Here is a 288,358-nt window from a genome sequence, read left to right on the forward strand (position 1 = left end):
TAAAGTTTGATATGAGAACTTTTTGTTTCACTTTCCCCGTTCATCGATATGTCCGAACAACTACTTACATTTCCTAAAACACACATATACACTTCTTGTTTAATTGCAAAAGATTGACAAAATAAATCATGGATTTAAAATAAAATTAATTATAAAATCTCTTAATTATTGCTTTAAGTATTATATTTACTAAATTTTTTCTTTAAATCACAAATATAAGAATATTTTCCGTATTTTCATACAATTTCATTTAAATACCTTAAATTATATAAAATTATATTTTGTATCATTATTTTCTATCTAATAGTTTTAATAAAGGTATAATATTTAAAATTATTTTTACAAGTAAGTATATCTTTGATAACTAAAAAAAAATTTATAATACGTAGTTACATAATTATAGTAATAGTAATTAAAGAATTATTTAATTGTGAGCTATGTATTTGAAGAAAAAATTAAAACTTAAAATAAAATCTACATTTTTAATTATATCATTTTGAACGAAATTCGACAATTTTTGATAAATACAAATGTAATAATCAATTTTTAAGAAAAGAAAAAAGAAAACATTGTATTCTAGAAAGTTGGATGATATTTAATAAAGAAATTCTCCTCATCCTTTTCAATCCATTTTAATAATTTGTTAACAAGTTTTATAACCAAGGATTTGTCAACAGTAGGCTCAAATGTAGCATATAATTCGTATTCTGCCGTTTCCCACGCAAGAATTACTTCTTTTTCTTTTACTTCGTATATCAATTTTAATGGCATAGACAAATTATGTATTCTATGATGCAATTTACAATAAATAGCTTCTAATCTTTCGAATTCTGATATGGATGAATACGGTGCTGTTATTTCCGAGCATAGTAATTGGGCGGTTGATTTCGGTTTATACAAGAAGTGACGAAGTTCTGGTATTCCAGCTGAAGCCAAATTTACACCTTTGTTATTAATTTGTAGATTTATTACCTCTAAACAATGAGATCTTCTTAGTTTTTCAGTAATTTTTTTCTTTGCTTCAGAAAGCGTAAAAAATACATCTCTATCTACAGATAATAAAAGAAGGCATGCCTGACAATCATCCGCTAAATAAGAGACATGAGCATGAAGAAAACCATTCATATCAAATTTTGGTAAGCATATAGGTGTCCAACTTTCTGCTGTTTTAAAGCTTTCCGAACATTCTATTAAATTAAAAATTAACCTGAAATATTAAAAAATACCTTGTTAAAACTTTTTTGTTATAAAATAAATATATTTAATATGAATATAATTTAATATAAAAGAAAGTGTATGATAATATTTTAAACATAACACTCTATATTTAGTTTTTTTATAAATTTTTTTCTTTAAATACCTTAAATCTGCAGGATGAATGAAATACTTCTTCATTCTAACTAAACATATTAATTTATTGTTAGCTATGAGTACTGCAAAAACTAAATTTTGTATTTTTGAACAATTGCTCTGAATAGCACTAGTTATACTACTACGAACCGATGCTGACATGGGTAAAACCCTTATTGAATTTGTTAAAAATGTAAAAACATTATTAGAAACTGAAAATATAAATAAGAATGAACTTCTAATATAAAAAAATTAAAACATTGACTACTTTTTCTGTTACTGCTATCATTGACTAGTAAATGATCGATAAGACGCTCACTTCCAGCTAGTAACCGTCTTAAATCGAAATTTTTTCGTTTCTCAAATATTTTAGTCATATGAGAATATGTCAGTATCGACAAAATTTGATTATAAACATCGTTGAGTTGCATCTGCATTTGATGGACGCTTAATTTAGATCTAGATGCAGCGACAAGTATTAAAGAATTTCGCACCATAAACACAAATTTAATTCCATTAGCATGTATAGATTGAATTGCATCGTTACTACCTTGAACAAAGCTTACTAATGCTTGCATGATACCAAATATTGAGGCTAATTTGTCTTCACTGCCATGTAAAGAATAAATAGGTTTACCTGCGTCACTTAATATGAATACGTGCTTCTTTTGCATTAGCCACTCTTTGTCAATATAATATTCATCAGCTGTACTATACTGAGAGCTCCCAGAAGCTGAATCATCTAATAAATTTTCTGTTGATGAGGTTAAATCTTTACTTCTATTACTTGAAAAAGATTCAGACTTTGTAACACCGTCCGTCACAGCCGATGTGGGCGTTAGCAATGCCATTTGATTAACATTGATCTCTTCTCTAATATCTTGAATGATACTATGTTTCTGATCTTCTGCTTCATTATCCGAAATATCTTCATTTTCGTAAGGATGATCAATCGAATCTTCAAACGGATTTTCACTACTACCAGGAGTACTAATTTCTACTTCTGCGTTTTCCATTACCAGTCTTTCTTCCCTTCAGAGCTTAATTATTACAAATGATTTAAAGATCATTTATGTTATAGCCAGTTATAATCATATTTCATAAAAATGAAATTAATCCGAAATTTATTATTTTTTAGGATTCTAATTAGCATATGAAATTGACTTAAAAACAGAACAAATTTTAATCAAAACACAATTTTCACTGTCAACAATAATGTCATGTATTTTCAATACTCTATTTGAAAACACAACATAAAGTTCACATTGGCACGTGATGTTAACATGCAATTGTAGAATACTAGAAATTCCATCACGAAGTAGAATTACAAAATAACTCATATTAATTTGAATTTTTGACAGTCAGCTGTTTTTTTATAAGGCTCATAAAAATAACTTATTTATAAATCTGTAAAGCACCTTAGTACACAACTAATGTGGTTTTACATGAAAAAAAATTTCTTGGGTTTTTAAAGTTGTCAAAAATGAAATTCTTTAAGTTTTTTTAATTATCATCGAAGCTTATTATTTTTTAATAAATGTGTTATTTTAACATCCGTTTCTTTATTTCTTTATTATAAAACTGTAGTAAGTTCTTTATTTTAAGTGCACCAAGTTTTTTTTTGGGATTTTTTTATACGGAGTGTAGCGTTCTCAGCTTCATAAATACAAGTGAACCGAAAAAATAAAAAACAAACTGATTGTCAGGAATTGAAATTCTACTGGGTTATTTTTTAGTTTTTGTCTCGCAAAGAAGTTTATTACATTTAAGAAGTATTTATAGTAAATATCAATCATTAAAATTAAACACTAAAATTAAGTTTATTCTTGCTGCAATATGCGTTTAGAAATGAAATGTTTTTCCGCCATAATTTTTATTTAATTTCATTTTCACTTTGTAACATTGAAACGTCAAATGATATTTCGATTTTCGAGTTTATTTTCGTTTTTTCTATTTTCATTCTAAAATTTGTGAACTTCAAAATACACAAAGAATCGGGAATCTAATAATCTATAGGTTGGGGAAGGTAAATAGTTTAAAAAAAAAATACCAAGTTAAATAAAATTTTCATAAATTGAACTTAAAAATAAAAAGCCCATTTTAATAAATATATCGGAATTACGTGTAATTTTTCAAAACTGAAAGGTCTATGTTTTAAACTATTTTAAAACTAACAAACAAATATGTAAGTAAAAAAAATATAAAATCAAGATTTTTTAATAAGTAAGCTATGTATATTTATACCCACATAATTATAATTATAATGCCAAGGTAATACGTAGTAAAATAAATTATATGTGCTAAAATAAATTTTGTTGATTATTTGATAAATTTGGATAGAAATATTGATAAAATAAATAAAAAAATATTGATTTGTAACAAAATTTAATTTAGAAACATTTATGTACATAGATTGGTACCTACTTGCATTAAAAATAGGAATAGACAATATACACTTGTTGCTGTTATTATCAAGTTTAAATCGTTGGAAGTGATATGTGTAACTTACTAAATAGTTTTATGTTTTTTTCTTATATAACTAGTTAGCACTCAAAAATATTTATTAATTTTTTGAACATAATGAACTTCATCATATGTAAATTTGAGTTATTTATATAATATATCTTTTGTTAGAAATTTCAAAGGCTAATCTAAGTTTTTCAATTATCAATTCAAATATCAATTGTTTATAGAAGAATCTAAAAATATATTTTGTTATGTTTTATAGATAAAAGAATAGACATCCACCCTAAATTGGCACATCTAAAAGTACATATTCAGTAACATAACGAAGATAAAATCCCAAAGAAGTATAAATGCTGGTATGTGATAAAAAAAAATTATATGACTCATTGAATAATTTTTAAATTAATATTATGCGAGCTTATCAAAAAGTAAGAAATTGAATATTTTTTTTAACGTCTCATAGGAACAATTAAAAAAGGATTAAACGGACTATTTTTTTTTTCTTTTGGTAAAAATAAATACTATCAAATATGCCGCAAAACGAAGATACTGAACCCATAATAAATGAAGAAGATGGACCTAATTATGATGCTCCGGTAAATTACCATCAAACGGATAATGAACTAGATCCAGAATTGACAGGTTGTGGGGCAACGGCATGTTGCAACCCATTTTCCAAAGTTCATCGTTTCATTGCTTTAATTTTTATGTGTTTGCTTGGTTTTGGTAAGTTTTCAAAGAAAACTAGAAAATTTTTATTGTTATGAGTTCATGAAAAGTTCATTGATCATATTACATTTAAAATATCAAGTTATTAAAAAAAAATTTCGAAAAATTTATAGCAATCATGCAGAAAAAATGTAAATTTAAAACTAAAAGATTTTATGAATCATTTAAATACTGTGGAATAATATAAAAAAGAAACAAAATAACAAAGACAATCGAGTACAATTACTTTATTCTAATTTTCTTATCAGAATTCATAAAATCAACAAGTGATTGAAACAAAACTAAAATTAATCGCTTACAAAATGTAAATATGTATATATATGTAATTGTTAAACATTTTCTGTAGATGATATTAAATACGTTTTTAATCGACTTTCTGCATTTGTTATAATAATATTGAGCATTCGTAACAATCTAAAATAAATATGATTACATTTTAAAATTTTATATGAACACTGAAAGTAGAGTTTCAATGCTTGGGAAGTTCCATGTTAAAACTGCACCATAAAATTTAAAATTATCTTTTTAAAAATGTAATCTGAATTTTGGAAAATTCATATTCTTTATTCATTGAAATACTTTAGACATCTTAATAACTTCTTTATGAATGGATAAAAAATATTTGTAAGAAATTATAATTATAATTAATATAATTATAAATTCTTACTACGAATTTCTACCCAAATATTAAAACATATGGACATATGGATTCTACCCAAGAAATTCTACCCAAGTCGTTATTATAATATACAAAGCACAAAGATTATCAGTGCACCTCTTTCATAAAAGTTATGCAGTTTCAACTTTATAGCAAGAGCTTAATTTCCCCAGTAAAATCATTCGCACCCTTTATTTATTTTTAAAAGTGAAATGAACAGACCTAATATGTATATATACATATCAGTATGTACAAAAATTTTAATTTTTATTTTTAGGATCGTATTTTTGTTACGATAATCCAGGAGCTTTGCAAGATCATTTCAAAGAGGACCTTAGTTTATCAACCACTCAATTCACTTTGTTGTACTCAATTTACTCTTGGCCAAATGTTATACTGTGCTTCATTGGAGGTTTTTTGATTGACCGAGTTTTCGGAATTCGACTTGGAACCATAATTTATTTATTCATTTTACTAATTGGTCAATTTTTGTTTGCTTTTGGGGCATTGTTAAATGCATTTTGGCTAATGGTTGTTGGTCGATTTGTTTTCGGGTAATTTTATTGTTTCTTTATAAAAATACAATATAATCGGTACCTTCATATTTATATTAGAATTGGTGCTGAATCATTAGCTGTTGCACAAAATAACTATGCTGTCCTATGGTTTAAAGGAAAAGAACTTAATATGGTTTTTGGTTTACAATTGTCATTTGCTCGTGTTGGTAGTACAGTAAACTTTGCTGTAATGGAACACGTTTATAAATACGTCTCACAATTTTACGAAGGCTATAAATGTACAGGAGTTGTTCTGTTATTAGCATCGGCAACGTGTGTTATGTCTTTTATATGTGCTCTAATACTAGGTGCGTATTTATTTATCAATAATATACATTTTTAATGATTGTTGAAATGTTCAGGTCTCATGGATAAAAGGGCACAGCGTATCACACGCAGAATAGACAACCCATCAGGAGAAACTGCTAAGTTAAGCGATATTTTTACGTTCAAATTAACTTTCTGGATGGTTTCTATAATTTGCGTGGCATATTATGTAGCAATATTTCCCTTTATCGCCTTAGGAAAGTAAGTCTTTAACTTTTCAAATTTGTTGATATTATTCCACTTTACATTTTTTGCAGGGCATTTTTTATAGAAAAATGGCATTTTAAACCTGAAGATGCAAATAGTTGCAATTCTATTATATACATAATATCAGCAATCACTAGCCCTCTTTTCGGTTTACTAATTGATAAATGTGGAAGAAATGTATATTGGATTTTGTTTGCAACAATTGCAACTATTGGCTCACATTCCTTATTAGCATTTACTATGCTATCACCCTATGTAGGAATGGTTTTAATGGGATTCTCATATGCATTATTGGCAAGCAGCTTATGGCCATTGGTGGCTATAATTATACCTGAATATCAATTAGGAAGCGCATACGGAATGTAAATAAAAAATAAATTCTTTAAATTTTTTTTTATAAAATTTATTTTATTTTAGATGTCAGTCTGTTCAAAATTTAGGTCTTGCCGTAATATCCATTATTTCCGGCATGATTATTGACAGAACCAACAGCAATTACTTATATTTAGAGCTTTTCTTCATTGGATGGTTACTTAGTAAAAATTTATAAATAATTTGACGATTTTAGAAATTTATTAATTGTTTTGTATACTTTAGTTTCTCTGACGGCCACAATAGTCATTTTGATCTATGATAAATCTAAAAAAGGAAATCTAAATTTAAGTCCTAGACAGCGACAAGAATATAACGACAAATTGTACATATTTATGAAAATAAATTTTTTTGGTTTTCATTTAATTTTAATTTCTTACATTTTTTAGAATGGCTATAGCGGAAAATAATATGGCGGGATCAAGTTCAGTAGATGAATTAAACCCTTCCGATGTTGGAGTATCTCGTCGTCAAGTTAGACAAACAGTAGATGATGGAACTGGAAGTGACAGAGAGCCTCTCTTGAGAGAATAATTATTTTTGTGTTTAAATTTAACTGTATTATTTTAGTAGACAATTTTTATATTATTATTTTATAAAATATAAATGTAGTCTTTTTATAATTTTTACAAATTAAACTTTTATTAAAATTTTAAAGCAATTTAATAAACTAGTGAAAAATTAGAAAGCAAAAAAAAAACAAAACTCGAAATAGAACAAATACATATATAATTCAAGGCTGTATAGTGTATAAAAGATAGTTTTTTGATGTAGATAGATATTATGAAAAAGTTAAGCCAATTATTTTGTATTACACTTTTTTTTAATTATATGATAATTTAAAAATCATTTATTTTATTTCTGTTTATGTAAGTTTCATAAATGTTTTTATTAGAGGTTTAAATAGCTGTGACAGGCTTTTTATCTAGTTAAAATAATTAAAACTGTATATTCTATAAAAAAAATAACATTCATTGATAAAACAATATTTATTTTTTTCATTCATAAATTTCGTTCCTTTTTTTTACGACAGAAAACAAATATATACATACTATATATAATACTGTATAGAAAACAAATTTATTGAAACTCTAGTGAAGTTTCATCTTCTCAATCTTAAAAAAAAGGCATGCCGACTTTGACTTGATTCGATTGGTAAATATTTTTCATAAAAGTCTAATACTAATTCTTCGATTTTAAAACCGAATTTCTGATACAAACATATTGCAGGATTTGAGGCGGAAACATGCAATGTTATATCCTTTCCCATACATGTTTGTGTCAAATGATACAACATAAAACTTGCTATACCGGAACGTTGCCAATGTGGCCGCACAGCCATATATGAAATATAAGCTTCATTATAGCTTACATCTGGAACCATAAAAGCACAACCAACAATTAACTTTTTGTATAATGCTACAACACTAAAATCTGGGTAAGCTAAACACTCAGACATGTCAATTCCAGGCCAGAACATCTGTTGCAGCAAACTATTTACTCCAGCTATATGATATGGACGAACATAACAGAAATCAATAGTTGAACGTTCTACTTTTTTACTCAAATTACCAATTCTTGAAAATTGAATTTCACACATTAGTTTTATCCAATTTGGGAAATATGTTGAATTTCTATATATAAAAGGCATTAATACTCTTGATGTGTGAGGTGATTCAAACAATTCATAGTCATTTGAACCTGAAAGTTGTGCCAAAAATGTTCTCTTACTATTTTCTACAGTATGAATGAGTGAATCAGTTATAAAACAAAAATATCTATCTAAAATATTGACCGATTTTTCTTTTTCCCAATTATTTTTCATATAATTATCTAAATCAAATTGCTTAAGTCCAGTTTGCTTTTTTAATATTTTTAAGCTCAACTTACGATACAAAAGTCTTATATCTGTTGGTATTTCTAATGATTTAGAACCTTTTTCTATAGTAAACACTCTCCTCAAAGCCATATACAATTTTTTTTCATCATATTCTGATAAACTTTGAGCATCCTTACTATCATGTAAAACTGTACTACGTCGTTTTAGCCAAGGCAACGGACGTGTTGGTCTTTTAGTAAATAAACTTTTCTCAAATTCAACTATTGTACTTTCATCATCTTCATCTGAGTGTTGTGACTCAGATAAAGAAGATTCATCTGAATCATTTATAGCATTCACTTTCACTGATTCATTTTTCAAGTCCGATTCAAAGTTTTGATAGTTAGTTATTTGAATTATTCTAGGCTGAAAATCTTGATTTTGTTTTGGAACATTATCGATATTAAGATCCAAATTATTCTCATACAATAATGACGAAATATCTGTATTTGAATTAAAAGTGAAATCTTCATAAATGTTTGGCGATATTGCGGAATTATCAAGCAAAGGAGTTTGTGAAGAAATATTTTCCGCTAAAAAATTCATCAAACTTAACTTAACTGAACTTTCACTATTCCTTGATTGTTCTGATTGATGTCGTTTTCTTTTTCTTCCCATATAGGGAACAAATCGACTACAAATATAGTTGTCGTCTGATTCAACATCCGAGGATTCGCTTTCTTCATGATTATCTGATTCTTCAGTTTTTATTTTTTTCGCTATTTCACTTTTTGATATTTCAGCTTTTGAACGCAATTTATTTTGCCGTTTTGGTATATTTTCGTAAAGATTCATAAAATATTTGGGAGTTTGTTTAGAACTTAATTTCCACCATCCAGAATCAGTCAAATTTTTATTTGCTCCAGATTCAAAGAATTCCGGACTATATGCTGAAAGAATTCCAGATAAAGTTCCATACCATTTTTTTCGTTGTTTAATGTTAGCACCGAACAAGTACTTCCAATTTTTATCAACCCAAGCAGATATGTGAGATCGCCAATGAAAATATCCATTATGACTTAAACCTTAAAAACTCTTGTTTAAATAGATGTTTTTGCAAAAATTTATTTTAGTTTTTTTTTTACCTTGTGACTGAATTGTAAGATTATAAATAGCTAGAACAATAACAATCAACCATGGAATTTTTTTCCGCACAAATATTTCTTCTAATGGAGAACATCTAATGCAAGTAAAATCAAAAAAAACATCACCGCAAAGATCACCCGGTGTTCCTGGTCTTTTTAGGCATTTTATGTGAAATGATTTTAAACACTGATTACATTGTAAAATATTTTCACATTTTATTTTCTCTTCGCAATAATAACACAATTGGCCCTTCTCCATTGTGATTTTTATTTTATAAAACAATGAACTTTGCAATTAATGAAAATAAACAAATGCATGTGTTTTCCAGCTGATTTCGCTACTTAAAATTTTTAACGAAAAACTGCAACGAACAGTCTTGCCTCACTTTCAATGTTATTTAGTAAATTAACTCATATACATAAATTTTCTTGATATTGTTTTTTCTAAACTTTTATAATATTGTGCAAGAAATTCTCATTCATTTTGAGTTTTGATTTTTATTTATTAACATCTTGTGCTTGCAAAACTTTTTATATTATTTTAACGATTATGCAAAGTTTTACTAAATAAAATTATTTTTCATTTCTTTGCATAAACAAAATGTGGAACCAAAATATTACAGAAATTCAAAGAGTTGTGGCATTTCCATAATTGTGTCAAATTCCTAACCAGACATACCAACATAAAACATCATTTACGAAAATTTAACGAAAGTGTTGAACACAGAAGAATATTTTGTGTCTTTGGGAAAAATTTACAGGTAAATTTCTCTCAAATTAATTTGAAATTTATAATATAGGATATTAAAATGTGATTATTATTAATTGGTTTTCTATATAATTTAAAAATTAAAAAATATAATGCTAAGTAAAATGCTTAAATTCAATATAAAAGTGTAACCCTTCAACAATGATATTTTGTTAAGAAATTGAACGTGTGTGGGTTTAATGATTCACTAAAGTATGAAAATATTTGGAAATTAACATTTGGTACAAAATTTTTCCATGAATAGAATTTTTTGGACTATTATATTGCTAATAATTTTTTTTAAACAATTATTTAATAAATATGATGTCAAATCATTATAAAATCGAATAATTGAAAAAGTTTTTTTAAAGGAAAGCTATTACGTCGCAATCCTATCATAATAATATAAATTATCAGAATTATTATGGTCTTGAAATAAATTTTTAAAGTACAACGCATGTCACAAAAAAAAAATTTTTTAAAAACAAAACCAGCTGATTTAAGGATTATTTTCTTTTATTGAAATCCTTATCATATTGAATCCCCATTTAAAATATTAGGGAAAAAGTAATAATCATAAATAAGTTTTTATACCTACTCTTATTTTAGACTGTAAATATTAGATTGCTAAAGAGGCATAAGTGCAAATGTCTGTGTACATTTAGAAGTAAAAGTTGATATACTTATGATATACGAGTACTCTGATATACATAGGTTCCTCCTAATATTTCTATTTTTCATATAAATTCAAAACTTAAAAATTTAATTGATAGTTATAGTAATTTCAATAGCAATTATTAGTTTTAGAGGCATAGTTGAGGTACAGAATTGAATTTCGTGCTTAAAAACTTCTTTGTACTATTAGGGTAGGTAGGTACGTATTTTGTTCCGAATGATAAAAGTGAATTAACCTGCAGTTTTTTCTTCCTCATAACATGTATCAGATATTATTGAATATAGCATTTTTTTAAGATCAGAAACCATTTTTTAAATACATATAAGAAAAATTTTTATAATTACTTACATATTAATATTTATTTTTAATTTAATTCTTATATATGTAAACAAAATGCACAATTTGTTATTTAAAAATTAATTTTTTATATTTAAAGTAATTTTTATTTCTAGACTTTCTCCAGCATATAGGTTTTAATAAAAGAAAAGAATGAATTGTTTGTATTAAATCTATAAAATTTATTTACATTTTAGCCCATCATGTGAAGATTTTAATTTTTTTCTTATCATTTTAAATTAAATTGATTCAATTTAAATGTTAAACCTATTGGAAAGTTCAGTTTTCTTTTTTTAACAAATTGATATTTTTTTTTAGGCACCGTAGGTACCTACCTATTTTTCATTTAGACAAATCATTGAGCCTGCTTGGAAACTCATCAAAACTCATGTCCAGGACCGATTAGTTACAAAATTTTCCTATTTTATATAATTGATAAATTAAAAATAATTACATTTTTCTTGAAAAATTGAAAATTCTACTCAAATCAGTTTTACCTTTAAACTAATGAATGATAAGGAAGCAAAAGTTTTAAATAGAATAAAATATATTGGGTATGTTACATTTATACATACTCGTATGTATGTATTTAGATTTAAAAAACAGCCTTGAAAAGGGAATAATCAACAAGTAACTATCAAATAACTAGTGCAATAATTAAAAGTTTAATCAATTAAAAACTGTCCATTGTAACTGTGTTTCCCTCCAATTGTTTTTTTTTTTATTTTTTTTTTCATTTTCTTTCTCAATGTAATTTTATATTTTCAGCTGGCATTCATGTATTTTGAACATACATATAGCTATATTATCTATATAGTTGAAATAAATAAGCATTATGTATAACAATTTTTATCATTACTCTCCTTTTATATTATTATCTAATTTTTGCTTTTTTCTATTCATATTGATTTCTGAAAAGAAAGTAGAAGTGAACTAGTTTAAAATTAGATATGGCTTCAAAGATAATATCGAAAAAAAAAACATTATCGTACTTAATTGATTGTGTACAAGAAAAAAAAAAATTATTTTCATATTTCAGTTAAATATTCTTCTCGATTAGACGATAGTTAATTAGAATAGAACCCTTTATTTTTTGTTTTTTTTTTCCGAAATTTAAAAATTAATTAATATTTAAAAATAAAAATTACTAATCTCATAGGAATAAAATGACAAATAAAAAAATACATTGTTCTTAAATTATGATTTTTAATTTAATAAAAATTACAAAAATGCTTAAAAATCAAAAAATATATTTATTGAAATTTAAGTGAATTTAAAATTGAATATATAATTGCAATTTATAATTTTGTGAAATAAAAAAAAAAATAATTTATTTGATGGTATTAGAAAATATAATTTAAAAATTTTGCAACAAAAAAAAATTTTTTTATTTTCATAATTTAAATGATAAAAACACAGATTTTTTAATAATAATTACATATTTACAATTTATTATAAAATAAATAAGAAAAGTACATAATTATTGAAAATTTATTCAAAATTTATTTTTTAATAATTTGACTTATGTGTAGAAAATGAAGATAACGAATAACGATATGCTTGTATATTTAACTAAAAAATATAAATGAAATAATTAAAAAATTAGTTAAATTTTAATGTAAGAAATAATTAAGGAATTAAACAATATTGGATAGAGTTTTGACAGTATCGTACTTGAAAATAGATAAAACAATTTTCCTTATTTTCATAAACACCATGTGATTTTTATTTAATATAAATTATGTACATAAATAGGTGCTTAATTAAGTACATAATTTATGTATGTAATTTATAAATTTATGTATGTAATTCTTAAATTTTTAGTAGAAATGTGGAAAAAGCTTAAATTAGAAAACATGAAAATTATATCTTTAGTTATTAAAAATTGATAAAAAATATTAATTAAAACAAAAAATAAGAACAATATTTGTATAGGCTTAGTTTATTATAATTTACATATATATATATATATATATATATATATATATATATATATATGTAGATACAGCTAAATTGACCTTTTCAACAATAATAATACGAATATCTCCCAAAAATTCTAAAAGTATCTGTTAAACAATTTTGAGGATACTACAAAACTACTCGAAAATATACTGCTCATAAACAACTACTCGAAAATGTAACAATTTCATTGATAAAATTTTTAAATTATTTCGACGGACTGACAAAAAAAAAATTCAAACTGAAAATTCAAATCTATTCAAAAATATTTATATACAGTCGAACTCGCTTAATTGCAACACGCATATAAGCAAAACTCCTTTATGCGCACAGCATATTTTGCCCACATGCAATTTCTATAATTCTTCATACTATTTATAACGTTTAACTGCAACTCGCTTAATAACACAAAACTCTTATAAGCATACAATTTTTTGACAGTTTTGTAATTTTTTCATACAAAAGTTTTCGCTTATAAGCACAAAATTTTTTTTTACAATTAAATAATAAAAAAATGTTGGTGTGTGCCATCTGGTGTAAGACATAGAAAATAAAGTTTAGTATTCAATATATCCCTAATACACTGTCATCCCTAGTACAAACTTGACATAAAAATTTAACTTTGAAATTTATTGAAGTGTCAAAAAGGCGGGTGAATACGGACGTAATATTTAAAATTTGTACGGATTGAATTACATTTATGCATGATACAATGAAAGAAGTTGTAAACTCATTCAAAATCATTCAAAGTTATTTTAAAAACTGTAAAAATATTGTAACATGCGAAGGTATAGAAAATTTAGAAGATATTATTATTACAGAATATTTAAAAGGCAAAGAATTGAAACAGAAAAAAATATCTGATTATTGTTTAAGCCAAAATAATTAAAGAATTATTTTTATAAAATAATTGTGATATGTACATACTATACATGCACATGTGTACATGTATGTCTAAAGTAATTCCAATGCAATTCTGTACGTACAATTCTGTTAGTCATTTTTACTTTTTTTTTATAACACGTACAAAACGTAAACAGATCTATATGTTAACTATGCAATTCCTTAAAATGCTTTTTTTTACAAACAAATTTAATTTTTATTTTGTTTTATATTCAAACTAATGAATTGTTAACCATTATAATTTTATTTTTTAATAAAACTTACAAATAGATTTACATAATACATACGTGTATTAATATGAATAAACAATTTTTATGTGGGACTAACAATTTTCGAAAAAAGGTTTAACGCATAATTGCAATTTTTTTGCATATAGCCGTCCAACGCATATATGCAATTTTTTTGCAATTAAGCGTGAAGTGGATAATTGCACAATATGGATATATGCACAAAAAAGTTTGCCAAAATGGGTGTGCATATAAGCGAGTTCGACTGTAATATGTATATGTACTTCTATGTCTCAGATCTCTATTTATTAATGCTACAAAAACGAAATATTTTATTTATAATACCTTGCGCATTTTCATTCATTCGAATATAATAAAATGTTATTTATGCTAATATAAAATTTAAAAATTGTACTTAAATAAATATTGTACTTAAATATAGAAGAAGTTTTTTGTCTAGAAATAAGATTATCTTTTCGAAAATTCTTATCAAAATAAGTAAATAAATAAATTAATTTTTTTTATAAAAGTAATTTCTAACAGTTTAGGTTCATTTTTAGTTTTATCTTCTATTTCTTGAATATCAAATGAAATAATTAAAAAAAAAATAATTTAAATAAAAGGTTAATAATCAACTGAAATACGAAATGGTACGAATTACGTTTAATTTCAGTCCGATGAATTGTTTATTTAAACTAAAAGCAGAATTGTAACACTTGTTATCTAACTTAAACTTTTTTTTTTATTTATTGAATCCCAGAAACCAATAATAAACGCATTTGCTTAAGATTTGCTGAATTCAGACAAGTCATAAATTTCTGATTCAGAAAAGTCATGAACTTTCCGAATGAAATTCTGATCTAAAATTTCTTTTTATTAAAGTTTAAAAATTGTATTAGTATTTAAATTAAAATTTCAAATTTACAACAATGATTTTCATGTTCCAAAATGTTATGTTAAATTTTGGCATTTATTTTGATTTTATTATATTTTGGCAACATTGTTTTCCGAATGGGTATGTTTGCTCTAAATTCATTCTTTTTCCACTATTCGATAAAATTGATACCATTTTTTTTTAATTGAAAAATTTTTGGGTTGATCTTCTAGACTTAAAAGTATAAATATTATATTATTTATAAAATTTCTAATAAATGCGTAATAAAATATTTATTTTTATCTTATTGTCCAAACATGTACCTACACTTAAAAATTGCGAAAATATGGTAACAAAGTCTGAAAATTTTTATTAAATTTTATCAACTTAAAGATTTCGTTTCATTTTTTTTTTTATTATTTTTTGAATTTAAGATTAGATAACAAAAAAAAAAAATAGACTTATAAGATGCAAAATTTGCGTGTAAACGATTTTTCTTCAAAAATTTTTAAAATTTTAATTTAAAATTATTTTTATAATGATTTTTGTTTCCTTTCTCTATTTTTAGGGGGAGGTGCACACGTTTAACGACTGTGATTGATTGCGTAAAGAAAACTATTCTTTCAAACATTTTTTTACGATAATTAATTTTTTTTTTTAATTTAAAATTTGTTTTATTTATTTAAAAAGAAAAATAGGTTTTGTTTAATTTATAATTTTTTTTTTCATACAAATGTATATGTTGAATTAGATTGTTTGTTCCTTAATTTTTATTTTATTTTTATTTCAATTACAAAAGTGAAGTGATCCCTTTTGTTTTTTTTTTGGTCCAAAAACTAATTTTTTTGTGTTTAATTTTTAATTTATCTTGTTTGTAAATGTGGTAAAAAAGTGAAATTCACGTGTAAATCACAAAGAAAAGCAAGAAAACAGAGAAGAAAAAATTTGGAAAAAAAACTCAAATAATTTGTTGTGTTTTTATATAAGTTGTTTTTTTTTTTTATTATTATTATTTATTTAATTAAAAACTTACGAACACATTTTATTTATTTAAATATAAAATAGTTTAAGCTATATTCGAGCGAGAGAAAATAATTTTAATTATAAAATAGACTTTTTTTATATAAAAAAAATAAATATAAATTTAAAGTATTAATTTTGAAGACTTTCAAGAGAAAAAGAAAAATCTCTTTAAGGATGTCCCAAGTAGGGCGTTCCGTTAAAAATTTAGAAGCGCCAAGGCCGCTTAAATCACAATCACGTTCAAATATTGTGAAAAGTAATTATATTGTCATCGAAGAATTAATTCAATTAATTGAAACTGTGGCAGCTACATTAGCATCTGGTATTAGTAATCAAGAAGCAATGTTACTTTTGGTACAAAATTTACGTTTACATGGTCCACAAATGGAATCTGTATCGAAAGATACTTTAGATCGAGCTTTCGTTACATTTCGTAATGCGTCACAAGATGAACGCTTAAATATAATGACAAGATTAAATTTATTGGAATTAATTGAATTAAGAGCTAAATCGTGGAAAGATGATGGGGCTAATACTTATTATAAAGCAAAGGCAACTAATGTTGAGGTATATCCACTGTTTTAGAACAATGCATTTTTATATAAAAATTAAAAAAATTTTTTAATCATTAATTTTTGAATAAATTCTCTAATACGTTAAATGTATTATTAACATAACTTACTCATAATTTTATTATATTACTCATAAATATTAATAGAATAATTTTTTTCTACATTTTGTTTTTTTTTTAATTAAAATTAAAAATAGCCTGAAAATATAACTGGGACGATTATTGATCAATCGTCAATTATGAGCACCTCCCCCCAATCGTTGGTAACAGCCTCAACGGGAAATGTTAACTTAACAGGTGGTGGCGGACAATTACAGCAACAACATCAGCAACATCAACAATTACAACACAATCAAATTAATCAAACTGGAGTTACTCTTCTTGGTCCTGGAGAAGTGATTAGAAACTCTGGTAAATTTTCGAAACCAACTAAAATTCCTGGTAAAAATTATTCAAAAGATGAAGTTGTAATACGAAATGCCGATTCTGGCAAAGGTAAAAACTAAAAATTTCTTTTTAATTAATTTTTATTTTTAAATTTGTATTAAGATTTATTTGCAATTATTTATATATAAATAAAATTTATACATGTATGTATACTATTTAAAAAAAAAAAATTATAAACATTAAAATTTGAAATATAAAAAAAAAAATTATTTAGTTATGGGAATTAAGGGTAGACGTGTCCACATGATTGAAGAATTGAGTGAAACAATCATATCATTTCAAAGAGGTAAAGTGTAAAATGAAAAAATGAAAAGAAAAAATAAAAAATATGCAATTTAAATCGTTCATCACGCAAATAATTAAAAAGTTACTTTCGCTATTACCATAACTTTTATCTGTTTTAATTTTATATTTTTATTTTATTTGTTTTAACTCATTAATTTATTAGATTACAAAATAATTTTTGCTGTGATTAATAATTGTTAAGCATTGCATCGTGTGTGGTTTTTATAAATACTTACGATTCGCATATTTATTCATTCATAACATTGTCATATCCTATATGCATCTATCTGGTAAGCTACATTTACGTATATATAAAGAATACTGCGCTATATTAATTTATTATATTTATAAAAACTTCTTTTCAATATTTTCAATATTGTAATAAAATAATAAATTTATTTGAATAAATCAAAATATCAAAAATTTTATTTAAGAAGTATTTTTTTTTTGTTGTTTTTCAATAAAACTTTTTATAAATATGCGATTCGAAAGCTAATTAACTTTTACATTTTTGAACGTATCTTTGCATTTCCCTCGTTGTCATTTTTATTTCGTTTTTTTCACGCTATGCATCTATAAAACTTAAGAAAATTAAAATTAACGTTCCGGTTAATTTTATAGCTTTTATATAATTGATTATAACGTTCTTAAAACATATAAGAATTCTAGGTTAAAATTTTGATTAAATTTTTGTTTTTTGTAATTTATAACACAATTTTCAATAATCACTTATATTATCTTTGATTCAGAAAAATTTAGAGTGAGATTTGTGGTGTGGCGAAAGAAGTGATATTAGCAGACTTTAATGACTTTAATATAAATTTCACTGTTACTTGTAATTCTACTTCTATTTAAATCAAAACAGACTGAAAATGACTTATATGTGATTAAATATGTAACATATGGCATACGCTCAACGAATGCACGTGTAAACAAACCCAAAACGCAAAAAACCAATGGTGCATACTATATTTGTTTCTTTTTAAAATTTTTATTTCAATTTAAGAATATTATATAATATCTTCTTTTTTTAATAAGGAAACTTATATGGGAAATATGATGTCTTACAAAATAAATATTGTAATAAATTTCATTTGGAATTTTTTAACAAATATTACTTAAAAAAGCGTTAGACTATTAGAAAAATAGAATTGGCGTGTGTAGTTTTTGTTAGTTATTTTACAAAAAAAAAAATATATTCTGGATTAGCTCATCTCTAAAACCTACAAAAATTGAATTCGAAAATTTTTTTTTTAATAAAAATTACCAAAAAAAAATTTTGTGTTATAAATTTAATTTTTGTAATCAATTAATATGTTAATCTGGTAACCATATTTAATTCCGTTCAATTCCTAATCGTCACCACATGACACCTTCTTGAAACATACATACATAGTTATTATCGATGTTTGTTGGTTAGTTTTATTTCAATTCAAATCTCCAAAAGATTAATTTTAAAACAGTAAAAAAAAAAACAAACAGATGTGGTGAACAAAATTTATTTGGAAAATAGTTTTATTTAAGATCAACACATTTTGAATATTGTTGCATTTTTGTTATTTCTACACAGATATAAAAATAAAATTAATATCCGATTAAAACTCAGAAAAAAGGTAATAATCCTAGTATATTTTAGATCAATATAAAATTTTAATTTGCCTCAGCTAAAATTCCTTGAATGTGCTTAATACTTTTTTGTCACTTACACTTAATTAAAAATAAGAACCAAATAATTTATGCATGCTATTTTGAGAAAAAACTTTCTAAAAAACTTAAGTGATGTTATATTAAATTTACTAAAATTTACTAATTACATAAGCATCTTTTTTTAAGTAACAAAACTTATACATACATACATATATTTTAATATTTTTTTTTTATATAATCATTTTTGAGCACTTACAATATTTTTTTTAAAATAATTAATAAATTAATTTTAAACATATGTAATTCCATATATGCATATAAACAAATTATAGCTTGAAAGCATTTGCATTTTGTTTTTTATTAATTTTTGGGTATGATAGATAATAAAATATACATATGTGTTTCACAAATATATTTTCTTTCATAATATATCCATTAACATTTTTGTCATAATTTTTTAAATTATTTTAATTCATAAACATAAAATTTTGCATATATCTACATACATACATATTTAATCATTTTAATATTAATTTTAGTTAATCCTGGTGCAAAAGAGCGTCTTGTTCAAATTACTGGACCTTCTGAAGAAAAGATTAAGTATGAATTGAGAAAATTTATTATGTTTAAACAAATATAGATGTTAAATAATTAAATTTTTTTAGCTATGCAAAACAATTAATTGAAGATACAATACGACGTAATGCATCCCCAGTTCGTTTAGAGCCTATAACAAATCAAAATACGGGAACTGAAGGAGCTGGTTCATGCAGTTCTTTAGCTTCTTCAAATTCTGATGAAGTAAATATGAGATCTGGAGTAACTGGACATCATTTAAATCGTAATAGTATTGGTGCTGTTATTTCGAATGTTAATTTTGTTCAACCTGGTTTAAATTCTGTTGTTATGCCGAATATGATTGGAACTAGTAATATCGTCTCACAATCCAATATGAATAAACGTTCTAATGCTGCTGGTGGAAATAATAGTGGTCAACAACCATTATTGCATTCATTTTCTACAAATGATGCCACTTTAGGAGAATATAAATATACGGTTAACGTTGGTCACCATATTATAAAAATTACTGGAGATAATTGTGAGCTAGTCAGGGTAAAAATTTTTTTTTCCTTTTTTTTTTTTAAGGTATTGCTTGCTTCTATTGTTTAATTGTTTCTATTTTTAGGCTGCTAAATTAGTCCTGGATGATTACTTTAGTAGTAACGAGTTTTTGGCTTCGGTTGAAGCAGGTGCCGCATTCGACAATGTTATGATTAACTCAACATCTACTCCCACAACTCCCTTAACCGGTGGGCCAACATTTGCACCACAATCACATCAACTTATTTCTTCAACCCCGTTTGCTGATAGTGGTATTGGCTTAAACTATATGGCTGGACAGATATCTGGAAATAGTTACGTTGAAGGAGATGACGATGTATTTATAATTGAAGAAAATGGTATTTAAAGATTCATAATTTAAACATATATACATTTTTAAATAATGAATTTTTAAGGAACACCAACTCCAGTGAACGGTTTATCTAGATCTAGAAGAAGTCATTTCTCGAGAAAAGATAGTACCCCACCTGACAGTACTAAAAGTAAAACGACAGAGGCTACTAAAAAGGAAGAAAGCAACAGTGAGTTTTTCGCTTTTTCTCTTGTAATTATATATTATTTTTGCTTAACCTCTCTACTTTATTTTGTTCGATTGTGAACAATCGATCTTTAATACAAAAATAAAATATACCGAAAGTTAAGCGAGTTTTCTAGAAACAAAAATTTTTTATAAACTATCAATTATTTACTAATATAATAATTGATAATAAATAATTACTTAATTATATAATAAACCTCGCAGATAAACTAAAATTTTTCTAATTTTCAAAAATCGTTACAAAAAAGATTGAGCTAAAAATATTTTTTTAATATATTTACAGCGAGAATTGTACATGAATATGAACGCTTAATTTATTATGCTAAAAGTCCGCATTCCTGGGCATTACCACGCGATTGGCAAAAGATAGTCGATAAACATCCATCACTCATACGAAATAAGGTAAATAATTCTTCAACGATTGCAACTGTAACAGCCACATCGACTACACCTTCACCAAACAATATCACAACTGCAATTAATGTTTCAACTAATCCTACAAATCCTAATATTTCTCCTATTACTAAAAACACAAATACTAATGCTAAAACGGAAGACACATTAAGCACTTTGCCTCATTTTCCTTCAATACGAAGGAAAGGTTTTTTTAATCGTTATACTTTTAGCATTGACGAATCAGAATATTTAAATGAAAATATAGATAATTCAGTGAAAATCAATAATAATACCAATATTGAAAGTAATATTAACAAAGAAAACGATGCATGTACTAATAAAAATGTAGATTCGGTTAATGATAATGAAAATCAAAATTTAATTGATAAAGAAGATAATTTTAATAAAAATAATAATTATACAAAGAAAGATAAAGACGAGAATACTGATAATTCTGATGGTACTATTATTGAGGACACTGTCAAAAATGAAAAACATAATGATATTAATATTTTAACAGCTAATAAAGATATTGCTAACAATGAAAGTAAAATTGCTATAATTACTAATAAACGCATACCAAAATTAAGCCACGCTATGCGTTCTAACTCAACTTGTGACTAACTTTTTATTTTATTTAATTTTATATTTCCTTTTTCATATTTTGATTAACTAAACATTTATAAAAAAGAATCGGTATCATACTTTATTTTTGCCCAGTTAACACAAAAAACACAATAACACATAATATACAATTAGTTTTTAGATTAATAAAATTAAAACAAGAAAAATGTATCAATTGAATTATTTTATATTTTCTGTATATCATCAATTTCTTTTGAAGGATATAATTAACACTTATCAAAAAATCATAACCATTTTAAAATAGCTATAAAGCGAAAAATTTATTTTTTTAATTTTATTAAAACAAACATAAAAATATTTCAAACTAGATAGGCATAAGCGATCTATTTAAAAGATACATGAAATTCAAAAAACAAAATTTATGAAAGATATTTTAAAATCTTTGGAATTTTATAGAAACTAATTAAATTATTCGCAATTATGTACGATTTCTTTATAAGAATGTTCATTTTTTTTTTTTGTTCACTAAAACATTCAAATTAATGAAGAAAATGTTCTTTTATTTTAATATTATAAAAATAACAAAAAAATCTACACAATGGATTCTATACTTACAATGAAATCGTTTTTAATCGAAAAGAAAAAATTTAATATCGTTAAAAATTGCAATTGAATTTGCAGATTAAATGCAATTTTCTTTTTTGATTAAAACTATGAAAGTTTCGTAATTGAAAATGTAATGGAAATTTTATAAAAGAAAGTTTTGTTTTTAAGTTAACTCAATGTGTAAAGTTTATTGAGTAGAGTAAAAAAATAAATAATATTAAATCGTTTATTTACTCAAATATAAAACAGTATGGTAAAATATTAAAATATATTATGAATTTTATTTTATTAATGAAAAAAAAACATTTATAGCCGTCCCATACGCCAAACGTATAAAAATTATTGAAAGTTACTATATAATAGGCAATCACCCATAAAATTTTTGAAATAAAATCATTCAGAATATCAAAAAATTTATATTCTTTACAGAAAAACTAAATACTATTTAATTAAATTATGCTTTTAATAGAATTAGAGGGTGAATTTTAATTTTATGTAGTTTGAAATTAAAGTGTATTTTTATTTTATTTTTATATTCTTTTAATTAAAAACTACATCAATCATACATATTTGTATTTCACATACATATTTGTCGCAACAATTAGAATTATTTCAGAAAATTTTCTTTTTAAATTAAGAACTCAACAAAATTTATGCATTTTTTGTTTTAATCTTTTAAACCCCGTGAACTCCCAATTTTTTTCATATTAAATTTTTTTAATTTTTTTTTTTTGATTTGAATTATTTTATAATCAAATAGATAACAATTAGATTGTTTTGAATTTAATAAAATTTACTAATGTAATTTGAAATAATAATCAAAAATTATTTCCATTAATTGATTTTAAAATCAGAATTTCTTTTCTAAATATTGAAATTTTAAATACTTATATTTTTATATCGAAAAAAGACCTACGAAATTATTGTTAAATGTTAAAAAAAAAATATAATAATAATATAAATGTGTAAATATATTACATAGATATAAGAGAATATAACATATTTAAAATAAATATGTTGATTTAATAATATAACAATAAGTATTAGTGTGATAAATTAAGAATTTAATAAATATATGTATTGAATAATTTGAGTAGCGAATAAAATAAAAAAAAAAATAAATAAAGTATATATTTATTAAATTTAATTTAAATGTTGAAATAAAATATCAGTTATTAAAAAATAAATTTTACTTTTGATTTTTATAATAAAAATTATATTTAAGGTTTAGTTTAAGAAATTATTTTTAAAGGAGACAAATACAAGCAGGAAGAACAAATTACCATCAGCTCATTAAAATAAGGAAGGAAGAATTTGATTTAAAAAAAAAATAAATTTAATATTCGTAATTTATTTTGTCATTATAATAGATTTAATATATGTGCACTTTTATAAAGGATTTTCCAACAGAAAAACAATTTTTTTCAAAAACAAAAATCTCTTTAGATTATTTTTTTTTAATTGCATAAAAAACATTTAATTATTTAAAAAGGAAAATCAAGATATTTTTTCAAATAAAAACAAAAAATTATTCAGGTTTTATAATGAAAGGTTTAGAATACAAATTTATTTTTATTTATAGTTAAATTTTTTTTATAGCTTGATTAATTTATAATTTTATAATTTAACATAATAAGTATAATAGCATGAAAGTGTTAAAAAAAAAAAAACAACTAAGATTATTGCATGGCTTTTTGCTGACTATTTTGCAAAATAACATTTTTCATTCTTTTTCATTTATATTTTTAAAAAATAATAATAAAATCAAATGCTAAAAATTTGAAATTTAAATGGTAAGTTGAAACCACCAAAAATTATTTTATGTTTATTAAAATAAAATATTGTAAAATATGTCTATTTAATAAGTGTTATACTGTTAAACAAATATAAGCTTAATGTAAAATATATTTTTTATTTCTAACATTATCTTTTATCATTAATAGATTAATCATATGAAAAATTATTATAATACTTATATGTAACATTTATGATAAAGATTTTAAAGATAAGTTTCACCGTAAAGTTTTCGTTCATCTTCTCAAAAACTATCTTTTACTATTTATATATTTGAATAATATAGAACTCTAATAAAATAAATAAATGTCATTATAAGAAATTATATTTATAATATAAAATTTTTATTTTTTCTAACGCTCTAACTTAAGTTATGTATAAGTATTACAAAAAAGAGCACGTTAATCATTAAAATTATTTATGGCTTTTTTTTTAAATTTTCTTTTATTATTTTAAATTTTAATTAATTTTATTGCATTCTTGTTAAATACATTATGCAAAAGTATTGCATTCTTTATCAAGTATATCTGGCAAATCATTACATTAAATATTATATTTGTTTAACTCACATTTCAAATTCATTTAATCCCTAAAATTTTTGTCATTACCGTAAATAGTTTTATAAAGATAGAAACAAATTATTTATTATAAATTTTAAAGATTTGATTTATTCTTTTACTGAAATTTTTACTTTATTTAAATATCATAATATTAATTTGCTTTTTTTTTATTTTTGTGTGTTTTTTTGTTAGGATATCAACGATGAATCACAAAGATTTGATGCTGATAAATATCTACAAATGATTAAAACTAATGGTAAACGTACAATAGTAATTGATGATGTTGCTATAGACGTGGAAGCGCAAGAGAACGATTAAATATTAATAATTAAAAAAAAAAAATATATCAAAATATATTTTTTAAATTGAACAACCAAACCAGATATTTAAAAGAGTAGAGCAGCAAATACAATATAAAGTATACAGATGAAAACTAATATTTATTTATAGTATATTTTTTAAATAATTTTTTTTTAAATAATTTGTTTTCAAAAACTTTTTCAATAACAAATGAAATTTAAAAAAAAAATGTATAGTCGTTTTTCATCTACCAGCCATTAATTCTGCAAAAAAAAAATCCACATAATTATTACAAAAATACATATAAATAAATTATTATGTTTAATAATTATAATTTCATAAATCAAAAAAAAAATATTTAATATTATTTATTTAATATTTAGTGTCCCAGTGTAATATAATAAAAATATAAAAAAATCAAATCCAATCAAATCAAATTGGAGAATCAAATTTTTAAGAATAACGATGAATTCTGTGAAAATTTTCCGGAACGCAATAACTTTAATTTCGACCAATTTTCATATCAATAATGGAAAGTGATATCAAACTACACACATTGAATTGATTACAAATTTAGAAAAGTTAACTTGAAAATTTTTTATTAAATGAAAACAAAATAAAAACATTGCTTAATAGTACTCAAAATTCTATTTTGAAAATTTTCAAATTGTCATACTGAAAATTGCAATTTTTTTAGGATATTTAGTTTCGAGGAAGTTTTCACAAAATTTGTTCATTAAAATTGTAAAATTAACAATTTCATTTTTTCCCCCCATTTGTTTTTTCATTCAAATTTAATTTGAAAAAATAAGTGCATATTTTATAATAATGAAAATTTTAATTTACATGATTGCTTCTTATTTTATTATTTTTCAATTGTATAAAATATTCTTTTAGAAAAACCATAATATGATAAATATGTCTGTCACCTAATTTATTTCAAATGTTAAAATATATTTTTTTTTTAATAAATTATTTTAATTTATTTTTCTATTTAGAAAATCAATGTACTCATTCAACAGTTTAAATAATTTTAAAGCCTACAATTTTCAGAAAATTTCATTTAAAATAAAAATTTATTTAATTTGTAACACAATATTTTATTGTTATACATATAAAAATAAATTTACTCTTAAATATGTTTTCTTTAAAGTTAATTTTTTCAGTATTTGAAAAAAAAATGTAGAACATTTATAATTTTTTTATTTTGTTATTTATTTAAAAATTATTTCTTGAATAAATTTACAAAATCCTATCAATATTTATTCACTTTTTTTTTTATTTAAAATTACTTTCTCGTAAATTTTTTTTAATTTTGTTTTGAATTATGACATTTGATATTATACATATGTACATATATCAAATTCATATTTATATATTTAAAAAAAAAACCGTATTATTTCTTTTTTTTAATTTTTTGTAATAAGAAAAATTTGATTATTTCAATTTTTATTTAAAAATTTTTGAAATCAAATAAAATGATAAATATATTTCTACGATAAAACCTCAAAAAATAAATTGACACACATTTTATAAAAACGAAATTAGTGTACAATTTAAAAAAAAAAATAATAATCAAATAATGCTATTATTTTCTAGTCTTAAAAAATCAAAGAAAAAAATAATACATATTTATGTAAAAATAAAAAAAAAATATTAAAAATGATTATGTAAAACAAGAATATCGTAAATAATAATTTGTATAATAAAAAAAAAAAAATAAAATTATTTATTGAAATAAGTAATTAAGAAAAACAAATATTCAATACACACAATAACGATATTCATTAAAAATTATATTTTATATTAAAGGTTTTAGAAAATATTTGCTAATAATTAAAAAGGTGGATAATTTAATATAAAATAAGTTTTTTGCCTAAACTGACAAATAAACGCATAGTGTTTTTTTGTTTCACATATTAATTATTTTATTCAACTTTTCATGGAGCAAAATACAAAAAACAAATCATTAAAATTTTATTTAAAACTTAAAATTAATATTTGAGATTTCGAAAGACTTTTTAGAAAAAAATATTTCTTTATTACCTTTATACATTAGAGGAATGTTATACAATAATTCAAATGCTCTTATTAAACTTTTTCATATGAAAATTTCGAAAGATTATCAAATGAAAGAAATTAATTTATAACACTAAATCTACTGATACTTCATAATTATGTACCTATTCTTATCACAACAGATCAAGTGACTCGCCTTAAAATGTCATATGTACGCGAAAAATATATATTATATAATTATTATATGATTAACTAAAACAGAGTAAATTATGAAAAATACATTTGATGTAAACTTTTTAAGAAAAGTAGTAAGGAGAAATGAGGACTTGTTAATAATATTTGCCAGAAAGGCATTTTGTTACCCAAATACAAATTTAATATCAATATGAATTATTTAGCGATTAAAAATGTATTGCTGGATAAATCAAATTGACGTTAGATTTTGCATTTGTATAAATGTCCTAATTCTCATGAAGAGTAATATTTGTAAATTTAGTGTTAAAAACCATATGACAGTTATAGAAATTTCCATAAATGACAAAGCATTTTAATTTTCCTCCGTTATAAATAAGTTTTCTGTGCGCTCCAAGAAAAATACACATACATACATACAATAAAATTATTTTTATTATATTAAATTTTTTAATTTATGTTCGTATGGTTATTCTATTATTTTATATTCTTCTTAGTCACAAAAAAACAGTATCAAAATTAAAAAAATATATATATATAAATTAAAAAAACAAAATTTACTAACCCCTCCACATATAAAATATTTTATAAAAATATAAAATTTAAAAATTTGATAAAAAAAATTTTTTTTTTGTTAATTAAAATCAATTATTTTTATTCAAATTTTTTTTTTGTCTTATAAGAACCAATAAAAAACTTCACAATAAGAGTGCGCTTAGCCTGTATTAGAAATTCTATTTGAATTTACTACAAACAAATTAATATGTTAAGCTTACATGTCTAAAACATATCTAAAATATATATGTATATAAATCATTATTTTAATTAAATTTATCAAAACTTTGAATGATCTGAATTGAACATGACATAATTTAATATTGGTGCAACACTTCTAATTTGAAATTTTAATAAATAAAAAATTATAATATACCTTGACTTCAAAATTTCAATTATACGATATTAATATTAGCTAATAAAGCTAGCTTATGAGTTGTAATTACTGGATTGCCGCAGTATCAATGCAGTATTATTGCAATTTTGAAATCACGGATACTTTTCCGCCTTATAATTAAAGAAAGCTTAACAATTTTTTTGTATTAGGTACAAATATTGTTTCTAAATTATTTTTTTTAATAATAACATTGCATATATGTAGTATATATTTATGTGCTATATATATATATGTACGCTCTGAATTTGAATAATTGCAGTAATAGGGTATTAATTAATAAAATCCAGTGACACTCATAAGTTTAAATGTCTATTAATATCATATTGCTGCATTTTTAAAATCAGGGATAATGCTTGAATATATAATTTACTCAATTATTTCTATATTATTTACACATACTTATTATAAATATTATTATTTTGTTATAATGAAATTAAAAAATTCTAATATTTCTTATAATAAAATAATATGAATGAAATAGTCTGAAGAAAAAAAAAAATAAAATAAAGTTAAAAAAAAAAATTCAAAATAATTTTAAGATAAGGCAAGTTTTTTTTTTTTATATAACTGATTTTAAATAAGAAGAGGAACACAAAATATAAAATTTGATAAATATTATATATATAATATATATATGTAATAAATAATATAGTAAATTAATACAATTAAAATTTTAGCTATTTCATTTGTTTTTCTCTCTTTATTTTCCAATGACACAGAAGTTAAGGACGAATATTTTAATATTAGGTCTGCCTGGGATAAGAAAGTTTTTAAAAACTTTTAAAAACTTTATAAAGTTTTTGCATACAAAGTGTGTGGGACACGGCTGACAGAAATACAGGCCTGGACCCTAAGAGAGAGTGGTAGTTCACAGCTGACGAATTTACACGTATTCTTATGGGATCTATAGAGGGCCCTTTTTAACATCATAAATCTCCCACAAGATCAATTACTTTTTTCAAATTTATAATTAGAAAAATTTAAAATTCAATCTTTTTCTATTTTACTAGTGTTTACTTTCTTAAAGCTTTGTGTTATTAAAACATTAAAAAATTGATTTAAAGAAAACCTTCCAGGTTCCGTTTATTTTTTTTAAATTTCAATAAATGCTACACTACAAGAAAAGAAAAATAGTGCAATTTTTTGTATTTTTTAAAATTTGAGAATATGTATGTACATTTGATATTAACAAGTTTGCTATGATATGTCTCCAAAAATGCATACTTCTTATATAATCACATATATATCTATATAATTTTCATGTATATACTATATTAATTAAATTTATATGCTTCATAATTCATAAAAATTATTGCATAATTATGTGAATTCTTTTTATATTAAAAGTCCATATAATTTTTTTAACGTATGTGTTTGATTTTAGTTTTATTAGGAAATATTTTTACATTGTATATAAGTTTAATTCACTGATTTACCTAAACTACCGCATCAAAACCTTTAAAACTTATTACAAGTTTCTTTATAATATTTTTGTTATGTCTGTTTTTATATAGGGAAGAACTTGAAACGACGCATTTTTGTAATGATTATAAAATTTTAAAAGCACTTTCATAATTATGAAATTTGAAATCAAATAATTACAAACTTAAATTAAAATGTAATGAAATTTGATTAACCTTATTTTAAGTCGTGTATTCTAGATTAAAAAACAAAGCACCAAATTTTTTTTTATTCACTGTATTATCATTTCTTACTCTCAATTCTCTCAAATATGTACATACGTTGTCTGACATGACAGTACAAAAAAAATACGGAAAAGACTCGAAAATATATTTAATCTATGAGTTAAATCTAAAGTTTAAATATGTATGTTGTTCGAAAAACTCCAAATTTCATTTTAGTATAAAAATTTTTAGATTTTAGCCAACTTTTCCGATAGCCAACTCAAAATGGAAATAGACTAGACTCATAATTTTTCCAAAAAAACAACAAAAACAAATATTTCTTCAGAAATGTTATTTCGCCAAAAACACATACATACATAGGTGCGCAATTTTGCAAATGCATTCACAAAAAAAGCAGGGTCCAGGCGTCCAGGTCTTGATTTTTTGCTATATCAAGGTCTGGGATAATACTTTTTCAAATTCACATAATATTTATTACACTCAATAATACATTATTATTGAATTTTATGTTTTAGTAGCCTTATCCAATATAAACAAAAGTTACAAGCATCTCACCTTATTTATTTACGAGTAAATGTAACTTTATGTTGAATGTTCACCTCCTATTAATATGCAATATTGACAAGATAAAAAATCTGCAAAGCAAAGAGAATGAATCAAAAAATATTGTTTGTAATACCTTTATGGAATCAATTAAATATCAAATCATCTATTATCAATCAAATCTTTTATTATTTTGCAATATATTTAAAAAAAAGTATTGCTTGATTTCTAAAACTTAATTTCAATTGTAAGCATGAAGATAGCGAAAGTAATTTAACTGCATTCTATTAATGAATTAAACAAGAAATGTATAAATTTTCAAATATAAAAATTTAAATATTCACATTTTAGTCTTGTTATTGAATTGGTTTTATTGAAAACTGTTCGGTAATAATTGTTTAATATATAAGAAATCCAAAAACTTGGAGTTCTTTTCATAGCAGGTGTTTTGATATATACATATACATATATATTAAGCCTTTTATAAGAATGTATACACATACATAATATGTAATTATGTATGTCAAAAAAAGTGTTATTGCCATTACTTAAGTGTTTTTTTTTTCTAAAAACACTTAAGTAATGGCAAATTTTTTAAAATACATATTATTATGAATATTATAAAAAATGTTTTGTTGACATTTAAGTATGAATTTTATTTCTCAATGAATATATGAATTTTTAGGTCTCAATACCACCTATGAAGATAAACTAATAATTTGGATTCTACAAAAAAAAAAAATTATCTTCTATTTTCGATACCTTACAAAATTAGTTAAGATTCATAGACAGAATTTGAAAATTTTTTTGCTGTAATCCTAAATAAAATATTAATAAAAGATACATAAAAAAATCAAAATTTCCAAATAATTTCTTAAAAATTTTAACTTTCTTTTCTCCCTTTTCTACTTTCAATTACTTTCTGAAATTATTGATTTTCTTGAACAAATATGCAATTATTCTAATATATAAAAAAAACGTTTATTTGTTATGTGCATCCCTATGTGATATTAAGAATCAGATAAAAGTTTTTGAGATTAAAAATCTCTTACAAAGTTCTTAATCGCTTTTTACAGATTTTTATATAATGAAAAACTTAATTTTTATATTTTTATATCCAGCTAAAATTGAGCATCTAGCCAGCCTGATTAATTGGCCTTGTTATCGAATTGGGTGTAATCATTGTACGAATTTCAAATCTGAAAAAGAATAAAATTCTTTTATAGTGTGCTAACATAAAAGTATAATATATTTCGAAGTATTGGAAAATTAACATTAGTTTTGCGTTTGAATCAAAATCTGTATTAAATATATGCGCGACTAATCACTAATTAAAAATTTTTAAAGAATCAAACTCTTTAATTTAGATTGATGTACTTACCTAACTTCTTTTGGCAAAAACGAAAAGTCTATTCGATTATCTATTACGGCTAGTATTGCTAAAGTTTTTAATGTTGGCTCAAAATCCAATACATGAGTATCATTATTATCAACCAGACTGTTTGAAGAAAAACACATTGGACTAAAAAATATTGAATACGAAAATTGAATTATTTTCGATTAATATTGTAATATCGATTTTCAAATTTTTACCTAGTTCCACCAAATAAATACATTCGTTTATCTTTAACTAAACAAACTTGTCGTCTACGCGCAGAAGGAACCTTTCCTTTAGGTTTCAGCAAATTCCATCTATTAGTTTTTGGATCAAAAGAATATAAATCGTTGAAATGTTGATCTAATATTCCATTATAACCGCCAAATACATATATGAGGTTGTTATAAGTAACTAAATATAAAAAACCAATTAATTTCCTTCCCTTGCACAAAAAAAAAAGTAAACCTACACATAGAATGACTTCGTCTTCCTACAGGAACTTTACCAGTTGTACTAGGCCGACACCATCGTTTTGTCGTTAAATCCAAATAAACAATTTCAGGACAGTAAATTTCTTCCTGACTATGATAAGGGCTATGTTTGTCACCTCGGCCACCAAATATATACATACGATTATTCATTCCAGCCGCTGAATGAAAATCCCTAAAAGATGGAGGTTGATCTTTTGTATAAATAAATTTCCATTCCATTGTATCAAAATTTAAGCAGTGTACATCACAACTAAACTGATCTAAATCCTCTTCGAAACCACCAAAAATGTACATACAATCTAAAAAAGATTTAAATCTCCATTTATATTAATTATTCTAAACAAACAAATTCATAAATTTTACCATTTATTACACAAGCTGAATGTCCATCTCTTGATCCAGGAATAACGCCTTTGACTTTCGGGGTCGACCAAGTTAATGTTTTTGTATCAAAAGCATACAAAATATTGCACGAAGTATCGTCATTCCGTCCTCCCCACAAATATATTTTGTCTTTATAAGCGACAACTGTATGGCCATATCTTTGAAAAGGAACATGAGGATATTTTAGTGGTTCATTATTTTCATCTTTTTTGGGTTGCACTAGGGACCATCTTAAATTATTTGTGTTTAAAATGTGAACATCTATTGTGCTAGAATACATGTAGTCATCTCCTGTACAATATCCGCCAAATGAATATATGTAATCATCCACTACGGCAGCAGCATGATTAACACGTCTTGGTCCACCTTCCAATCGAACAGTCCAATGCATTATGTAGATTAAAAACCAATTTGTATTTAAGACTAATATTTTATTTAAGCAGCCTGATCACTTTTGTATAACGTCTTACTTTTGAAAAATAGATAATGAACAAATATTAATAAATTAAAGAAACTGCGAAATTTTGAAATTTAAAGACCTACATAATTATATTAATTTATTAGCCTTACAAATTTTCTTTTTACTTTTTTCTCTTCTATTTTTAAATAAAGCTTTTCAAATCAGTACATTAGCTCAAAAAGTACATTTTACCAACGAATTTATAATGGTTATCTTAACGAAGGACAAAGGTTTAATTACGATAGTTAAATTTAAGTAGTCATGCAAAATCTATGAAGGTCTCGCGATCAAAATTACATGAAAACCGTAGCATATTTTTATAAATTAAATCTATTGCAATTTTCACGATTTATTTTTTTTTTTAAATTTTGCATTAAAATGGAAAAATCAACGGAGCATTGCAAATTATAAAAGTATGAACTTTTATTTTTGTCTATAAAGTAAGAATGCGAATATCAATTTTTTCCCAAAAATAGTTACACAAAGAAAATACCTACATATACCTACCTGAATATTTTTTTCGATATCAAAAAAAGGCGAGGATTTTTATTTTACATAATTTTAAATTATTTCATAATTTATTTCTTTTATTTTTAATATTGAAATTTTTATAAAAGGAAGGTATCTTAAATTTTATATTTACTTTGTTTTGCAAATAAGACTAATAAATTATTAATGCACCTTTTACATACATACATTAAATAAGAACATATGTACATAATATGTACATACATACCAGTCTAAAATTTTTAAATTAATCGATCATCGGTTTGTCGGACTCATAATATTTCTAATGTATACTAGTTTTAAATAAATAACAAAAATTCTTTTGATAATTATATATTCTATCTCTTAAATTTTAGTGTAATGCTTTAAAAGCAAATAATATACACTAAAAATTTTAAAAGACAAATTTTCAACTTTCTTAAAAAACAACTCCCACTCTGACAGCTGCCAGCCAAATATTTATCGAAAAGACAATCGATATTGCTTTAATGTCAATGCAATAATTGAACAACTACATATGAAACATGTATCATACATGATACGAGTACGTGTTTTATATTTTTGTAGTGTGCTTAAAAGCATAGAAATGGAATACTAAAAATGTATATAAAGTAATATTGTAACTTACAATACAGAGTGCAATATTTATTGCTGTTTTATTTATATTTCCTTTCTTGTGAACGTTTCACTAGTTTATCAAACTGTTTGCATTTTTTAACAAACTTTTATATTTTGTTATATTTTATATTTTTTCATACAATAGTTCAGTTTCTTATGTGTTTGTGCAATAAATTAACACTGAAGTAGTAATTGCAAAAATGTAAATCTCGTATGCTCGGAGTCCTTAAAACGCAAACAAGAATGTCAAATGTATGTATAGTCTGCAGTGAACATATTCTAAAACCCTTTGAAACACTAATTGTCAACTGTTACAAAGTATTTTTCAATGTTCACTCACTCACCTTTATAAAAATCAGGAATATAAAGTGATTTGGTCGTTAAAAGAATTATATGGATATACTTTCCAACTAGAATGTCAAAAGTAAAATGTATGCTCTGATATGTATGCTTGTTTTTGTCGTTTGATACAATTATTTTTGATGTTGCTGAGAATATATTGGAAAAATAAAAACAAATAAAATATAATATCACATGATTTTATTTTGAAAATTTTTATTAAGGTTTGAACGCGATTTGCGCAAAAAGTGTTCTGAGAGAATAAATATTGGATTATCCGATTTTGACTTTTCTTTATAGCATTAGTGTTTTAAAAAAAAAATAGAAATTCACAAGAATTCTTAGTGACAAAATTACATATTATAATATTTTGCTATTATTATTGGTGTGATATTTTTTGTTTCCTTCTACAAAATGACTACTGCAAAAATTTCAGATTGGGGCGTCAAAATATTGTTATCTAAAGCAGATGAAAAATATGTAAAAGAATTGCAATTGAAATCTGAGTTGGATTTTGAAAATAAACAAAGACCAGTATTTACGAGTGAAGATAAAAGTATTCTTTCAAAATTGAATGCAATTGAATTCAATTTAAGCAATTGTTCAGCTCCTCTATCTGCAACGTCAAATAGTGATCAAAGCAAAGTTTCAAATACTAAAAATAGCAATATTACTTTAGATTTAAATAGGATAATCTCACTGTATCACAAATTCCACAGCAAAGATGAAACGCTTAACCAACAACATTGTTTTCACGATATATTAGGTGCATCAAAGCTTATAATTCCCAAAAATGAAATTATTCCCAGAAACCCTCAGTTAGAGGAGCGTTGTAAAAAGTTACGTATGGAACAAGAGAATGTGGAGTATGCGAACATGACAAAAAATGTAGATTCTGCAAGGAAGTCTCTTCCAGAAGATACAATTTCTTACCAAATAAAATCTCTGAATAAGCAGTTAATTGCTATATTTCAATTTATCGTGTCTGTTGTAACTGGATTTGCTTTTGGATTCATTGGTTTAGAACTGATTTTTGGTGGTATGGAATTCGGATTTAGATTATTACTAGGAATTATTTGTGCGCTGACTATCGCCCTCGCAGAAATATATTTTCTGGCAAAAAAATTAAGTGAATATGATGAATTTATTGATTCACCCAAACACGCTTATATTACACCTTCTAAGAAAAACAATTAAAGTTAAATATATTATATAATCTTATAAAATATTTGTTAATTTATGTAAGTTAAAAATAAAAACAAAATAATGCATAATAGTCATTTTATTTTTTACAAATTATCCTTTATTCAATTTTGTGTTACAGTTGTTTCATTCTTTTTTGACATAGTTTTATAATTTGTATAATGTTAAACAATGAAAATAAATACATTACATATACATACATATTTTGTTTCCATGATAATTTAAAGTTTATTATTTTATTTTAATTTTAGTGGTAATAAGTAAAAGCAAAAAATATAATGAGCTTTTGAAAAAATTTTTTCATTGTACATTTTTTAGACAGAAAATATTTGCGAGAAATTAGATTGTAAAAATAGTGTACTTAATGCTGTCATTATGATGCAAAAAAAAAATATCCTTGTATACCAAATGGTATAGTCAAGTGAATACTATAATTTTATATTTTCTTTAAATTTCTCTTTTAATTCATACCAATTATTACTTAATTCTTTTCCACTAATTAATGTCCAGTTAGGAGAAGGTTGATCAGGTGATAACCAATTGAAATCGGCGATATCACGGTAGTTATTTATATTAATATCTAAGCCAGCTTTTATGAAATCAATATCAATACCAGAATAGCTGTAATTATATTCGCCAACTTGTATGACCTTACAATCCTCAATTATTGCTCGAGAAGTAACATGTAACCAAAGTTGACATTCCTTTGATGAATGGAGTCGAAGTTGCTGGCAAGCCGCTACGAAAGTACAATTTGAACAATTTATTGCAAAAAGAGATCTTGAAATTGGACCACATAAAAATGTACAATTCTTTGCATTAGAAATTTGTAAAGAACCTGCATGACCTTGAATCTCGATCAAACAATTTTTTAGATTTGAAATTGTCACATCCTTACAATCAACTTCTGCACCAACTAATAAAATATATTCATTTTGCCTTTTTGATACGGTCCAATCAAAAACTGGACAGGAATCCAAAATTTCTTTTTCAGTTAAAGAATCAGTTTTATCATTACTATCGTTTTCCTTGTTATCACCTGGAGGAATACCATTATTATTAACAACTAATTTTTGTTCCTTTATTGGTATAGAAGTTACTTTAGCTTTACTAAAACCAAACTTTTTCTTCGGAATTAATTTTAATCGAATATCTTCAGATCGGGCTGTCAGATCATTTAAAACATTTTGACAAGTTTTCACATTGAAATCCGGCAATAAAACCGTTGATTGAGATAAATAGCGTTGCAATTCTTGTATATCGTTATTAATTCCAGCGAAATATCTTGTTAATTCTGATTTATTTGTATTAGGTTGTGCATTATCAATTTTGAATTCAATGTTTTCAGCTCTATCAGCAAATTGCTGACTGAATTCTTCAAGGGGTTGATTATCTTTAATACGTTGCTCTAAACGTGTCTCTAGAAAATTTTGTAGATCTTTATTACGCTTATTTAATTTTTCAAAAATGTTGTCTTTTCGAATAATCCCAGATCCTGCTTCATTTGTTAAATTATTAAGTGTGACTTCAGATTCCATTTTGCATATTATGTTTTTTTTTTATTAGAAATTTAAATATTTGTTACCGTTTCGTATTTTGTTACTGAAATTACTTAATTATTCTCTTTTTGAATTTTTAGTAAAAGTTGGTTCTTCATTTGCAGCTTGCTTCAATCTGTGTAAAAACAAAATCTTTTTCTTGTCTTCCTCCTTTAAAGTTACTGCGCTTCTTTGTTTAATTGCCTTTATTTTTTCTTCGGATGGATTAGTCAACAACATTAATACATAAGCAACACCTCCTGAGACAGTTAACCAGATAAAAGATTTTGTATAAATATTTGATGCCATTTACTATATATATGTAAAAATCAATAATATTTAATTCTAAAATGGGAAAAATATTTTACTCTTTTTTTTTTGATAAGTACCACTCCAATATACGCTAAACTATTGCAACTACACAAATATTTTTAACTTTTGATAATATGAGACAAGTTATTTAAATATTGAAACGTTTTTTGTGGATTCTTTGATATTTTCCCAGAAATCTAAATCGATTTGGCGTTGTTTACTTTCTCCAAAAAATTCTCCTAATTTGTAATAACCATCCAAAAGGACTGGAAAATTATTGTTAATGTATAATCGAAAATCTAAAAAGCAAAAAAAAGTAATTTAATTTAAAATCAAGATTCAACCAATTTGTTTTAAAATATCTAGTACATCTCTATTGCTCAATAATATTTGATCTTCGTGAATACATATAAAAATTAATAAAGTTTAATATTTTAAAATGAAAATCTACATAATAATCTGAAAATTAATAAATGAATGGTAAAACAGTTAATCTATGGAAATATCACGCGCAGTATTTACATTTTGCAATTACTTAACCATTTTAAGACATACTGAGGTTTGTATTTTTATTTTGCTTGACTTATAAAATTTTTGAATTTTTATCAAAGTAATTTATTTTTCTAAACTTAGGACTCTAATTTAACATTACCATTCTGGACCCTAATTTAACATTGCCCCTAATTGTGAACAAAATTGGCATCTGAAAATGTGAAATTTCTTACCACGATTTGTGTTCATACGATAATATATTCCGTATGAAACTGCGAAGCAAACTGCCTCAATTACAAACAAAGTTTTTGCGCTTCCTTTGATGAATTTCCAAAATACTGGTTTCGGAGTCTTTTTTAGCATATCTGTAATTGAATATTAAAATTAAAAATATTCAAGAAAATTTTCATAAGTTTTTAAAAATAATCTTCACCAGAATTACTAGAGGACTGTGACGTCACAAATCATTAATCGATGTCAAATTTGTATGAATCATTCTTTGTAGTAGGGATAATTTTATATGTACGACTATGGTGTCTCAAACGGTAGTTTTAAGAAATTCATTTATATAAACATGTTTGATTTTTTATTTTGATATCACGGCTAGTATTTTTGGTATATCATGTTTGAAATTTAAATTTGCCACTAGTTCGCTATTTACGGTTCATGTTCACTAGTTCATGTAATTTATAGTATTTTTAGACATTATTAATATTTTCAAGGGAAGTAAAATTTAAAATATAAATTTGTAGTTGCACTGCACTGTGCATAACATGTTATTTGTTGTAGCGTGAATAGGACATAAGATATGTAATATACTAATAAAACATACATATGTATATTTAATTTCAATTTATTCAATATTTAATTTCAATTTATCTGTCAATTTATTATTTATTTAATTTCAATTTATCTGTCTATTTTGACAGATGTAATAAGTGTTTTAAAATTCTTTTATTTTAAATGCAAATGTTCAATTTTCGATTACCTTCCATTTTAGGTTTGGTTAACATGTACAACAAAATATAAGATTTAATTTATTAGGTAGTCTGATATTTGCTTGTATAACAGACTGAAAGTAATTGATGGGTTGAAGTGTCAGACTTTATTTTAAAATTATTACAAAATTACAACCAAAATCAGCTGGTGGCTGTTCATAACACCCAGAAATTATAGCCGTCATATTACTTATAAAAAATTTTGCAGTAAATCTCGTGAGGACAAAGTGATTCCATTAGTTTTAGGTTACATATACGACAAAATGTAATTAACTGTTTACATTATACAACAAAATCTACAATTTAATTCAAATATGTTGATGCTGTATGTGTTAACTCTGGTATTATACTTTGTCGACTACAAAAAATTTTGTATGTACTACAACTTCATTGTTAAAAATTTGCCTATGTGAACGCTCGGTAATATTTTTTTTAGAATTACAACTGTACCGGCCACACTAATTTCATGAATGACAATAATTTGTTTTATTTTGTTATTTTATCATCAGTAAATTACCTCAAATCAAATTTGAATGCAAAAAGCAAAAACTGAATAAATTTCTAAATAAAAATAAAAGTTTCGCACCGTGTAAAAATATATTTTCTCTAATAAAATTTAAAAAAAAGGTTATTTATGGCTGGAGTAGGTCATTTTAAATCTGCACATTTTAACCAAATAATGCAGCTAAAATATAAAAACAAATACAAAAAGATTAAAAGAGTTATAAAGAACTATGTATTTGTAAGTTTTTCAGATTTTCATTTAGTTTAATGCGTGATGCTTACGAATTTTATTATAGGAGAATGCGGCACTGTGTGATCAAATAGCCCAAATACAGCAGGATATATTGGTAATAAAAGAAGAACGGGAGTTTTTACTTCAAAAAATCATTGAAACCAATGATCCTGAAGTAGAAAAACTGAGACGACACATTCAGAATCAACCCCCACCTAATCCTGATGGAACCCTTGTTAACATTCCTGGAAAGAGAGGTCCAAAAAAGAGAATTAATCCTGATGGAACACCTATACCAAAGACTAAAAAAGTGCAAGATAAAACGCAAAAGGTAGAGGAGTTAATATTAGATGACGAGGGTCGTCCAGTTTTGCCAATAACATGTAATTCCGTAACAATAATTGCAATTGGAGAAATAGTCGGTGAAAACACTAATTTCCACACAGAAAACTGGATATATCCCGTAGGTTATATAGCGACCAGAGTTTATGCTCATCCCAAGGAACCTGATAGAAAATGTACTTTCACATGTAAAATATTAGATAATTCTGGAACTCCGCAATTTCAGATAATTCCAGATGCAGATTACGATCATGTATTTTTTGGTGAATCGGCTAACATTTGCCATTTGGGATTATTAAATACTCTTATCAATAATTCAAAAACAACTAATTTACCAATTAGAGCGCAGGGAGAATTATTTTTCGGTCTCGGTTTATCTCCTGTTAAAATGATTTTAAATAGTAATTCTAATATAAAAAAGTGCCAGAATTTTAAAGGATTTAAACTTGATTCTTTGGTGTCGGATATTGAAACAAATGATCCTACTCTAAATTTTTACGCTCTACAAAAGTTTGTTGGAATGGGTGCAACTTTCCAAGTTACTGATGTCAAAGATGAACCACCAGAAGATTTATTAGAATAAAAACAACTAGATATAAGTTTAAGTAATTGTTCAACTTTTTTGTACGTATAAAGAATATAATACCTTTTACAATATCGATTTATTTAATTTCCAATATTTTCTAATTATATAATATGAGCTTGTGTACTAATAGGAATTGGTTCAATTTCATTCGAAACTTTAATGAGTTTTCAAAATTATCTGCTTATTTAAAAACTGATAATTTATATAAGGTAATTTATGTAAATTATCACTGTACACTACTTGTCAAAATAATAGTGCGTAATACAAAAAATTTTTAAGTAACAATTTTGTCAAAATGAACTCAATCACTTAAAACGATATTTTATTCAGCAGTTAAATCCAAGCATCACTGGTTAAATAATGTCTTTATATCTAAAATATCTAAGATATAAAGACATTTGGCTGAGAACAGATTATTATATTTTAAATTAACATTGTCAAAATATTAATTGACTAATGATATAAAATTGTCTGAGTTCGTGATACCATCAGACTGTCAATTACCACCAATTTTATTGTTTTGTAAAGTATTTCAATAAATTTTTAGTTCACGAATGCGCACATAAGCGGAGAAATGTATGTATATGTATATACACATTTATGTAATATGTGTACATACATATGTATTTAACTTTTTTATTAAATTAATTTTCTTTGGAGCAAGCGTGAGACAGAGGTCTTAAGTCTCTTTCAAACGAAGCGAATCTAAGATCCCTGCCTTGCTTTTATTACTGACATTTTTGTGAACCTACCATTTATTGTGCATTGCACATAGAATATTCTCTGCAAAAAAGAAGATTACAATATGCTTTGCCTCCTAAACAATTTTCTTCATCAATGATTTTATATATGTACATACACAACTTATATGATCTAAAAAATTTCTATGCCCAAAAATCGGCAAAAAAGTAAAACGATTTCAAATACCTCTCGTTTAAATTTCGTCTTATGTGCTAACTTAACTTAAAAATATATGGTAAAAGTACGCAACGTTTGGAAACCACGTTAAAATAAAAACAGAAGTTTACTGTCAGTGCCATCTGATTTTGATTACAACTTTGTTCTTTGTTTTGATTTTTAGTACCATAAAGTCGCAATTAATCAAAAATGTGTTTTATTTAATTTTGAAAAATTGTAATTAGAATTTCTTTAATTTACTTTAATTATTTTTATCAAAAGTTTTTTCATATTTACTTAGAAATAGAGGAAAATGGATGCACTTAAAGTAAGTTTTGAGAATGAAGAAGCACTTTGTAATTAATATGTAAATAATACATACGTACATACGTAAATTTTAATATGATTGTGAATGTGGGTACAATCAATAATTCACGTTTTATGTATCTTGATTAACAGGTCATAGCTTCAGCATTTCTTCAAGGATTCTATGACAGTATAAAGGGATGTGTACTAGTATTTTCTATAGACAGGCAAATGAGAATACAAATGCAAGAGTCCAAATCAATTGAAAAATCTGATGCCAGTAATATCACCGAAAGGGAAAAAACCCAAAGTAGAAACAAAAAAAAGTAAAATTTTGATTTTATCTTAAAAATTATATTAAAAATTTTTTTAATATAAAATTTTAGCGAACCAAAAATAATGCGGCAAGTTTGGAAATGTTGTATGCTAAATGGCGGTTGTACTTGGTTTGTTATATTTATATTCCAATATGGGGTGCTTAATGTTATAAAATTTCTAATTAATGATGAAGTCGTTTGGAAATGGTTAAGTTCAATTTTGTCAATTGTGTTTGGAATGGCTTATGTTATGCCAATATTTATTTTGAGCAAAATTGTAAATGGTTTATGGTTTCAAGATATAGCAGATTCCGTATATAAATTTAGGAAAGGACGACCACAATTGATACCAAGTTTTAGTAAACTAATTGCTGATTTTATATTTAGTTTATTTGTGCAAATGTTATTTTTGTGTCAAAGTACTTTAGTTTCATACCTACCATTTCAATACGTTGGACTTACACTATGTTATGTTCATTTAGCATTTTTGTATGCTTTGTATTCTTTTGAATACAAGTGGGTTAACATGGGTTGGGAATTACATAAAAGATTAAATTTTATCGAATGTAATTGGCCATATTTTCTTGGTAAGATTTTTTTTAAAATACATTGATATACATTGAGTTAACTTTATTTAATTTGGAAAGGTTTTGGAATGCCTCTTACAATACTCACAAATATTACAAGTTCCTTCGTTTTAAGGTAAATACAATTTTATACACTTAAGTGATTTTCGTACTCAATTGATTTTGAAATTTTATTCCTTTTATAGCGGTTGTATATTCTCCATGGCATTTCCAATTTTTATTTTAAGTGCAACCGATGCTCAACCCATTACGGGATCATGGTATAATTTTTTATTTGTTTTTTTTTTTACTTAAAATCTCTTTAATCATGAAATACATATTTGCAGTGATTTTCCATTAAAATTATTTTCACCTGTAGTTGCAATATCAAATTTATTAATTAATCAATCTGTGAAAGTTCAGAAAACTGCCAACATAAATTCAAATTCACAAAATTTAACTAATTTGAAATTAAATCATCATGAGCGTTCTAATACACCAGAAATATTAGAGAGGAGAGAATATGATAGGAGAAATTCAAGAACATTATCACATAGAAGTTTTCGGTAGTAAATTAATATTCAACATGTACACCAGACTGAAAATTTTTTGAATACCGAAAACATTTACATGTCCGATACATTTGCTTTGTACATAAATTATAATTAATTGCTTTAAGTAGTAAAATGTTTTTAAGGTCTTAAGTATGTATATTTTTTTTATTTTAAAAATTGTTTTTCGGAGAAAATAAAGCGTTTACAAAAATTTAAAGGAAAATTTGTTTTGAAAGTCAACAGTACTTAATTATTAAAGCTATATATATTGTATTCCAGAAATCAAAAAATAAATAAGTTTTCTCCACTTTTTTTTCGAAATCAAATAAATTATAAAAAGAATATACTTCATTTATTCCCACTTTATCCTAACAGATTTTGAAATGATAATTAAAAACTATTGCTGCATACATATTTCAAAGTTCTTCATTATGTAATTATAAAAAAATATAAGTATATTTATTGCATATAGTATGTATGCACACATTTCTCTTTTTGGATTTTACATTTAGAACCATTTTATTTAATAGTACAACTAATTCTACAATTATTTTAATTTAAAGTCTTTTACACGATTGTCCTAACGAATAAAATTTGGTAAATATATTTTTGTTAAAATAAAAAAAATTTTATGTATAATATTATACAAAGTTTTTTTTTTTTAAATTATATCACCACGCATTCATGAGGAAATTTTGTGTTGTATTGCTGCTCATCATCAGTTCTCGGACATTCTAATATAAGAATTTCAATTTAAAAGAAATGTTATTGTGTTATCGGCTTGTTAAAAACAACTTACGTCTTTGACATCTACTTCCCCAATATCCTGTTCCAGAACATCTGCATTTGTATCCGGGTGGACCAGATATTTGTGTACAACCGCCACCGTTTAAGCATGGTCTGCGACCACATACGTCATTTGATGTTCCCTAAAAGTATTTTATGGGAATGTAATCATGTAATATACATAATGAATCAAATCAAATTTAATTTAATTTAATAATTATAAGAATTCTAAAAATAAATTAATAATAATAATTAAATTGAAAAAAAATCTTAACTGTATCATTTTTCACAATATTGTCAATTAATCATTGTGATTCAATTTAAAATTATGAGGTTTTATTTTAATCATTTGTACCATGTTAAATAATACACATTTATGCGAGATTTGGTATTGTATAATGTATTATTTGAAGAATAATGTTAAGGTATTGTGTTAAATTTGCATCCTGATAGTAAAAGCTAACAGTTGTTAAATAATATAAAAATTTACAAAAAGCGCGAAGCTGCTTTCATAATTTGGTTAAAAAATTTTATTAGTTTTAACCAAACATTTAAAAAATCTATTTCAAAATTTGTAATCATTGGCCCAGTTGATAAAGTATGATAATATATTTATTTTTAAATTTAGCGGTTCGCGACGAATAAAAATATTGTCTAATATTTTTAATTTCGATAAATATTTAAATTTACGTATGTACATACACACATTACGTTTTTATAGTTTATAAAATATGGATGGTGTATGTTTCAAAGCATCTTTTTTAAATACAATTATGTAAAATTTTTATTGTTTAAAAAATTTAATTAAAAATGAAAATTATTCAAAAAAAAAAATATATTTTTTTGGTCGTCGCAAATAAAATAATTTTCAATTATTATACTAAATATTTCTAGGTCAATAAACTCTAAATTTTTATTTTAAGTTTATAAGATTATTAGTACGTTAAAAATTATTGTTAAACCGGAAAATATGAAGTTACGGAAGTTTATTAATGTTATAATACTTTTGATAAGAACCCACCGTTGTGTGTATTTCATACATGAGTATTAAAAAAATTAGAAAATTTTCAATTAATACTGCATCTTGATCAAATTATAATCTATTTAATTTTACTCACTTTTAAAGCATCCTGACATTCTTTACGGTTTGCATAACGAAATTCTGATTTGCAACCAAATGAACATGTACATGCACCATTATCAATTCGACATCCGTGCTGTGTTTGTTCTGGATTAGATGGATCACAGCATAAAATAACCGAAACTGTAATATTATAGTAAAAATAAAAAATAAATTACATACATATATTAAAAAAAAAAAATATTTGATTTAGAATTTAATTAGGTCCACTTAATAGAAAGAAACGCATAAGCAAATATATATATGAACTGTATATATAAAAAGTTTTTTAAATACCACAACACACTGTAATTATCACAATTCCAAGTAATAATTTTGTATTAATCATAATTGTATCTTTAGCACTTTAGCAATGACTTTATTTTTGTTATGAATTTTAATTTGTTTTTTTTTTTTATGTTGTAAATTAGAAAAAATGAAATTTTATGCTAAAATTTTTTTTTTTAAATTTAAAGTAACTAACAAAATTATAAAATATTATAGTTCATTTAGAATATTATTCTTAAATACAGAATTTAATACAAAATTTGTAAAACAAAAAAAAAAAAAACTCTTTTTCTATATTAAAAAAAAATTCTTTCTTAATTTAAAACCTTATCAAGTGGAAATAATAAAATGGACTGAAACAAAAGTTCTTTGCACTTCGTGAGCTCTCGCACTGTATACAAATATTTTATGTATTTTCATTGAAAAAAATTATAACTTGGTTTAAAAAACTTTTTTAGTTTTCCTTTTCTTATTTATTTTAAATTTGGAAAAATAGAAGAGTTTTTTTTATTTAATATCGATCATAAAATGAAATCAATGAAGACCTATTGTAATTTAATTAAGATATAACTAATTAAATATTATGTAAATTTAAAGTGCAAGTAAGACTAATGGAATGGAAGTCTCGCTACTTGAAGTGAATGCTATATTGCAATTCGTCAGTAGCCTACACATAGTAATAATATTTTAAGGGTATATAGGGGTCACAAAAGATTCCGGGAAGAGCTCCGGTCCAAAATAATATTGTAAAATAATTTTTGATTAAACTAACTTTATTAAAACTGAACCATTATGACCATACGTATAAGATAAACTTTTCTGATTAATTAATAAAATATTTTTAAAAAACCTTATTCCTAATGCATCTATTAAATATACTAAAGTTAACATTGTAACATTTTCATTACTTACATACACACATACATATGTCTAATTTAATGCAAATATAAAATAGCCTTTCTTATTGGCATGTATAAGAAAAATTTTACTAAAATTTTTAAAGTTATACGATATATTTAATTAAAATTAACGCGACATATGTATTTATTTAAAGAAAGGTGGATGAATACAATTATAAATTTTTAGAGCTTAAATATTGATTGATATGTACCCCCCCCCCCCCCCCCCCCCCCCCCCCCCCCCCCCCCCCCCCTTGCCTACGCCCCAGGATCTTTCCTATGTATTCCGTCTACAATTTGAATTCTGATGTATGAATCAAATGTATAATAAGTGTCCTTAAATATATTATTTACGGTATTACAGAAACTTTACTGTGAACATTTTTAAATAATTCCTTTTTTTTTAATAAAGAATTCCGTTGTACACTATAACTATACGTATGTACATACATAGTCACATAATGAAGAAACAAAAAATATACGTCTTTATATTACGCATATGTATGTTTATATTTATGTTTAAAAAAATTTATAACACAAAGACCTATCTAAATATTTAACAAAATGTAAAATAATGAAGGAGCAGAATTCACTTTATATACATATATGTATGTATATATTTACTTATGTTTGTAACTTTATGTGATAAGAAAGGGCAAATAGCCTTATGCGATAAAAATTGATTTCAATTCAGTTGAACATTAATTATCGAGAAAAAAGAATGAAAACAAAAAAAAAAATTAAAAAAATGCTCTCACATTTATTTAAGTTCAAAAAAGAAGGCACAGCCACAGAATTAGAGTATAATGTACACATATTTATAGTAGAATAATGAACAAGATGTTGCATTATTATCTATATATATATATATATGTTTATACATATATTATAAATTATAAAATAGCATGTTTATTATTAAATATGACCAAGATCAATTTTATTTTTAGATTTTGAATTTATTTTCATTTTTTTAGCTAAGCTTAAGATCGCTTTTTTATATAGAATTAAAGACAATAATGGACTGCGGTATAATTTACGAGCACGTTAATGATCACCGTAATGCAAAATTAGATAATATGTATGTAAGAGTGTTATATAAAACAAAACAAGAGGTAATTAATAAATTAAAATTAATAAAATCAATAAAAATATGTATGTATGTAAATCACAAAAAATTATTAAAAAATAAAAGTTTTCATATTGAATTGAAATTTTTGAAAAGTATTTTTTTTTTTTGTTTTGTAAAAATTTTCTTCTATACAAAAGTATGAACAGAAATTTGATATTTATATGGGCTACTTGTAGCATGGCATTGAATTCTCAGACTAGTAGATCATCGCACTGAAAACATATACATATACATTCAATATTGTTATATAGGAAGAATACATTATAAAGCTATACGCTACAAGGAGAGTACAGAACACTTTCAAGGACAACATACGTATTCAAATACTTAGATAAGTAAAGATATATACGCATAGGTATTTATACATATTCGAAAGAAAATACATTAAAATTTTTACGGTATCAATATATTTTTGTTAGGATCCAATATACAATTTTCCTTAAAAAATATTGTAAAGTTCTTTCACTTATTTATAAATGGAAAATTTCATCTTTAAATTAAAAAAAAAAAAAAAAATAAATCTTATCAGCCTCATGTAATTTAATTTAAAATCTTAAGTTCATTCAGTTTTTTTTTTTTTTATAATTAAAACACAGTTTTTTATACATATATGCATACATAATATATATTAATGTTGTACTGTATGCATAATTACGATTGAAATATATAATTAATAAATTTATATGCATTTATGTATATTTAAATTTCCTAATTTTCAAATACATAAAAATATATATGTATAGCAATTTGTGTATGATATAGTAAGTATAAAAGGTGTTACAGCTTTTCTCGTATTATTTATTTGGATATTCCAAAAGCCATCTTTTTCTAACATGGGTTATCATTGTAAATATTACAATAGAAACAGTCATCCAAAATTTCTTCAATAATTATTCTTAGTCTTTTTATAATAGTTATATTTTTTTTCCAAAATTAATGTTCATATATATTATTATCGTAAAATTTCACATAAAATAATTTTTGTTTATGTCTGCTGTAATATGTGAACATTTTATATTTTTCTATAATTATATTGCAATATATAAGTATAAATATGATCATTCCATTATTAATTAATTAAAATAATAATAATAATAATTAATACTATAAAGGTTATTTAAGTCATAATATTCTCTTCCGTATTTTATTTTATTGTTGAATGACATTGTTAATATATTTTGCATCATATTGTTAATGTAATCAAAAAATAATCTTCATTGCAGATATTTATACATATTTGAATCTTTCTGAATTGATAAATGTAAAATAATTATTACTAATACACTCTATTAATATGCTTGTAAATTTTACAATGGTCTACTTAGATTTCTTCTTTATAAAATCAGCATTAAATTATTTGCTCTTTAATTTTTGGTAAAATTAAATATTATCATTTAAAATTGATTAAATTTCTATTAGGTATGTAGGTATGTAGATTAATTTAAAAGAATATAGTCAGCCACTTCAATTCATTTTAAATATATGAAATATCATTGAAATAAGAATGTGTATTTTGCATTGCAACAAAAAATATTTGCATAATTATAGGCATAATATTGTAAAAATTTTTACTGCCTATGTTTAGGGTAATATGCATAAGAATTCTGTTGGTTTGTGGTGCACAAATTGAATTTATTATTAAATTCAGTAACAAAAAAATATCATGTACCGTGTTATCGTGTGTATATTAATAAAATATTTATTTGTGATTCATTATGAATTTTAATAATTTGATTCCCTTTTTGCAATCTGTTATATTTGTTTTTGTTTTGCAATTACCTAGACAAATTATTATATTATGAGTGATACATCATTTTTTGATTCCATCAGAAAATACGAGTAAGATTTGAAAAAAAAAAAATTAACGTTTTGTAAAATTGGGTTTTTCCATGTTTTTTGTATGCACATACATACGTAATATACTGTAAAAGTACCTGAAATTTTTATTTCGTTAACTATAAAATTCACTGAAATTTCATGTATCAATTTATTTATTCAAATCATGAACGAATTAACAATATTATAGCTCTCTATTATATGAGACACATTATTTACTATATATGTATTTTTAATTTTACATATAAATGCAGGTCTATGCGATCACAATATTTTAAAACTAAATTTATTATTAAATAATTTTATAATAAAATTATACTCGTATTATACAAATACTTTGGTATATACATGTGATATATACATTTGTATGAAGTATATTTTAACAATAATTATAAATTCATAACACGAATTGTTGTGGCGAGAAAATTTTTCAATTATTTTTCTCGAAATTAAGAACTATAATGACGTATTTTATTATTAATATTTTTGTGGTCAATTTAGTTACTAATATGAATATTTATAATATTATATATATATATACATATATAGGTACATTATAAAATATATAATTAATTTTAATAGAATTAAAAGGTAATTAGAATAAATTTTTTTCTATATATAATTAGTTACGGCAGATCTGATTAAAAATTGACCAATTTTTATGAACCACTCAAATGATGTAGCCTATATGATTCTATAGTGAACTTGCAAAACGTATACACTAATATTTTTTTTTATCAAACAGGAAGGGATATATACCTTATCCCTTTCCCATATATACATAATATGTATTAGTATTTCAAAATAAGATTTGGATTATTGTCAAAATTATATATTCAGCATTTTAGATAAAAGTATTACAAAATATGCTGTTTCTATATATTTATGATAGTATTTTCAGGATCTATCTATGCATAGTTTGCCCACCAGAGGTTTGAGTTTAGTTAAACTATGCAATATAAAATGACATGACATACCATAATGACAATAAACATGACATACCATAATATATGTTTACGTTATATATACGTATATATATATATGTATATATAACGTATATACATATATACATATATATATATATATATATATATATATATATATATACATATATACATATCTATATATATCTATATATATATATATATATATATATATATATATATATAATATATATATATAATATACTTATATATATATATATATATACATATATATGTATATACATATATACATATATACATATATATATATACATACATATATGTATATATGTATATACGTTTTTATGCATATATATATTTATATATATAGCTATATATATGCGAAGTAAGTTATATATATATTATATATTTATTTATTTATGGATACCATAATTTGTTTAAAATTTATTATAGATACCATAATGCTTAAAAATTATTTAATTTATACATCTAATAATTGAGATCAAAATGGACCTTTTTTGATATACTCGATGTAACATCATACCTTATAGCCATACAATCTATATTATATGTATAATGTTACATTGTGAACCAAACCAATATATAGATTTAATATATATATATATATATATATATATATTAATCGAAAAAGGAGCTGGTAGCATTTTTGATTCTTTAAATTTAAATAAGAAATATTGAAATAATTTAAAAAGAATTAAAATTTAAATTGTGTATATTAAATTTTCTTAAAAATGAATTTCCAGTTGGTGCCAATTCAAAATAGTAAATGTCATAATTAAACATCTATGAAGAAAAGTTAAAATTAATTGTCAAAAATAAAAAGAAATTTAATTTTAAAATTTAAAATTAACCCAAATTTATTTTAGAATATAAAAAATATAAAGTAAATGAGCATAAATTGTACTATTATCATTATTGTGTGGAATTGTGGCCATATTCATTATGGTAAGAATTTGAGTATCATATATTTAATATTCACCATGTATTTTTCTTTTTTGACCCGAATTTTTTTTTTCAGTGTATTTAATATAAAACAAAACTAATACAGTCATTTTGTAAAAAATGAAAACAATTAGAGAAACTTTTTCTTTATTTTACCATGAACTTGATTTATAATCAAAACCAACATCGCTATCAACTACGAGTATTAATTTATTTAGTCTTTATTTTAATTTATAATATTATATTTGTTATATGAATAATTATAGACTTTTCTATTATAATAATTGAACTATGATAAAATGCAAATCGCGTTTATATTAATAAAATTGCAGTTATAATGACTATTTAGTTTTTTTTACATGCATAAATATGCGGTAATAGAAAAATTTTATATTAAAAATAGTTTTTTTATACGGAATTTCCATTATGAATGAATTACTCATTCATGAAATTAAAGGTAAATATAAAGTGACGTCACTAAATAATTGTTAAGTAATTTTAGTTTTTATTTTTTTTTGTCTTTTGTTTGAAAGCTTTTAATTATTTATTTTTTGCATTTAACTATGCAAAGTATATTTTTAAATTTTAAACATTAAAGAGTTTATTAAATATAGATCTTATATATATAGATTTTGCATAAATAAATAAATAAGTGGGTCGAATAGAAAAAGCTCTTAATTTGCTTCTCATTTAATTTCAAATACATCATGTACTTGAAAACGTCATTGTAAAGCTTAGCAGTAACTATGAATGAATTTAAGATATAAGGGAATTTTTTTCTTCATTATTATGTTATAGGAGTGAATGATTGAGAAAATCTTCGACAATAAGTCATAAATGTTATAAAAATTTCATTATCATCATGAAGTTTTTTTTTTATTACATTCTGTAGTAAAATTTAGCGATTATTCATTCATTTTTTTAAAAGTACTAAAATTTGAAATATAATATACTACCTAGTATATAGAAGAAGTGTACATCTGGTTTGGTTTTACAAATAATGAAATCAATGCGAAGTGATTGTACGCGATCGCTTACTATTCTACAAATTTAATGAATGAATCATTTTTAATTCATCTCAAAATTTCGTATTAATAATAGATGAATTATTCCGAATTTTATTGTAAATTCCTAGAAAACCTTAGAGAAACTCATTTTATTTTTTTGTTGGTTTTTGTAAAAGTAATACATCTTAAATACATATTGTAAATATATGTATATGCGTGTATGTCGTTATATTGTGTTACAAAATTAATGAGTGAAACAAAATATTTGGCCTATATCGTGTACCTATAGTGTGTCCTATAGTGTGTGTGCAGACTGGTAGACAAATAAAATGTTATTTCCGGTATTCTTATTATCTTTTAATGTTTTCTATTATTGCTAAAATTTATAAGAAATCCAAAAAAAAAAATTTAAATAATATGGTCATTTTGGAGTAATAGTGGATTTGTAAATTTGTACAAATAAATTAATTTGATTTATATAATAGTCTAATTACCTAAACATTATAGAATATATCGTATTTAGAATTTTACATAAATTAATTTTACTAAAATATTCATTTATAATTAAAATCTTTTTCTTTAGAAGAATAAAATTATTCATAATAATTGTGATTAAACAATTAAGTATGCCTTTAATTTTTACCATATACATAATTTTAGGCATACAATAGAACAATATTTATTTCCGGATTATTTAAGCAGATGTAGAAAAAAATAGTCTTATACACATTTTACTAAATATAATTCATTTTGTTGCCAAGTTTGGTTAAGTAGACTTCTATATGTTGAATATTCCGAAAAAAAATTTTTATTTTTTATTATTATAATTTTTTTCAATATTTTGTTTTAACAATAATTCTTTTCGTTTGAACAGCTCTGCTCTCACTTTCTTGAAGCTAGTAAATTCGAGCACCAGTCATTTCTAAAAGGTTAGATGCGTCCTTCCATAAAGTAACCCAAATACATGGACTAGAAGTCAGGAATTAAAAAAATAGTAAATGATGTGAGTAGAGGAAGAATGAGATATTGCAGTAAGAAAGAGAAAAATAGTAAAAGACAGCGAATGAACAAGAAAACAACCGTAATTAAGATCAAGATTAAAATTACTTAAACCAGCTGATGATAAAATTTTATTCGATGAGAAACATGTCAAAATAATACTTAATACTTAATGGTGATCGAGTTTTCGGTAAGCCATACAGTCAGAAATTCGGGAAACGGTACCGTTTAAAACAGAAGCATTTAGTTGCGAATCATGGTGCAGGAAAGTAGGGTGGCCCGTACTAAAAACAGAACATATGCAAAATCTAAGCGGATACTCGTTGAGTTTGCACTTAGTGTGCCGCAACGCATCAGAAAAAGGTTTCGATAGATGGGGAACTATATGTTTTTCAAAATACAACTTATTTTAGCAAACATATTTGTCCATATGTCTGCATTCTTCGTTTAAGATACTTTTTCATTTTTTCTAGTAATTCCTATAACGGGCTGTCCTCTCTAGGAGGGCGCGACGATGCTTCCTGTCCGTCATGAGGTGGAAATCATTATAGTATTCCCACTAGACGCATCTTACCTTTTATCTGGGGTTTCTCGGTTTATACTAAAATTTGCAAGAAAGTGTTTGGATCGGCTACCAAGATTGTGTTTGCATAACCGGAACTGTGAGGACATTTGAGACTGCAGCGATGAAAATTATTCTAAAATTTACGCTATTATCGTTTGGGCTGTTGCTGTGAAGAATTATTCTCAGATTGGGTAGAAGCTGCCCAGGCGAAGAGACCGGGATGATCTCGTAAGAGAAATACTGCTCTTCAGGTTGCCGAAAGATGATACTGGAAAAAATATAGCTTTAAAAAGAGCTCTTCTCGATATTTGGTTGCGGGTGGGCCACGAGTGACACCTTCAATTGATACTCGGTAAAGTCGCAAGTGATTGGACGGTTCAAAGAATAACGTGGGGACAGATGGGGGCGTATTTGTATCGAAAACCAAATATTTCGAAACTGTATAAAGGTAACCGAGCGTCATGACAGGTAGACGTAGAAGGGAGTCAAATGACAAACAGATGTTGACGTCGAAAGAAGCTTCTGCGCTTTTCAGTATATATAGTCGGAGATATGACATTCATTATAATGTAGCTCATAGAATACATGGAATTAGCACTTATATGTAGTCATTAGTTTTAGTGAAAAGTTTTATGAATCACATTTTATTCTAATTTTGAATATTAATTTTAATTTGAATATTAAACTTTATATTATTCAAAACTAAAATATATTTATTTACATACACATACATATGTACCTATCTAATATGTTTTTATGCAATTAAACATGAACTTATTTAAATTTAAAGCGATTAAATAAAACAAGGTATCCGTTTTGGTGGAAAATAATTTTCATTATTAGATTTAAATTTTCCAAATCCCCTTTTTATAATATATTATAATTGAAATGCGGAAAATCCAATGTCGTAAAAATATTTTCATTTTTATTTATTAAATATTAAAAGTCCGGCTAACAAAAATTTATTGTTAATTTTCTTAAAGTCGTGCATTTAATTAATTAAAAAAGCTTTGTATTTTTTAAATTTGTAAAGCTCAATTATTTATTTAATAATATTGTAAGATAAGATAAGATAAAATAAGTTCAACATGTATTTAGTAAGATTCTTATTTATTAAATTAATTAAAAAAAATCTTGATGTTTTTAGCAGTGCCTAGGTATAAGATAGACGAGTAGAGTTGTAGTTGCAGTGACATATTATGTAAGTAAATAAAAAAATAATAATTTGTGTGCATGTATGTACACATATTATATTTATTTAAGATCATGCTAGTAAAAACATCATATGTACCTGTATACTAAAATATTTGGATACTGATTAACTGTTTCAAATGCGAAAATGAATCATCACAAGGAATTCTACGTAAGAGTAAAGTAAATAAATTAAAAAAAAACAAAACATTTTTTGCTTCTTATAGCTAAAAAAATCTCATTTCTTTTACATGTGAAATTCGCTATTAAATTTTGTGCTCCTTTCATCATTACATCTTTGAAGAATTAAAAGGTTCCTTTCGTTTCAAGGTTTTTATTACAGCCAGACTTGTTTTTTTTTCTGAGAAAGAGATGAGAAAAATTTTATTTTATTTTTTAATTTAAAGAATAGAAGAGGAAATTGTTTTTTAATAGAAACTGTTTTCAATTCTAATTTATAGATTCCAATAATTTGACAAAACCACTGCCTGCTAAAAGTAGAAACTATGTTATAAAATATTAATTTTTCCAAATATATGAATACAAATATGGGCTCTGAACAGAAATTTTCTAAATTGTTAGGCTGACAGACAAACTATTGAATATAAAAAAATTAATTTTTTGTTTTATATTCTCCTGAAAATCTATACTTGAAAGACGTTGGAATTTGATGATTCATATACGAGTGATGTACACAACATATTATGTATAACAATTTGTACTCTTACTTCTGTGTAGCCTACGTTTGCAATTATTTCCATATTTTAACGCAAAAATAAAGGAGATCGTGTAACAAAATCAAACCTATTGGTACCTGAAAAATTTTTCACATAGTTTCTTTTTTTATATCTTTTACTGTTACATACATATTTCATATGAAATGTACCTATACATTTATGTACATGTGTGTATATTGTATGTAGTTATACCAAGGTATTATTGCAAAATAAATCAAGTCTTTCCATTCGGAAAAATGAAAAAGTAAGTAAAAATAAGTGAAGATAAGAAAAAAAAAAATATTTTCATTCATAAAAATTTCAAATGCTTTAAGAAAACGTCATCGTTTTACGATGAAAATAAACAAGTCTAAAACAAAAATAAAAAAATAAAAATCAAAGCAAAAAAATTTTTTTTTCTACTATACTTTTAAGTTGTTTGTCCTCTACGGGTTGAACGGGGGAAAATAACGATCAAAATAAAAAATATTTTGAATATCAAATTTCAGTATAAAAGATTCTGTCCAAACAATAAACTTGCTAATAAACATTTTTTCATTAAAATTACTTAGACACATAAGATTTTTTTCCAATTTCACTTGATTTCCTTTAGTTCCGATTTCACTAGAGTTCATTTAAGATCAGATTTTAGATCAGATGACTGGGATCTTCAATCAATTGACAAACCACTGTTGCAAGAAAATCTTGTTAACCATGGTACAATTTCAATATTCAATTAACATTAAAAAAAAATTTGTAATACAAAATATAAGAGAGTCTAAAAAATAAAAGACAATTGTCAGACTACTGTCAGAAAAATTGTTCGATAATTTGAGATTGTGTTTACATTTGGGAGTCATTACATAGAGATAAAACTAGCATAAAAAAAAATTCATATTACGTTATTTATAGAAAAATATAACACTTAGTAATTTTGTATTTTTTAATTTTAAAAATTATTAATTAATAATTTTCTTAGAAAAAAAAAACATTATTTCGTGGGTGTATAAATATTTTTAATTTTAATTGAATTACATACGATGGGCTCAATATAGAAAGCTAAATTTATATATGAACTTTTAGTCGAATTTAAATATTGTAACTAAATTATATATGTATGTATATATCTTTAAATGTGTATATATATATCTACATATTTAGAGCAATAATGAACGAAAAATAAATACGTAATAAAATAAATAAAATAGCTTTTTAATTTTGCTCTCTTTTAATATTTTTACTCTTTGCAAATAACGATAAAATAAAGAGCTTCGCATCATACTTATAGTAAATAATAGGGTTGGAACTTAATATTTTAAAAATGTAATTAGAATAATATTATAGCCAATATTTATTTTTTTAATTGAAGTAAAATGGTGATTATTTTTGAATTAATGTACTCAAATATCGTGTGAATTATTCAATATTCAATAAAAAATTACAAAAACAAAAAAGGATTTTCTTTTAATTAGTAATTTCTTGTGTTCATCTTAGTTAAAAAAATTATTATTTACTTGTTAAAACTAGTTAAAATTTATTTGTGAGTAAGAGGGACGAAACTTGATTGTAGATTTCAAAAAGAAGAAAATAATTTAACAATATACGTATAGTTTACAATTGTTGGTCATAATCACTAGATTATATTAAATTGATTATAATTATAAAGACCGATGTAAGCACATATAGGTTTCAGAACGACCCAACTCTGAAATATAAAATGTGAAGAGGATGGAAAATGTAACATGGGCAACAGCATCTTTTATAAAGCTTTTTTTTTTTTGCTATAAAAAAAACTAAAGTCCCAACACTACTACATTGTATATTGTAGAATAAAGATCACATAAATTTTTCTCATTTTTGTTGTTGTGTTATTTTTTTCAATCATTCAAGAGTGTTTGTGTGTATAAAACGTAATAATTTTAAATTTTTTAAAAGCTTTTCTTTTTTTTTGAATAAGGTACGAGTAAGTATGTTCTCAATCTCTTTTGAAAAACTTTAATAAAATAATTTTCTCATTTATGAATGAAAAATGTTTGTTATAATAAAATTTTGCAAAGCACAATAATGTTGATGGATGAATAATATTTTTTTTAGAAGTTTGCTTTTATATTTTTCGAATTTCATAAAAAATATAAAATACTTATACTCACATATTATAATAAGTTTTTATATTAATATACGGCATCAGATTTGTTTAGCAAACGTGAAAAATACAATATAAAAATATATACGCGTGTTGTAAAAGAATAAATCTCGCGAACTGTACATGTACATATGTACATAACGTATAAATATATGAAAAGCTTAACTACAAAAAAAAAAAAAACCTAATATAACCGATCCAATTGATCATATTTGTTTGAAACGCGCTAGCGATTAGAAGTGAATTTAATCGATCTTAAATGTGTTTTGGTATTAAGAGGTTCCGTGCGGCAATCCTTTTTCTTTTTCATTCTTCTTCTCGTCGCAGTAATAAAAAAACGTTTTGTAATAAACAATAACGTGATTAACGGGATTAATGTGATTTAAGGACAATAAGGAATTAATGTGATTTAAGGATTAAATTGGTGTTGATAATTAAAAAAAAAAAATAAGTAAAATCAAAAAAAAATATTTTTTTTTTGCAGACTTATCAAAAGGATAATTAAATTTAATTTTGTATTTTATGTGCGATAATATGATTAAAATGTTACCAAGTTGTTTGAACGGAAAACAAACTAAACAATTTTAATTAAATTGTATGAAAATTTTGAAAAGAAAGTAATTAAGCTATTCTTGTAATTTCATAAAAAATTTAATTTTTTAATCAGAAAATTTTAAAATATTAAAACAATTTTTTTGCTTTGCTTTAAAAAAAAAATTTACTTAAGTACATACACATACATATATTTGATAGTAAAAGCTCTCTGATTCATAGCGGTGATATTTTTGTTCTGCTGTCTTTGCTATTTTTATTATTATTATTTGCTTCTGCCACCAATTCAATAATTTAATTCGTGGAAATTTAAGTGATTCATTTTCTTTTTCATTTTTTTTTTATTCGCACTGCTAATTGTACATAATTATACCACAAATTTTTGTGTTAATAATTTTAAATAAAAATTGATGAAACAAAAATATATTAATATTTTTAAATTAAAAGGAAATATATATTTTTTTTTTAAATAGTCACAATATTTACATTATGGTTTAATTGGTTCTAAAAGAGTGTAAAGAATATAGCAAAATTTTTGCAATATTGTAAGTAAATATTAAGAGTGGTGAAAAATAAAAAAATTTTAGGTATATGATAAGATTTCACAATAATTACAATAAATACAATATTGATAATAAAGATAAAATATCATGAATTAAGGGGTGTAGTGAGTAACTAAAAAAAAAAAAATAATTTGTGCAAAAAAAAAATTTTTTAATTATTAAAATTAATTTTAGTTTTTCCTGAGAATCAAAAAAAAAAAAATTTTGCTCAGAAATAACAAGAAAATTAATTTGAATTTTTTGTTTTTGATTACCGCCAAAAAAAAAAAACAAAACGACCTGTTATATTAGTTAATCCGCTTATTATTTATTTGTATGCACATAATATATGTATGTATGTGCGTAAATGTTTATGTGTACATGTTAAATAACCAATATATGTACGTTTAAAATTTTCTACTATTTCTTCACATATGTACATACATACATTCGCATTATTAATAATTTTAAAATTATATTGAAAAGTGTTATACATATATGTACTTTGTACCTATTATATACAATATAAAAAAATACAATATAAGCATACAATCAAATAAAGCGAAAAAATCAAAACCAATAAACAAAAAAAAACAAACATAAAAAAATCACCACACATTGATTTCAAATTAATTTGAAAAGCGGAGAAAAAAAAATTTTTTTTTATAATATTTTAAACTTTACATAACGAACGCGTGCTAAATTTTGTGTAAATCTACATACACAGGTATATATACAGAAAAATTTCTATTGAAAATCCTTAAAATAAAAAATAAATAAAAATGCCGCATAAAACACCAAAATAATAATTTAAATTTGGTGAATTTCTTAGAAAGGATTTTTTTTTTTATTTTCAATTTTTTTGAAATAAATTCAAATTAAAAAATAAGGTGAATTTTTGATTTTTTTTTATGGTGCATTAATTTAAAAAACTATATTATGTAAAGTATGTATGTATGTATAATGTATGTATATTTGTCCATAATACTTGCATTAACATAGTTATTTTTTTTTTGGTTTAACAGGTTTTAAATCGGTTTTTATACCGACTGTATTGCATACAATAAGGGAGGTATTTTGATAGCACCAAATTATATATATATACATATATATATATATATATACATATATATATGTGTGTATTAAATTTTCAATGGAAATTTTCTCTGTGGTGTAGAGAAATCTCTGTGTCTCTGGTATAGAGAAATATTTACTAATTTTTTGTAAGATGTCGGTCCGTGCCTGTACACTTTAATATTTCAATTTCGATTTAACGTTTAGCTGGATGAAATTTATAATATATATATATTATACGTATATGTATATGTCTGAGTTTCGTTTGGAAATGAAGCAATGTATCTAAGCAATATTAAATCTTCAAACTGTACATGAATTTTTCGAAGCTACCAGCAGGACCCTATTTTACTCTAACAATTGTTACATAGTTTCTGTTGCAAAACACAAATAATAAAAAAATACTTTTTTAAAAAGTTCAATAGTACAACGAATATTAAATCTAGAAGTGGTTAGTGAAATAGAGCCAAGAGCTCGAAAACGGAACTATTATTATGAACTAATCTTATATTTTTTAATTCTATCTCTAGAAATATATAATTCTATAATTATTTATTGGAACTTTTTTTAACACTTAATATCTGAATCATATATGTTCATTAACAAAACTAACTAGATCAGAGCCAAAACCAAAATTTTTATTTTTCCAATTTACATTAAATAGAAGGTTACGCGTTATGCAAGTTAATTTGTTAAAAATTGAAATTTAATTATGCTTAAGGAACACTTTCAAACTTTATATTGCAACACTTTTCAATAAAACTTTACTCACTATAATGTAGTAAAACTATTGATTTATTGTAATTAACAAAAATTATTCAGAATGTAGAATGTAGATAATGCGGTCGGTTATTTGCTGAGCTGATCACATCAGATTTTTGTTTTTTTGATTTAATAAAATTAATGAGAATTTCATATTAATTTTTTTAAATTTTTCATTTTTGTTATTATTTTTTTTTTTTTTCTTTCAGCTACCTTATACTCGTATGTATAAAGAAATAATAGGTATAATAGAATAACAGTTTAACATTAAATTGAGAACATGGTTATTTTCGTATATATAGTTTTCAATAATTAAGTGCCGTCGGTTAATTAAGAGATCAGAGAAAATATCGCCTGTAATTTAAATTAAAATTGAAAATTTATTAAACAGAGTGAAAATTTGTGATTATTATTAAAAATTTAATTCATAAATCAATTGTTTAAATGAAATTTTAAATGTACTTTATATATTTTAAGTGTTACAAACGATTAAGGATTCACTTTTTTAATATTAAAGTATCGCTATGTAATATAAGAGTTTCCTTTATGAAAATTATTAAAAATTATAAAAATTATTAAAAAATTACAATCAATATTAAATAATAAAAGTGTTTATTAAGAAACTATAAGAAACAAATTAAAATTATTCAATTAATTTATTAAAAATAAAATTTTAAATTCGAAAATGTAATCGAAATACGAGTATTAAGGATTTAGAAACAATTAAAAAAAATAAAATAAATTTTAAAAATATAAAATCATAATTGTTATATAAAAAATTTTTCAAAATTGGTAAAACAAAATTTTATAATCATTTCAAAAGTATGCGTGAAGATGATTCAGAAATTAATGATGAAAGGACGAAACCGAAAAAAATTGAAACCACATTGGAAACGTCGAAGAAAGAAATTCAAAATCTAACAAATAGTAGTTCAAATTCCAATAGTGATAGCGATAATTTAATTAATAAAAATATTAATAATAGTAATAATAGTAGTAGTTGTTCTAATAATAGTAGTAACAACAATAATAAATGTATATTAACATTTAGTACAACTAGTAGTTCAATAAATTATGAAAATAAGACTGAACTTAATAAATTGAAAATTAAAGCTAGTGCAAAGGTTAGTGACAATAATAGTGACGATGATGATGATGATACTTATGATGATAATAATGATGCTAATAATTATAATATTGATCTCAATATAATGAAAAAAAAAATAAAAAATGAAAATAAAAAAAATGATTCTAATGATTCTAATGATATTACTCAAATATGGTTACCAGTTAATCCACAAGTATGGACAGAAGAAAATATTCAAAGTTGGATTAATTGGGCAACAAAAGAATTTAAATTAGAAATTGAACCAGATATTTCTCGTTTTCCAAAAAATGGTAAAGAATTATGTGAAATGACAAAAGCTGATTTTTGGGTATGTGCTGGTTCTAGATTAGGTGGTATACAATTAGCAAAACATTTAGCATGGAGATTACATTATGCGACGGGTAGAGAAACAAGTCCAATATTAAATGATGATGAACCAAGTAAGTGTACATATTTAAAAATATAATGAAAACTTTTGTTATAAACATAAATATTTTTTTTTTTATTTAGGAGCTGTAATTAAATATAAGAGTTTAAAATGTGAACAGTTGTCAATAGGGCAATAGATTTCTAAGAAATATTATCAGAAAATATTGATTTTAGCAGATTTTAGCCCTTAATTATTGATAAATCTTTTGGCTGTTTCCCTCAAGATTTCTTATTACTTTATAGAGAAACTTCCGCAAAGCATAAATAAATTTTAATATTTTTGTAATAGCTAATATAGAAATTTGAATGTTTTATACTAAAAATTTAATGTTATACTCTTATTAACCCAGACTAGTTTTGCGTAATTCATATAAAAGAAAGTCTAATTTGTTAGAAAATTCTGTGAAATATATATACTCATATATAAGAGTTATGTAGTATTACATATTTGTATAACATAAATTTGAATATAATAAGAATATGACGTTTACTTTTCATGTGAAAATATACTGCAGCGAATCTACCAAAATTACCGCAATAAAAGCGACTAAATATAGAGGTACGCCTCTCATTTACTATGTATTTATGTATAGACAGCTCGTGGAGCTTGGAGTGTTATATGTTTATAGAATGTTATGTTTAACCTTAAATACACAAAATATCTTTGCAATAAATAATTGAGTTTTCTGTTCTCAACATTTATACTTGCAAAATTTAGATTTCCATTATACCCTTCAAATAAATCTATAATTGTATAACAATTTCAATGTATCAAAAATTATTATAGAAAATAATTGAATTCTAAAATAGAATTAAACAAATGAATAAATAAATTGAAAAAGCAGTAAATTACCTTCATTTATTTATACTAGATATTAAATAAAAAAAAATATAGGATTAACTAACCCTTTTGAATCTTTTGATAAGATTTAATTCAATTTTATTTTTTTCATTTGTTGTGTTCACACACATAAACTCACCCACATTCACCTATATAAATGAGAAAATTTTTTTCAAAAAAAAAAAAGAAAAATATTACAACAGTATAAAGAAACAATTGATTGTATAACAGTTTTATTTATTGAAGACTATAATTTTAACAGATAAAAATCCTTTGAAAATTACACTTTTATGTAAGTATTATATACATATAAAATATAGTTAATACTTTTGTATAACAAAAGGATATCGAATGGTCAATTTCAAATTCTACTTTAAGTGTTATCCTTTAAATTATCGTTGTTTTTTTTATTCTTTGCCAAAAAAAATAATCTCTACTATTAACGAAAAGATTTTTCGTATATAAAAATATCAATTTCTCTTTGAGTTTCTCAATTTGGTACACACAAATAATATTTATGTATAAATGTGTATATGTATGTATGCAATATGTGAAAGTTTTTCAAACCAATGCAATTAAATTAAATTACTGATAAGAATCGCATAATCTATAAATAAAAATATAGTAAAAAAAAAAGTGTTGAATTTATTGGTTTCTTTTAAGATGAAGTTGATTTTTTATAACAGAAATATAGAACCTTTTCTTTCTCGATCATATAAGAAACAACAGACGTGTATATAAATTTCAATTTAGAAAGTTTATATTCGAATTTTTTAACACTGCTATTGCCTTACATATTTTCTGAAAGCATAATATTATTTTATATAATGTATTTAAAGGTAAATTCGTACAGACGAATCAGTTTAATCATTTTGGGACCAGCCTTCTCATCCCAGCGTTCTTACCCCTATCTTATAGTAAAGAAAGTTTAGCGAAAAACATTTTAGCTCCCAAAATTTTCTTTAATTCTTTTTTTAAATTTTTCATTTTTGATATTAGAATAGTGCAGAACGTCTACATAAAATAACGTATGAAATGAATGGGTTAAAACAATTTTTAATATTTCCGAAATAAAAAAACTCAATTCTTGTGATTCAATTGAAGCAATTTTTCACTAAAGTTTTATAAAAATTTGTGCCCCAATACATTTGTGTTATATTCAAAATTCAATGTGGCTCATAAGTATATAATTTTCTTTCAAGCATCTATTAAATAAATTTTATTAAATAATTTTGTTTGAGAAAAATGAGCTTGCCATGGGTTTTTTAGAAAAAAAAAAATGGAAAATAAAAAAACACTAAAATTATTTCTGTGGTCTTTTATTTTATACGTGGAATAAATACCTTATTCGTGACAGGATTTTTAAAAATTTTATGTGCATTAAATATAAATAAACGCTGCGATATTTCATATATTTTTAGTTTACGGAAAAGTTTTTAAAGATTTAAATTCTTGTTCCTAGATATCGGCTGTTTAAAGTTTTCAACATAATAAACTTTTAATATACCTGTGTTTATATGACGATGGAACTACTCTTGCAATACTTAATAAGGATTAATTCAGTCATATTTTATAAAATAGATAGATTCAAAACAAAAGTGGAATTCACAATTATGTATATTAGTTATTTGATTTACTAAAAATAAAATAAGGGAAATAATTAATAAAAATGCGCACATGGATTATGAATTAATTGAAAGCTCTCTTGGAAATGTACTCTCAAAAAAAAATTTAATTAACGGCTGAAGGCAGCCATGCAACTTTTAGTTTTGCAAATGTTTGATTGCTTATTTGTATTTCATCAAGCGCGTACACATGCAACTGTATGATCGCGTATGCAATTAAGCAATCAAACAGTTTGTTTGATTACTTAATTTTTTTACAAATTGATTGTTAAAAATTTCTGAATTTCAAATTGTTTATTTGCCTAACTGCCTGATCGTCTATTTTGTCTCGAAATTTTATTTTACTTGGAAAGTCAGAAGAAAGTGAGTAATCATATACTTGTTAATTAATGTAATTTTTGAGTGAGAAGAATCATTCCGTATGGCATATCTCGTTTTTTTTCTAAAATGCATACAAAATTTATTTACTTTGTTTTTGAAAGTGAGACGTTCAGCCTTACTCATTTGAGAAAAAATGTAAAATTGAAAAAATGAGTAATCTTATTGGAAAAGTGAAACATCCATTAGAAAGTACTATGAGAATTCTGATTTAAAAGTGAATAAAAAGTTAATAAAAAAGCAAGATACACGATCAGACTGTAAGTGTGCGTGTCATTAATTTGTAATCAAATTGTAATTGCAAAACTATAAACAGCATGTCTGCAAGAGACCTTACATTTTAAAAATGGAAATACTCATATTTGTGTTTTTTAGGTTTATAAATAAATATAGAAATCGGGAACACTGTTGGTTCAACAATTTTTTTTTGGTTTATCAAATATTTCACTTATTCTAAGATTGGTTTTTTATTCTTGTGTTTATTTCAATAAAGAATTCAGTTGCGACAATTTCATATACGAAAAATAGAAATTCAATGAATTGAGTTCAACGAAAAATAATTTAATGGTTTATGTACGGTACAATAATTCGTTTGTTATGACACACATACGTTATCGGTATGTGTGTCGTTACAATTAACTTCATAACCTAATTCCTTTCACTATTTCTAATTAAAATTTTTTCGAAAAGCACTTACAAACATTTTAAATAATTGTTCGTTCTGCTCCTATAATAAGTTCAGTTTCCTTTGTTGCAAATAATATTTTTTTTTTTACATAATGTAAAAATATTTTTGTTTTTTTCCGATTTTTTTATTTATTTTCAAATTTCTTCTTTCCAGAATTTTAATCCTTTATTCCTTGTTCACTTTTATTTCTGCTGTTTTATTAAGTTTTCAAGAGAAAAAGTTGTAATCAATTTCCTTCCTGAATCTTCTTTCTTTATATGTACATACCAACTCATTGTTTAACTTTTTGACTTCTCTGCTCTACTTTTTAAATCTGTATATAAACCGTAAACAAATAAATGTCCTTAAATGTCCTTTTTCCTTATTGTATATATATATATTGTATAGTTACAAAAACAAAATTCATCTAGGTTTTATCATGTCATTTAAATTGAATCTTCTTATAACATCGTTCTCAGCATTGAATTAAGACTATTTTGAATTTCGTATGTGTATTTTGTATAATAGTGTTTGTGTGTTTTAAACAAATATTTTGGAAAAACGAAAATTTTCACGTATACACGTACAATGAACACAAATAGAGAATAAATATTTATAAAGAGGTACAAAAAGAGAGAAAATGAAATGAGAAAAAATAAAGAAAATTCAATTCATGCTGAGGACCACCTATCAAGATGACATCACATCCTGCCATAACAGCATGGGGTAAATGGTTTTTACAATTTTATTATTTTTCTTTTACTATAATACCGTTACTTATACTGTTATTTTGTATTTAAACTGATTTTATTATATAGTTAGTAAATGATTCACGTAAATTGAAATGTTAAGCCAGTTAAGATGATAGGCTGACAATGATTTTTCTTTTATTTTTTTTTATATTTTCCTCTATATAGATATACTGGGAAATGCTATAAGTAAGGGTGGAATAATTGTTTCACTTTGACATGCCTGTCTATATACATACATACATATATATGTAAAATTAGAGAAAGGTGATGAAAATGTTATAGGTTATATTACAGTTATTTATTTTTTTATATTTTGGTTAAATAATAAAGTCACAATATGATCTACTGTTATACAAAATCAAATATAAGCAAAAAAAAATGTAAATTAGAAAATAAAATGAAAATAAAAGGATGAACTTAATAATTCATTATAGAAGCCTTGAGTTTATAAACAATATATGTATATGTATATATATGTAGACGGATATAAGGGGATTCTTGAACTATTTTGCATAATAATGTGCGGTAATATTTTTAATATTTTTTTATTATATTTGTGGGTATACGCTGTCAATTACATTTTAATCTTATAATGGATTATTTTATATTTAGTATGTTTGGATAGACTGAAAATTTACCAGAAGTTTTTAATAATAAAAATTATAACCTAGAGTCTCTTAAATTTCTAAATAAGATTAGTAATTATATAATTTACACTGGATTATTTTTTGAGATGATTGGCTTATAAATAAGTGCGAGAAATTTTTTATGACTGATTATGCAAAAATAATATAATCTAATAGTATCAAAAATATGAACATAGAACATAATATTTTTAGCATTGCTCTGAAGTTGTTCATTTCTGTGCTAACGTACGAAACTACAAAGAGCATCAATGCAATATTTATACATGAAATGTGCATGTACAGAAACTTAATTTTAATAGCTGATTAGGTGAAGTTATGACGTTATGCTTCAAAATTTATATAAACACGTTATTTCCTATATAATGAAAATTATTACACACTACATTTAAGCAACAAAACTATTGCGTCAATTTGAATCGAATTCATTAAGCAAAAATTGCAAGCAGTTAATGGATTGAGCCAAAGTTGTATGTGGTCATACAGTTGCATGTATGCGCGATTGCTGGTTTATACCTGTGGAATACAAATAAGCAATCAAACAGTTACAAAATTAAAAATTGCATATAACTGGCTGAGCACCATACATAAAAACAGACCATTCTAGATTAATGAATAATAAGTTAAATTTTTTTTTATTTTTTCATTAATAATATTAATTGCACAATTTTATAAAAGACCTAAAATTGAATTTCACTCAAGTTATCAAAACATTCAAAAACTATATAAATTTGAAAATTCTGATTTTATATATGTTACCGACCGCAAAGCATAAGGCAGGGGGGGGGGGGGGGTTGTGTGTTTTGTGTGCACCAAATTTTTAATATCCAGTTTTTCGTGGAATCACACTTCTCTGTGCTAGAGAAGTGTAATTAAACTGTTCTAAGCCGTTCTGTGATGTGTACCCATTTATCTCAAGTTCGGTTGTTACATTTAATTTTCATGAAAATTTTGCATATGATTTGATTTTGGTTGTATCACAGATTGAACTGAACCAGATTTTCTTAAAAGTTTTATACATATATAAACTTCGTCTGACAGTACAAAGAACCACCTAACACATGGAAGAAATCATGTGTCTTTCAAACTTTCAACTGCATATGAAGACAAATCAATTAATTTCCTAAGAAATTTAATAATTAAATTCAGAGTGTTAACAATAAACTTGTATATTCTTTGAGAATATCAGCTATCGCTATTTGCTATCGAAAGTGACTCGCATAAACCTTTTCAGGAATTCAAATATCATAAAGTGAATACCTTCTAAGAGACAAATTTACGTTTTTCTAGGTTTTGTTAGCTAAAACCTAACATATTAGCACTACCGTCCCTAAAACTAACATATAGCACTACCGTCTCATTAATTTGAAACAGGTTTTTAAAAAGGGTTTTTGTAATTTTCCTCAGCCATTTAGCCGAACTAAACAATACGTTTTGCGTTCGGTTATTTGCTGACCGCATCAGTTTTTTTTTTCCATTCTGAGTGAATAATGTGTTAATTTTTCCTTTTTGAAAACAATTTATCAATCATAAATATTTTATACATTAACATGTGCAATCATTTATTTTGAAAGTGACCTGTACAAGCAGTTAATTTTTTATACAATACTTGTACACAATTTTCGTTACTGGAGAAAGTCAAATAATTTTGAGACTGCAAATGAACCTCAAATAAAAATCAAAAATTCTTCTAATCATACGATGATTATTACTTTAATTAATAATTATGAGAATATTTTTGTATTATTTTTACATATTACAATTATTTTTCATTATATAGATGAAGGGTGAATATTTTATTTTAATTGATTTGTTTTTTATTCAACAGTTTTCTATATTCATCAAAGGAATATCATCATCATCAATATATATATATATATATTATCTTTCTATCCATATACTGACATATACTTACATACATAAATTCATCAATTTCATACACATACATTTGTACATAAATTATAAAAAAAATCCCTTGACTTTTTGTATACTTTACTAATCTCAGGTAGCTCAATTTCTTATTCTAAATTTATTCTTTAAAAATAAAAACATAAGGTTGAAGACCACCCACTTGTTATTCGATTATAATGATTTGGGGTGAATTTTAATTCACCTAAAGTGTTGAATATAAACATTAATAGTTGGTTTTGTTCACCCTCTTTTGAATTTTATTTATATTCATGTTGATTTCATATCGCAAAAGAAGTCCTTGTAGATATCCTTTTTTTTCATTGTTTTTTTTTTTTTTTTAAAGAAAAAGAAATGATTTTTGAAATGAACGAATTTTTTTTGTTTTGCGAAAATTTCCGAATGGACAATTTTTTTTTGATTTTTATAATTTTAATTTTCATTTACTTATAGCTAGGTACTGTTTGAGTTTTTCTTTTTTTCTTAATTTTACTTATACTTACTTGGTCTTGGTTTTGTGTTCCCGTTTTTATTTGAAAGTCTTAAGGTTTTTTATTTATTTAGTTTGTATGTGTGATTTGTTTTTTCTTATTTTGTTTGTATAACGGTAAAAGTCTTTATATTTTTGAACAGGATAAAAGAAAAGGATATATTAATAATGTTATTTCCTTCCTTTAGCACAGTTATTTTCGGAAATTTAAACTTAACAGTTGTTTAATAGCAACTAAACGGTGAGATTCGAATGGTTTTTGTTTTTTTTTTTTGAATGTTTGGTAACTTCAAAATTTTCTTCTTGTTTTAAAAACATATGTAAAGATATCCGGCGGAAGATCAGAAAATTTTTTTAATATTTTTTTTTTTATTTTGTTGAATTAAGATAACATTGAGATTTAAAGGGTTAAAAGTTAAGATTTTGAAATGAAATTTTGTATTTGTAAATTTGAATACAGAAAATTTTTCAGTGCAGTTGTAAAAAATTACAAAAAAAAAAATTATTAAAAATTCACATTTTAAAGAATTTACCGCAGTTCTTAATAATTTTTATGTGTTCTCAGTTAAAATTTGGTAAAACAAAAGAAGTTGACTACAATTTTGACAATTGAATTTTGTAATCATTAACAAAAATAAAAACTACCGAATACAAAAGTTAAAAATAATTTTTTTCTAAAATTAAAAGAAATTTTTTTTTTTAAAATTTGAAAAACAATCCAAACATAAAATTATTGTCCACCAAGTTTCTGGGTTTTTATTTTTTTTTTTTGTTGTTGCTTGTGAATCATGAGTGTAAGTGTTGATATGGGCGTAATGTGGCGCCTTTCAGAAGATTTTAATCGTCGATTTGGTGCCGTAAGAGCTGTACATCATCAATCTCATCATCATCATTATCATTCACATCATCATCATCATTCCGGAAGACCGCCGCCAATGATTTATAATGGTAAATTTTCTAAAAACATACACACGTGTACAAATTTATTTATACCTGAATATAAACACATACTTACGCATACATATATGTGCCTAAACATATGAAAGTTTCTAAATTTTCTAAAAAAATTTTAAATTTATATTTTTCTTTTTTGTTATTTTTGTTTGTTGAATATTTTGTTTTAATATTTTTAAAATATTCATAATATAAATTATGACTAATTAGTGAACTTGTCTTAACTTATTATCATATACATTAACACAAACAATTGCAAAAATACAATCATTCACACAATATACACACATATTTACGAAAAAAAATAATATTGTACATAAAAATAATTTAGTTATGATCTGGCAGCAGTTTTTTTTTTTATTTTATTGTTATTTTTTGATTATTTTTATATTTCGATTGAAATTCGGCTAAAATTCATGTTATAAAAGTAATATAAATGTATTATTAAAAGTTATGTATGTAAAATATGTATAAAAATATATTTACAGTGTCCAGCCATAATATTATTTATTGGGCTTAATCTCATTGATTTAGTAAATTAAAGCCTATACCCTTGCATAATTTGCTGATTGACTCATGTATTCCTCTGCCACTGACAGCTTTTTTAATTAAACGCATTTGTTTATGTTGGTAGACATAGATTGATGGTGATGATAGTTGAAGCATGATTACCATTTCAGGAGCTGATGTGATTAGTTAAGGATATTTTCAAACTATACAAAGAAATAACGTTTCATATTTAGCACAAATTTATTATTTAAAAAGCAGAAAATTGAATTATAAAATAGTTTAGAATTTTACACGGATATACCAGGCAATTTACGTTCATATTATGATATACCAGGAATTTATACAAATATAATTATGTATATATAATTAATATATATATTATATATATCTGACCAATGATGTAGTTGCGGCAGCAAAACAGTAGTGGTTACGGCACTGATGCTTTAATCGTAGGATCTCGACTTCAAACAGTAGTCAGGTTACTATAAAAATATGCTTAATGTAATAAAGTTTATATAAATTATTATACATAGTCCCTAGCTATAAAATTAATTAACCACCCATATATCCATAATATTTTTTTTTTAGAAATACTAACAAAAATAAACAATAAATATCGATAACCCTTCAGTATTTGATATGAACTACGGTACGCTGGTCGCCGGTAACTGCTTGGCCAGCTCAATAATTTGCGAAATTGGTTAAGTTCCAGTAGTCCTAAGCTCCCAAGTGCTTTAGGACTCTAAAGAGTCACGTCCTAAAGCTCCCAAGTAGAGTAACGGAGAGAAAAAGATATTTAATTATAGAATTTTATTGAATATACCATTAAAAGCTATTCAAGACACTTTGTGAAATATTTTTAAGCTGCTAAACGCTTTTAATAATTTTAAAATACTTACTGTTCTTAAATTACAACAAGAATAACACGATCATTAGTAAAATTTGTACTAAAACTTTTAAATTAAATTCAAAATTTCGAAATATTTTTGAAAATCTTCACTTAATTCCCACAGAATATACACAGTAAATTGAAATTCTAAAATTTATTTATAAATTTTTTGCTTATTAAAATGGCAGGCGACTGTTGTTACGTTCGAATTCCTATTTCTTTTTTAGAATGAGTGAATTTATAAGAAGTAATTTTTTTTTGTCACTTTTTTAAATCTTTTGACTCAACAATTTTGGAATTCATCAATTTCTAAGAATTGGACTTTAGTTCATATTTTGATATTTATATTTTTACATATGCCTGAGAATTTTTTTATATTTAATTTTTATTTTATTCATTTTTAAGAGTGGGATCATTTAGAATAACAAATGAATTGATAATTAAAAAACTTTGTGGCGAAAAATTGAATGAAAAATTTCAATTATACCTACATCCATATGCAAATTTATTGAGATTTAAAACTAAAAAATATTACCCATATTACATATGAAGCTTGTAATTTTTATTTTATAAACTTTAGCAGGCTAAATTTGTGGTAATTAGTTTATTTACTTCTATCAAAGTTAGTTATAATTTTGTTAAATCGAGAGAAGTAATTGTGAAAATTTTGTTCAAACAAAATACATAAATTATTTATCACTATAAAACGCAAACTTTTAAAATTTGAGTGAAATTCGTGTTGCCGTGTATAGAAGAAAAATGACTCCAAAATGAACGAAATTCTGTTTGAAGTAACGGCTAAGTTGCAGGATTAATTATTGGACAGTCGGACATTTGTGTGGAATTTCTTATCCAGATAGTTTTCTATTTACAGAAATAAAAAGTCGCACAGTCCAATTAAAATTTGTATTTTGACGACTTTTAAGAGCTGTACACATACATAAGTATTTATAATTTGGAGTGTAGGAGTGATATGAATATATTTTTATTCCAATCTTTAAAAAAAGTTGACACGTTAAGTACGTACAAAAATTTTAAATTGCAAAATTACTAGTTTCTCCCCATCTCTATCTGCATATTAATTTCAGATTATTTATTAAAGCTTCTAATACAAAATTTTATAAATTCTAATATGGTGAATCCCCTTGTTGCATAAACATAACATATAAAACTAAATACCTATTATACAAGTGTAAATAATATGTACTCACATTTATAATGGGAGATAAAACAAATTTTTAAATTTGCAAAAATTTTAAACTTCAAAAACCCAACATATAGGTACCTGGCCAATTTATCTTTATCAATCCACTTATGTTTTGTTTATTTTTTCGAATAATGAAACCCTAATGCAACTACAATTTAATATCAAATTTAAACAAAAAAAAATTATAAAAAACAGTAAACTCTTGTTTTTTGTTACTATATTTTTTTCTCAAATTAATTTCTTTTAAAAAAAAAGACAAATGATTGTTAAATTTTGGAAGTGCATAAACGATAAGACCAAATGATATAAGAGTCATGATCTAAATTTTTATTTTTCTTACCATACTTTGACAGAATATTTGTAACTAAAATTCTGTAATACTTGACAGTTTCGTAATATGTTTGACATAATGTTTAAGGCCTCTTTTAAATCAAATTCAATCGCGTATGTTTTCGCACAATTTGACATCAACTGTATGTTTCAAAAATCGATGTGTCATAATAACCCGTTTTTCTGCGAAATTATTACGTAATTCAGCTACGCAACGTACATATATACATACATATTATTGCGTACAGTAAACATTTTCGTATATTTATAGTATTGGTATGTGAAAGAAATTATACAAAGTAAATATAAACATTCGAACATGTGTTTGAACTTTCCTTCTATTGAATTCGTATGATTGATAAATTAATTTTTTTTATCTCTATACCAGAAATTACTGATATCAGTTTATTAAACTTTATAAGGGACTAACACTTAAAAATATATAGCACAATAAAAGCTGTACTTATAGATTTTCTCACCTTGCGCTTTTTAAGATTAAAATTAGAACATGCTTTCAAAATTTAATGTACTCTTTATATTTTTATCTATACGAATTTATTCGTACTTATGAAGTGTACAGTTTTTTTTTTTTTGGAAGAATTTCGCGAGAATTCAAATCTTTTTCACTAGAATTTTTAATATTCTTTTATTTATTTATAATTGTTTAATAAATATTTGAAGGTATAAGTATATGTGCGTGTCTTTATATTTTAAGCGATAATTGTTTCGAAATTTAAGTTGGTTGTTCCTGCTAGATTGTGGCCGAAAAATGAATGTATACTGATAAAATTTGAGGCTGCACAAAAAAGTACACAACACAAATTTGTTTATGCAACGCACTGAATAACATTTAAAGACATTTGAATGTGGTATTTTATCCAAAATATAAAATGGTTGGGTGCTATATTTAACCACTCACGAATTAAATAAAATTTGTGAAAATTGAACAGTCACCGAAATTGAGTACTAAATTGATCAAACAAATATTTCTTGAAGGGAGGGTTTCCATTTAAGTAAAGAAGTAGTTTTGGGAGCCGTACATTTAACACATTCCAACTCGAAATGCCGGGATGCCTCTACAGCACTCGTTCGATATCCACTCCACTGATAATCTTGAGTGCTCTGCCCTTGTGAGAACAAAATCCTGTATTATATCTCTTCTCCTACGATTGGAAGAGCACCACATTCCCCCATGTACTGAAGGTGTACTGAGGTCTCCTCATTTTTTCACAGAATTTACAAATGTCTTTAGTTCCCCGGCCCCTACAAGACCTCGATGAGAATTCTCACTTGATTCTCGCCCAACCCTATAATCAACTTAAATCGCTTCTGGTTATAATCTTCCAGTGCTCTGACCGCCACCTCTCTGATTGCTTACTTAGTTCCAACGAACAATATATGATCCGATTCCACAGACGGACACCGTGCCAAGGAAATTTATATTAGTCTCTCTCCTCACCAGTGCGTTCAAACGTAATATGAATAACATATTGGTTGATTTTGAAAATATATACACATGCATGCAATAACCCATTTGTAGGTACTGTGGGAAATAGAATGTTAAATACAAAATAAGAAAATTTGCATAAAACTTTTTGTTGTTGTAATTCTGAGTGGATAAAGAAATTCATAATGTTCGAAACAATTTTTTCGTTTTCATTATCATCTTATATACTGCATAATCTTAGCGATACCCCACCGTCCTCGAAATAATAAAATAAAATTCAGTGAATAATGGCGCCATTTGGAAGAAAATTATTTAACGAACTCTGACGTTTTTCATTAGAATTTTTCAATGTATAGCAAATAGACAATTTGTTTTTTAATTTAACAAACAAATTATTTGTCATAACATATTTAAATAAAAAATTATTGTATATACGTACGCACATACATCTATATATTTATACAGAATGTTTTACTTTTTTAAATTTTGAGTAAAAATTTCGCTACTTCAATTCTTTTTTTGTTTTGTATTCTTCGCCACCATGGTAAGCAAAAAGCCTCTACGCCAAATTGCATTATTTAACAATGTTTTGGGCTACTTGCTTTATTACTCATAAATTTTGCTGCTGCACCTTTGATCTTTTCCGTTATTTACTTTTTCCATGTTTTCCTTGGTTTACCTTAAATATCATTGCCATCACTCTTTAGTCCGATTTTCAGTTTATTGAACTGTCCCCCTTTTCAGCTTGCAAAGCGCCTGTCATAGCCGAATAATTTATATTTCTAATTCACGATGTATGTATTTCTTGAACATATCAACACAATTATATTTATCATATAGTAAAGAAGTGGTTGAAATTTACAAGTTTTGTGTTTGGAGAAATAATTATCTCAACTGAAAATGGAATTTGAAGACTGAAATTTCAATTTACGCATATCGCCGTGACTTCTCTTGAACTCGTCAAATATTTGATTTGGCTGATCCTTAAAAAATATGCTCAACCGGGTTTTCTTGCGGGTTACCATTTTTCACATTAGTGGCTTTTGATAATTATGTTTAGCACAGTGTAATATTGAATTCAGCATGGTAATAAGATATCGGCTCATTCAACAAGGTAATAATATTTCGGCTCATTCAACAAGGTAATAAGATTTTGGCTCATTCGTTTGTTTCAGTGTCTGCTTTAAATTCCAGCTTTCCCTGTTCTGGAACATTTTACATTGTATTGGCTTTATTAGAGTTCAAACTGCAAGAATATAATACGTAAAAAAAAATTCATTCTCTTGCCCTTCTCTAATCTTAGCTTATTTCTTCTGAAACTGATTTCTCTTTTGGCACCGTTAGTTTCATTTATTCTTCTTTTCTTTGAGAATAAATAACTTTGTTCCTAAAATAGAAAATGACAAATTTACCAGAAGTTGGTTGAAGAAATTGGAAATAACAAATTTACCAGAAGAAAAAGAAATAAATCATTATGTAGTAAACTTACTTTGCATCTTTTTCTGGCTGTTTTACATTATAACGTAATAACACGAAACAGAAAAGCATTCTCGACCTCATAAGTTTACTTTTACTCAGAATAGAATTCTAAGTTGTTCCGTCTTATGAAAGTTTGTTACTGGGATAAACGGAACGCCGCTTAATAAATGGAAAAGGAGTAGAGATTTGAGAAAGGAGTAGAGTTTTTAGAGTTGTTTCCACGTTAACGGAGAATAAAAACAGCTTATTGGAGCAAATACACTTATATATCAATTAAAGGTTCTTGGGATGCTATAAAACTTATATTCAATAACTTATGTTTGAAGTTAGCACTGCAATTTCTCAAAGATCAAAATTAGATTTTTTATTTCTATAAAGACTGAGTTTTCTTATATGTCAACTTTTGTATAAATCTTTGGTTTTCCAATTTATTATTCATCACTTACTCTTTGTGGCAAAATTCAATTAAATTAATTGAAACCAAAATATCCTTCAATTCCTCGGCATTTTCTTTATCATCCAAAACTTTATAGCATTTTTCTAAATTAAAATTTATTAAGGTTTGTACATGAACAACTTTACAAAAAACATTAATTCTAATTAAACTTTTCATCATTGACTTTATGAAATAAGTCATTAGACGACCTTCAAATGGTCGGTTCCACTTAAATACAGCCATGAACTATAAATACATATAAACAACTATAATATACATAAATATCTTGCCACTTTCAAGAAATAGCCGCCATTTTCTTAAAAAATTAAATATACGAGTACAATATGTAAATACTTTAAACTTCAAATTTACCTTAGAAAAAAAAAACATAACAACAACAAATAGGTAACCACAAAATAATACAAAAACAAAAATATCAACCATTTTATTAGGGCCAATGAATTAACTTTAAATTTTATAAGCAAAAAAAAAAATAATAAAATAAAAAAAAAATCATATAAGCACAAAATTCTTTTTTTCCTTTTTTATTTATTTTTGAAATTTTTAATATTTCTCCTTCATTTTTTTTTTTTTAATTTAATTTTTCACCATAGATCCATATCAGCTTTTAAATGCTGCTTCACACCGATTGGTAGCACAAGGTTCAGGTCAAATTCAATTATGGCAATTTTTACTTGAAATGCTTGCGGATTCGTCAAATTCATCTTATATTACATGGGAGGGACATAATGGTGAATTTAAGCTCTTAGATCCAGATGAAGTCGCTCGAAGATGGGGTGAACGTAAAGCTAAACCAAATATGAATTATGATAAACTTAGTAGAGCTTTAAGGTGAGTTTCTTTATACAACACAAATACCTTAATAAAAAATATTTTTTTCCAAAGTAATATTAGTGAATGTATAACGGAAAAGAATTGAAAAAAAACACATTTACAAACATAACAATAATAATAATAATAATAATAAGGGTGGTGAAAATACAAAATTTTAATATGTTTGTGTATGTGTTTTGTAAGTGAAAATATTTATATGTAGATTTCTATAGAGACCGTATAGTACGTACATTAGAATAAAATAAGATTGCATAGTTTTAGGAGAAAGGATAAAAAATTTTCTATTTATTTTTAAACTTTTTTACATTCGGTTCAAATGTATAGGCAATTGTATTATGTTTGTGTTGAAATTATATATATGTGTGTTTATATACATACATATATAGGTATATCATTGTTCCTGTTAAAAAGTTTTGTGTATTTGAAAGTTAAATAGTTGCCGTCGGAAAAAAAAATTTTCCCGCTTTATTTAGTTTAAATTTCTCGCCGTTTATTTTCAGAATAAAGTTATTCAGTCTAAATGAATTTTAGTCAATTCTGTGCTTTATTTGGAACTTTGTACCTTTTGAAAGCGTTTGTAATAATCATTTATCTGGCGACTTTGACATTCTAAATTTTATTACAAATTACGGTAATTGCAAATAAACAAGTATGTGCTTGATTTTTATAGTTAATGTCATATTTGATCGTCATATTTAAGTTTTCAAAAAGTGGGTCACATTGTGACCTAACATTAAGTTGTTTTATGTATGTATCCGTTCTTAAATATAAATAAAATGTTATCTACATTTATAATCATTTATAAGAAACTTAGACTATTAAATAGTCTTAATCTGTATCTCACTTTTTGAGTCATCTTTTTTAACCATCTTCAACTCAGAATTTTTCCAATTTTATAATCAGAAATGTTATCTTTGCAATTGTATTTCCTCGATTTTTTTCAATATGTTAGTAAAATGTTTAATGTACTAATTGTGGTAGGGCTAGAATACTGCACCGACCACTTCAACCTACTAACCAAACAATTTCTTACGAACTGAAAGTAACTAAGTTCTGTAACTTTACTCAACATTTTTTTTGGAAAAGATGAGATTTCATCGGCTTTTACTTATCAATACCAGTCAAATAAGAGTTAAGGAAAAATTGGATTTCTTAATTTTAAAATTTCATCATTTATTAAATTAAATTGCTCTAATTTTTAATTAGCCAGTTATTAAGAATTGTGCTATTTACAAAAAAATGATTTACATAGGAGCACAATCGTATATACGTAAAAAGCAGAAGAAATTTTTTTAACTTCTTCTCTTCAGATTTTTTTTTGAATAAAATACATACGGCATAGATTTAGAAAAAAAAATCGCTTCATTATAGACAAAATAATGGGCCTTATAATGCGTTTTTATTCCTTACATTCAACATTTCTGACCTTCTAATCTACAACAAATTAATTGGTTATGTAAAAATAAATTTTTAATTTTGTTGCTATATATTTCATTTTCATATATACCACTTAAATTCTATAGAAGGTCTTAAAGTTTTTATAAAATAAATTCCAAAAGTACGCATCATCGTAAATTCTGTGAAAACGCAATTATGTGAATAAGACACAAAAAAAAAATCTTCAATGAACATAAAAATAAAATGATTCACTCAAATAATATTCAATGTTGTATTCCATTCACCTATAATATGGTAGGTATACAAAATCTTGTAAAACCAAATATGGGAAGAAAAATAGAATGAACAGAAAATAAAATTAAATTGCTAATGAATTCCTGGATTCTTTGACCAGTTTTACTAGTGTTACATAACAAATATTTTTGCGATTCCGCAAAAAAATATTTTGTGATCCCTTTTATCTATATATGCAAGTATAAAATATATCTTCTGTCTGTGTATGTTTGTGTATATTTAATAGTAGCAGATTGTTTTAGTTAAATTTCTCTTTTATTTTAATAATTTTTTTTTAATTTGTTTTTTTTTTTCTGTATTCTCAGGTACTATTACGATAAAAATATTATGACAAAAGTACATGGAAAACGTTATGCATATAAATTTGATTTTCATGGATTAATGCAAGCTTGTCAAGCTCAATCACAAGGCTGTGATGCAACAAGTGCTATGTTAACTGCATCTGCAAATTATAAACATCATCATCATCATCATCATCATCCACATCCATCACATATTCATCCATTAGCTGGTCATCATTCAGGATTTCATTCACAAAGTGATTTACAATCACCATCTCCTATGCAATTAGTATCAGCTGGTCCATCACCTTCATCATCATCAACTTCATTAAGCCCGTATGCCAGTCCAACTTCAGCAACTGTTACTACAGCATCTGGTATACAAACAACAGTTTCATCTGGTACTAATATAACAACAAGATCTCCTTCAAATACTATAAATATACCATCTTCAATATCATTATTATCATCAACAATTAATACATCAGGATCAATAATTGGTAGTGGAGGTTCGAGTTGTACAAATACTGGAGTTTCAATACAAGCTGGTCATACAAGTCATCAATTTGTTGCTGCTGTAACTGCTCACAGATTTCCAAGCACATCATATTGGCCATATTCTCCGCCACCAAATTATGAACCAAGACCGTCAACATCATCGTCAATAGGTCATGCATTTACCACTAATACTAGTAACAATAATAATAATAATAATAATGATAATAGTAATAATAATAATAATTAATTTTACGGTATCATAAAATATGTTTAATTTTAATTATTAAGTGATTACACACCAGTAATTTGTTGGTTGAATAATTATTTGAGTCTTTTGATTATATTATGAAATACAAAAATGTTACATCGTAAGAAAAAAAACAAAGCAGTAAAATATAGTAAAAAAAAAGTTATCTACATAAAAAATATGACAAATAAAATTGTTCCTTTAATAATACATACATATAAAAAAAAATGGATTTTATTCCTTTCCACTATGACCCTTAAGAATATTGTATATGTAAAGATGTTGTACTGAGATGTAAAATACGGACCAACATAAAAACAAAGGAAAAATGCTATTCAAAAGCAGAAAAAATTTGTAAAATATTATTTTGGAGAATTAAAAGTATCCTGCTGAGACTTTATGGACAAATCTTAAGGACGTAAATTCAGAAATATTTTGTGTAATAAAAGCTGGACATATAAAAGTTTTCTACATTAGTAGCAACCATTAATGGTAAATGGACAGTTTTTAATTACTCACACCTACACGCGACCCTTGATTTTCGAAATAATAAAGAGTTTAGAATATATAAAAAAAAAAGAAAACCTCTTTGAAATGTTGGGAAAGCCAAATTTATTCAAAAAAATTAAAAGAAATCAAATTTACGCAATTCACTTAATTTTTTGAAACCGAGTAACGTTTTTCCCAATTTGACTTACTTGAAACTGAAATGGGTTTTTTTTAAATACGATCTACATAGTTGGTTAGCTGGTTGACGTGGCGAGTGTAACAGATCACCCTGGCTGACCGCCAGGCTTGCAATATGTAATTCCACCGGAAGCAATTGGAGATACTTGCAATTCTTTGAACCCTACCTATCTTGGTACGGTTTTATAGCCGGCTACCACACAACAGCTTCATATTGCAAGGATCGTTGTACAACTGCTACAAAATCATCTTGTTGCAGCTGTAAAGAGGTATGCAGGTTAAAACTTGGGTCCAACACAATACCTAACTGCTTAACCGTCGGACTAATAGCGTGTGTAACACAACCCATTCTCAGAAGCTGGTAGTCCGGATTTTTTTTTTATCGTTAAAAGTATTAGCTCCGTTTTCAACGGGTTTATTTTAAGTCTACTTGCCTCGGTCAGGGATCTTTCTAAGTCACTGTACACGATCGTTGGATGGTCAAACCCAGAAACAAGGATAGCAAGGTCGTCTGCATATGCGTCCACCTCGATATTTTTTAAACAATATTCTACAATTTTAAAAACCTGTTACATACATATACAGTTGTGGATTATTGTGAATTTGTATATGATTTTTTTTACTTAAATGTTTGAAATTAAATGGCACAAAAGAACTGATAGCAAGGTGAGAAATGTGTAACTGAGTATTTGGCGTTAATTTTTAAAATTCAATATTTATTTTTCACTATAGCATTTATACAGCATAAATGTGTAATTTGTGGAATGGCATCGTTAATGAATCGTTATATTTTATATTTTATTTTTCCATTTTCAAGTATATTTATATAAAGCATACTAAAATTAAAATTAAAAATATTATTATATATATATAGAAAAATATTCTATCGATAAATATCGCTAGAATAAGTCCATCATTTTCGCTATTTCCTAAATTCTGTTGTTTCTTAATTAATAAATTACTATCAGCTGATTTTCCATCTTCAAAATGATCTTTAAGCTCAGTTTGATCTTTTTGAATGCCATCTTCATCTCTATATGGTAAACATAATATTTGATTAAGTTTCTTATTACGTAAAATTCTATTAAATCCTTGATTAATTTTTCCATTTCCACAAGAATTACTTGAAATTCTTAATAAGATTATTGATACAATTACTGATATTGTAAGCAAAATAAATGTTGAAACTTGTATTGTAACTGTAAAATTGATCACAAATAAAAAAACAAGCAAATATAAAAATTTTAAACTAATTGTTATATATATACATATATATATATATATATATATATATATATATATATATGCATGTAAAAACGAAAACTTACTTATTAATGGTAAATCTTGTGAAAAATTTGGTAATTTTTCTATAAAATATTTTATACAATAACCATTCAATAGTAGTGCTATACCATTTAATAAAATCTTTTCACCACGACATGGTGGAATCCAGAATGCTGCCAAACACATTAATATTATACTTGATATTATTGTTATTATTAACCAAACTAACATTGGAGATTTTCTATCCAAGTCAAATGTAAATGTTATTGATGGATATGGATCTGGACAGCATGCATAAATTTTTTCTTCAATAAATGAATGTGTATTAGTTATTTTCCAATTATGATTATTTGCTAAAATATCAAGAATTGGACGATTTTCACTTAAATATGGTATTAGAGCACGACTAGAATGTACCCATGATCCTAATATAAAAGGACATGTTTGTTTATCGAATGGCCAATATTTTAAACTTAATCTACAGTATGTTTCCAATTTAACATGTGGTGTCCAATGTATTTTTCCATTTGATGATAATTTTATAGTTCCTTCATGTTTAATATTTAAAAGAATACCATTTGCAGTATTATATAAAGATAAATCAGGTACCCATAATTTTTCTTTTGTCAAATAAATACTATTAAGACCACCAAAATCATTTGGATTCCATTGTAATTTATTATCATTCCATTGCTAAATAAATTCAAAATTAAATAAGTTTTAAAAAATTTTTTATAAACTATATTCGAATTTTCTGTTTGATATTATAAAAATTATTAAATTTAAAAGTAACTTACTAAATCTAAAGAACCATGTAGTATAGCTTTTGTATCAATATCACTTATATCAATATGATTAACAATCAATGCAACATTAACATTAATAGGATGAGTGTGATTTTCAACTGGAATAACTGTTTGTATATAATTGGAAAGTAATGCTTTACGGAGACTTTCTTCAGATGTAATCCAAGATGATTCTATATATAAAAGATTAAAATAGAAGGATACACAGATTATTGTATCTTTTATTGCTGTTTTATTTAAAAATTTATTTTGAAGGAGACCAAGTGAAAATGAACGAAAATTAAAAATTCTAATCTCAATTAAAATTAAATTAAATGTTTCGTATGTAATGAATTCAAAATTACAATTGAAAATTTAAATTATATATTTTTGTTGTCCTACAGTCTTTATTTTGAAAATGTATAACACTTTTCGATATTAATTAATATTTACAAGTTAATTTAAATAAAACTTACCATCAGCAACAACTGACACTGAATAAAATCCAATTAAAATGAAACACAAAATATATTTGAATAATTTAAACATTATTTTCAACCGAACGATATAAACTGCAAGATTAAACTAAAATATTTTTTTCTAAAATTGAAAATATTAAGCCGCACTAAAAATTAAGAAAACCACAAATACCAAGATATTTCTGAAAAATAACATGTTGCATTAGTTTGTTTTTTCAAATGAGAATTATAATATTTTTCAATATCCATACGCACCCTTATAAAAAAATATTATTATGTATTATTGTTATAAATATAATATTATAAAATTAATTTTTATTATTTTTAAAGTTCTACTTTCCTATACAAAAATATTCGACATAAATATTATATTGTATGTTTATACAATATGCACGTATCACTTATGTGTGTATAACAAAATACTTTCTTAATCAAAGCATAATTTAATAGTAGATATTTTATTTAATGTTTTCTAAGAATCTTAAAGAAAAACCTCACTTCTCTCTGATAATAATATTAATCCCATTACAAAATAGGAAAAAAAGCATTTAATTAAATTTGGAATATAATATGTATTCGTATAATAATAACAAAATATTATGCTTTCATAATAAAGAATTTTATTATTATTGTTATATTATAGTAAATGTTTTTTTTTATATTATATATGATAAATTAAATAGAAAAAAATGTATTACAATTTGTTACTTTTTGCTGACATTAAGTGGTTGAACAATGGTTGAGGTCTCTACTTAAAAATTATATGTATATATTTTAAGAACATTTCATTCAAATTCAGAAAGAGAGAAATTTTCTTACATCATAATTTAATTTTATCATATTTTATTAAAATATTTTGATTTATATACTTTAAAAATAAATATATAAATTGAGTGAATAATAATGGATTATTGTTAATATTATTTTTATCAAGAGCATTTTGCAAAAGTGACAAAATATAAATAAGGAAATAATAAACTAAACATGTTTGTATATTATGCATAGAGTACGTACCAGGGATGAAGAATGTCATACTTTCACATGCCAAATGCGATGTTTTTAAAACTAAATTTGTGTGGTGTTGTGATACTTTCTACTTGTGTATGTTCATTATATTATATAAAAATATTTCTTTTATTAGGAATAAAATCCTAATTCTTTCTTGTATTATATCGAATACAATAGTTTATTTCGTTTGTCAACTTTTTTACTATTATTTACTATTGTCAAATTTCCTAAAATCAGTCTATATTATTAATTGTTTTTAACACGTCATATTAGTGACAAATAGATATGTATATAAATACTACAGTATTGTGAGTTTGCGAATATTTCAATTTTGAACACACTTATTGTTTTTTTAATTTTTTTAATTTAGTGGATTACAAATACTCCAGTTGGGGCATTGCCAGCTTTTAAAAGATGATCATTTTACTATAACCTACAATCCAAATCATAAAAAAAAATATTGCAAGCATGATGTAACGAGCGCGGATGCTTCAGAACCAAGAAATCTAAAATGCTGCCCAAGGAAATTTTAGCAATCATCAAAAACCAATATAAGAAATGTAATATGTGTAATATTCCGATTGGTTGAAATGTGACTCAATAATTTTGAAAAAAACACAAAATAGAGATCATTATTTACAACTTTATTTGCAACGACAACAGTGAACAAAATTTAACTAAAATTACAAGGAAGTAGAAATTGTCTAACTCTAAAATTTTTATGGCTAAAATATGAATACACAGATATTATATATTACAATACTTATTACACAGATCGATAAAGTAGTACTTTGAATTCTGGTTTGTTACACTGAGAATCGAAAATTTTTTTGAATTTACATCACTGATATGTATTACAAATTTGTGATCTCAACTTTAGGATATTTTTATAATTAAGGTAACAACATTTACATATTTGGGATATTTTCTTAAAAAATATATATATATTTTTTAATTTCTTCCAAAAATTGTTTCTTTTTAGAGAATTCTTGCAGCAAAAATTAGTAGCAATTCACTTGTGTTTTATATATTGACATAAGACTAACATCAAACTATATAATATGGACATCTCGCTGCTATGAATAAATCAAATCCATGTTAAATGCTACATTAAGCTGTTTATTTCATTTTATCTTATATAGAATTAAAAAACTAATACATTGATTTTGCGTTTTTTAGGTTTTTAGGAAGACATCCATATAAAATGGATTGCAATTAAGATACATTATACTAGTGAATCCGTAACACCATCTTCCTACCGAAATGTGTTAATGTATAATATAATATGAGTGGTTCCCACCTAGAAAAAAGTATATAATTTTGCATGGCTTGTTGCTTTGTATGCGAAAATTTTATTTAGTTCTGCATTAGACTTATGTTCCCATATATGCAACAAAGATTAAATGGCTTATAAACGTTTTCTATATAATTCAAGTAATTTCAACATAAGGAAAAAGTACATTGTATTTCTATTATAATATGTATACTCTTAGTCGTGTATGTACGAGTATAAACATAATAGGTAATAAGTTTTTCTTTTTGGAAGATTCATTAAAATTTTATTAGTTATTTATAATCTAATCTAGGCTATTTAAGTAACAAAAAATATTTTAAAATGCTTATGAAATTAATTCAATTAGATTATATAATAAAAAAAAATGTTTTTTTTTGAAAATATTTTAATATTATATATGTATACGAGGTTTAATAATAATTTATTTTTATTTTCAATAAGTTTTTAGTTCACATATACGTTGTTAAGTTTAAGACATAAGCTAAGTTTAAAATAAGTTAATTAATTAAATATTTCAAATAAGAAAGCAGCATATGTATTCTGAACAAAAATTATAACAGTTCAAGTAAATTTAGATTTCAAAATTTTCACACATACCATAACATTTATTTAAAATCTTAACATAAATTACAAAAAAAAAAAAAACAATATTATTTCGCTTTGCAAACAAGTATTTCAATTAAAATAACCTATATATTTGTGTAATTTAGCTAAAACAATAAGAATTAAGATATTCAAAAATTTTTAAAGTCTAAATTTTTATTGTAATTTTCATGCCTATTAATTGCAATATTTATTTGTGTCCCTATATATTTGCCTTCCAATATAAAATGTGATTATTCTCATATACACATAAAAATGTAGAAACAAATAATTATTGTTAAAACTAGTCTTATAAACCTTATAATAACAGAATTTATAAATAACGGAAAATATCTACCGTTAACCAGTTACAAAATATACCCTTTGTACCTATACATTTTTTTGCATATTTTTACCTATTTGTATAAGTTATAAACGCATACATACATAATTTTTAACTTTAAAATTTGCATTTTACAATTTATTAATATCGCTAGTAATTTTCAAAAAAAAATATTTAATAATTTATGCTTCGAACCGTATTTTTGTTTAAATCTATACATAAAAATTAAATTATTTTTCTCAATTAATAATATTTATTTTGATCTTATTTTTAATATACAAAATTATTCAAAATACATACATAATTATAAGAGTATATCACTTTTGATTTTTATACTCAAATATCACTTTAAATTATGTATGTAATGTATGTGTACATTTTGAGATTTTTTAAAAATTTCCTTCTTAATAATATAATGATAAATAATACCTAGACTATATACAATAATGTAAAAAAGAGATTTTAAAGCCCCACTCTTGATTATATATATATATACATGCATACATACCATATTATATATATTAATGAATAAAGAAAAAGTAAAGTAACAAATTTTTATTCTCAAAAATGTAATAAAATTAGTATTCCCTTTAAAAGACTAAATTCAGTTTCCTTCGGTCTGTTCTAGTGATAATACAAAAAAAAAAAATTAAAATTGATAAGTGAAATTTTGTTACAATATAATAAAAACGAGAATAAATAAATTATTATCGCATTCATTTAATTTACTTTTTTTTCTGTATATATTCGCGTTCTAGTAATTCCAAAAACAAAAAATACACAATATTTCAATAAAAATGATATTAAAAAAAAGAACAATAATTATTTTTTGTCTTTTTTTCGGAATAAAATTAATAACAGCTGAAAATGATGAACCTGGTAAGTATATACATATGTAATAATAAATAGAACTTCCTTCTGGACATATCATTATTGGATTAAATTTGATGTAAAGTAACAAATATAGTATTACTTATATATACGAATATAACACTATTTACAGGGTTCGATTTTTAATATAATTATAATAACAATATTTCGTTTATGACGAGGCAACTTTAATTTCATTCGAACAAAGTCAAAAACTATATATACCCTTATTATGATCGACGAAGCGAATGGCTAGGCGAGTCGAATGGACTAGGCGAGTCGAATGGGCTAGGCGAATCGAATGATATTTTTACTTTCATTCGCCAGATCAAAAAAATATTGCTACCGAAAATAATAAATCTATGCTAAACAATCAATATTTTTTACAATAATTTGTAGAATTTTATGAACTTAGTTTGCAGATAGTTTAGATTTTTCCATTAGGCGAATTCGCTAATCGTAATACCAAAAATATATACTCGTCAAAAATTTCATTCCCTTCGCCGACCATTATAAGGGTCATTCCAACTTTCTAATTAATTTTCATTAATTGCATTTATGTTTTCATACTTTGTTCAAGCTTATTAAGTATAACAACTGAAATATTTTATTTATTTTTTAAGAACCCTTGTTTTTGTAAATATATATATATATATATATATATATATATATATATGAGTAATTCATAATTTTAATAAATAAATGTTCAATAATTTTGAAAATTTTAATTTTCAGCCACTACAAATACAACAACAATACAATTATCAAAAGATAATGAATTAGATCGTTTAAAACGTGATTTATTAGTTAATTACGATAAGTATTCGAAACCGTCTTCAAAACCACTTATATCATTATGTGTTAATTATATAGCAATTGATTTAGATGAACATGCTGGAATATTTAAAATATATTTATGGCTTGTAATAGTAAGTATTATATAAATTTTATACAAAATTACTATTGATTTGATTTTATAATATTAATTATAGATCAAAATATATATATTTTAAATACTTGTATGTTTTACTACAATTAACAAATTTTTATTTATATTAATGCGATATATGTATATATAGGAATGGAAAGATCCTAAACTTGTTTGGAATCGTAATGATTATAGTAATATATCATTTTTAAATTTTGCTGTACATGAAATATGGCAACCGGAAGTTGTTGCATTTAATTCTGTTGATCAATCAATGGAAACATATCCAGATACTTTAATGATTGCATATAATGATGGCAGTATGTTATGGGTTCCGCCACATGAATTTAAAGTTTTTTGTGATATGGATTTTTCATTATGGCCATATGATAAACAAAATTGTTCACTTAAATTAGGTACATGGGCATCAAGAGATATAAAATTTTTTCCAAAAAAACAAGAACGATGCTTTGATACAAGTGAAGAAGATAAAGTTATTTCTGAATGGAAAACAAATAAAATAGTAGTTCAGAATGGAACTGATCCAATAACAAATTATGATTATGTTGAATTTAGTTTTGAGTTACAACGTAGAACCGCTTTACATAGAATATTAATAATAACACCAGCAACATGTATTATTTTAATGATCTTATCTAGTTTTTGGTTACCGCCACAATGTGGAGAAAAGATTTTACTAAATGGTATCAATGCTCTATTAATATTAGCATTTTTAATGTATTTTGGACAATTGCTACCAATTTTAGCTGATCATACACCACTAATAGGTAATTTTTTTTTTTTAAAATGGAAAAAATACGTCACATATTAAAAATTATTTCTCGTATAGTTTTATTTTTATGCAACAGTTTACTTTTAACAAGTTTCTCAATGATTATATCTGTTTGTGTGATATATATAGCAGATATTAATCATGAAAAACGATTACCGCAATACTTGAGGAATATCTTAAATAATCATGTTTGCAACATACTTTGTTTATCACACTTAAGTGTAAGTGTTGACAACACAGTAAATAATGATGAAGATGAACCAAAAATTGATGGAAATAGTTCACAAGATCCCCAAATATTTGAATTGTCATCACCATCAACATCAAAGAAAATTATAAAAAATGATTGGATAACTTTTGCAGTTGCAATCGATAGACTTTCATTTATTGTTTATTGTATTATTTTTGCTATATTAGCTATTAAATATTCAGTTTAAAATTTAAATAAAAAAAAATGGGTATTATATAAAAAGAATCAGAAAATTATATGTAAATAAATTATATTTGATTACCTTATAGTTTTATTCATTTAGTATTTTATTTTTTAAGGTGTAAAAAGCATATAAGTTAAATAACTATTGTACACGGTACACATTTTAAATTAAACACACGCAATTCTTTAAATGTAAAATTATAAAATACAAAATGCATACATGTAGTCAAATAGTTAAATTAGTATTCAAGTTTTAAATAGGTATTTTGCTTGCTCCTCATCAAAATCAGAGCTGATCAGAAATCAGTACTTGATTACTGATAACTTTGTTTTCCCAAATTCTATTGGTTGGTACTATAAGTTCAAAAAGACATTGAAAATTCTCTTAATTTCTAATAGAAATCGTCATTTAACAAATTATTAATAAATGTAAATATTAAAAACAGTTAATAAGTATAAATATTTGAAAAACAAATTATTATTAATTCTCCAAAAATTCGAATAAAACAAGAATTTTTCTAATACAAATTGGGTTAATCAAAACATAAAGCAACAATAATAATTGTATTTAAATAAAAATATAGGCCATCTCTTCTTCACTTCATCACAGTTCTTCTTCATTAAACATTTGCAGCATAATATTGAGTCTATAAGATATTCGAAATATAAAATTAATAAAGAAAAGATTACACAAAATTTTAAAAATATTTTCAAACATTTTAATATTTATTTACACAGTGTCTCTCTTTTATACATTGAAAATATAATATGTAAAAAAAAATGAAATAACATTTAAACAACGAGCACTTCAGTAAAATAATAAAGAACATAAACTTTACGTTTATGCGTCCACAGTTTAATAGAAATATTTTAACTTAACAACTATAAATTTAACAAATTACATTCTTATATTAATTAATCTATTTTTGTTTTTTTATTTTTTTTTAATTTTTATATTCAATTATTTTTTTGGCATCTTCCTTTTTTTTTTAATATTAAATTTTAGTAATCCCTGAAAATTATTATTAAAATTAAACGTTTAACCGAAGCAAAAAAAAAAAGCTATTATAGAAAAAATTTATGAAAATATTATGATACTCGTATTATAACAAAGTATTAGATAAAAATTCATATATTAAAAAAATATTTAAATTAATCATAAAATATTTTATTAAGAAATTAAATCGTAAATATTAATATTAAAGATTTTAAAATTTTTTATTTTGATCTAAAATCACATTTTGATTTATTTTTGATATTCATTCAATACGATTTTTGTGTTCAGGGATCTTGTAATAATAAAATTTTTTTTTCATTGTAAGTTTTGAGATTTGTTATAATACATACATTTACATATATTCCTTTCTAAATCTTGTTTAAAATATATATTTTTAAATTTGAACTAAAAAAAATAATAAAACTAAAAATAAAGCTAAAATTACTTTCAAGATTTTATATAATACTATACACTAAATTATGCAACATTTATTCCATGAAAATTAGTAATTAATTTATAAATAGCAAAAAAATATGAAGAAAGAACAATATTTCAAGCATTATATACGTATACTGTTTTAATTTTTTTTTTATCTAAATATAAAGGAAGATAATAAATTTATAATAAAATTAATTATCGATTAATTTCGAACTAATGCATTTTTTTTTCATTTTTCTTTGATTATTTCTAATTTTAATTTACATAAATATATTTAATAAGAAATTTATAAATATTTCTGCTAAATATTCTATTTAGTTTTATTTCCCTTTTGAATCATTAAATTAATTCATCAATTTTTTATCACAACGTTTTTTTCTTAGCTAGGGCAGTTTATTACTATCAGATTTGATTTTATTTTAAAAAATAAAACTTTAATTTTTCTGTTTCCAAATATGTAAATCAAAGTAAGAATAACAATTTATGAAAATTTTTAAAAATTCAGATTTTCAAATTTTTATACATAATAATTTAAGTTTAGATTTTAGACTTTTAAATAATTTTTGATTTTTCAAATTTTACTAAACTTATTACATGAATACCACCTTAATATTAGAATTTCTAATCATTTCATTTTTATTTGAACAAAAAAATTTATTAGTATTTCGAATAATTTTTATATAAATTTTAATTAATTTAGTATTTTAATGTAAATATATAGCAAAATTTTGCAAATAATTTAAAATTTCATAAATTTTATATTTAGAAGAACCAAAATCGATGTATAATCGTTTTATATGTATATATGTTTTTGATTATTTAATATTTTTGTCCAGACCTTTATGAAAATATTATAAATTCAATTAATATAATAAAAGACTAGCAAAACGTTTGACTTGAATTTTTTTCTATTGATTCACACTATTTGATTAATTAATTTAAATCAAATCAAATAAGGAAGAATTAGGCAGAAATAACATAAAATTATCTTAAATCAAAATACTTTAGCTTTTTTTTTATATAAATGTAAATTTTTCATATTGGCAGTTATTATATCCAATGTGCTCAAATTACTTAATTTTACATTAAAAATATAAAAAAAATATTTATTAATTTGTCAATAAGCTTAATCAAAGCTCTAATATAATAAAGTTTATATGTATATTAATAATAAGTCAGGTAAAATAAAAAAATATATATATACATACATACATATATATATATATACTTTGGTATTTCTAGAAGTAATAATACACATTTTCTTAAAACTAATTATGTAAAATGCATTCTTTCTATGGGAAATTTTTAAATTGTATGTTATTTTTGCAAACCAAAGATTGATTAGGTAAGAAAACCTTTCCAAATTATTTTCCATATTTAAATAAATTACTTAATATACATATACATACTTTTGAATAAAAACTAACTTGTCGCAAGTCAAAAAAAAAAACAATTAATTTTTAAAACTGAAATTAAATTATTATTAATAATCAAATTTAAATGTTTATTATATTTTGTTCTTTTTTACTAAAAAAATCTACTTTATAGCCGGCGTAAATCAAACTTGTAATTCTTTTTAATAATCACATATTTGAAGAATGCATTCCATATCAATAAAATTACAATAATCCTTAAACGATTTAAAAAAAAAAAATTGTGCAATTTAATAAACGATTTGGTTTCATATAAATTATTTGCGCTAATATCATTTTTGAACCTACACGTTATTCACTTTTTAAAACTTAATAACATAATACATATGAAAAATTAAATTGTAGTTCTGTTAAGGTTTTCTTCTATATATGTGAAATAAATACTTTTTTTCTAATAAATATTAAATAAAGATTTAACAGATTTTTGTTTTAAATTGTAGCTAAAATTTTAAATATATGTACATACATAATGTGTGTATGTTTACATAGAAACCGTAACAAATTTTTATGAGAAAACGTGTATGTAAGACTGTATATATGTATTTATCTAAAAATAATACATATATTTGAAAAAATATAAAAAAAACTTCTTCAGTTTAAACTCTATGTTAAAAACAAAAAATAAATTCAAATTAGTCCTCAATGTGCAAAATTAAATCTTGAAACAGTTCTACGAAACAACCAATGAAAAACGTGCTGAATACGGCTTCCAATCCAACTGCAAAATCCACCAACTGATAAAATTTTTGAACTCCAATATTTAATATGATCTGTGCACCGGAGTTAAGGAATTAAATAGAAAAATTAACTAAGAAAAAATGATTTTTTGCCACATATATACATAATATAATTCGCACACGAGTATACTCAAAATTATACAAAATTTATAAAAATATATGAAAAAAAAATTTTTAATTTTAATAAGATAGAACTTTAAGAGATTAGGATTAAAAAATTACTTTAGAAAGGTAAGTCACTGAGACAAATAAAGAAATTGAAAAATGAAGAGCAAGAAGATTGAGAAAAAGGAAATTTTATTCCCGATATATGTATATACACGACATAAAACTTAAACAAAATTAATTAAATAAATAATCAAGAATATAACAAAACATTATTGTCTTGAAAAGGATATAATAAGCCCCAAGGTGGGTGTCCTCCATTTATATATGTTACATACGTAAAACCATCTTTTCCTTTTCCTCTTATATTATAATAATAAGGTAAAAATGAATGTAGACGAAACCTAAAATAATTTTAAGAAATCCTACAATAATTTTAAATAGTTCATAAGAAATAATTTACTTTCGTTTTTCATAAAATAAAATTGCTGGCTGATTAGTTGTTAATACATGTAGAAAAATGGCTTTCACACTAAATCTTTCTGCCGTCGTTAAATGATGAATTAATGAATCTAATAACAGCGATGCTATTCCATTACGCCTATGTTTTCTATGAACTCCTAAAGATAATATATAACCAACGTCTGCAGTGCGCCCCATTGAATCCGGTAAAATACCTTTGTCCTAATTTAAAATATATATTTAATCTTTATATAGAAGTACTTATTCATTGTTCTTGAATTTAATAATAAAATTACCTCTTTACTTAAATGACGATAAGGTCTTATTTCGGCCACGATTAAACCAATAATAGCTAGGTTGTATACAGCCGCCAAAGCAAAGAAACGGGAGCTTGAGGTAATTGCTTCATACCACGCAAGCGGATAATCAATAGGAAACCAATCTTGGCACAAAGTGCGTACCTAAAATTATTTTTTTTAAGCTAAGCAGTCAAAATTAAAGTCCCATCATACATCATCTATGTCATCCGGACAAAGGAATCTCAACTGAACATCCGTAATGGAACATAAAGGTACCTGGTCGTTAGGGATTTTGTTTCTACCATTTTCATCACATTTTTGTTGGTGATACCTAAATTTAGTTTATTAAAATTACTTTCAAGTAGAAAATTGCAAATTCATTTCCGACTGAACTTACCAAGTGAACTGCGCCATCCATATATTTTATATATGCCAAATTCTACAATACGTCTTCCTAAATTAAAAATTTTTAATTGATTTGCTTTTGATTTGATGTTTTTAATATTTTTTAAAATTCTAATAATACCTTTCTCATTTAAATTGTCATTTAATAGATCTTGTTATTGTACGAATGAAACACCTACAAACCCATTTTTCAGCTGTATGAAGGTGCAAGTGCAACCTAAATACATATAGCGTCAAATTATCGCGTCAGTAGATGTCGCTTATTATTTTTTGTTGCACGACAGTTTGTTTACGGAAATTTTAATTTTTAAAAAATTCTAAATGAAAATTGAAATTGGTTTAAATGTATTTCAATGTTTATAATGAAGAATCGTATTAAATTTTATCCATTTAACTTAGATAAGAAATATAAAGTTTATCGTATGAGTGTGGCGTTTTCCACAACAATTATGTTTTAATATTTTGGCAAGTGGTTCTTATTTAAACATATTTTTTGACATTGTCAAAAAATGACTCAGTTACTATTTAAGCAAGATATTTTGAAGCTGCCTTCGGGGCTTGTTACCTTTAACAAATGATTTTAAGTTTTGAAAGCGTAATAAACTTTTTCTATGAGATTTCAGTTTTGAACTTCTTTTATGTAGTTAGAGAAGCTCTTAACATAACCAAAATATATCATTTCTATCAGCCGTCGTGGATAAGCTACATAGTTTTATAAGTGAAAGAAATACAAAGTCAGCTGTTTCTCAGTAATCAATTTAACTATAATTATGTAATAAGCTTGACATGACAAAAACATCAGCCGTGGTAATAAGCCTCGCAGCTAGTTTTGATTGAAAAATAATTGACTTATCTTTTGATAACGTCAAAGAATATGTTTTTAAAATTTCAACTTGTCAAAAAATTAAATAATAACATTTTGGTATTAAAAATTACGTTCACGGGGATAAAGTTTATTATTTTTAATAATTTGTTAATAATATAACAATTATTAAAAATAGTTTGTTAATAATTAAAGTTAAAATTTAATTCTGTCTCGCAACCATATATGTATAAATAGTTAAATAGCGAAGAACATCTGATTTTCTATATTTAGAATTTTCTTATATTTTTTTTTGATTTCAGTTTTGGGCACCTTGCCCTTGCGTACATCACTGCATGTTGATGTATTTACTATAGGTACACATATAATGTACACTAAAAATTTGTGTTCTATATTGATCCATTGATATGGATAAGCGAGGATCATTTGTAAAAACAAATATATTATAAAATATGACGTACAAATTAAAGTTGAAAAAGAAAAAGTTTTTCTATTTAGCAGAAAAAATAAAAAGTTTGCCATTTCCATTAGTCGAAAAGGAAAAGATAAATGCAATTTTTAACGGGTTTTCCGTTGAAGTGATTGATAGTTCTAATTTTTCTTTAATATACAATAATGGTTGTTTTGGAAAAGGTTCCGCCTCAAGAAGTGCTCCAAATATTGTCAGAAGAAATAAAGATTTTCCTACCTCCGATGAAACCGTACATTCATGTGAAACTTTAGTTTTGGATCTAGAAGAAGCATTTTTATTGGCTCATTTTGTTAAAACATTAGAAATTACAGACATTCAAGGAAATGTCATAAATAATTTCGAACTATTTGTTAAATTTTGTGAGTTGAAGCCGAATTTTATCAATTGCTTAGTGGCATACCTTTATTTAAAATACAATCAATGGATAATTAAAACTGGAATTAAATATGGTGCAAATTTTTGTAAGTATAGTTTAGTATAGTTTTGATACTGAATATAGTTTCGATAAATGATTGTAGTATTATACAAGGAGAATGTTCGTCTATATCATGCAAGTTTTGTTGTAATTTTGGCTGATAACTTACCTTTAATGACTAGAAGTATCCAAGTTATACAACGAGTAGCTGAATCCGCAGATAAAGATGTAATGGTTTTGCAAGTCATCAAACCGGTGGACCTAGATATCACAGACTTAAATCAAGTATTTTCTAGATTAACTGAGTTCAAAGTGATCGAAATAGTTCTGAAAAGGTTTGATATATCTAGAAATAATTAATTTTGTATTTCAATAAGCTTCAAACATTACAATAGATTTTTACAAAACATTTTTCTTGTTTTTTATTAGATTTTTTGTACGCGATGTTTTTTTGGTATTCCAGTTCTACGATATTCCGCGCGTTCTTCTAAATATATTTCTTTGCATTCGTTTTGAAATTGCTCATTCTTATACCATTTCCCTAAACAATCTTTCAGGGCACTATTTTCTTGTCTACATTTTATTACCATTAGAAGATTATGGTTTTTACAACAAGATTCAAATTCTTTTACTTCTTTAGAGCAATGCATTTCTTTCGCTCGATCTCTCATGATTTTTGGAATCATAACTTCCTTTTCAACGCGACGTAAGGATCTATCATTAGGATCACCTATGCAAATATGAAATCTTTACTCGTGCTTAATATAATTTAATGGCAAAAAAATAACCTAATCCATGAGGACCCCCGAGGTTGTTGAAAATTTTCTTTTCATTGGAGGTTGGGTTGGTCTCGAAAGCTAAAACCATTTTCCGTTCCAAGTAAAGAAATTGTTCTTCTAATCATTGAATCAAGATAAACATATCAAAATTAACTTTAGTTTTATTATTTATATTCTGACATTGCTTACCAGCTGAACTTGAAGTAAATTTATCCAGTAAACATTTTTGTTTATTCGATTAAATTTTAAAATCAAATGAAATTTTTATGTTATATGGGTGTTTGTCAAAATTGACTTTTTATGAGAGCGAAGTCACAAGACCAGCTGTCAGGTGAGCAAAAATTGATTTTCGTCGTAGAAAAATTGTAATTTTAACATTATTCGATTTAAGTTTTATTAAAATTATTTCAACATCTGGAGCTATTAAACAAAAATTATGTCTGCTGCAAATGTAAAAAATATGATTCCTCAGCTTCCTGAAGAAAACATTGGTAAGTTTATTGTTTTATAAATATTAAGTAGGTACAAAACTTAATCATAAGATCAGAATTTTAAAGATTTTATTAAATTTAAACTACAATTGCTATCCAATTTTATTTTTAAGATATGATTGCTGCAACTAGTGTGTTGCAACAACAGGCAGGGGATGTTCGTCAAAATAAACCAAATTGGCAAACTTATGCTCAATCAAAAATTATTTCTAATGATGAATTCCAATGTGTTACCTCATTAGATGGGCCAGAACGTGCTGATTATTTGCAAAAACAACCTAGTCAAACAGCCAAAACATTATTGAATATGATATCTCATATTACAAAAGACCAAACCATTCAATACTTATTGGTCATGATTGATGACATTTTGCAAGAAGATCGCACAAGAGTAAATATCTTTCATGATTATTCAGCTAAACGTAAACAAGAAGTATGGGGTGCATTTTTGAATTTATTAAATCGCCAAGATCCTTTCATTGTTAACATGTCGTCCAGAATTATAGCAAAATTAGCCTGTTGGGGAAAAGTTATGATGCCGAAATCTGATTTGAATTTCTATTTGCAATTTCTAAAAGATCAGCTCGTTGAACATGTAAGTTCATATATGTATAAATTATTTTATTTCAAAAATCATAAATATAATTCAATTTTTAAACAATTTGGATATAATTGAATCTAAAACTAATTGAATGAATGCATATATAATTGGAAACAATATAATTGCACGCTACTCATATTGATTATCAACATTTAATTAAAAAAAATGATCAATTTATTAATACTAATAAGCTTAATATTGGTTTTAATAATAAAAATTAATTACTAACAAAAAATATGCTGGGACTAAGTTTAGAAATCACATAATATTACTATATATATTCATAATATAACAGTACAGAACGCGTCAACTTACTAATTTAATGAAATTAAATATTGTAACCAGTTTGTGTTTGTATTTAAGTACAAGTTAATTAATATACATTTACCTTCATAGTAGAAACATACGTATTTTTGGAAAATAACTTTTTTAATTTTATTATATACCAGATTTTTTTAGAAATTGTGACTTTTGACTGGTATTAATTTTTCTTTAACTCCAAATTATGTTCATATGGTTCTTTCTATTTTCTACTAATTTTATTAAATCGACTCGCAATGAATTATATGAATTTAGAGTTATGTTTCAGACTAATAGAAATTATATGTTTTACGTTAAAAATTGTAGTTTTTTGGGTTAAATATTTTAAACGCGATAAACGGTACAAAAAATGGAAGAATTATTCATTTGAAAAAATCTTTAGAATAAAATTCGCAAAAATGATTGTACGAAAATTCTACCTATAAAAATAGATTGTTCGCGAATAATGCAAGGGATTACAAAAAAATTTTAGTAGTTTCAAAAATAATTTTTAGCGATAAAATTATTTTTTGCGGCTAATTTTAATGAACATATTTAAAAAATTAATGAATGGAGGATTAGGTGCATACATATATATGTATATATATAAATATATATATATACATGAACATATTTTAAATATCGATTTGTTAGTTTTTATGTTTCACTTTTGTTTTTATCAAGAATTGGTTAAATAATATTAAACCAACATTTTATTCAAATATCTTAGAAAAAATGGCACAAATTTCACATTGTTTCGATTAACTCTATTAATATTTTGGTAATAATTTCTATAATTATAAACGTGTATATTTTAAAAGTTCCTATAAAAAAATTCAATTTCTTATATTTTGTTTGAATTTCATGCCTCTGTACGAATGAATTTACTCTATAACACTTCAATAAATTCGTAATATATATATATTCATATATATATATAATTCGTAATATATATATATATAATTCGTAATATTATATATATATATACATATGCATATGTAATGTGGAGATGAAAAATTTAGAATTAAACATATTTAAAATAATGTTTGTGTTAAAATTTCATTTAAATTTGTTAAAAAGGGAATTTTTATTAAAAATTTAAATTTACATTTCCATTTTCTAACTTTTAAACTATAATTAATTCGTAGTTTGTTTTGTGAATCAATTCTGCATCCTAATCATAATTAAGAATATAAAGAGTTTGTTCTTCATTTAAGTACTTTTGATTATTTTTAAAGTCCTATAAGTGTCTTTTTTCTTTGACATTTTTGCTTACATTTTCAAATTTTGATGAAGATTTCATTGCAAATTGCGAAAAGAATTTTAAGAATTTATATTAATTTATAATTTTTATTTTATATGTACATACTTAAATAAAATTTCCATTGGAATTCAACAACTTGTTGTTTTGAAATTTTTTTTTATAACGTACATATATACATACAATATGTATTTTCCAATATGTACATGCGGAAAATTTTGTATTAAATTAAATACACGATATTTAAATGAAAAAAGGCGACTGAATATGTAAAAGAAATGGCAGAAATATCTAAGCGTATAACAACTGTAGTCCATTTACATGGCCATCATTCACATGGTCATGGACATCACCATGGACATCATCACGATTCAAAATATCACTTTCAACATCATGGGAATGGTCATCAAAATCAATCAGTACATGAAACATATAAAGAAATTCCAGAAGGAAATACTTCAGTACCTGGCACACCAACAATTTCTGGTGATGGAAAACTTCAAGTAATACCGGTAGAGTGCTGTGTGATTTTCTTTTTTCAGATTTAGGAATTAAAATGGATTAAGTACAAAAATTTTTAAAATGTGATGAATCGCGTTCGATCATTTATTAATTGAAAAATATAGGTTTGACTGTAATAGTATCGATCCAAAAATAGTATTGGTTGAACTATTTTGGTAATAATTTCTATCATTATAAACGTAAATATATAAGGGTTTTGATTACCTAATTTAATACACTAACCAACTCCTAATGCAATTAGTAAAGATTAGCAAAGTAGATTTGAGATTATCTAAGGGTAATTACAAGGTGAAAGTAATAATATTTTAATTAAAATTTTTATAAATGTAGAAATTTTTTCGGTGTCGTATTAAGAAAATAATCAATAATTTTAACAAAGTTTAACACTTAGAAACTAATAAAACATCATTGAATTTTGTATAATTTTACATTTTTAATATAATTATTATTTTTATATTATATACAGAGTAACGAATATATACAATCAGTTGGTCGTTGCCTTCAAATGATGTTACGTGTTGACGAATATCGATTTGCTTTCGTCTCCGTTGATGGTATAAGTACAATTATAAGTATACTTTCATCAAGAGTAAACTTCCAAGTAAACTGATGCATTATTTCAATAAAAGTCCATTTATTCATTAAAACGTACTTTTTAGGTTCAGTATCAGCTTGTTTTCTGCTTATGGGTTTTAACATTTAATCCATTATTAGCAGAAAAGATGAATAAATTTAATGTTATTCCAATATTGGCCGATATTTTAAATGACTGTGCCAAAGAAAAGGTACTTTTTTAAGAAAATAAATTATTCTATAATTTACTTTTTGATGCATACGTATATAGGTCACAAGAATAATTTTGGCAGTATTTCGCAATTTAATTGAAAAACCAGAAGAACCGCAAGTAGCTAAAGAGCATTGTATTGCAATGGTACAGTCAAAAGTACTAAAACAAATTTCGATTCTTCAACAACGTCGTTTTGACGACGAAGATATCATTGCTGATATTGAATTTTTGAGTGAAAAATTACAAAATTCGGTTCAAGATCTATCATCATTCGATGAATATGCAACTGAAGTTAAAAGTGGTCGTTTGGAATGGTCTCCTGTACATAAATCAGCAAAATTCTGGCGTGAAAATGCTCAACGTTTGAATGAGAAAAATTATGAGTTATTAAGAATTTTAGTTCATTTGTTAGAGACATCAAGAGATCCACTAGTTTTATCTGTTGCCAGTTACGATATTGGGGAATACGTTAGACATTATCCAAGAGGAAAGCAGTAAGGCTGAAAATCGTTTTGTCACTGTTATTATATTATTTTTAACATATTAATTTTTTTTTTATGTTAATTAAATTGTTTAGTGTAATCGAACAGCTTGGTGGAAAACAATTGGTAATGCAGTTATTAAGTCATGAAGATCCGAATGTGCGTTATGAAGCTTTGTTAGCTGTTCAAAAGTTAATGGTCCATAATTGGTAAGTTAAACAAAAAATTATGCAAATATTTTGTCCATATTCAAATATTCGACTTTATTTCGAACTACGATTTGATATTATTAAATTCTGACTTGCTTACTGGAAAAGCAGCCGAATAATATAAAAACTGAACTAATTTCTATTAAATAATTTCTATTAATTGTTTTAACAATTAATATCAAAATCTAAGTAAAGCGTTTTTTTTTGTTATTTATAAATTAAATTAAATTAAAAAACAAATTAACAATTCTTTCTAGGGAGTACCTCGGTAAACAACTGGAAAAAGATTCAGAAAAACCGAATCAAAAACCGATTAGTGGAAAAGCCTAATTTGAGGACATAGATACTCTGGCTGATGTAAAAAAAAATAAACTTTCTGATCAAATTTACATTTAAAGTTTAAAAATATTTGGCTAAATAATGATTCATGTTGATTTAATGTAACATTGTAACAATAAAATTGGTATTATTTGTAAAAATCACGCATTCCAAAATTTTGTTCATAATAAATTTTCAAAATCAGCAAAAAATCAGATAAATTAAGCATATAAATCATAAAATTATAATATAAAATATGAAATTATTCAGAAAGTTTTATTTTTAATATTTCAATAATTAAATTTGTATCTAGTAAATTGTAACATGTGTTAAATTGAAAAATTTAGATCTAAATACGACTTATTAAAAACTGTTTATAATTCTTAAATAATTTATGTGTTATTATTATTCGTTTAAAAGAAAATAAAAAGTATTTTTATATTCGAGATATGAAAAAAAGTTAACTAATGTCAGTATCTCTTTGATGTAAATAAAAGTTTACCATATATCTAATGTAATATACAAATTTCATCGGAAAATTTTAAAATTTGATTTGCAATTAAAAAGATTTTTTAAAAGCTTAAAGCATCGCAATTTTACTTGTTTTGTTTTTTTTTTTTTAATTAAATAATATATCGTTTTAAATAATTAAGTATTATAAATATGTATTTTAACAAATATGTAATAATATTAAATGAAAACTGAAGTAAGAGAATATGTATAAATTAAATAAAAAATAAAATTGTTGAAAAAAGTGTTTTTATTTTAAAATTTTATTTCTATAATGTTTAATTTTGAATTTTTGATTAGCTTTATTAAGTTTTTTAAGAAAGACCGATTAAGTTAAGATGAGATGAAGACCGTGATGAAGTAAGCTGTTATTTTTAACTACTAGAATATGTTCTTGAATTGAATTGAAGTAGTCAATCGAAAGAAGATATTAAAAATAATTTGTTACTCCCTTCACTTTGTTTTTCTTTTTAATCTTTTCAATTTTTATTTCTGATTACACATTATAAATTTTAGTTTACATATATGTATGTTATCCATTACCTAAATATATAAAAAGAAAAATTAAATATATATTACAAATAAATATCTTAAAAATTACTAAGAAAATAGGTTGTTCTAAATTTACATTATTTCCATATAAGATTTAAGACATTCCAATTTAAAAAAACTTCTCATGAGTAAATCGAATTTCAATTACATTATTGTTAAATAAAATTTTGATTTTTTGTTACTTGCAAAAATTTGAAGTTGTTTCAGAATTAAGATTTAAAAAATTTCTGAAGATAAGTTGAGTCTGATATTCAGGCCGCAAGAGTTTAAAACCCATCATTTTTCTCCAATAAACTATGTTGTGACCACAGATTATTATGAAATTTCAAAAAAAAAAAATTGTGTACAAGTAATAAATGGAAATAAATTTTTAAAATTTATAATACCAATTTAAAATAATAAAATTAATTTTATTATTTTAAATTGGTATTAAATTAATAGTTATAAATGTTATATACATAATTTTTAAGTGAATAATCTATATAAATAAATTTTTAATTCATCAATAGGTCCATAAAAATAATACTTACTTTAGAAGTTTCCTGCCAGAATATATTTTTCATTTTCTATATATAAACAAAATATCCGGTCAAAAAATATTAATTTCTCCTTACTTAAAAAAAAAAATCAAACACATACTTATTTAAAACGTTCTCTGAATAAATAATTTTTTTGTAATCACAAAAGTATGATCATTTCTTGAAATTACAATAGATCACATATTCTTAAAAAAAACACAAAAAAAAAAATTTTAAAATATCAATGTTTGGAATGGTGAAGAAAAAGGGAGCGTTAAAAATATTTTAAGGTAATGTTGAAAGTTTATTTCTTTTCCAAAATAAAAGAAGTTGAATGAACCTTTGAAAATAATTACAATATGTATGTAAATATGAATACGGTGTACAAAAATAGGTATATATATATATACATTTGTATGTTTTATAAACATACTTAAATTTCAGTCACTGTTAATAACCAAAAAAGGTTCTGTTTGATTTGGAACACAAAAAAAAAAAAACACATATGTATATATGTAGTAAATTTATATTGAATGTATGTACTAAATTTCAACTGTGATTTTGTTAATTTTTACATATAAGAATGTATACGTAAGTGTACCTTGCCTTTTGTACCTTTATTGCAATTTTTATTATTATTTAATTTATTATTATATTCAATTTATTCAATTTCATTTATTCAATTTTTATTATTATTATTTATAATTTTTTTTATTAATTTTTTTTATTAAAATTTACAGGTAGCACCTATGTAATAACAGGTCTTTGTTTGAGAGCATGTAGACGTTATACCATTTTTAAATTATTAAAATCTAAACAGTGAAAAGTTATTTTGAATAATAATTAATTAATATTAATAGTAATTTGAAATTTGCAGTTATCAGATCTCTCAATCGAAAACTAAAATATTAATATTGAAAATTTTTTCAAATTTACATTACTTATTTTTAGTTTTACCACAAATACTTGTGGTAATATTAAACCAAAAAAAAATTTTAATTTAATATTTTTTTTTTTTTATTGGTGTGAAAAGAAAACTTCCTTTTATTCGGAATAAAATACTTTTTATTTTTCGCTAATATATTTCGTGCGCTACATACGCACTTTATCAAAGCTGATTTTCTTCTGAAAAAAAAAATTTTTTTGAGTTTAATTTAATACTTAAATTATTGTTTAAACATAATTTGTAAAAATACATTACTTAAAAAAACCATTATTTTTACAACCATTTTTTGTTTTAATAATATTAACTTCCAAAATACAGTAATACGGTCTTAATATACAATTCAGCTCATAAGTGTGAATTGCTGAATTGTGTATTAATACAAAATTACTGCATTTTGGAAGTCAAGGTAATACATATATGTATACATATATTTTTAAAAATTCATAAAAAAATTTACAATTATTTCATTCAAATATGAGCAAAGGCACAAAAAACTTTAAATTTGACATTACAATGGGCGTCTATTGCAAAAATGAAAATCTAATGTCAATTTGATTTATTTACGTAATTAAAATTTTATTACTGAATAAGTTAAGTTGAAATTAGATCTGCATTTTAGTAAGTGTCCATTTTTTTTAATTAAAACGCATTTATTTTCAATAAATTTTTTTCAATTAAATTTATTATTATTTAATTTCATATAAATTTAATAAATACGCATTGGGTGATTTTATGATACAGGATATCAAACAGTATATTAATAACCTGATTGGGATATCTTCCATTTTACTCACCGGGATGGGTATCTTTCCAAAAAAAAAAAAAAAACGAAATTTAATCACTATTCTATCACTTTGTTTTTGAAGGTGACTGAAGACTTATAATTTCAAACAATTCAGCAATTACAATTCACAATATGAATTGTATAGTAATATATAACACATTATGAAATAAATTATTATTTCATTAATTATGAAATCTGATCAATCAAATATTAATTGATATTTTGGTTAAAAATGAGATAATCCAATTGAAAAAATGAGTAATCAAATTGAAAAAATGAGTAATCCAATTGGAAAAATGACTTATGTACATATATATGTATGTGTTATAAAAAAATTATAATTCTAATTTGAAAAAGTGAGTATCATACATTTTTATAATGTAATTTTCGATTAAGTAGAAATTATTCGAAATTGCGTATCTCGTTTTTATTGTAAATGTGTACAAATTTTTGTTTTTGAAATTGAGAGGTTCAGTCGATAATTTGAGAGTAAATGAGATAATCCAATTGAAAAAATGAGTAATCTTATTGGAAGAAAGAAAAATTCTTTAGAAAAACGGAAAATTTTGACTTGAAAACGAATAAAAAGTGAGATAAATGATCAGGCTTTTAATGGTAGCTACTTAACGATACATGGTCTAACGGTACTTAACGGTACAATTATTTCATTACAAACACACATATTATGTGTTACTGTATAGAAACTTATTTATATGATTAGGTAATAATAAAATTAAATTTTGGTCAAAAAGGATATGAAAAGATTTCAAACTACATACATATATACGTTATATACATATTTTAGAATTAATGTTTATTTCACTTAAATTTTTCTTTTTTTTTGTTTAGATGAGCGACATTCGTTGGCTTTTTGTGTGCGGCAAAACTTATTTTTTCCGTATTTACATAATTTGTGAATAAAAAGAACGTAAATTATTTACTTATAAAAAATCTATTTTTCAATAGCTTTATTGAAAATTTATTATTAATTTATATAATTAATATTCCTATATTAATCATGTATTAATAGGAATAATAATTATATAATTATTAATGTATAAATTGTTATATTAAGAAAAGAAAACATAATATTATTTGCTAGCTATTTTAATTCAAATAAAAATGCTATTTTTATTTAATTAATTAATAAAATTTTTATGATAAAAATATTTAATTTAAAAACTATGATCTAATTTGATAACACTTTGTTAATTAGCATAAATTATCATTCATATATATTTGTATTAATATATACACTTCGTATATGTATAACAATAAAAAATATGTATATGAATATCTTTTATGTATTTGAATTGTATTAAGAATGTTATTGATGAATACGTTCAATAACATTCTTAATAAAATAGAAATATTAATTTTGAATTTCTATGTTGGTACACAAATCTATTTAAATTTAATTTAAGTTTATACAATTTATATTAATATTATGTTTGTATATTTACAAACAATAATTTATAATAAGATAAAATTTTTAAATTAAAATATAATCAATTTTGTTTGGGTGATTTTACATGTATAACTTGTTTAAATAATGAATATATTATGTATGTTCTAGAGGTTTTGATAACGTACTGAATATGCAGTATATATTCAGAACTATTCTATAAAATCAAATTGGTTCATATAATTTAACTGCGCTTCTCATATAACTAATTATTGCTATATTGCAATAATGTTTATAAGAACAGTATTAGCAACATTTTTGTTTATTAACGTTGAATGTAGCGCAGTTTTCGTTATATATCGCGATATACTACGTTTATGAAAAGGCCTACTCTACTTATCTTTTCATTTATAATTTTTCGAAAATCATCATTTTATTTACGTGAACACATACATATACATATAGTATATCTATTCTTATGAAAAATATCAACTATCTATACACGTTTTTTAAAAATAATTTTAGAAAACCCCAGTGTTCAATTTGTGATTTATTAATATAATATTATGTATGTAAGTATGTATTTTAAAAATATCTAGATATATACATAATTATATTGAATTATTACTATTGAACCTACTTAATATATTATTATTTACTCTATATGCAAAAATCCGAAGATTGCATTGAAATTTTAGACCACTGCCGCCTTAAATCTATATTAACTATAAATATTTCTGATAATATAGTTTACAGAAGAGATTTTTTTCAGAAAATGTTACGAAATCTAAAAAATATGTACATACATCAATTCCGAATTAAGTTTATTTGAAGGTTAAAAAATTAAAAATTATTTTTTCTTAAAAATTTATTAGAAAATTTTTAATTTTTGTTTATTTTCTTTATACATACTTAATTGTATGTAGAGAAAAAAAATATTAAAAAATATTGTTTTAATTAATAAAAAAAAAAGTTAATTTTATATTTTTAATAAAAACAAAAGAACAATTTATATAAAGCAACAATAAATTCTTATTTCAAATTTGAATTTCATTTTAGTATTCTTGTACGTTTGTTCCTATATACGAGTATATTATACCTTTTCTATATTATACAAGTTTGCTTTATAGAATATTAATTTAATCATAAAATTTTTGCATGTATGTATCAGTATATATGTATATACATACAATAAATTATTAATACAATTATAATTGAACTTCAAAATTGCATTGTAATTAATGTAGTATTATAATTTCTACTACAAAAATTGCAACAACATTTTTTAATATTATATTTTTCAATTGTAGTTCCTCTACTACACGCATTTAAGCAACTACAATTGAATTGCGTATTAATACCGTATTGCTATAATAAATTTGCGATATCACCGTAATATACTAAAATTATTAAATACAATATTATTAATTAAAATTATTAATTATAAATTATAATTAATATTTGATACAAAATTTTTCTATATTTTTATTCAATAAATTTTTATTTAATAATTTTATTTTATTTTATATACATATAAAAAAAAAAAACACTTATAATATTTTTTGCGAAATTTTTTTTTGTTTCTCCATATATGTATAAATAATGTTGGTTTAAACTATGAAATATCGTGACTTGATGTGGCATAGCCGATTGCAAAAATTAATTTTTTTTTGAAAAAAATTTCAGCTATGCCGACATCTTGCCAGAATTTTCATAGTATTTATTAGCAAATTATATATAAATTTTTTTGATTGATAATTAAAACTATTTAACTATAAATTTACGAAAAAAAAAAATAATGTTATATTGTATTTTATATGTATGCGATTATTGAATTTTATATTTACTTTTACATAGACGTATGAAATAAAAAAAAATAATTATTTGCTTAGTTAGTGTTCAACAAAAATCTACTAAAAATCAAAAAAATTTCAACTGCTTTTTTTTTTTTCATTTATCTTTTCTTTTCTTTTTTTCAGTTTTAGTGAAAACAAGAAAATTAGCACATTTTTAACTAGAATTCTCTCATAATATTATGTATGTTAACAAGGGTCCACATGATAATAATAAGGAAAATAAGTGTTCTACTATTTACGACCACAATTTTATTAAATTTATTTATTAATGTGAGAGCAAAAAAAAAAATGTTTAATATTTAAACAGTTTAATTAACACTTTAAGAGTTTTGGAAATACAAAACAAAAAATTCAGAAAAAAAAAAATTCCTCAAAATTTTCTTCTGGACATCAAACCAAACAACTCAAAAGCTGAAGTTTGAAGCTCTAATAATTGACTGAAACTAAAATTCAATTTTATTTTTAACATTATTATGTCGTTGTGGTTTCTCGTCATTTCTGTTTATGCTTTTTTTTTTTTGGTTTAAAGACGAGACTTCGATCGCACAATCTTATTAGAATCTTCATATATCCAAATACATAATAATATTTTTTTTTTTCAAAAAGATTATATTTATAAAAACGAAAAGCAATAACAAAAAAGTACTAAAATACCATTATAATATTACATACACCTATGTAACTATGTACATACATATGTACAAAATTAGTAGCAAATAATTTAAGTTAAAAAAAAAATATAAGTAAAATAAAACAAATTCGAAAGGAAATAATATATTAGGTAGTAGTGGAATGAAGTCTTGAATTGCATACTAATTAGACCTTTTTTTTGAAAAAAAAAAAAAATAGTATGATGTGTACAATACCTAGTTCGTTTAAAAAAAAAAATGAAGATAATAATAAAAATTTATACCACATTTATATGGCGGGCTTGGTTTTTTATTTTTTTTTATTATTTAAAATTTCACATTTTCACATTTACAAGTAACAAAAAAAAAAAAAGTATATTTACATACATTATATATACACATAATATATTTAAAACATAATAAAGAACAAGTGTATAACACTTGCGATAATATATTAAATTATATATATTTTTAAAATATTATATATATATATATATCTGTATAATATATATGAGTATGTGTATACATGTAGGACTAAAATTTAGAAGGGAGAAAAACGTATAATATCAGTAGAGGTATTCAAATAAATTTGTATCGAAAAAAATAACAATTATAATAAATAAATAAAAAAATGATATACTCATCATATAAACTCATCACTGTTATAAAACGCTATATATACAACCAGTGTACTCTACAGCAAGTAGATATCAATCATATCTCTCCCGTAAACAAGAACTTGGCCATATATGTTAAATCTATACGTTATCAAAAATTAACGTTAAATTATACAATATTTAAACTGAGTTAGTTTATTATTTTAAATAAAATTTAAGAGAAAATTTTTAAATTTTTCTTTAATTATACCACTTATACTTATGTATGTAATAAATACATGTTATATAAAAAATACAATTTGGTATTTTAATGATCCTTATACAATAATTTTTTTCTTTTATTTTGTAGTTCAATTTTTTTTGTTGCCAATATTTAGTCCACGTTTGTAGATAATAATTAAAAGTAATTTTAATAATTATCTACTTATTTAATTTTTTATTAAATAAGTATGTATATACATAAGTTTTATATATGTAAATGTCTAGAAACTTTTCGTATAACTATAGTAGGCATTTATGATACATACATATATTTATGTGAGTTTTGAGTATTGCTAACAGAACTGTGGCTATTTTCTTTATATATTACTATTATATTGGGATTTGTTCTGAATATCAAATCACTAACTAAATGATAGTGATAATTATTATCGTAAAATGTTCAATGTTATTATTGCAAACAAAAACCAATTCAAATAAATGATTCGTGTCTATAATATGACAAACTGTTACGATAAAATATCAATATTTTTTTAATAATTTTTTTTTTAATTTTAACATTTTGAATTCAAATCATTTCAGTATATATGTAGTTTTTTTTATTTAAAATTAAATTTAAATTTTAATCAAGAATTGCCAAATTTTTTGTATGTTTATTATAAATTTTACGAGTAAATCCAAGAGAATAGTTCTTGAAGATCTACGAGTTTGGAAGATAATGTCAATAAATCGAACTGTAAAAATATATACTAATAGTGATCACAAAATTCGCTAATTTTATTTTTTTTTCTAAAATTTCAATAATATGAATATGAATCACAATTGGTATACATATGTACATATACTAATTATTCATATAATCATATTACATATGTGGGTGTAATGTAAATGAAGTTAAAATTTAGAGATGTTATCTTTATTCATATAAATTTTTATATAAAAAGGTCCACGGCCTCTTTCAAAAATAAAATCACATTTGTACATTAAATATACCACCTTTCCAAGAGTTTCTAAAACTCACGCCCTCATTCACATTTGGATACAAAAAAATTACTAAAAATTGCATCTTTTACACGAATTTCCATTTTTCTCATTTTTCCCTTTCCCCCTCATTAAAATTGGAAAATGGAATTGATACTACAATTTAAAGATTGAAGTGGATTTGGTGATAAAAAAAATATCTCAGACTCAATAGGTTTGTCTGCTATAAAAGTTGAAAAAACTTAAAAAAGAGAAAACAGTGATGTAATTTCTCACAAAAAGAAAAAATATTCTCATTTAAAAAAGTAAACTAGTCGGAAAAGTTGAAAAAACTTTTCAAATTGATAATAAACTTCAAATTCAAAAACATTTATAAATTTTTTACATTTTTATGATTTTAGAAGCTTTTAAAACACTAAATTTTACAAAACTTTACACAACTTGAAAAAAATTGAAACATTGAAAAAACGATGACGTCATCATTTTCCCATTTTTACTCAAAAGATATTATATCAGACGCTTTGCCTACATTTTCATAAAGTTTTTCAAGTTTTATAAAGTTTTCAAAAACTTTCTTATCCCAGACAGACATAATATATGCGTTCTCAAACTATATCTTTTTTAGTATATACCTAACCTTTATGGTGCTACCATTTTTTTTAATATACAAAGCTTTTTTTTATTGTTCAAATGTCTATTTAACAAAAAAAGGCATTTCAAGTTTTAAAAAAAATGTCACGGACATTTGTGCAGAAAAATCACCTACGCATTTGTTCGATTTGGTGTAGTTGTGCTCAATTTTAACTACCCTTAAGTAGTTTGAACACGTTCATGGAACGCAAATAATCTGTGTTCAATTTATAAACATACGCTCTTTAATGCATATCATCTATTACATCTAATTGTAATAGCTGATGCGCATTAAACAGTTTAAGTCAAATTATAAGCTGTCACATTGAAAGTATAATGTCAAGCTGCTAGTAAAGAAATTCTTTTTTGATAAATTAGACAAAATCACTTTTGTGATTTGAAAAACAATAGTGATAAAATGCAAAAATTTTTAGAAAATATTCACAAGCTTGAAGATGATGAATTGGAGGTTAGATAACTACAAATTGAATTGATTTATTTAAACAAAAATCAAAAGAAAATAGCGAAGCAAAAAGAATTATGGAAGTCTTAAACAATATTGCTTTTGATGTCAAGTCTTATACTGATTATTTATAATTAATGACAAAGGAGATAGTTTTTTTTTATAACAAAAACAAAATATGTATGAAAAAATTAAAACAAAATATTTTTATTTGTAGAATGGGACCCTTACCGCTGATGGATACGGACAGTTATTTTCCTTTTATTTATTAAATGATGATTTGTAAGTTATTTGTGACATTTTTGAGTACAAGTATGAATGTATAAATGTACCATCTATCAAAAAAAAAATTACAGGTCGAGCTCTAAGTTTTTGTGGAAAAGAATACCAAATAACTGTAAAGGTGACAAGAATTTGGAGCGTCTTCATAAGATTTATCTTGCGATGTGGAATTGCCAAACAGATTTGGTGCTAAAATTAATAACATCTTGGGAATGGCCAAATGAACTAAAGCCAATGATATCGGAATTGGAAGGTATTGACGCGTTTAAAAAAAAACCTAAAATATAGTTTTTTTTATATTACAGTAAAGATTAAACAAACAACACTAAATGTTATCGGAAATGCATATACAACAATTTTTGAAAACAATTTATGCCAAATGACTTGGCTTTCACCAGTAGAGTTAGAAGATCAATGCAACAAATTAAATTGGAATATTGAAAAAAAGCAGAATGTTCATCTGATTTATCCAAAAAGACCTGTCCCTGAGACGATACCTAGTGCATCCTCAGAAAACCAGCTTTTTACGTTAACTGATTTTGTATCCTTCCTTGAAAACTAAAGTTAATAATAAATGTAAATACAAAAACAAATTTTGTTTTAAATTATTAAATTCAAAAAAGGTGAGTTGTAAATGATTGGTTATTTTATCCAGTTTTCAAACATAAGAACTGAAATAATAAACAGCACACACCTTTCTTAACTAATGGAAATTGAAAATTGCAAATTTATCTATTAAAATGTTTTATAAGATATCTAGGTACATACTGAATATACTATATACAAAACAAAAAAACTAAATTTGATTTGATTTTCTTGGTGTGAGTTGCCTATGTCTGGCTAAAAAACTATAACCTTGTCCCATTAGCTTCGCTAATTTAGCTTCCAAAGCTTCTGCTTGTGCGTTAACACCGAACCTAAAACAAACATCTTTAAAAAAACACAATTTAATTATGTCTAACAAACCTGTAGAATGCTGAAGCAATCAATTTTTCTTCCATTTCGCTCATCCGCGGTTTTTCCTCATCCGGCTTTTCAAAGTTTGTTTCTAGGGCTAGAAGTATAATTATATTTGAAGTAAGAAAATAAATTGAACAGAAATATGTACCACCTTACCATTAGAAATGTGTGGGTCAATGTTTTTAATAATTTCTTTGGCTTTTTCTACACACTTACGATATCGTGTCTCATAAGCTAAAATTTCTTGATCTTTAGTTAAAACTACTTGTTTTAATTGATTAATTTCAGCCTGAAGATTCAAATTGTCGTCAGGTGTTCGAACTTTATCTTTTTGTTTATCACTCTGAGTAAGAATTAAAATTCGTTCGTTAGCGTTTTTTAACTGTTCTCTAAGATTGTCGTTTCTTTTATTAGCGTCATCGAAAAGTTGCTAAAAATAAGTTTGAAGATATAAAAAAATATTGAACATATTGAATAAATTTTTGAAAACTTAAAGGAATAAGTTTACGTACAGCTAATGCTGTTTGTCCTCCCTGGCCTTCACGTAAAGCTTTATTTTCAGCTTCTAGTGATTCAATTTTTTGTTTTAATTCTGAATTTTTTATTTCTTTTGATACACTGTTCCCAGATACTGCAAGTTAACATAATGATAAACTACTTATTTAATTTCTATTATTCTTTTCAAAATTATTACCAAAAGCTGGGGTGCCATTAAGCCTCAATTCGTCAATACTTTCTCTTAAAGTATCTCTTTCAGCTGTTAGAGTTTCGTTAGCTCTTTGAAGTGCAGCTATAGAGGTTTCTAAGTTTTTGTTTCCAAATTCTAATTGAACATTTTTACTCATTTCAGCATCAATTTTTGCGTGAAGTTCTTGAATCTACAAAATTTTAATAAATATTTTCAAGCCATGATAGTTATTTTTTCTTACCTCCTTCTTATATAGTTCAATTTGAGCTTTCATACTTATTAGTTTTTTTGAATCTTCCTCACACTGTGCAATTTGTTGGACATATTCAGCATTTCTCTCTTCCAGAAGTTTCACTTGTTTTTTCAGATCATTATGATCTTCAAGTTTTTTTTTGTAGATTGTATTTTGAATTTCGCACTCTTTGAGTTTTTCATTAGTTTCCCGCAGGATGTCCAATTCATCTTTGATTCGCGAAAGTTCTGTATTATTATGCTGTAAATAATTACGTATACTTAAGTAAATTTATACTAAAATATTACACATAATTTAAAACTTTATACAAACAATTGCATCTTCAAGTTTTTGTTTAAGAGTTTTAATTTCTTGTTCTTGTTGTTTTGATTTAATTTTTATATCTTCTCTGACTGTTTCTGACTGTAAAAGTTCTTCTTTCAATTTTTCAACATTTTTTCTTAGCTCATTAAAACGGTCAGAGCCTTCGCGAATTACTCCAATTGAATCTCCTTCAGGACCTATTACAGTTGAATTCTCTACTTTTTCAATTTCAGTTTGTAATCTAGTTATTTCGTTTTGCATATTGAGTTTTTCATCTAGAAGTCTTTGAATCTTAAAATAACATAAAATTAATAATAAAAACATAATTTATTATTAATCTCATACTTGTTTTTCCATTTCATAACACTTTTGTGCATACAAGTCCCTTTCTTGAATTATTTTCACATCACTTGTTTCAAAATTTCCAATAAGCGATATATCCGACGATCCTTCCCAAATTGATTCTAAGTCTTGTAGAGCTTTCATTATTGTTTGCTGCAGGGATTCTTCTAATTCCATTATTTGTGTAATATAAGTTTGCCTTTCGGAACAATTAACAGCACAACCCAATATTAGTTGCAATAATCTTCCAGTTTCAATGATGTCACATTTTTCCGCAATTTTCATTGCATCAGGTTTTGAAAAATTGTTTAAATTTAAGTTTAAAATTTCAGAATAATAATCGTAAAGTCCTTCAATAACTTTTTTTAAATTGCTCATTTTTAATCTCCAATTAGATCCAGTTACCATTTTTGATAGCCATGAGTCTTAAAAAAATGCCAATGAAATTTATAAATACGTATTTTTTTACTTAAGTGTATATTACCTGTAAAAGTTTCTCGTGCAATCTGATTCAAAACTTGAGCAAAAGCAACACCATCACTTAACTCTTCTACAGTGGAATGGGGAGCTGGTATATTTAAAACTTTGAACCATTCCACCAAGCTCTTACACATACGCTTAATTTCGTCTTCCATTCTGGAAAAGACATTTGTAAGTTTATTTTATGTATTTGTATTTTGTATAATTTATGTATTTAATGACATTAGTTTATATATTATATCATATTCAATGAATTTCTATGAATTCTTCATTCCTCAACTTTCACTCGTCATCTAATCTTTCACTTCAATGCATGATGTATACAATGTAACTATTATTTAGATATTTTTCTAATAAATCAAGGTAAAAAAATAATAAAAATAAATTATTTTTACAAACACTAACCTTTTTTTAAAACCTTATTCTTTTATTATTAATAAAAATTTAATTATTTATTAATTAATTATTTTTTTTTAATTATTTGAAACAGTTGGTAACTTTTTGTAAAGGTAAATTTTAAGCTTTGTCGTATTTATTTATTATCTTTATGAATGAAATGAATTATAGTCGGAGTGAAATAGTTCTGAAAATGTCAAATTTGACATTTAAATGACAAGAGAACTAAAATTTCGAATACTAAAGGAATTAATCAGACTCTATAAAACGACTGTTTCCTTTTAATGGCTTAGACTTCATTATATCACAAATATGATTAAGTGGTATTTTTGCGGAAAGTAATCATCAGTTAAATTTTTGGTCTTTTAGTTAATGAGTAAAATGGTACTTTGAAGGCACAATCAAATGTCAAGTTAAACGCGGATGGCTTTTATGTTTCGAACAATTATAAAGTTAAATTTTTATGCCATTTTTAAAAAATTGATGAAAAGTCATAATCACAATTATAAAGTCCAGCTTAACCGCCACTTTTTATAAAAAAAACATGTAGGACCATTAAAATGATATAACTTATTTGCGCTCACAATACCTCAGATGTTTTCGCATCCAGTAGAAAGTAAAATGTTATCGATACTAAAAAAAAAAAAAATTAAAAAACGCTCCCAACAAATTGTGTTTGACATTTAAAGCAGCACCCTATTTGACTTTCAAATCTAGTCTGGTGTTGAGTTATTTTACACTACACATTTGAAACACTACACAAATTATAAAAAAATTTTAAGAAATTGAATTAACTTATAAAATTAATGATAATTAAGCAACTAAATAGGATATACATATTAACTGAAAAAGTATTTAATATTCAATTGAAAAATTTTTCAGCGCTATCATAAAATTAAGTTACAAAGCTCATTTTTCTAATTGATAACATTAAGTGGGTAGGGCATTTACTAAAGATACAATTAGTATTTGATCATATTATAAAACGCTAAATAAATATTTTTGTGTAGAAAATAAATAATAGTATTCCAAAAATAAAATCAATACAATGGCCAAAAATACTTCTAGTTCAACATTTAGAAAAATTGATGTTGATCAATATAACGAAGATAATTTTATATTAGAGGATGAGTCAGATTCTGGTAAAAAAGGTCCCGATGAAAATGAAATATCCGGGTTACTTAGCGTAGGAAAATATAATGAGGCTTTACTAAACGTGTTACAAAATGCACCTTTGGATTGTAAGAACCAGCAAATCAAAGTACATAATTATACATTTCAGTAAAAAAAAAATGTGAATGATAAAATGTCTTATTTTTTTCAGGATCATGCTTTAAATATCGCTTTAAAAGTCTTGCTTTCTATAAAGTATTCTCAAATGGATTCCGCTATCAATACTTTAGAGCAACATAATTTGTTGGATGTATTAATGAAGTATATTTATCGAGGATTTGAAAAACCTTCGGAAGGGTCAAGCGGTCATTTATTGCAATGGCATGAAAAAACATTTGCAAAAAGTGGCGTTGGCTCAATAGTACGAGTTTTGACTGATACCAATAGAGCATGAAAATAATATTAATTTTAGGATATAAAGGATATAAAACATTTCAGATTTTATTTGCATTTATCAATGTAAACTTGTTTTTAACATTATCTGTTTTTCGATAGTATGTACTAATTTGTAATTACAATATACTTACATAAAATAAAGAACTAACTATAATTTTTTTTCCACTTAAAAATTTACATACGAGATACTATTAGAAATACACATGTAAGATTTTGTTTTTAAATTAACCTTAATACGTACGTGTAATGAAATATTTTTATAAATGTATATGGATGTAGAGAATCCATACTAAACCTTATTTTTTTAAATTTAGTTTTCGCAAAGACAGTATGTAATTTTAAACAATCTTCATGTAGAAAACCGATTTATTTTTTTCTTGTTCTTCACATACATACGCATATATTAGTATTTCTGCCGGAAATCTTGAAATTCAAAGTATCATAAATTGTTTGATAATAGTAAAATTTGGATCAATTGATTACATGCACAATTCTCTAATAACCGGAATAATTTTTTTATTCAAAATTTTATTTAAGCAGTAACATTTTTAGTACCTTAGTAAACTTAATTTATGATGAATTACTAGATATCAAGACAAAAATATACTTTATCAGAGAATTAGATTTTTTATATGTATACTAATGAAATAAACTATTTTTTATTTTGTGATAAGGTAAAAAAATAGGCTACTTTATTGAATTCTAAACGAGGTAAAATATTTGTGTGACCAGTCACATAATTTTAAAGTGTGTACATATTTACATACGAGTACTCTTACATACATATGCGTATACTATAATTTAAGAATTTTCTAATAAGAACTTTCTAAATACATCATAAATATTTAAATAATGTCACAATTTGTTTTTCTAAATACTTCCTTATTAATTATAAATTTTGCTTAAAAAATGTACTAAAATTTTTATAAAATATTTGTATTTCAGTTATAGTTGCGACTCTTATATGTATGTTGTAATAAGTAAGTAATAAAATAATCACTCTAGTATGTGCGCATACTTATAATTATAATTGAGTAATTATGTGCATTTATCTATTCATAAAAATTAAAATATATTTTTCATGTGTAATATTCATTTTCATTAATTCACGTTGTCATTAACGTGATTACTTACATTACAAAAAAACAAATTATTTATCACATTTTTTGGATTTTTCAAAAATATTGTATAAATGAGATACATGAGTACTCAAATACATACGTGCATGCATACATGTCCGTAATCTTTATGTGCACATAATTAGAAATAGCTCAAAATAATTCTTTAATAATATAATCTTCCAAAAATTTTTCAAACTGTATATTAGTGCAGCATTTTCTTAAAAATTTATTTATAAATAAGAAATATTTCAAAATTTAATTAATTATAAAAATTTGTTACATTAAAAGATGAGTATTTATTATGCAAAAATTAATTTGAAATGAACGTGAAAATTTATAATTATGCACATATCTCATATTTTAATTTTCCAATTTTTTTCATTTTATATGGTAAAAAAGTACCGTAATATTTGAATTTTTATGTAAATTATTTTAAATAATATATTCATAAATATAAGATACGAGTATATAACATATACATACATATCTCAACTCATTGAGTATCTCATTGTGGTTGTCTATAATATATAGCATTATATAGAAATTTTTAGTTAAAGTTTAAAAAGAAAACAGAGTTGTGTTTAAGAGAACCCAACTGTTTGATAAACAATTACTGTCCTCATTTATACAATAAAATATTGATTTAGTGTTATTAAAGGTGTTACATAACCTTCATAGGTTAGAATAATTCCCTATTTAATACTTAATAGCATATACTTTTTTCTTCCTTTTTTAAAAAGCTTCATCAAATTTTATTGTGTGCCAGCAACTTTATTTGAGGCTATGCATTACTGTTCTCTCTATTTCTTCCTTTACTGGTCTTCGCTACGTTTCTATTCTTCTTTTATAGGATTCCATATTATAGGAACCTTCTTTTATTCTTACTAAAGTAATTTAAACCAAAAATTTTATACCATAAATCAATTTTTTGTAAAAGCTAATTTGATAACTATATTTAGAAGGTAATAAAATATTTACTCGGTATATAATTATAATACATGCCTGTATAATATTAGCATGTATTTTTAAAAAGATAAATTGAATCCTGTTTTGTATTTGACAGAATATAATTGCATATGGTACAAAAAATGGTCAAGTTTTTTTGATTACAAAGCATATTCATATATGTACATACATATAAATAAAAAAAAATAAGAAAGCTTCTAAAGGTTAAAAAAATAAACGGGTTTTGTTTTTCTTATAGTTAATATTCTTTTATATCTTAAACCACTTAGAACGCAAAAAGAATACATAAAAGAATATTATCAGTTGTTATTGCTTTTAGTTAGAGATTGAAATGTGAGAGTATAACACGAATCACAGGTTTTCCAATAAAAATATGTAACATAATGTAGAAAAACTTGTTTCTTTTTTTTTTAAAGTTAAATGATATTAAAGTTATTAATTTAATTTTGAAGTGAAAATCTACATACGCAATTGTATACAAAATTTTATATGTTTTGAAAACAGAAATTTAACTTTAATTATATTATCAATGGTATGTGATGATCACCTTTTTCTTTCTTCTATAAAATAAAATAACAAATAATACAAATTTTGCAGAAGTGTTGGAATTTCTTTTATGATTTTTTAAATACAAAAAACTTACTACGTATATAAAAACAGTGCCTCAACAACAATGGGGTTAAATAAATCTTTAATTTTCTTGTTAGAGTATATATGATAATTGTGAGTACATTAGAGCATTTATTTTATTTATATTATTGATTTTTGAATTCACATGTCTTATGGAGTTCTTATGGTGTGAAGAAATTTTCAATACGAAATTACATTTTTAGAATTTTCATATTTAATAATCTATAGTGTAGTTATCAATATTCTAAAATGTTATGCTTAAATTGTTTCAGTTAAAACGTTGTTGGTTCTGATGACAATAATTAATAATTTTAACAAATTAGGGCTTTAATTCAAATCTAATTTAATTTATTTTAATACATTTTTATTAATTTAATAATTTTACGAAATTTCAGAATTTGCTGATTATGGCAAATCTGATAATATGTTAAATAAAATTGACTAATATTGTTCTTTTCTTCTAAGCTATGACAATATAAAATTTATTATTATTTTTCTGCAATTTGAATTACTCACGCACAAATGAGTAATTGTAATTCTAAAAAAAAATATGTATGTATAATTATTCACTTGATGTTGTGTAGTTTACTGTAAATTTTAAAGTTTTAAGTACATATGCACCTAAATAGTTCTCACACAAAAACTTCAAAATTATATTCAAGTGCACAATTTAAAGTTATTGCAATATGATTAAAATATATGTAATTAATAGGTTATAAAATAAATTATTATTTTATTATATATAAAATTTTGACTTATTTATTTCCTCCTTTCCGTCTCATACAACTGCATTTAATTCTGAATTATTTATTATTTTTTTTTCAAGGAAATCAAAATTTTTATTTACAATGGGATAGCTATTAATAAACTTGATTTCAATATTTTAGCTTTTAATTTGTAATTCTACTTTTGTAATTGGATTGTAACATACCTTGATACCATCTCATCATATATTAAAATAACACGTACAAAATCGACATTCTTCCAAGAATATATCCTTTCAAAAATACAAATTAAATTTAAAATATGTTTAATAAAAATAATTTAATGCCTACATATAAAATACATATGTATAACGTATTTAATAATAATAATTATACACATATACATACTTCCATTTATGAACATACAATTTTTATATATACGAGTATAACACAATACATACATTATTATTATTTCTACTTATTGTCTACCTAAATTATTATAATATTGTCTACCTATTATGATAATTTATATAAAGGTGAATGCCTTTTTATAAAATTACTGAGTCCACACAAAAGAAAAGAAACCATATATAATGTATTAAATTATACTCTGTTCTACCGATATTACAAAACTATACTTATATCAATTTAATATAATATCACTAGTATGAGCAAAATATATATAGCTTATATTATAAGTAAAAGAGTAAATAAATAGAGGAACGTAAAATGGAAAGTTTTTAATATCTTTTCTTACAATTAAAAATTTTTCAATAAAAATCGATTCTGGAAAGAATATTTTATAATTATTATTTAATAACTAGTTCAAATTAAATATGGAATATAATAAGTATGTCGATTATTTTCTATAATAAATATTTATTATACTTGCGTATGAGAGGGCTAAATTTGCAAAATAAATTTACATATTGCTTGTATTTCTCTAGGAATATAATGTAATACTGAAATGGTGATTTGTAAGGAAACAAATAAATTGTTATATAAAAGTATAACAACTAACATAATTTAAATATTAAAAATTTAGAATTTCTTTCTCATATGAAAATAAAAAATTATCTACTGCGATAAATGTGAAAAATACTAACTATGTACCTTCAATTACTTTCTTGTTTTGTATATAGGTTCATATATTTGGGAGTACTATAAAATTATGACTTTGATTAACTTAAAATATTTTATGTTTAGAGTGTTAGATATATATATATATATATATAGATAGATATGTCCTTTAATAGAAAGCTAAAATTAAAATTTTTTAGATAATATGCAAAAGAAAATGTAAACAAATACAAAACAAATACAAAACTAATTTCAAATTTTAATTACAATTTAAAAAAAAAAATTGGATTAACAAATTTTTACTCAAAATTTATGTGCGCGGTTGTAATACAAATTGCTATTTCCATCCTATATAAAAAATAACTTTAAAAATCTTCCTAATTTAATAATTTATATATTAATATTAATGAACCTAATTAATTTATATTTAGTAGAAAAGCGCTACATAAATACATATACCTATATAAGATACATACATACATATACCTATATAAGATATACATATGTATGTTATTCAATTTTATAAATATTTATGTATGTATAATGTTTAATTATAAATTTGGAACTCTGTAGTTAATAATAATAATTAACCCAATTTTTAATATACGTATGCATATTAATAAGTTTTAATATCTATCTAAAATTAATTGGTATAATTTGTATATAATATTATACATATATACATGTGTCACAAACATAAAAGTTTAATGTTTATATATGCATTCGTATATTTAAAAAAATTGTGTTTGCATATTTACGAGTATAAGGAGAATGAAAAAGGTGAGAAAATAAGATATACAACATTGTATCTTATATACATACATTTCATTGATTCATATTGTATTTTCATATTATATGTATATATATATATGTATATAACGCATTTTCTTATACATATATATACCTAAAATGTGAACTAGGTATAATAAATTATTATTATTTTTACTTTTTATATTGAAAAAAAATGGAATTCGATTATAAGAAAAAATCGAAAATAAAAAAAAAATATGCACAAATTAAAACAAATAAAATTTAAAATAAAATTTCAAGGTTCATTTGGATTGAACAAAAAAAATTTCAAGCTCACTACTTAATTTATATAATATACGTATATATATACATATGTATATTTTTTTCCAATAAGAATCCCTTTAATGGAATCAAAAATTAAAATTCTTCAATGATGTCAAATTTACATAATTTTGTTTTAAGGTAAACTTTTATTTTGCATATATGTATGTAGTTAATTTGTTATTGTATTTATCGATTCATACTAAACTAAATTTGTCGAATTAAATTTTTTTTTTTCAATATATAAAAATTTAAAAACTGTGTTAGAAATATTATATAATATTAAATTTTTATTATTTCATTAAAATCTTACGAAATAATTAATATCTTATTACATGAGTTTTTATACTAAGGTTGGAAGAATTTAAAAGAATCAATTATCATATATATATATAATTATTATTTTCATTATTATAATAATAATTATGATATAATTTAGAAATAATTGATGAGATCAGTAAAAAAAAAAACGCTTTCAATTATTATTCAATCCAAATCAAAAACCAGAAATAACGAGTCGAAATGGCAAAGGTTCACAAGTCCGTAGATCAAATAAATAATTTCATATTGCCTCATACATTTTTCCAGTAACCAAACCAATGTATTATTAAATGAACAGTGGCGGATATGCAAAGTTCAAGTGTAAACAAAAATGATTATTTATCCCTTAAAACTGTATAGGTTAGAGGCTTTAATATCAGTTTTATTAAAGGTTTTAAATAAAATAAAACAGTTTATTGTATGGAAAACATAATCATTTTTTTATCTTGTCATTGTTTTCCATACTGCGGTTATATACATGATTATGGGCAACAGGTTTTTATTTCATTTTCATGCAATACCAATGGGATTCATCTTTATTTCGGCTAAAAACAGTAAAATAACAAATAAAACTGAGTCCTACAAGAACCAATCAATCATGTACTTACATTTAAATATTTAGGAACTTCTCGATGTAGAAGAGCGAGTGATTAATTAAAGTGTATCCCCTGACGATCTTGTTTGAAAAACAGCTTTTTTTTCTATATATCCTGTTCTAATATGTTTCTCTTTTTTCGGCATTCCTTAAGCATCCCAGTAATGCTTGCGTATTTGGTATTAAGCCGATTTTTTTGCAGAATTACTTTAAATGATTCTTTAACGTACAGATATTAAAACCTTATTGTCAAAAAACTTATTAAACAAAATTGTACCATTTAATTTAATTTGTTATGTCGTATTTTTAAAACTGTTTATTTCTTAAAAGAGAAAGTCTTATAACTTCAATCTTATGAGATTGAAGTTATAAGACATGCTTTTACTAAATTATGTATAAAATTATCTATAAAAGTGTACATATATAGATCATATACATAATTACATTTATATAAAGTACCTAAAAATATTAGCAGGTACTTAACATGTCAGTAGATATACATTCAACTTATATGTTAAATAAAGAGTAGCAGTTTAAATGTACATTTTTGTTATAATTAAATTATTACACAAATATGTGCATTGCATATACATATATACAAATATGCACAGTATGCTTGTAAAATAATAACCCTTTCAAATCAAAGGTTAATTAATGTGTAATTTTATATTTTATTATGTACATAAATGATTTTTTTGTTGATTTTACTTAAATGCTACAACATAATTTGTACACTCGTATGAGATAAATACATATATGTATGTATACATATGTATGAATGGGTGGTCATAGATATTTTTATTTAATGTGCAATTGTTTAGTTCAAAATAGTGTTATTATTTGATGTTAGTAATTAAAAGTTTTATAAACTTTAATTATTTTTATTACATATAATATGCCTGCTACGTCACGCGTTAGTTTCTGTACACGTATATAATTAGAATTCAATGTGGGTGGTGTAACAGTGCATTCTTTAAAATATTTACATAACCATTAAAATGTAAAATTATGACTGGTGTTTGAAAATATAAAATAAATATCTTAAAAATTATAAAATAAATGTCTATTACTAATATAGGCTATTAATTATTTCTATATAACAATTAATTAAGAATAGGACACACTTATGCATATTATCGCCAACATGTACATCTATATGTATAAGTAATTTTGTATATTTAGTTTACTATAGTTGACTGATACCTCTACATTAATTATGTATGTGTTTCTATTTAAAAGAATATAATAATAAACTAAAGGTATGCAAATATCAAAATGCATGATATATTCAAATATAAATGTGTGTATATATATGTATATATGTATGTAAAATACTATCGTATGTACTTCTTGATATATTAATATATTGTTTTGTAAATTTAATTCTAAAATATAAGAAAAACATAATACATAAAGAATTAATATAATATATAAGTTACTGCTTGTATTTATATATAATAAGAATATGTGAATTTTTATTACTGAAAAGCCGTAGTTAAATTATTTTAATAATTCCCATAAGTATTCCTATATTTATGTCATTGGTGAACTGTGACACTAATAATATAGTTGGATAGGCGGTACGATTGAAAAGTTTTCAATTGAAAAATAATGCTTGTTTCATCCAACAGCATTGCAATGGGGAGGTTATGGAATGGTACCGAATTGGAGTATAGAGGTTCTGTATTATGTATGGAGCTTGACGGCCGTAAATTAATTTTTGAAAGATGTCTGTCTGTCTTTCATAGTCTGCTTGACATTCAAGTATTTCAAGTTCAGCTCAACCGATTTTTACGTAAAATAATTAACTAAGAAGTAACCAAGTACATTATATAAAAGACTATAATTACGAACTCTCATAGAAGTAATATTGTGCAACAAGATCTGAAGCAATCCGGTTATGTTCGGCTTACATCAGATTTTTTTTTTAACTGCGTTAAATGTATACTTTAGTATTAAAACTAATTTTGTAAATCAGAATATTTTAGAAAATCCGCCAATAATATCGCTAAAATGAGCTTGAAGTGCAATCCACAAAGTGTAAATCTGTAAAATCAGAATGGGGTCAAATCAAGTAAATAGCAAAAAATAGAATGAGGTAAAGATGTCATGTGGAAGCCCTTTGATCCCCAAGAGGAGTACTAAAAAAAAACCTAAATCTGTGAAATTATTTGGAGTTAACATCCTTTTTTCAAAATATAATTTGATTTAATTATACATTTGACGACTTTTAATAAAAAAATGAAATGCAAAATACAGCAAGGTACTGTAACTTTAGTCATTTTATTAGTAACTGTTCATATACTATATACGTTATTTTGACCCCACTCTCTGTCTTTTAAAATAATCTATATTTGCTATCTTAGATTTTAAATATAAATTGAATTATATTAAAAATTAAATATTAAAATAAAAAAAAGAAAAATAAAAATCTAAATTTTGTTAAAATATTAAAATAAGCAATTAATTAAAATATCAAAAAAAAAAAAATGCAAAAAAAAAAAAATAAAAAATAAAAACTTTTGATCAAACTTCGTACATATTGTGACCAAAAACAGTATTATATATATATATATGTATATACAGCAATGTAGAAGAAGTATAAGTTTATTAAAATGAAAATCTACATAAATATGTATACGATGTGTGTATATATTCATACAAAAATTATATGCATATCATTTATATGTATGTTTGTCTATAAAACAGAACAAATTGTAAAACTTTTGTTGTCTTTTCAGTTTATTTTTTAATGTCTAGTTAGTCGCACGTTTACAAAAAAAAATTTAATTTATTCACTTAAGAATATTCATTATTACATATATGGTTAGTTTAGTTCGTTAGTTAGTAAGTTAGTTGTGTATATATTTTTTTTTTATTTCCATATTCAAAAGAAAAATAAGAAAAGTTTATTTTTTTTTTTCTCTTACAAAAGAGAAAAAAAAATTTGGTTTTTTTTTTTTTATTTTTTAAAAAGATTCATCATTGCTTAGTTTTAAAAATTGTATATACAAAATTATTTTCTATACATAATAAACACTCGTATATATATATTGAGTTATTTACAGTTCGAAAGTTAATAATTTTAAAGAGATTCTAAAAATTTTTCTTATCTCTCTCATTTTCATTCTCACTTCACATTGAAAATCGTTTTATATAGTTCATAAAAATTTTCTTGATTTTTCTCATTTATAATATTTAACTACGTTTACTGTATACATACTTACATAAATACAACAAGTATAAAAGCTATTGACAATAAAAAAAATGCAATCATTTAGAATTTTGAACCGCCAATAATTGCACATATAAGCGAATTTATAGAAAAAAAAAAAAATATTAAAAAAATTATTTAATAATTTTTATATATGAATATTAATTAAAAAAATAAAAAAAAATAAAATAAATAATTAATTTTTATTAAATTGTAAAATTGCAAGTGTACAAAAAATAATTAAAAAAAAAAAATAGTGTTTATTTCCAAATGAAAATAAAATTTAATTAAAAATTTTATTTAAAAAATAAAAAACGAAAGTGTAAGAAAAAAAAAATTTTGTTTTTTAAAATAATAAAATTAAAAATAATAAATTTAATTTCATTGTTTTACAATTGTATGTACGTATATAATGTGTACATTTAAATTAATAAAATTTTTTGTAGTGCTATAGATTAAAATTAAAAAAAAAAAATATCTGCAAAAAAATAAATTAATTTATTTTCAATTTTAAGTACATTTAATGTACCTATTCCAATTTTTGGAATAGTTAATTTAAATTTGAGTGATTTTATTTCTAATATATATTTAAATATATATATATATATATATATATAATTGTAATTAATTCAAGGTATGTATTAACTAAATGTTCTCAATATATTCTTTAATGTTCTGTAAAATGTGTTTATAGTTCTAAAAAATGCAATTTCTTTTATTTTATTTTTTTATAGAAAATTTCTATATTATGTGCATATGTATGTATGTATGTAAAAATATATATATAGGTTCAATGTATTATTAATAAAACTATACGTAAATACGTATTATTTTACATTTATAACTATATAAAGAGATTTTTAGTACAGTGTACAATAAAATATTATGTACAATATATTAGTAGTGAATTGTGAATAAAACAGTTTCTCTCAAATTTTTTACATTTATGTATTTTTTATTCATACACTTTTGTTTATGATTAATTTCCGAATTTTGTGTAGCTCTCATTTAAAAAAAGGCTATAAATTTATTATAAAATTTTTCAATTCGTTTTGGTATATATGGTATAAGATATAACATAATAATTGTTTGTCTTAAAAATTTTATTTATTTCGTATTTAATTTTTATATTGTAAAAAAAAAGCAATCATAATAATTATTGAGAAAATATAAGTTTTCAGGGCAGCTAGAGTTAATTTTTATTAGTTCTAAAAAAAAAAAAGGCCAAATTGTTATAGAATTATGCAGTAGAAAAATTTTTTTTTTCGATTTCGTTTATACCATCAAATTATTTACTTAATTTACTAAAATTAAGGATTAAGAAAGTAAGAATTTGTAATTAATTTTGCTTAACCGGAACTTAACGAATAATAATATAAATTTATGCAATTAAAAATTTTTTTTTTTTATTTTTAATATTTATATTTTGTACAAATCTTCATATATCAATTAATTTAAATTATGTAATAAAATTAGAATGAACAAAATATCAAATAATAAGAATTCGTAATTAATTATTGTGATTAATAATCAAATAATTATAATAAATACTCGACTAAGCATTACTATAACAATCGAGGCGCGTCAATAATTGTACCGAATTTTTAGAATGCCAATAATTGTACCCGGTATGCTACTTATATTTTAAACAAGAATTTAAAGAATTATTTACTTTAAACAATTATTTTAGGAAAATCTAACTATATTTTTTTTAAAAATATTTATTACTGAAAAGGCAAAACAAAAAAATAACATAAAATCTACAAAATATAGAATGAACTAAATAGAACTACTTTTTAAAAAAAAAAATCAAATTAAAATTTAATTATATACACAAGTAAAAGATAAAAACAAATTATTACTATATCGTATTCTAAAGCATTTAACCTCAATTTTTGGTTTTTTTTTGAGTTAACTTTTAGAAAAATGTCGCGTAAATTTTATATTAAATTTACTTGCTTATATATTGTATGTGTAATAGAAGTTTATAGGATACACTTCATGTTACATTGTTGAAAACGTTTTTTTTAGGTACTATAGGTATTTTATTTGGAAAATATCAACATATATTCCTTATACACATTTATGTGCACTCTATACATTAATCGATAATATTATGTAAAATTAATGAATTTGTTATGTTAATATTTGAGCAATTCAGAACGATTTTCAATTTGAAATAATTTTTTTTTTTGTTAGAAATAAAAATTATTTGGTTTTTTCAATAAATAATAATTATATATGAGCGGTTCATTTCTGTATATATAAACTTTAATAATTAATTTAAAAACAGTCTCATTATTTAGTAAAATTGCTTAAAATCATTGTGTATACATTTATGTATGTGGTTTATAGTGATATACAGAAGACAAATTTTTTTAATATCTCCAACGAACTATTTCTTGAGCGGCTCTTGCAAGTAATAACAAAGTTCCTTTGTGTAATTACAAAAATTGTCTTCTGTATATCACTATAAACTATATAGGCAATAATAATATTAAATTAATTTTTGTTTTATTAAAATACTAAAAATATTAAAAAAAAAAATTTATTTTTTGCAAATACTTTAATTGGTAACCTATTTATTTACATACTCAATATTATTCATTTACCATAACGTACAATGTTAATCAAAACATTTTATACAAATATAAGAGTATAACTGTATATTACTTTGTATTTTTGAAAAGCTCTGATTTAAAACTCTCTTTTCTCTCATACTTCTTTATCTATTTGTGTGCCATTTTTTGTATTCTGATAGAAATGACCTTGAAATATTGCACTATATTTATTATACAATACTGATATTGTTTGAAAGATTGAGAGAGTGCAATAATCAAATTTTTTTTTATAGTTTCTTCTATTTTTTGTCTTTTTTTTTTTGTTTTTATTTCGTTACACTTTTTGTATAGATAAGAGGAGGAATGTATACTAATAATAATTATACATACTAAAATTAGCTACTATGTATACAGAAAAATTGTAAAATTGTTATATAATATTATATTTTTATTTGTTTGGGTTAATAAGATTATATAATATTCATTATGTTTTTTCATTTGTATTTTCATTTCTGAGTATTTCTTTCGAAATATATAAATGAAAATTTAATTAAATTATAAATATTTTATTTTTTATATTGTAATATTTTTAATATTTTTACAATTTTCTACATAAAATTTATCATATTATACATAATTTCTTATATTGTTAAATGTTTTAGTTTAATAATTATGAATTTATTTTTTTGTGTTTGTTTTTAGTTAAGAGAAAGCATATTGCAAATTTATGGTACTGCGCATAAATGCATTCAATATATTCTTTGTCGGTTTTTATTATTTTATGTTAATAATATTATTACGAAGAGAATCTATCAATTTCGATATTATGTACACATTTACATTACGTAAACAAAAAAGAGAAATGTAAATGTAATATTGTGTCATTTAACATACTTGATAATGTATGAAGAGTTTAAATGTAGTAAAATATTGTATAAGCTCATTATTATGTACCTGCAACAGGTGCATGTCAGTGTAAAATAAAGAATATTGTGTATATAAGTGATATTTTAAAAATTTCTGTGATAAACAAAAAAAAATTTTTACTGCACAAAATTTCTAATAAAATCTGTTATACAAAAAATTCTTTCTCTTTTACAAATAAAATAATCGTTTCTTTCTTGTCAAACAACTCAGATATTTATAAATGCAGTGTTATCCGGTATATGTTGTATAAAAAATATTCTTATAAGGAACGCATTTGATTAATCATAATTTATACGTTTTAACTCAAAGTTAATTTTAATTTACATTTAATTTTATAATTATGATAATTGCATTTGTACATAATATATTTAAAATGCAAAATATACAAATACTCACATGTTTACGCGCGTAAATATGTAACTATGTATACTTATATCATACTTAATGTAATACGCACTACTTAATGTTTTAACATTCTTATATATCTCGAAAAACAATGTATATAACAATGTATATGTAAAGAAGTAAATTGATATACAAGAATTCTATTCTAATTAGTTATATGCTTTTTTTTTACTTTCACATTGTAAATTTTTAAGTCACGTTGTTGCTTTTTCATTTTTGTTTTCTATTCTCGTTTAATTTTTTAACAATTAGTAAGTATCATGGAATGAAATAATTTAAATTTAGAATTATAAAAATATTTCAATAAGAAATTAAAAATAATTTTCATTATCATTCATTTGTCTTAATAAAATATTTATGAATAAATTATTATTTATCTATCTAGTATTCTTGTAACTATACATATTTACATATATATAATTGGAATACGAGTATAATATTTTATAAAATACGCACTTTATATTTAAGACCAAACATACATGTATACTAAACATATGCATACATAAATTATTATTTTCTTATTAGGTATATACCGATATAGATATAGCATTTTATTCTTTTTCGAAAAAAAATCATTAATAATCAAATCTACAGGTTCGTTTTTACACCTATACTGTTATATTATGGTTTCTATACAACAAAACAATACTATTTAAATATTATACCCAATTACTTAATAGGGTATAATTTGTAGTGTTGAAATCTTCTTAAATGAAACGCAAATAATAACAATGTAGTCCTTTTTTATTAATTAGGAATCTGTTGTATATATTGCGAGTTAAAATAACATTAGTATAACAGTTAGGTAAGAAGGATCACTTAATATCGGTGGACGTGAAAGGTATTTACTGATTTGTCACTTGATTAACATAGTTTTATAATTCACGAATGTTTTTTTATATTAAAATATTTTAATAAAATTAGTTTCCAAAAGTGATGTTCAAATGTATAAATTTATTAATTTGTTGATTTATATATACATATGAATTTTATATATACATATCTACGTATTACTTTTTTCATTAATTTATAATAATTTGATTACTTTACCTTTGATATATACTAATAACCAGCTTTGGCTACGTTTCATTTTGCGACATATCGTATTGCGACGAAAAAAAAAAACAATAAGTTTTATAAAATGATAAAAAATTATAAAAGTTATTACAAGAACAAATTCTAAATTTATCTATTCTAAGTAAAACAAATCGAGATCGAATGAGATCTTAACGTTAAACAAAATTCAGAATTTCATTTCCACATAGCGTTAGGAAGGAAGTAACAAATTTATGATAGCCTTCTAATCAAATACGGGCTGGGGTTACGTATAGGTAAAAAATAAAATGATAAAAATCATATTTAATTTTAATTACTATACAGTAATTATATAAGCTGTAAAAAAATTCCATAATTACTTTCCATATAATAGCTATAATTAAAAAAATAATTTTTATTTTTAATCTTTATTTTAAAAAAAAGCAATTTTTTCATTAGTTGTTAATAAAATTCTAAATACAAATAGTTTACTTATATCTGATGACAACATATGCCTATTATATTGATACCAGGAAACTTACTTTTATTTTATATGCATGTATTTATATATGTATATGAGTACTGATGACTATTATAATTAAAAATATTTGTTCTATTCTTCAATTTCCTTTTTGTATAATTTTGAATTTGTTTTTTAATTTTAAATTTTAAGTTATTTGCAAAAGTTATTTCATATGATGTTTAATGAAATTAATTTAAAAAATTTTAATAACTATGCGTATACATAAGTAGTATAAATGTTTTGTATATAAAAAAATTTATTATACATTATGTGCATAAAGGATGTTCAGTGAAGTGAGCTTCCACCTTGAGTTTTTAATAGTTTTTTTTTATAAATTTTAATAATTTTAATTTTTCTTCTTTTAATTAAAAGTAATGTAACATAAAATATTCTATTAAATAATATGTAATATAATTTACTTTATTATTATTATATTTATCATGTTTTTTACATTTATATGTACATTAATATGTTTTACATTTTAAACTTATCCGGTTAAAAATGAATCATCATCTAGTTAAATATTAAAACATTTCCTTTATACCTTATACACCCTCGCGAACGGTATATATTAACTGCGGTCTGGGCACTTGCAAATATATATTCTTGCTTAGCGTAAAATTCTACGTTAATTAAGACATGTCCGCCAGTTCGTGCGATTGCATGATAACTCAAAAAAAATGTGTCAGCACATAACCGACCGCAAAGTGAAAGTGTTACAGAATATTATAAAAATGTCTGTCAAATACTTCTTTCCAATTTTTAGGACATTAGTAAGCTTATACTTAACATACCTAGAAAAATGCAAATTTGGCTCTTAGTAGAGTTTCGCTATGTGCTAGCCGAATTCCCTGAAATGTTCGCCAGTTAGTTTCGGTAACAACCAGAACTCAAATAAAATCGGTTGATTATTTCTCTTTATATATGCAAAAATGTATGTTTGGCCCGTAATAAACGCCCAGTTGCTGACGCCTGATTTCTTCCAAAAGTTAGAAGGTTTCGCGGACGGTCAAGCGTTGCTTATATATGGAATTTCAAGTATAAATCGGTTGAATATTTTCTTCGAAAAAGTAAAAAAGGCCCGCCAAAAGTTGATCAATGCGTGCCACGGTCGAAATAAACTTACATATAAAATTTCATAAAAATCGGTACGGCCGAACTTGAGATACACGCCGAACTTTCCTACTCATACTTATGTATGTTAGTGAAAAAAATATACAAGTAAATTTGTTTTATGTTTTAAAATTAATTTACTATAAGAAATTAACACAATATGTTAAAAAATAATTAAGTAAATCAACATATTAATTAAATTCATGTAAATTTAATATTTAATTCATATAAAAAATGAAAGTGTAAAATTATATTTAAATAATATACATAATATATATATATGTAATTATATTATTATGGATATGCGAGCAAATATAATTTAAATTCATATCAAATAACTTTTATTTAACACGTGAATATAATTTTAATTTTATAAAAAGAATTTCAAATATTGTAATACATTATATTATATTCTATATATTATAATTATATTATTGTATAAATACTACGGTATTAATTGTAGTGTGCAATTATGATTATAAAAGTGTCGGTACTCAAAATAGAAAATATTGTATGCAGTACTAAAAATATACTTGAAATACTTGAAAAAATACTTGAAATTTACTTGAAAAAATAATGTAAAATTAAAAAAGAAATTCATTAATTAATCAATATCAAAAATCTACAGCAAAATAATTGACTATTAAAGAGGTCTACAAAAAAATCACTTAATTTTAAATGTGTATATATATACTGAGGTGTCCAAATTAACAAAACCAATTCAAAATATTTTAATAAATTTTTGTATTATTTTAACTGATAGGAAAATTTTCTCATATTTCAAATGCAAAATATATGTAACGTATACTGTTTTATATGTTAATTTTATTATGTGGTAACACCTAACCATATTATTTATTAATGACGTATTTTTTAAATGTTTTTATTATAATAAAACGTTCTATTTTTTTTTATTATTTTTATTTGTTATTTTGTTTATCTTACATATATTATGTATATGTATTTTTTTTACATATGTATATATATACATATCTAATATTTGTTTTTGATTTGTAACTAGTTTTCTATATATTTTTTATAAATGAACTTTGAAAAAATATAATGAAAAAAAGAAAATAATATTTAAATGAAATTTTTATTGTATCTTTATTAATTATATTATTATATACATACATATATATATACAGTATAAATTAAAAATATTTTTAATTATATATTTTTTGTTTATATCGTGGATCTTGTATGTTTTATCGTTTTTGTTTTGGTTTGTTGATTTCTTTTTTTGAAATGTAAATCATATAATATATATATAATCGAATTTAAGGTTTTCTTTTATACATATATACATATATACTTTTAAAAGTAATATTTAAATTTTTCTTTTGTACTTGATTTAAAAAAAAGTCAAGGTCTTTTACATTGTTATAATAGAATTCTTGTAAACATATAGTAAAAATATTTCATAATACAAAATATTGTTATATACCTATATACTTACATATACTAATATCGATAAACTATTATACTATCGATTTATATTAATATATCATATTATTAATAATTATAATAATATCTTATAATTTTCTATATTCGTTTTACTTAATATTTATGAATAAAAATAAGGTCAGATAAAATTTAATTAATTTTAGTACTTTACGATATCGCGTGAATTTTGTTTTATTTATGGATTCATTTTATTCATATACAAATTATTTTTTGAACATTATTTGATATTGAGTGTTTATATAAGATAAAATTAGGTTATAGCATAATTATTATATTCGTAATTATTATTTTTTTTCTACAAGCATAATATGTGAAGAAGGTATAATGGGGTTTTTTCTTTAGAAAGCATTATAATTTTTTTATGATATAAAAAATTTTAATATTAAAATGAAATTTCAATTACATATATAGGATTTTAAAGAGAAACAAATAAAATTTTAATTATAATCAACTCTTTTTTTTTTAAATAATATCTCAAATAACAAAAATTAAAAAGTATATAGAATTAATTTAGAATTTGGGTCGCCGCATACGAGTACATACATACGAGTAATACTACATAATATGAAATTGATAAGGCGAATTTTTGTTTTTATTTTTGTTTTTTGTGTGAATTATTTTTGATTCTTTAAGAGGAAAATGAGCACAAAATTTGTTTAATATTTTTACTATATAGAATATTGTTAACTTTAATTTTGTTTAAGTAATAAAAATTCAGTTGAATTGAATAGTGTATACGTTATGTGTTATACATATATAAGAAAAAATTATTATATTTAAATTTTCATAAATAATGAAATGCAAATTTCTATGTTTGCTTATTTATAATTGTTTTTTTGTGTTTTTGTTTTATGGTTATTAGAAATTTTTGATATTCATTTGGAACATAATAAATTTATAAATTTTTAATTGAATGTAAGATTTCTTTTTTTTTGTAAAATATTTTAACACATGTAATTTTCATATACAAAATATGTATGACGTTTGTCAAAGTGTTACTTTCAAATAATGCTATATAGGTGCATCCTAAATTGTTTATTATTGACTAACATGTTCTGAATTATGTGATTTTAGAAAATAGACACTTTAAATAAGAAATATAAATAATATTATTTTAAATAACATGATGCACATATTGTGTCTATGTCTATAACCACAAACTATTGTTGAAATTAAAATAATGAAGACTAGAGAAATTTTAATTCACGTACATAATATAGTAAATTTGTATAATTACAAAGCAAGAAATAATAATTGTGATTTTTGAAATCAGTAAATTGTTCAAATTATTAAAGATAATCCTTAGATTTGATGAAATATAAAAATTTCAAGTTTACGTTAATTAATTGTATTTTCTTAATTTTTAGATATAGTCTATATACATTTCCAACTTTGAAAATTAATTAATATAGAAAAAGCATATAAATTATAAAAGTATAATAAAATTAATTAAAAAGATGTTAAGGGAATTATATAATATTTGCTTAACATTATTATAAATGTTAATGTTTACATATAAAAAATTAAAATATAATATTATAGTCTATTTGCAATTTATTATAATTTACGTTAAATCTGATCGCGTGTCTTAATTTATTAAAAGTTAATAATACTTATATTTAAATTTTATAAGATATAAAATTTAAATTGAACTAATTATTAATTAAAATACTTATGATTAATAAATTGAATTATTTATTAATTAAATTAAGTATAATAAAAGTATACTCCTATATAGCAAATTTAATATTAATATATTCCCTTTTCAATTTATAGCGAGTTTTCAAGAAATTTGTGCACGTGATTAAAAATTACTTTACTATAATATCTTAATTAACTATAATAAATCGTGTGCACACTCTTAATAAAATCGTTAGAAAATAATAATTTTTAAAATAATTATAAATCTATTATAAGTCTATTATTAATAATTGCTAGTAACTAATCTTATAATAGTAATTTTATTTATAATTTTTAGAAAACGTGTATGTAAAGTACCACAGTGGAACCTCCGTATATAGGGTAGAATTTGCATTTCTTTTGTATTTTTGATTGTTCTTAAGAGTTTCTATATACATGATTAAATTTTCGTATTATAATTTAAATTCACGATGTTTTGTTATAGCTTCCATTGTAAATATAATATAAATTTTTATAGTAGTTATTGAATAGTTGTAGTTATAAGCATTATTGTTTATGATGTGAAATAAAACTTTTAATTATATTTTTTATGATTTAAGGTCAAGTTAAAATTTCAAATAATAAATTTTTTATCTCTATAAACTATATACAGTTTTAATTTTTGTTTTAAAAAGTTAAAGATTTTAAAATTTAATTCATAATTTTTAAATTGTATATAGGATAAGTAGTAGTATCGTATACAGGTATACATTTTTATAATGACATTTCTGGTAATATGACTAATTCCGAATTCATATACTTATGTATAAGAATATGCAGAGTACCCTTAGCTAATGCGAGTTATAATTTGAAGTACTCATGATTGAGTTTTTCAAAATTTTATATATATAGATACACGCATTTAATGGAATATTTAATATACGGTTAAAGTACAATTTTCTAAATAAGTATTGCAACTTATTATAATCTTTAATATGGAAAATTAATTTCTAAATGAATGTAAGGAAGTAATTTACTTTATTAATTGAATAATTTACATATTTTAAATGGAATATGGTATAAATATATATTTACTTATAATTAAAAAATTAATAATAATTATTGCAAAAATTTAATAATTAATTATTGTGTGTTTATTGATATTAATTACTGTAAAAATGTTTTACAACATTTTTTTTTTGTAAATAGTAAAAAACATTCAAGTAATTTTTTTTTTTTTTTTTTTTTGAAATTCATTAAAAACTATGTTTATTTCTCATATAACATTAATTTTAATTGAAAATAAGCACAAATAGGCAATTGAAAAACACAACTTTCATAAAATAAATTTAAAAATTATGTTTATATTTTACATTCATGTAACTTTTAATTATTAACTATTATACTTACTCTATAATTTTAATTTAAGGATATGAGATATTATAAAAACTCGCTCCCACAAATGCAACATCATTCTTATTAAATAAAATGGCAATGAAGTGAATTAATGATGCAATTTTTTTAAAAAATTTCCCAGTTATTAATATTGTAATTATAAAGATTCTAGATATAGCAGTAAAGATTAATAAAAAGACAACATTTGTTTGTGCGCATTTTTAAATTTTCCAAGTTGTACGCAATTTTATTTAGTTTTTGATAGATGTAGTGTGTAATTTGAAATTCTATTGTGTGCATTTGAAAATATCTTCTTTATATTCACTTTAACCGATAGTAGTAAACTTGATTTGAGACTCGTAAGTTGTACTGTTATATTTATGTGCAACTAAGTAATTGTACTTTTAGTATCTACTAATAAATCTATACATAAATTGTTATAATTTTTATTTGCATATATAAAGTACATTTGTAATAAAACCTATTAAATTTAGTACAATCGAAAAATTACTTACAAATATTCAAATAGAAGTAAATTTAGTACAATATTTATTTAAGAAAAATTAAACATATTAATAGTGTATATGTATGTGAGTACATATTTAATGGTGTATATGTTATATGTTTGTGAGTGTATATAATTTATTATTTTATTTAAACTGCTATTTAATCTACTATTTTAATATCTATGTACTACTTTAATTTTTATTTCAAAATAATATTTTTTACATTTTAATTATTTGCGAGCATAAGAATTCATCAATATTAACCATAGTTTTGAATAAATTTTTAATTATTTTATTAATTAAAAAAATAATTTCCAAATTTAAAAGATTCTATGATTTCGTGACTTATGACTCGGATGTATAAAAAAAATTCTTATTAAATTTTAAATTAGAATAATGAATTCTTATTCAATTCACATAAAATACTCAAAATCATCAAAATTATAATTTAATTTTTAACATAAAAAAAAACCGGGAAATCTGGAATCCATTTTTAAAAATAAATAAATTATGAAAAACCCACCATTAACGAATAAATTGCATTTAATTAATTTTCCGAACTCTGAAGGCAATTGTTCTTGAAATAAGAAATTTAATGAATTTGAATCTATTTAATGCGTTTGTAATTTATGGTGTTCTCAAAAATTATTTAAGAGAGCAAAATTTAAGTGCCAAATTCAACATAGAGTTAAATGCGATTTCAGATTCACTCAAGTTTTTAGAGAATAAATATTTTATTCTACTTTGTAAATTTTGTTAGCTTTTCCTGAGAGTATGTTTTTTTTCATTTTCTCATAATTGAAATTCATAATTTAATTATTTCTTTCTCATTAATATTACAAATTAATTCAGAATAAAAAAAAAAGTATTTCTAATAATCAGTTATAGAAAAAAAAATATATTTAAAAAAAAAGTAATTATTATGTAATTAAGATTATAGTTAAAGTAAGCTGTTTGTTATTGCAGTTAATAATGAACAATTAATATTTCATTTCATTTATATAGATTCGCAATTAGATTTGGAATATTTAAGTGTAAGTGTTTAAATTACTACATAGTTGAGTAATTAATTCTATAGAATGTCACATAAGTTCATATGTTTATCATGATATTTAATCATATAATTAAAAATATGATAATCAATTTATTATTAGAACAATATATAGATACTCAAATGTTACATTGTATTAAAAAAAAACTTTCACTATATTTTAGATATATAAATATGATTTTGTAAAGAATAATTACATTAGAAGTCATTTCATACACTAGTTTTAAATTGCAAAGCAAAGTTATTAGTAATATCAGGTATCAACGTGACAAACAAAATCAACGCAGTATACAAAATTATTGATATAGAGTTGTCTGTAACATCATAGGAAATGAAACTGAAAAATTATATCAAAGTAGTAACATATTCAAAAAAAAAACTACAAGTACGTGATTTTATATAAGTTCTTATTGTGTAAAAAATCGGAACCAATGAAATTATTACGAATCAATTTAAACAAATGTGGACTGTTAGCAAACACAAAAACTTCCTTATCTTCTATTGAAAAAAAATGAAGTTCTTGTAAGACTTGAAGTTTTTTCCATAAACCCATATTTATAATTGCAAATATTATAAAATTTATTTATTATTTAATTTGAATATTATTTATTTAAACATACAAGACGGTCATGGCTATATCGTAATCATAATAAATAACTTGTTTCTAATTGTAATGTAAAAGCCGAAAATCATTGCAACTTGAACATAATCAGTCGGTTTCTTCTTATATTGTAATTTTATTGTCGTATTCATACATAGATTTTATTTTTTTTTCATCAAATAATATTATATCCATAATTTTTGTTCTTCGTTGTAGTTTCTGGAACAGATAGCGATGATACTATATTTTTCGTATATAGTGATATAGCTCTGGAAACCATTTCAAATTTTTTCCATTTTGTTCCAATCTTCTAACTTGACGCTAACTGGTCAGTTAGCATTCACTAATTTTACTATTTCTCGACCTTTAGTATTTTCAAAGTTTCATCAAAAAAAGAAATTTCTAGTGAGATTTGTTTGTATGCCAAATTTAAATATTTTAACTATGTAAGTATAGTTTTGGAAGCCACATTTACAGTTTTATAATTTTCGCAGCTTGAGCCTAATTTTCAATAAAGTTATGAAAAATTTTTTGGATTATTACTTATATTACTTTTATAATACTGATGCTTCTAAATGTTTTAAACATACCTTTTATGATATTCAAAAGCTTCTTTCGTTAAATTTTACCGTTCCTTCTTGTTCTATTATCCATATTTTCCGAATATCCGAAATATTTTAGCTCGGTATAATATATACATTTAAGTATTTGAAGAATTATTTGATTGAAAATTTAATATAAAAATGCTATGTGTACTCGTATTATGTTTTAGAGCTCATCAGTTTGCAAAAAAAAAAAATCATTCAAAATAAAATTTTAATTAATATCGATTTTCATTATTACTATAATTATCTTGAATATCTTAATTAAATTTATTTGCTAAAAGTCATAAAATTATTTTACACTACAATTTTAATTATTTAATTTATGTTTAGAATATAAATTTTGTTTTTTAAATTAATATTTATAAAGAGAGAGGTTATTTGCATTTTATTAAATTTTTTCTAACACTCAAAAACCGGATAATAAAATTTATGATTGAAATCAATATTGTTGGAAACAATTAATTTTAATGACGTTTTAATTATCAATTAATAAATCGTATCATATACAATGTTATAATTTAAATTTGACAACCCTTTTACGTCGTTTATTCGAAAAAAAATTTTTTTTTGAGCTTTTCAATTTGCCTTAAATTAGTATGTACATCTACCACAAAAATGGGAAATCAGGTATAAACGACAATGTAAAATTCAGGTTGAGTTCCTTTGCATTTTAATTGATATTGGAGTAAACAAAAGAATTGTAACTTTTAATGTTGTCAACAATAATGTCAATTGGCCATCATATTATATTGATAAAATGTTTTGACATTTTTATAAAAAAAAAATTAATCTATTTATTTTGTTTTTTGCGTTAAGTGAAAATTTTGTGAAGGGGATAATTTAATTTTATTTAATTGAAATGTCAGAATCAAATTATTAAAAATATGTTTCTTTAAGTATTGATTGTTCATTGTCAATTAGTCACCGACTTGTGTCAGATGCAATTGTTTTCGACCGGCATTTGTCATTGTCGATTACATACCTTTTTATCTATATAAGTATATATATTTTGTTGAAATATTGTAAATATATACAGGTTGTAATTTAGATATTTAATAAATTATAAACAGGAAATAGTTGAGCTTATCTATGCCGTTGCTGATATTTTAGTTTAATAACACATGATAAATGCAAATATTTAAACAATTTTTTTAAATTTAGAAGAAAAAAACACAGAAAAACGTCTTAAATGTTCCCCATGACTATGTTTTAAGTGATCCATTTTAAAATAACTAATATTATACCACTTCGGCCAAATTTTAATCATGAAATATTTTTGCACTATTGCGTTTCGCAGTTATTGTGTTGCAGTTATCGATGGTTCAAAACATATTAAATGTTCTCTTTCATTAATAAATACTTAGTTAAATATATTAATAATTTGACAGTGTTGATCGAGCGTCCGTCTCGCTAATGTGAAATGGCTAAACTTACTGTAACCAATCAAATGTGACGTGTTATATGTAAGTGACATATAAATGTATTTAATTTTTTTGTTTAGAATATAAGATTGAAAAATGTATATGAAATAATGAAAAATGCATTTTATTAGTTTAAAGTTCAAACTTTGGGTTGCTTCTTATCATATATGAGCAATATTTATTTGCATTATATACGATTTGCAATTTTATTGTTTTTCCTTTGCAAAATGCAAATATATATATTAGAATATTATAATTTCTTATCAATCTTATACTCGTATTAATATTAAAAAAAATGTCTATATTTTCATTTATTTCAAATGTATAATTCTGTATATATTTGATTAAATAACATATTTTGAATAATTATACAGACATACATAGTAAATTAAAGGTGATTTCTTTTAAAGATAATCAATAGTGTATTCTGTTATTAACGTATAATGAATGATACATGGAGCACAAAAAAAAATTAAGTCCTAAAAATAATATAAGTAATTATATAATTATATATGAATATTGATTCATACAATCGATATTTGTATTTTTGATAATATATAGAAAAATTTTTCATATACAGTAGAACTTTAATACAATGAACAACCCATATAACAGAATTCTTTATTTAAAAAATGTAATTTTTTTGAATAAAGTGAAAGGTGCTTATTAAATCCTCTTTTTGTTGATATTATTCTAATATTTTTCGTAATTCTTCGTAAACCTAAAAGATCTATTGTACCACTCACCACGAGCGCCCAGTGTCCCGCCTAGAGCACCCCATCGAGACCCAAACTTTTGATGAATCCGAGCAACTTTTCCGCAGGGATGTTTCACAACCGCATGCCCACCAGCCAGGGCCCGCCCAAGCTGGCGCTGGGTGGTGGGCATGCCTTCCTAACATGTATGACAGTTACTGATGAATGCTGTAGTTATATTGGAAGCTGTTTTAGAGTTGAACGTTTTATGTACGTGACTTGTTAACTTCAAATCGATTCCGTAGCTGATAATATCCCATGCCGCTCTTCTTTCGTAGCTATACAGGTTATTATAGTTTTTATTTTAGTTATCTGCAGCAAATTAAGACTTTTTTCTAGATGTTTCCGAATATTTGTATGGGTTTTACAATGGTGCTATGGAACATTAAAAAGATTTTTTTAGATATTATACAATTCAATTGAATTTTTGATTTTGCAAAATTTTTCTATATTAAGCGAAAAAAATATTAATATTTATGTGATTCGTTATATGAAAGTTTTACTGTACTGCAAGGTTTAATAGTGATATATGTATATATTTACAAAAAAAAAATTTTAATATTGCATAAAATATATTAAGTACTTTTAATTTTAATTTCTAACTCTTATTAACCTCTATAACATTTACCTCTATATAGTAACTTCGTGTACTATACTACGAAGTTAGTAGATAAATTTGAACTTTGAAAAAGATCTGAAGAAATTAACATTTTGATCATGCAATGTCAAACTATAAATACATATTAAAATTTTAATTATGATAATTTGCAAAATTTTTAGAAAAATAAAAAATTTTTAGTTTCCAATTAATTCAAGAGAAATTCAAATATAATTATATTTGATGATAAACTAAAATTTAATTATTAATTATTAAAAATTTAAATAATAATACTCTTTGGGTACAAGATATATGAAGTATTGCACACACATAAGTATATATACATTATATAATTTGTCATTATTGAACCATTAAAAAAATAATATTAAATATAATATAACCTATAATATAACTATAATATAACCATTTATTACAACACAAAATTTCAGTATAAGTAAAATTAAAAATATTGTTTTCTATATTATTTTTTTTTAGATAACATTAGATAACTACTTAAGGAGGAAACGAATAATTTAAAATGTCTGGAATTAAACAGAAACGAGTTGATATTACATTTAAAAATTTAACATATATTGTGAGCGTACCAAAAACAAAAGGTAAGTGAAATTATTATGGAAGTTATTAAACTATCTTGATTCGATTATAAAAAAATAATTTTATTTCACACAATGTCACAACTATTACTTAAAAATTAAATTTTACAATTACTTAAATTCGAATTGATAGTTTAATTATAATATTCTATTCTTATTAACACCAATTTTAGACTAAATCATATCTTAAAATCTAACAGTATTTATAGTAATTAAAATTAAGTTCATTTCCGGCCTCGTGCAAAATTATAGACGTTTCGTCAGCATTTTTGATGGGAACGATAATTTCGTAATTTCTTCATGTTTAAACATGTTCGATTGCAGACGCTGTGTCAGCAATTTTCATGTGAACAGAAATTAGTATCGTACTGAAGATGTAATTTGATACCACTTGAATATGTAACTAAAGACGGTGATAACTCCTCCCCCTTCAAAGATCTGCGTCCCGTAGATCAAGCTGGAATTTTGGTGCTTCTATGACTGAAATTTGCGGAATCTCTATAGTAGGAACCACTGTTGGAGTGCGTTTTCTCACAACCTTGCTGATGTTTTTCTTGATGACCCAAATGATGATGACTGCAATGATGACGAGTCCTATAGTAATATCGGATGCTATAGAGAGTTGGCTCCTTGGTATTAGCTTCTGAAGTTGTTTTGTGTTGCTGATATGAAGATCGTGAATGTAGTCGAGGCTTAGCTTGATGTCTCCTTCTTTTAAATTTTCTTGAAGAACAGGTGGTAAAACTTGCGACGTGGTGGCAGATTCGCTTGTAAATTTCTGACCTTTTATGTGAACGGTTTCGTTGGTATGCTGTATCATAAAGCTTCCAGTTAAGTGTTTGCTCGTGTTGCCACTTGTTAGCTCCCCATTGAAATTATTGAGAAAGATGATATTTTCACTTATGGTTTCTATGATTTCTTCCTTATTGTATTGAAGGCTGCAACTGGCTTTTATTCCCTTTAGCAGTTGATACATACAGTGTCCTTCGTCCAGTTTTCGAATTTTACTTCTTTCGCATATGGTGATGTTTCTTAAATTCTCGCATTTTGTCGATATGCCATATACGTCATCTTTCACGAGAAGTTCCTGATATTCGAGGTAGACTTGTTGGGAGTTTCGGATTGTTGATCTCGCTATAATGTGGTCATAGTACTGGTTGCCTGTCTTCGGTATTGATAATATGTAGAGAATTTCTCGTCCATTGGTTACTACCTGTGGTTTTGCGTATTCTATTGCCTCAATTTCGTTGACGTAGGGTAGTGTATCGATCTCCTTCAGTATTTTTTGGATTTCAATCCTGCTAAGAAGATTTGTGTTGACAATTCCATTTTTTGCTAATTCTGTCGCTAACACGATTTCTCCCAAGGCTTCTTTTATGATTCCAAGTTTGTTAAATATTATTTGTTCGGATCGATGATCTAAGTTCCCTACATGTTCCAAAATGTGGTTAAATCTTTCTACTACTTGGTTTGTTATCCTCATAACTTCACGATTTATTTTGTACTGTTGATTATTATTTTGTATCAGCTTGTCTTGGCTTGTAACGATGTTGTCCCAGTCTGTGGCGTCTGGTGTTCCTGCCAGCCATTTCCATGCTGTACCAATCCAATTTATTGACCGTTGAACTCTTGATTTGCTGCTTCTCAATTTAGTCAGAAATTCCATTATTTGAGCCAGTTGGTGTTCTAACTGTGGTTTCATTATGCTGGTCGAGTTGATTCCATCAACCAAAGGAATGATTTGTTGTATAACCTCGTCATAGCTCTTTAAATCAATGATGTGCACCAAATTGAAATTTCCTTCCAAGATTTGACCTTGTCCTTGTTTAATGGTTGCTATTGCGCCTTTGAATTCGAAGATTTTCGGAAATGCTGTAATTCTAGTGACTGCTAGTCTAAAAAGAAACCTAAGGTTTTGATTATTAACATAATATTCTAATGTTATATGTTCTTGATGTGTGATTTATGGATTCTTTTTCCGGAAGCGGTAATAATGGTAGCTTTATTGTTTTTTGCCACAATCTCTTTCTTGTATATCGGTTTGTGCTTTGCCTTCGGTAAGTGGTCTGCCCCGATTTCGATGGTGTTGACTTGAGCTGATGCCTTTGCCTTTAACGGAATTTTTATATCTGGCTTGATCCTTAAGGTGTTGTTCTTTCTGTCTATAATGGCTTCGAGCTTCTTAAGCGTGTCGTCTCCAATTATACCATCAAAGGTCTTCAATCCTGGCAAAACAAAAAATTCAATGAAGGTGTTGTTTCCCAGACTCTGAAAAAATCTTCCTCCGATCTTCTTGGTGATTGTTATATCTCCTCCAGCTGAACGTATCTTGAATGGTTTTGTTGTTGGTTTGGCATTTGTCGCGATCTCTTCTCTTACAAAATTTTTATTAGCTCCTGTGTCGACTAGAAATTTTAGGAGCTGGTTGTTTTTTGTCTTGAATTCTAAGTAAGGAACGCTTGAAAGGCGTCCGTCATAAAATTTACTTCTTGAACCTCATCATCTGCATATGCTGGTTCTTCGTCATATTCGCTGCATTCTTCTGGGTGGTCATCTACGTCGTCTTCAAGTGTTTCCATATTGAATAGCCTTTGGTGCTTATTGCTAGGCATGTTGCCTACTGATGGTGGCCTCTTGTATATTCCCCTGTAGTTGTCTGGCCGGTTCATATAATTAACCTGACGTGGAGGTTGCGATTCTCTCTGATGTTGAATGTTGTAAGCCAAGTTCCGTTGTTCCACTGTTAATGGCTGTTCTGGTTGATACGACCTTGGGTTCCCAGCACTTGGTTGTTGTCGTTTCATGGACATTTTGTTGAATGGTACAGTGATTCTGTTGTTATCATTCCTGTTGTGTATAGCGAAGTTTCGGCAACTATAGTTCTGGAGCTCTAGACACGTTGAATATGCTTCTGGCAGAGTTGACGGTTTCTGAAGCATCAAGTACCTGGACAATTCCCCATTGAGCCCTCGGATAAATACGTCCAGTGCTCTGTTTCTTTGTGATTCTATCAGTACGTCTATAGTTTCTTTTGTATAATTCTCGGTCTTGATCTTATTGATTATGAGGGAGAATTGATGGTTGACTCTGGCGTAGAATTCATCTATGGTTGATCTTCCCTGTGTCAGTGTGCTCATTTGGTGCTCCAATGTGCGTATGTCCCGTTTGTCGGCATAATGCAGGGACAAACACTGCTTGATTGCGGCCCATTCTTCGTCGAACAGGTTGTACGATATTAGAGCTGCATCTGCTCTACCTCTAATTTTTCCTCTAATAGCTTGTAATATTGCTCTGTATATGGGTTTGTTTCTGACAACTTCGTAATCTCGTAGAATTGATTCTACGCTGTGCACCCATGATACATACTGCACTGCATCGCCATCAAAGGTTTGTAAATCTTTGACACAGTCCGGAAGTCTCGATATTTGTTTCAGGTCGTCTTCACTTTTCGGTGCTGCCAAATTTGTTACCTGCGGTTGTGGTGTATTGAACTGAGCCTCTAGTTTTGCTAGGCGAATTTCAAACCGTTTGCTTTGTTCAATTTGAGCATTGATGGCTCCATTTAATTTTTTGAGCTCTTCCATTATTTGTTCCATTTTTAACTTTTTATTAAGGTAATTTCACTAATTAAATTATTCTATTACGCGGTTTTAAACTTTTAAATTATATTTTTCTTTCAAATTTTGTCGATTAATTTCAAATTTTTTGTTAAATTTAAGTTTTTAGTTGGTTAATCTTATTAATTTTTCACTGGTTTTATTTAAATTTCTGATTACTTTTGTTTTATTTTTTAATTAAATATTTCTTGGTAATATAAAATTTAATTGGTTAATCTTATTAATTTTTTACTGGTTTCATTTAAATTTTTAATTACTTTTGTTTTATTTTTTGTATTAAATATTTATTGGTTAAATTTTAATTTTTCAATTTATTATCGGTTAATTGATTAATTTTTCAAATTTTCAATTTAATTTTCATTTATCACTTCAATTTTTTTAAATCTTAATTTTTTTAAAATTAACGAAGCTTCTATATTTTTAAAGCTTATTCAGTGAGATGCAGTTAGTTTCCCTCAGTTAAGTTTTTAAGATTAAGTGTAATGAAAAACTACTTACAGGAAAAAAACGTAATTCATCTGTTTGAGTCTTGGTGAGTAATGCGAATAGCGGTTGAGTTGTGTTTGTCCTTTTTAGACGTGAACTTTTATTCTCGTAAACGTCCTACTGCGGCACAATCTTCAACACTTTTTTGTAAGTACGGTTTGCTTCAGTTCCTTTTTCTTTTTATTTCACTTCGGATTTCCACAATACGCGCACTATAGTTGGGTACACTTTTATCGCGATATGCTTATTTTTCTTCTTTTCTTTTAAAATTTAACGAAGAGTTTTGCGATTTCACGATTCAAGTCACGTTGGGCGCCAGTTATTAAACTATCTTGATTCGATTATAAAAAAATAATTTTATTTCACACAATGTCACAACTATTACTTAAAAATTAAATTTTACAATTACTTAAATTCGAATTGATAGTTTAATTATAATATTCTATTCTTATTAACACCAATTTTAGACTAAATCATATCTTAAAATCTAACAGTATTTATAGTAATTAAAATTAAGTTCATTTCCGGCCTCGTGCAAAATTATAGACGTTTCGTCAGCATTTTTGATGGGAACGATAATTTCGTAATTTCTTCATGTTTAAACATGTTCGATTGCAGACGCTGTGTCAGCAATTTTCATGTGAACAGAAATTAGTATCGTACTGAAGATGTAATTTGATACCACTTGAATATGTAACTAAAGACGGTGATAACTTGGATTAGGATATATAATATTGTAAATATTTATGAAAAAATAAAGGAGATTGTGATAACCAATGCTAATCATTCATTATTTGCTAACGATACATTGTTGTATGCGTAGCAGGTGATGCGACTTAGAAGAATGTGTAAGGCTTGTCAATATAAATTTAGATAGAATTAGTGTTTGATTAAGAAACAATAAACTAAAGTTAAATATTTCAAAGTCGAAGGGTATTCTATATACTAAACTAAAGAGCACAAGTTGATTTGAGTATAGATGGTGATAACATTGATTGGTAGTTGATAGCATTAAATATTTAGATGTAGTCAAAGATAATCAATTAAAATTTGATGATCATATCGATTATTTATGCATACAGATTGTGAAAAACAAAATGTTTTCAAATATATTAGGAACAGATTATCTTTAAACAATGCAATAATAAATTGTATAACATACTGATAAAACTTCATTTAGAAGTTAATTCACCAATTTTATTTATCAAATGAAAACCTCAGCAGATGCAAAATAGAGAGATGCGTAGTATTCTTAAAGTAAACAGGTTTACATCTGCTAGATTTATGCTAGAAGCTTTGAATTGGTTGGATGTAAAATAAAGAATTGAATTAAATGTAATAGTGTTAGTTTTCAAATTTAAAAATTGTCTTTGTTCAAGGTATTTATTTGATCAAATTTTATATAACGAAGAAATACATGGTTATGGCCTCAGGAATAACTCAAATTTTAGGCTAAATTTTTATAGAACAAGTTTTGCACAGAATATGCTCATGTATAATGTAAAGCTTTATAATGAAATGCCAATGGAACTTAAGGCAATTAATAATATTAATATATATATAGGAAAAAACTTAGAATTTATATAAGATCGAATAACGATTAAATTAAGATGAGCAATCACATGAAAAAATGTCGCATATATTATTAGTTAATTCATATATTAAAGAAAATTGCATATGTTTAGGTGCGCATTGAAATTCGGTTAATCATTTGTTCTATGATTTTATTTTGTACTATACTTAAAGCATACTATGTAAGGACGTAAAGATTAAAATTAAAAAATTTCTACATATTTAATTTTGTTATTTTAAATAGAATTTTTAAATAGAACAACTCGAATTTTCTATAGTTAAAAGCTGAGCTCTATTAATAATCATTTTAAATAATTTAATGCAAAAACAAAACATGTGTTTCTAATTAATAATATATAATAGCAAAATTATTAACGATTATATTAAATTCTTTTTTAATTATTATTTTAATATTATTGTAATTATTACCATTTTTATACAAAATTGTAATAATTATATAATTGATTGATTTGTAGGAAATGATGACGTTATTTTAAAGAAATTTGTTTTTTTTTTAATCTATTTTCTATAATTACCCTTAAATATTTTTTAAAATTCACCTTTACTTTGTATCGCAATTTCAAAAATTTTTTTAAAATTAAAATACTAATTGAGTGAATAAAGATTTTTTAATCATCTTACATATTTGTACTACTTTGTATGTACATGCATACTATTTGATATATTAAGGTTAAGTTGTAGGCAATGTAATGAATTTTAGAATACCATAGGTAAACTTAAGGTATATTTAAAGTCTATATATAAAGATTAACTGTTATACAAATTGTTTCTTTAAAATCTAACCATGTAAATCTATTTTTGTGATCGTTTTAGATAATAATCTAAAATTTAGGTGTAATAAGATTCAGTGTTTTCTATTTTAGACTTAATCTATTTTGTACTTCTCAAGTTCTAAATGTATAAAAAGAAATAAATAACAGTAAATAATTTTATTCAATCGGACATAATCTTTTATCTATTATCAATACTTCACAAGCTCTTGTTATTTTTTATAAAACATCAAAGGAAACATTGGCAAGATAATGTAATACTGATCATAATTAATGAAATATCAATTGAGCGCAACTGTGAATCACTTCTGACCTTGTCAATTCCAAATTGACAACCGTGTTGCTCTCTTCAATATGATATATGTATGTCAATGACATGGAGAGCAAGGTTAGTCCTATTAGCAGATGACGCCCTAATATATACAGAGTGATTCACCAGCAATTTAGGGGCCGTATACCACCGGGTAGTGGATCAAAAATGAGTAAAATTTTTCGTCGAAACATAGTGTTAAATCGGAACCGTTCCCGAACTACAGGGATTTTAAGAAAATTTGGTGAAATTTTAACATACTTAAGTGTTTTTTGCCTATAATTTTCGTCCCAAAAGATATAGAAATTTCAAAGAAATAGTTTTTCAAAGAGCTTTAAGAGGTCTTATTACAATCATTCGAACTTTATAAAAATTTCAATTTTCCTCATCTTTTATTTTTTTACTCTTTTTGTCCCAAAAATTTCTCATGAGTTTTTTGTATCTTCCAAAATTCTCTTTACGGAATTTTGCCCACCTGGTTTGCGTCTTTTCTTTGGCATCACTTGCCCAAAAAAAATTGCGTCTTTTTATCATTTATTCGTATTTGTTTAAATTAAAAATTGTAATTCTTAAAACACTAAAATAAAATATTAGTTTTAACAAATAAAATTCTTTACATTTTATTCTCATATTAATTATCGGATATTGCAAAATATTTATTCTCTACTTTAGTGCATAATAATTACTTTGTATATATAAATAACTTAAATTCAAAATTCGTTTCTTACTAATATTATGATTAATTGCCAAATAGATATTCATACGTGATAATTTTTTATTTAAAAGCTCATTAATTCTATATACTTTTTTGTATAATTGTTAAGAATACTATGAAAATATATTAATCATTTTAAAAACAAATGAAAAATAAATAAAGATTTTGTACCTATTAAAAATTCTACCGGTTAATGGTCATAATAATACGTACTGGCCTTAAAGAACACTAAGCCGCTATTAAAGAATTCATATATATAGTATATACATAGCTATACAAAGTATAGTTATGTAGGATGAGTTTAAGTATTTAATTTATTTTGAAATCAAAATATTATGTATGTAAACAAAATAATGAGACATCAAAATAACAATTAACCAATTTATTCAAATTTATGTGAAAAGCTTTTAAATTTTTTGAACGAAAAAAAAAAAAAACAAGAAATATAAAAAACAATTAATCAGGAAATCTTCTTAGTATAGATAGTTGCGTGCTACATAGATTTAAAAATGAAAATATTCTGAATTTTAATTATATTTTGAGTTACTTTTCAAGTTCCTCTTGAATTTTCATAAATTCATAATATAAATATTGAAAATAAAACTAAAAAACGTTAACATTTTTTGGTTAAAGCTCAGATTTTTTCAAAATTTTTAAAATCAGGAGAGAATCATAAGAGATGACTCGTCGAACATTGAGAATTTCACTCGTTTTGTATTCACTGTAAGACTATAAAAGCGACACAAGAAAATCAATTAATGCAACATTCTGTTAAATGTCAAAACGTCACCATCCTATAGCCGACTACAGCTTATTTTGGCAAATCAGCTTATATTACACTGATCGAAGAAAAAAAATGTTGATAATTAAATAACTTGAATCCCAATCAAATTGAAGTGAAGAAATTGAAATAAACTCGCAGGAACAAGATAATTGAAATTTTTGGTGAATTATGAAAGTATGGTGAATTATGTGCGCAAGGCCCCACTGCTACAATTAAATCAAAAATTTGTGTCAGAATTAATGAAAATACAAAATAAATACATTTTATTACTTGCGTATAGTTTTTTAATTATTTTGAAAACAATATCATAGCTCAAGTTGCGGTTCTTTTGAAAAATTATTCAACTTTATATATATACATATATAAATATATATGTATATTTATAGATATGTATATATATAACGTGTATTATATATACATATATAATACACGTTATATATATACATATCTAAATATATATTGCAGCAGAAGAAAAATTATTTGCATATGCCATTAAATATACAAATTATTTCCGTGTACATTAATGGTTTTTTTTTGTTACTCTCCATTAACCATTAACATTTAAAAATCTTGAAAGTATTTTTTCAACAAATAAATTCTTCCACAAAATATTATTACACCCTGCACCTTTGTGAAGGGTATATTAACTTTGGTATGGAGTTTGTAACCAATATAAGAAGTCGTCTCTGGTATACAAATGTATATATATTCTTGCTCAGTGAAAAATTCTGGGTTAATTTAGACATGTCCTTCTGCTCGTCCGTTTGTACGATAACTCAAAAAACGAATTTCACAAGTTGTTTCTTTTGTTCCAAGGGCGGAACTCCATTGTTATTGAACTAATTCGGGTAACAGGTTTGGGTAGCTGCCATACAACTAAAGGAGATTTTTTTTAAATATTTCAAAAATTAATAAAAATATTAACTTCGAATTTTGCATACGTTTGTCCAATTATATTATGAAAATTTTAAGGAAATGGTTCTATACTGTTTCGAGTAGCCGCCATGCAACACTTAAATAAATAAAGAACAGCGGATTAACACTAAATTTAAATATTTGAAAAAATTATAAAGTCAGATTTGATTAAAATGGTTTGACAGGTTCGAGTAATTGCCATAAAACAATGAGAGCTAATTCTAAATATTTCAAAAACAAATTTTTAAACTCAGATTCTCAAGGTGTAGGGTATTCAGTCAGTTTATTCCGATTAAAAAGATTTTACTTGTTTAAACAATAATTTTAACAAAATATATATTCATTATACTTCAATATTTAAGAACCCATTGCGCGGTCGTTCAATGACGTCGATCTTTTCAATTAAATTCCAAAGAGTTGAATTAAATTTATGAATTTTATGAATTAAAAATACTATAATTTTTTAATATATGTTTAGTAATCAGCAAGATTTTTTTTTTTCAATAAATAAATATACGTAATTTTATAGTTCATTTATGAATTTAATAACATTTTGTAAATGTAATTTAATAAAATGGCAATTCTTTACATTTTATTCTCATATTGATTATCGGATATTGCAAAATATTTAAAAAACCTTTTCACATTTTTAAAATTCTAAAATGAAAATTAATAAACTATTTATGTATATATAACCAGTCTTTTATTATATATATATACATATATATATATATATATATGTATATATATATATATAATAAAAGGCTGGTTATTAAAATATAAACTTGTTATACAAGATAATCATGAAAATGATTATTATTATATTCTTGAATATTTTTTTATAATGTCGTAGACCTCTGACGTAAATTATTCTCAATTTCAATATTCTAGAATTTTTAAAGGTTTAAACTAAAAAAAAAAAAGTGAAATTAAATGCGTATTCTGGATAACTGTCTAGAAACTTATACATATTGCAAGGAAATTAAAAAAAAACTGGTTTTATTTTTAATATTATGCAAATATCCAATTTTTTATCTTTATTAATAGCTTAAAAATATTTGTACTTAATTGAAGATATCTATATACATATGAGAAAATTATGTAAATTCAATTTTCAATTAAAATTAAATTACAGTAATCAATTAAATTATTTTTACTTACCAAATTGAATTCATATATTGTCTATATATACATATATAAAATACAATTTTTTAATGTTTGATGTCAGAAGGTAATAAGGTCTTATTTATAGTAATTAAAATTAGTATATCATTATAAGTTAAATATTAAGTGTGCATTATAAAAATACTCTTGGCTAGCATCTTTAAAACTAAATAAAAAACAATTTGATTATTCTTTATTTTTTAGTAACTTTTTAAATATACTGAGTTAGTGTTCATATAATCAATGTGCAATATATACCAAAATAGATTAGGAGAAATAATACTTAAAGTAGTGAACAAGTTGTTTGTGCCATTTGATAACTAAAGAATTCTCATATTTATTATCTTTCGTTAAATTACGTTAAGTTCTTGTGTTTTCAAAGCGGGTGTACCACATATCATTTATCAATATTTTTTGTGTTATTAGAATTGGAATATAGAATTTCGAATTGGATTCTGTGACAAATTTTATATGTTATATTAAAAATATTAGAGTTTACTTAACGAATTATAACAGTGCTTTTTTGTATAAATGTTGTAATAAACCAGTACAGCTAAACAAGAATATAAAATTTTATATTCTTGTTTAATTGTGACGCAAGAAAAATAAAAAATCAAAGCTAATTATAGTATATATGACTATATAATTTAATCAATATTGCATTACTTACTGTTTTCGATTGTCTAATAAATAATTGTAGCATGTTTTGAACAGTTAATTGTATAATTCATGTACTGATTAAATGAAGAGAATTTTCAACAAAATGAAATTGATTTAATTTTACTCTCTTATGCAACTTATAGCTTTCCTTAATCTTGCTCTATAATATATATATGTAAGATTAATCTCATTAATTTAAAAAAATATTAATAACAAATTTTTTTTAAATAATTATTCAAATAAATTATTATGTATGACAAAATTAGTATTTCATTTTGTATATTCAAAATGATGAAAGTAATTTTGTATTGTTGTTTTTTTTTTATTAGAGGTTTAGAATTTAAATATAATGAGACTTAATTAATTATAGAATATGGATTTGTGTATTTTAAAGAGTATATCACCAACTCAATATATACTTAATACCAATATTATGCAAGTATAATATTAGCAATTTTATACTAAAATTAAATTTAATTTAATAAAAAAAAACATATAGAAATAATTTATTATTTCCCAATCAATTGAAATTTTAAATTTCTAATTAAAAGAATTAAATTAAATTTTCATTTATTGTAGTCAATTGTTTTAATATTTGAGGGGATTTCTTATAAGTGTGTTGATTGCGCGCAATAATCATTAAGAGAATCTGAAATTAGCTGAATGTTTACTAGGTGTTCTACATATGGGTAATCTACAGTATAATTTATAAATTAAAAAAATTTGAGATAATTTAAAAAAAAATCCGAAAATTCTACTTCACTATTATTTATTGCGAGTATGTAGTAAAGATAACAGTGCACCGCGATCGCGTACAAGCCCAGCGAGAACCCGCCTAGCGCGAACATCACACTTTTCTAGCCCACTGATGTAGTCTGCAATGCCCCGACAAGAATCCGTTAAAATTCTCACTTGATTTTTGTCCAACCCTATGATCTTCTTGAACTGCATCTAATCATAATCTCCCGGAAACTCTTTGGCTTCCCGCAACCTCAGAAAAAAAATGATACTTTAATTTCCAAAATATTGCAGTATAATTACCATAGTAACATGAATTTTGCGCTATTCTTTTATTTTCGGGCCACGTCTTGCCGGTTCGCTTACAATTTGCCCTCCCGGTTCATCACCAATTTGTTCGTTTTCCTTGTGATTCCACTCAAGGTCCTGGTAATCTACATCTCCACTTTATTCTCCTTATCTGGGCCCATACTGGTTCTTGCTTTTTTATTACACGAAATTTTTCATTCACCGTTCTTCTGGTCCAGAATTCTGAGACATTTGTTCAGGAGCACTTATAATTTCTTCATATTGCTTTTTGACACAAACCATGTCACATTCCCGCAGAGCAACATAAACTTGATAAATGTATCACATATTCTGATTTTTTTTCCTCTTGCCATTTGCGTTGACCTGTGACCTCCGTTTCTGCGAAATATCTATTCAGTTGTTCTTCAGTGGAGGTAATTATCACGCCGTTCTTGTTTCGCACTGTCATTTGTTTGCGACTGCTTTTCTTTGCGAATTGAATTTAGTACGGGTTTTTCCTTTCAATTGCAAAATGTTTTTTCTTATGTTATATAGAGGGTCTTCCCAATCAAAATATCATTAAATTTCATTTGTGTAATATAATATAACAGTAGAAACAACTGGTAGAAACAAGTAGTAATTTAAAATCAAGACCAAATCTTTACACTTTTATTCACAATATTTATGAAGATTTTTTTTCAATTTTTAAAATAAAATAAAATGTAATTGGTTTAACGAAAACCACATGGAATTCGAAGGGGTTAATAAATTACATAATTAAATTGCATATATTTTTTAATTTTTTTTATTTTTCTTTTTTTCTTTTTAATTACAAGCATATAATTAAGAAGTAATGAAAAATACTTGTATAGTAAATAAAGTAAATGACTTGAAATCAGGTCATTTAACCTTGAAACAACTCTATTTACGGAAAAATTCATTACATTAAAAATATTTAACCGTTTTTGTAATTTTGTTATGCTATTTTTCCCATTTTGAATTTTGAAATTTAAAAATTATTGTGAATAATCAATATGAAAAACAGTTAGAAAACGGTTTTTTTTTTGTAAAATTAAATTTTATATACCATATACATAAAAATATAAAATGTTCTCTCTATGCTTCGTTTACTCTGTGACCTCTTAATGCTTTAAATAACACAATTAAAATTTAATTATTTTTTTATTTTTATATTTTTATATACAATGTCACGAGTAATAGCTAGTTATAATTAAAATCAAATCCTTCAAATGTATATAAACATGAATATAAAATTTCTTACAATAATTTCTAAAAAAAAATATTCGAGTGTGATCATGTGTAACCTATAATGAAATTTGAAATACGAGTATCATATTTTATCTTTTATGTTCAAGTAACAAAAATTTGAAAAAAGTAATTTAATACTTTTAATTTTATCTGTTATGAATTAAAAAATTTCGGAAAAACTTGTGGAACGCTATATGTATATAGAAATTTAAATTAAATAAGATTGAGTCAAATCAATTTTTTGTAAAGTAGCACTTTTCTCTTGAACAAGTGAAAATATTATGCTCTTTAAAACAATCTAATTACATTTTAAATTACTTTCATTCATAAATATGTACTTAATTATTTGAAATGATTGCATATATCTAGAACGAAATAAAAAAGAAGAAAGTAAATCGCCTGAAAAGACGCTGGCATAATGGTCGAATTTTGAGGGTTATTTGCGTCAATTAAGAAAAATAATTAAATATTTTGTTGGCTTAGCGTTTACCGTCATCTTTCTGCATTGATAATATTGGAAATTTTACAAATTCCGAGCGATGATAACTTGAGAGTGAATGGAGGTGACAAAAAATTTATTTCTTACCATAAAAACAAATCATATAGTAATATCTAAAAGCTGCTAAAATTTAAAAAATGTATAAATTACGGTCTTACAACAAAAAGCAACAAAAAATTTCAATTTACGGTCTTACGGTCAAGAAGAAAAGCGATAACAATAAGCACTGGGTTTTCCGATAAGCAGTAATTTCAATAGCCATTTTTTGAGCTTGCAGAATAAAAAAAATATTTTTATTTTCGTTACAAAGAATAATCAAAAAATTGTATTTTAAGGGGCTACAATTATTAGGGGGGGGGGGGGGGGGGGGAGGGAGTAGAAATTTTCTTCTACTGAAATAAGTTTCTTGTAAACGACTATTTGCATATAAAATTTCAACTGTCTACATTAAAAGGTGTGTAGAAGTTTTGTAAATGAGTTCACAGACGAATGAACGGACAGAAAGACTGAAACTAATAAGCATTTTTTTTTTTTCAAAAATTTTTTTTAGAAAAGTGCTAAAAGTATTTTTTTATTTTCTGTTGAAAATAATTTCTATTAAAAATTAGTATTAAATTTAATTATTTCGCAATAATATAATTTATAAATAGAAGAAGGAAGGTTAAAAAAATGATTTCCCCATTCTTATTTATTCGTTATTTATATAGAATTAATTCAATTCTAATATGGAATAAATTTTATTTTAAAGACATTCTTGGATACTCTACGTAATTACAAACAAATGGCAGAATCTCATACTAAACAGAATCACAATAAAGGAATGTTAATAATTGATTATGAATGAATAATAAATAAAATTGATGTATGTACTTAAAATAAAAAATTAACATTAATTGAGAAAAAAATGTATGAAAATGTTTTTACATATACATACATAAATATATATAAACATACATGCCTCTTAAACTTTTCAAAAGGCTTTTAACTTCTACTTTTATGGCATATACTTATATACATACATTCATGTATGTATATGAATTTCAGTATAGAGTACTTAATATAAAATTTTCTGACAAAGAAAACAAAAAAAAAAAAAATTAACATTAAAAATAACACGTTTAAAATTCAGGGTCATTTTATGTTTTGACGACAAGTATGGTAGGTTATTGCACTGAAAATAAGTGTTATTTCTTTACTTAATTTTCATTATAACGATTACGAATTAGCATGCAAACGAGTATACATACATACATATGTACCATATGGGATCACAATTTTTATTTTTTATTTTTATAAAGCTTTGAAAATAATTTGAATGTCTCTTATTAAATCATTGTATATGAAATATAAGTACTACATAATTTATACAATGAAAAAAAACTTCAACATAACCAAATAGAGGTAAAATAGTGTAGGCTGTACAAGAATAACAGTATTCAATAGATATAAGATTAATAAAATTTTGAATATTAAGGCAATGAAAAATTTTTTGTCATTTACATGTGGGTTTTCTTTTACATTTATTTTTTAATTGATCTGCGCCACTTTTCCCTATGCTCACTTTCCGCTTACCTTGAGGATTCCATTCTCGTGAAGTTTTTTATAAATATATGGCTTACTGAGAGTATGATCGATCAATTTCCATTTTCCTTTCTTTATTTAGATCTCTATGAGATCCTGCCAGCTATTAACTTCCAGAGCTTTGAGTTTGAGTTTCTAATTATTCTTGACCAGAATATTCTGCATATAAGCCACAGGTATTTCTTAATGAAGATTTACATTTTGTTTTTATAGTTTTTCTTTATTAATCAGGTCTCATTTCCAAATAAGAGAACCGACTTTACGTAGTTGTTGAATATTCGTTTTGTGTCGTTTGTCAAATGGCATTGTCCTCATCCGTAGTAATTGTACTATCAAAGTGACGGAATGCAGTGACACCTTTTATTTTCTATAATGTAGGATATAGTTATTTCACATATTTTTTGTAATACTCGTGTTTGTTCGCAGGCCAACTCTAAGGAAATTTTGCTTCAAATCGTGCAGTATGCCTTGCTTATCTTTGCGTGTATGAGCAAAAAAGGGTATATTTCGTTTACATATTTCAGGCTTTCTAGTCTATTCGTGAAGGTCTGATACATTAAACAGTATTGGAGAGAGATAGGACATCTTTTCTAGACTCCGGCCCCTAATCTAATTGAGTTAATTAATTGGCCTTGATGAAACATCCTAAGCTCCGCATCTTCATATAGTATGGCTTTATTATGTTGATTATTTTGTTTGGAATGTCTTTATTTACCGAGGATTGTCTCTCGTTTGATCGTATCGAAGGCTTTTTTGAAATCAAAAAAAATTATATATAGTGATGAATTTTATTCGACTGACTGTTAAATTGGTCGATATAACCATGCCCCCTATTTAATCCCGCTTGACCTCTCTAAGTGCTGCATTTATTTTATTTTTAATTCTGGAGTGTATTATAGCTGCGTTCAGTATTGTTATGCCATGCAAGTTTTTGCATTCCTTTCTTTTGGCAGCATGATATTTTTTCTTTTTGTATATAAGAACTCAGCAAAATTACATTGTACCGTACGTCGGGTTTAATAATTTCATATGGCAGTTGACATTATTACAGTTGTGTTTATATTGCACTTGTATATATTGTACCTGTATTTTATTATAATGTATAATTTGCTGGGACACTTTATAGATTTAAGCAACTTGTATTCTTCCTATAATATTTTGGGTTAACATGTAATTCGTTAATGAATTTTTTATATTATGCATACAAGTTTAATTTTTTTTTTAAATTCTTCTTAATATTGCAGGTGGAATGTTAAAAAAAACTTAATAAAACTTACAAAATAGCAATTTATTTGAATTATTACACAATCTATGCATGTATCTATGCAACAAAATATATGCATTCTCATTAAACAGAAAAAACAAAAACCTATTAAAAAATTAATTCTATACGTGTTATTTAAATTTTAATAATTTTTTTATAATCTTATATGCGTATGCATTTTTTATTAGAATATTAAAATTAATTTTAACACGCGAGGAAATTCAAATGATACTACTATATTGTACAGGTCGGTCGGTCAACTTTATGAACGTGGATTGCATAATTTATATAGGCGATTTTAAATAAAAGTTTTAAAGATGCGGTGCTAATAATAAAATAAATAAAATTGTAAAAAATAATTTTGAATTTGAAATTAATCATATGTGAGAAATTATGTTAGTTTAAATAATAAGTTCTTAAACTGTTATAAAGGAAGACATAATTTTGCATCTTGCATATTATATGACGAGTTGTCTTACATATGTACTGTATAATGTAAAGTTATCTTAATGTTTGTTATTGGTTTGTTGTGCCATTTATTTCAAGTCTTTTAAATTTTTAACACTTAATTTTAGTGCTTTAACTAGTGATATTTTCATGTTAAATTGGAAAATTACTTAAAATTTTTTTTCTTACCGCATTACATATACAAATAGGAAAGTTATGTGAGGGTAAAAAATTTTATTTTATTTAGAATGCATATGAAACTTACGGTGTGAACACGCTTCTCCATAGTAGTAAAACGTAAATAAGGTAATTTTAGAAAGATGTCAGTTTGCCGGTCTGTGTGAGAAAGCGTGTATCTTAAGTTCTGTTGAACTAATTTTTGATGAAAATTTACATTTGTTTTCGACTATATAACATAGATTGATCAACTTTTAAGAGATTTGTCAGATATTGACAGAAACTGTAAGGCCGATTTTATATTTCTTATTATATCTAAGTAGCTAATTGACGCAATTTCTTTAAAATTAATATTTGACTTCTGTTTGCTACCGAATGTAACTAACAAGCTTTAAATTAAGGAATTTGAATCGGTCCAAAAAGAGAACTTCTACTATGAACCAAATATTAATTTTTCTAGGTACGTTAACTAAAAGATTGCTACTTGTGCAATACTTTCGCTAAATTATAAACAATAGACTTTGCCGCTGGTTACAAGCTGATCACATAAGATTTTTGTTTTTATTTATATGCTATGCGTTCTTGTTGTTCTTTTTACATAATGTTTGGAGGGCAACATTTCAACTTTATAATTTAATTAAACTAGTTGTTTGCTAACATATTTAAAAAATCCTAAAAGGTATACAAAGCTATTTAAATAAATTTCTTTATATTTCTTTTCAAAGAAACTGGTAAAAATAAACTTGTAAGAAAAAAAAAACAAAATGCTTATTTTTAACCTTTAAATATTTTGTTTTTGTCCATATGTCGAGTATTATAGCCCTTATAATTTTTAATTTTATTATAAACCTAATTCCAGTTTTTTTCTTTTTTTTTGATTTTACTTGTCTAATGTGACAAATCTAGTTTTTCAATTTATTTATGCCTTGTATATGTTTTATGTCTGTATATATGAAAATATTTATACATACTCTTATTATGTACAGCATATTATATGCTTGCTTTAATGAAATTAAATTTAATTTTCTATATGACCTTTTCTTTAATTTATTGGTGAACTTTCATTAAAAATTTTTTATTGTTTTCATTTCTTATATAAGATATGTAGCCAGTTATCTACGAGTAATCTGGAACACAAAACATTTAGTATGCTAATATTATGATATACACATATCGTACAATAGTAACGACACAACTCAAAAATATACCTTCGACTTCCGGAATTTCAACTATTTATAGCCGAATTTAAATTAATATTGGAGGCTAAAAATGGTTGAAATAGAACTATTCTACAAGTATATGAACAAATTTTCTGTATTATTTTGTTACAGTAACAATAAAAGCAAGTTTGCAACTCTGCATTTTGACTTGTGTCATTGTTCTCGAAAATGTGCGATGTGTGTATGTGTTCCTTATTGAATAGAGTAATCAATCGACTTTTACATATTCTATGAAAAAATTTATTTAGTTCAAATTACAATATTTTTTAAGCATTTCGTTACATTTTGACTCAAAATATTAATTAATTTTTTTTTTTTAATTTTAAAAATTTATTTTAGCTAAAAAGAAAATTTTAAATAATGTCTATGGACAATTTAAATCTGGTGAATTGAATGCTATTATGGGTCCATCCGGAGCTGGAAAATCATCTTTAATGAATATATTAACTGGATTTATGTGAGTATATATGTATTTCAAAATAAATTAATAAGATTTTCGATAAATGAGTAAGAAATATACATATATGTAAATATTTTGTAGACGTGGTGATATATCAGGTGATATTAGTTTTGGTGCAGAACTTAAAAATAGCAAAGTATGCTGTTATATATTACAAGATGATTTATTCTTTCCATGGTTTACTGTAGAAGAAGTTATGCTGCTGGCGGCTACATTAAAAATTTCAAATAAATCATTACCTTTTGAAGAGAAAAAAACACTTGTAAGAGAACAAAACACTTTTCTTTATATTTATTTCTTTATCATTAATTTTATTTATTTTATTAATTTAAGATTGATGATATATTAAAATCATTGCATTTATCGAACGCTAGAAATACAAAATGTGCAAAATTATCAGGGGGACAAAAAAAGAGATTATCTATAGCATTAGAATTAGTTGATAATCCACGTGTTATATTTTTAGATGAACCGACAACGTAAGTATTACAAAAATTAGAAAATTTTTTTCCAAAAAAAAAAATAAATAACAGCAATCAATCACGTATTTATAATGAATGATTTTATTACTTTTTAAAAGAGTAACAATTAATTATTTTTTATTAAACTTAAAACATTTTTTGAATTCAATTAAGTTTTTATCGACCGCATTCTATATAATATGTGAGGTTCCTCACATATTAACAGGTTATTCTGTTAATATGTGAGGAATTTGACGGAATGCGTTGCTTTATGATAGCATAAATAAATTATTTTTAGGGAGATGTCTGTCAGTCTGTCTGCGCAGATCAGTATATCGATTTTTGATTTGTATTTTTAAGAAAAAAATCAGCTGTTTTTACAATACACAATAGTGTTACATAACTGATTGAAACTACCGAAATCCTTGACGATATGCAAACTTAAAAAAAAAATTAATTTAGTGCCCAAACGAACCGAAATTAAAAAAATTTTACTCACCACCGTGTTATAATTATATAGCCAGATATAACTATGTAGCTAAAATTTTACTCATCATAATAACAAAATTTATGTACATATATACTTCTTAATTTAATTGCATAAATTTAGGATAAAAATAATCACTGCGTTTTGTATATCAGATGTAATGTACCTTGGATATGCAAATGCAATAATTATTTATAATTTTAATTATAAATTTAATAATACAATTTTTATATATTTTCAATTTTAAAGGGGTTTAGATGCTTCCTCTTCAATGGATTTAATAAGACTTTTAAAAGATTTATGTAGTGAAGATAGAACAATAGGTAATTATTACATAATTTATTTTATAATTTTTAAAGCTATTTCTAAGAACTTTTTAATTCAGAATCTTAATTAAATAGTAAATTGTGTACAAGAGAGAATTATTATCTAGTTCTATTTTCTTTTATTTTGTAGTTTTAATATATTGTATAATGTTTCCCCTATTTTAGTTTGTACTATACATCAACCGTCCGCTTCCATTTATGAATTATTCGGTCATATTTATGTACTTAATAAGGGTATGTGCGTTTATCAAGGATCTCCAAAAAATACAGTACCATATTTGCAGTCAGTAGGTGTTGAATGTCCTGCATATCATAATCCAGCAGATATTTGTAAGTTATAGAAAAATTGAATAACAATTTTTGTATTTATTTTCTAAATAACATTTTAGTGTTAGAGGTAACAAATGGTGAATATGGCGATTATACAAAAGCAATGGTGGAGGCCGCAAAAGATACAAAATGGAGACGATATGATTTAGAATCGAATAGTATACATAGTAAAATAAAGGAGAGAAGTGATCATAATGGAACAAAAAAAATTAAATCATATCAAAATAATCATATTTATCCACCCGATGAACTTTTTAGGCTATGGGTTTTATTAGGAAGATGTTATGTTCAATTTTATAGGGATTGGGTAATTCTATTTACAAATATTTTTTAAAATTAAATTTAAAATAAATTTTATTAATTACATATTGTTTTTTTTTGTAATTTTAGACAGCTACACATTTAAGATTAATAGCACATATTTGTTGTGGAATTTTAATGGGTTTATTATATGGGGATTCAGGTATTAATGCTAGTAAAACAATTTCAAATACAGGACTTTTTTTGGTAACAATAGTATATTTATGGTATACAACTTCAATGCCAGGTGTTTTAAGATGTAAGAAAATTATTGAATATTAGAATAATATATGTACATACATAATATTTATGTGTTTATAATTAAAAATAATTCAAAATTTGTTTTTCTTTTATGTATGTAGTTCCAATGGAAATTGCCACAATCAGAAAAGAAACATTTAATAAATGGTATAATATTAGAACATATTATATGGCTACACTAATTACTTCAATCCCAATGCATGTAAATATTTATACAAATAATTATATAATTTTAAATATTACTAAAAAAAATTTAAGAATATACATATGTATGTATGTATGTATGTATAAATATTTCGTATCTAAAATTGATGCCACAATAGTCAGCTAACAAATTTTTACATATTTTATATATTGTATAGCAATTTCGATATTTGAGCTGGAATGAAACATTTGTTGAAAACCTTGTCTTCAATAAATGTTAACATACATATATACATAATATATATATACCTACCTAATACATAAAAATATTAAGGTATTCTTGTACAAATGCAGTTTTAGTTACTAATAATAAGAAAATAAAAACTATAGTTTTTTTTTTTTTTGTTAACCAATTCCAGATAATATACTCAATGATATTCGGATCTATAATATATTTTTCAACATATCAACCTTATGAAATCGACCGATATGGGAAATTTATATTAGTTCATATAATGACAACTATTGCAGCAGATGGATTCGGTATACTGATTGGAACATTTGCTGGTCCAGTTGTAAATATTTATATAATTTTTTTTTTGCAAAATATTCACAACTAAATTATTTAATTTATAATATTTTTAATGAAATATTTTTTTTTTTTATTTAAAGAATGGTACATTCTTGGGTGCTGTGCTTTGTTGTTTTATGTTAATTTATTCAGGATTTTTCATATTTTTCGCACATATGTCGATATTTATGAGAACTATTTCATATTTATCTCCACAAAGATTTGCCTTTGAAAGTATTGTTTTAACATTATATGGTGATAATCGAAGTAATATGATATGTCCAGATGAAGAAATTTATTGTCATTTTAAGTAAATAAAATTTTTTAATTTTTATTTTTCTTTTTTGTAATATATAGTAAGTACTAATAAATTCTTTTTGTTTTAGAAATCCAAAGATGCTTTTAAGTACATTAGGTGTTACAGATGAGAGCAGTTACGGTTTCAATATCCTAATGCTTATAATACAATTTGCAATATTCAGGCTTGTAGCGTTCTTTGGTTTAAAAAGAGCGTTAAAATGATTACACGAGAATACATCTAAAAAGATGTGATTATAAAAATAATATTTATAAAAATATTTACATTTGTATATATGTATATATTTTTGAATTTCTGCGATATGTTCTAGAATATAATATATTATTATAAAACCCACACTACGTATATATATATATATATATAGCTATATAAGTGAAATTAATTTAATTTGTATTATTAAAAAAATATTTGTTATATTTGGAGCTGTTTTGTAAATATAAATTAAAAATAAGAATCGATAAAATATGCTTTTAGTTGAGTGATAAAATTTAATGTTTTCTTTGGACTTTATAATCAATGTTTCGGAAAAGAAACGACACTGCTAATTTGATCTCCTTGACTTTATTTTAATTTCTTTGATTAATATCCTCTAATTAAAATAGTGACATTAAATTATAAAAATAAAGAAAATTTCAATATTTAAAACATTCAAGTTTTTGTAATGTTTCCTTAATAACATTTAAATTATTACTTATGCATGTTGTATGTGCAAAATTTTTAAAAAAGAATTGTGATCAGATTTGAGTATAGCACAAACTTATAATATATACATTTTAATCTTGAAAAATTATTGCCAAACTCAATAAGATTAAATAATTAAGTATGTAATTGGAAATTAAGGTACATTGATGTAGTTTTCGAAGCAAAGTGCATATTTTTTTTTTATTTTAGAACAAAATCAAACGTTAACTATGAAAATGAGAAATGCAATAAGTGGATTTATTAAAATTTAATTGTCGTTATTTAACATTATTATATTTTCATCTTGTTCAAATGCTTTATCAGCCTCTTGCCCAGTCCACTCACCACAGGATGATAAAATATCTGGTTCAGCTTCTTTCTCAGAGTTTTGTTTCTAAAAAGATGTAATTTAAATTAAATTAAAATTATAGTTACAATAGTGTAAGATAAAAGAAACTTTATAATAACCTGGCTATCTGAAGCAGCGAATTTAGCAAACATATTAGCATATATTTTCTTTTCCTTTTGATAAAATTCATTCTTTTTTCGCTTGCAATATGCAATTTGAGCTACCGTAGCTTTATTACTAGGATCAAGTTTTTGAACCTTAAAAACAACTTTTAAAATGATAAATCTAAAATTTCCTTATATGAAATTCACCTTTTCAAAATCTTGCAAAGCTTTGTCGTATTCATTTAACGATATATAACATTGTCCTCTTCTATAATATCCTTTCACATTTTTGTCATCGAGCTCTAATGCGACATTACACTAATTAAACAAGAGTTTAGAATAGTTATCAATAATATTATCAAAATTCTTTAACAATTCAATAAAAATTTAACCAAACTTGTTTAAACTTACGGCATTTTGGGCCTCTATAAAATCGTTTAATTTCTGTTGACATAGAGCTATGTTAAGATGAACCATACATTTTATTAGCTTTGCTTCGTTGTTTGTCGCTACGTCTAAAATTTTAAAATTTACATATTTTAATTCCATCTTTTTGTAAATGTTATAGATTCGTCATACCGCAATTCGAGAGAAAATTGTTACTTGTTGTATACATTTTGATTGCGAGCTTATAGTTTTCTTTCTTAACATATTTAGTACCTTTTTCTTTGAATATTTTAGCCTGAACTAAACTTTCCTCTGCATTTAATTTCCATTCTTCGACGGCTCTCTCACATTCTAATAAAGTAACAGTATATTCAACAGTTGCGTCGGTTGGAATTGAAAACGAGTTGGATGGTAAATCTTTAAAAGCGTATTTGGGTTTTATTCGAAGCCTAAAGATTATTATATTGTATAAATTGTTAATTATTAGTTTGATTATATATAAAAATCATTGTTTAAATTACTTTGATGTTTCACCCTGGGACATACTCAAAATTGCAATGTCTATTCCTTCAATAATATTTTCCTCCGATGCCTCACCAACATCAAATTCAACTTCCCGCTCATCAAATATTTTGCCATCAAACTTACCAACCAAATTCACTAAATATTTTTTTTTGTAAAAATACGTAAATATAGCAAAATCGAATAGGTAGATAGGTATGTTACATTATATATCTTTTATACTCAAAATTGATATTACCTTTAACATGAGCTCCATTAGTTGGTGTTTTTCTACGTTCACTTTTTGTTATTATAACTCTTTCAATACTGCCATCACTATCCGGACTTAAATCTTCCCCTTTCCATCCCATCATTTCCAGCTTAAAAAAAATATAAATCAATACTGAATAATTTATGTAGGAAGGCACCTATTTGTTTATTTTACCTCAAATATCAGAGTTGCATTTGGAGGAATGCTTGGAGGGCTTCCACCTTTACCGTAAGCTAAAGGGAAATAAAATTTTAAATATTCCAAATTTCCATAGAGTTATAAATATGATTTTACCATATTCGGGAGCACATGTAAGAACACATTTTTCTTTTAACTTCATAGTTGCAACACCCATGTCGAATGCCTTGATTACACTTCCTGTTTATCAATTATAAGATTTAAGATTGTTCAAAAATAGAGGAATGCACTTACCTTTTCCCAACTGGAACTCAAATGGTTCGTTTCTTTCAACACTTGAATCAAATACTTTTCCATCAACCAATTTACCAGTATAATGTAAAGACACATTACAACCATTAGAAGGTGTATCATTTCCTTCTCCTTCTTTTAGAATCTTTTTCAGGACACCTCCATCACCAGACAAATCGATTTCCGATTCAGCCATTTTTTTTAATTTTTTCTTTTATATTTCTATTTCATACAATTTTAAAATTAAAGAGCAATATTATTATTCAATTATAATTTGATTTGATTATTTCTATTCATATCCTGTAATGAAGTGTAAGACTGACCTTACACATGCTTTAAAACTTAACAAAATTTTAAACTGTTGACAATTGTCAAATGTTAATGCCAAATTTTGAGTGCGTTAACAATAGCTCTTAATAATTCATGGAACATATTTTATTTTAGATAAGTACATTAAATAAAAAGCGGTTGAATAATTTGGAAATGAATATTAATAATTTAGATTTAAAATGTACCATATTTCCAATGCGATCAATAATCATTACAAATTTTCCCGCTAGAGATATATTATCTATGATTTCACTTTTTCCAACAGCTGTCCTCTTCATGTTAAGGTTATGATCTATACATAAAATAAGTATGAAAGCTCCAATAAGTATTACATTGGAAGATAATATTCCTTGTTAAATAATTTTGCTTGTTTTCGCAATTCATTTTCTTCTTTGGAAAATTTTCTGCTAAGTTCTATTGTTGTGAATAGTTTTAAAATATCGTCAGAGATATTTGTTAAATTATGTAAAAATCCAGAAGGGTCATTGTTAAATTGTATGACAATTTTTGGTTTTAGGAAATCATAAAGCACAAAGTAAAATCATACTTAGATTAAGTGTTAAAAACTGTAATTACATACATACCTACATACAATTAAAATTTTTTTAAACTTTTGTTACAAATAGTTTTATTACACAAAAATTTATTTTTTATGTACATATAACGAATGCATTTTATATTTGTGTAATTTTATGTGTCTCAGTAGTGTAGAATTACAAACAGCTACATAAGTTATACAGCCTTTTCCTCAGTTTTTTCTAAAAGTTTTGGCCCATATAATAAAACATAAGCACAATGCCAATCACCTCCACCAGAAAGCCGTAAAATTTCTTCTTCCGTTACTGATGAAACCATATCATCATCAAACTTTACCCAGCTGCCACTTTTTTGTTTTACCCATGCAACATAATGACCCGACGAACTAGAACGTCCTTTGTGAGTTAAAACAGCCTGCAAAGTATAATAACCTGAATTATTGCTTCCAAAATCGTCATCAAACCAGTAGTTTTCATAGCTTTCAACTTTTTTCTCATTATTCACTGAAGAATTTCCTTTATTAAACAATTTTCTATCTTCAACTTCCTGAAAAATTTTTTAATAAAATATTTTGCATTTTTTAGAAATTGTTTTTATCAAAAACCTTGAACTTTTCACGCATTGGGGTCAATTTTTTTTGTAAAGCTGGCGTGCACATTTCAAACACATCGAAGTCAAGGGAAAATTTTATGTCTTTCAAAATCTTAGCGTTAATTCCTTCTTTTCCTTTGTATTCAAAACGAACAAATTGTACTGTTAAATACGCTGGTAAACGGTTTATTAAAGACTATAAAATTTTTATATTAAATATTTTTATCTTTAAAATTTATTTTATTTGTAATTATATTATCCTTACAGATTTTGTATACAGAGCATCTCTCCCTAGTGATTCAGAGTTCTTAGTTAATGTTTCCTTTAGTTTCTGTAAAAAAATTTACAAGCACTTTAGTGTTAGGTAATAGTTTCCAACAGAGAATTATATTACCGATTTTACACCGTTATGCATATATTTCACTTCAGATGAAATAAAGCAATTAAGTTGCAAAAACGTTTCTTCACTAACTTTGACAGGTTCTTCTGGTGCTTCATCACATTTCATTGTTACTTGAAATTTTCCTCCAAAAAATTGTTCAATAAAAGAGCTAATAAAATTAATTGCATAGGAATCAGATTCAAAATATTATTTTTATTATTTAGTCGCATACTTATATTTTTTTGCTTCGGTGCTATCCTTAGGAGGTAATTTTTGCTGTAGCATTTTAAGTAGCTCAGACCAACATTCGCTAGCATCTTGTTGCCTATATGTTCCATTTTCACCTGTTTGGGCGAATTGAGGGAATGCTAAATGCATTGTTTGTACAAACAGTATTGGGGTTACGGTTTTTTCCTTATCCATCTCTCTAAATAATAATTTTAGTGCTGCAGTTATTGAAGTTGATGGAGCAGACAGATTTAACGAAATATTATCATCAAAATTTTGCAATGTGTCCGATAATTCTGGTACCGATTTCAGACACTGAACTACAGCATTCATGTAGCATGTGTTACCTAAGTTAGATAATCCAGCCGGCAGTTCAAGCTGTAAAAAAGTTTAATAATAATCTACTTTAACAATCTTTACTTCTATAAATTCTTACAGCTGTAGCTAATTCCGACTCGTTCATGTCCTCTACAAACAAAGTCTTCTCAACCGGCTCTTTTGGTACTTCTTCTTTTGTACCTAGCAATAATATCGTCAATCCCTTAAATTTGGTTTTGGTTTAGTTCTTAGAAAACTCATTTGATTTAATAAATTAAAATTACATCTTTCAGTTGCATATTCCATTCATCGTCTTTAAGAACACAGCCTTTGCACATAACCTTTTGTCTTTCTGGTTGAACCCCGGTTAAAGCATACAACTAAAATTTTGAATAAGAGTTAACAATTTTAATTATTTCTTTAAAACAGTTATTGATTTTTCTTACTTGGGCTTTGAAAACTAAAGGTTCTTCATCGTTATTAACTTCAATAGAATTGAAAATTTCCTTTCCCCATTTTACTTTTACTGAAAATCAAATAGATAAATTAATTTCTACTGAATAGTGCATAAAATATTACCTGTAAAAGAAGGCATATTTAGAGATTTAATATATTGTGCACTAAATTACTAGAAAAGTGAAGTATATAAAATTTATAAGCTATAAGACCTATTAATTTTTTTTTGTTTCTACTAAATTACGAGTTTTTGACTTTTCAGTTGTCATGAAATGATATTCGTATTTTTCCGTTTTTATTCCATATTTGAAGTTTACTAATTTTCCAGCATAGCGCTTTATTTGCTAAATGTATATTAATTTAACGAATCGCAATAATAATGGGGTTAACAAACTCTAAGTTACTCAAAGCAGCGGTTAGTAGTAGTGATACGTAGTATAGTGGCAAGTAGATTCTAATAACTTAAAAATTATGACAACCAGTTGTCACAATTTCCACAAAAATAACCTTTCAGGATATATGATTTTAATATTCTCCGTGTCATTTGATTTAAATGGCATTTTTGTGAGAGGTTCTCATTTACAATCAGACATAATTTTTACCTGTTTTTACAAGCTTCTTCCACACACCGCTTGGATGAAACTTATACGTTCTTCAAAAAGAATATATTAAAAAATATAACCCAGATAACATTCGTTAACTATGTTTGATGGGAAAATGTCAAATTGAAAGCTATTGAATTTTATTTTATATAAAAAAAATTTTTTGAAGTGGCGTAGCCATGTTGATTTTTGAGCAGACAAAAAAGAAGTGAAAAATATTGTGATTTGTGATTTAGAAAAAGATATAAAAATCATATTATTTATTGGAAAAAGCTAGAAAACAAAGAAGTGGTTAAAAGACTACAAGTTTTTCTTGGTTTAGTTACAGAAGTTTGCACAGAAAAAGAAGGATGATGGCTGATGAATTTGATGTGGAAGCCATGTTGGAGGCACCTTATAATAAAAACGTGAGTAAAAGTGTAAATTTTATTTAGATTATACGAGAATATGAAGTATTTCCATATTTAGATTGGAAATTTTATAAAGCGTTTATAAATTATTAATAAATTTACGTACATGATTAATTGTAGGTTCATGTATGGTAAGGTCAATGTGTTGGCATAGAAAAAGTAACCTAGCCATTACTTATGGTAAATAAACGTTTAAATAATGCGGCAGTGGACGAAAATTAATTGAAAAAAGATAGAAAAAATCTAAACTGATTTGTATTATTTTTGTTGAGGCATTCTGAATTGACCTTAATTGTTTAGTTCAATATTCTCAGTCGCATTCGTGTAAAATGTAATGAATTCTGTGTATCTTTATACAAAGGGTACATTTGCATGAAAGTTTAATTTTTTTTCTTCCGAAAAATAAAATTTGAATTTTCCCCGGTTAAATTAAATTACCTAACAGTTTGACATAACAGTTCAATATTTTGAATATTGTATAGGTACATACTTGTAGGTATGTACTAAGTATTCATAAGAAATGAAAAAAGTTGGTTAGAGGTAAGTATCGTTCAAATGGCTTTGTAAATTAGGGAAGATAAAGAGTTGGGTAGCTTATATGTTTTAATCTCAATGGCAACTGAGTTACTAAATGATTTTGTTGGAGAATCAAATACCTGAACTAAATGCAACATTTTTGCGTTAAAATTTCTCTTATCACTGAAAAAGAAATAAAAATAAAAACAGATTATTGTAAAATGGGTCAACATTACTCAACTTAAATTTTCTTTACAGGCATGTGACAAAAAATGTGTTGATACGGAATCAGAAACTTTTTTGAGTTATGTTAAAAAATTTATTTTCAGGTACAGCTTCCTTGAATTTACAATTTACAACATTGTGTCACCGTTTATATTCTACCTAGTTAACATACATTGCTGATTGCATATGCATATTTAGTTTTGTTTCTTTTATTTTTTTTTTACTAAAATTGAAATATGATTTAATGAACGTCGTGTTTAGATTTAAAAAAAAGCTTTTGGCTGAATTTATTTTTCTTTTAGGTAATAACTGATGATGAATACTAAAGCCGTGGCATTACAATAAAACGTTTAAAGTTAAAAAGAAAAGAGAAATGTTATTTATCTATTTACAGATTTTTCTACATATTGTTGAGAATATAAAATCTACTAATTATTAGATGTTGGTCAACTAATATGAAAATCTATTAACATCCATATTGGCAAAAACAATTCTACAAAATGAAGAAAGCTTAAAATACATCCTTTAAAATTCAGTCGTTACTTAATTTTACATTTCGCGTGAATTTTCCGTTATATTGAAGGACATTCTGGTCTCGAAAATATTCTATTTTCCGGAAATCATACTTAGACTTAGGCGTATTGAAAGCAAAAATTTTAGTTTCCTCTTTTTTTTTTTGTTTTATGCAAATTTTTTTTATAAGTAAATGTTAATATTAAAAATTTTGTTTTCACACAAAATTATGCGTTTGCTATAGTTATAACTGATAATATAATATTTTTTGTAATAAAAAGGGTAATATTTAGTTTTCAATTTCCTATTGTTATTAAAATTACATTTTAATTTAAGTGGGTACTAGTTTCGTAAAGTTAGGTTAAAATAATACTTTACAAATCCTCTATTAGTTTCCCTTTTAAATGATTATTTAAATAAGTGTTTTTATCTTATTGTTCACTTTTTATTAAATTACATTAATTAAAGTTGAAAATGAAATTGACGTGTTTATTTAAATTATTTAAATTATTTGTAAAAGTAAAAGCTCAATATAGTGTTTACATATTTGTAGGTACCTACCTCCTTGATATATGTTGGGATATTTAGTATTAAAATAAAAAACAGCATAAATGTTGATTAAATTATTATGTAAGTTGTTTATTTGGAGAAAAATATTTTTATTCTAATAGAATTTTCTTGCGATTTTTTACTAACTTAGTTTTCTTAAAAATAGAACAACTTGTAAAAAATTGCTAAATTCATTTAAAAAAAAAAAATAATTTAAATTTTAATTTTTGATTTCTTTAAATTTTCGGTAAGTTTCTTCACTACACAATCGTGTTTTTCTTTTTTTCAAAGTTTCACCGTTTCAAAACAAAAAATTAAAATAACATAAATTTTTTAAAAATAAAACAAAATTTAAGAAATGTTCCTACATGTTGGATAATCTATACCCGCATTTCTCAAAATTGCCCTAAATTTCAGATTCGTTAATGTGCGTGCCACACCAAACTCTGGAAGTTATCGAAGGGGAAAGCTTCCTATCAACTCATACTCTTTGATATGTAATTTGCAATGTAAAATCATACGTAGTAAAACATTATTACTCTAAAAACAATGTAATGATAACTAAAAATTTTAAAAGAATTTATTTTTTATATAAACAAATATTTTTTTTTTATGATTTTATACTAATTTTTCGGTTTGCTTTATTCCTGCCACTTTTGAAATTTTTTTACTGCCTTATAAATAACACTTGTGCCGTGCAGAATGACGATGATCATCACTATTCTCATCATGATAAAAAGTTAACTGAAAATGGAAGAAAACATCGGTCGAGGTATGTAATTAAATAAATTAAAGTTATTAAAAACTTCAAACACAATTGTAGCATTTATGTATGTTTATGTAATTAATTATTTTTTAAAATTTTTGTTTATAGATCGATAGAAAGGTCCAGAGGCCATGATAAGTATGAAGAAAAGGCAAAAAGCAGTCGGGATAGGAGAGCGAGATCCACAGAAAAAAGTAGAAGACGATCCGCTGAGAGAGAGAAACGTCGAAGCAGATCAAGAGACAAGAAACGAGTTTCAAGATCTCGATCAAGAGAAAAAAAACGTAGTGTATCGCGAGAACGTGATCGTAAGAAAAGAAGTAAAACTAAAGAAAGACGTAGAAGTCGATCAAAGGAAAAACGAAGAAGTAAATCAAAAGAGAGACGCCGCAGTAAATCAAAGGATAAGGAAAAGCGTAAGAGTCGCTCAACAGATCGTTCCAAAGAAAGAAAACGCAGTCGATCTCGAAGACGATCACGTTCAAAGGAGAAAAGGTATATTGATTAAAATCAATTCTTCTAATACAAAAAATCAATCCTTCTCTAAAATGAAAATTTTATTTTATCAACTTGCAGGAGAAGGTCTCCATCTCCACGGCCCTTCAGAAGGGGTAGGACCCCACCGAATGGATTAGGTGACAGATCACCGCCAGAAGATTTAAGTCCAGAGGAAAGAGATGCCAGAACTGTATTTTGCATGCAACTTTCACAACGTATACGTGCTAGAGATTTGGAAGAATTTTTTTCTAGCGTTGGAAAAGTTCGAGATGTTAGATTAATTACATGTAACAAGACAAGAAGATTTAAAGGAATAGCTTATATTGAGTTTAAAGACCCAGAATCTGTTGCATTGGCTCTTGGGTTATCTGGTCAAAAATTACTTGGTATACCAATATCAGTGCAACATACACAAGCAGAAAAAAACAGAATTGCGAATTCCGTACCAACATTCACACCTAAAAATCATACCGGTCCAATGCGATTATTTGTTGGATCGTTGCATTTCAATATAACTGAAGATATGCTGAGAGGAATTTTTGAGCCATTCGGTAAAATCGATAATATACAACTAGTAACAGACAGTGAAACTTTAAAATCTAAAGGATATGGGTTCATAACAGTAAGTTTCTTATTAATATTTTATATATATAATACAAATAATTATATTTATTATTTTTTTTTTAATTTATTCTATTATAAACTTAAGTACCGCAATGCTGATGATGCAAAAAAAGCTTTGGAGCAGTTAAATGGGTTTGAGCTAGCTGGTCGACCTATGAAAGTTGGAAATGTTACTGAACGTTTAGATATGAACACAACATCATTAGACACGGATGAAATGGACCGTAGTGGTATAGATTTAGGTGCAACTGGTCGTTTACAATTAATGTTTAAATTGGCTGAAGGAGCTGGATTAGCAGTACCTCAAGCAGCTGCTAATGCTTTGCTAGCTACGGCCCCGCAACCTATAACGCAACCCCAACAGCAAGCAGCACCAGCAATAGCAACACAATGTTTTATGCTTTCAAATATGTTTGATCCCAAAACTGAAACTAATCCAAGTTGGGATAGTGAAATACGTGATGATGTGATTGACGAATGTACAAAGCATGGTGGCGTATTACATATTTTTGTTGATAAAACATCGGCTCAAGGAAATGTATATGTTAAATGTCCAAGTATTACAACAGCCGTGCTAGCAGTTAATGCTTTACATGGTCGATGGGTAAATCAATTACTTCAAAACAAAATTATTTAGTTTTAATAATTTCTTTTCTTTTTTCAGTTTGCTGGACGTGTTATTACTGCTGCTTATGTTCCATTAACAAATTATCATTTACTTTTCCCAGATGCATTAACTGCAGTTAATCTATTAACACCTGCAAGGAAGTAAATTTAGAATTCCTTTTTTGATTTTAATATGATTTAAAAAAATTCTTTGTTAATTTGAATAATAAATTAACACTTATTACATAAATCGAATATAAAAGGATTATTTTCAATTTAAATTTGTTTTTATAACTGTCTTAGCATATACATATAATATAGTAGTGTAGTATATAATAATAATAATGTGTATGGTTAAGGATTAACTTTTTTGGATAAATAAATCTGAATAAATAATGACTCAAAATATTCTTTTAACGTACATTGCAAAATATGTACTTTTTAAAATTAAAATGCTATTAAATAACAGTTAATTGTTTCAAAATTATGTTTTTAATTGAATATATTATTTTACTTTCATTAACTTGTATTTGTGTGATAAGATAATTTTAAAATTTAATGATTTTAGTGTAGCATAGTGATTAAATTGATTTTTCATTTGAATTGCATATGAAATTTTACAAAATTGTCATTTTAAATTTGAGAAAATAACATTATAATTTCATTAAATTTAATAAATAAGTTTTAAATATAATCAAAGTAAAAAGGTAATTTGTTACAAAAAAAAAATACCCTGTTTAACTATTTAGGTCATAAAAAGCTTTGAAGATAATCAGGCTCGTCATTATAAAAATTATAGTTTGTATACATAAAAACTACCAATATAAACTGTAATTATTTCGAATATATTTGTACATTTGTAGTACGCTTTAAAAGGAAATAGTTAAGGATTGCAGCGCCGAAAATAACGTTAATAAAATAATTTAAATAAATAGGAAAATAAAGGAAAAATTTAATGTTGGGATCACTACGTTTTTTTTGCTATCAAAAGATATAAAAAATATTTTGTAAACCTGCGAAATCAGATTATTCGCAGATGATGCTTTGCTTTATTTATCTGAAGCAAATAAGACAATTGGGACCGAATTTGGAAGAAGATTTGATCAATTTTAATAACGCAAACCAAATAAAAATGGTTTTGAAGACGAAATCAAAATACGGCAAGAAGTTTTTAAAAGAGTTGAAGAAATAAATGATTTGAGTGTATGTTGATATCGCCAGAATATTTAAAAAACAAACTTAATTATATGAATTAATTACAGCCATATAATTTAACAAATGCCGAAGTTAGAATATGTAAAGATAGAGCAATCAGTGGCAGTCACCAGAAACTCTTTAATTTTCAAAGATTTTTTTTTATTTATGATGCAGTACCATCAGAAATAACAAATAGAAAAAATTTATTATAACTATTATTATTATCATTATATCAGCATTTTAATAGCGGAAATAATTTTAAAATAGTAAAAGTTAGAAAAATGTTGGGTTTAAAGCAGAAAAGAACCAAAAACACGAAATACGAAAGAAAATACAATATGTTTTTAGTGTCTTTATTATTTATTTTTGTTTTTGAAACCAAACAAAATTTAAAAATTAAATCAAAGGAACATTTGAAAGATTTTAATTAAAAAACTCATTAGCAGTTACATATAAAAAAAAAATAAGTTTTAAGAATATCGCACAAATAAGGAAACCAAAAAAAAAAAAATAGATAAAACGGCAGATGAATGTTTCTTTTTTTTTTGGTTTTCTTTTATTATTTCCTTGTATCACAATCGCATTTTCTTTTTGGTCAACTATGTCCGGCATAGGAAACATTAATGTTAATAAAATGGCTAATTTTTTATTGTTCTTTATTATTTTTGTCATTACTGAATGAAACGACCGAAAAATAAGGAAACACATAATATATTGCAATAATGTATTATGTATGGAATTCAAAGGATTTAATAAGAAAAATGGAAACAAATAAAATGTAAAGCAAAATTAATATTAAAATTAAAATCCTTGTAAGAAAAAATGGTGTAATGATAAAAAATCCTTCCAAACTAATGCATATTATATTTTAAAATGGTAATTACAAAAGTTCGATATTATAAAATACAAACTTTATAATCAGATAATAATTTTAATAATAACTTGCTAACTCCTAATTCCAAAATGACAAACTTATCATGATGGTTATTAGATTGTATCTCAAATTGAGTTATACATGCCTTAAAGTCCTCACGGAAATTATTATGCATATTGAACTCAATTTATAAATTAATTTTCAATCTTAATCACTAACAAATTATAAAACATATTGACGAAAGAGGTTACAGAATGATAATTGTATAAAATTTTTGAAAATAAATGAAAATCGGATTATTTCTGAAACCATTATTTTATAAAATCTTACCAAAAGTCAATTTGGGTTAAAAATTTCTCTACGTAAAATTTTATTAACTTACAATTTGCTTATTTATTATAATTTTATTGGAACCATATCACAAATATTTCTTTAAATCAATACAATATTGTTATTTGTATCTATATATTTACTTATGTTTATGTTATATAGCTTATTTAATACTTAATATCTTCATACAAAAATGTAGTTTGATAATTATATAAAGTATATAAATTACAAACAATTGTTATATTTATTACATGTATTCAAACAGATTTTATAATTTAGCTTTTCGTACAAAATTGATTACAAAAACCAAAAATTAAACATTGTATACTTCTACATTCATTAAGTACTTTCGCGCTTGTAAATATGTATAATTATGTATGTATTATATTACCTATACCTATACCTATTCTTAAGATATTTGTACATATTATTAATAAGATATTTTTACAGTGATTCATCATAAATATTTAACCAGTAGTTGAAATAATTTCATATTCGGTATTTTATACATCACTTTATCGTATAAAGTAGCCAATAAAGCAAATTTTTATGGATTATGGACAAATATGTACTATATGAGTATGGGGCACTCGTGCTTCTTACATTACCTACTTACAAGAAAAATTACATTTTCAAATAACTTTATTGATTGTTTGGAATTTTATGTTCCTAAATCTATTATCTATGATTGAATTCTCAAAATTTTTTTAAAAAATTTTGATATTTGCAATCAAATATATTTCTCTCTTGCAAGCAGTATCATGGGCCACATTTTAAAGTTGTGGTTTTCTAATTTAATCTAATTTTTTGGTTTTATATTTGAAATTTTAAAAACTAAGTTAGCAATTTTAAAGCTTTCACAACTAAAAAAAACTTTTTTATGCTAATGCCAAATTTATAGTTTTTGCAGCTCCATCTTTCTGTTGTCTCAATTATCTATCTAAGTTCTAAGTTAGAAATGCGAAAGGCCCTTTAATAGCAAAACAGAAAACTAAGATACATAAGACTATTTTATTGTTGTGAAAATTTTTTTGAATTTTTTTAAAATCAAAATTAAATAATAAAACCTTTTTATCTTAAAATTGTTTAACTTTCAGTTATAAATACAAAGATGTGTAACTTGTGCATTTGGCAAAAATTTATAATTCTAATCTTTATAACGATTCCCCTATTATATATGTATATATATGTATATATGTACAATGTAATTACAAACATACATAAATATAATTAGCGTTTCAATATTATATTCTATTTTACAAATATTTTGTATACTATGAAATTTATTTTATAGTTTCATTGTCATTATTTGAATATCGGTTTTTTGCGTTGCTGGTCACAAATCAAATTTGTATACGCAATTTAAAATTAGTGTACATATATTATGTACATATATCTTTGTATGTACATTTAGTTCTATACAATTTGCATTATCTAACTAAAATATAAATGTGCTATGAACTAATTTTATATAGAATTGAAATTAGTTTTATTATTTATAGATACAAAATATATAGAGCTATATGGCTTGGCTATTCTGATAAGACAAAATTATACGTTTTATGTACCTACCTATAGGTATTACATTTTATGTACTATTGTTTTAGTATTTGATTTGAAAATATAAATAATCCATAAATATGCATATAATAAATTTATAAAGCAAAAAATACGAAATACATATTTACAGTCTAAAATAATTTTGTCTAAAATTGAAATAAAATCATTTTAATTTCGTATAGCATTGTTTACATGACGTAGCATACTATAAAATATAAAAAAATTAAAGCTGATTATTTTGTTTACTTATTGATTTCAAAAAATATGTAGCATACTTTTAGGGATTTCTAATGTAAACTTTCAGGGGTAGCTTTGTGATGTGTGGAAATATATTTTGGTACGAGTATATGTAGGTATGTACGATTGCATAATTAATAATCCATTTCAAAGCTGCATATACTTTAGAAATTTGAAAATGAAAGACGAAGTACTTATACTTTTACGAGTAAATAAATGCATTTTCTTTTTTCAAAAATTGTAAATTTTAAAAAATCGCACACCAATTATATTTTATACTATTCAAATTGTATTTAAAAATGCTTTTATAAATATTAGTTTAATAACACTTATATGTACGATTTTAATGTTCCTGGTCATCATCAAATAAGCTATCTGATTGCATGAATAATTTCTTGTGCAAGCAATTCTGTAACATCACAACACGTGATTTGATAGGAGTAATTTATATACAAAACAATTTTCAAACTTTCGATTGGCTTCTTATCAATTTCGATATTCAATTTCTTACAGGCTTTGAAAGTTTTTTTTTTTTTAACTCGCTTGTGTATATTTCGTAGTTTTCTTAGAATATTCTAAGAACCATTAGTAGTAAGAGTGGGGGGGGAGTCCTACCAGGACATCTATGTGAAGTCCATGCACTTGGTCAGCAAAAAGACCCGTCGGCAGCCCCCAAATCAATATCCCACAACCCCCTTGTCACATCAAGACAAAAAGAATATGTTCCACATCCTACACCCCTGCCATACCCGGACGTTAACGAAACATATCCGTTGTAGCGATCCCAGGCTTCTTGACCATTTTCCCGAAGAGGCAATATCTGAAATTGTATATATATTTTTTATTTTTTAGGTGATCAGCCCATATTTTATTTGGAGTAAGAACCTTATTGTTTGGATACGTTTCCATATTTCCAAATAGTATTTTAAGTAGAATTATTTTTTTTTCTAACATATTGTATAGCATGTGGTATACACATCCAATAGTAAACAAGCTTTGTAATATGTGAGTGGGTACATAATATGTATATGTGTATACATATTTGTACATACATTGTATGTATATACGTAATTATGATTTCTACGTACTTTGATTGTGGCATTAAAAACATTTTTATGTCATATTGTTTACGTATTCCTTTAATATTTTGTATTTATTTAAAATTATCCTTTTTTTTTCTTATTCTATTTTTATTATTTTTATATTGGATTAGATCTTTTGCAAAATTAGATTAGTTAAACGATATAATAAATGTTTAAATGTTTGTCCTCCTCCTCCTCCTTCTCTTCCTCCCCTTCAATCATGTAAATAATTTAAAATTTATGCTAATGTATGTACATACATATATGTATATATCTTATTTGTATGTTTGTTATTGCAATTATAAATTTTGTTCTATAGTATAGAGTTTTTGTTATAATAGTCAATGCAGTAAAATTACAGTTAGTTTTTGTTTTATATTTTTTTTTGACGGTGAAATATAGATAAAAAGAGCGTACACTTTATAATATTATATACGAGTACATTATATAACAATTGTTTTCAGAAATTATCAGGATTTCTCAATTTAATATTTTTATGCAAGTATTTATTATTTCTCTATAATTTTTTCTCTATTAATATAAAACAGAAAAATTATCTCATAAAATTGGTCCTTTTTAAAAATGTCGCATGATGATCATGTGATATCTGTCATCATCTTAAAAATTCTACCCTGCAAGTTAGACAAACGCCATAATTTTAATTTTGGCGTTTGCTTGTTTGCAATTGATTTTGGCAGCCCTTTTAAAAATCTCATTTATTAAAAAAGTAATTGCGAAAATGAGCGACGTGGAAGAGGATCAAAATTTAAGTGAAAATAACGAATTTGATGCAGATGGGACTGAGTAAGTGTTGATTCTTTCTTTATATATATATATATATATATATATATATATGAAAATATTAATTTACGTGATTTTTATAGAGGTTTTTTATTTTGGACTGCACAACGAGTACACATTTGAATCACACTTAAATTTTAAAAAAATATCAAATGACTTTTGTAAGTGTAGATTAATTTCCAAAATCAAATGATTAGAGTCGTGCAATATCAATGTCAACTTTGCAGATGATGGTCATTTGAAGAAATCAAATGATTATCATATGTCATTTTTAAAAAAGGCATTATTTTGTATGGAGTTGTATTTCAATTTAGAAATAAATTTCTATTTATGGAAGAAAAAGAATATCACAAAATTTGGTTCATGACAAAATTTCATATAATATTCCAAGACAAGTGTGTGTACTCTCTAATATTTGGGGTGCGGAACACAACACGCAAACATTTTGTTAGTATCACAATTATATAGAAATTTGAAATTATCTTATATATTTTGTATATTCATCGGCAAAATAACATGTCTTATTAACATTATATGTTATATATATATATAACATATTATATGTTGTATATATATATATATATATGTCCACTGTTACATAATATATAGTATTGTATATACATTTATTATCAAAATTTTAATTCTATTGTATAAAGATTAAATCGTATCGTTTAAATCATTTTGAAAATGGACAAATTTGAAAGTGGTTTTTTGACAATAATTTTTCAACCATGTTCAACATACAAATTAAAAATATATTGTATACACATGTACTATATACTCGTAATTGAACGCTTTCATTTTATATGTGTGCATTATATATAGAATATAAGATATGTTTAAAAATTTAAAAATATCAGTCCCATATTATACCCTCCAATATACAGGACAAAATAATATTATTATTCGCGTTTAGTTAATATGATGATGATGATGATGATTATAATATTAAAAATGATTACAATGATGATGACTATTTATATAGAAAATTTTATTTTTTATACTCGTACGTTTACCTGTTTGTGATATTGAAGGTTTTGATACCATTTAAAGCTTTTTTAAATATATATATAAATATGGTATATATACGCGATTTATAAAATATTGGTGATCATTTACCGTATATTTGTATCAATTAAAAATCCTTTTGATAATATAGATTCAAATAAGTTTTAACAAAATTTTAAAATTTAGACTTTGCTTTTAATTTGGTTTAACAAAATATATATATGTATATATGCTTATATATATAGGTATATATAAGGAATAATATACAATATATAGTTATTCATTAGGGTACAAAGTGCGTATACATATATGTTATACGAGATTTCTCATAAAATAATGCAATTATTGCACAAATATATATATATATATATTTAATATATATAATTTAATATGAGGGGGTAAAATGATTATTTTGGGGTAAAATTTTAATTCGCAGCTTTATATTATATAGGAATTTATAATCAAATGAAAATTTTGTCATCCTTTATGAAATAAAAAAAAAATTAAACAAAGAGATATATATATACCAATGAATAGAACGAGATATATATATATATACCAACGAGAAAGAAAACAAAATAAAATAAAAATTGAGAGTTAACAATATTTTATCTCTAATATACAATTTAAAAATGAAAATTATTGTATCGTTAATATTGGATATTTACTCGTATTGTTATACAATATGTACATATTATATTAGATCCAGATTTTATTGTATATATATATATATATATATATATATATTGACATTATAATGTTTCGTAATTTTAATTGCTATTACTTATAAATGTTTTAAATTTACCTGTGAATATAAAGTATGTATATATATACATATATGTTATGTTATGTTGGTACTGTTATGTTTGTTTTTAAAATGTATGCCTATACGAGTATTTAAATATTTTCTTTAGATTTATATATATATACATATAGATATTTTGATATTATTTTGATTATATTCTTGACCGCATTGTATACAATAAGGAAGGTTATGTGATATATTACCAAATTTCTCATATTGAGTTTATGGTGCGAATGAGAAATTTGGTAACATTACTTGAAATTGGGTAGAATTACCTTTCTCTAAACGTAAAGAAGCTATTTTTGGAGAGATATCTGTTCGTCTGCTTGTCTGTCTATCTTTCTTTCTAGTTGTCTGTCTATCCGTCTTTCTTTCAGTCTGTCTGTACAAATTAGAATCTCATGTTCGACTTGAGATATATGAGTTTACTTTAAGGATGAAACGGTTTTATCAAATTTTTGAGATATGTCAGGCTCCGAGAGTTGAAGTTTTTTACTGGTTGATTTGATATTTTTGATTATTTTTATGAAGATATGCAAATTGATTAATTACCATCTTCGATTGACAGTACAAGAAACTACTTTTGTAAATAATCAATATTCCAGCAGCTATGGTCAAATATACAATTTTGCTCATATAAAGAGAAATAATCAATCTAAAATTCTGTTGAAATTTAAAAGATCTAAGGAAGTAATTGAACTAATTTCTTGAAATTTAATATTTTGGTTTTGTTTGGGGCCGGAAGTACGAGTAATTGACTTTTCATAACTGACTAATTCGTAATTGATGGCATAGAGTGTGCTTACAGCCAAAATTATGTTTTTCCAGATATGTTAACTAGCGTTCTTAAAATTTGAAACATGTGTTTGAAGAACATTTCCATAATTTCGTGCAACATTGTTGCCGAACAGGACAATGCTGTTTGCAATAGTTTATATACTGACCATATCAGATTTTTTTTTTTTCGAATATGTTCTTACATATTTATGTATATAGATGGAAGTTTTTAAATTTTATAGTTACAATTATTTTTATTTTTAAAATAAATATAATATTCACATAGATGCATTAACAAAATATGTATGTATCTACTCGTATGTAAATCAAAAATATATATAATTGATATTAATTATTTTTAGGTATATTAAGGTTATATAGGGAAAATTGTACTCTATGAAATAGTATTTTTATATTTACATGTATTTTGAACATTATACAAATTGTTGGCACCTTATAGTATGTACAGGTTGTCTGAAAAGTTCGCGTACTTTTTTTTATAGCTTAGAACTGCTACATGGATCAAGAAATTAATATTGTTAACTGGTCAAAGACGTTTATTATAGTAGTAATAACAATATTCAATAAAAAATTTTCAACAAATGCTCAAAATTAGCTCCATTTGCAGTAATACATGCACGGAGACGCGCTTTGGAAAATTGTTGATAATGGTCGCGCACTGTTCGATGGTAATTTATTTCTATATGATCGAACATATACTTCGATCATATAGTGACAGAACGGTCGCTACTAGGACGTTCTGATGTGCTCTCCAACTCCTGAAAACGTTTTATGGTATAATAGACAGTCGTTTTTTTGTAACAAGCCTTCCTTACAATCTCAGCTGTCTTCATATCTGACCTGTGTAATTCTATAATTGTAATGCGCTTGTTATCGTTATTCATTTCTATAGGCTAACAAAAAATTAAGAGACAGTTAACAGGTACTGTTTGGTGTAAAATCGCACGACGAATGCAAACAATGAAACCAAATTGAAAAAACCAGAATTATAACGAGAAAATATAGTATTTTTAAAAGTACTAGAACTTTTCAGACATCCTATGTGTATAACTTTTTAACATTATTATTATTAAAATATGAGCTTTATATTTAAAAGATATTTGGATATTTTTTTAATATTATTGGAAAGTACAATAATAATGTCCTTTTTTTGTACAATATTGAACTTAACAAAACAAAATTAAAAAACAAAAATAATGATTGAATCTTTATTGTATTTTTTATGTACATAAGTATGTTTAATTAAAATTTCATATGTAAATATTATTTGAAATTTGATTAGAATTGAATTTTTAATGTAAAAAAGGCAAAAAAACTTTTTGCTAAATTTTTTATAAAGTCATAAATAAAAGGATTTTTATTTATTTTGGTGAATATATGAACTTGTATGAATTTATGGTGTATAAAAGTTAACAAAATTATGAAATTTAATTAGAATTTTATATATATATATATATTTGAATTTATATATATATATATATATATATACATATATATTAAGAATTCTTATACGGAAACGTTGATATATATATATAAATATATATATATGAATTTATATATATATATATATATTTGAATTATATATATATATATATATATATATATATATATATATATATATATATATATATATATATATATATATATATATATATATATATATATATATATATATATATATATATATATATATATATATATATTAAGAATTCTTATACGGAAACGTTGATATATATATATATATATATATATATATATATATATATATTTATATATATTAAGAATTCTTATACATAAACGATGATATATATATATATATATATTTATATATATATATATGAATTTATATATATATATATATATATATACATATATATTAAGAATTCTTATACGGAAACGTTGATATATATATATATATATATATATATAGATATATATTTATATATATTAAGAATTCTTATACATAAACGATGATATATATATATATATATTTATATATATATATGAATTTATATATATATATATATATATATATATATATATAAATACATATATATTAAGAATTCTTATACGGAAACGTTGATATATATATATATATATATATATATATATATATATTTATATATATTAAGAATTCTTATACGTAAATATATATATATATATATATATATATATATATTAAGAATTCTTATACGGAAACATTGGGTTATTTAAAAATTGTAAATATTTTTGTATTGGTATTGAAAATTTGAAAAATTACTTGTCGAAATCACTGTATTTTATAGCACTTAGATCGCCAGCCCTATCATAAATTCCGCTCGTAAAATTCTACAAATTACGAATTCAGTTACGACGTAGACTTTCAAATGATCACAAATTCCTTTCGTAGAGATTATGAATCAGCATTGGCAATACAATTTTTCGGACTATCAAAATCAATACTTTATTTCAACTTGCAAATGTTTATTTATGATTTTTGTTGCTATTTGAGTACAAAACTTTCATAAAATGGGATTTTTTTTTTGGAAAAAGAACAAAAGTTTTCTCTTAGCAATTACGAATTCATTTCGTTTCAATTTAGCTAATTTGGAAGTTAGACTTTTGACGGTTATTTTTACTATGAACGTAATTTATGGTTACTCTATTACGAATATTCGTAGTTGAATTTTAGTAATTCGGAATTGACAATATGAATTTTCCGAATTTCGGAGTTATGAACGAAATTCATTATAGGGTTGCGTATTTGGTTTATTTCTATATAAAATATATCAAGAGTGTGTACGCTTACAATTCTCTTAAACTTGCTAAATATTCTTAAAATCTCTGTAATTCGGAAACTATTCCGATTTGACACTGTGTTTCGAAGAAAAATTTTATATATATGTACTTAGACCTTAAGTTTGATTTACAACCACTAAATGTTCCAGATATTTTGGGTGTAAATGAAAAATCTTATAAATTAAAAGGGTTTAAATAAAATTTAGGTATTTTTATAACACTTTTATTTTTCTTATTGACAAAAATAATTTTGTAAATTTGACAATGGTTTGCTTTTTCAGTGCATAGTTAATTGGTTCACTATAGATTCTCTATTTTATACTTTGTTTGAATATAAAGGAGTAAGGTCGGGGAGATGAAATATTTTTTTCTTGTTTCAATATTAAGCTCATAATATTAATATTTTTAAAACAATAATTTATTTAATGTTTAAAAAATTTCTAATAATTTTTTTTGGAATATATTGTACATATACATATATATGTATGTGTATGTTTATATATATAATTTAAAATTTAAAGACCAATATAAAATTGAAACAAAAGCCAAGAAATAAGAAAAAAAAAATTAATTTAAGAGAAATAAGAAAAATTCACGTACGAGAAAATTTTTTTTTTTTAATTTTCTCATTTTTATTATTTTTATTTTTTTCTTTATATTATTCTATATGGAAAACCAAATTGTATAAAAGAAAAACATAATTTTAATTCAGTCACGTTTATCTTTTCGAAATGAAATAATTTTTACAAGAGAAAAGGGATAAATTCATTAAAAAAGTTTATCCATATAGAGAGAGAAACTCTTATGTGAATTCATTGTTATTTACAAGCATATAAAATTTATATATATGCATATATACATCATATTATGATTTGAAATAATACCGTACATAAACTATATACATATATCATATATATATATATATATATATATCATTATATACATTATATATATATATATCATTATATACATTATATATATATATATATCATTATTATTGTTTTATTCTTTTTTGTATTATTATGATAAAGTTAAACATACTTAAACATATATACATATTTATACATATACAAGGTGATTCACATATATATATACACGGTGAAGTCGGAACCGTTTCTGAGCTACATGGATTTTAAGAAAATTTGGCGAAATTTTAACATACTTAAGTTTTTTTGCTTATAACTTCCGTTTCAAAGAAGATAGAAGTTTCAAACAAATAGTTTTTGAAAGAGCTTTAAGAGGGCTTTAAATAAAGAACAATGGGTTATTTGGTTTTAGATATTTTTTCGGAAATACAAGCATTCGAACTTTAGGAAACTCAATTTTCTTCATCTTTTTGTTTCGACAATTTCTCATGAAATTTTTTGAAACTTCCGAAATGCTCTCTATAGAATTTTGCCCAGCCGCTTAAGCTTTTAATTCAAGTCATTAGACAATTTTACAGGAGACATAGCAAGAAAATCATTTGTACTTCAAAATTTTAAAGGCCAAAAATTTTCGACTCTCTACCCGCAGTGATATATGGTTCGTAACTTGTTGCTGAATCACCCTTTATTTATATATTTGGATTTATCTTGTGCGTCGCTTATCCTATGCAATATATTAATGTATAAATGTACATATTCATATATATGTATATATATACAAAAAGAAAACTTTAATTTAAAACTTCATCATCATTGTTATGAATTTTATGAAAAGTTTATGAAAAACAAAAAATAGAAGATTGAAACTAAAATTTAAAATTATATACGAAAATTTATTGACTAAAATTTTTATTAAAATTCGAATATATACACATAAATAAAAGAAAGAGACTGTGATCACAATTCAAATTTACAAAGAGATGCTTACATATAAAACCATAAAATAGTTAATCACCTATAGTAGTTACTTTATAACAGACTTATAAGTAAGTTTTCACAACACATCACGCCTCACTATAGCTACTTAACATCCTTTTTCGAGGTTTATAGTACATCTTAAATGTACGAATCCTAAAAATTCCTGAAAATTCCTCAAAAATTTTCTCCTACCCGCATTAGATATATAAACACCCATAATTATGACACTCATTGGCTTATACAAACTTTTCTCGTCCATAACATTTTTCATTCCTCTATATTGCCTACAAAAAATCGCCATTTTATAAATCTTATTACATATCATTTATTAAATATTCATAATTCATAAAAGCATATAGAAAAATATCTGTATTCCATTTAATATACAATATTTTGTAAGAGTATATATAGATATATAAGTAGTTATATATCATTTGTATATTGGAAACACCACGCCCTTATTACAAGTGTATTTTATGTTATTAATATAAAATTATGAAATTATAATCATAAAGGCTTTTATAGAAAATAATATCAACACTAAGTGTACAATCCTAAATTTACTATATACCCGCTGACTGCCACCTCATCAATTTTATTTTTTGTTATAAAAATATTATACTCGTACTAGTGTGCGTGTTATGTTTTTCTCTTTATATAATATATTTGTGTAAGAAATTATTAGTTTTTCTTTTCTAATAATAAATAAAAAAGAAAATGAAAAAAAAAAATGAAAGATAACATCATAACATTTATACCGTTATAAAATATTTTCCCGTTGTTGGAATATAAAATTATATTATCGTATAACAGTTCAAAATAAAAGGGGGTTTAATATTTTTCCTCTTTTTTTTTTTATTTGTTTTCTTTCTATTTTATGCTATATTTTTATCAACCCACAAAACCCGCAGACTGAGAAGTTATGATATTTTTTTTTCTTTCTTTTTTATTTCACCCTTCTCTTATGTTTTCGTATAACCCCATAAACTTTTTATGCATGTTTGTATGGATATATGGGTTTAAAGAATAGAATATATATAAATATATATACATATATATATATATATATATATATACATATGTATATATATATACATATATATATATTATATATATATATATATATATATATATATATATATATATATATATATATGTATATATATATATATATATATATATATCTCATATATATATATGTATATATATATATATATATCAAATATATAATAAAAAATTCAACCTGTTTGCTAGAAATGATATAGAAAATTTTTGTATTGTTACATATGGGGGTGTATTTTGTAGCAGATATTGTATATGTATTTTATATTAAAAATAAGAAGGGAGAAAAGCATATAAAACAAAAAAAAATTAATTTTTATTAAAAAATGAAATATTGAATGAGTAATCAATATATTTATAAGCAATATCTAGAAATTTTCCATACATTTTCATAAAAATTTTACTAGACGCTTCAGACATTTCCTCACAGAAAATGTGCGAAATGACTGATTTGCTATAGACGTGCGTTTCGGTATTTGTCACAAAAAAAGCTGCTGAAATTTTATTCTACTGGATGCATTCTTTAAAAATATCACATTTTTTTGAAATTTATGCGTATATTTTCGAGCAGATTGACTACAAAAGTGAAATTTACAAATTTGTTAAGATTTTATTTAATTTAAAATAAAAAATCAAGAATATTATTTATGAAGAGCTTCTTAAAAAACTGTAATTTATGTTATGACTTCCTATATAATTTTCTATTATGCAATTAACAATTTTATATGCTTTCTACAATCCTTTCATTAATTATAGAGCCTAATAATATGCAACGTATGCGTAGATTACTATGAGCATTTTGATTAATTATCATCCAATAGGGTTTTTAAGGGAAAAAAATTTTTTACCTTATATTTTTTTCTATGTATTTAGAAAAATTTTTCATATATATATATTTAAATATACGCATATATAGATTTTGCAATAAAATAAAAAAAAATTTTCTAACACCCACGTTACTTTTTTTGTCAGTTTGTTTTTTTTTTTTATTATTCTATACACCCATATATTTATTTATTATAAAAATATAATAAATGACTGTTATTATGATATATTACGCATTAACAAATTTATTCACGTATATATATATATATATATATATATATATATATATATATATATATATATATATATATATATATATATATATATATATATATATATATATATACATATACATATATATATATATATATATATATATATATATATATATATATATAATGTATATAGTTCTACATAATATATATATTCATCTGTATAGATATTTACCGCCTTCAGAGGATAATAAAAATTTCGTAAATATTTTGTATAAAAAATTTAAGAAATTCTTGTTATCGAAGAAAACGAATTTATTTTAGAAGGCTATCAAACATTTATTGTTCATGACTATAGCAGTACCATATAGTATAGTTTATATATATATATATATAAATATATATAATGAAGCATTTTAAATAAGGGTTCATAATCTACAATATGTATTAATAAAATTGGGGAATTTCGTTGGACAAAAGTAAATATAACTATAAATATATATATATAAAGAATAAATATGTAATAATATTACTATTTACAAATAACGTTTAGAAAATGGTGTATTATTTATTATCGAGTAAAATTTATATTATCGAGTAGCATATTTGTCTACATCGCTGCGTACTTGATCTGACAATTTTTTGTAAATATGAGTTAAAGGGCTTATGCCCAGTGACAAATCACGAGTTAAAAGTTGATGATTTCAGTGCCGCCAAAGCAACCTGGTTGTTGGAAACAATAAAGATGGAAAATTCCGCGAGCCGCCACGCAAGCACCGCATAGCACATGCCACGATGGCGAAGACTTCCGTTTGAAATCCGAAGACCTCCGCCTGAAAACCCGTGCCGCGATCGTCTTTAGAGTCACTCGTGTACCACACGGAAGCCTGAGCCAGCAAGGAGGCTATAATTGCCTCGACGGATTCTCTTTCAGGTATTATTACCTGAAACTTCCTCTCGCATTTAATCGTCTTAATTAAGAAATCCGATGTTTCCTATTCAATCCAACTTCCTCTAGGATAGAGTTATGGGCCTTTGAGCCACGTCCTATATATTCTGAGAGCCTAAGTCTTGCAGCCCTGGTCGTATGTATTACACTATTGTTTTGCAGTATTGTGTTTTTGGAAATGCCTATTATATTTAAGAGTATGCATATTTATGGGAGAATATTTTGTATACAGAAAATAGTTTAATTATTATCATTTTTCTCTATACATTGGAGAGTAAATGTTGTTGGTAATGTTAAAAATACACTACATAATTAAAGGCAATTGTCAATTAAGATTCACGCGCTCTACGTAAACTATTCAGAATATACCAAGATAAAACAAAGGTAATCAAAAAGGTTAAGGAAGGATTCTTATAGGAGATATGATTATAACAAGACTCTCAATGTATTTAATAAATATTAACAATCAATAAAATTAAAATTATAATAAATATGATGGAGGTCCCTAAATACAAGAATTTATAACAAAATTTTAATAACTAAGATAAGAACGATTTAACTAGAATCTTAGAGCTAATAAAAAAAAATATTAACTGTTATTAATATTGCAAAACTGTATGACTCACGAATTTTTAAACATAAATTTTTGCACATTCTACATATATACGAGTATATATATCTACATATTCTATTTGTTTTATGTGTTATTTATGTTTACTTCAACTTTATATGTTATATTCGCTAATACTACATACAACAAAATGGCCTTCTTGTTTCATATTTCTTCCTATTTTTGTTTTATTTTAATTTTCCTCTGTTCGAAATCATCATTTTATCTCCTTTTCGTATATAATCCCGATATTTGTTTGCATATCTATATATATATATAAGTTTATGTCCTTGTATATAAAGAATAAGTTTATACCATTTTTATTTATATTTTTTCTCTATATTGCTTATAAAAAAAATTTTTATATTCATTTCCAATTTCTGATATTTATTTTAATGTTCATATATTTTTATTACAAAGATACACATATTGTTTACATATACATACATATACTTTTAATATATTAATCTAGAATCTAGATAATAAAAAAAAAATTATTTTTCCTTCATTACATTGTATACAAAAATGTTTCTATTAAAAATTGTCAGTGTTGGAAAACATTGATTTAAAATGGACATAAATGTGCCGTTGTATTTTTGCGTTACGTAACGTAAATTGAATTGTTAAGTAAAATTTGTGTTCTAAATTTTTGCGAAATGTGTCATTCAACTTGTTGAAAGATTGATTTCAAATATAGGTACTCGTTCTTATAAAGACTTTCTCTCTCTTTTTTCGAGTTTCCGATGAAAGGTATGGCGTGAAAAGAAGTTTAAAGGCAAAGAATTTATGACTTCCCTTCTTTTTTTGAGTTTACAGGAAAATTATGGCGCGAATCAAAATAATTAATTAAAATTGAATTGACATAGTATTCGATGGGCATCGTTAAAATAAAAACAATTTAATTTTAATCAAGCAACATCCCAAATCTCCCTTTTAGGCTCTTTGGCCTTTATCGTGCTGACTCATAGAATTTGCATCACCACCTACATTTGGATTATATTTAGGCCTCTAATAAATTGCAGTATAGCAGCTATTTCTAGCCGCGAAACTTCTATCGAGGTCACAAAGCCCCTTTCATAATATCTTAGTTGTAGGCGAACTACCATCTCGCATTCACACAATAAGTGTTCCAAAGTTTAGCTCTCTTTCATGCCGCGACGTAGTTTGCGCCTTACTAATCCTTTTCAAATGAACAATTGAGTGGAAATTTCCAATGACATCCAATAAAAACCTCAAATTTGGGCTACTAAATGGGGCCATTTCACCGAAATTGAGTTACTTCGTTTTAAAGTTATAATGTATATATAAAAATAAAGTAATTTAGCACTGAAAATAATATTTCTATATTTTATGTGTGTTTGACGTACGTTTACATGTAGGTTATATATATATATATATATATATATATATATATATATGTATATATTTTTGTACAATTATAAATATCATATAAATTTTTTGCCATTAAGAAATAATTTTATGCTATCCCATATAATTTATGATATTTTTTATTCTTATACGAATATATACACAATATTCTGTTATATCCTTTTTGGTGTATTATAATATTGTTATATTTACGTACCATATTTACTATAGATTAATTAGATATACAAATTTATGTACATTTAGCTATATTATATAATTTAATGAATATTTACATTAAAAGGTATCCAAAACAATATTCTATTCACAAATATTGCTTGGCTGGCTGGGGTACCAGTGAATTTTTACTTTACATATACTAATTTTTAATATCTTTGTATCTTTCTATGTATTTATATGTAGCTAATTTTCTTTGAATTGATATACTTTCACTTGAAGCGGCAGTTGAAAAATTTTTTTTTCGGAGAATATTAGGAAAATTATAGAAAAACAAGAAAGCGTTATTATTAATTATGAATTTAAATTTGCCTCTTCCTTACCTCATTGATATATTTTGGTAATTTTTATATGTGTCTACTTTACCACCTCGACAATGTTTGCCTTAAAAACTAGATCATCATTATTTAATATGTAGATTTATAATTTTCAATTTTTAAGAATTTTTCATGATTTCAAAATCTTATTTTTCCCCAAAAAGGAAGTTATTATATTTTAATAAGATTAAATTAAGACCTTTAAGATTCTACAACTCTGAACATAGGGACATACCAGCAGGACATTAAATCACAGTAGTACTCATAATACCATTAATAGGATGACCATAATTATTTCTCAATGCTCTTTTCAAATTATAGTTTACATGAAGTACTCAAGGTAATCAGTTCAATTTTTCCACAAATAAGTAATAGCGTTGCATAGCCAAATAAAATAAATATGGAGTTCCTCAAACTTTAATAAAACAGAAAATTTAGGGGGGTTAGGGGCAACCCTAACCTTATGAAAAATAAAAATAATAAAAAAAAGCACAAGAAGAACTTTAATATTTTTTTTCTCAAAACTTTAAGTTTGTATTTCTTAAGGGAAAACAAAGTAGAAATAAAAAATTGCCGTCTGTATCTGTTTTTGTTTTCCATTTTTTTTTTTTTTTAAGTTTTTCTAACAAATCCAAAATAAAAAAAGGATATTAGGTGGAATTTGAGATAAAATGATAAAAAAAATAAGGATTTTTATAAAAAAAAAAAAGCATACACCAATGAACGGTGAAAAACTTTACAATAATAGCGTGGAAGAGAAATAAAGAAAAACTATAACAAAAAAAAGAAAAACAAACGAACTATAAGATAAAAAGGAGCAATCAGTTTGCTATCCTGCCACCTTGGATCGTGGTATAAAATTGCTATGAAAAAATATAGAATAAAAAATAATAGAAACAAAAGTGAATAAAATATAAAAATGTATAAATTTCGAAAAAAGGCAATATATATATATATATATAAATATATATATATATATATATAAATATTAGAAAATAACGGTAAAAGAAGCAAAATTTTTTCCGGAAAGAAATAGATGTACCCAATACAAACAAATATAAGCACTCATATAATATTTTCATAACAAAATTATTTAAAATGAAAAAAATTGTTTAGAATCGCAGGATTGCTTATCTATATGCAACAATGTTATCACACACACTTATATATCATATAATATATATACTCGTATATATATCACACAATCAATTCTCGGTATAAATGGAGTATTTCGTGGAACGAGCATTTTTGAAAAATTTCAAAATAGTAAAAATCACTGAATTATGATGTAAATTTATAATTTAGGGTACTTCTGATTATAGCTAAATGATTGACTTTAAATAATATTGACTTGTTGGAAGTCGCGCTTAGACGAATCTGTAATTATGTGCGGATTATAGGGCTAGTTGGCGTTTTATAAGTGGTGGAGTGTTACAAAAGTTTTCAAGGCTGCAATGACTTGGTCTGAGATTGACCCCTACCAATCTGCAAATCTAATCTAATATAATCTATAATAATTGCAAGTTAGTATATATTGAATGAGTTTATTGAATTTAATAATGAAATTTTTAGGGAAATCGAACTGAAATTTATGCATGTCTCATCATATCGTATCGTATTAGTTTAGTAGATTCTTGTCGTTATTATATAATTTTAAATATATCACAGTTCCATTTTGTATAAACACCAAAACAGTTGAAATATATTACAATGTATATGTGTTATACGATACTGATAAGTGTATATCTTCGTACACCTATATAATATTCTCTATAATATGAAAATGATATTATGACCATTTTATATTATACCATGGTATATATACCTTAATATTCCATTTCCTTTAATAATATACAGCTAAAACGGTGATAAAGAAAAAGCAGTCTGTGAAAATTTAATATTAAAATTTTTTTTATATATGTATTTTCTCGTTCTTAATATCCGGAATATATATTGGTATACAGTGTTATATAATATATATGAGAAGAGCGTGTGTTCAGGAAAATATAATATCAAAAAACAAAAACAACAACAACAATAATATTAATAAAAATAATAGTAATAATAATAATAAGTGTATAAGAGCGCGAAAAAATAATAATATAAAAGATATGAAGAAAAATAAAGAGGAAAACATAAAATTTAGCGGAGAGAAAAAAAATTTTTTTTTTTATATTATTTCTGTAGTTTTTTTTTATTTTCAATTCTTTACTATAATTTTCTTTTCATTCTTTGTTTGTTTTTTTTTCGACCAATAATATCCGTTTGCTTGACCATTGCCTCTTAGTTTCACTTTATTTCATGTTTTTCATTCTTTTTCTGCGAATAAATATAATATCCACCATTCACATTGTATATAATAATAAATTGTATATATACTCTCTCTCTCTCTCTCTCTGTATATTACATGAAGAGTCCTTTTTCCTTATAACGTTAGCGTTATAGAAATTGGAAAAATTAAGAAGTAGGAAAAACACAAAAAAAAAATTAAAGTAATAACGGAGATACAGAGAAAGGTTATCAGTTATACAATTTTAATATATGTACAAGCATTTGTAAAATATTAGATATATATACATATATATATATTTATTTTATATTTATATTTAAATATAAATATATATACAATATAAAATTTATGTATTTATGATTTTCATACACATTTCTATTTATGTTTTGTACAATAATATTAAAATAAACGGGAAAAATTTTATGTTTGATATATATAAATTTATGTGTTATATAATGTGTTATATATGAATTTTTATAGTATATATGAGTGTATGTATATTATGTTTGGCACACGAGTACACAACTGTTATAAATTTTATTTTTTTTTTTGAATTTTTATAAGTTTAAATGTTTTCGTTTTACAGACATGTATTTTTATCCTTTCTACTTAAATATTGGAGAATGTTTGAATATATCTAAGAAAATGTATATATATATACAATGTAATATATAAAATGTATATATACATATTTGGAGATTTGAAAAGAGTAAAAGTATGAGCATGTATATTATAAATAAGAACATTTATATGGGAGAAATGAATGAAAATGAATAAAAATTAAAGAAATATAATATTAATTTTTTTTTGTTTTGTATAAAGATTTAAAATTTATTATTATATGGAAATAAATATAAATATATATATATATAAATATATATATAGTATAAGATTTAATGTTTATAAATGAAATGAATTGAAAATTATGGAAAATAATAATAACAAAAAAAAAATTCATTTTAGACACACACTCCAAGTATAATATGTTTTGTTATGAATAAGGATATAACTGTTATATATATATATAAGAGTATTTATTTCTGATACAAAAATTCACCAGCCTCATTTTTAATATATTTTTTATTTTAAATATAAGATTATGATTATTTTCATTTTAAATAAAATTTTAGTGGAACAATTATTTGGAACAATTTTCTGAAATATTAGAACAGTTTATTAATTCTTGTAATAATATGAAATTCAACAATTGTCGTTCTTATATATTGTAATAGTCTTATTGTACTTATTAAAACATACCTTTCAGTTAAATACTGTTGATTTTATTGAATTACAATTATTTTCAGAAGCCGTGTGAGGTAAGAAGACGCTATTGTTTTGTGAAATTTTGAATTATATTTACTGTTATATTAATATATATGTTACGAAAGTTAATAAATACTAAAATCACGTTGTATTACACGCAAAATTTTCATTCCCAGAAAAATATTTCATAATTAGAAACTGCGCTTATATAAGAGGCAACAAATTACACAGAAATAATTGTTTCAGCAAAATTTTCTACTATCATAGTCTTTTGCAGATATACAGAAATAAGCAAAAATATTAAGTTACAATTATTTTTACAAAGCAGATTGCTGATAAAACCGCTTTCTGGACAGAACGTGTTTGAATACTATTCAAAATTTTTAGAATATAAGTAGCTTGTAATATTAGTTTTTAATTAATTTCTTAAAAATAAAACCTATACTGCTATTACAATGCGTGAAGTTAAATTAAGAATATGCAACAAAAATTACAACTTCTTCAAATGTTAGCCCGTTCGAATTACATTCGTGTTAGAATATATAAACCGAAAATTCTATTTTTTAATGCTTAGTAATAATTATTTGTTTGTTTTTTAGTCTGCCCCCCAGTGAATAATTCTAAATCTAATTGGACTTTGTTAACGAAATTTTCACAAAAAATTTTGAATATAATAATGGCTAGAACCCTATTTAATATTGGTGCGATGAAGACAATAATTTTCGTAGATGCCAAAATGACAATGTATGCCATGGAAATTCAAAATTAATTTGGATATATATTTCGAAAAGTATTGAAGAATACTTAAATTGTCAAAATATTTCCAATATAAATTTTTAATACTGTCGAAAATTATTTGGCTTTGATATTGTTATTAACTTTTTACGAATCAACAAATGATTTTGATAGCATTTTTTCAGTCATTCTGTGTACGTCACCTCATTTGCTTGTAATTTTTTACTTCTTTGTATTTTTTCAATTTATAAGAATTTCTTGAATTTAAACACATACATTACAACTTAAATAATATTTTTTTTTTATTAAAATTTATAATTTTTAATATCTCTAAAAAATTATTGTCAAAAAATACCTTGAAAATTAAAATTAAAGAGACAAGAAAAGAGAAATGTAAAGATCAGGTAAATATATTTTTAATAACAGACTTTATTAAAATATATTTTTTATATATGATTTCAACTCTTATATACTATATGTTCAAATACTATATTTTACTTTACTCCGGTGCGGTGATGGTATACACTTCAAGAATATTGTAACAAATTGGAATGACATTCTTTTTTTTTCTCTAATTATAGAATTGTATGTACAGGTAAATGAATTCTTGAACGTTTCTAATAATTAAGAACAAAGAGAAGTAAAATACAAAAAAAAAATAATATATTGCTATCTATATAATATATATGTATATATATATGTATATATATATATATTTGCTACCTTTTATTATAAAACAAAATGTACGAGGATAAAGGATATGCGGGGGGCGGTGTATTAAAAATGATAATGATTTCATAAGAATAATTTTAATTTTCATTTTCATTCCATCATGCTTTCATATCCTGCCATTTTATTTTTAATAATAAGAATATTAAATAAAATGTTACCTTTATAAATTTTTTTTTATATTCTGTCTCTCTTCTATAATACCGTTATGGTAAATATATATATAGACATTGATATAACGGTACTTTTTATATATAAAATTTTGCTTACGTCGCAAACAGAAATATAAAAATACAAAAAAAAAAAAAACATAATATTTTTTTTTCTCTTGTTTCCATATTTTAAACCAAAAAATTTTCATGTTGACGCCTCTTCATAATTTTTAAACATCACCAACCACCATACTCTCTATATCTCATACTCTCTTTTCTATTATAATAAAGTTTTTTACACAATCATTTCATATTGCTATCTTTCTAGAATATTTTTACCTGTTCTTCACATCTATATTATTTTCAATTAAAATATACGTACATACAAACAAACATACACGTACAAAATAGAATATTATTCTGTATAACAGAAATTCTGTATCCCCTTATGTCTTTTCATTCTCCTGTTCAAAACTCATACTCGAATATATTATGAGTAAGAACGTGGTAGTATGTAGATATAAATGTTGAATATATTAAAATAATATAAATTTTATCCTTAATTGTTTGAAACAAAAAAGACACAAAAAAAAAAAAAAATAAAAATGGAAAAAAAAAAAAATGACAAAAATGATTCAACCGCCTGTAATACCGTTATTTTCTAACAATTATATATAATTTTACTTACACAATTCATATTATAATTAAATATATATATAATATATAAATTCAAATACATATATAACAGTTATATATTTATATTGTGAAAATTTATTCGCGAGTACGTAATAATTCGTTGCTGAAAATTTAATTATTCTTTTCATTTTAATTTTTCTGACATTTTATATATACCCATTATATAATAGAATATTATTATATTTTTTTTTATATTATATTAAAATTTTTTGTCAAAAATGTTGAAGGCGAAATGGTGTATCTGTTCCAACAATATGAAATGAGAACGCAATAGCTAAATATTTTCGAAAATTTTTGGGAATGGCCATTTAAAATTCCAATTCTCTTATATAGCTTTCGTATTTTAATGTTATATTTACATAATGTATTATATTATATAAAAAATTACTGTAATATATTATAATTTAAATCAGAAATTACTAGATTACTGTAACTGTAAGAAGTTCAGAAAATACAAAAAAATTGCATACTTTTAGGGGTATGCAAAATTTGTTATTTAACAATGTTTAATTTTCTGTACGTCTTATGCAAGTTTAAGTAATGGTATTTTTTAAATCACATACTTAATTGAAGTTCTATAAGAAAGAATTTGTAAAATATAATAATATCAGAAAAAAAATGGTACTGGGCGTTTATTTGTCATAATTTAATCATTGCGAATTTACTTTGGGTTAGGTGTTTTAAGCACTTTTCCAAAAAAATCCTTAAAGATGGAAAGCTCAAATTTTATATGCACACAGATCTTTACTAGAAAATTATTTGTGTAGCTGAAAATTTTATCTATCTCCCCCCCTCTGGAAGTTATACCCCCCCCCCCCCCCCCCCCCCGAAACCCTAAAAAGGCCATTTTTTAACAATTTATTGCAGTGGAACCATAAGAATTTTTGCAAGCGCAGGAAAATAGTGGGTTGCTTCTTCTACTGCGGAATGCCATATTTGAATTTTATAAAAACAAAATGGCCGTTCAAATTTACCGTTATCTAAAATCCGTTTTTTCCAAAATTTAGATATTGTTTTTTTCTTCTAGACCTTATATTGTAGAAATCCGAAATTTAAGCAGTTCCATCTCAAGTTATTGCCTCCCAAAATTTTATATAACCATATATTTATAATTTTATATGGACCTTATATTTTCGAATATGTAAGTTTTTCGAAATTTTCAATTGTTGAAGGGAAAAGTTAACATGATGGTTGAAACATGTGCTTTTTTGAGAACTTCATTCATTTGGTATTTATTATATTGCCAGCGCTAGTGTTATAATTTACCAGTATTAAATTTTTAACACCGAAAATCCTGTAGTTATTCGCTATTAAATTTTGCTAATGAAATTTTCATCTTTTTGCCATTAACATTATCCTGTTTTGCTGTTTTTCGATAATGTTTAACAAGAAAGAGAAAAATATTTTTGTTTTATCAGGGACTAAATATAATTTTTATAATTTTTATAATTTTTTTTTTTTTTATTTTTTACTCATATTATTCTATATATTTTATTTTTGTTCTTTTTTTTTCTTTTCAAATGAAATTTTCATATCTCTAATATGAATCTGCATGTAAAGGTGACATTTTTCTCATTTTTAGACGATAACAATTTAACAAGTATAACAGAAAATTATAGCAAAAAAAAAACAAAGTGCAAAATGAAAATATTTTTCACTATATTATGAAATTAATGAAATTTTCTCATTAAATTGTTATATTGTCACGCATATAACAATAATAATAATAAAATAATAAAAATAAAAAAGAAAAATATTATTTTCACAAATTCATTAAGATTAAAAATGTTAAATTTTGATGAAAATTTTCACAATATTATGAGTAGGGTTACAATTGTAGCAAGTATAAAGGAAAAAACTGTAATGATAGTATAAGATTTTAAATTTAAAAGTGCTAAATTAATTTTAACTAACAAAGTTCAATGAATTTTGCCGCATCAACCACTGTTAGAGAATTTGTTGATAGTAAGATAAATAAGAATGGTCTTTTAAGGACTAGGGCGAATATTTTAAAATTTATTGTTATACTATGATGGTTATAAATACCATTACTCTTAGTGAGAATTCGTAAATAATAAAAATTAACTTAAAAACTCGTTAAGTTTGTTCTGAAAATAAAATTAAAAAGAGAATTTTTATATATATTATACACGGCTTTCCGAAAAAATTTACAAGTTCAACTATAAACGTTTTGATTTATGAATATTATAACATACTGATACAGAATGATTTTTATAATGGTGCATCGGCATTGACCAGTGTGTATGCCGATTCACCCAAAAGCACTTAATTTTTCCATAAAAAGCCTCTGTCGTAACCGGTTTAGAAAATATAGAAGCCGTAAAAGATAAAAAAAAAAATTGTTATTTGACAAAATTTTATTGAAGGTGGGCTATAACTATGGTTATATGTTAAATATAAAGATATTTCTAGATACATGCTGGAATTGTGATACAACAGGAAACAACAACTAGTTTGAAATTTTATAATACCTTTAGATACGACAACTGATATACAATAACTCTTTAAAGTTTTAATGCTGCCAGCCATTTCTTTTTTTGCAATTAGCGCCTAAATTTTGGGTATTGAACCTTTGTTTATCAAAAGGCTTTCCATTTAACTCAATCCGAACCTTAGTGGTAGGTTGATCAGACGACTTGATTTTGACATATTTTCAACAATTGCTGTTCTTAATTGTTATATTCTAGTATTACTAATTTAATATTGAAATTATTTAATAATTGTATATTGTTATTTAGGTAGTAATTATGTAATAGAAATTTTAATTTCAAAATTACACTTAATTAAATTCGAATTATTAGAATTGAATTGAATGCTTATTGTTGCAATATAAAATTTGAATGATAAAAATTAAAATATTTTATAATAAATTCTGGTTAGATTTACGAATACTCGTATTAAAATTTTTATGTGTATATAATAAAAATTATAATAATATTATTAAAATTGAAAATATAAGAGGAAATAAAAAAAAAATTCAATTAGTGGTTAAAAAAAAATTTTTTTTTAGAAAATAATTTGAAAATTTCCACATTATTGCGGTGAAATTAAAATTTTTTTAATGATTGGATGATTATTATATATGTACGAGTATGTGTATTTAATTTTGAAACAAAAAAAAGACACAAATATTTTATAAATGTGATTATTGTTTAGTTCGAATGGGTTTTAGTTTTTTTTTTCGAAAAATTTGCGCGGTTTACATAGTCCAATAATAAATTTTATAAAATTGAAATTTTTCACTAGCGTTATGTGTTAAAAGTGCATAAGAGATAAACAAAACAAACTTTCAATTCCTCTCAAAATAATATTTTCTTCAGATCCTACCACGTTAAAGACCATCAACCTCACGTCTGGTAGGGAGACTATTACAAAGCGAAGCATTCCCAAAAAAGAAGTACAAATACCTATGTATTGCAATATGGGTGGTGGGAAGTCTCAACAATTTGCAATTTAGAAGATCTACCTCGATGATCCTCGATTATATCTATCCAATAATTTATCCTTGACATAATGAGGGCAATTCATATTGATAATTCTGTTGAACAGCCTTAGATAGCGGTAGTTAGGAAACTCATCAAAAGCCCAACAGAAATTTTTTCTTGTCAGCAATGCTGTCGAACCTCCTTCTTCGAGTTGCGAACCTAATACAGGCATTAACGGATCTTCTCAGTTTAATCAGTTCGGCACCTATAGAAGAATTTACAATGTCATAATATTAAGATATAAAAGGAAGCACCAATGAGTTCCCAAATCTGACAATCATTCTCTCAGTCTGAAAATTATGAAGGGATATGTACACTAAGAAAAATTTTCAAAACTTTCTTTTCATATTCAATCTAAATTCTGAAATAATGAATACGGAAGTGAATGGACAAAAATTTTTATATAATCTTAGAATACTTTTCTGAATAAATGAAATTTCCTTAAATATTTTCAATATTCTCATTTAATTTTGAAATTTTTGAAGATTTTGAAGGTTTTTTATTTATTTACGCTTTACACTCTTAAATATTAGCTTCACAATTTTAGTCTTTTGCGGAGCATTCATATAACATTACTCATATAATATCCAAATTTTATATATAAAATAATCGAGCATATCGTGGTGATTTAAAATATATATGTATGTATATTTTTTTTTTGGGATATAGAAAATTCAATATTTGCATAATAAGTACAATAAACGACCTTATTTTTATTTTCTCCTTGATCTCTTCTATTCTCCTTCATATGGATTTCTTTTTTGCTATTACAAGGATTTTTTTCTATTTTGAATTTTTTTGTTTCTTGTTTTGTCTTAAAGTTTATATACAAATTTTATAAATCTAAATGTAAATATTCTTGAAGGTGGACATAGTATATGAAATACAGTTGATTGTTATTTATTTTTTCATAGACATAGAGGTATAGGTATAGGTAATGTAATATACAGGACACCTGCTGAGTATTTAAGCCATAGCTAGAAGATACGAAATGAATATGTCAATTTTTTTCAAGTAAATAAGAAATAAATAGTTGGGTATGGTGTTGAAAAAAAAAAAAAAATATGTAAACAAAAATTTAAAAATTTTATAAAATATCAAAATGTTTTTTTTTGGAAATTTTTAATTCTATGTACGTGTGAAACTGTTGTATAATACGTGGTACAGAAATAATAGGATTTTGTTTATAAAATGAACGAATTATTGAAATGAATTAAAGGTTTCTCATGATGATGAATTGCTACTAAATTATTTCCTATTCTATATAATTCTATATAATTTATTGTAATAAATAATGATGAAGGTTATTAATGCTTTAATACTTTAGATATAGAATAAAGAGAGAAAGAAATAGAAACGTGGAGGGAGGAGGAGGAAGTTAAGGCGGTAAATGAAAAGCAATTTTTGCCTTTGTTTACAAAAAATTCAAATTGGTAACTTTTTCATATTGTCTTATTGCTTTTTTTTTTGAAAATCTTTATTACATTTATACTTACATAAAATCAAAAATTTACTTATATACACAAATATGTAGCCACGGGGAGTAAGAATATGTCCTTTATTATTTATTTAAAAATTTTACAAATTTTTTTAGTATTTTTTCTAATCTAATTTTTTCAATAATCTATAGGGGAGAAATTTGAATTAAAAAAAATTGACTAATTTTCGGATTATCGGAAATTAGTAATTTTCTATTCTCTTTCTTATTAAATTCAAATGAATTTTTTTTTTTACGAATAAATAAGCTCTGACATATAAAAATATTGAATTTTAATGATTCGATTAAATCAATTAAATGAACATGATGATGATAATGATAGACATGGGGTGATTATTAATCCGAATAGTAAATAAAATAAAGATTTTTGGAGATTTTTTACAGAATTTTTAATTTGTTGCTGTCTCATTTCATTTGAGAATAATTTTGGTATGGTGATTGTGGGGATATTAAAATTATATGTTATGTATAAAACAGAAAATATCTTTTGGGGAAAGTAAGATTTTTATGTACAAATAGTTAAATAATAAATCAATAATAATAATCTTATTCAGAATTGGATTAAAATTGGAACAGATTTAATGAAAATTATTTAAATTTAATAAGACAATTGAATTTGTTTTCCTTGTGCTGTTTGTAATAACTAATGAGTAATTTAACTAATAAATTAATACAATATTTGTTGGAATAAAATTTGCTGCATCTTAGGGTATAAATGAATTTGAATATATGTATAATAATGATGAACAATATAAGGTGGAGGAAATAATTATGATTATTTTAGAAAAACGGAATTTTCTATTAAAATCAAAATTTGATGCTCATGTGACTGTAGTCCCGAATAAAATAAAAAGGCATTGTTATATATGAAATACCCCGAAATTGGAATTGTATTATTGTATTAATGCAAAATTCGGCTTTTAAATGTAAATTGTTGAATTGTGTATCGACATGGTATTATAACAATTTCGAAGTCAGAGATATTTGGTAAATTTTTTTAGTAACGCATTGAATTCAAAGTTGCGTTCGAAGAAAGTTGTAAAAGATATTGAGATTTGCTTTAACACGACATATGATCATATTGAAATATCATGTCTTGTTTCGAATCCTATCAACTTTTTACCAAATATTTTGCCAGCTAATTAATTCTATAATTCTAAATATAATAAATTTTTATCTTTTATATTCTTAATAAATTCAATTCTTTTCTTAGTCTTCTTGGAAGCATAAAACTTCCTCTTGATACTTCCACTTTGTCCTATTATTGGTATTAGCTTGACTCCATTTTAAATTTGATTTTTCTAGTTATGACTTTACAGATAAACGCCAAGTGTTAATAGGGTATCTGGGACCCCATAAAGGCTGTGAGTTTTTAAACTCATTTTAGTGATATTATTGGCGAGTTTTCATAGAGTGTCTCCAATTCATCTATTACTGTCCAAGTAGAAGAAGAAGCTGTCGAGCTTTATTTGTTTAGCTTTTGAGTTTATTTTGATCGCCTTTGTATTTTCTATGTTTATTTTTAGACTTATATGTCTGGTAAGTTGTTGAAGGTGTTTTAATTCGCATGTCATGATCTTGTAAGAAAGAAGGCAGATATCATTCCCATAATATACATAGATCTACTAGGTGTTGAGTGGGATTACAGACTATGCCATTTCTCTGTGAGCAGGCGGCTTGTAGTTACCCTATATCTAAGAAATCCCGTGTGACTCTTGATTAAATGGTGATTGGTTCACTTAGTTTTTCTCTATGTATTACCGTAAGCTCGGTCAATTCGTATACAGTGCTTGAACCATATGGATTATTATGTCTAGGGCTTGGCTCTCTTTTAGTTCTTTCTATATTGCTTCGCGTTTAATTGTGCCAAAAATCTTGTTTAATTCGGTGAATAGCATATATGGTGGTGTTCAGTACTCTATTGATTGTTCGACTATTATTTGAAGTGTGTTCTCTTCATCCACAACACAACACAAATAATGTAAGTGTTTTAATATGCACAAATATTTTGAATTGTGTTGAATATATGGAGGACGCGATTTATATACATGCAAATATCAAAAAGAATATCAAATTTTTTCTTTTTTGAAAAATAAATTGTTTACGGATATGCACACTTATTAGCTTTTGATTTTTATTTTTAATAATTCAAAAAAACAAGGACTTGTGTTAAAAGTGAGAAAAGAAATGAAATTGTAATAAAAATAATTTTAAGCAATTTGAATTGATCTTTTATATTTCAATTGATTGAACATTATTAGCTGTTTTTGTTTTCCTCTTATTTTCAGACTAGAAAGACGAAAAGACTAAATTTAAATTTTATATTTGATTTCAAAATTGGAAAAAAAAATAAAAATTTAGAAATGAATTTTTTTTATTTCACTTTATTCATAAGGATAATTGTATAATGATAATAATAAAAGTATGATAGAAAAATTTTAAAAATTTTGGATATTATTTTCACTAGCAATTTGAAATTTTTAATAAAATAAGCCTTTTAGCCAAAACTCTTCGAATATCTTTTGTTCTTCGTTACTCTCAATGTTCAAATCATCGCCTTCAGAGATTATAGCCTTCAAGGCTATAATCTCTGCAATATGAGACAGGATTATCGTCTCACCTTCACATGTAAGAACTTATATTGCATTGAGTTACATTATGAGTGGAGAATTGATTTTGAAATTATTTTTTCTATGATTTTTCAATTCTTTTTAAAGACTCTTCAATAAAAAAAAGGAAAGGAAGAAAAAGTTTTCAACATTTTTACAATTTTATATTAAAAAATATTATGGTTAAAGTTTCTTCAGTTTATTGAGTGCTCTATTTAGTTCTTCTTCTTTTCTTCTTATCATCTTTAAAATTGGTTCATCTTGAATTTCCTAATAATATCCTTGATTTTAATATATTCAAATATCAATATATGTATATATATATATATTTTCAAATATATATATATATATATATATAGATAAAGTTTCTTTTCCATTTTGTTCAAAATTGATTTTTAATTTTGTTTTCGTACCCATAGTGAAGTCGATATGCTTCCTTGCTCTTTTCCTTTTATTTCTCAAAGATTATTGAAAAATTTCTTTTTTTTTTTTTTCAATAATATTATAATGACTGAGTCAACAAAATTTACATAATATGCATAATATAATTTGTATATATATGTAAGTTATTAAACTGCATTCACTCGATTTAAAAAAATAAAATTTATTTCACACAATTAACAATTATTACTTTAAAAATAGATTCTAAATTTAATCGAGATTCTAATTTACAGTTTAATTAATGATACTGTTATTAACACCAAATTAAGACTTATCCGATATCTTAAAATTTAACGGTATTTATACTAATTAAAATTAACTTCATTTCTGGCCTCGTGCAAAATTATAGACGTTACGTCAGCACTTGTGGAGGGAACGATAATTTCATAATTTCTTCATGGTTAACAATGTTCGATTGCAGACGCTGTGCCAGCAATTTACATGCAAACAGAAATTAGTATTGTACTAAAGATGTAATTCGATGCCTCTTGAATATGTTACTTGAAACGGTGATAACTTGTATATATACATATAGTGTATAAGTTGACTATCATATACATATGTTGTATGTGACACATGAACGATATAGATATTATATTTTTTAAAAATATATTAACAAATAACAAAGTAGAGTATAAAATTATAATATTTAGGAGAAAGTGAAAAATTCGATTGGCCATCAAAATTCTTAAACATTTAGAAACGATTGTAATAATAGAGCAAAACTTAAATATTTTCGAAAGATTTATCAATTAAAATTTGAGATTTTTTTGAGGTTTTTAAGAAAAATGAAAATATTTTTTAGATTTTTGTGAAGATAAAGCGATTTTTTCATATCGTTATCCTAATTTGTTTTTTCTGTAGGTTACCTAAAAGTATGCAATAATACTCAATTTTTTGAAAATATAATTTTAGAGATCCATGTTTCCTTTGGCCTTTTTACATTTCTTTAACGTTGGGGGATCTATATCAGGATTTGTTAAATTCCAGTGATTTTCTTTTTTAAATTTCTATTGGCTCTTGTTGCGTCAATACCCATCGCTCCTGGTTCATAATTCTTCGCGGCCAGAATATTTTGCATATAATTTTGAGATGTTTTGAGATGTTTACCCGAAGACCTGTATATTTTACATGCTGGTTTTGAATACCAATTTGTATTAACACGCCTTCGTTGAATATTCTTATTTTGACTCTGTGTGCTATGTAACCAACTAATTAAAAATCTTACTTTGAAAATTTTATATTCGATTGTTCCTACCTTTTTTGTTATTGTCGTTCTCAGGTATTCGATTTCTGATACCTCCTCAATACGGGGTACCCCGTATATAATTTTGATTCTCATCAGACGACGTAATCAGCATATTCCATTGGCTTTATAATTTATGTGCAAGCTACTAACTAAATCTTTTGTCAACGTATAGAGATGTTACCTTCCTCGTGCATTTGTCTAATACAATGATAACAGAAAAAGTAACGGGAAAAAGTTAATTTTTACGTGTTAAATGTAAGAATTTTCAAATTTTTTTTGTTATTTTAGTGAATCATTTTTTTTTTTGTATTCATTCAGTTTAAATATTTGATCTTTATATAATATGAAGTTGGTCAATGACCTATGGAAAATTCCTATTTGTTTAATTTAAATATATTTTATATCGCATGCCCGTATTTATAATTTAATAAGTCAAAAATATTTTAATTCATGTGTAGATATATATGATGAAAACTATAATTTTGTACGTATTCTATATAAGTACATATGTAAATATGGACCTATAGAATTGGACACATCAGGTTTATTACATTCCATATATTTATAAAGGATATTTATAAAGGATATTATACGAAATGTACCAAAAATATTTTCATTCTTGTTTATTTTTTTTAATACACAATTACGTATTCATTATATGAATTTTATTTTTAGTAACAAAAAATAATATTATCACAGATTATATATATATATACGAGTATATATGTAAACGTAGTATATATAAAATATTATTATTGTCTAACAAAACTACTAAAAGTTCTAAAAATAAAATTGAACAATCGAAAACAAAATGTACACGTTTAATATATTACACATCTATATATATATATATATATATATATACGTTATATATTTAAAGAATACTTTATATACACATTATGATGTAAATTACGTAATCTATAATGAATTCTTTACTTAACATTTGCGTATTCATGTATATATGAATATGTAGGCGACTATTTTGTATGTTCTCAGAAATGAACTTTGTTTATTTTGTATCTAATATTAAATTTAAACAAAATTTAGAAATATATATATATATACATGTATGATATATATAGTATAATAACTATATATATATGAATTATAAATGAAAATATTCAAATATATGTATTTCATATTGTGTAATCATATGCAATATTACATATTTTTACTATATTTGAGAAGATTATGTTCCAAAAGGATATTTTGAATATTTAATTTTCATTATTCCATTTGTAACTTTAAAAAACTATGAACTGATAACTGCAAAATGTAATTGAACAACCCCGATTCTGTGCGATTCTGCACATTTTTGTAATTATTGAATTTGTGGTGTAATCAACATTTTAAATTTAGAAATATTCTCCCTTCAATTCGAACTCAAAATTTTATAAGTAAGTTGATATCTATCTATAATCTCTAAGAATTTCCAATATCTGAATGAGTCAATGAGTGCTGAAGCTTATCTGACAAAATTTAAAAAGTTTTTATATGCAAAATAAAAAATTTTTTGAAAGTTGTAATTTTCAGGCTTATACTAATTTTGCCTCACACATTAACCCTAAAATATCTTAGAGTTGACAGAAAATAATTTTTCTATTAAAATCTTTTTATCTATTTAATTTTATTTTTTCTACATTATGGTACCTATACCTACATGTAGGGTAAAAAACCAAATTGTATAAAGAATCTAGGACTAAAAAAAATATTTTTTTTTTTTTTTTTTGTAAATTTTAAGCTTTTGAAAGTTATGTTTATTTTTATTTTCCACAAAACAAAAACCCAATACATAATTGCATACATATATAGACTTTATATATATGCATATATATATATATATATATAAGAATGCAATCCTGTTGGGCCTATTGTAAAACATTGATTTGAAAATTGTAAAAATAGTTTGACAAAAAGTTACAGAAAATAATATTTGAAATATGTGTAGGCAATATCTACATACACACATATTCACATATACATACATAGAGTATACAATAAAATTAACAAGATAAAATATGTATATGGGATGATATGTTAAAAATGATAAATTTGTTATTTTACTAGACAATAGTTTATAAAATATGAAAGAAATCAAAAAATTAAAATTTTGTTTTTATAAATTCACTTGTATGAGGGTATAACTAGATGTAGACTGTTAGTATGTTCGAATGTATTGTTATATATTTTATTTATGTATGCTGTTATTTAGAAAATAGAATGACAAATGAATTATGAATTAAGAAAAGGATTCTGTTTATTTTTATTGATTGTAAAAAGGTTGGAGTGTAAATAATTTTTTTAAAACTAGAATTTTTAGGATTAAAAGTCAAAAGAGCCTGATTATGTGTGAACTTATTTAAAATGGTAAACTTGAGCTTTATAGAGACATTTTCACAAGTGATTTATTTCAAAGAAGTTTATACTTCGACAAAAAAAAAATATTGTACTATTTTTACAAGAAGGCAGTGTACAAAATTAACTTTTTTGTTTAGTATTTGTTTTCATAAATTTGTCATATTTCCTGCCGTATTCATACATTTGGTAAAACGAAGATTCTTATCTTCAATTTGCCAAATGATGAGATACATCATATTTTTTCTTTATTTTAATTGCTTGAGTTTTTGAATAAATTTATATACGCTGTCCATATTGTAATCAATTTCATTGGAAATCTAGCTGCCCTTTTTTTTTGTTATTCTACTGGTCTTGCCAGATTATTTTTAATTGTTATGCAGTTTTTAAATGTCCGTACGTATAATTTTTGGTAAAGATGCCGAAAATATGAATTCCATTAAGTAATGCAGGATTGATTGCTAAAAAAATATAAAGTTTAAATGATCATATTACGGAACGTAACTCACGTTCCTTAATATTTATTTTATAAGTAAATTATGCCTTTGACTTCATTTTATTGAATGGTTTTAATGATGTATACGATTACCAATCGTGTTCACTATAATAAATATTTTAGTATGGTTACAAACCATATTTTATTAAATAAATTTCATTTTCCTCCATCTTGTTTATTTAATAATTTTATTTGTTGGTTTGTTTTTCAAATACCTATGGCTAGCTATTCATCAATATTTTAAACGATGTTTCTAAAAATAAGGGAAAAAAATATTATTTTATATTATAGTACATAAGTTTGCATATTTATAGGGGTTGAAATATATATTATATTCTGTTTATGTATGTATGTACCTGTATTTATAAAATTAAAATATGTTCTACATAATTTTCAATATATGTAGAATAGAATGGTCATTTGGATTTTTTTTTTCATTTATTATGAAAGTATGTATGTTTATGTATTTTGCTACAAAATATGTTATGTACATATATATATATGGGTGTAGTTACATTTGAGTTATTGTGTTTTTAACTTTTGCAAAAGTTTGTTTTGTTTTTTGTGCCTATTTTTGGGTTCATCAGGATATGGTTTATAATTTCTCTCATATTATTGTCAATTTTGTTAAGTTAGAAATTTCTGCCTCTTACATAATACAAATTTGGGAATCTATAAAAAATTTTAGTAAATATTATGATATTATTGTTGTAAAATAGGATATTATGAGTATTTTTTACGTCAAAAATGTTATAGTAATGACTAATGATAATAAAATTAAATTTTGGTTATCAAGGAGTGATGGTCGGCTCATCTGCTGTAACGTTGCATTAATAAGATTGTCGTTCTCGAAACAATGAAATATAAATAAGCAACCTGCAAAGCTTTGTGCAGTATTTCAAGTCGAGAGGATACGCTTGCAGCTCTATGTTTCATACTATTTAACTGAATGAATCACAGAAATGTGAAGCGTCCCCGATATTTGCCACTGTTCTGCTTAGTGGATTTCTCGTTACCGGATATTTAACCGCTTTATGCTCGATATGCTGCCGGATCGTTATCATCTCATGTCTAGGTATTTCACCGATTCTATTGTTTAATTCATTTCTTTTCCTGCTTGAAATTATATGTTTTTTGGATTTTTTTCTCCGATATAAATGTCACGATTCTTGTTCTGCTGATAGTTATTACTCCTATTTTCGATGCCGTAGATTCTAATGCGTTCTTATCGATCCTCTTGTAATAATATTAGCAATTATACGTTTAAATTTTGGAATGCTAATCTTTATCAAAAACTTATTTTAGAATTGAATTACGTAATGGAAAACTAAGTTTGAATTTCGTATAGAAAATCAAAGTTAAAATTTAAAAAAGAATTATGCTTGTTTAATATATTGTTATACACATTTAAAATACAATAACCAATAATACAATTCACGAGCTCTCATAACTTTTGAAAAAATATAACAAAACAAAATTCAATATTTTTCTTTACATAAAACCTATATTCCAAAATCTATACTTTTATACGTTATATTAAACAAATATTTTAGAATAACAGGGTGGTTTATGATGCATTTTGTTTTATTTGCATATAATCAATTTTCATATATCAATATTGATGATCCTTTATTGTTGCAATGGTTTTGTAACCATAAAAGAGAATAAAATAAAAATTTGATATTCATTTTAATTTTATCATTATATACAAAATCACAGAATTATAAGCAAGGAGGTTCAAAATGTCCTCTTATTTATACTTAAAATTCATAGACAAATACATTGTATGTAATAATGTTTATGAGTAAATAATTATACATAATTTTAATATGTGTGCATGTATATTTGTATATAAGCTTAAATATTAGTATACAAATACAAAAGTAAAAACATAAAGTTAACTTATTGTCATGTCATGTCATATGTCAGTTGATTCAATTTTATATTGGTATAATATGGAACTGTACACAATAATATATATTGTACATATAGTTTTTGAGGTACTCGTATATTATACAATGTATTTATATTTACAAAATTTATTTATGTTCATTTGTCATATTGACATATAAAGATATATATATATATATATAGGTATATTAAGTATATTACAAAATTCATTCATATTCTTTTGACTATATACAAATTTTTGAGGGCTACTATTCAAAAAAATTAAAAATATCAGAAAGAAAGAAAAACAGAAATATAAAAGAAACAGTAAGTAACAAGGGAAATGAAGTACATGTACACATATATACATATATATATATGTGTGTATATATATGAATTTCATTTTTTTTTTTGGAAAATCATTTGATATTTTTTCTCATAATATCAGCATCTTGTATATTTATCGGTTTTAAATTTCTGGCCATTGAACATTACAAACAAGTTTTCAATTTGACTTTTCATTTATATTTTTCAAATGTAAATATATATAGATCTACATCCATGTATACATATACTAGGTAGGTACATATTTTTAAAAATATGTCTACAATATACTAATTTAAATGAATATGTATAGATTCTCGTATCGTAATGTATAAAAAAAAAAAATTTATTACAAAATTATAACATAAGAGAAAATCATGTCAAATTGAAAATTGAGAAAAAAAAAGGAAGTAACAAATTAACAACAAGGAAAGTTAACATATGAAAAATTTACGGTAAATTGTATATATGTATGTATTTAAAAATTGTACTTGAATGTATATACATTATGTGATTGCATTTACGTTATAAATGCGTGTACGAATGTAAATGTTTTTATAATATAAAAAATTCAGTTTAACTGTAGCCATTCTCTAAGCACATATTGAAGTTTCTTTTTTTTTTTGTAATTTTTACTGAGCCCAATATTTAAATATTTCTAAAAAATAAAATATTTTATTATGTACATGAATGTATATATATAGGTGTGAGCATTGACAAAATTTTTACCTGTTTTCATAAGGTTCTATGCAATATAACAGTGTACTTAAAAAACGGACATCTTAGATAGCGGACGTGCTTCTATATATAAAATTTAAGCTATATATCCCGGAATGATGGAAACCAATCCTTGAAGCAGTTTGTATAAAAATTTTTATATAATGTTGTTCTCCTTCTTTTTTTTCTTCTAACTATTTAGCTTGTAAGTTTTGTGACATTTTTTGAAAAGACATCCTCATTTTATATTTTACCGTACAATTCTGGGAATAAGATATATAGATAGAGAAAAATAAGAGCAACTAATTTCGATGTTTTTTCAATTACACTCTATGTTACTCGGTAATGCCGTTTTGTTTTTTACACCTTATATACAAGTACATAAATTTGTATTTCCTAAAATAGAAATAAAATTAAAAATTATTATGGTTATAATATTGGTTTTTGTGAATATTGAAAAAATTTTTTTAAAATGAACATATACTTACATACATATATAATATAATACGCCCATGTCCATATGGCAATGGTCTTTATCAATGTAACATTTGTGTGAATATGTTCATATTACGTATTCGAATATTGAAAATTTTTTTTTGAAAACTCATAATATTGAGGAGAGTAAACCACAAAATTTTAATTTTGTATTTTAAAAATTTTGACTAATTTTAATAAAAGGGTTCATAAATATTTGGAATGTAAGTATATATAAGAAATATGTAAGAGAATATACAATTTTTAATATTTTGTTCTTTTATATGTGGGTGCTATTTTATTATATTCATATATATAATATATTTATTATTAGGTATGTGTACATTTTTTGATTAAAAATATTAAAATATGCTTCAGAATTTTTTTAGACAAATAAGACAATAAAACCAAAATTTCGACAAAATATAGCACAAAAATTCGAAGTAAAATTTTAGCTTTAAAAATTAAATTTTTGCATTTAAAAATTGAGTTTTTGAATTTATAAAAAAATAGACTATGTTGAACTAGGGTTGGTTGAAGTGTCCGGTACGACAAATGTATCCCATCACAATTAGCACGAATATGCAGTTAGCTACTACCATCTCGCGACCTATAGTTCGGGTAATTGAGCTTACAATTCCAAGTATTCCATCTAAGCCATCCGTTTCTCTTGAGCAATCTACATAAATCCATGACGCTAATATTCGATATCTCGTCTTACTTCGCATTTCCTCTGCACCACGTGACATGTCTGGCCCCACCCAGTGTTGGACACTCTGTCGGACACTCGGAAGTTGCGAAACGTCGTACTGAGGGACAATTCCAGCCTAGCCGCATCTTCTCCTAACAACAAATGTCTCGTGTTACGTGCTGTTAGGCCAGAAGCCCACTTGATATTTTAAGAGCCTATTTTGACCACATTTTTCTTGCCGTCTTGCAAGTGAAAGGCTCTGCCTATGATAGATAATATCTATATATTGTTGATGTTGTAATGTCTATAAATATGTCAATGTATAGTATTGCATGTATAAACAGTAGAACTATATAGTTAATAAAAATTTTAAAAGAAACATAATATTTGCAGTACAGCCAAAAATTCCACTAGAACGAAACTTTAATTTTGCATCACAAATTTTGATTTGTATATAGGAAATTATTTTGATCTCAATCATAATCAAAAATATTAACAAAAAATATTTTATTTATTGAAATTTTTAATTTTCGAAGTCGTGTAATCGATTTCACAACGAAAGACACTTTTTAAATGTGTCATTTTGAAAATTAGATTTTAAGAAATTAAAATGAAAATTATATAATTATAAAAAATTTAAATTGCAATTGTCATATCCTTTTTTTTTTTTGTTAATTTTTATCTTTAAGGTCCTTATGGCGAAATTATTATAAAACAAGAAAAAAAAAATATCTGCTTGAATAATCAAAAAAGCTTTTAAGATATTTTCCATTTTCACTAATTTACAACTGTATGGTAGAATTCAGAAAAAATCTTTGTCGTTTTTGTTATTGTGCTTAATATATTAAAAGAGAACAATAGGATGAGAAGAGAACAAAAAAAAAACAAAAAAAAACTAATAATATTTTTTTTTTTTATAAAATGTCCTTTTTTTTTCAATTTTTTTTTTTTAAAGAAATTTTCAATTTAATTCTTTTTAAGATTTTTTTTTTGTTTTAATTTATTTATTTTGGCATTTTCTTTGCTCCTTCATTATTTTTAATTTTGTTGTATTTTCAATTTTTTTTTTTTCGAGCGCTTCAACTTAACCAGGAAATATTCAATGTGCGCCTTTCTTTATATTCTTTTTCATTATACTTTTATTATTTTTTATTATTGTATTTTGTATAATATATATATATATATATATATATATATATATATTTGTATAATTCTCAACAAGAATATTATATTAAAGTCCAATTCAGTATTTTTTGTGATATTTTTGCGTTTTTTTTTGTTTTTTGTAATATAAAATTGAAACACCTTTGAAACTTTCGAACATTTGATTAGGTACATGGTATGAAGTAAAGGATTGAAAAGAGAAGTTGGCACTCACATATACACATTGAAATACTCGTAATATGCACTCTTGGTTGGTGAAAGTCTAATATATTAGTACGTTTTCAAAATTATTATTTAGTTCGTTTTAGTTGGAATAAAATTTTTTTCTTTGCAATTTCTTCTCTCTCGGTTTGTCGTTCTTCAAAACTAACATTTAAATTCCTTGTTGAATTTCTGTAAAAATTAAAAACTAACAGTGAAAATTTACAAAACTGTAAATTATAATATACCTTATATATTAATTGTTTAATTCCAATGTTATACGCTATAACAACTAATGCTCCCTGTAATATTTGTTTTACTATTGGCAGTGCGTGAAATATGACGACTTTTTTATGATGTTAAGAATATGATAATTTTCGCCTGATTAAGATTTTTTTTTTCGAGACGCTTTACATAATATTAATTTAATTCAATTTCACTTTAATTTTCACGATAATTTCAATTTAGAATGCAAAAACTTTTAATATGCTTAAAAAAATCTTGAAGGGTTAAGTAATGGAAATAAACCAGTTACAATTTCCACCACCTTGACTTCTGATTACAATTTTTTCTTTACTCTGCACAAATTGCTTTTGAATTTAGTACCTTATTTTAGATTTAATTTCAACTAAATTAGAATACTAGTTTTAACACTTTAAATTCAGTGTCTTAAAATTAACTTGACCTTCGTATAATTTAAACTCCACCACCTGGACTTCTGATTACTCTATAGGTTATTTTCGTTTTCTGCTTAATTCACAATAGTTATTTAATTCACAATAGTTGTTCCTCTACCTTTAATCGATAATGTCTTTAATAAAATGAATTAAACTGTAAATATGAAAAGGAAAAAAAAAAATTAAACAAGAATATGAAATTAAAAAAAATTTTTTTTTTTTTCATTTTTCAATTGGGCAATAGAAAAAAAAATTATCTAAAAAAAAAAATTTTCTTTTTTTTTTTTTATTTTAAAATGAGAAAGAGAAAGAGAGACGAAAAACATGAAACGAAAAAAAAAAAATGTCGGAATGGAAAATACAAAAGAAAATCTTTTTTTAATTGCATTTTCTGCTTGGAATGAACTAATTAATTTGTTATAGCTCTATATAGCTGCTACTCCTGTGTACTTCTGTTTTTTATTGTTACTACTGTTATTATTACTGCTTTCTATGTTATTGTTTTTCTTCTTCTCCTTGTATGTATTTTGTTTTTGTCTTATTCTTAAAAGATTTTCAATTTTTTTTTTCTTTTATTCTCTGATTTAATTTCTTGGACTTTCTCATTCCATTCACAAAAAAAAAATTCCTTAAAAAAAAATAATATTTTTTTTTTTTGTTTTATTCTTGTAATTATGGAAGAGTCCCCTTTCATTTCTTCCTACCTCACCAGTTCCTAAAAATTTTTATTTATTTTATTTAAAAAATTTTTTTTTTCTTGTGTTCCCAAAGGTGATGGGTTCAAGTTAATTCTTTTGTTTTTGTGTGCTCTTCTTCTTCTTGTATTTGCTGGGACAATAAAATCCAGAGACCTTCATAATTTTCACAAGGATTAACTATGATGGAACAAAAGTATATAGAAAAAAATTTTTTTTTTTTAATTCTGTCAAATAATTTTTTTTTGTAAAAATTAGGAAAAAAGATGGAAAATCTTTTTTTTACGAATTCAAAATTATTCTTATGTATTATTTTTCTTTCGTTTGGCTAATTAACTTTTTTTTTTTTTATAAAATTAGGGAAATAAGGCGAATTAAATAAGGAACAAAATTAACAAAAATAAAAAAAGAAGAATTTCAGTCAAAATATTTATTAGCAAATAGAAAAAGGACGAAAAACATGGATTTGTTTTTGTTATTGTTGTTTTTTTTTTGTTTTGTACTACGACTCCAAAAATGAAAAAAAAAATGAATATATTATTGTTGTTGTTATTTTGCGTTAAATTTTTTTTTTCGCATCCTGAAATAATTAAAAGTGAAATGCGGATTATATCATTCCTTTTTATACTATTAACCCTACTGTTAAACTCATACTATTTGTCTAATATTGTTGACTCCTCAGAGGGTTTAGAAGTTGTGGTTCGTTTAATGATTGCAAGTGTGATGCTTTTGACTGAACTGTTATTGTTATGGGTAGACTTGTAGATTTGTACAATCGGGCAACAGGGCACCGCGACCACGAATAAGAATTATTGAGAATTTGCATTATATCCTTGCCTATTCCTATAACTTTCTTAAATCGCCTCTGGTTATAATCTCTTAAAAGCTTTTTGGCCCGGAACATTTCTCCAGCGCTGTAATTATTTCCTCTCTGATTTCTTTCTTGGTTCCCACCAAGCAAAATGTGCCCCGGGGCACATTCCTCAGAAGGGATCTGCTTCATTTCCTTCTATACTCACATGGCCTGGCATCCAGTACAAAGTGACCATGTTGCGCCTACCTAATTCATTGAGCTTCTCAAGACAGATCCATACTGCGGCGAAGGATACTGAAAATGTATTCAGCTTTGAGCCATCAGTGCAACACTTGATAGCATGTGATCCCCCGGAATAACTCAATTGTTATAGGTAAAATCGACCATATCAGTTGGTTTAAAAATATTGCAGTAGAGTTTGTGACCGTTTCTGCTTTTATGACCGGAATTTGATGCACACTTCAAGTGGTGATCATTTTTGATTTTCCTCTCATTATAAATTTTATTGTTACACTTCAAGGTTAAATAATAAGCGAAATATCGCTTTGCTATTGTTTTTTGTTTTGTTTTGTAATTTCTTTTTTTTTTATTTAATATTTAATTAAGTTTAAACTTTTTTTTTGCCAAATATGTTTTTTTTTATATTATTTTTTACCCCGCTTTTTTCTGTCATTAAAAAAAAAAACTGTTTTTACTCAAAATTAATAGGTTCATAAATTAAGATTTTCTTAAAAAAGGAATTTCAAAATAAGATGGCGGAAAATGGAATTGTCATTTTAAGAGAGCAAAAAACAAAATTACTTTGTTATAAAAATATAAAAGGAATAAAAGTGAAATAATAATAAACAACTTGAAAAAAAAAATAATTTAAATGCGAAATTTTTATAAAATTTTTATTTATAATGAAATTGTAAATAATTTTATAAATTAAATTCAAATTTTTGTTTTATTAAATATGAAAATCGCAACACTTAGTTAAGTTATAACATTTTCCTGTTTTATTTTTACTAAATTGGAGTTCTGCCCTGAACTAAAGTCCTTAATACTGGGTGCGGCACAGTTGAACATTGAAATTAAGAAAGACAAAAATCAGCCAAATCTCTTATAGCCCAGATAAATTTCATAAGTTGTATGTTATACTAAAAGATTCTTTTAGATTATAGCAAAATGCTTTAGATTTAATTTAAACTGAATGCAAATTAGAAGATTAAAGTCATTGTCTCAAAATCTATATGACATGCGTATAGTATTTAAATTCAATATCCCTTAATGTATTTATTCTAAGCGAATTAAAGACGGCGTAAGTGGGGTGTATCAAGTGTATACCACTAACGTTAGTCATGAATTCCAATGCGAAATGAGGTACGCATATAAGTTGCCAACGCAAATAATAGTTGTTTTTTCTGCATTTCTTCAAAGGTCAATGCTTAAGTTATTTTTGTGTATGACAAAATGAAGGACGAAGAAAACATTTAAAAGTATGTCAATTACGAAAATAATTCTCATTTGCAAAGACAAACAAATTACGTGATTAACATAGTCGCCAAATACTAGGAAACAGTTAAAAATTTTTACAAATTCAAATAATTGCCTGATAGTATATTATAACATTGTATTTATAATATGGAAAATTTGATTTCTCAAATAATCTTAAAAAATATATTTAAAATATAATATTAAAATATTATAATTAATTCAAATTATTGGTAAATATGTACATAGTAATGATTAATGAACAGAGAAAAATTCATATGTAAGTGTATAATTAAAAAAAAATATATATTTGAAATAAATTATATAGTTAGTACATTTATAGAATATATAATTTGTATATAAATCCATATATGATTTATTTAGTTTAAATTAATTTTCAATATGCTCTAATATTAATAATTAAGGAATCTTGATACCCCTTGACCAAATTATATTATCTTAATATGTTCATAATACCGTAAATTATGCAATCAAAAAATATATTTAAGTATAAAATAGCTATATTTAAAATCTCTATTATTATTTACATATACAAAATTATACCATATATGTATAATAAACTGTATAATTTTATACCATATTTAATTATAACATAATATCAATATATTTGTATATTCATACATATTTAAATGTATGTATTTAAAAGATAAAATCAATATTAACATTATAAATTTATGTTAATACAATCTTATATATATATCGATTTATTAATATACGAGTATTTAAACTTGTATAGAAATGTGCATTTTACATACTCATGTACATATGTTATGTAAAATCATATTCTATAAAATATAAATTTAAATTGTAATTATTTTTCATTATTTTTATTATTTATGTGTAGCAAAATTTTAATAAATTATTTTTTTTTAAATTTGGTATTATGGTGCAATTTTTCGAAATTTAAAATTTCGGGCAGTTTAAAAATGATTTCTTCAGTTCAGTAAGGAAATAAAAGTGCTTACTGAATAAATAATTCACGGGTTTTATTTTATTATTCAAGAAGTGCTAATGGTGTTCCAAAAAGAACTTCTCAAAGTAAATGGACATAATGCACTCAATTATGAAAAAATAAGTTTTAGATATATAAAGGAAACATGCAATAGCCGGAAGGATAGAAGAAACACATAAGATATCTGGAAGGATAGGAAACATGGAATAGCTGGAAGGAATCTTACAGGAGAAGGAAGAATATAGTAAAGTTAGGAGGATGTAGTGAACCTAATGGGTAAGTATATCAGTTAAGTAATACGACAAAAATGTGAATCGAGACTAAAACCAGCTGCACTTGACCGAATCAGGTGAGAATTCTCACAGGCATCTTGACGGGACATTGTCGGCTTAGGGGTCATCTTAGAAGGCTTGGCCTAGTGTTGGCATTCGAGAGAGTATTGTAGGGCTTTGTACCGCACCTAGTTGGGGGACACAATAACTCTATAATTTCTAGTCGCGGTGCACCCCTTCTTTAGAATACACAATCTACAACTGGTCCATGTGATAGTTTACGGAGCAGAATCATATGAATTTCGAAAATATATTTATATTTCTTTTTATTAATTTTATTTAAAACAACTTCGCACATACATTATGTATAAATAGTGTATGACCATATATAAGAAATAAAATAACAAAAAGACATTTTATTACACCCTATAATCTATAACACAATTTCTATAATCTTGATAAACATGTGTCATGTCTATTAGTATGTCTACAAAATTATTGAATTGCATTTTGATTTATCAATATGACCATATATAATATTATTAAATATATAATATTATAATAATTATAATTAAAGTTAAAAAAAAATAAATAAATATTTTTTCTCCATTTATTTATCATTAAAATTAGATCATAACACTTTTTATATAAGACTGTTACATTGATTTTCTTATTTTATAACACTTTTAACATTATGCACATACATAATATACATTCGTATATACTTAAATGTTATATTGTATAAATGTTACATTTTATAAAATTGTCATTGCTTTTTCATCACATTTTAGGTGTTTAAATGGTTATTTTTTTTATATTTTATAATTTTTTTTTTATTAACATATAAAATATAAGTAGATGGAAACAAGAAAGATAGCAAAACAAACAGAAAATAGTAGTTAAAATGTTGATTTCACCATTTATGACACCTTTTATATCATAGTGCACATATTTTCTTGTTATTTAACTTTTATTTAATTTTTAATATTAAACGTTTTGTATTCAACTTTATAGATGAATTATTTTAAATTGCAATTAATAAAAAAATGATTATGGTTCTCTTTTTTATTATTATTTTAATTATTATTAATTTTATTTAAAAGATTTACGAAAGAAAGTTGAAATGTTGCATGAATTTTTATACTATACGTTTAGGAAGCTTCATATATTTATATTTATTGCTATTTAAAGTACTCTCATGCCAATTGTTGCGCCCTGATATAATTTTCAAAGCTTCTTGTGAATCTTTAACTGAACTTATTTGAATCATTCCAATTGTAAAAGCAAAACAAAAGCAGTGAACGGCAACGGTGGACGGTTTCCGTTGTTAACCCAGAAAAACAGCAGAACGGCAATATCAATTGTATATGTATAGTACTTTGCATATAATGTCACAAGAAACCCGTTGTTCAATTAACAGCGGAAATTTCGCTTGATTTGGGACAGCCCCATTTAAATATGTGTATTTTATATTAAATTCATCTTTAATATGTATGAAAGGTTTTGAATATCCTAACTTTATTTACTATTTATTTAGACTTCCTTTTTTTTCCAGAGTGGCCGAGTTCAGTTGTCTTACCTTACTATGTAAAAATGCGAAAGTCGCAAATTTGTGTAAATTGATTTACGATCTGCAAGTGGTTTGGTAAAAATGTAACAATATGACATCGCAAAAAATTTAAACTGGCAACATTTCCTAAAATTTTTTGTTGTTGACAATTGAATATATACACTGAAAATACTCTTATTATAATTTTTTTTAAAAATATGAGATATCTTACCAACTTATTGCAAGTAAGTTCTAATTTTCGACTAACAAAAGAGGCATTCTCCTATGTATTAAGATAAATTGAAGACGAACTGAAATTATCAAGCAGATCAACACTGCACATAATAAAACAACAAATTGCTTCAACAACTTCTCAGCTTTTATTCTACCGTCAATAGCATTGCGATATTCCTGTGCTAACTTTCTATACTCTCATAAGCAATTTTACTACAAGTTGCATCACCAGTATCGTGATATATGACACTTTACATTGTACTCTTGCTTTTATAGTCGACCTTTTGTTAGTGAAAAATTAGTTGCTGAATTGTTCGGGGATAATGCTTCCAATGGACAATTCTTAAAATTGAACCGGTAAATATAATTTGTATAAGCATTGAGTTCGCTACAATGGAATTCATTATAAATTATGTGACGTTATAACATTTCTTATACTTACATATTATTTAATTGTTAAAATATTTTTAAAATTCAAACAATAAGAAAACTTTTCGATTGACCTTCTTATATTATGGATGCAATAATATCTACATACTTATTATATTTTATTATGGAATCACGCTAAAGTATAAAAATTCATACTAAGTTGCATCAAAAACCAAAATAAGAAAAACTCATATTTTATTAAAATTTAATTTGAGAAAAATTTTTCTTATATAAAAGGAGATTTTCACATTTAATCTAAGTTCAACATTTTCAAATAACTTTACATAATATTATGTGAATTGGAAATAATTAATTTTATATTTAATATAATATTATTAATAAAATTAACATTACAAACTTTAATTGGGAAGTGTTCGATGCATTGTATATAATTTTAACAATTTACATTTTGTAAACTAGAAGTTACATACGTATATAACAATGTGTATATATAATTTTTAGATATTACCATAAAGAAAATTATTTAATTAGAAAATGCTAGAAATATGTTAAAATATTTGACTTTACACTGATGTTAGAATTCTATCTACATATTTGAAAATTCTATTGGAAAACTTTGTAAACACATCACATTACAAAAATATATGAAAATTTCTATATATTCTTCATATATTTTGAATTTGTTTACACCTTTTCACTCTCGGATATTTGGGAGACTCCAATTAAATGCCTGTCACGTAATTTTAATTAATTTATAAAAGTTGTTCGTAAACTATGTTAGAAATTATTTTTTGTTTTTCTATTTCATAAATTATAATTTATGAGGTGCTAATTTTTTTTTACAAAAATAGCAAAATTTATATAGTTGATCAATTCTACTATAGAGTTTATATTAAGATTTACATAATGCCTTAGATAACAATTTTGAAGACTAACGTTGGTTATGTAATATTTTTGTGCTTTGAGTTCAAAAATTTTCCTTCTTACTTCATTATTTGTTACCCAATTTAATTAAAATCTAAGAAGTATATTTCGTATCTGATAGCTTAAAAAAGTGGAGGGGATATTCGTATTCATTTGGAAGATTTTTTATCAACATCATTTGTCCTGCGATTCCATTTATTTGCCATAAACTTTTAAACTTATATGAATGAATACTAGGGTATTTTATTATATTTTATGATACTTTAAATTAAATAATTAAATTTATTAAAGTTTTAAGAATTTAAGTAAGAAAAATATGCCTCGCGAACTTAAAAAGATTTACAATGTGTACGTGTTCATATATTTTTTGTGTAAAATAATTACGTAATACAATGTAGATGACAAAAACATCATACACAGTTTTCGATTTATGCATTTATATAAATTTTATAGATGCGTAATAAAAATCAAAACTTAAAAATTCCATTGATAGTTCATACTTATACACACATATGCTAGGCATATTTTATGCAAGTATGTAGTTATGCTCATTATTATAACCTTGTTGTTACACTTTTAAACAAATATGGTTCAAATTTAATAACTGGTTACACAATATTATTATGAAAACTTAAACAAAAATAAAAAAAAAAAACCATTTAAGAATTAAATATTTTAAAATTTAAAAAAAAAATATAATCATACTATTTTCAAATAATTCAAGTTTATTTAAAATTACAAATATTTTCCTTATTTGTTAAATTAATATACAGGAATTTGCAAAAATATTTTAAATTTAATTTTAACTTTTCTAAAATAGTTTTTATAATTTAAGCAATTACAAATTTATTTTAATTCAATTTTGGCACGTGACATATATTTGTCAAAAAAAAAAAATAAAAGATAAAAAAGTAGTAATAATTGTCAAAATTAATTAAATTTCTTTTCTCTTAATTAAATTCTCTGTATGAAATATGTCAGTTTAATAAAACATGTCATATATATATAATGTCATAAATGTTTAAAATGAACAGTTAATGCTTGATATTAAAGCATTCTTTTCTATATAATCAATTTTATATTATTGTTGTGGGATTACCTTATGTAACGGATTTAATTATCGCTAAAAGCTGAAAGTATTTTTATGGAACTATCTCCTTTAATGTTGCAATAAGAACAAACTTCAATAATGTGTAACGTCGTAATAAAGGAAAAAAAAATTCTGCCTATTGAAGTTGGCATACTAACTGCCAGAAACTATAATAAAAATTCCATTTGTACTTTCTAAGTGGTGCAAATCAATAAAAACAATAAAAAAAAATTTCTACCAAGTACAACACCGGAGATATTGTTCGGCAACCGTCCCCTGAATCTAATTTCCAATTTAAAGCGTACACTTTTGTAATAAAATGTTTTTTTTTAATTATTTTTGACATTTTGTTCATACATCAGTCATATTTTTAACGCAACAAATGTGTATGCCGCACGATATAATTTTTGTTTGCCGCACCGACAACACGGAAATTTTTATTCCGCATACCGCTTCAATTTCGGTTCACCACTATAAAGCTCCGTATGTATATATGTTCATTTTTTTAAGTGGTTTTCCTTTCCTTATTCTATCACTGCATTAATTTTTTAAACAGGTGTTGATTAATTTTATATATTTAATTTACTGTTTTTCTATTTTTTTTTTTTGACAAATTTATAATCCTTAAAATCATCACTTCATTTCACTTTTTTGACAGTTAAATCGCTTAGACTACACTTTTAAATTTCAATTAATTTTCATAATGCAATTTTCATAAGTGTAATAATCTTAATTCGTTTTGCTTGTAACAAAAAATAATGGAACAAAATAATAAGATGGGATCAGGATAAAAGAGAGAAGGAAAAAAATTAATACAAATACGAAAATTTCCCTTTTTTTAAGAATTTTTTTGAATTTTTTTTTTATTTTTTTGTAAATATTGATAATTGCACAGTACGGGGTACCCCATGATGAATGAAAATATGAAAATATTTTGGTTAAAAAAAATTCTTATTATATTTCCCACTTGTTTTATAATTTTTTATTTTTGTTTTTATTATTATTGTGTCTATTATAGTGTAGTCTTTTTAATATATTTGAATTGAGAGTATATAGCTGTATAATTAATCATCATAATGTTTGTAATGCTAAAGTTTGCCTCTTCTTTAATTGTTTCTCTTTAAAAAAGAAGTTGAGAAATGAAGTGTATAGCATTCAACTCAACTAATTGTCGACTTTGTAATATTTGGAAAAAGAACCACTTTTCACTATCTATTAAGTATTCTCAAAATTGAGTGTCGTTGAGGTATTTGACAGTTCGTTGCTTAGTTCATATATAATTTGTTTTACGAATGTGGTTGAAATTTAAAAGTTATGATTATAAAATCTTAATAACTAAAAGCCTCAGTTAAAGTTTACTCATTTTTCTAATAATTTTTTCTTATTTTGAAAGGCAAATTCCTAATTGTCACATTTACTTCGTCTTACCTAAGCATTAGTACTCTATAGTTGATTCAATAAACTACAATATTTAGTTCTCTCACTTTTTATTATAAGGATTATAGTTATTCAATATAAAATTTAATATACACTTTCATTGTATAAAGGATAATTATAATTTTTATTTAGTAAATAATAAATTTAGAAAATTTTAAAGATAAATATTCTTCTATAGAGAACATCAATAAAAAATAATCATTATATTTTTTATATTCATGTCCCTTTATTTTTTTATAAGTCGGGTGTCACAAGGATGAGAATAATTTCACACTTAATTCATTTGACAGATGCCACTTGTTTCCATTTATTTTGATCCCTTATTTTCTCTTTTCATTTATTTTTCATTTTTTTATTATTAATATTGTTGGTATTTACATAATATTATATATAGAATTTTGTTTTTTTATTCTTTTTTTATTTTAAATCTATGTATATTCACATTTTGACTGTAATAATCCTGTAGATGCACGGATTTAACATACCATTATAATATAAAACGAACAACAAAAAAATTATAATTTCACCCTCCTGTATAATATAATAAATAATTTAGTTTTTCCCGTTTTCCTTTTCCTATTATTAACAGTAACAATATTCACAAAGAATTGAGTATAATACAGGAGATTTTAAGAAGGATGAGAACTACTGTTAAAATTTTTTTTATAAAATTAATTTTTATTTAAGGTATAAAATAATTCGAGTGCAAATGTAATATGACAAAAGGAAATAAAATTCATATTTTAATTTTTTGTTGAATAGGGAAATTATTTTGGTTTTTTATAAGTGTTTTATAAGAATTTGAATTGAGTATGTGTTATGTACAAGTATATTGTTGTATAGTTTATGTACAATCGGAATTTCCATATATTATGTATAATTTCCCGTAAAATCATTAATATTTTGGGTATAATCTATAATGTTGACATGGTATGTATGAAAAATAATTTTTTGTAAGCCGAATATGAAATTTGAGATGTTAAGCTGTAAATTTTATGATGAATTATTTGACAAATGGTTATTCAAATCAAATATTGCATTTGAATGTTAATACCTCAAAAATGGAAGGTTTCTGCACATTAATTTCAAGAAATGTTAATTTCTCAATTCACTAAAGGTAAAAGTTCTACTTTTACTTCCTTTGTTTTAAACAAGATTATACTTATATTTTATTTACATTTGTCACTTCGGTCACTTTTATTAATCTACTTAATTTGAAATATATAGTGTCGTAGCTGTAAATTAGGATGTAAATTATGAAATTTTTGATTCCCGAAGAGCAACCATATATTAACAGCCTACTCATGTACCACTCGCTTAATTTTTTATTCACTTTTTATTCACTTTCAAATTAGAGTTCTTCATTTTTGTAATGGATACGAATAATTGTCATTTTTCCTAATTTTTTCAACTGGATTTTGGCATTTTTCTCAAATTATCGACTGAACGTCTCACTTTCAAAAACAAAGTGAATAAATTTTGTAAACATTTTACCAAAAAAACGAGATACGCAACACTGAATAATTCTTTTCATTCGAAAATTACATTATACAAATATGTAATAGTTGAACAATTTTTTCTCACTTGCCGATTAAAATAGTAAGATGGACGATCAGGCCTTAGATTTGGAAAAGTTTTAAAATCATAATTAAAATTTCTTTAATATTAACTGTCAAAAATATTATTTTGATGACATTTATAGTGACATGAATTTACGACCTATTCTTGGGCATACTGTAGAATTTTAAACAAATTTTGATTTTATATTGACAGTTTTATGTTGACAGCTTTTTGACAATTTGAGTGTTGTCTATATTGTAACAGAAGAAGAGTGTTTTTTTTTTTTGAATTAACTTCTTGATCGTTTGTCCTAATTTATTAAATTTATTATCATAAAATATATTTATTATTTTTATTAATCCAATTGAAGGTTAATTATTTCCAAAAGATATTTTATAAAAGGCATAACGTTTTTTCATATTTTTATTCCCCAAATTGCAATATAATAAAAAATAATTTAATTTTAATAATTACCATTATTTTTATTATCCCTTTTTCTTTTATACAGTTATATAATTTTCATCATTATATTTTAGTACCATGAAACGTACAATATTGAAATTAATTGAAAAATGACTCAATTTATTCGATTCAACTTTTTATTTTGCCCTTTTCTTAAATTTTTTTTTTAAATGAAAATCTTTTAATTCCCATTTCAATGTTTTATGCATATGAATAAAAATTTTACAAAATTCAAAAAATAAAAATTTCAAAATGAACAATAATAATATTTTAAAACAAATGAAATTCAAAAATTCATATGCGTAGATTTTTTACATTTGAATTACATTTTCCGAGATACCATCGATCTAAGGAAATTGCGTATTATTTTGCATAAGGAGAAAATTAAATCAACACCCTTGTCAGGTTATGCGCTATATCCTCTTATAAAATGAAAAATACAAAACAAAAAAAAAACAACTTTTGTTTTTTTAATTTAATTTTTACTCATCTTTGTTTTTATAAAATTAATACGAATTCCATACACTTGTATACAAAGGTTATGTTTAACATTTTTTTTAAAATGGTAAGAAGGAAGAGAACGTCGTCAAACATTATTGAGCATTTAATGTTATGCTTGCTAAAAGAAAAGAGTATGAGAAAGAGAGAGAAAGGGAGAAAATTATAATATTATGAACCCTATATGAACAATATTAAAATATTTAACTTTAACAATAAAACACTTGTCCTTTAGAATTATAAAATATAGCTAGTCCTCATTTCGGGTTTATATTTTTTATATATTAGAAGTGTGATGTATGTAAATGTAAAATTGAAATAAATTTTAAGAGCCCGAGGCAAAAAACAAGTGAAGTTGTCGAGTTAGTGATTTACAAATTGTGCATTTTTTCATTTAATTCTATATTTTATTGGAGAATTAGTTGGATAATGTCAGAACAGTTACAAATATAATGGAAAGTACCAAGGCGCGGGGACATAAATAAAGGTGAAAGGGAAGATGATTTAGTTCGGCGCATGGTTACAATTCTATTTATTAGACTCGATTTTTCCTTGGTGATTCCGTAGAAGGTAACAATAACTGATAGGATTGTATCGCAGAAAACGTTTCCAGGAAGTATTTTTCAGTTCGGTCCGATTAAAAGAAATTGTTCCGGATTTTGTAGTCAGAGAATGAGAAATGGGTTATTTTAGCCTTTAAGCAGCAGTTTTTTTTATATATTGTATTTCTGGCACAAAGCTTTAGAAGATAAGTAGCGATGTACATCAAATTATCGATTATGTCTGTAGGGGAACAAGGCAATAGAATCTGTGAGAGTGAAATAGTAAAACGAGGCTTAAATTTTTTGTCTTGACGTAGGATGGGCGCAATTTTAAGATTTTGAGTTAATATTGATTTTATATATACGGTGAGCACCTACAAACCATATATACAATTATAGGTTCACCACTAAAATTTTAATTACCACTACTGTATAATTGAATTTTGAATTTGTTGTACATATAGACAGACAGTCAGATTAAATTTTAAAAACATTTTTACTTTTTTTTTTAATTTATTTGAAAAAACACTTGCAATGAAATATTTAATTTTAAAATTAAATTATTTATTTAAATAAATATCAATGAAATTTCATATTGAATAAAGAATAACAAAAAAAAAAAAAATGTTTTTATTTATTCGAATTAAGGATGTGCAATTATAATTATTAAAAGCCCTTCAGAGTGTATCATTTCTATTTGATTATGTGATTTTAAAAGTGAAATTTTACATTAATCCCAATTAGTTTTTACAGTACTTTATTGTGCTACGAATATAAGAATGGAATGAAAATAATAAAGACTTCATAAAAGTTTTAAAAAATCCAATTGTAAAATGCATGGGTTTCGTAAAATGTTGGTGACTAAATCGGTTCTTTAACAAGAATTTTGAATTTCTGGTCGTAAGTTATTCAGTAAATTATGAAAATAAGTAAGCTTATGTGATGGCAACAAATCTTGCAAATTGACTTTTCGGTGAAAACACATTTCTCCATAGTAGGGAAGCGTAAATAAACTACTATATATATATATATATACAGAAATATAATTAAACCATTTCCTTGAAATTTAATATTAAAATAAATTTGGAGTGTTAAAACAATGAATATATAAATTTTTGGAACGATCAGAGCTCGGAAACCAAATTGTGGGCCGATTATAAATTTTTTACCATATATATAAAACGGATTGATGGAATTTCTTGAAATTTGATATTTGAGCTCTGGTTGTTACCGGAATTAACTGGCGAACGTTTCAGTGAATTCGGATGGCACAAAGCGGAACTCTACAAATAGTCAAATCCAAATTTTTCTAGGTGTGTTAACTGAAAGCTACCCAAACAATTAAAAAAATTAAAAGACTTTTTAATAATCTTCTGTAACACTTTCACTCATCTAGACAATACACATTGCGGTCGGTTATGTGGTGGCCCACATCAGATTTTTTTCTTTTGCTGTCTTGATGTTTAAAATTCTTAAAATAAACACTTGTCCAAAAATTTCATATTGTTTTACTAACACTTTGTTATTCTTATCAATATTTGTGAAAAAGGCTGATTGGGATGATATTCAAACAAAATCAAATTACACACTTTAGTACATTACAATATTCTTATATATATATATATGTATATTATGAAATATATTTATGTACAGTAAAAAATGATATTTTAAGCGATTTAAAATTGCAAAACAAAAAAAAATCTTATATTAAAATCCCAACGGTACTGATTCCATCTTCAATGCGACATTATTTAGATATGCATGTCAACAAAATATAATCAATTCATTCTTCAGAACAATTCGAAATTTTATAGGGATAATGTGAGTGAAGAGATTTTACTATATGAGTTGAATTTGAAAAGTAATTATACAAATATTTTTTGGGGAAATGGAAGAAATATTGTGTACTCGTATTGAAAATTCATAAATATTTTTAATGAAAAAATCAATTGAAATTTTCGGCGGAAATGGATAATAAATGGTACTGATTACTCAGATAAAGCTATACATAAGTGAAGCTGTTATTATATTTTAATTTTTAATATGAGAATTGTCAGGTTACGGGGCTATAGCTTCTTGTTGTATAAAATTATCTTATTGGTTATATTTTGTAAAAACTCAAATATAATTACAACATTAAATTCTTTTTGCAAACGTATAAAAAAATATTTTTAAAATTAAATTTCTATGGGATTTTTTCCAACAAAATCCTTAACATATGCATACATATGATTCATATACTAAAAGAAAACCACATGATTTCATAAAATTCATAAGCCACAAAATGTCTGACTATTCAAAATTTTTGAAATCCTGTATGTGTATTCTTAAATAATAATTTTATCTATAAACTATCCAACTATTTGGGGTAAAAATTAAGGTCCAATTTGAACATGAATAAAAATTCAGAAAAAAAAATTTAAATATTGGGAAAAGGGGTTTAAAAAAGTTTACTGTCTAATATTTACTAATGGTATTAAAAAATTTTTAAATTTCTGGAAATATTTAGTTTTAGTTTATAACATAGACAATAAGGAAAAATGTATTTAACATTCATATTAAAATGACGAAGTTAACGGAATACCAAACAGCAAAGTTTTTATATGAAACACAATTTGGGTTTCTTCCGTTACGGGAGGCATTCGTTTAGTTTGTATCTGAGACGTACATGCTTTTCCACATTTGTGATCATCAGGCAATCAATTTTTACACTGAAATTCTTGGAGTCAATTGTAAATTTTAAACCATGGTTAAATCACTTGATCTGCAGATCCTCTTGAAACATTATTGCGCAAAACACCGAGTCCCATAGAATTGATCTTCAAATATTTTACCGGAAAAGGGATACCATAATGGTTATACGAGTACTCAATAATTTATTTTTGTATTTCTTGAAAAATTTTTTGAAATTTTGGGCAAGTTACAGGGTTTTACACTATAACTAGCTAAGCGTGCCAATTCATATAACATCGAGTATGTCAGGCAAGCCGTTCCTTTATAACCATTCATTTTCAGAGGAGTATTGTATAAGCTAATTTTGGGAGTATCAAATTAGGGTTGACTAGCCAGCCGGGGTAATCATATCTGTCCCTTATCTCATGCATTTCGGATATGCAGGCCGAAATAAACATTCTGGCCTCAAGATCAATACCAGTAAAAGTAAATGATGACGAACCATAACTTAACGTGGCTGAATCAAATGAAAAGTGCTATTCATAAATAAAGTGCTTAACTCGAAATAGAGTGCGATTCAGAGGATTGTTGAAGCGTTATTTTTCCACCGGGAATGAACAAAGGAGAAAAAAATAAATTTTTATATTAAGAGTACCCTTACAGATTTTTTTTAAATAACTAGATTTTTACAATATAAATAATCAAAAAGTTTGCCATACCTTCATACAAATTTTTGTCTCCCATTTCACTAAACTATCTTCCGTAATATCCTCAAAATTTTGTATAAACTCCATTTCCTTTCCATCTTAATTTTTAAAAATGAAAGTCTCTAAATATCTCTCTACACTTTTTTTTTTATTATTTTTTAACAATGGGAAACTCAAATATAAATTTTCTAAAAACTAAAAATGGTTGGTTGAAGTACAAAAATAATAATAATAAAAAAAAGTCTTCATACTTCTATAGGAGTTGCGTATATCTGGTACAAAAATATGGTCAATGAATTATTTTTAAAAATTATACACAAATCCTTGAAATTTTGTGTATCCTTTCACTTAATATATATGACGTCATACATAGAAATATAAAAAAATTTTTATATTTTGCAAAATCAACAAAATCTTCATACTTATATGATTTAAATTCAAATTCAATTGAAAAGAGTTTTCTTCTCTAACCAAAGTTATTATTATAACCTTTGGTCATTTGGTTAAAATTCTTTCCTATACTAACATATGTACATATATATTGCATATACATACATAAATACATGTGTTCATTTTATATGTACAAAGAAGAGTGTGAGAGCATTATTATAAAATTATATTTAAAATGATTGGATGACATTCCTTTTCATACAACAAAATCGATTGTACAAGATATATTGTAGATATGAGGATATGAATTTTATCCCCAAAAAATCTATTCATATTTTATGGGTTCTATATAATACGGACATTCCTTAATTCGAAAAAAAAAATTCAATTTGCGATAACATAGGGAACAGAAGAAAGAAGGAAATTATTTGAAATAGAATAAAAAATAAAATACAAAAATCTTCTCCGAACCCCCAAACGTGCATATCGATTTAATTCAACCTCTTGAATTTCTATGCAACCTGCTTTCATATACAATATAAAAATGAAATATCGGATCCATTGTATAAATGATTTTCAAAATGATTTCCAACTTATTGTATAATCGGAAATATGTTTATGTGTTTAAATAAGAATTTTATATTTAGGCGATGTATTTAAATAATATATATATATATATATATATATACATGATTGTAATAATAGTGATAATGTGCGTTTTTTATGCAAATAATGCAAAATAGTATGTTAAATTTATAAGGATAGTATAATTCTCTTTCTTTTGAAGCGGAATGGAATTTTAAACTGGTCAAATATTAAAAAGATAAAATTTGTTAATATATTTATTCTCTATATATAGATATGTATAGGTATATGTGGTGGAAAAGATAAGAGCTTTATGTAAAATATTTCTATTTTAAATATATTTACTTAATTTATAGATTTCCGATACTTCACATCTTAACAGATCATAAAGAATAAAATTCAGTTGAGTTATCATTTACAGGCTGTCAATCGAAAAATGATTTGTTTATAATTGGAAAGTGCGAAAATATATACAGCATTTCTTGAGTTTGATATTAATAAATTAATGCTTAAATAAAGGCAGCGTTCAACTCTATGATCCATAGAATGCTAACCACACCGATGGACAAATACGACTTTAGATCAAAAGTAAACTTCATTTTGGAAACAGCTGTGAAGAACGGTTATTCTACTGAACGTATTAACAAACTCATTAGGAAGAAAAAACGAATAATTGAGCAGGAGAATATGAGCACATTGTTTAAACAGAGCAGGATATTGGAAGAACAAGGAACAACTTGGGCATCTTTAAGTTATGATCATCACTGTACAAATTTGATAAATAAACAACTAAGAAAACACAATATTCGGACTTCGGAAACCAATAGTAAATATCAACTTTGGAACTTGTTAAATTCCGCTAAAAATAAATTGAAGATACATGAAAGATGCGGTGTGTACAAAATCAATTGCAATAATTGCGATAAATTTCACATAGGACAAACGAAGAGACCCGTTACAACAAGACTTAAGGAACATTTAAGTGAAATAAAACGTGCAAGGAGAGCAGGATTTAACAGGATTTTCAATTCCATGGTTGCAAAACACATTTATGAAACGGATCACTCAATCACGGAAGATAACTTAAAGGTATTAAAAGAGGTAAAAGGAAAACACAGGAGAGAATTTCATGAAAGCATGCATCATTAAATTAATTATTTGACAAGTTTTAAGGTTTAAAACAGGTATAAATTTAGTTTGTAATTAATAATAAAAAAAAAATATATATATATAAATAAATAATCAAATTCTAGATTAAGTCAGGTATAATATTCCTAATTTTAATAGATTTTAATTTTTATTGTTTGTTGTCTTAATTAGAAGAAAATCAGCTTTGATAAAGTGCGTATGTAGCGCAAGAAATATATTAGCAAAAATAAAAAAAAGTATTTTATTCCGAATAAAAGGAAGTTTTCTTTTCATACCAATAAAAAAAAAAATGAGCTTAAATAGACTTTTTCATATTAGAGTTGCCGTGCAGATAACGAACGATAACGAATAATTTGAGGTATTCATTCAACACACTTATTGGTTTTGGATAGGTTAAGCTAGGTTGACCTAGTTATCAAAGGATACTGATTAGGTCAGATAAGCTCGTTTTGATACTCTTAGATTTCTATACCCCTAACCTCACTTGAACCAGCCCGAGTCGAAAAAAGAAATGCGACTGAATGTACTACCGCTTTTTCCGTGACAAAGGTGAACAAATGGAAAGAGGATGAGCCATTTAACACGCTTATGAATTAGTAAAATCAAAAATTTTTATTATTATGACTATTTAGAATAACTTGTTGGAGAGGTTAAAAATTTTCTTTTTTTTGTATACGAACGGCAACATTTAAAATTTTCTAAACGTTTTCTTTGGAAATGTGTTAAAAATGAAAATCAATTAAAATATTTATGAATGTTAGCAATCTCATATTTTGTTATTTTCAAAATTCATCGAATTTAAAATATGGTTTGTAGCGGCTTCTGTTTTATTATACAAATTCTTCATTTCCTATGTGCACATACATATACATAATATGTACATAGAATAGAATTGAAAAATTTTTTCTGCTGAATCATTAAATTACATCTTTATGTATATCCATACATACATATATATATATAACTGTCTGGTCTTTTAAATACCACCCATAAAATATAGTGTAAATCCGAAAAGATAATGGTGTTTCTAGGAAACTAATTAAAATTTTATATTCAAATAAGGATATGAGGTGAAAAAAGTTCTTCATTCTTTACGTGTGCTCAATCCAAAAATATAATATTATGTATATAGAAAAAATGAAGAAGTAAATGACCATAAATTAAGTGTTGAGTATCATTCCTAAGTTGCTTATGTCATCTTTTAATATTATTAAAAAAAATTATTTTTTTTTCGTCCTTTTTGTATAGCATTTAATAAGGGTTAATGTATGCGTTCATATATTATAATTTTCGATTTCATTGTATTTTTATGCAGATATGTGAAAAATGAAAGAAGAAAATGAAGGATTGTGTATAATTTTATGATTTTTTAAAAAGGATATTACGTATATTTTAAATTTAATTGAAATGAAATATTTTAAATCAGTTTATTTGATTTATGGGTTTTATAAGTTTAAACGGATAATCTATTCATATAGAAATGATGAAAAGGATTTTTTAAAATAATAAAGGAGAAGAGAATTTTTTAATAGAATTTTTGTATTTGTGAATGAATTTAATTGGAATAATGTAAAAGTGGGATCTTAACTTTATTATTTTATTCATGTACGGGATAACAATACCGGTTTTTAAAACAAATGAATTTTGTTGATAATTAATATATTCCTACCATTAGCTCAGTATAATGTGTTATACAATTATTTTGTTAAAAGTTATTGTAGGTGTATCTGTATATGTATTTTATTAACCCAGTATTTATCATTAATTCATTTTCTATATAGAGTTAATCTCTTACAGTTGTTCTTCATAAGTAGGATGTTCATTTAATAATGTCCGCTTGCACTATTTCAAAGGAAATTAGGGGGTTCATGATTACATCTTAGTAAAAAATATTGCTTTTTTATAGGCTGTATATTTTTTATGTAAAATGACTGCTGTACTTAAGAATATTTCATATATATTCTGGAAGATTTTGATTTGCCTTTTGTCATTAGATATTTTTAAGCATTTTTTGTGATGTCACTAAAAAAAAAATTAATAAATAAGGTTAAAACTTAAGTTGTTCAAAAGATTGTGTGCGGCTTTTACACTTAACACTTTATTTTTGCTAAGATCTTAAGTTTCATAGAAAAGATAATTTTCAAAAATAAATTTTTTTACAACACAATAATAATTACAATATTAGAAAAATACAGAGTGGTCCAAAATTTCTTCAATAGTTTTGGGAAGAAATAATTTAACTATACAATTAACAATTGAAGTCACCGGATCTAAATGAGTGATAGATTACACTTAATAAATTATTCGCTGTAGTTATTTATAGGGTGCTATTTATTTTATTAGACCATTTAAATTGATTTTGAATTTTTTCAAATTGCTGCCACGTGAAACTCTGTTGGAGAAAAAAATTGTCTAAATTAAAAAAAATTTGTTGACGTGGCATATCTCACCTTTCCGTATACGCAGTCTAAATGCGATTTCTATGGAATAGTGAGTGTTTTGTGAGCTTTCAACTCATTTCTAATATTTATCACACTCAAATTACTTGAAACACATTGTTGTTATTTTAATAATGTATACATATAATTTTTATATGTGTGTAATATTATACAATTCTAATTTAAGAAAATTTTCTTTCAGAGATTTTAAATACAGATAAAGACGTACCAGAATTTGAGATTGAAAAGTAAAAAAAAGTAACCTAAGAAAAAAGGGAATAGGAAAATTCTTTAAGATATTTTAAGTAAAAATTAAAAAAAAAACCAACAACAGAGAGGCAAAAAACAAAAAAAGAACTGCGGCTTTAATGGTTAGACACCAGTATGATGAGGAAAATTACTCAATTTTTTTTTTTTGTGTGTTTTTATGCCTTTTGAAAGGTTCAACTTTTTTCATTTCAGTCTCTTAATAAAAATTTTTTTTTTCTTTAATCCTTTTGTTACTCTTTGTTTTTTTTTTTTGAAAAATTTTTTTGGAAAATTATTCTTGTACATAATATTAAAATAATTATTAAATAAGACCAAATTACATAAAAAGGATTTTAATACTCTTGCATTTTGATATGAAGAAAATTTTCTTATTAAAGGAAAGATTACAAGAACAAAATATTGAACAAAAAGAGGACAGAATTCCATAATTCCTTTATGTATAACTGCCATTGTATAGTTAAAAAGCGTATATATATATATATATATATATGCACAAATATAAGTATGTATGTTCTTAGAAATTTTCAAATTTCATTTGCTTTTCTATTTTTTGCTTAAGTAAATCTAAACTTTTACAAATTAATATTAACAGATGAATACAAATATATTACATTATTACACATATTTCGACATACTGTTATACTTGCGTAGACAAGTTCAATAAACATATTTTTTGAATTATTATTAAAAAAGTTTTAAAATAGAATACGACATACAGTAATCTCGGTTAAGATGGGTTGGCAAATCTATGTTACTGTCAAACAATTACATTCAAATTAAAATCACGAGAAGCTATTTCAGCTGATGTTTTGCGGGCTAATAACTCTTACTAAATGCTATATACAAAACAGTTGATTATTGGGGGTTATACATAAAGCTATAATTGATTTTGAAATATCATTAATTTTAATCTAAAGTGGTAATGCATTGTTCGAAAGCTCATATTGATAGCTACGTAGAAAACCGATAGGTACGTAGAAACCCGTATGGCTCCGGAGTTCGGACCATTGTTTTATCAAAACCCAAAATTAAAAAAGTCAATAATTAATATTCTGGTATAGTTCTGCATTAAAATTTTCTATTCCAGTCTCTGATCTGTACAAAATATTTTTATTCCATTTTATTTTCTAAATTTTTAAAAAATATACGTACATTTTAATGGGGGGCTCCTGTATTTTCTTCAATTAATAAATGTATACTATTCATTTTCCTTATGGGTAGAAATCCAAAAAAAGATGATGATGATTTTTGTCAAAAAGACATTTTTTTTCTTTCAATCAAATTTATTTATTTTGTGTTTATTATTTAACTTTTGTATCATGATATAATTTTATATCATTCATGTTTCTTTTATTACAATATAAGTATATTAAAATGATTAAGATGAAGATTTTGGGTTAAAAGTAGTTGGAGAATTTTTGTAAATGGGATGTAAAAATATAAAATGGGGGGTGTTCTCTAATTTTTTTTTTAACTTTAAGGATAAGTAAACTTAAAATTTGAAGTACATTTTAGTTCGGTATGATTCAATTCAAAGTTTGAATGAAATAATGATAAATTAAAAAAAAATAATTATAATAAAAAAAAATGATTAAAAGATGCTTAATATTTTGGGAAAATTTCACTTAAATAAAAACTCTCACCTCTTTCTTCCATTTTTTAATAAAAAAGAGAAAGAAGCGGTAAGATGGAAAAAAAACAGTAATTTTCCTTATGAAATGTAAAAAATTTTGTAATTAAAAATGAATTTATTATATTATTAAAATACCCTTACTTGCATAAGTTATTTGTACTCTTTTCTGTACTTGAACTATATATTTGTTATGTTAGGGTATTCAGGCTTACAATTATGAAAATTATAAAAGAGGTACATAAACCTAGTAAGTTTATTTGCTTGATTTCTGTTGACCTAAAATAAAATCATCGAAATTCTTTCAGTTAATCGGTTGGCTTTGTTAGTTAAAGGCATTCCAAAGCCTGGTTTCAGATCAGTTGCTGGTTTCTGTTTAGAAGCACAAAAATATTTATTACCGTTTAATTTAATACCGGTAAAATATTTATCGTTTTCAAAAAAGTTTTCAAAATAATTATTTTGTTGATTTTTTCAAATAAATTAAATTAAATATTCATGAAAGCCAAATTTCAGAGATGGATAATGTTTTGTTATTATGTTTTGTTAAGTGAGTTTTATTTTTATATAAATTCAATTTATTAGTTTTAAAATGTAATTTAGTGTGTGGCATTAGTGTGACTAGATTAGATTAGAGATGTAAATTGAAAGGGGTCAGTCTTAGACCAGGTCACAGTTGTTGTAACATCTCATCATTTATAAAACGAAAGCTAGCCCTATAATCCTCATGTGATTATTGATTCGTCTAAAAGTCACATCCTAAAAGTTTCAGTTTGCCATCATACGTCCCCTCAAGTGAACTAATCGTCCCTTGGCCAATGCTTTACAACAGTGGGAAAGATCCTCAGCTGTCTGCCCCACATTGTGTAAGTAATATCCGATCCCTGTTCCTTCTATTAGACGTGTCATTCGTTAGCTCTTGGTAGTTTTGGAAGACGTACTAGAGGAATGAAGTGATTTGCCTGCTTCATTGTGGACAACCAATACGAAGACTCTTGCCGCCGGTGTAGTATCCTTTCAGTCCCACATGGCTTAAGGTAACAACTCTATAGCCTACAATAAAGCTCGGACTTAATAACCCACACCAAATTCGATTTGATTGAATAAGATTTAAGCCCCCGAATTGCTGCCTAACTATCCGGGAATATATTAATGGTTTTGTTCATACGAGTATCTCCCACATAAATATTTTCACGTATACAACGGTCCAAAATGAAGACTTCCACCTGGAAAACCGTTGGAGATTTCCCCAAGTTTCTGGACAACTTAAGGTTCGATCTCAGCCCAGGATTGCCTGATCCAACACCGTCTCTAGTTTTGGATCCATTCGCTTGCCAGTTGATCTCAACCCATCCTGGTCTTTCTTTCTACTAGGTTTCCTTATTGGGAAAAAACACTTTGAAGGGTTTGTCAAAGTTAAATATCTTAGCCTACACATGTTTAAGGGCATATTAAGATTACCTGAATCTACCAAGGCCTCCCTAACGATGGCATGGCCTACCAGTTGCCAACATTCCTGATTACTAAGACTGATTCCCTGCGCAGCCACACCAGCCTGGTAACCCTTTCTATTACATATTCAAGTGTAATAAGGAAGAAAAGTAGATAAAATATAAAATTTTTACATTTTAATTTCTTAAATTTAAATTGAAAAAAAAAGGATTATAATTATTTTTCTTGAATGAGATATCTTGAGCCATTTTGAAAAATTTTAATATTTAAATTACATTAAAAGAAAGAGAAGAAAATATACATAATTCAATTTTTCCTTTTCTCTCTCTTTCTCTTTTTTCTTATTTTTTCCATTATAAATTTTGTTTTTTAATTTGTTTTTCTTATTATATTTTCTACTATTTATTTCTGACTGAGGCTGAAAAATGGAAGATGAAAAGGTTCTTTATGCGTTGCTAGTTTTATAAACAAAATTGCTGATTATCATTATTGTTGATTTTTTTTGTAAAAAATTATGATGAAAATGATGATTGTAATGATTTATCTTATTAAAATTTAATAATGATGATGATGATGATAGTCATGATGATTATAAATTAATGAATGAATGAATAAATTTTAATATACAAAAAGTGTTTATGCGTACATACACTTGTATACGAGCTTGCATGTATAGGTATACAAACATTTTAAATAGAATGAGAAAATTAAAATTAAAATGAATAATAGAATCAATTAAATTGTATTATGTTTATTAAATTGTTCATTAAGATAAAAGAGAGAAAGATTTCGAAAAAAGAGAAAAAATTTCTTTGTTATTAATGTTGGAATTTTATAAAATTTAATATTATTTATTTGTAATTTTTTAATTTATAAAAATTTTTTTTTAAATATTTTAGATTTTATTGGTAATTTTCTAGCTTTCAGAAATTTTACTTGCGCATGGATGTGCCAAAATAAATTAATGTAGATAAAACGAAATACATCTTACTGCATCCATGACAATAACATCACAATGAAATACAATAGCCAAGAAAATTAAAAATGAGAGCAGCAACAAATACCTAAGTGTCATAATCGATGATGATCTGAATTAGAACTAACTTCATCATCATCATCATTTAGCGTTACAGCTAGGTGTGAGCTTTAGCCTTCTTCGAAATATTTCTCCAGACAATTCGATCTTTTGCACAGTGTTGCTAGTTTTTTATACCAATTTTTCTGGTATCATCCTAAATATTGTCTTTTCACCTTACTCTCGTTGATTTCGCGTTAATTTGCGCTCTATTTTCATTTATATACGTATTAGATGACCTGTGCTTTTACAAATCTCAAGATATCTTCGTTTTTCATTGTATTTCATTTGTTCTTCTTTGGTATTCGCCATAATCTCGAGTCTTTTTGCACCAAATATTTTGAGGAGTATTTTTCTTTCAACACAGAAAAAAATGAATTAGGTTTTTCAACTAATCGTAATTAGCTGGTTTCAAATTAGGTGTTTTATATAAACAATTAGAAGTATTGACCACTTCTTTAGCTGTTTTAAAATTCACTATTAGCTGGCTCAACTATTTGGAATTTGTTGAATGCAATATTAAAAAGATTAGGTGATTTGTCTACTCATTTAGATGTATTATCTAAAATAAATAGTTGAAAAAGTTCAACTAATTTAATTAGATATTTCATCTAAACATTTAGTTATTTTGGAAAAAAAAACAAAAAAATAAGTTTACAGTTTTTATGTAAATTCCTAATCAATGACTACATTTTTAAATATTTTGACTACAACTTTAGTTGATTCAGCTATTTCATTTTATTGCAAAAAATTGACTAAAACATTAGTTGAACTACTGAAAACATTGGTTGAGTTATCAAAAGATCAAATGTTTTACTTAGAAATAAATACCGTTACTTTTTTCTTCAATGACTACTTTTCTAGATATTTTAACTATTACCTTAGTTAATTCAGCCACTTTATTTTACTCAAAAAAGAATTAACTAAAACACTAGTTGAAATATCGAAAAAATTAGCTAAATTTAGAAAAAAACACTTGTTTTATCAAGAAAAAATTCAAAATACCGCTACTTTTTTTGTATTCTAATTTTTGAAGTTTTTGAACAGAAATTAGTACATGTTGAATATTGGCGTAGTAAATAAGCATAGTTTTATTATTGTAAAATAAATTTTTCGTGATTTAAATTAACTTAAAAATAATTATTATTATTTAAAAAAAAATTAAAAATAATATTCAAAAAATTTACATATTGGACTAAATAAAAAAAGTGATAATCGTGATAAGAGTATTAAAAACAGCTTCTTACTTTCGAAGATATAGTTCTAGTATGATGTAGAAGTTTTGAAAAGTCAATCATTACATTTGCAGCCTGAAGGTAATTTTAATTTTATATTAAATTTTATAATAATTAAGTATTATAACTTTAATATTAATTTCAAGTTTTAATTTCCAGTTTAAGAAAAAGGAGACTGAAACTTAAAGCAATGTAATTTGGCTCAAAAATAATAATATCCTGAATAAATCGTAATTAAAAAGTGGAACTTGACTTTTGATATACGCAGAAAAGACCTTTTAACACTAGGAAATTGGAAAGAAATTTTTAATAACACAATTTTTGAGCTTCTTTGGTAAGTTTTTATATGATCAATTAATTTTATTTTTTCCCCAACAAAAAATATGCAATTGAATTGTAGATTGAACTGGAATTCGAGAAATTATTTCCAATGAAAAATTCATTACCTTTTTTAAAATGAGAATCTTTTAAAATTAAAATTGTTAATATTTATAAAAAGAAATTAAGGATCAGGAAAACATTAAACATTTATTACTATTAAAACAAGATATTCATGAAGGTAATTTGAAAATAAATTTTCGCTTATTTTTCAAAATTTTTAGAAGAATTATTATTTTTAATTTATAGATTGAAAATAGATAATAATTATAGATTTGAAACCACAAACCATAAAGTCTTACATGTGGCGAAAAAAACAATGGAAACCTTCAAATTTAGATGTTTTGCATTACACCTTACTGTATTACAATACTTTGAATTTTTTTTTACTCTATTTTTTTATTAACGATATTAAAATTTATAAAATATTTTAAGCACACATCGTTCATCAAATTACAACTCAATGTTATAAAGGAGGAATATTTACTTGTCAATAATTTTAAAAATACAAAACCCATCATCATTGTTGTTGAATATTGCTTAGAAGAACTTTCGTGTTTTTACATTTAACATATTGTGACATTAACTGAAAAAATATTGGATAAAATAAAATTAAACGAAACAAAACTTAATTTTTAATTTATAGTACCTTTTTATTTTCAGGATTAAACCTAAATAAATTTAAAAACGAGCCTAATTTATTTAGATACTTTTTCTAATATAATAGGTAAAAACCCTATTATAATTAACTAAAAAATAGTTATATTTTCTATTTTCTAACTAAATAATTAGGTATATTATCTATTGTTGAGAATATTTTTTAACTATTTATTTAGGTGAAATTCCTATTTCTATAGTTAAATTTCAAAAAGGTTTTAAAATAAATCAACTAAATGATTAGGTAAACCGACTATTTGCTTAGTTCTAATCCACCTAAATTTTTAGGTATTTTAGCTAATATTGTAGATAAATCAGCAAATTTATTTGGTTAATTTTCCTAATTATTAAAAAGTAAATTCAGCTAATTTAAATTAGGCAATGTAGCTAAATAGTTTAGGAGGCTGAAAATCAAGCATTTCATTAGGTGATTTATACTATTGTTTTAGCTAAATGTTCTACTCTTTTTTTTCTGTGAAATATATGCAAGGAATTTTCGTCTTTTATTGTAAGTGTCCAGCACTAACATCCATAGGTTACAATTGGTCGTATAATAATCTTATATATTGTAGGTTTCGTTTGTCTTGTAAGTAATAATTTCTCATCTTCCATTTCCTGCTGCTATTCTGTCTTGTATGCTTTTGTGCATACTATTGTCATTTTTTATTAATACTCCCAAGTACATAAAATTTGTAACACCTTCAAAATTGTGTTCGTTGAGGGTGATATTTTGGGTGGTTCTTCTATATTCTTATTTCGACATTTTCAGATATTTTGTTTTCTTTTCATTTATTATTAGTCCGAATTTTTTTGATTTTTCTTCTAATGTCACAAATGTACTAACTAAAAATCTTTAATTTTTTGATATGATTGCTATATTTTCAGATCTTATTTTGCAAGTATTATTCTTACTTCCTTTACACTTAATAGCGACAGTAATTTTATGTAGATGACGTACTACATAATATTCCTTTTAATTAAAATATTTTATGAAATTTGGCTGTGTGTGAACTCAAAATGCTCGAAATTATTTTTAATTTACGAGATAAAATTGCTCATATACACATGAACTATTGTGTGCCTAGCATGCATAATTCATTTAAATTTGAACAATACTATAATTAATCAAAAATATAACATTAAATGAACATTCAAATAATTATTATTGAGTTGACATGATTATTGATGAATTCGAATTTAATTTTTATAATTGTCATTATTATACCGTTAACAATGTTATGTAAAATTTATTCTTAATGTGAATAAAAAATTAAATGCTTTTCATACAACATGGATAGATTAAGTTTCAATTCAACCTACTGTATAAATATGTGCATTAAATGTTAATAATTGAATATAATAAAAATTGTATACATACATACATACATGTGTGACGAAGAATATAAAATCAATGAAAAGTAGATTTTTTTAACACTATTTTTAAAGTTTTTGAAAAGGAAATAGGTTGGGCCCATTTTATACTTTATAGTTGGTCAATCTTATTGTTTTATACACAGTGTATACACAAATATACAAGCTAATCAACTTTCTATTTAAAATATTTAAAAATTTTAATATTATGTTATGTAATTGTCAAAATTGATCGTCAAATTGTCAATCATTTTTTCTGAACCTTTTTTGAATTTAAATTACAAGTATGAGGAAAAAACCGGAAAGAGCTGTGTTTTTGTATTATAGTAAAGGTACTGAAACATTTCATTACTGAGTTTATGAAGTAAAGGGCCGATTTGCAGTTACCAATTATATTCACTTCTGTATAAAAATATAACCTGATCAAATTGGGGCTGTATATAACATAAAATTAAGTGTATACGATTTGACATTGTGAAAATAATTGTGATATTAAAATTAGCGAAAAATTTTAATTAGGTAATCGAACATCTTATACTAAGACGTCGAATTATAACTTGGCTTTAACACATATATGAATAAATTTTAATTATACTCTTAATTTGTATTATTGATTTAATTTTTTGTATTACTAAAGTATTTTTAATTCAAATAGCATAACTGTTATTTTAAATTTACTACAAAACAACGGACACGAAACTCAGCGAAAAAAAAACCGAAGCAAAAAATATTTTTAATAAAAATTCGGTCAGATTAAAAAATAAACGAAAATGAAAAAAAAGAAAACAATAGAATTTTGAATTTTTTCGCTGAGTTTTTCATTTTAATAATATTCAAAAACAAAAAAAAATTTATTAATTATTTATGCATAATTATTGAATATTTTGCTTCTGTTTCTGAAAAATAAATAAAATGCAGGTTGAGCGTAAAAAATTTGTTTTGTCAAAATTATTAAGATAAACATTTCGAAATATGTTGGAGATTATTAAAATTTGTAAGAATGTTAAATATTGACCATAAAATTATGAATTAATTAAGTGAAATTTAGAATTGAAAAGCCATTTATTCTGAATAGAAATTAAATGGGCTCGCTTCTCGAGAATAGTGATCGATAGTCATATGATAAGCCTGCTATATTATTAGATAATAACTGAATTCCAAAAAAGTCTCTTAACTAATAGAAACAAAATTAGCGAATAAAAATCCCAGATTATGAACTGAGAGCTATGAAATTTGTTGATCCGTTTATATGATTAACACTCATTTTAGTCATTTTTTATTGAAATATTCTTCCCTTTGTCCCTACTTTTGATCTAACAGCGTTTATGATATTGTTATATTACAGTCATAATTTATTTCAAATATGTGTATAACAGTTCTCAGAAATCGAATAAAAATTTTGCATGATGCCGAATTTAATATATGTTTGTCAAGCAATTTTATGTGTGCACGCAATATATTCTTTCAAAATTTAATTTGATAATCTTAGTATGTGTTCATATACATTATAATGGTGCCTTATAATATACAATCGTCATGCATTTTGCAAAATTATGTGACTATTACTATATGGACCTGATTGCATAATATAACTTTCATTTTAATATATTTTGATAATATAAAATTTTATTACTTTTCATATATTGCCCTTATTTATATACAATATTATAAGTGTTCTACTATCAAGCAGTAATTATTATAATTAAAACTGCTCCGGAAATTAATGTTAATATATATATATATATATATATATATGTATTTATGTACTATTTATGCAACACAATATGCATATATTTTGGTACTATAATTATACTACTTTGCCTCAAAAATACGCAGCGCATATTGTAATTCTCAATTTTATGAATAATAAACGCTTTATTAAATTTTAAATTTATTGTCATATTCTTAGAAATTTTATATTATTATAATATTGCCGCTCATATGTATAGTTAGTTTTGTTATGTTAATTAGAAAATATTTTTGTATATTATAATATAATTATGATTATATTATATTATTATGTATTTAAAATAAAATATACATAAAAACTATATTTTTATGATGAGATTATATTTTAATGAGATTTTTTGTTTTGGTATTAAAATGTATAGTATTAAAGTAGTAGCGGCAGCGGTGGCGGTAGCTTTCTCTCATATTAGATTTTCATACAATATATTATTGTGATAGAAAGTTATTAAAGCGTAAAAAGGTGACAGATATCGTTTATAACTTTTATGTAAATTTTGTATTTTATAGAAAATAATATGCGATCAGGGTCAATGATTGTTTTAACTATTAAATATTTTTTATTTTTCCATACTTAGTATATTTTCATATCTACCGCAAATAATCTGCCATTATATTGTAATAAAATGCAAATTTTTATATTTTTAATAACAAAAGCATTAAGTATATATAATTAAGTTTTTGTTTTATATATGCCTATATATATGAATTAAATTGTTTTATATTATAAGATTTTGATTAAATTATTTTTGGCACCAATTTCACAAAATTGTTTATCATAATATTATATTATATTAATTGTTATACAATTATATGCTAGGTGTTGTATGTATAGGTTCATTTAAATTTCATATCGAACTTTTTATTTTAAAATTCATTAAAATTTTGAACGCAGTCAATAATTTTGATCAACAAGTTGCAAGAATTTTTCATATGGTATTCGTTCAAATATATATGGGAATGAATTCGAAAAATGCAACCGATTAGCTGAAAATATAATAAAATTGCTCAGCTGAAAATATTATTTCGAAAACAATAATACAATCATATTTGAAGGGACCAATTTCAATTTGAAGACCAATCATTTTAAGGCTTTTACAATTTGTACACAGCGACGGATCTACTATATATGCCAAGTAAGCATTTTCAAAGGGCGCCGGATACCAGGGGCGTCATTTAAATTTCAAAAAATAAACAATTTTCAAAAAATAAAAATTTGTTCTAATTTTTTCGATTATGGGGGGGCTAAAGTTTTGGAAACTGCGTACCACGTCGAATAATATAAAAAGCGCGTAGGACGCCAAATAGTATAGTGTTAAATTAAAAAATTATAAAGGTTGTTAGTAATTTTTAATTAAGTGTACTTAACCAAGTTGCCTAAGTTTTTTTGGTTTTGAACTAAATAGAACAGATGGCATTAAACAATTTTTTTTGCAATCATTTTAGAGGGCAATATATTAAACAAGCAAAGCCTATGTTTGTCTAAATTTGTTCAATAATTCGTCATTAATAATATACGAGTATGTCCTTGTATTAATAAAAAAAAAGCTGTCATTTTTCAACAAGATCACTCACATATTTACTCGGTTTTTCAAAATTTTAAAGAACAATAAAATTTCACTTGAAATGGGTCGTTGCGTGTACCAAATAACAAAAACCATATAAACTATATCATTTTGTGTGATTGTGTTGCTAAACTGTCAGATGAGCACATATACCTAGATTTCTTTAAAACTTTCTCAAAAATTTTATTTTCTTTCTTTTACATTTTAATGAATTTTTTTTGAAAATTACATGAAATGAGGTACAAAATCCCATTTCTTTAACAAAATAACGAAACCAAACCGCTTTAATATTAACTTATAAAACTTCATTTTCCTTTATGCAAATAATATAAAATTCAATCCTTTTAGAAAAAAAAAAAACAAAAAAAAGTCAAACTAAATATAAAAAGTTTTTAAATTTTTTATATTTTTTTTTATTTTATTTTTTCATAGTAATTTAATTTTGTAGAAATATTTTTCCAATTATAAATCAATTTTCAATTAAGATTACTTTCTCTCTACGTTGTGTAACAAGGAAAATTTTTTCCAAGTTGAAAATCTTTTTTATATTTTTCCAACAGTGCGTATATTTTTTTCATTTTTCCGCAATTTTCTCTTAATATTTTGTATACCTTTAGTTGTATATGGATAAAAAAGAGTAAAACCTCTGGTATGTGTGTGTAATCTTAAGAACCTCAAACTATTCATGATTATATTTTTTATTTACAAACTTATATATGTACATTTACATATATTATGTAATTATATAAATTATATAAAGGTATATAATAGAAAATATTTTAATGTTAATTTTTTTTTCTCTTAGACAATCTATTTAAATAACATGTTTTTCCGCGAGGCAAAAACATTTTCCAACACCATTCATTATTTTTCTGTATAACATGTACATAGTAAATTTATCGATATATTATATATGTATGTACATATGTATGTACATATATGAAAAATGTGTATGCATGAAAATGTAAAAAAAAAGTGAATGGCGGAAGAAATATTGTAAGACGACATTGAAGTCAAAAGTATTAAAGGAAGAAAAAATAAAGTTTTGATGCCATAAAAACATACCCTTGAGGTGTATAAGAATCACTCTCAGCCTTCTGATAAGTCAGAATAAGGAATATTGGAAAATCTGTGTTGTTTAATTTTTCTGCTTTTTTTATTTTTTAATTTTCCTTAAAAATGAAAAAAGAACAGAACAAGGAAACTAAGAAGAAAAATTTGTTGTTCTTTATTATCTTTTTTTTTTTGTTTTTTTTTTAGCAAATTGTGGCAGCAGTTTAACTATGATTTTATAAATATGAATGAAAGTTTGTTTTGTAGAATCTGTGTATTATACGTAAAATAGTTGATTTGCATAATTTTAGGATTATGTTAGGAAATTTCAGTTTTTGGAAAGATGCATAAGGATTTTGGAAGGGACATACAATATTTGAAAAAATGATGTTGTACTATTTTGATTCAAATACGAGTTACTTGAAAGTGTTCAGTAGTCCCATAATTATTTCAAAGAATGACTTTTAGAAATGGGCCTTTATTGATTCAAACTGTGTGTAAGGGTCTGCAAGGGTTAACAGTCTTCTATTGCATTTTGCTTTCCTTTCTAAAAATTTTAAAAGCCATCCCTAGTTCTCATTAAATAAACCTACGTCAAAATTTTAAAATGTCTAATAAATATACTCACTCTCTTTTCTCCTCCAGAGAGAAAATGAGTTACAGAATGAGTACCATTTTAGTATTTGTATTTAGTTCCAATAAGCATTTAATCAATGTAGTTGCTATTCATAGATTGTGACCGATCTAATTTTCAATTACTAGTGTAAATTGCTTTCATTCAAACTTAAATAATTTTTCAATTTCTAAACGTTTCCTCAAATTTTTAAAATATTTTTGTATTTGAAAAAAAACATTTTAATAAGGAAAAGAACAAAAATATAGAAAAAAATTAATAAAGTAACAAAAAAATACCAGACCATAATTCTTTTTTTAAACTTTCATGTACAACATTGTTGTTTGCATCAGTTGATGAACACATCTTGATTACAACAAAAAAATTTTGAAAATTGAAGAAAAAGGTGGATGGGTTTTCGTATTTTATTTGCTTTTGTCGTTTTCATTTCTTATAATAAAAACCAAAAAAAACTTCATTTCACTCAACCCTTTACTTGAGGGTTGACATTTTAAATTTTTCTCAATTTCTTTTAAAAATTGTTTAAGTGAGTGTATATATTTTTAATCTGCTTAAGAGAAAATAGGTAATGAACAATTAATTCTGTTGAATTCAAGAAGAAGAATGAAATTTGACTTCAAATCATTGAGATCGCATATAGTATAATTATTGAAGTCAGTTGCGTGATTGAATCAAGTGACTTAAGTTTTCAATAACCAAAATTGAAGGTCCTGCACAAAAATTAAATTATTTTGTATGCTATTAGTGATGTGCGAATACTAACTACATTGAAATATTGTGCTAACGTATAGTGGAGAGTGAGAATTTATTAATTTTTTTATTACATTTAAATTGTGCGTATTTATGTACGAGTATGTAAGTGTAAATTTAAAATTTAGTTAGACTTGGAATAAATTATGGGTATTTTCGTTTTATCCATAAATTTATTCGGAATACTCGGATTATTCTGAATATGTATGTTAAAAAGCAAAAAATATTAGGATATGAGTAAAAAGTAACGGGTACAGATTAGTGAGGTAACGAGTATTTCTAAGTATCACGTAATTAGATTGCACAACCCCAGTAATTTTAATTGATAATTGGTTTATAAAAAAAAAGTTTTTTTCCGGCAATACTTATATTGTCAAATAAATTTAAATAAATTCTTAAAATTTTACTGTTGAGCCTGGATAAGGTTAATTTTAATGAACCGAATATTTTATGTTAAGTCGGTGCTGCTATAAGGAAATGGTTCGTGTCCAAAATTAATGTGCAGAAGTTACATGTTTTCTTAAATATATGCCTCAAAATAATATGTAGAATATTCTGGCCAAAAAGAATCATGAACCAAGAGCTGTGGGTTATGACGAAACAAAAACCAATAGATACTGAAATAAGAAGAAGAAAATGGAAATGGATTCGGATTCGGAACATCGGTTCCACATCAAGCCCTTGAGTAGGGTCCCCAAGGAGGAAGAAATGTTAGAAAGCCGTGAGAGACCTGAAGAAGTAGTTAGGATATGAAGGATAGAACAATCAGGCAGAACGTGGGCAGAAATAAAGAGATTGACCCCTATGTTCCCAAAGGGAATAACAAGTAAACAATAAAAAAAAAATATAAAATGTGATAAATGAATTTTCCGTTATACCTTCTTACATAAGATGTAAGTTGTAAAATTATAAATATTCAAATAAATTTTGCTTGATTTTTTTCTCTCTTTTATACAATTGTAAAATATTATTTTCTTAAAATTTTTATTCTGATATTATGATAAATTAAAGGATGCGCTAAATTATTGCGTTTATACATTCATACATACTTACTGTATATATATATGCATGTTTACAATTATATTGTATTTAAAGATGCGAAAAATTATTTTGATTTCTTCTATTTTTGTTTTTTTTTTTTATGGTTAAAACTTTTCTGCGTTTTTTCAGAAAATTTCATTTCGAAAAAAAAAAAATATTTAGACGCTGCAAATTTCATCTCTGTGCAGTTGTTCTCAATAATTATAAAGGGGTGAAAATTTATTATTAAAATTATCATTTTTTTAATACGTACCGAGTTAAGTTCATCTTGAGAATACAGGCTTTAAAGGCTTTATTAAATTTATTAGAAAGCTGTTAGAAGTATTGAACCAAGTCTTATAGGATTTTCTCATTAAGTACTCAATATAAAGAAGAAAAAAAAAACTATTTAAAATTTTTGAAAAACACGGGAAAATTACAAAAGTTTCGAAATCGAAATCCATGTTTTTGGGATATGAAACATTGCTGCTATTGTGAATTATATGTAAGATTTTAATTTTATTTTATATATATACATATAATATTTATGGGTAAAATTTATAAGAATTTTTTTTTCTAGTTTCTTCTTTTGGTTTGTATAGTAAGTTGGATACTTGTTTTGTTATTGGATTTTCTTGTTATACAAAAACCGCCGCATCTATAATATTAGATAAAGTTTTACTTAATATTTTTGCAGTTTTTCTTTAAAGTCAATATATATACGAGTATATTACATTAGATATATGCAGGGATGGAAAAATATGCGAAAAAATTCGCGATATTTTCGAAATAAGAATGAAATGAAAAATAAAATACAATTTTTCCATAATATGAAAAACTTAAAATAAAGAAACAAAACTTCGGTTTTTTCTTTCTTTTCTATGAGAAGAAATTTTGTATTTTTATGTATATAAGATAATTGTACATTATATATACATACATATATAATGCACCTATGAATGTGCATGTTATACATACATGAATGTTTATATAAAACGGAAAACTCATACTTCAATTTAAAAAAAATAAATAAATAAAAAAAAACCAAAAAGAAAATTATATTAAAAACAGGATTTTTATTTTTTTGAAATTTTCCTCGAAAGAAAATCAAAAAAAAAAAAAATACTAACATCCTTTTTTTTGGCTATGCAATATTCTTTTATTAAAATAAATTACTGTAGAATAGAGTGGGTTAAATGCAGTAGTATTACATTGTAAATAAATACATACAACGAAAAGTAAAAGGAAATTACGGTATATTCCTTAATATAAGAAGCAATTATTGCTCTTATATATGAGTGAATTGTAAATCAAATATACTATACATACATTCATAAATATTTACGTGTATAAAGCATTAATATTGAATGTGTGTGCGTGTATGCAACGAAATTTTTCATTAAAAAATTTTCATTTTTAAAATTTTATATTAAAACTTTTTATAATAATAATATAAAGAAAGAAAAGTTAAATTGTGCGGTGAAGCACTCTTTGGTGTCTTAAAGAAATTAATTTTATTTTAGATTTTAAGTTTTTTTTTTGTGTAAGCATGTTTGTATATACATATGTGCACAATATTATACATTGATATAAATGCATCATAAACCATTCTGGCTGTATGTAAGTATATGAATAAAGAACAAAAGAATGTAAAAATATAATTTTGATATGCAATGTAAAATTGCGAAGACTCAATAAAAGGATTACAATTGCAGTTGACTTTATTTGGAATACGTGATGTTAATAAAATAAAAAATTGTATTAAAAGGCTTAATTTCAACAAATTTTCAATGCACTTTCAGGTGTATGAAAATTTACTGAAATGAGTTATGTGATGTAATGAGTTATGTGATAATACTGATATTTATTTGTTAAAATGTGCTAAGCGATGGTTCAATAAGTTATACATACAATAGAAAAACAATTCTTCGCTTTAGATGTGCCTTTTTCTTTGCTTACGTAGAATACGTTTTGGAAATTGAGAGTAAACTGCGAGTGCGCACAGCACTCTCTGTGAATTTTTTACTGTTTATCCACTAAATCACACAACATTTTACAACGAATTCAGATTAAGAATCGCTTTTCGTATTACGTCAGGTCGGATTTTTCTCTTCAATTCTTTTATCAAATTTACCCAAATATTTTAACTTTTTGTTCTTGAACGAAAATACTCCTATATATTTCTGAATCATATTTCATTTAACCTACTTTTCTATATAGAATTACTCACAAGATGTTTTCTAATATATAGTAGTTTCTATTGCACTTTCTAAATCTGTCTGCTCAAAAAAATTATTGAAGACGGTGAATCTCTTCTTCTTAACATTACCAACGTTCATAGTTCTCTGCTCCATTTCTTTTAGGAAGGTACTTTCGGGCTGAGTTGCACGCCATTGAAATGTGCGTACGGTTCAGCCTGGAAAGGAGTATCGGGGACATTAGATAATGATTAGGTCGGATAGCCGGGCTGCGATCGGAGTGCTGAACTCGTTTTCAGTATCCTTCGCGGCAGTATAGTACCGGGCCATGTTGGCGTGGAAGGAAATGAGGTCGGGGCTGCGGCAAGCCAAGGAGCTCCTGGGAGATTATGACAAGAAGCGATTTGAAAAAATTATAGGGATGGGCAAGAACCAGGTGAGTGTCCTCACCGGCATTTTGACGGGTCACTGCAGGCTTAAGGAACAACTCAGTCAGCTGGGCCTGGAAAATGCGGATACTTGCAGATTCTGTGGGGAGTATGGAGAGACCTCGGTGCACCTCCTTTGGTAGTGTGATGCTCTTGCTCGTAGGAGGGGGGAGGTGCTGGGAGGCTTTCTAACGGTGGCGGAGTGACGGTCTTCTGGTCCTCACAAGTTGCTTGAGTTCATCAGGAGGGTGGGTCTCGACCGTGTGTTATAAGTAGTCGCGGTGCACTGTTGCACCCGTTATACAAATCTACAAATCTATCGATAGAAAATGCTTCCTGTAATATTCTATATTGAGAATATATGCACATTTCAGTCCTAAATAGAATTAGTAAGTAAATTACGAACAAACATGTATTAAAAATCACGCGCCCACCGGTATTTCCCATTAGTCTGGATATGCTTTGAATCGTTTTTGTGGTTGCTTGAATTCTTAACATGTTTGATGGTTTACATGTTTGTGTTTCTAGTACTGATGATAACAATATTTTTGGTTGTAGCTATGGTGCCAACTCTGATCCGTGATTAATGATCTGCTTAGCTGCTCAATAGGCGCCTGTTTTTTGTTGGAATGGTTATTTGACTTTTAATTTTTAAATTTTTTGGGAATTATCAATATTAATTATAACATTCAACATTTATTAACTATAGGCACATAATCTTATTATGTAGATATATAAGCAAAAAACCCCTTAATAAATTTTACAAATTGTTGTCCCGTACATAATATTTGGATTTTTCATTGTTGTCACAGACCCGTTTTTTTTTTCTAAAATTAAATAAAAAATTAAATTTTTTTTTATGAAAATTGAAAGTATATTATAAATCTTTAACCTAATTATACCTTTTCTTCAAATTTATAAGTCATTAGAATCCAAAATGTTAAAATTTTAATAATTCAATCTAATTAATATACTAAAATCAATTCAATTGTTGAAATTTATTGATTGATTAATAAATTTTAGAAAAAAGATTAATCGCTAAAAGGCATTTTTGTATTTAAATTATTAAAAAGTTTAATTTGTTTAGTGATTTTAATCGACAATGAAATATTTGCTCACATGTCACATAAATTAAAAATTATACAATAATTTCAAATTTTCAAAAAAGTTAATTTCGATTGTGAATTTAATTTTAATACGATGTTCCATGCTAATGACTAAACAAAAAACCTTAATACTCGTATTATAATTTAATATATGTACAAATAGAAATATAAAATTATAACTACCGTTTTAAAAATTTTTCACTTCATTAAGAGATTCATTCTAAAAAAAAATTAGACCAAATCAAAGATTATACGCTAAAATTATAAATTTTTAAAAAAATATCGAATTTTAATAAATTTATAATAGATTGAAAAATTTTAATCATGTTTAGGAAAAGAAAACATCAATAGCATCGATTAACGACAATAGAAAATCGATTTATGTTTTTTTTTTTTGTTATTGTATTTTTCGATTCTCTGTTAATCAACTTCAACATATTGTGTATAAAATAATCAATCAAAAGTTTTGTTGTCAAACTTTGTTGTGTTGTCGATTTTTGTTGATAATTTATACAAAAAAAACAATTTACATACATAAATGAGACGCGTGAATATTATAATTTCATTTTTAATTTATTAATTTTAAGTTTTTTGTATTAAAAGTGTATATTTTTTGTTTTGACATAATTAGAATTTCAATAAAATAGAGAAAAAGAAAAGTTTTTTATTTTTTATATTTTTTTTTGTATTTTTTAATTATTAAAACAGGAAAATTGATTGCGATTTATATTTTGACATATTAGCGGTCATTCACGTTATTAATCTGAAATATAAAAGCAAAAATAACTAATCAACTTTTGAAATTTTAATCTAATCAATTTATACTACATGTTAGTATGTTTGTATACGAACTAGTCTATATTTATAAATATTTATTTACAAGTAAATTAATATTTAATTATTAAAATTCAAAATATTTGTATCATTAAATAAATTGACAAAATTTGACAATATTATCTTAACAAGTTGGCTACCATTGTTGATTTTAGTCTGACGACTTGTTGTTATTTTAATAATATAAAATTTTTAATTATATTGTAGACTTTCTGTGAAATTACATTCAAAAGAGGGTTAATAAATTTGAAAAGTTAAAATGGCAAAAATAATATAACTATGTAGAATAAAATAAAAATTACTCTTCAATTTTCTCAAATTAATTTAAAAATTTTTAATACTGAAAATTTAAAGATTCATGAAAATTTTGAAAACGATTGGAAAAAGTTGGAATGGCTGGAATTCCTTTTATATCTTTCGAAATTGCTCATCAGAAAATTGATCGTCCACTGAATTTATTTCTCATAGTAGGTTAATCGTCTTTAATCTCATCATCGACAAGTTTATCGTAAAAAAATGGTTGCCCAATAAAAGCATTTTCAATAAATTGATGGTAGCAGTTTATCATTGGCAATTTCATTGTAATTTAATTGATTAATGGTAAATTATTCGCCTTTAGTAAGTTGATCGGTTAACGAATGGGTTGAGTGCAAATTGATCACCAAGTGATTTGATACTAAAAGCCTGATTGTGTATCTCGCTTTTATATTCACTTTTTATTCACTTTCAAATTAGAATTCTCTGAATACTTCATTTTTCCAATAAAATTACTCACTTTTTCAATTGGATTTTTGCAGTTTTTCTCAAATTATCGACTGAACGTCTCACTTTCACAAACAAAGTAAATAAATTTTGTATGTAAAATATATATAAAAGTACACATATACAAATACATTTTATGAATTTTATAAATTTTTATATATGTATGTATGTTCACTAAGTATTACGCTTTGCGACTTTATCGAATTCGTAAACCACATCGTATCCGTATAGTCAAAAAATCATAAAAGTGAATAATATATTCTTATTAATATTCTTTAAATATTTACGATACACCGGCAGCCAAACTATTAAATTTTATATCATTAAAAAAACATTTTAAATCTTGACCAAATTTTACTGTTTTTGACATTATAATAAACATGTAGGTATAAATTGATGATGATTTGATTAGATGCTTTTAATATATTAAAATAATATAATGTTGATTGGATTGATCGTTTAAACTATACCAAAAATTTACTATATACGCATATCTAATGTTTCTTTCTTTCTTTTTTTTTTGTTTAATTTATTTTTCTCATAATATTTATGAATTTAATTATATTGAATTTTGTTATATATATTTATTTTGAATAAAATATTAATTTTTTAAAATATGAATTAATTTAAGTAATAAAATTGTGTTGAAAACTACAAAATTAGTTTACTGTACATAGGTTTAAAATTTTATTAAGAAAACAATGAAATTTTAATGTGTTCAAGCATTTTCTATTAGATTTTGCTAATAAAGTTAAACTAAATATAATTTTGGGTCAACGGGGGACTGTAAAGAAGGTTTTAATACCTTTAAATGTAAATCGCTTTGGCATTAAAGAATGTATGAATATATATATATTTTAATTGAAGCCACCTTGTTAATTTTGACATTATAAATAAAACCAAGAGCCAGACCCATAGTGTATGAAAAATTATACATTTGCTGACGACTCTAATACATTTCACAAAAAATGCTTCGAAGCATTCCAATTGTAGACGAGCTACTGCTTCGCATTAACACACTTTTTGTCTTCTTCGGATGGTTCATTGAGAGGCAGTGTCCAGTGAGTACATCTACCAGAAGTTTCAAGTCTGGAGGACAAAGTGAGGTGGGCTCTCGTTTCATCTGCCCCAAGGCAAGTATGAATTTTTTGGAGTGAGAAAACAATTGTTCCAATGATCAAACCTGGCCAGTCCCTATCAATCATTCAGGGCGTGTAGCAATAAACTGTGCTTAACTGCAAAAACAATTTGTCGACCTAACAGATTAACATTAATACTACGCTGTTATTTTTTCAAAGTATTCAACTATAATATTTACATTTATGTAATATATGGTCGAAAACCGTCATGGCATCAATTCTCTTTATTTTATCTGTATCGTTTATCTATATAACAAATGTTTTAATAAATAGCATATTATTGATAACCTAATAAAAACACTTTCCATTTAAAATTAAATTCCAGCATGCATATAGGCTCTCACAATCAAAAATAAAAAAAAAAAAAACTCTATATAATTATAATTATATGATAGCATCAATATTTTCTAAAAAACCTATTTCATATGCAAATTTTTCTTTTTTGTCCTCCTCAAAAGTTTTGTACCGTGAGAATTCAGTTATAGATTCCGTGTTCAAAAAAAAATAAGTATACGCCATATACTTGTAGCAAAAAAAATATCGGAGGTATCGTTTTTTTTGTAGCACATTTTTAAATTAGAGAAATACACTCAGATACGATTTTATAAAACGGCGCGTGATGATAGTAAATTTTAGTTTGTTATGCTTGACATATCACCATCATCATGATCATCTCATCATCTACATTAATATCAATATTATTGTCATAGTTATTTCACCTCTTCTTCAATATATTCTTCTTACAAATATTGTGTTAAACTTTTATTTAAGCCGGCCTCATCAATTTTTGTTTGAGTTTTTATGGTTGGTGTTTGTTAATATTTTATTATATGAATAGTTTTATATTGGTTTTATTTAATTTTTATTCATAAATGGAATTATTATTATTATTTTATTTAATCAAATATATTTATATACATATATTGTATAAATATTATATTTTATGATGAAAACAATCATTAAAAATTAAAAATTAATGTATATCGCGTATATTGGTATTTTCTATTAAACTGGACATTTAAAATGACTTCTTGTTTTAAAAAAAAAATAAATAAAAAAAAATTAAATTTTATGGATACGAATTTAAACAAGGTCAAAAATAGAGCGAAATATTATATATATATATATACAAAAGAGAAAAAATATAAAATAAGTAAGAGTAAATGCTGTTGTATAGTTGGTCAGAATAATTTTAAGGTACTAGTTATTTATGAAATTAGAAGTGAGTTTGGGATATTTTTAGACAATCCGGAGAAGCACGCAAATTTCATAAAGGAATAGAATGGCGCAACCTATAAATGGCAGTTTGGCAGTATGGAGATGCGAGGTTCCATCTTGATCTTCATAATGATTACACCTCCTGCTCTACATGAAAAAACCAAACTATAAGAGGTTGTGCTTACAAAGTCCAACCATGTAGGCAGTCTAAATATAGCAGGTTCCGACGTACCCAGTGGGATGACACATCTTCAAGTGGTACACATATGAATCCAAAAACAAAATTCTTCAAACTTATGGGAATACGGTTTCCGAGCGTGTTTTTGAGACCGGAGCCATTCTCCGAAATCAGACCACATACTTTTCATTTGGAATTAAGAAAGGAACTAGAGTGGAGGCGGTCGGAGCTCTGGAGAAATCTTCCGGGGCTGCAGAAGGCCTCGGGGCTTCTGGGAGATTATGATCAAAAGCGATTTAAGAAGATCATATAGGATTGCGCATTAATCTAGTAAGAATTATCGACGTAGGCTAAGCCTGTAAAATTGGGATTCTTGCAGATTCTGAAAGGAGGGTGTGGAGTACACATTTTGGGAGAGTCTGATGCTCTCCCTCGTAGGAGAAGAGAAATGCGGGGGGATTCTCTTTTACAACGACGGAGTTGCGGTCTTCCGGGCTTCACAGGGTGTTCGTGTTCATCAAGGAAGTAGGTCTGGAGCGAATGTTTAAGGCATACCCCGCACTCAGAAGAGTGCACTGTTGCCCCGCCCCGATTTTAGAAATTTACAACCAACATCGGAAAGGTATTATAAGAGCGACAAAGGAAACTGAATGAACGCTTTCGATAACACAATAAAAATAATTTTTTGAGAGCGAAAAAAAATACAATAAACGTTTAATTACGAATGAAATAAATTAAAATTGACGAAAAAAAAAATATTTCTTTTTTAATAAAATTAAAATAGAATTATAAAAAAAACTTAATAACTGTTTTCATCCATATTTATATTTTAATTTTTGTTATATTTTAAATTGAAAATAGATAAAGAATAATACAAAAAAAAAGGAAAAAAAAAATATGAAAAAATAAGACATCGTTTATTAAATTATGCACATACATACGAACCTAATACTCGTAATATACATAAAGTTATGTGTCAAATTAAAAACGCGTTAAAGCTTTTGATAAATAGGCGCACACCTTTTTAAAAACATTGTTTATGATGTGTTTGTCGTATATAACAAAACACATCTAATTCGATAAAATCATTATTATCATACGACATGATTTTGAATTTTTATAAATTAAAATTAGAAATTATTTGATTTCTTTTTGACATTTATAATGACTATATGAGACAAATTTGATTTAAAAAAAAAAAAAACAAAACAAAAATTCATTTTGTTTTAAAAGAATAGAAATTATAATATTAGTATATTAGAGATAGATTTTAACGGATTTTATTAATACATATTATAATATATTGTACATTAAAATTAGTTCAATTCAAGGGAAATCTTGATAAAATTCGTGTGAAAATTTTCTAGGTTTCTATTTATAATTTTAATAGATTTAAATTCAAAGAAATTTTTAAAGATTATAATTTTGCTCTTAAAGCAATTTGCATTAAATTTTTTCATTGTTCAAGGAGGAATAACATTACACTACCCATTATTTTAGAATATTTTTTGAATTCATCAAATTGCTTGCATTTTGTACAAAATTTTTCGTTTCTTAGTTTTCGAATTATATGATTGTTTATGTCATTATTTTGTTGATGAACTTGTAACTATGTGACAATTATTTAGTGACAATAATTTTACGATAAGTTTTACAAGTTCGTTACTTTGTTCGACGAAATTGTGTCTTAAGTTTTGCTGGCCTAGATTTACTCACTTCTTTTGGCTGCGACTCCTTTCTTAGTGCTATTCATATCGAGTATTTCCGTATTTGTAATTTTAGTTTACAGCAAACTGCATTGAATAGTTTGAAAAGTAATTGCAGATTTATTACCAAACTGCCGATTGTTTCTGAACTATTTCTGAAAGATTTTGCATAAAGTTTTTTTTGTTTGCTCATAAATATAGACTTTATAATTGAATTTGATGTTGGAATTCAGAAAATTTATAAGGCGTTTGCCACAGTTCGCTATTATAGATGTTGTCACCTGGAACTTTTACTCTTGTTTTTGGAATGTCTCCTTTTTTTAAGTAGGTTGTGCCTTAAATTCAGTACTTTCACTGATAGAATGAAGATTGTTTAGGGCGCGTTCTCATTTGCAATTCAAAAGGTACGAGTTTAAATGACGGATTTGCTTTTCCTTTAGAACAATTGCCAGCTAACTGGTACAAGTTATAAGTGTCATGTAACGGGTTTTAATTTTTAAAATAATTTCTCATGCAATTATATCACAAAGTTTTTACTATTCATTTGAAGTAACTTTTATTTTTACTTCATTATATTATTCAATATTTCATTCTTCTGCTTTTTTTTCAAATTTCACTAACTGCTTATTATATAACTACTATATAATATCTGCAAACAACTGACATTTGTATATTTATATTTTTTTAAAATATTTGTGTATATTATATAAAATGTCAATTTCTACACTCTTTATACTCTGATAATATTTATGTGTACTCATTCTTGTATTTTTCTCTTTCTATATGCTGTCAGATTACTTTCTGTTTTTTTTTCTCTCTCTGCAAATCGAGACGTATGTACACAATATTCAATTGATAATTTCAATTTTATCATATTTTTTTTTAATAAGGAAAAATATTTTTATAACAGCTCAGGTGGTATTTCATTTTAAATTCTTATTGAAAAAAAAAAAAATTAAAAACAAAATGATATTATTGGAAGCACTTTCAAGGAATTGTCATTATCTTTAGAATTAAAAATAAATACAGAAATTTTATATATGTATGTACAAATATAAATAGATATTCGTCATGTATGTATACAGGTATGTAAATATAAATGTAAATTTTAAATTAAAAAAAACTAAAATAAAATTATCATAAATTTATTTTTAAAAAAAAAATTAATTATATTAAAGGTATTTTAGTGCATATATTTAAAAATAAAGAATATATAAAAGAAAAATATTACTTCCCGAGTAATTAATTTCAATTTGACATTATCAAAAACTTTTGAAAAAAAAAACCCTATCCAGCCTTGGCATAGAAATTAATCAGTTTAAAATAGAAAAAAATAAATAATAAAAATAGAATTAAAAATACAAAATAAAAATTACAATTATTTAATTTTTGTGCTTAAATCTAGAATTTTCAAATAAAAAAAAAATTTTACATACATACTCGTACATACACACAAAATAATATTCACAAAATATATTTAAAAATTAACTTATTTTGCATATCAGAAGCACAACACACAACATTTGGAATTTTTAAGTATTACAAATAAATTATATAAGAAAAATATATTTTATTATACCTTTTCATTATTAGGTAATTTTTCTTCCATTGTGCCTTAAAAAGTATTAGTAAATATATACACATGCATGTATATATGTATACATACAAAAATACGAATTAAAATTGTAAGTTATATACGGCGAAAAAAGTAAACATCGTATAAGAACTTATCAAGTTAAGTGACAGTAATTAAAAATGCAAAATAAAATATTCAGAAAAAAAAAAAAAATTTTTTAACTTATTTTTTTTTTTACAGAAAAAGTTAAAAAATGCCAAGCGGAAAGATAAAAAATCGCCTTAAAACCAAAAAAAAAAAAGAAAAAACAAAAACAAGTAGCGTAGAACATACGGAAAAAAAATTATCAAACCTTCATTCCTTTTGTCCGAGATAGCAACCCAGTTGGACAATTTGAAGAAAAAACCTCAATTTATTGCCCGCGCAACAACTATGTTCGTAAAAAAGAAAAATAGTAATTATATTACTGCGTCGACTTTTGATTTAGTTTAAGCACATGACTCCAGCCGCCCGCCTTTAAAATTTTTTAAGCTAAACTCAACCAATTTTAAAAAGTTGTTTGCAATAATAATAAACCTAACTATGTTTATAAACCTAATAATGTTCAGGGGCTTTCAGGGTCATTATGGTATATGCACGCCTGCCGATATATCACGATGGTCGAAAATATAAAGAGGAATTGCATTATGGGTTCTATGAGGATGGCAGCAATGTAGGTAATTCTCAAATTATCACGGCTGCATTTGATCGTAGAGAGTGTAGGAAGGGTACCAATCTCACGCTAGACTTGCAGGTCTGGAGACGGGAAAACTATCAAGTGGAATCCACCGTTGTGCCTGTCGAGGGATGATATGACTAGAAAGCAAAGAGGAAATTCACCTCACCTGGGTAACAAAAGCAATTGACAAAAAATGTGTCGAGTTTTTTACATAGTCGTGATAAAATTCGTGTGCTATTTATGACTTAATCTAAATTATTTGAGGGTATTTTCTTTCTCGCGTAAAATACTATTGAAACAAACAGAGTTAATCTATAATAGTATTTAATCAAAATACGCTCAATTTAACTACCTGGGAAATCTTTTCTGTATATAAGTATAACAAAAATAAAATAATAAATTCAAAAGTAAAGCGCAAATTACAATTTTTTTTTCTACGTTTTAGTACTCATCCAGGCTAAAGAAAAAAATCAAGTGAAACGAAAGAAAAAAAAACAATTATAAAAACAATAATAAAAAAAATGAAAAATAAATAAATAAATTATACAAATAATAGGCGCACACTGACAGTACTTAATCAAATGATAACCACCCACCACCCTTTATATGGCTATGATTTCATGAGGATTCAAATGAAAAAAAAAAAAACAAAAAAAATAAATAAATAAATGCAAATTAATTATACCGACGAGGACGACTTTTGCAGGAGATTAATTGTATCTGGGGCCGTTTTTCATTTCTACAAATAAATTCTTTTCTAAATATATACACACATATATACAAACACAAATTTAATACAATTGTATGTGTGTATATAATTTAAAGAAAGTATATAATATGAGTTTTATATTTTTTTTTGTGTATTTAAATCGAATAGATATGCATACATATAAGAATAGATAATAATTTCAAATATGCTTGGAAAAAAAAAATTCTTTAAAAAAATCATGAAAAGTTTTTTTTTAAACACCATAAAATGAAAATAATTCGTTTTTTTTTTTTAATTCGCAATATAAGATTATTGACTACAATTATAGGCAAAAAAGTACTTCTGTACTAACACTGTAGTGTTCCTGAACTCTTCTGATTAAATTGAATTTAGCATGGAAATAATATTAGAACAAATACTTATTAAATAAAGAGTAATAAATTTGAAGAATCTTCTCTATTTTGTGCCAGTAACTTTATTTCAAGCTATATTCTGCAGTTCTCTTCTATTTTTTTCTTAACTGACCAGCGGCACGTTTCTTTCGACCTGCTCATTTTCCGCATATTCCATTGTACGGACTCCCTTTGAATGTTATTCTGTCGCTTTCTGAGAGTATGACCGATCTACTTCAATTTTCTCTTCTATATTTGAATGTCTATGGATTCCTACTCTGCTAACTCCCAGAGCTCTTAATTCCTGATTACTTTGCATATATGTCTTAGGCAATTGTTTACAAAAGCTTCCATTTCATTTATACAGTTTTTCTTTATTAGCCACTTCTCATTTCCATATAAGAATATCGATTTTACGTAGGTGTTTTAATATTTGTATTTTTGTCCTCCTAACCCTAGGTGGTGTTGTCTCCAGACCGGGCAAACGTCCAGACCGGTCTTCCAAACGTCATTTTGGCTAGTTTTATATGATTCTCTGTGTCGTTTTCAGCAACTCTATCGGTAGTAGTCATAATACTAAGGTAGCAGAATTCAGTCATATCGTCTATTTCTGTTTTTTTTCCGTACTAGTGTATCTCTGCAAAAGCATGTATAAATATAGTTGATTTACATTTGATTTCAATTTCTTGTTGTAATGGTATTATAAACGCTCAATTTAAATTTTTATACAAAATCGTCTTAACATTTGTAAATTTTTTTTTTAATATTGTATTATACATAGGAAAATTATTATTAGAACAACTTAAGCCACAAATATCAAGTATAATTTTTTATTTAATTATATAATTTATTTACATATGTATCAGTATTTTACTATACCTTAAATATATACACAATATATAATATAATTCTTATATACTATATTATTATACATTATGCATATTTGGAATTATATGCAAGATATTGTAAGTATTATACGAATGAGGTAATAATTGGAAAAACAGAATTTACAAATTAGAACAAAATACTTATTCCTGTGTATAATCGAATATATAAATTTATACCTTTATAGATATTAACACTTATAAAAAAAATTTATTTGAAAACAAATTATAAGAGGAAGGCTTATAAGAGAAACTCTTTAAATTAAATTAAATTAAATTTATATATAAAGAATACGATATGATAATGGAAAAAAAAAGATAAAATTCTTCCTTTAATTGTTTAAATGGAAACTTGTGGTTATTAATATTTGTGATTATATGTTTAATATAATATAGAAATTGAATTCAATTACAAATTTCAATTGCTATAATAATTGGTTCCTACTAAATGAATGGCAAATTTTAACAAGCATTAACTATATAAAATTATTCTACCAGAATCTACCTAAAATAAGAAGGACAGACTAACGTTATTTAATATAGGAATTTCAAAAATATTTCGAAACAATACAAACAATTTTTACTTTCAATAAGCTTACCTAAAGATGTGGAGATTTAGAGAGTATTATTTGATATGTGATTGCATAGAATAAGTCGTTTTATTCGGTATTTCAAAAAGAAAAGATGTGGACCGTGAAAGAACTTATTTAAATAACAAAAAATTTGAATCTTGAATAATGATATTCGGATTTTTTTTGCTGCAATAACGAGAATTAAAACAGAGTATTTTACAAAATATATTTAGCAAAAGGACTCTTAATATTGAACTGAACAGACGACTTCCGAATTGCTAGATTTAGTTAATGCGGCTTTAGAGGACATAGAGAAATATTCCACCACAATTTGTTTATACTAAATTTGCACATTTTTATGTAATTATTTATAAAAGGTATGATACCCTAGATTTATATAGAAACTTAAGGAAATGTTTTAGTTTTCTATGCAGTAGGGCAGAAAAACTATTGTCTAACAAATTTTTTCCCTGATTTTTTCTAATATTATCCAACAATGTTTTATTTGATTTGTATATAAATTATTAAAATATTTAATATAAGGTGACGTATACAAACTTCCTGCCTTCCATATTGTAAAAGCAAAAGATTTTCACTGCAATGTTTCATGTTCTATAATGTCTTTCAAAAGCTATTGCCGAAATAGTAAGTCGAAAATAGTTCCAAATTGTTTAGAAACTGTTTTGAATACGGAGAAAGAAGCAGAGAGCACCTTGAACAAATTTACCGATGCTTTTTATAAATTTTGATATAAGCGATGCGGTTCCACTTAATGTAAAATTTATTAAAATAATTCTAATTGTTAAATATTTTAAAATTATTTAAACATTATTTTGGCTATCTAGTATAGGCACTTTAAAAACGATTTAAAAACCATGTTGTTTTTTTTTGTTAAAATATGGAAGTCCCTCATTGTATTAAATTCATCTATACTTTACATTTGACGTAAGCCAAATGTATTCAAATTAAAAATATTTCAAGTCAATTTTGAAAATTTACCTATTTTTGTTTGTATTTATTTGAAATATAAAAAAATTTATCAATATTTTAGAATGTAGTAATATATACATAGATAATATATAAATAAATAAATAAAATATAATTAATTTAAAACCTGCGAAAATAAAAGGTGACTTAAAACAATAATATGTACGCGTATCTATGAATTAATTTTGAATATATATACAAAATCTAGTTTTAATAAAATAATACCTAATTAAGTAACGATTAATTAAAATTCGTAATTTTATACTTGTAATGAAATTTTTTTGAGCCCCACTTTAATTATTGATATTTATGCGTAATTTTGAAATTCTTTCTTTATGTATGTATGTATGTATATGTTAAGTATATATATATATATTAAGTATATAAATCGGAGTTTATTTTATGATTTCATTTTTATAAAGCACCCAATATATTACTTATTTTGGATAAAGTATTAATTATATAACAAATTTCCATTTTGTTTTCAACTCATTTTCAGCTTAATTCGGATATAAAATCCAATTATTTATACAAATATTTTTATTTTGAAATACATACACTTATATACATGTAGATTGCTTAAACATACAAGAAATTGTTAATTTTAATTTTTTTAAAATTGACAAGAAAAATTTAAGTTAGCAATTATTTTGACACTTCTATTAAATTCATAAGCATTATTAATTTATTGTAAATTTTTCTAATAAAAAGTTTATGTATGTATTAATGTTTTTATGCATGTGCAAATGTATATATACATACAGACTTATGTATATATACAAATGTGTACGCTATAATAGTGTGATGATGTTGTTTTTCAAATGAATGGTGTTTTGGGATTTACTATATGAAAAAATACATATACTAGTATATAGGTATATATGTATATGTATTTATATAGATGTTTAACTACTGTATTACAAAATAACAATTATTATTATTTGGTGATTTTAAAGTGATATTTTTGTACTAGTTTAAAATTTTTTTGTTCATAATTGTACATTTTTTTTTCTGGCCAGGGTTGGAATTAGTTCAACTAGCCAGTAATTGTGAAATTAGAAAAAATTTGTGTTTATAATGTAATTAATTGGAATGGATAAAAAATTAAGAAACAGTATGTTTGTCTAAATATATGTACATTAAAGTTTACAGTGAATGTGCCTACTGTTATTAATTTATTAAGATTCTTTTACTCTATTAAATGCCTGTTTCTACAATGACTTAAACAAATGCAAGCATAATAAACGCATAAAAAATATATACAAAAAAATATGCAAAAGCAAAATTTTTTAAACTTTTTTACTCTTTTCCTTATATAGTTCTCCTGTTGAGTTCATGTTTTGAATGCCATTTTTTACTACACATATAGTAGCCACTATGCAGATACATGACAAATTTACATCTTAACGAAACGCAAAGACGGGTTATGTGTCGGTTAAAGCAATCTTAATGGAGACAAGTCTGAAAATCCTATATTCTATCTTAGATTACCTACTCGCATAAGAATAGTATATGGTTGTGGTCTTTATTTAAATGCTTATGTTATGTGGGTTTAAATTTTTTATTCATTTTTTTTTTTGAATAATTCATTGCTTTTTTTAAAATAATTAAATTTTAACATTTTTCCAAAATATATAAGATTTTTACTGTATAGAGGGCGATGAGGATTTTGCCAAATTTTATTAATGTCAAAATATTAAAATCTATGTTTTATGTGTTATAAGTCAATGTAGGTAAATCAAGAGCAGGGTTTCATATATGCATTTGTATATACTCTTGTATATTGAATATATTTAATGAAATGTTCTTTAAAAAATTTTTCATAAAGTCTATTATAAAAAAATATTTTTTGTCATGTTGACAAAATCGCCACTGTTTTCTTTTTTAATTTTCTTTAGCTCTAGTGTATCTCTTTAGATTTTCTCGCAAAAAATCTTAAGAGCTACACTATATACATATATAAAATTTTTCCATTAAAGATCATATGAAGCGTGCCATAACTTTTGATCAAACACATAATATGATTTTTAATAAAATCAAACTAAAAACACAAAACAAAAACTGTTCAGAAATTCCCTAGCGACCAAATTGTAACAAAAATATGTATTCACCTATACATAGACTAACAAGGTAATAATTATTTTTTGATCTGATTTCTAATTTTAAATTGAAATGAAATTAAAAATTAAAAATTAAAAAAAAAAAAAATATCGGACCTTTTAAAGAATTATTCTGCGCGACTTTTGTTTCTCTGTTGTCATTTCAAATTATATTGGTTTTAGTTAAGCTTGTATATTTGCAATCTTTTTCAAGCACAGCACATATTTTTCATTTTTATTTATTAAAATCATAAAATCCATAAATGAAAATTAAGAAAAAAAAAAAAAATTATTTTTAACCTTTGTAAAAATTAACTATAAGAAATCGAACAATAATAAAAACGAGAAATAGTAAATTGATTTGACACAATTCCTCTAACTTTTGACTTTTGAGATCACCAACGTAAATGTCAATTATTATTGTTATACTTTAACTGTTACTAGATATTGTAAAATGGATTTGGTGAAATTTATAATTCAGAAAAATATTGATTTATTTGGTTATGCAACTGACATTTTTAATTCTGGTCGTAATTTTCTAAATTTTTCTAATTAGAGTATAAGTAATTTGAAGAGGTCGCATAATTAGGAATGAGATTAACAAAGCATCGTAAGTAAGAATTGCCAATGGGGCTTCATTTCCTTTGCTACTTTTATTATAATATTATATAAACTTCAAGAGCAATAAACGCACATATTAAAAATTTCCAGTTACTATATGTAATACATAATATTGAGTGTTATACTGTAATTATAACACTTAACTTATTCCGTTACTTTATATATACATTTCACTTTTATTATACAGTTTCTATAATTTCACTTATGCAATACCTCGTTATTATAAAGAGCCTATAATAATTGCGATGTTCCTATAATAATAAATTTTTAGTGCGGTATTACCTTTTATAATTTTTTTTTTTTTTTTGCAATTTAATTTCTTATTATATTTTCATGTTTTTGGTATTTGAAAATGACAGGTTTATAGTGTATAACAAAATATTGCAGAAAAGTCAACATTATCTAAAAGAAATCAATGAAATTACAATTATTATAACCAACAATAATAATATGGGTACCTTAACAAACTCTCTATCATTCAAAAACAATGACGATGACGATGACGAATTCACTTTAAAAAAAAATTTACTATTATTACATTGACTTTTGATTTTTTTTACTACATCTCCTTATTTTTTAAGATTATAATCGCGCACAGTGCTTTTATACTCGTATTCATACAGATGTGAACGGAAAAAACAACATGGAATTGATTATCAATATAATTATTGTGAATAATAATAATAATTTTGATTTGAAACAATGATGAAAAATTATTTTAACAATTTGACATTGCAATTTGACAACAAATAATAATAATAATGATTATTAATTTATTGTTATAACGATTACTGTTCGACATGATCATTTCATTTATTTCGTGTACTGATTGTAATGGGGGGTAAAATAATAATATTTAATCAGTTTTTTAATATTTAATACGGTCATTGTACTCAATTTAATTAAACTTGGATGAAAAAGAATTAATTATATAAAAATATTATTAATAGAAGAGTTTTGTAAAAACACGTAATTACCTACCTTTATTCTAAGAAAGTTATCATTAATGTTAAATATCATGCGTTTTCAATAAGTGATCCTCAAACATTGTTTTGAGGGGACTTTGTTGTAGTTTTAGTACCAATGTTTTATATTTTCTATTTTTTAGAATTTCGTTTTTCTGTCTGATTTTAATATGGTGTTTTACTTTTCGTATTTGATAATTAGTAGTACTTAATTACATTCATGTCCCATTTGCGGGTGTCTTTAACTAATTGAGAACAACTGGTTTAAAGCATATACATGTTATAACTATACTAAACATCTGTAATATTTTTAGATCTATAAATTTTTATATTTATACAAATACATACTCGTACACATGTATATTATTAAATTATGTTTTAAATGGCAATCATAATGCGTCATCCAGACCTCATTTTAAAGAATTTATAATATTATAGTAATATTAATAAATTAAATTCTTTTAGTTTTTGTGTGGTCCATTAATAATTATGTATTATTTATGTATATATTGTAAAAACATAAAATATAAATGAGGCAAAATTTTATAACGATAAATTGATTGGGATGCGATATAATGATTATAAAGTTGTGATTGTCAATCACACTAACAGTAACTTGAAGTAATTATTATTGGACAACAGCATGGACGAAATAGTATTTTTCTTTAATCTGTTACAGTACTGTCATAACATTCGTATTGAAAAATTGTGTCATAATAAAATCATTTATATTGGAATTGTGTCATGTATATACCATAGGATCTAACAATAATATGACTAAAATTCATTTTTACTTATGGATAATATTAATTGAACAAATTTAGATTTAAAAAAACTTTGAAATAGAATTGATAATCATAAACTGACATTTCACATTGCGAATTTGTCATTTGAAATTTTTCAGTTGGCAGTTGACAGGTGATTGTTGACAAATGACAGTTGACAGCTGAGAGTTGACGGATGACAGGTGACAGATGACAGTTGACAGGTGATAGTTGACAGATGACATATGACAGGTGGCAGATGACAGGTAACAGTTGACAGGTGACAGTTGACAGATGATAGATGACAGTTGAGTGGTGGCAGGTGACAGTTGACAGGGAATAGTTGACAGGTGACAGGTGGCATATGGCAGCTGGCAGGTGACAGTTGACAGTTGAGAGTTGACTAATAATAGTTGCTAATTCATATTCGACACTTAATCGTTAATGTTTTGCGTTTTGGCATTTTTGAAAATATTAAAGTAGTTCCTGGAGACTTGAGTTTGTTTGTGTTTGAAAATGGATCAAAATCATGGTATAATCCAAATTTAACACTTTACACTTTTTTAATTAAGAATTTTCAATGTCAACGAATCTTATTCATACATGCATGCAATTTTCCCTGTAACTAAAATGTAACAATTGATATTAGTCATCACAGTTATTGTTATGACTGTTATAAGTTTTTGTCTGTTAATTTTTTTAATTTTTTTTTTATTATAATCGATTTTTGAAGATGAATGTCTTTTTGATCATTCAATAAATAAATAAGAAATGAACAAAAACGAAAGTATATGCGGAGCAAAACAAAAAAAAATTATTACGCTGTTTATGATATTAAATAATTCTTTATAATGGATTTGATAATATGCCATAGTTTACCATTTATGGATTGAAAATCGTTTTGACCGAGAGAAGAAATTCGCATAAAAGAAAAAAAAAATTAAAGCAAAGGATCGGAAGAGTTTTAATAAAAGGATAACAAAAATAATAATAAAAGTTGTCTCACTTTTGATTATCAAATTTTTTTTTTTTTGTGTTTTTTTATAATAATATTTTGTAATAATAATTTTCTATTGTTATTACATAAAATACTATATTTGGAATATTACATTATGTTATGGTGAGGTTGCAATGTAAAGTGAAGTCAACATTCTTTTCATTTCATCCATAAAATATGAGATGAAAATTTGTAATAAAATTTTATATGCACTTAAATTAATTTTATTTTTTTTTTCAAAATAAGCGTTTCCTGCGGTGAATCTTTTAGTAAATTTTATTGTTATAAAAAAAAAAAATAATTTTAGAAGAATTTTTTAGAATATTTTTGTATACGTTAAGAAAGAATTCTATCTTTTTATTTTCAAATCATGAAATTCATTTCATTTTAGATCTTTACTCTTTATCAAAGTTCAAAACCTTTGCTTTATATTATAACTTCAGGTTTTCTGTCATAAATAGGTGAAAAATCATTTCAAATTTAATATGCCTGCGTGTTTACACTTCAAATATTTAAGTGTTGCAAAAATATTCCCACAGTACAATTTTATACATATGCATACATATATTATCAATAATTAAGAAATTTTATTAAAATTTTATATTAAAATTATACTTCCCATTCAATTATTATGTGTAATTGTAACTTAAGACCAAACGGATATGGCCAGCATAAGATTTCGATTAATTCTTCTTTTTTGTTTTCGTACTTAACTTTAATACAAATTTTTAGTGCAAACATTTTTTTTTTTTGCAATTCACATTGTTATCTAAGTATGTATATATGAAAGCATAATAAATGTAAAATTAACATGTAGGTTGTTACAATAATGTAGAATAATAATTCAATACCATCATAATATAAGTATAAGAATAATTTATAAAAGCTATATACACTCTTTTATTAAAATCGAATTTTATAAACATTAAAAAAACAACGTAATAACAATAAAGGCATACATATAACAGGAATGAGCATAATTTTCCGTTTTGATATTAATTTTCCTCTTCAATAATGAAAAAAAAAAACAATGAAGTGTATTATAGTTTGACATTCATATGGGTTTCTTTCACCTGAAAAACTTTTGAAAAAAAAAAATTCAAAGAACCAAAAATACAAGAAATCATTGAATTTAAATTGCACAGGTATGAATTTAATAATGCGAAATCACTCAAATGTAACGAAATATGAGCGTTATAGGGCAAAAGGTATAAAATATAACCAGCTCAAAAACATACATAAATTATATATGGATGTATTCAAATACAAAAGTCTGGAGGGTTCCCCACGATTGAATATAAAAATTAATTCTTTATATGTAAATATTATGTTGAAATAATTGACAAAAATTTTATTTAACCTAGTAGAAAATAATAATGAAATGAAAAAGAAACGAAAATAAAGTAAAAACAATAAGTAAAAAAAAATGAGTCCAACAGGAAATAAAGGTCAGCATTATTGGTAACTCTTTCATATACCTTTTGTTTACATTTTTTGTGTAAACTACATGTGTTCAAGTGTTTGTAGATGACATTTAAAATAAACAGTTTAATAAATGTAGGTATAAGTTTGATTAAGTGTCAATTGTTCAGTTTTGATTTCACTTATTCATTGTTTTTTTTGTTTTCTGTATAAAAATTCAATTGACTTTATTTTTTGGTTAAAGTTTCTTTGGTAAGTCTGTTTTGGAATATTGCGAATTTATTACATATGAGAATGTCAGTATATCAGAGTTACTTTTTTTTTGGTATTATGAATATTCTGAAAATGAAAATTTTCAATTATTTGTGATATTCTTTAATACAAACCGGAAGAGTTACACCGAAAAAATTAAGGAATTTAAATGTAACCATGTTTTCATTGCAGCTATGACACTTGGTTTCAAATATATCTCGACATATATTGACTTTGTTTTAAAATTTGAAATATAAAAAATAACAATCAGTAAATTGTTGTCTTTTACCAAATTTTAGGTTGACCTAATTAGTATGAAGATGATCTTATGCAGAACTTGAGCAGAATCAAATAACACTATATATATGCAAATAATTTTCAATATTTTCTTGTATAATATAAAATTTTTGTATATATAACAAAATTCAACTAAGACAATTGATCTTACTAAACATACTTATTTAAAAGTCATAATCTTGTATTCAATATCGATAACCTTTAATCCGGTGTAATATAACCTCAAATAAAGTTATTTTTTTCCACTTACCCAATATTATTACAGATAATGGTAATTTACCTTTAAATATTATAAATTGTAATAAATTTTGATTTTAAAGAGGCCGCTCTATACCCGGACGTCTAATATAAGGTTTATACTTTATTAAAAGACTGTAGTAATAATAAACATAAAGGCGACAATATAAAAATATTTGCATAAAATGTGTAAAATGTTATACAAAAAAAAAAAATAAAAATAAAATATCTCATAAAAATATATTGGTTATTTGTCTGCCCTCAACAATTTATTTTACTATTGTGGAAAATTAGCATACAAATATAAATTAAGAAAAAATGTCTAGTTTTTTTGCCACCAGTAATTAAAAGAAATAAAATTATATTCTAAAATTGTATAAAATTATGAAGTTTTTATTATTAATGTTTCCCAAATTATTAAAATGAGTTAGTGAATGTCACAAGTGACTGCGAATATAATAGCGGTGTTAAACCATAAAAATTTGTTTTCTATTACTGTAGTAATTGCGGTAGGTTTTTGAAACTTATTGCTAGTATATGCCGGAAAACCACTTTGGAAAGCTCTCTTTTGTAGGGTTTAAAGGTTAATGAAAAATTCGCAAACGACTTCGTGATTTTTATACATTTTAATGAGCCGTATATCGACCTATAAACTGATTTCGTAAAATATATTCTTCAAACTTTGTCATATAGCGTCCAGAAGTTGAGATATATGCATACTAAGTGCGAGTATATCGTGTCACTATAAATGGTATTATGAGTATGTCATTCGGTTGTCAATACCTATATGGAGTGAAATAAAGTTACTAGTTACAATTAGTTCCATTATGGGTAATAATATCCAATAATATTTGTGACATACGCCCAACAGTGTTTCTAAAAGCAGGTCGGAATCGGGCCAGATTTGAAACTTAATTTTGTAAATAACAACACCTTGCTGGATAGCCTTGTTAAAATATTTTGTATATAATTTTCATTTTTCCATTCTAGTAATCCAACCATCCCTATATTTTATTATACTCATAAATGTTATATATACATTATATGTGTAGTATGCATATTTATGTATTCATAAACTCATTATTAAAATTATGTTTTTTCATAGAACTTTTTTTTCTTTTTAATGTTTATATTATTTTATATACCGTTATGATTATTTTAGTGGTCATATATTTACCTCAAATGTTTAATTTTCATTATAATTTCCGTTATTTACTATAACTATAAAAAAACAATATTAAAAAATGTATGATGTGTAAAAAGCAACAATTGCGAAAAAAACAATTTTTTTTTTAATTTTAATTATATTTTTTATACAATTTAATAAATGCAAATATTAAAATGCAAAAAATAACAGATAAATTCTAAAAATGTTGACAATGCTGCCAGATAAATGTGGTTTATAAATTAAAAAGCAACAAATTTTATTTATTTTTTTTTTATTGTAAATTAAAAAAAAAAGTTTTTTTTTTTTAAATTAAAAATGAAATAATATAAGCGGTTTTAATCCAGTTTACTATAGGGTATTTTAATTTTGTAACAATATGAAATGTTTTAAATTAAGTTAGGAAGTTTTTCAACTCTTAAATTGTGTATAATATATTTAGAAATTATATAAGGTTATAAACAAAAGTGGGACTAATTGTGTTATCTTAGTTCTCGATAATTTTCCGAACACTATTTTCCCGCCGAAAATGGATGTGGTCCGATCCATTTTTTTAAAATAAATTTTGACAAAATAATATAGAATATGGAGTTAAAAAAATTTCGAAAATTCTTTTAGTAGAGTGATTTAAAGTAATTGTGAATGTCTCCCATCTGATAGTTGGGTTTAATGACAATTATGTCAACCAACTATTCGATATTTCAAATTCTTAGGTTATAAAACAGCAAGCATTTAATTTTTAATTTAATGTTAAGTTTGGGTGTAGATATAAATGCAAAGCGATGAGTGATAACTGCAGATGATTTCCATTGTTAACACGGAACAACAGCGAAATTAGACAAAATTTACTGCGCACAATTTCGCATATAATTTCACACATAGATATATAGACTGATAATTTCAGAAAAAAAAAAAAAAGGTCAAGAGTAAAATATGATTTTAGACTATTTGACCACTGGTTGAATTCTCGGTGGTGATTTTGTTTCATTTTGGGAACCCAAATTTATATACATATGTGTATTCTATATAAATTTTGACATTTCGCCGTGGAAAACCGCTTTTGTTCTGTTTTCACCTTGAAAGAAATGTACGAAATATAATAATAATTTTTTTTATCTTCGAAACGAAACCATAATTTATAAATGTATAACAATTACATAATTTGATGTGAAAATGAAAAATTCGTAAAAATTTGTAATATGTTTGTATATACACAAATATTTTTATATGGATATTAAAAATTCATAATGAAAAATAAAAAACAAAAGGATTGAAGTGCGACTGTTGAAAATTTATGCTACATGAAACAAACAAAAAAACTATACCACCGTGGAATGTAATTTAGTTTTTCATATCCGGTTATTGATTTACATAATCATACAATAGGAAATTATAACCTCTTTAATTCTGTTTTCTTTTTTCTGAAAATATGGAAAAATGTATGTATTTTTTGTACATTTTATATTAACATTAAAATTACATAAAAGTATTAATAATGTGTAGCAGTCATCGTATACAATACACACAGTTGCAAAATTATTCATAATAGATAACGCTGGTTGTGCCTATGTTGTGCTGCTTGTCTACAGGAAATGAGTAATTTTTAACCGTTATCAAATTAAATACTTATTGCTTGTAATTTTAATTAAAACAATATAAAACAAAAAAAAGAAAGCTAAAATATTTTGCAAGGGCTACAAAAAAAATATTTTTATGGCAAAAAAAGGTTTGTTTTTTTGAATTTTTAATCAGTTTTCATAATTTATAGAGAGTTTAAATTTAATAAAAAAAAAAAATAAATATTCGAGGCTCAAATTTTATTTATTAAAATTAAAATTTTTATTGAAAATTTGTAGAAAAATTGTTTAATATATTTTTAGTCAGAAATTGCTTCCTTTAAAGTTAAAGCCGAATTTCAACAAAAATTCAATCTGAAATTGCAAATATAATGTAATGTGTTTATTGAGAACAATATAAGATTTTCTAAAATAAATTTTAATTCTCCTGTTTTTTGGGGGCTGTCACGAACACGATCTAATATATCAATTCTTTATATAATTGGATAACTAAAAATTAGTTCTTAATCGCTAGAAATATACCCACAATCAGAAATATATATTCTATTAAATTTAAAGAAAGAAAAAATCCAATATATTTAATAAAATTTCAAAAAACATTATCAAATTTACTGTTATTATTCAACAATATAAATATATTATATACAATGTACCAATATTATACAAAGGTTATCGTTATCAAATTATGGTCTGTTATATATAAATTAAAAAGATCTATATTGAATTATTTCCGCTTGGCTGTAAACCACATCGTGTACAAAAATTGGGCATACATGAGAGCATAAAAAAATGTTCAAGAAATAAAAAAAAAAGGAAAAAATTCTATAAAGTTAAAAAATACAAAAGTCTCACTCACACCATTTAAGGAATCTGTATTTACATTGAAATGCAATGGCGAAACGAAATATTCACAAAATGTGCTATTAAGAAAATGTTCTAATTTTATAGCATATTTTGTATAAAAAAAAAATAAAAAAATTTTCTATTTAACATTTTAATTCTCTTTGTTTATTAAATATTGTAATGTGTCATTATTTATGAAATGTCATCTTAAATAATGACATATCAAAAATTGAGTGAGAATAAAGTTGAGCAGGGTAATATATGTGATTTATTATATTTGTTAATTTTTCTTACTAAAAAAATAATTTTGAACTAAAACTCTTATTTGACAAAACTAAAACCAGTGCGCGAACTCATTTTGCAAAACTCATTTTTACTCATTTCAATTACTCTTTAAGTTTGTTTTTGAATAAAACTCAAAGGTTTTTTTACATTGAATATAATTTAATGAACGAAAATTATTGATGATTTTTTTTCAATAGTTTCGAAATTTAAAATACTCGTACAACTACATAAATTTTTTAATAAATTTTTCTGTCTTGAATCGTTCCTTTGATTACGTCATTCATTTGTTCTGCAGTTGTATGAAGAAATTTCCATTACTTATTCTTATAAGTACATAAAGTTTAAATTTATTTTATATTGAATAGAATTTTTATATTGATTAATTTATTTAAATAACGTTAAGCTGTTCGACAGCACTACACTGAAACAACTGGTCACTATTTTGGTAGTTAAAAACCATAACTACAACATTATATCTGAAGTTGTCAAAAAAAAATACAAAATTAGAAATTAGCAATTTTCCTACCTCCATATTGAATACATATTTATCCAGTAATGATATACGTAGCTGATTTGTGACATAAAATATAGTTAGAATAACTAATTTTAAAAATGCAGTCCGACAGAAAATGTTATTTCTTCGCATTTTCCCGATTTCTACCACTTGTTATAACTAGGAGCGTGTAAAACTATATCAGATGTAGTAATATTTTCTTTTGAGTGTGCAACGACATTGGAAGAAAAGCAATTACAGTTAACAGTAAATCACATATTTTAAAAACTACACAAATTTATTTTAAATCAAAAATTGCTGTTTTAAAATACTTATTTTCATAATTATTTTAATTTTGTACTTAATCTTAAAATATATTCTCTATTTATCTCTTTCTCTTTTCATATATTAGACTTTTGTTGTATAATTAAATTAAGTGTAAGTGTAACCTGTCGGCATAATTTAATTTGCTCATTGGTATTTTTTTTTTGCTCTCATTGAGTTTTTCCTATATTTTTTTTCTCTTGAATTTTTCAACTAAAATAAGAAAAAAAAAGTTTCCTTTTCTTCTTGTCCTCGCAAACTCAACTACATGTTAATTTTTTTTTTTTTTTTGTGGAAAATAATCTATAAAATGTTAGAAAATTTTATATTTTTTTATGAAAAAATTAAAAAAAAAAAATTTTTTTCTCTCATACTACGGCCGTCGAGTCAAATATAATTTTTAGTATTATTCATGATAAACTTGATCTTTATAAGTACGACCCATAAAATGTGAAAATTTTTTCTATTCAAACTCTCGCATATTTACATTTGAAAGGAATTTTGCGTTTATTTTGTTACTCTAATTTGTTGCTCTTTGGAAGAATAGCGAAAAAAATGCAGAGATCCCAAAATATTTTTCAAAGAATCCGTTGAGTTCTTTTTTTTTGGGGTTTGTAAATTTTTTGCCGCATAAAATAAATTGTGAGTGGCGATAATATACTTTTCAATATTTTCACATTTTTTTTTCCCATTTATTACATAAGAAGAAAAAACCCAAAATGTATTTACAATAGAAGAAAAAAAAAATCATCCCCAATTTATCAACGTCATTTTTAAGTCAAAATATTATAAACTGATCTCCCTTTCAAATTTTATGAAATAAAAAATTCTTATAAGCAGGAAATCATCCCTAATTCACAAGAAAAACAAAATCAACTTCATTATTGCTTATTTGTTGGGTATCAAGAACGTTCTGTTTTTTTTTTTTTTAAGAAATTTAACTTTTATATTTATAGAATTAACATTGTTTGCTTCCATACGCATTATGTGTATGCAAAATTGATGAATAAAGTGAATGAGAATACAAAAATTATTGTATAAAAATTTCGTTAGTAGTTGTCTTCTATCTACTCTATGACCAGGTTATTTGGAATTTAATAAAGTTGAGGGTAAAATTTAAAAAAAAAACAGAGAAAGCTGAAATATTCGTAAAAGTGATAATAACATTTTATTGATGATGGGTGGTATAGCAGTTAACATTAAATTATGTAGAGAAAAAATTATTGTAAAATTCTTGTATAAAATTATTGAAATCTTTACGACTTACAAAAAAAACATGAAAAGAATGAGAAAATTGGAAAATGTTATGAATTGAAAAAAAAAATTGAATAAAGGAAAAATGAATCAGTAAACATTATGGTCGATTATTAAAAAAAGGAAATGATTTGATTTTATATCGAGTGAATTATGTGTGTTGTATAAGAAAAACTATTGAAGGATTGATTTTTTGTACTGATATTATATTGAGGTGAGTAGTGAGTTGAGTGTAATTTCGTTCAAATTGCGAATATCAAACCCTCAGGAACATTATTTGTATAGTAGTTTTCAATACGCTACATAATTTTACAAAATAAATTGTTGACTTCTGTTTTATTTACAGTTTCTCAAGAAACGAAAATTTTATTGCCAAAATACTTCTTATACTGCATAATTAGTTAACTTAGTTTTATAAGTTAATAAAATTCCCTGAAATGATGGCCCCCGAGCAGGGGTTCTATGCAGTGCATTAAAAATCTAGCTTACATTAAATTTGAAAATAAAAATTAAAACATGAATTTTTATTCCTTATTCCATTAATATATTTGAGGTACCCAGACTTAAGTATTAAGAGACAAGATATTCCATAATGAGCCTTGACCGCGTTAACAATTTTCCGCAAGGCTTCACGGACAGTTTCCCTTCAATCATGAACCCCGATTCTTCTACAATCATTCTCTATACCATCGAGCCATCTAGATCTAAACCTACCTCTTGCATCTGTGCTGTATGGTCTTGCATCTAGGATTTTTTTCCGCGCTCGCTGCCTTGGCTTTCGAAATACGTGTCCTGTCCATCTTAGTCTGTGTCCCTTAATATATTTGACGATATTTTTGCCATCAATTAGTTTTTCTAGCTCGCTATTTGATCTTATTTCATATTCCCCGTTTTCATTTAATTTTGGAACAAATATTTTTCTGAACAGTTTTCTTTCAAATATTTTTAACTTTTCCTCGTCGCTTGTTGTCATGGTCCATGTTTCGTAGCAATATGTTAGTATAGGTTGAATATTAGGCTGGATTGGGAAAAGTAGTTTGTGTGCATAATAGCATTTTTGTGCTGTCTGAATTCTCTCATTAATTGCTATGTGCATATAATTTTTGTTATTTATTAAGGTTAATTGTTAATAGTTATGTTTTGAGGGTACCTTCTTGTATCATTTCGCGTCATTAGCATGTATTTCGTTTGACTCATTGATTATTAAACCCGCAGAACCAGCTTTCTCTCTAATATTTAAAACATTTCTTTCATTTCATTAACAGAGCCTGGCTACAATTGCAATATCATCTTCATACGCACAAACCATTGCCGATTTTATAAATATGTGACAAAACATCTTGATCGAGCTCATGTATTGCATAATGCAGCATTATGTTAAAAATAGTGGTTGATAAATCATCAGTTTGTCTGACTCCTGTTTCTATTTTGAATCCGTTCATTAATTTGTTTTGTACAGCTTTTTTACATTTAGTCTCACTTAGTGTTAGTTTAATCATATTTATCAATTTATTTCCAATTCCCAACCTTCTAAAAACTGGTTCTATCATTTCACGTCTAATTGAATCAAAAGCTTGTCGACAGTCGATCATAAGTAAGTGTAAATTTTTTATATTCATAGCACTTTTCCATGGTTTTTCTTAAAAGAAATATTTGGTCTACAGTAGATCTACTTTGTCCGAATCTGCATTTATATTCTCCTAATATATTTTCAGAAATTGTTTGGAGTCTTCTGGTTATGACATTTGAGACTATTTTACAAGTCACATTTAAAAAGGTGAGGCCTCTGTAATTAGCGCAGTCAAGATTGTTTACCTTTTTATGTGCAGGCACAATAATACCTTACTTTTACGTTTCATGGTAATATTTCTAGTTCCCATATCTTACAAATTATACTATGTATTTGGGGTATTAATACTTCTGTGGCATTATTTATAATTTCTATTACCATACCATCTTTCTCTTTTGAATTATTTTAAATCTGAGTGATTTGTAGTAAAATTCTGCATTTAGTTACTGAAATGTTCTCAGTGACACGGTAAAGCTGATATTAGAAGAATTATTCAATGGCCGGAATATAAAATATCTGTAATTTGCCTTAAAAATTTAATTATTTTTAATTTTTCATTGATTATTTTCTTTTACAGTTAGTTAATAATTTTTTTCATAAATTGTAAACAAAAAAATATTTTCTTTAATTTACCCACCTTTTTGTAGCTACTCGTATAAAACTAAAAAGTATGTGGTCTAATATAATTTTCTTATCAATATTAAATCATAAGTGTGTCGAATTCGTGATTATTAAGTTTTAGCACTTTTATAGCTTCACAAATTTCCTCATATTTAACAATTCAAATACTTTCATTATTTTAATTACAAAAAAAAATTTTTTTTTGTTTTTTTTTTATAAAATTTTTAATTTTTCTATGAAATTTAAGATAAAAATTTTTTTTTTATTTTATTTTTTTAATGTTGAAAAATTTTGGGCAGGTAATAAAAGTGTCACGATAAAAAATTCATTCACAAAATAAAGGTAGTGCCTTATAAATTGTTTTTTTTTTTTCTGGTAAGCTCTTAAATTACTTTAATATTAATATAATGTGTTTTTTTTTTATAATAAATTTGACCAAGGGGAACAAAACAAACAGAAAAGAAATAATAAAAAAGATTAAATAAAGTAAATAATAATAAAGAAATA

At 24.5% G+C, this 288,358-nt stretch overlaps 25 protein-coding genes across 37 annotated transcripts; 13 read left to right on the plus strand and 12 right to left on the minus strand.

Annotated features, from left to right (window-relative positions):
* Positions 1–332: 332 nt before the first annotated feature.
* Positions 333–2,532, minus strand: LOC129605612 (vacuolar fusion protein MON1 homolog A). The gene is made up of 3 exons (XM_055515482.1): positions 1,619–2,532; positions 1,361–1,562; positions 333–1,207 (listed from the first exon to the last, which is right to left on the minus strand). The coding sequence occupies exons 1-3, from the start codon at positions 2,364–2,366 to the stop codon at positions 577–579; spliced, it is 1,581 nt and encodes a 526-aa protein (XP_055371457.1). The 5' UTR covers positions 2,367–2,532; the 3' UTR covers positions 333–576.
* Positions 2,533–3,310: 778 nt separating this feature from the next.
* On the plus strand, positions 3,311–7,652 carry LOC129605893 (major facilitator superfamily domain-containing protein 1). 2 transcript variants are annotated; one of them, XM_055515892.1, is made up of 10 exons: positions 3,311–3,535; positions 4,079–4,172; positions 4,280–4,542; positions 5,481–5,757; positions 5,818–6,068; positions 6,123–6,288; positions 6,345–6,656; positions 6,712–6,830; positions 6,892–6,991; positions 7,056–7,652. In XM_055515892.1, exons 3-10 carry the CDS (start codon positions 4,347–4,349, stop codon positions 7,198–7,200), a joined length of 1,566 nt encoding a protein of 521 aa, XP_055371867.1. In that variant the 5' UTR covers positions 3,311–3,535; positions 4,079–4,172; positions 4,280–4,346; the 3' UTR covers positions 7,201–7,652. The 2 variants fall into 2 exon arrangements, with proteins under 2 accessions (XP_055371867.1, XP_055371877.1); XM_055515902.1 differs by having other exon boundaries at positions 4,091–4,172.
* On the minus strand, positions 7,637–9,912 carry LOC129605888 (cysteine-rich protein 2-binding protein). Its single transcript, XM_055515887.1, has 2 exons — positions 9,631–9,912; positions 7,637–9,570 (listed from the first exon to the last, which is right to left on the minus strand). The coding sequence occupies exons 1-2, from the start codon at positions 9,887–9,889 to the stop codon at positions 7,769–7,771; spliced, it is 2,061 nt and encodes a 686-aa protein (XP_055371862.1). The 5' UTR covers positions 9,890–9,912; the 3' UTR covers positions 7,637–7,768.
* A 416-nt stretch (positions 9,913–10,328) lies between these two features.
* Positions 10,329–25,935, plus strand: LOC129605877 (eukaryotic translation initiation factor 4E-binding protein Mextli). Of its 2 annotated transcripts, XM_055515880.1 has the most exons (10): positions 10,329–10,391; positions 15,922–16,943; positions 17,145–17,442; positions 17,609–17,680; positions 19,866–19,926; positions 19,992–20,439; positions 20,513–20,786; positions 20,844–20,969; positions 21,270–21,388; positions 25,120–25,935. In XM_055515880.1, exons 2-10 carry the CDS (start codon positions 16,551–16,553, stop codon positions 25,243–25,245), a joined length of 1,917 nt encoding a protein of 638 aa, XP_055371855.1. In that variant the 5' UTR covers positions 10,329–10,391; positions 15,922–16,550; the 3' UTR covers positions 25,246–25,935. The 2 variants fall into 2 exon arrangements, with proteins under 2 accessions (XP_055371855.1, XP_055371851.1); XM_055515876.1 differs by lacking the exon at positions 25,120–25,935 and having other exon boundaries at positions 21,270–22,332.
* A 5,557-nt stretch (positions 25,936–31,492) lies between these two features.
* On the minus strand, positions 31,493–34,244 carry LOC129605655 (kelch domain-containing protein 3). The gene is made up of 6 exons (XM_055515551.1): positions 34,029–34,244; positions 32,812–33,301; positions 32,427–32,747; positions 32,173–32,368; positions 31,961–32,101; positions 31,493–31,778 (listed from the first exon to the last, which is right to left on the minus strand). Exons 2-6 carry the CDS (start codon positions 33,221–33,223, stop codon positions 31,715–31,717), a joined length of 1,134 nt encoding a protein of 377 aa, XP_055371526.1. The 5' UTR covers positions 33,224–33,301; positions 34,029–34,244; the 3' UTR covers positions 31,493–31,714.
* A 693-nt stretch (positions 34,245–34,937) lies between these two features.
* LOC129605297 (uncharacterized) lies at positions 34,938–36,089 on the plus strand. The gene has a single exon (XM_055514968.1). The coding sequence runs from the start codon at positions 35,171–35,173 to the stop codon at positions 35,951–35,953; it is 783 nt and encodes a 260-aa protein (XP_055370943.1). The 5' UTR covers positions 34,938–35,170; the 3' UTR covers positions 35,954–36,089.
* Positions 36,037–37,635, minus strand: LOC129605290 (tubulin-specific chaperone C). The gene has a single exon (XM_055514956.1). It carries the CDS (start codon positions 37,495–37,497, stop codon positions 36,388–36,390), a length of 1,110 nt encoding a protein of 369 aa, XP_055370931.1. The 5' UTR covers positions 37,498–37,635; the 3' UTR covers positions 36,037–36,387.
* LOC129605304 (uncharacterized) lies at positions 37,622–38,829 on the minus strand. 3 transcript variants are annotated; one of them, XM_055514990.1, is made up of 4 exons: positions 38,735–38,829; positions 38,535–38,666; positions 37,866–38,108; positions 37,672–37,809 (listed from the first exon to the last, which is right to left on the minus strand). In XM_055514990.1, exons 2-3 carry the CDS (start codon positions 38,662–38,664, stop codon positions 37,954–37,956), a joined length of 285 nt encoding a protein of 94 aa, XP_055370965.1. In that variant the 5' UTR covers positions 38,665–38,666; positions 38,735–38,829; the 3' UTR covers positions 37,672–37,809; positions 37,866–37,953. The 3 variants fall into 3 exon arrangements, with proteins under 3 accessions (XP_055370956.1, XP_055370965.1, XP_055370973.1); XM_055514998.1 differs by having other exon boundaries at positions 38,744–38,755; XM_055514981.1 differs by lacking the exon at positions 38,735–38,829 and having other exon boundaries at positions 37,622–37,757; positions 38,535–38,728.
* A 1,012-nt stretch (positions 38,830–39,841) lies between these two features.
* Positions 39,842–41,014, plus strand: LOC129605685 (transforming growth factor beta regulator 1). The gene is made up of 2 exons (XM_055515593.1): positions 39,842–40,041; positions 40,100–41,014. Exons 1-2 carry the CDS (start codon positions 39,934–39,936, stop codon positions 40,958–40,960), a joined length of 969 nt encoding a protein of 322 aa, XP_055371568.1. The 5' UTR covers positions 39,842–39,933; the 3' UTR covers positions 40,961–41,014.
* A 1,005-nt stretch (positions 41,015–42,019) lies between these two features.
* Positions 42,020–43,801, plus strand: LOC129605507 (etoposide-induced protein 2.4 homolog). Its single transcript, XM_055515308.1, has 6 exons — positions 42,020–42,188; positions 42,320–42,492; positions 42,553–43,070; positions 43,131–43,185; positions 43,256–43,330; positions 43,397–43,801. Exons 1-6 carry the CDS (start codon positions 42,174–42,176, stop codon positions 43,617–43,619), a joined length of 1,059 nt encoding a protein of 352 aa, XP_055371283.1. The 5' UTR covers positions 42,020–42,173; the 3' UTR covers positions 43,620–43,801.
* Positions 43,802–43,999: 198 nt separating this feature from the next.
* On the minus strand, positions 44,000–46,066 carry LOC129605515 (adhesive plaque matrix protein 2-like). The gene is made up of 4 exons (XM_055515320.1): positions 45,807–46,066; positions 45,508–45,653; positions 44,403–44,532; positions 44,000–44,337 (listed from the first exon to the last, which is right to left on the minus strand). Exons 1-4 carry the CDS (start codon positions 45,856–45,858, stop codon positions 44,270–44,272), a joined length of 396 nt encoding a protein of 131 aa, XP_055371295.1. The 5' UTR covers positions 45,859–46,066; the 3' UTR covers positions 44,000–44,269.
* A 15,877-nt stretch (positions 46,067–61,943) lies between these two features.
* On the plus strand, positions 61,944–80,844 carry LOC129605492 (DNA-binding protein D-ETS-6-like). The gene is made up of 5 exons (XM_055515281.1): positions 61,944–62,064; positions 62,362–62,667; positions 77,828–78,065; positions 80,066–80,733; positions 80,828–80,844. The coding sequence occupies exons 1-5, from the start codon at positions 61,944–61,946 to the stop codon at positions 80,842–80,844; spliced, it is 1,350 nt and encodes a 449-aa protein (XP_055371256.1).
* Positions 80,845–82,168: 1,324 nt separating this feature from the next.
* LOC129605547 (acetylcholine receptor subunit alpha-like) lies at positions 82,169–84,167 on the minus strand. Its single transcript, XM_055515380.1, has 4 exons — positions 84,019–84,167; positions 83,555–83,736; positions 82,802–83,450; positions 82,169–82,672 (listed from the first exon to the last, which is right to left on the minus strand). Exons 1-4 carry the CDS (start codon positions 84,089–84,091, stop codon positions 82,296–82,298), a joined length of 1,281 nt encoding a protein of 426 aa, XP_055371355.1. The 5' UTR covers positions 84,092–84,167; the 3' UTR covers positions 82,169–82,295.
* Positions 84,168–87,916: 3,749 nt separating this feature from the next.
* Positions 87,917–90,347, plus strand: LOC129605734 (acetylcholine receptor subunit alpha-type acr-16-like). The gene is made up of 4 exons (XM_055515648.1): positions 87,917–88,127; positions 88,854–89,047; positions 89,198–89,834; positions 89,897–90,347. The coding sequence occupies exons 1-4, from the start codon at positions 88,046–88,048 to the stop codon at positions 90,274–90,276; spliced, it is 1,293 nt and encodes a 430-aa protein (XP_055371623.1). The 5' UTR covers positions 87,917–88,045; the 3' UTR covers positions 90,277–90,347.
* A 2,688-nt stretch (positions 90,348–93,035) lies between these two features.
* LOC129605742 (N-alpha-acetyltransferase 60) lies at positions 93,036–95,358 on the minus strand. The gene is made up of 7 exons (XM_055515660.1): positions 95,270–95,358; positions 95,141–95,197; positions 94,957–95,074; positions 94,741–94,905; positions 94,446–94,666; positions 94,275–94,386; positions 93,036–93,911 (listed from the first exon to the last, which is right to left on the minus strand). Exons 2-7 carry the CDS (start codon positions 95,155–95,157, stop codon positions 93,780–93,782), a joined length of 765 nt encoding a protein of 254 aa, XP_055371635.1. The 5' UTR covers positions 95,158–95,197; positions 95,270–95,358; the 3' UTR covers positions 93,036–93,779.
* Positions 95,359–96,105: 747 nt separating this feature from the next.
* LOC129605750 (tRNA-splicing endonuclease subunit Sen2) lies at positions 96,106–97,218 on the plus strand. Of its 3 annotated transcripts, none has more exons than XM_055515689.1 (3): positions 96,106–96,165; positions 96,274–96,904; positions 96,962–97,218. In XM_055515689.1, the coding sequence occupies exons 2-3, from the start codon at positions 96,424–96,426 to the stop codon at positions 97,216–97,218; spliced, it is 738 nt and encodes a 245-aa protein (XP_055371664.1). In that variant the 5' UTR covers positions 96,106–96,165; positions 96,274–96,423. The 3 variants fall into 3 exon arrangements, with proteins under 3 accessions (XP_055371664.1, XP_055371647.1, XP_055371657.1); XM_055515682.1 differs by having other exon boundaries at positions 96,125–96,198; XM_055515672.1 differs by having other exon boundaries at positions 96,114–96,904.
* LOC129605767 (COX assembly mitochondrial protein homolog) lies at positions 97,202–97,855 on the minus strand. Its single transcript, XM_055515698.1, has 3 exons — positions 97,827–97,855; positions 97,647–97,754; positions 97,202–97,588 (listed from the first exon to the last, which is right to left on the minus strand). The coding sequence occupies exons 2-3, from the start codon at positions 97,723–97,725 to the stop codon at positions 97,284–97,286; spliced, it is 384 nt and encodes a 127-aa protein (XP_055371673.1). The 5' UTR covers positions 97,726–97,754; positions 97,827–97,855; the 3' UTR covers positions 97,202–97,283.
* Positions 97,856–97,926: 71 nt separating this feature from the next.
* On the plus strand, positions 97,927–103,189 carry LOC129605719 (V-type proton ATPase subunit H). Of its 2 annotated transcripts, XM_055515626.1 has the most exons (9): positions 97,927–97,968; positions 98,029–98,128; positions 98,242–98,723; positions 100,548–100,802; positions 101,279–101,413; positions 101,472–101,597; positions 101,657–102,093; positions 102,177–102,290; positions 102,548–103,189. In XM_055515626.1, exons 2-9 carry the CDS (start codon positions 98,074–98,076, stop codon positions 102,618–102,620), a joined length of 1,677 nt encoding a protein of 558 aa, XP_055371601.1. In that variant the 5' UTR covers positions 97,927–97,968; positions 98,029–98,073; the 3' UTR covers positions 102,621–103,189. The 2 variants fall into 2 exon arrangements, with proteins under 2 accessions (XP_055371601.1, XP_055371610.1); XM_055515635.1 differs by lacking the exons at positions 97,927–97,968; positions 100,548–100,802 and having other exon boundaries at positions 97,975–98,128; positions 102,548–103,171.
* A 9,398-nt stretch (positions 103,190–112,587) lies between these two features.
* Positions 112,588–113,584, plus strand: LOC129605704 (COP9 signalosome complex subunit 8). The gene is made up of 4 exons (XM_055515623.1): positions 112,588–112,724; positions 112,936–113,000; positions 113,075–113,253; positions 113,306–113,584. The coding sequence occupies exons 1-4, from the start codon at positions 112,674–112,676 to the stop codon at positions 113,560–113,562; spliced, it is 552 nt and encodes a 183-aa protein (XP_055371598.1). The 5' UTR covers positions 112,588–112,673; the 3' UTR covers positions 113,563–113,584.
* A 117-nt stretch (positions 113,585–113,701) lies between these two features.
* LOC129605620 (protein hook) lies at positions 113,702–116,568 on the minus strand. Its single transcript, XM_055515495.1, has 10 exons — positions 116,432–116,568; positions 116,031–116,182; positions 115,550–115,971; positions 115,214–115,495; positions 114,890–115,141; positions 114,655–114,838; positions 114,473–114,591; positions 114,117–114,390; positions 113,967–114,054; positions 113,702–113,917 (listed from the first exon to the last, which is right to left on the minus strand). The coding sequence occupies exons 2-10, from the start codon at positions 116,179–116,181 to the stop codon at positions 113,797–113,799; spliced, it is 1,893 nt and encodes a 630-aa protein (XP_055371470.1). The 5' UTR covers position 116,182; positions 116,432–116,568; the 3' UTR covers positions 113,702–113,796.
* A 591-nt stretch (positions 116,569–117,159) lies between these two features.
* Positions 117,160–118,134, plus strand: LOC129605674 (actin-related protein 2/3 complex subunit 5-C). 2 transcript variants are annotated; one of them, XM_055515582.1, is made up of 3 exons: positions 117,160–117,360; positions 117,433–117,683; positions 117,747–118,134. In XM_055515582.1, exons 2-3 carry the CDS (start codon positions 117,471–117,473, stop codon positions 117,987–117,989), a joined length of 456 nt encoding a protein of 151 aa, XP_055371557.1. In that variant the 5' UTR covers positions 117,160–117,360; positions 117,433–117,470; the 3' UTR covers positions 117,990–118,134. The 2 variants fall into 2 exon arrangements, with proteins under 2 accessions (XP_055371557.1, XP_055371548.1); XM_055515573.1 differs by having other exon boundaries at positions 117,161–117,683.
* Positions 118,135–120,591: 2,457 nt separating this feature from the next.
* Positions 120,592–167,503, plus strand: LOC129605641 (ATP-binding cassette sub-family G member 1). 2 transcript variants are annotated; one of them, XM_055515543.1, is made up of 13 exons: positions 120,592–120,610; positions 144,772–144,893; positions 163,727–163,844; positions 163,929–164,109; positions 164,181–164,326; positions 165,045–165,118; positions 165,287–165,451; positions 165,511–165,758; positions 165,842–166,010; positions 166,114–166,214; positions 166,576–166,731; positions 166,829–167,037; positions 167,114–167,503. In XM_055515543.1, the coding sequence occupies exons 2-13, from the start codon at positions 144,815–144,817 to the stop codon at positions 167,247–167,249; spliced, it is 1,782 nt and encodes a 593-aa protein (XP_055371518.1). In that variant the 5' UTR covers positions 120,592–120,610; positions 144,772–144,814; the 3' UTR covers positions 167,250–167,503. The 2 variants fall into 2 exon arrangements, with proteins under 2 accessions (XP_055371518.1, XP_055371508.1); XM_055515533.1 differs by lacking the exon at positions 120,592–120,610 and adding an exon at positions 128,127–128,327.
* A 448-nt stretch (positions 167,504–167,951) lies between these two features.
* LOC129605604 (FK506-binding protein 59) lies at positions 167,952–170,087 on the minus strand. The gene is made up of 10 exons (XM_055515468.1): positions 169,772–170,087; positions 169,634–169,717; positions 169,514–169,572; positions 169,328–169,448; positions 169,089–169,227; positions 168,760–169,016; positions 168,592–168,695; positions 168,388–168,498; positions 168,196–168,333; positions 167,952–168,121 (listed from the first exon to the last, which is right to left on the minus strand). Exons 1-10 carry the CDS (start codon positions 169,962–169,964, stop codon positions 167,996–167,998), a joined length of 1,332 nt encoding a protein of 443 aa, XP_055371443.1. The 5' UTR covers positions 169,965–170,087; the 3' UTR covers positions 167,952–167,995.
* A 605-nt stretch (positions 170,088–170,692) lies between these two features.
* Positions 170,693–172,871, minus strand: LOC129605626 (ubiquitin carboxyl-terminal hydrolase 14). Its single transcript, XM_055515509.1, has 9 exons — positions 172,734–172,871; positions 172,601–172,680; positions 172,439–172,534; positions 172,273–172,377; positions 171,841–172,214; positions 171,621–171,777; positions 171,492–171,557; positions 171,240–171,422; positions 170,693–171,181 (listed from the first exon to the last, which is right to left on the minus strand). The coding sequence occupies exons 1-9, from the start codon at positions 172,747–172,749 to the stop codon at positions 170,831–170,833; spliced, it is 1,428 nt and encodes a 475-aa protein (XP_055371484.1). The 5' UTR covers positions 172,750–172,871; the 3' UTR covers positions 170,693–170,830.
* A 512-nt stretch (positions 172,872–173,383) lies between these two features.
* LOC129605573 (RNA-binding protein 39) lies at positions 173,384–178,181 on the plus strand. Of its 4 annotated transcripts, XM_055515433.1 has the most exons (7): positions 173,384–173,619; positions 175,430–175,506; positions 175,843–176,197; positions 176,300–176,686; positions 176,768–177,311; positions 177,399–177,917; positions 177,978–178,181. In XM_055515433.1, exons 3-7 carry the CDS (start codon positions 175,980–175,982, stop codon positions 178,083–178,085), a joined length of 1,776 nt encoding a protein of 591 aa, XP_055371408.1. In that variant the 5' UTR covers positions 173,384–173,619; positions 175,430–175,506; positions 175,843–175,979; the 3' UTR covers positions 178,086–178,181. The 4 variants fall into 4 exon arrangements, with proteins under 4 accessions (XP_055371408.1, XP_055371417.1, XP_055371424.1 ...); XM_055515442.1 differs by lacking the exon at positions 175,430–175,506; XM_055515449.1 differs by lacking the exon at positions 175,430–175,506 and having other exon boundaries at positions 176,127–176,197.
* Positions 178,182–288,358: the final 110,177 nt, after the last annotated feature.

Source organism: Condylostylus longicornis, unplaced genomic scaffold, assembly GCF_029603195.1.
Source record: "Condylostylus longicornis isolate FDR11 unplaced genomic scaffold, ASM2960319v2 ptg000002l, whole genome shotgun sequence".
Classification (NCBI taxonomy): domain Eukaryota; kingdom Metazoa; phylum Arthropoda; class Insecta; order Diptera; family Dolichopodidae; genus Condylostylus; species Condylostylus longicornis.

What these genes read in the sequence shown, in the direction of transcription:
- LOC129605612 (XM_055515482.1), bottom strand. Translation starts at nt 2,366, where the DNA reads ATGGAAAACGCAGAAGTAGAAATTAGTACTCCTGGTAGTAGTGAAAAT. An exon ending in TGATAGCAGTAACAGAAAAA is followed by an intron (nt 1,563 to 1,618) that starts GTAGTCAATGTT and finishes TTATATTTTCAG; the next exon opens with TTTCTAATAATGTTTTTACA. An exon ending in ATTCATCCTGCAGATTTAAG is followed by an intron (nt 1,208 to 1,360) that starts GTATTTAAAGAA and finishes TTAATATTTCAG; the next exon opens with GTTAATTTTTAATTTAATAG.
- LOC129605893 (XM_055515892.1), top strand. Translation starts at nt 4,347, where the DNA reads ATGCCGCAAAACGAAGATACTGAACCCATAATAAATGAAGAAGATGGA. An exon ending in TATGTGTTTGCTTGGTTTTG is followed by an intron (nt 4,543 to 5,480) that starts GTAAGTTTTCAA and finishes TTTTATTTTTAG; the next exon opens with GATCGTATTTTTGTTACGAT. An exon ending in CTTCATTGGATGGTTACTTA is followed by an intron (nt 6,831 to 6,891) that starts GTAAAAATTTAT and finishes TGTATACTTTAG; the next exon opens with TTTCTCTGACGGCCACAATA.
- LOC129605888 (XM_055515887.1), bottom strand. Translation starts at nt 9,889, where the DNA reads ATGGAGAAGGGCCAATTGTGTTATTATTGCGAAGAGAAAATAAAATGT. An exon ending in TCTTACAATTCAGTCACAAG is followed by an intron (nt 9,571 to 9,630) that starts GTAAAAAAAAAA and finishes AGAGTTTTTAAG; the next exon opens with GTTTAAGTCATAATGGATAT.
- LOC129605877 (XM_055515876.1), top strand. Translation starts at nt 16,551, where the DNA reads ATGTCCCAAGTAGGGCGTTCCGTTAAAAATTTAGAAGCGCCAAGGCCG. An exon ending in CAAAGGCAACTAATGTTGAG is followed by an intron (nt 16,944 to 17,144) that starts GTATATCCACTG and finishes AATTAAAAATAG; the next exon opens with CCTGAAAATATAACTGGGAC. An exon ending in TAAAAAGGAAGAAAGCAACA is followed by an intron (nt 20,970 to 21,269) that starts GTGAGTTTTTCG and finishes ATATATTTACAG; the next exon opens with CGAGAATTGTACATGAATAT.
- LOC129605655 (XM_055515551.1), bottom strand. Translation starts at nt 33,223, where the DNA reads ATGCATTGGACTGTTCGATTGGAAGGTGGACCAAGACGTGTTAATCAT. An exon ending in TTCAGCTTGTGTAATAAATG is followed by an intron (nt 32,748 to 32,811) that starts GTAAAATTTATG and finishes AATCTTTTTTAG; the next exon opens with ATTGTATGTACATTTTTGGT. An exon ending in TTTTTGCCAAAAGAAGTTAG is followed by an intron (nt 31,779 to 31,960) that starts GTAAGTACATCA and finishes ATTCTTTTTCAG; the next exon opens with ATTTGAAATTCGTACAATGA.
- LOC129605297 (XM_055514968.1), top strand. Translation starts at nt 35,171, where the DNA reads ATGACTACTGCAAAAATTTCAGATTGGGGCGTCAAAATATTGTTATCT.
- LOC129605290 (XM_055514956.1), bottom strand. Translation starts at nt 37,497, where the DNA reads ATGGAATCTGAAGTCACACTTAATAATTTAACAAATGAAGCAGGATCT.
- LOC129605304 (XM_055514981.1), bottom strand. Translation starts at nt 38,664, where the DNA reads ATGCTAAAAAAGACTCCGAAACCAGTATTTTGGAAATTCATCAAAGGA. An exon ending in TCGTATGAACACAAATCGTG is followed by an intron (nt 38,109 to 38,534) that starts GTAAGAAATTTC and finishes TTTGCTTTTTAG; the next exon opens with ATTTTCGATTATACATTAAC.
- LOC129605685 (XM_055515593.1), top strand. Translation starts at nt 39,934, where the DNA reads ATGGCTGGAGTAGGTCATTTTAAATCTGCACATTTTAACCAAATAATG. An exon ending in TTATAAAGAACTATGTATTT is followed by an intron (nt 40,042 to 40,099) that starts GTAAGTTTTTCA and finishes ATTTTATTATAG; the next exon opens with GAGAATGCGGCACTGTGTGA.
- LOC129605507 (XM_055515308.1), top strand. An exon ending in CAAAGTAGAAACAAAAAAAA is followed by an intron (nt 42,493 to 42,552) that starts GTAAAATTTTGA and finishes ATAAAATTTTAG; the next exon opens with CGAACCAAAAATAATGCGGC. An exon ending in CAACCCATTACGGGATCATG is followed by an intron (nt 43,331 to 43,396) that starts GTATAATTTTTT and finishes ACATATTTGCAG; the next exon opens with TGATTTTCCATTAAAATTAT.
- LOC129605515 (XM_055515320.1), bottom strand. Translation starts at nt 45,858, where the DNA reads ATGATTAATACAAAATTATTACTTGGAATTGTGATAATTACAGTGTGT. An exon ending in GATAATTACAGTGTGTTGTG is followed by an intron (nt 45,654 to 45,806) that starts GTATTTAAAAAA and finishes ATAATATTACAG; the next exon opens with TTTCGGTTATTTTATGCTGT. An exon ending in AATGTCAGGATGCTTTAAAA is followed by an intron (nt 44,533 to 45,507) that starts GTGAGTAAAATT and finishes AAATACTTTTAG; the next exon opens with GGAACATCAAATGACGTATG.
- LOC129605492 (XM_055515281.1), top strand. Translation starts at nt 61,944, where the DNA reads ATGCGTGAAGATGATTCAGAAATTAATGATGAAAGGACGAAACCGAAA. An exon ending in ATTAAATGATGATGAACCAA is followed by an intron (nt 62,668 to 77,827) that starts GTAAGTGTACAT and finishes TTTTCACCATAG; the next exon opens with ATCCATATCAGCTTTTAAAT. An exon ending in AAACTTAGTAGAGCTTTAAG is followed by an intron (nt 78,066 to 80,065) that starts GTGAGTTTCTTT and finishes CTGTATTCTCAG; the next exon opens with GTACTATTACGATAAAAATA.
- LOC129605547 (XM_055515380.1), bottom strand. Translation starts at nt 84,091, where the DNA reads ATGTTTAAATTATTCAAATATATTTTGTGTTTCATTTTAATTGGATTT. An exon ending in AGTGTCAGTTGTTGCTGATG is followed by an intron (nt 83,737 to 84,018) that starts GTAAGTTTTATT and finishes TTTTATATATAG; the next exon opens with AATCATCTTGGATTACATCT. An exon ending in ACAAGATTTACCATTAATAA is followed by an intron (nt 82,673 to 82,801) that starts GTAAGTTTTCGT and finishes TCAATTTTACAG; the next exon opens with TTACAATACAAGTTTCAACA.
- LOC129605734 (XM_055515648.1), top strand. Translation starts at nt 88,046, where the DNA reads ATGATATTAAAAAAAAGAACAATAATTATTTTTTGTCTTTTTTTCGGA. An exon ending in TATATTTATGGCTTGTAATA is followed by an intron (nt 89,048 to 89,197) that starts GTAAGTATTATA and finishes ATGTATATATAG; the next exon opens with GAATGGAAAGATCCTAAACT. An exon ending in TGATCATACACCACTAATAG is followed by an intron (nt 89,835 to 89,896) that starts GTAATTTTTTTT and finishes TTTCTCGTATAG; the next exon opens with TTTTATTTTTATGCAACAGT.
- LOC129605742 (XM_055515660.1), bottom strand. An exon ending in GTCCGGATGACATAGATGAT is followed by an intron (nt 94,906 to 94,956) that starts GTATGATGGGAC and finishes AAATAATTTTAG; the next exon opens with GTACGCACTTTGTGCCAAGA. An exon ending in ACCCACCTTGGGGCTTATTA is followed by an intron (nt 93,912 to 94,274) that starts TATCCTTTTCAA and finishes CTCCGGTGCACA; the next exon opens with GATCATATTAAATATTGGAG.
- LOC129605750 (XM_055515689.1), top strand. Translation starts at nt 96,424, where the DNA reads ATGACGTACAAATTAAAGTTGAAAAAGAAAAAGTTTTTCTATTTAGCA. An exon ending in TAAATATGGTGCAAATTTTT is followed by an intron (nt 96,905 to 96,961) that starts GTAAGTATAGTT and finishes AAATGATTGTAG; the next exon opens with TATTATACAAGGAGAATGTT.
- LOC129605767 (XM_055515698.1), bottom strand. Translation starts at nt 97,725, where the DNA reads ATGGTTTTAGCTTTCGAGACCAACCCAACCTCCAATGAAAAGAAAATT. An exon ending in CGGGGGTCCTCATGGATTAG is followed by an intron (nt 97,589 to 97,646) that starts GTTATTTTTTTG and finishes ATATTTGCATAG; the next exon opens with GTGATCCTAATGATAGATCC.
- LOC129605719 (XM_055515626.1), top strand. Translation starts at nt 98,074, where the DNA reads ATGTCTGCTGCAAATGTAAAAAATATGATTCCTCAGCTTCCTGAAGAA. An exon ending in GAAAACTTCAAGTAATACCG is followed by an intron (nt 100,803 to 101,278) that starts GTAGAGTGCTGT and finishes TATTATATACAG; the next exon opens with AGTAACGAATATATACAATC. An exon ending in CATTATCCAAGAGGAAAGCA is followed by an intron (nt 102,094 to 102,176) that starts GTAAGGCTGAAA and finishes TAAATTGTTTAG; the next exon opens with TGTAATCGAACAGCTTGGTG.
- LOC129605704 (XM_055515623.1), top strand. Translation starts at nt 112,674, where the DNA reads ATGCAAAAATTTTTAGAAAATATTCACAAGCTTGAAGATGATGAATTG. An exon ending in TTGAAGATGATGAATTGGAG is followed by an intron (nt 112,725 to 112,935) that starts GTTAGATAACTA and finishes TTTTATTTGTAG; the next exon opens with AATGGGACCCTTACCGCTGA. An exon ending in AATGATATCGGAATTGGAAG is followed by an intron (nt 113,254 to 113,305) that starts GTATTGACGCGT and finishes TTTATATTACAG; the next exon opens with TAAAGATTAAACAAACAACA.
- LOC129605620 (XM_055515495.1), bottom strand. Translation starts at nt 116,181, where the DNA reads ATGGAAGACGAAATTAAGCGTATGTGTAAGAGCTTGGTGGAATGGTTC. An exon ending in AAAAACTTGAAGATGCAATT is followed by an intron (nt 115,142 to 115,213) that starts GTTTGTATAAAG and finishes AATTATTTACAG; the next exon opens with CATAATAATACAGAACTTTC. An exon ending in TGACCCACACATTTCTAATG is followed by an intron (nt 114,055 to 114,116) that starts GTAAGGTGGTAC and finishes TTATACTTCTAG; the next exon opens with CCCTAGAAACAAACTTTGAA.
- LOC129605674 (XM_055515582.1), top strand. Translation starts at nt 117,471, where the DNA reads ATGGCCAAAAATACTTCTAGTTCAACATTTAGAAAAATTGATGTTGAT. An exon ending in GTAAGAACCAGCAAATCAAA is followed by an intron (nt 117,684 to 117,746) that starts GTACATAATTAT and finishes TATTTTTTTCAG; the next exon opens with GATCATGCTTTAAATATCGC.
- LOC129605641 (XM_055515543.1), top strand. Translation starts at nt 144,815, where the DNA reads ATGTCTGGAATTAAACAGAAACGAGTTGATATTACATTTAAAAATTTA. An exon ending in TTTTTAGATGAACCGACAAC is followed by an intron (nt 164,327 to 165,044) that starts GTAAGTATTACA and finishes TCAATTTTAAAG; the next exon opens with GGGTTTAGATGCTTCCTCTT. An exon ending in GAACATTTGCTGGTCCAGTT is followed by an intron (nt 166,732 to 166,828) that starts GTAAATATTTAT and finishes TTTTATTTAAAG; the next exon opens with AATGGTACATTCTTGGGTGC.
- LOC129605604 (XM_055515468.1), bottom strand. Translation starts at nt 169,964, where the DNA reads ATGGCTGAATCGGAAATCGATTTGTCTGGTGATGGAGGTGTCCTGAAA. An exon ending in TGAGTTCCAGTTGGGAAAAG is followed by an intron (nt 169,718 to 169,771) that starts GTAAGTGCATTC and finishes ATTGATAAACAG; the next exon opens with GAAGTGTAATCAAGGCATTC. An exon ending in ATGCAACTCTGATATTTGAG is followed by an intron (nt 169,449 to 169,513) that starts GTAAAATAAACA and finishes ATTTTTTTTAAG; the next exon opens with CTGGAAATGATGGGATGGAA.
- LOC129605626 (XM_055515509.1), bottom strand. An exon ending in AGTCGGAATTAGCTACAGCT is followed by an intron (nt 172,215 to 172,272) that starts GTAAGAATTTAT and finishes ACTTTTTTACAG; the next exon opens with CTTGAACTGCCGGCTGGATT. An exon ending in ATGCTCTGTATACAAAATCT is followed by an intron (nt 171,423 to 171,491) that starts GTAAGGATAATA and finishes AAAATTTTATAG; the next exon opens with TCTTTAATAAACCGTTTACC.
- LOC129605573 (XM_055515433.1), top strand. Translation starts at nt 175,980, where the DNA reads ATGATAACTAAAAATTTTAAAAGAATTTATTTTTTATATAAACAAATA. An exon ending in GGAAGAAAACATCGGTCGAG is followed by an intron (nt 176,198 to 176,299) that starts GTATGTAATTAA and finishes TTTTGTTTATAG; the next exon opens with ATCGATAGAAAGGTCCAGAG. An exon ending in TCACGTTCAAAGGAGAAAAG is followed by an intron (nt 176,687 to 176,767) that starts GTATATTGATTA and finishes ATCAACTTGCAG; the next exon opens with GAGAAGGTCTCCATCTCCAC.